The sequence below is a fragment of the Hibiscus syriacus genome, unplaced genomic scaffold (assembly GCF_006381635.1).
Source record: "Hibiscus syriacus cultivar Baekdansim isolate YM2019G1 unplaced genomic scaffold, ASM638163v2 tig00110044_pilon, whole genome shotgun sequence".
In the NCBI taxonomy this organism is placed as follows: Eukaryota; Viridiplantae; Streptophyta; class Magnoliopsida; order Malvales; family Malvaceae; genus Hibiscus; species Hibiscus syriacus.
Window position 1 is genome coordinate 2,225,698 of NW_024062574.1, and position 230,103 is coordinate 2,455,800.

The 230,103-nt window shown below is 34.8% G+C and overlaps 19 protein-coding genes, 1 long non-coding RNA gene and 9 pseudogenes across 27 annotated transcripts; 15 read left to right on the top strand and 14 right to left on the bottom strand.

Annotated features, from left to right (window-relative positions):
• The first annotated feature begins 788 nt into the window (after positions 1-788).
• On the top strand, positions 789-4,562 carry LOC120213882 (annotated as a pseudogene).
• A 22,805-nt stretch (positions 4,563-27,367) lies between these two features.
• LOC120213667 lies at positions 27,368-46,327 on the bottom strand (annotated as a pseudogene).
• Positions 30,913-32,126, top strand: LOC120213884 (RING-H2 finger protein ATL2-like). Its single transcript, XM_039211928.1, has one exon. The coding sequence runs from the start codon at positions 31,000-31,002 to the stop codon at positions 31,900-31,902; it is 903 nt and encodes a 300-aa protein (XP_039067859.1). The 5' UTR covers positions 30,913-30,999; the 3' UTR covers positions 31,903-32,126.
• Positions 42,590-45,242, top strand: LOC120213883 (annotated as a pseudogene).
• Positions 46,328-48,353: 2,026 nt separating the features above from the next.
• LOC120213668 lies at positions 48,354-58,526 on the top strand (annotated as a pseudogene).
• Positions 58,527-58,956: 430 nt separating this feature from the next.
• On the bottom strand, positions 58,957-63,870 carry LOC120213885 (dihydrolipoyl dehydrogenase 2, chloroplastic-like). Its single transcript, XM_039211929.1, has 15 exons — positions 63,385-63,870; positions 62,820-62,966; positions 62,440-62,574; positions 62,237-62,354; positions 61,647-61,771; positions 60,988-61,113; positions 60,825-60,905; positions 60,504-60,566; positions 60,339-60,413; positions 60,181-60,259; positions 59,990-60,090; positions 59,770-59,883; positions 59,315-59,428; positions 59,158-59,229; positions 58,957-59,055 (listed from the first exon to the last, which is right to left on the bottom strand). The coding sequence occupies exons 1-15, from the start codon at positions 63,694-63,696 to the stop codon at positions 59,002-59,004; spliced, it is 1,716 nt and encodes a 571-aa protein (XP_039067860.1). The 5' UTR covers positions 63,697-63,870; the 3' UTR covers positions 58,957-59,001.
• Positions 63,871-78,515: 14,645 nt separating this feature from the next.
• Positions 78,516-87,082, top strand: LOC120213886 (serine/threonine-protein phosphatase 4 regulatory subunit 3-like). Of its 2 annotated transcripts, XM_039211930.1 has the most exons (24): positions 78,516-78,846; positions 79,650-79,730; positions 79,862-79,961; positions 80,066-80,150; positions 80,232-80,281; positions 80,666-80,745; positions 81,005-81,064; positions 81,521-81,620; positions 81,722-81,799; positions 82,483-82,547; positions 82,670-82,738; positions 82,820-82,897; positions 82,975-83,070; positions 83,222-83,292; positions 83,446-83,523; positions 83,646-83,739; positions 83,822-83,920; positions 84,604-84,821; positions 84,911-85,025; positions 85,706-85,837; positions 85,917-86,024; positions 86,105-86,214; positions 86,294-86,389; positions 86,483-87,082. In XM_039211930.1, exons 1-24 carry the CDS (start codon positions 78,802-78,804, stop codon positions 86,988-86,990), a joined length of 2,616 nt encoding a protein of 871 aa, XP_039067861.1. In that variant the 5' UTR covers positions 78,516-78,801; the 3' UTR covers positions 86,991-87,082. The 2 variants fall into 2 exon arrangements, with proteins under 2 accessions (XP_039067861.1, XP_039067862.1); XM_039211931.1 differs by lacking the exons at positions 78,516-78,846; positions 79,862-79,961.
• A 1,697-nt stretch (positions 87,083-88,779) lies between these two features.
• Positions 88,780-90,716, top strand: LOC120213890 (outer envelope pore protein 16-2, chloroplastic-like). Its single transcript, XM_039211934.1, has 6 exons — positions 88,780-88,992; positions 89,099-89,162; positions 89,259-89,290; positions 89,960-89,993; positions 90,096-90,163; positions 90,322-90,716. Exons 1-6 carry the CDS (start codon positions 88,903-88,905, stop codon positions 90,463-90,465), a joined length of 432 nt encoding a protein of 143 aa, XP_039067865.1. The 5' UTR covers positions 88,780-88,902; the 3' UTR covers positions 90,466-90,716.
• A 320-nt stretch (positions 90,717-91,036) lies between these two features.
• Positions 91,037-92,418, bottom strand: LOC120213889 (histone-lysine N-methyltransferase ASHR2-like). The gene is made up of 2 exons (XM_039211933.1): positions 92,327-92,418; positions 91,037-91,570 (listed from the first exon to the last, which is right to left on the bottom strand). The coding sequence occupies exon 2, from the start codon at positions 91,550-91,552 to the stop codon at positions 91,052-91,054; it is 501 nt and encodes a 166-aa protein (XP_039067864.1). The 5' UTR covers positions 91,553-91,570; positions 92,327-92,418; the 3' UTR covers positions 91,037-91,051.
• A 1,294-nt stretch (positions 92,419-93,712) lies between these two features.
• LOC120213887 (probable bifunctional TENA-E protein) lies at positions 93,713-95,861 on the bottom strand. Its single transcript, XM_039211932.1, has 3 exons — positions 95,608-95,861; positions 95,262-95,482; positions 93,713-94,049 (listed from the first exon to the last, which is right to left on the bottom strand). Exons 1-3 carry the CDS (start codon positions 95,740-95,742, stop codon positions 93,734-93,736), a joined length of 672 nt encoding a protein of 223 aa, XP_039067863.1. The 5' UTR covers positions 95,743-95,861; the 3' UTR covers positions 93,713-93,733.
• Positions 95,862-97,591: 1,730 nt separating this feature from the next.
• On the bottom strand, positions 97,592-98,272 carry LOC120213670 (DELLA protein RGL1-like). Its single transcript, XM_039211740.1, has 3 exons — positions 98,175-98,272; positions 97,848-98,115; positions 97,592-97,792 (listed from the first exon to the last, which is right to left on the bottom strand). Exons 1-3 carry the CDS (start codon positions 98,270-98,272, stop codon positions 97,592-97,594), a joined length of 567 nt encoding a protein of 188 aa, XP_039067671.1.
• Positions 98,273-99,022: 750 nt separating this feature from the next.
• Positions 99,023-100,618, bottom strand: LOC120213671 (annotated as a pseudogene).
• Positions 100,619-103,430: 2,812 nt separating this feature from the next.
• Positions 103,431-109,536, bottom strand: LOC120213672 (annotated as a pseudogene).
• A 3,203-nt stretch (positions 109,537-112,739) lies between these two features.
• LOC120213673 (glycine-rich cell wall structural protein-like) lies at positions 112,740-113,150 on the top strand. Its single transcript, XM_039211741.1, has one exon. The coding sequence runs from the start codon at positions 112,740-112,742 to the stop codon at positions 113,148-113,150; it is 411 nt and encodes a 136-aa protein (XP_039067672.1).
• A 1,188-nt stretch (positions 113,151-114,338) lies between these two features.
• Positions 114,339-117,543, top strand: LOC120213674 (GDSL esterase/lipase At4g16230-like). Its single transcript, XM_039211742.1, has 5 exons — positions 114,339-114,603; positions 115,802-115,932; positions 116,009-116,245; positions 116,916-117,168; positions 117,268-117,543. Exons 1-5 carry the CDS (start codon positions 114,339-114,341, stop codon positions 117,516-117,518), a joined length of 1,137 nt encoding a protein of 378 aa, XP_039067673.1. The 3' UTR covers positions 117,519-117,543.
• Positions 117,544-119,051: 1,508 nt separating this feature from the next.
• LOC120213675 (putative ubiquitin-conjugating enzyme E2 38) lies at positions 119,052-120,120 on the top strand. Its single transcript, XM_039211743.1, has 2 exons — positions 119,052-119,064; positions 119,154-120,120. Exons 1-2 carry the CDS (start codon positions 119,052-119,054, stop codon positions 120,098-120,100), a joined length of 960 nt encoding a protein of 319 aa, XP_039067674.1. The 3' UTR covers positions 120,101-120,120.
• Positions 120,121-124,442: 4,322 nt separating this feature from the next.
• On the top strand, positions 124,443-127,164 carry LOC120213891 (probable protein phosphatase 2C 42). 3 transcript variants are annotated; one of them, XM_039211937.1, is made up of 5 exons: positions 124,443-124,961; positions 125,639-126,009; positions 126,162-126,398; positions 126,710-126,802; positions 126,871-127,164. In XM_039211937.1, exons 1-5 carry the CDS (start codon positions 124,628-124,630, stop codon positions 126,967-126,969), a joined length of 1,134 nt encoding a protein of 377 aa, XP_039067868.1. In that variant the 5' UTR covers positions 124,443-124,627; the 3' UTR covers positions 126,970-127,164. The 3 variants fall into 3 exon arrangements, with proteins under 3 accessions (XP_039067868.1, XP_039067869.1, XP_039067866.1); XM_039211938.1 differs by having other exon boundaries at positions 125,639-125,781; positions 125,854-126,009; positions 126,710-127,164; XM_039211935.1 differs by having other exon boundaries at positions 126,710-127,164.
• A 1,536-nt stretch (positions 127,165-128,700) lies between these two features.
• LOC120213892 lies at positions 128,701-129,247 on the top strand (annotated as a pseudogene).
• Positions 129,248-140,280: 11,033 nt separating this feature from the next.
• LOC120213576 lies at positions 140,281-160,684 on the top strand. The gene is made up of 2 exons (XR_005524802.1): positions 140,281-140,382; positions 160,594-160,684. It is a non-coding gene; the product is annotated as an uncharacterized LOC120213576 (long non-coding RNA).
• Positions 160,685-160,964: 280 nt separating this feature from the next.
• Positions 160,965-162,206, bottom strand: LOC120213575 (histidine-containing phosphotransfer protein 1-like). Its single transcript, XM_039211680.1, has 6 exons — positions 162,001-162,206; positions 161,764-161,894; positions 161,590-161,658; positions 161,299-161,370; positions 161,131-161,203; positions 160,965-161,038 (listed from the first exon to the last, which is right to left on the bottom strand). The coding sequence occupies exons 1-6, from the start codon at positions 162,058-162,060 to the stop codon at positions 160,979-160,981; spliced, it is 465 nt and encodes a 154-aa protein (XP_039067611.1). The 5' UTR covers positions 162,061-162,206; the 3' UTR covers positions 160,965-160,978.
• A 1,883-nt stretch (positions 162,207-164,089) lies between these two features.
• Positions 164,090-166,718, bottom strand: LOC120213577 (annotated as a pseudogene).
• Positions 166,719-176,814: 10,096 nt separating this feature from the next.
• LOC120213676 lies at positions 176,815-181,333 on the bottom strand (annotated as a pseudogene).
• Positions 181,334-183,486: 2,153 nt separating this feature from the next.
• LOC120213677 (protein DMP2-like) lies at positions 183,487-184,079 on the top strand. The gene has a single exon (XM_039211744.1). It carries the CDS (start codon positions 183,487-183,489, stop codon positions 184,057-184,059), a length of 573 nt encoding a protein of 190 aa, XP_039067675.1. The 3' UTR covers positions 184,060-184,079.
• A 235-nt stretch (positions 184,080-184,314) lies between these two features.
• LOC120213894 (peptide methionine sulfoxide reductase B5-like) lies at positions 184,315-186,788 on the bottom strand. The gene is made up of 3 exons (XM_039211941.1): positions 186,547-186,788; positions 184,732-184,888; positions 184,315-184,630 (listed from the first exon to the last, which is right to left on the bottom strand). The coding sequence occupies exons 1-3, from the start codon at positions 186,642-186,644 to the stop codon at positions 184,466-184,468; spliced, it is 420 nt and encodes a 139-aa protein (XP_039067872.1). The 5' UTR covers positions 186,645-186,788; the 3' UTR covers positions 184,315-184,465.
• A 1,679-nt stretch (positions 186,789-188,467) lies between these two features.
• LOC120213893 (SAC3 family protein B-like) lies at positions 188,468-197,334 on the top strand. Of its 2 annotated transcripts, XM_039211940.1 has the most exons (16): positions 188,468-188,781; positions 189,043-189,138; positions 189,449-189,670; positions 190,203-190,379; positions 190,642-191,127; positions 191,350-191,609; positions 191,904-192,004; positions 192,082-192,297; positions 192,818-193,045; positions 193,121-193,212; positions 193,292-193,385; positions 193,714-193,806; positions 193,897-194,819; positions 194,890-195,004; positions 195,293-197,085; positions 197,302-197,334. In XM_039211940.1, exons 1-15 carry the CDS (start codon positions 188,669-188,671, stop codon positions 197,063-197,065), a joined length of 4,989 nt encoding a protein of 1,662 aa, XP_039067871.1. In that variant the 5' UTR covers positions 188,468-188,668; the 3' UTR covers positions 197,066-197,085; positions 197,302-197,334. The 2 variants fall into 2 exon arrangements, with proteins under 2 accessions (XP_039067871.1, XP_039067870.1); XM_039211939.1 differs by lacking the exon at positions 197,302-197,334 and having other exon boundaries at positions 195,293-197,128.
• A 460-nt stretch (positions 197,335-197,794) lies between these two features.
• On the bottom strand, positions 197,795-199,870 carry LOC120213895 (probable protein phosphatase 2C 35). The gene is made up of 3 exons (XM_039211942.1): positions 198,770-199,870; positions 198,273-198,404; positions 197,795-198,034 (listed from the first exon to the last, which is right to left on the bottom strand). Exons 1-3 carry the CDS (start codon positions 199,679-199,681, stop codon positions 197,801-197,803), a joined length of 1,278 nt encoding a protein of 425 aa, XP_039067873.1. The 5' UTR covers positions 199,682-199,870; the 3' UTR covers positions 197,795-197,800.
• Positions 199,871-204,452: 4,582 nt separating this feature from the next.
• On the bottom strand, positions 204,453-205,880 carry LOC120213896 (S-adenosylmethionine decarboxylase proenzyme 4-like). The gene has a single exon (XM_039211943.1). It carries the CDS (start codon positions 205,810-205,812, stop codon positions 204,784-204,786), a length of 1,029 nt encoding a protein of 342 aa, XP_039067874.1. The 5' UTR covers positions 205,813-205,880; the 3' UTR covers positions 204,453-204,783.
• A 10,066-nt stretch (positions 205,881-215,946) lies between these two features.
• LOC120213898 (F-box/LRR-repeat protein 4-like) lies at positions 215,947-219,886 on the bottom strand. Of its 4 annotated transcripts, none has more exons than XM_039211947.1 (8): positions 219,596-219,886; positions 218,847-219,098; positions 218,077-218,483; positions 217,669-217,854; positions 217,317-217,509; positions 216,791-216,867; positions 216,502-216,637; positions 215,947-216,297 (listed from the first exon to the last, which is right to left on the bottom strand). In XM_039211947.1, the coding sequence occupies exons 1-8, from the start codon at positions 219,860-219,862 to the stop codon at positions 216,001-216,003; spliced, it is 1,815 nt and encodes a 604-aa protein (XP_039067878.1). In that variant the 5' UTR covers positions 219,863-219,886; the 3' UTR covers positions 215,947-216,000. The 4 variants fall into 4 exon arrangements, with proteins under 4 accessions (XP_039067878.1, XP_039067877.1, XP_039067875.1 ...); XM_039211946.1 differs by having other exon boundaries at positions 215,949-216,297; positions 216,487-216,637; positions 218,847-219,092; positions 219,599-219,883; XM_039211944.1 differs by having other exon boundaries at positions 215,949-216,297; positions 216,487-216,637; positions 219,596-219,883.
• A 5,223-nt stretch (positions 219,887-225,109) lies between these two features.
• On the top strand, positions 225,110-226,301 carry LOC120213899 (BSD domain-containing protein 1-like). The gene has a single exon (XM_039211948.1). The coding sequence runs from the start codon at positions 225,147-225,149 to the stop codon at positions 226,263-226,265; it is 1,119 nt and encodes a 372-aa protein (XP_039067879.1). The 5' UTR covers positions 225,110-225,146; the 3' UTR covers positions 226,266-226,301.
• Positions 226,302-230,103: the final 3,802 nt, after the last annotated feature.

Here is a 230,103-nt window from a genome sequence, read left to right on the forward strand (position 1 = left end):
AGTAAGTTAAAATAAAAATAAGATATATTTTTAAACGTTAAGATAAAAAATAAAATATATTTTTAAGTTATGATAAGATTAAAATATTTTTTAAGTTAAAATAAAAATAAAATATAATTTCAGGTTAAGAAAATAATAAAATAGATTTAATAATTTAGAATAAAATATAAATTTAGATGAACATACAAAATGTATACCATATGTAATCTGTCTTGAACCAATTAATTTGTTTGGTTTAATGGTTGGAAGGCTGCTTTATTATCCCTAAGACCTAGATTCAATTCTTTTACTCCCCCATTCTAGCAATTTCAATCTTCTTTTCAACCGAATCTGATTGGTGGAAAATAAATACATTAAATTAAAATAAATTAAATCTTCCAATTGGGTGACGACACGTGTCATGATATTTGGACTAGTAACACGTGAGACGATCTGATTCGAAGATTAAATTTATTTTAATTTATTAAAATTAGATAAAATTCATAGATTATATAAGTAACATTGATCAAATGTGTAATTATATCAATTTTACTAATTATCATATCATTACTTCTGTTAACTGTTAACGGCTAGTGGCTTAATTAAATACATTTAAATAGTTGGGTGATCTGATTGGAAAAAATTTAAAATGATAATTAAAATTAAAAAAATAATATAGTTAAGTGATCTTCGGTGTATTTTACCCTAAAATGAAAGTAGAGGGTTAAGCCTTAAATTTTAGTATAGTATATATTAGGGGTACTAAACAACAATTATACCATAATATAATAGTATCGGTATATGGAGGTTAAAGAGATCGGTAGCTGCTTCTGCTTTACTCGTCGCCAGCCACTTCTCTCTTCCATTTTTTTAACGAAATTAGGGTTTACCATTACCATATCGTTTCTAGCCCACTTAAAACCCTAATCCCGAATCCCCTAATCGGAAGAAATGCCAGGGCAACCGCTGGATATGGAGCCAGTGGAACCGCAGTCATTGAAGAAGCTCAGCCTCAAATCCCTAAAGCGTGCTCTTGATCTCTTTAGCCCTATCCACGGTCAATTCGCTGATCCTGACCCTGAAAGGTTTCACCTTTATCCTCACCAGAAAAATATCTTTTTCCTTTTATTTATTTGTTTATTTACTCAAGTTTCATTGAACTCTACTTGAAAACTGAGGTTTTTGTTTATTTTTAATGGAATGCAGCAAGAAAATTCGCTTGAGCCATAAGGTTAGTCGAATTTGTCTGAATTTAGGCTTATGTTAGTGGCTTTGTTATGATGGGGATTTTTTTTTTGGAATTTGTTAGATAAATGTTGAGTATAGTGGAATTAAAACAGCGGCGGGTCAACCTTTGGGGCAAGGTAATTCTGGTGCTGCTGATGCTGCGAATCGAGGTTCGGTGCCTTCGGATGCCCTTTCTCTTACAGGTAAGATTTTTATTCGATTGAAATGGGTGAAAGGTTTTAGCTTGATAATTCACTCAACTAAGCTCATTGGATTGTGTTTGAGTAGACTGTCACTAATTGATTGTTAGATACTTTGATTTCAGCTTGTCTCCTCCACTTTTGTATATTTTAGTGAATTGAGACTTGTGTAGCTTTTAACTGTAAATGGTTAAATGGATAAGGGCCAGGAGATTCTAGGGGTTCACAAAAGGAAGGGACTCCGAATGCTTTAGTTGTCGGTCCATCTTTGCAGCCAAAGATGCAGTAAGCTTTCTTGCTCCGACTTTCCTGTGTTCTTATTCAATTGTTGTCTTCCCCAATGAAACCGCAGAAACAATCTGATTAATCCAATTTCTTTTTTCGCAGAAACAATGTTGGTACTTCTGGCAAAAGCACCGCCATGGCTTCTGCTTCTGCTCCCTTTTCTGAAAGGTTTGTCACTCTCTTAGTTATTCTGACTCCACCATAATTATATTAGTTGTTCAATCATGTGATTGTTATTGTGTCGTAGTTTATTGTTTCGCCATGGTGATTTTTTCTCTTTAGTTGCTTACATGCTTTCGAATGTGAAACTGATCTTTGGATTGCGGCAAGCTTTGTTAAGTGAAGGTGTTCAAATACGTTGTGGCTTGTGCATATGGCAGGATTTATTTGGTCATATGGTTTATAACTGAACTGCGAATTGGTGAAACCAATTAAGTTTTATTCTATTCTGGCATGCCACTCATATCCAGCAAATATAGGATGCTTAGATTGAAGAGATTAATGGGTTCTTTCATGTGACAGGTTAACAACCTCTGCAATAATAGAAAGAATCCCAAGCAAGTGGCCACGTCCCGTATGGCATCGTCCCTGGAAGAACTACAGGGTGATAATCTCTTACACTTTGACATGATAGTCGATAGAAATGCCAGTGGTCTTTCTCATTTTCTGATACCTCCTGAATTTCACGGTTGCTCCTTCGCATTTCAGTTCCTCCAAATTAACCGGCATTTATAAGTGGGTAATTAATGCAGGTCATCAGTGGGCATTTGGGGTGGGTGAGATCAGTGGCCTTTGATCCAAGTAACAACTGGTTTTGTACTGGTTCTGCAGACCGTACGATCAAGGTCTGTACTGGCTCGTTTAAAACAGATATTGATTTGAAAATTTTGTTGGCTTTGTTGAAAAATGACTTTTGTCTTGCATCAATTTTGGCATGCTAGATATGGGATGTAGCAAGTGGAAGGCTAAAGCTAACGTTAACTGGACATATCGAACAAATACGAGGTATCAATAACTCTAACCAGTTAAACATGCTGTCGAGTATAGTTATCAATCATGGATTAGGATAATTGAGAAAGATATGTTTTATTCACAGGCCTTGCTGTTAGTAGCAAACACACTATATGTTTTCAGCTGGTGATGATAAGCAAGTAAAATGCTGGGACCTTGAACAGAACAAGGTCAGAACTCCATGCTCGTTGCTCTGTATCTGTTACGGATAAAAGCTCGAGAAATATTTTTTCCCCTTGTACCATTGAATCATTCTGTTATTAAAGCTTATAAATTTTTCTATAGGTTATCCGGTCTTATCATGGTCACCTGAGTGGTGTATTGCTTGGCTCTTCATCCTACAATTGACATTTTGCTAACCGGGGACGTGATTCTGTCTGCCGGGTATGAAATCTATCTTTGTAGAAACTACTACGGAATAATTTCTTCTTTAGCTAAAAGTTAATTTTAGCTGTTCATGTAAATTGGATTTTATGGTTTTGCTTATTTAATCTTGAAATCAATTTTGTATCTGATAGGCAACAAATTTCAGGTATGGGATATTCGAACTAAGATGCAAATTTTTGCATTGTCTGGACTGATAACCGTTTGCTCAGTTTTTACTCGACCCACGGTACAATGATCTCTTTCCTTTGTAATTTTTTAACGGGAGAAATAGCTAAAAATTCATCCTTCGATTGTTTTCGATTTCAATTTCTTTTATTCAACTGCATTATGTTTTTTTGAATTCTGCATTTCATTTTACAGGATCCTCAAGTTGTTACCGGCTCTCATGATACGACCATAAAATTCTGGGACCTTAGATATGGTAAATTGAACTTATATTATATGACATTTTCTTCTTGTTTCATTTTCTTATTTCCATCTGTAACATACTGGTTGTTCGATGCGCAGGAAAAACGATGTCGACTCTAAACATCATAAGAAGTCTGTGCGAGCAATGGCACCACACCCTAAAGAGTATGTGCCCCTAGACCCTATTTATCAATTTATGTGAAAAATCGGAGCTTTTGTAATGTTTCTCGACCTTTCTGTTGTCAGGCATTCTTTTGCATCTGCATCGGCCGACAACATAAAGAAATTCAGTCTTCCCAAGGGAGAATTCTTGCACAATCTGCTGTAAGTGAAAGATGTTTTACGTCGTAGCCGGCTTTCTAGATGCGTATCGTGTTCTTAATGAAATTACACCTTATCACTGTTTGTGTTTCTGGAGCAGCTCTCAGCAAAAGACTATAATTAATACCATGGCCGTCAACGAGGATGGTGTCATGGCTACCGGAGGTGCTTATAGTTTTTCTTTTTGTTTCAAATATTATTACCTCTAATGTCTTCACTAATCATCTGCACTTTCCAAATTATTGAAGGTGACAATGGGAGTTTGTGGTTTTGGGACTGGAGAAGTGGTCACAATTTCCAGCAAGCTCAGACAATCGTGCAGCCTGGTACGTTTTTCTGGATCCTTTTTTGTTCCGGGCTAGTCTTTGTTCATTGTGCTGTGGGAAGATGATCGACGCAATGTGCGGTTATTACAGGCTCGTTGGACAGTGAAGCCGGTATATACGCTCTCTCTTACGACATAACTGGTACGAGATTGGTTTCATGCGAAGCAGACAAGACGATCAAAATGTGGAAAGAAGATGAAACCGCAACCGAACAGACCCATCCTCTCAACTTCAAACCACCCAAGGATATCCGTCGGTTCTAGCCAGGCCTCTGTCAGCTCGTGCTCTGTACCCCATCCATGTGTTGTAAAAGGTTCGGAGATATGCAAGTTTAAAACACTTTGTTGTTTAGTACTATTGCTTGAAATCGAGGTCGAGTTCAAGTTCTATTTGAGATAAAAAAAATCGAATTGTTTAAGCTCTTTTGATTTCAGTTTCGACACTCGAGACACACTCCTTAGACACAACTACCCGAATCCAAGATCCATAAAAGGAATACCATTCTATTTTAACACACAAATATACCATTTTGGCCCAATCTTAAAAACCAAAGTCAGAAATCTAATTTATCACCTTGGAACCATTCATTTATTTGGTTTTTAGGGTCTCAAGTCTCAGCTTTGCTGACTTTGGTTACAATCATAGATTTCTCCATGCACGTCAATGGAAGTCGACAGTCGACGTGGCCCGATCTAAAACAGATGATTAATTCGTTAGCCACTTGTTTCTTTTTACGAAATTCGAGTGCGAAGCATCCAACTTCTCATCATTCAATCTATTGCAGAAAAAACATGTTTGAACATGTAATATGATGCTGACTGATAAGATTGCAATAAAAAGATTGAACAGTTGTTCGATGTGGGAAGCAAGTGAAATGAGTTGTTTCTCTCACAACAATGTATGTGTGAAGGCTAATTTCTTCATGTTAACCCCACAAAAGGATAGCACTAGATTATTAAACAGACCAAAAGCAAAACCAGATTCCTGTGTCGAAGAGCAAAACTCCAAACAAAACTTATTTATAGCCATAAACATGTCTTTCGTTCCAACAATCAACTTGATCATGCACCAGTTTTGTCGGAAATACACCAATTGTCACCAAAAATCCATTTTGACATTCAAGTCTCAAAAGGGTACGGTTACGGATGGTCTAAGGTCGGGTCGGGTGGATTTTTGGCCCATCTGAACTCGACCTGAGTATAACATAAGGCCATCTATGATCCAATCTGATATGGGTTTAGGGAAGTTTCACCTAACCCAAAATTCAGTCGAAATTTTAAGGTGAAAAATATGTAGTTAATCTAATCCGACACAAATATATATATAATTCTCCTTTTTATTAGAGAACATAATTACCTAATTGAATATATATATATATATATATATATATATATAAAAAACATGTAGCATAACCATTATTCTTAAATATATATAAAGAAACATGTAGCATAATCATTATTCTTAAATATATAAATGTCAATTATATTATTATTTTTGGATTAGACAAAATTTTTCATCCTAAACTCAATTATTTTTAAATATAGTTACCAACGTTTTTCGACATTGACCGTTGCAGTGGTAACGTGGCAGTTCATAGTAGTTGATAATGTGACGGATAACATAACAGATGAACTAAATTGGTAACTCAAACATGGCATATGAGTTGCCATGTCAATACCGTGAACTACCACATCAGCAACATAAAGATAAAACGACAAAAACGTTGGTCAGTGAGTTACATTGGGATTATTTTCTGAGTTGAGAGGCCACATTGAGAAGAAAATAATATAAGGGCCACATTGATTTTTTTTAAAATACAAGGACCTCTAATGCATTTTTATCTTTTAAATTTGATAGAGATTAAAAATTAAGATGGTAAGATTTCAATGGTCTCGTATTAAGAGTAAAAATGAATGTCTTTGTACATTAGGTGAGTATCTTTTATATTTACAACATGGTCCACGAAATTATTGTTGTGATTCAATAAAAATGTCACAATGTGCAGCGGCAGTTCTTCCCATGTCTCCTTGCAGCACTTGCTCAATCTTGCCTCCAAGATATTTTTCTCACTTTCCCCTGCCCTACAATGAGAGAAATTTTCCGGAAAAAAATTATTCGAATCGTAATTATTTAACTCGATTCGAATAATTTAATCTTTTACTATGTTCTGTAATAGATCTATCTACAATGTGTCTAATACCAACAAGCATGTGATTGCATGTGAGAACTTGTCACACAACATTAAAATAAACAACATCTCTTTGCCATTAACAGTAATCAAAAGGTACAAAATTACAAGTTTGTGCAATAACATTACATACAACGTTAAAAGAATACAAAGTATTGTTACCAGCAAGAAACTTCCTAGAACATGATTATTTGCAGACATATTAAAAAACCCAGAAAGAAAAAATAATCTGTAATGTGTTCGATACGTGATGCTCGTGCTCGAGTTCGAATAATTCAAAATTTTTTAGTTTGTGAGGGCTAGTAATGAAGGAATTGCAGACAGATTTGGGGTTGTGTTGTTGATTTTGTTGGTGGAAGAAGAAGGTTTGGTTAAAGCTCTCGTGGGACTAGTGGGAGTCCAACCCCAGCTCCTGCTCCGGCCACCGTGACCGGTGGTTGTTGGTTTACCATTGATGTGATCTTCAGTTGCAGATGATGAAACCCAGTACGATGATGATGATGACAGTGTTAGTATCATGAAACCACCGAAAATCCCACCGCATTTGACTCTTTCTTTCATCGATGATGATGAACATGAAGAAGTAGCTTTCGGTTTGCCTTCCCTTTGTGATGCAACTCTTCTCAGCGCGCAATCTCCGAAACCGGTCGAGATCCTCTCGAAGAAATCACCGGAGAATCTCCGGCTTCCGCATCCGACGGATCTGGACCTCGAAACCTTACGGTTTCCGTCGTCAGAAACACCGCCGGCGGCTGTTTTCCGGTGCTGGAATAGAACCGACTTCACAGGCTTGTTTCTTCAAAGAAAGGTAAAGACCAGAACTTGCTTGAACTTCCCCTGGGAATCGCAGTATCAGATCTAAAGGAATGAGAAGAGGAACACGATGACGACGGCGAGGCGCAGAGAGGCAAAGGAAACGAAGAGGAAACCAGCTTGCCGAGCTTTTCTTGGAGGCAAAAAGCACAGATTCCGTCGTGGTTGTTGAAGATACTAATTTTTTTTATCCATTTTTATTATTATTATTACTATAATTATTATTATTATAATTATTATATATATTATTATTATTATTAAAAAATAATTACAAATAATATTATAGGCCCAACAGACTGCCCAAACAAAAAAAACTCTAAAATCCATTTAGGGTTTGATCTCAGCCGCCGCCTTGCTTCTCAGCCGTTGGATCTAAGTTAGATCCAACGGTCCAGATGGTTCCAGCAGGAAACCCTAGGGTGATGATACCCTAGGGACACGTCCCAGCCGCCGCCGTAGCTTTCAGAAGACCACGCGGCGCTGCTTCAGCTTCCAGTTGCTCCCACCATCTCCGTAGCCGCACACGTCTTCCCCAAACGGTGAGTCACCACTGGAAGTCCGGTGACTCACCGAAGAACCCCTTTTGGATCGGTCCGAAGCCATCACCGGTAGTGGTTATAAAAGCCACCGAGCCCCTGAAAAAAAAAGAAGGGACACGGAGAGCAACAACACAACAACCAGCAAAAATAGAAGAAAAAAAAAAAGGAGAGAAGCTTACCGAGGAAGCCACGACCACCAGACCTCTTCAAACGTCACCAAAACCTTCGAAAATCGAAGGTACTTTCTTAGATTTGCTCCGATCGGGAGCTGTTTAGGAGAAAAGAGCATCGGAAACGTCATTAGGACGGTCCGATCTACATGGTGATGTAAAAATAATTTTTTCCAGCCACCGAATGCGGTGGCTGGCGGTGAGAATCACGGTGGCAGACGGCTGTCGCCCGGTGACCGGCTTCCCTCCGATGAGGGAAGCTAGAGAGAAGGGAGAGCTTTTTCATTCTCTCTCAGTTAGAGAGAGAATGATAAATGGAGAATGAGAGAGCTGGCCCGAAGGGCCAGCCGTTTCTGGCTTTAAATAGCCCTTCCCGAACGACGTCGTTTCGGGGAGGGCTATTTGTGTAATTTTTAATTGTTAAATCCCGTCCGCAACCATCCTAATTTGTAAACTTTACATTTTAGTCACTAAATCAATTTATAATCCTTTTAATTCGGTTCTTTAATTTTAGTTTTATTTATTTTAGTCCTTTATATTAAAATAATATATTTAGGATAAATATCATATTTAGTCCTTAATTTTAATAATTAAATTTTAATCTCGAGAGTATTTTTTTTATTTATTTTAATATGATTTGAATTTTATATAGTTTTATTTTAGTCCAAATTCATAAATAAGGAAAATAACATGTTTAATCCCTGAAATTTTAAATAATTATGAATTAGGTATTTAATTTTATTAGATTATAATTTAGTCACTAATTTTAAATATTTTCATAAAGTTTTACTGTTTTTAAATATATAGTTCTAATTTTATTTTTATTATTGATTATTTATGTTTTAATTGTACTTGTTTATATTTAAATTATTTTATTATTATTATGTAGTCATATAAATATATATAATAAATAATAATTTATATTTTTTTTCATAAATTATTTATTTTTCAATATAGAAGAAAAGGGCAGTCTTAATACAACTGGATGTCCTATTCTGGTATTTTAAAATTAAATATTATAAAAAAATTTATAATTTAAGTTTAATTAAATTATTATCAAAGAAAGAGCTGTCTTAAGGCTAGAAGTCATTTTGTGATATTTCTAAATAAATAAATATTTTATTTATAAATATAAAATTATTTTTTTCATAATTATAATTTTGAAATATAGGTATAAATTAAAATATATTTTGAATTTCTAATAATAGAGACAATTTATAATTAAAAAGTACCAATTTTGGGCGTTGTAGGGGTGCTAATCCTTCCCTAAACGTAACCGACCACGAATCCCTTTTTATTACTAAAAGAAAGAATTTTTGGTTATAAACGCAGATCAGTTCATCTTTTAACTGATGTTTTCTTAAAAACTCTGTTAAAAGATAATTCTTAGGTATTCGACCTACCTGACCCAAAAGGCCGATGGCGACTCCCAAATTATTATTTTCAAAACCATTTATTCACATCAATTTTCCCGTCAAGTAAAAAATTCGTGCCCGGACGAAAACCGGTCACGACAGCTTGGCGACTCCGCTGGGATGTTGATGTCAAACTTTTAAAATCAATTATAAATTGTCTCTATTAATTATAAATTAAAAATTCATATATTTAATTTACAATTCTTTCTTTTCAAATTTTTTATATACTTATTATTTTTATAGTATTTATATTTCATTTTACTTGCAATTATTTTATTTCATTATTTATTCTTCTGTCAGAAGTTTGAACATTTCTCCTCACACACAATACTTGCATTGTATAACATAAAAGCTCTATAATTGAGTTTGTCCCTTTTAAGTGGGAGTGAAAGCGACGTCTTCGTGAGAATTTATTCTCCGTGTCAGGCATAGAGAAGTGTATCCCCTCGAATTGAACTCGATCTGCTTAAGTCTGTAATGGACTAGGATTGAGGGTTGACAGCCCAAAGGGGCATCAACAAGGACAGTTCGAGTACCTTTACTCCTAGAACTGAAAACCTGCATATAATAAACCCTAGAAACTCTCCCGATCTGAAATCATGCCAGTAGGTATACACAAAGGAGAAATAAGCTCTAGCTTTTAATTTATTTTATTTCCTTTTCTTTTTCCTGAATAAATACATGCGAACTAGAAATCATGTGGTTAGGTTAAATTTTCCAAACAAAGCATGGAACTAGAAAGCATGAGATTAGGATTTATACCTTGATAAATAGAATTTTTCTTTCCATTAATTGGTACTAATTATTCTATTTTTTCTTATTTTTTCCATACATATTACATTGTTCTAATTTGTTTATATTTCTTTTGTCCGCATTACATAATCATGGCATAACCAAAAGGTGTTGACTTGAAAGACTGTTCATCAAATTAGAAAGAAATCATAAATGGACAAAAAGTTTTATGATCAAACAAAATATGATGCGGCCAAGGAAAGACATCCTGAAAAAACTACTAGGATCAAGGGAAGTTATGTACATAGAGAACCGATTATATTAATACCAAAAGTACTCCACAAAGATTCTGCCAGATTGATACCAAAAGCAGTCTATGGTAAGAGTATCAGTCAGGGCATTCAGAGTAGTGGAGGTTTTTATGAAGCTCAAGCATGTTATTTGAAGGACTTGAACGACCAAAACAAGAAATTGAATACAGAAATGAAAACTATGCATGAAGATTTTCAGAAAATCAGTCAAGCCTTTCAAAATACTGGCCTAGGAAGTACCCCAGAAGAGTGGATCACAGGGCTTACCAAGCTGAAAAAGAACTGCAACATATATGAAGATCTTGTTCAAGAACTTCTTAGACAGAAAGTTTCTCTTACAAAGGAAAATGAGCAACTCCGAGAAATGACACAGAAGATGAAAGAGAATGTCATGGAAGAAGTTGCAATCCAGACAAGCAATATGGTTCTTAAATGATAGATTTAGCTGACTTTACAAGGAGATGAAGCATATTGAAGACTCAATGGAAGCTAACTGGGCTTTGGAGAAGTTAGAAGTGAAAGATATCCCTATATGTAAAGTTTTGTTTGATGTACCGAAACTTTTGCGTTCAATGAAATCTGTTCTAAGATGATCACTCTTGAGTAACACTTTTTCATACATGCATTTGTATTTTGCATTTGTACATTTTTACGTTTGTATTTACATTTACATTTTTAAATTTACATCATGCATTAAAATATATTTAATTAAATAATAATGTTTATTTATTTTCAATATCAAAGAAAAGGGCAGTCTTAATATAACTAGATGTCCTATTCTGGTATTTTAAATAATTTACATTTACATTTTACATTTGCCTATTTACATTTGGCATCTTTGCATTTGTATTTTTATGTTTGCTTTTGTATTCTTATTATTACATTCACATATTTACATTTGCATTTGGCATCTTTGCATTTTTATGTCATAATACATTAAAACATTCATTCATTAAAATAAGGATTTCAAATGAAGTGATCTTGGTTTTTCCTTGAAGCAAGAACGCTCAGCACGACACAAGAAAAATGTCTAAAGAAACTGAGGATATGCTAGCCAAATTTGAGATAGAGCATAAAGAAATACAAGAGGAATTAAGGAGAAAGTTGGCACAAATTGAAGCTAATATCACAAATTCTCATATCGATCTACTGAACAATATGAAAGAAATGATTGAGAAGCACCGGACAGCTGGAAAGAGTCTTGTTGAAAACCCCACAAATTATTTGGGTGTTACACCTGTTCATATTCCTGAGTTCACCTCTATACCCCAGGAAATTCAATCACCAATTTACTTCGCTGTTAAGAACTCACCATATCAAGCTGGAGCATCATTCCCCACTGATTGTCCTACTACTTCTGAGTTGAAACCTGATGAATTTTTTATTTGTAATAAGGTCCTTGACCTAAACAAATCAGTTGAGAAGAAAAAATTCACTCAACGATTGGAAAATATAGAAGAGGTGATAAAATCTGTAGAGACAGTTGAGTCATTTTATGGGTTTGATGCCAAAGAACTAAGTTTGGTCCCTGGCCTGGTTATTCCACCAAAGTTCAAGGTTCCAGATTTTGAGAAGTATAATGGGACCACATGCCCTTCATATCATATCACTATGTATTGTCGTCGTATGACTGGCTATGTAGAGAATGAAAAGTTGTTGATCCACTGTTTCCAAGACAGTTTATCTGGATCTGTATCCAGATGGTATAATCAGCTAAAACGTATTCAAATACGTTCTTGGAGGGATTTAGCTCAAGCTTTTTTTGGTCAATACAAGCACATGACTGATATGGCCCCTGATCGAACAATGTTGCAAAGCATGAATATGAAGTGCAATGAAAGCTTTCGACAATATTCACAACGATGGAAAGACGTTGCTTCTCAAGTACATCCACCATTAACTGAAAAAGAGTTCACTACTTTGTTCATCAGCACATTAAAATTTCCTTATGTTAATCACATGGTAGGGGTTGTCCCTAATAATTTCTTTGACATCGTCATAAGCGGAGAAATCATCAAAATAGCTATCAAGAATGGCAAGATAAGAGGCTCTGACAATACTAAAGTCAAGAAAGAAGCTGGGGTTAATACAATGAGGTCTTATTCAGTTAAACATGGTGCTAAACCTTATAGAGTGATCAATAAGAAAAAGAATGTGCAGGGATTTCAATTTCCTCCCTTCCACTGTTCGAGTGAAAAATTGCATCCAAAAATGCTATTAGCCAGATCAATTACTCCACAACTTGATCAATCACAGTGGCCTCCAAATGAGAATTGGACCTATAAGGAAGTTCCTTGGATAAATCATACTGGAATTCCAAATTGTTCAGCTAAGGTTCCTGGTAACCTTAAGGGAAATTTCCAAGACCCTTTAGAGCAAGCAATTCAAAAATGCAAGATAAAAGAAGGGGTTAAGGTTCAATGTTCAGAAACCGTTATTGCAACAGAAACTAATGTAACCAAATCCTACGAAGAATATCAAGCACAAGAAAATAGGAAAAGAAATCAAAAGGCTCCTATGGATGTAATTCGAGATTGGCCTATAGGTCTAAGAAAGAATGAGGCATATATAACCCAGAAGACACCTTAGATACATGTATCAGATTTTCCGAAAACCAGTAAGGCAAAGGACAACTTAAGAAATCTGGCTAATATTACCCCAATTATAGCTGAAATGAGCATTCAGAACCCCCTCGATAACATGAGAGCATTCATTCGTTCAGAACGATCAAAGAAAGTGATAGCCTCGCGAGCGAGAAAGACTCTGAAGGTGTTTCAAGAATCTATCTCAGACCTGTACCCTCATTTGGTTAAAGGTCAATACTTTACACCAAGATTGGTGAAGGTGTCACCAAAGCCTTATGCCCATTGCTATGATCAAAATAGCTTCTGTAATTTTCACTTCGGAGTATCTGGACATTCAACAGGGAATTGTTGGTCACTGTTAAAGGAAATAGAAGCGCTCATCGACAAGGGAGTCTTGACACAAGAAATGATCAAGAAATGGGGGGCAAATAAGGATAAAAATCATGGGCCAAGTACACACCCAACAATAGAGGAGTAATGATGCATAAACAAGTGGAAGTGATATCTACCACTGTAGTACCTTTCTACTTTCAACTTCTTGTTTGAATATGTTTTTGTTCATTTCTCCGCCTTTTGTGCAATAAATAAATATGTGTTTCTTTTATGGTTATAAGCAAGGAGTCAAATTTTAATCTTGAGATTATTGAGTATCAAGTAGATTAAATATTCTTTTAATTTTTCAAGAGTTATAGATCTATTGTCAAGTGGTAAAATTATATCTTCAATATCACATCCAATGCCAATTACTCGACCCTTACCAAAACCAAATCCTAACACTACATTTATCTGAGATTCTGAAGAAATGTCTCTACCTGTTTTTGAGACACCAACTCTAGATGTTTACCTTCTCAGATAGAGTTGGTTGGTTTATGATATTACCCTTTCCACCATATACATGACTTTCAGAGTCACACATTTATCTCTCCAAACACAAAACCATCATAAACCAAAAGACCTCAAAAGAACCAAACTTTCAATTATCCGTGAATTTTACTGCAAGAAGAGACGAGATGAGGCATCATGGACCAACTCATTGATGATAATTTCGAATGATTAGGGCATACTCAAAGAAGAAGGGGAAAGTGATTGATTGAAATAAATATATCATGCATTAATTACATTTTTCATGTAAGTAAAATTAATCTTGAATATTCATCCCCCTGGAGCTACCTCTTTTTACAAAGGTTTCTGTGTATGAGATGACGAACGGCATTATTTCATTTATCCTTTAATTAATATATATATATATATATATATATATATATATATATATATAATATATATATATATATCATTTGTTGTCCCCACTTGAGCCTAAATGATTTTTCTTCTGATTCAACCCTAACCAAGGATCACCCTCCACATTAGGGGGCAAGGTGAAGGATATTTGCTCACAAGAATAAAGATTGTCAATACATTTTTATTACGAAGACAAGTTTCCATGAAGTCATGAAAGTTTTGAACTACAAGGTATTTCAAATACAGAGTGCTTGAAGATCAATACAATCAAGAATAATGAAAAATCTCCAAAATGCAAAAGGAAAAGGAGGTGCTCAAAGAAATTGAAGTATTATACTCATCCAGCAAAGAAAGAAGAAGGAAAAAAAAGGGGAAACTGAAAAAAAGAAAAAAAAGGAAAAAGGAAAAAAAGGGAAAATTGAATCAAGATGAGTGACTTATTGAGCCTCAAGTTACAAGGTTGATCAAGTACAAACAAGAAGAGAAAGAAATGTTGGAGATATGAGAAAATGAAAATGAATCCAAAATTTGGCAGTCTAGAGGGATCCAGATGATGGAAAAACTCCAACAAAGCATATCCAAGTTAAGCAAGGCAAGATTGATGGCATCAGAATGAATTGATCCTTGGTTTGATTACCCTTAAACACTTATTTGGGCCTTTTTATCCCTTTCTTTCGTAACCATAAGCCATGGCCTACGTTACGTACCTGAAAAGTCCATTTTAATCATACATGGATTTCTAAGTAAAAGAGAATATCTTCAGAATTCATTCCGCCTCTCAAGATTGATTTTTATTTGCAAAAATTGGTTTTTAAAATCTTTAATGCATGATATGAAAAATGATAAAAGGGGGTTCAAGATGTAAATTTTTAAATAATATCTTAGAACCAAAGGAGGATTCGAGTTGAAAACCTGAAAAGGTGGCTTGAATATTGAATGGTGCAACAACGACATAAGAGACAATTTTAAGCTCTTAAAAGAAGCACCGCACATCCCAAAGACGTTCCTGAGATTTCGGAAACGAGAAGCATCTTTACAAGATGAGCATAACAACATTTTCTTCAAGTTAGTGGAAGCCGAAGCGACATACTGAACTAACTTGAAAGAACCTACTTTACCAAAATCAACCTACACCTCAAATCACTCAATAATTTTGACACTTGCCATAGGACTATGATTTTTGAATGATTTAAAAGTGTATTTGATTTATTTGATATTCATTAAACTTATTGTTTATGATTTGATTATATTGTGAACCTGAAAGGGGTAATACTTTACAAAATTGTTTCATTCTTCAATAAAGAAAGGAGAAAAAACATTTTCAAATAGGACAGTCTCAAATGAGGAAGGTCCTTGAAGTAATTGTTGCTTATTCTACCTTTGTTGTAGAAAAAGAATGAACGAGGCCAGAATAATGAAGCACTTCACATTTTTTAAGGCAAATGGTCCAAGAAGCCAGAAAGTTTGGAGAATTGAACTTGTGACACTCTCCTATGACATTATTAGCAGCTCATCAAGAAAGATTATCGTTTATCCCATGATGAGGACGATAAGCATCACCAGACAAATTATTTTCCCCAACCATCAATTCATGTTCTCTAGAAGATTACATTATAGAGCCATGAACAAGTCACTACCTGCACTCTGGTTATACCGTGATGCTGGCTCAAGTCTTGATACATTATTGCTACTTCTTCTATGCCGATCATTTTCTTTGTCAAGATGATATCCATTATGTCCTTCAGAAGATTTCTGAATTTGAATTTGAGGACTTATGGCACAGAATAAGACATTGGAACAGAATCTATCCTTATAGGCATTTTATATAGGGTAACATTGGTTACAGGATTCCAAAAGTTGAGATGACCAGTTTTAATGTCAACTAAACCGTTCCATGATTCGAAAAGAGTGTGATATATTGAAGCAACCGAAGAGACAGTTGTCGTAGAAGTCATTGCAAGAAAATGCACCAACAAAAATCTTCTAGTTCATCTTGATGATGTTTATTTCTTCCAGTAAGGTTGTTACGCTGGATGCCACCAACAACAAGATCGAATTCGACAAATCTACTCATCAATTGCTCCAACCGATCATCATTCAGTTCTTGCATATTTGTTTTCAAAAGTATACTAAGACAGTAGAAGGTAACCTCTGCATCACTGATTCCAAAGAAAAGAGACATGACATTGATATCACTGGGGAACTTGTCTCTAGTAGCTCCTCATGTATGGTTTTTAGGGAAACCTAGAAGCATTTCCACCTCATCAGATTCAAGTGGAACAATTTTATTCTTTTCAACCCATACCAGATTCCATTTTCAGCACTCATCAAGAACATACTTTTGGACACTCGAAGGTGGCTCATTGTCATAAGCTTCAAGAGCCTTACAGGTCCTTTCTGTCAATTTGGCACTTCCTGTACATGTTTATAAACAGTTCAACTTTGTTCTTGGATCCCAGGAAGGCCATTATTTCTTTGTCAATGGAAAAACATCAGTACATGGAGGAAGTAGAATAAGAGAATCTGTTCTCAATTGGCAGAATTATGAATATAGCCCTTTTCAGTGTAGTAGCATGAAAATGCTTTGAATCTACAAATTCTGGCTCAACATCGAATAAGTACTATGATATTCCAGTCCAAACATTAATTGGAGCAAGTGTCATGTGCTCATAGTAGAAATAAGAAGACCCAATAGCATCTTCTGGAAGTGTTCTTTGAGTTATCTGATCTGGTTTGGTATGAACCCCAAAAATCAATCATTGGATTTGAAAGATGAATTTGCTCATAGTAGAAATAAGAAGACCCAATAGCATCTTCTGGAAGTGTTCTTTGAGTTATCTGATCTGGTTCGGTAGGAACCACAGAGCCAATCATTGGAATTAAAAGATAAACTGCATGATCGTCTTCATTAAGAAGCTTCTTTTCAAGCTTCCTCTGCTTCTTCCTTTTCAAAAATCATAGCCCAAGTTTCGCCTTTGCTTGTAATTGGGGTCATTGTATAATGAATTCCTACCTTCTACTGGAAGAAGTACGTCAGCAGCCTTAGCCATTTGATCAGCACATATAAAATCTGTCAACTCTGCAATTGATGAATCGGGACCACATCTCTCCATGGCTATTGAAGCCTCAGCCTCTGAGAATCCCATTTTTGTCAAGTATAACAGTTTATTCTCCTCATCAGAATCAGAATTCAGGATTTCCTTGATATCAGAAGAACTATCAATATCTGTGAAATCATCCTGAAAGATCACTTCATAATCAGATGAGTTGTTATCAGAATCAACATGTTGCATGGATGCAGATTTTTCAAAAGCCTGTACCACTGTATATGTAGTCTTGCTGTTGTATCAGATTACTGTTCACATAAATTGGTTTCTCGACCTCAGAAAAATATATTCTAGAAATAGCCTTCACTGAAAACAAGGTTCACTATGTCAGCCTGGAACGTATTACCAAGCTATTTATACTACTCTATCCGATTAAGATCTCTCCAGATTCAAAAATGGGCACCTCATTTATAAAAGGTACATATCTCAGATGTTTCTGTCAGAATGATTGAGCACTTATTAAGTTTGTGACAACATGAAGGAAATTCCTCCAGTTACTTGACAACACTGCTGTTCAGTGACACTAGAATGAGAGCATTCAAGATAAACAGATTTGGGGCACGAATAAATCCACATGTACCCATAACAATGTATTGTCAAAATTGGACCTCGTGGGGATCATGACATTTCAGTTAAGCAGACATTGAGAGTGAATCAGAAGCAGAATATTGAGGCATCTTGAAAGCCCATTTCAAACAGAAATAGAATATTGGGGCATTTTGAAGGCTCACGTCAGTATGAATATTTGGGCATTTTTGAAGGCTGATCTCAACAAAAAGTAATGTTGAGCACACTTTTAACATCTGTATCAGCAAATGTTGGGGCATTTTAAAGGTTCTTTCAGACAGATCTATGTGGGGCATTTTGAAGGCTCAAATTAACAAGAAGCGAAGGTTGTGGCATGATGAAAACCCCTTTCAATCAGAATCAGGACTGTTGATGCATTTTGAACACTTGTATTAGCTAATGTGGGGCATGCTGAAGGCCCACATCATCATGTGTTAAAAATCATTGACTTGAGCAGATATTTCCAATAAGATAGAAAAATATGAAGAATGAAAATGGTGAAACAATAACAGTCAATCTGACTACACATAATTGCTTCGTTCATCAGGCAGTTGCATTAGGGTCCTGTTGTTGAACAAATATTTATTCAGCAAGTATGGTTTCAAATACCCAATCTTCTTAAACCATGTGTCACATGATAGTGTGTTCTTTGTTAAGCTACATCATGGTTACATGAATAAAGATGGTCCCTTTGTAAACCATTCGATCCAAGGATCAGTTCCTCGAGACCTCGAAATCTGAATTTGGCCTTTTGTGTGTCGGTGATAGGTGAAAATATTTCTTTGAGATTTCTGTCAGTTAGTTTCAACCATACTGTTGAGGTTACGAAGCTATTTTTCACATCAGTTTTGTTTACTTGATGACATTGAAGAGAGAAGCTCATGTATATTGCTCTTTCCCGATGTTACTGGGGTTATCATTGCCAACTAGACTGAACTGAGTTTTCATCTATTTGGTTTATCATGTGTGTTTCATCCCCAGCATCAAGAATTCTACGGATATCTTTCCATACATGGCTCTTATAGTGGGTGTGTTTCTAATACCTACAACGCTCATTACAGAAGAAAACGTGATCAATATCACACTTACCCTTGCCTGAGACAATATCAAGATCAATCGGTATCTCTTATTCAATTCATCACTAGCATATCTTGAGAATTTGATCAACTTTTTGGTCATACCAGCATCTCATTTGTATTCCTATTAAGTTTTGTTCTCAAGTGGTCTTGTGACGTCATTCAAAAGCTTTGAACACTAGGCAAAGAGCTTCAATGATTGAGAACATCTGAGCAGAAACCACAGGAAAGGATGAATGTGTTGTCAAATATTTTACGAACATCTGAGTAGAAACTACAGGAAAAGATGAATGTGTTGTCAAATGTTTTACGAACATCTGAGCAGAAGCCACAGGAAATGATGAATGCACAGTCAAATGTTTTACGAACCTGCTATTCTGATGTTGAACCAATGTTACGATCATATGGTTTCCATTTATTGATCAAGTCTGTCTTCTTCCACCCCAAGATTAGAAGTGAGATATAATGAAGATTTCTTTCCACAGAAGGGAAGCAGAAATTTTAACAACAAGAAACTAGTGGCACCAACTAAGGTTGAACGACAGGTTGTTGTTAAACATCTCGACATGATATGGTCCAAGTTGTCGTATTCGAGATTGGATTAGATGTGGAAACATGAAATGAATTGGAATAAATCTTCCTTGTGATGTGTTTCAAGAGTTAAAACAGAACAGACTCTACTCTCCCAATTAATCCTTGCTGAGTCAGGTATATCTACATCTTACCTCTTCAAAGATGATAGATTCTCTTTTCAAAGATGAAAGCTTTATCGGATTTCTACACAAGTCCAAGCAAATAAAGTTGGTGTTATCCAAGACAAAATGAGGCATCAAGGTCATAGTTCTGACTACGAAAAGAGTTCCACAAATGAAACAATTCTTCTGAGACTTTCATGAAGCAAAGAAGACATAAAGATACAAGTTGATCAGATGGTTTTTCAGAAATGCAAGCTTGGTAGCATAAGTTGCTACACTGATATCCAGAGGTGACCCTGGCAATAAATGATGAAGTGAAGGAAAATCGAGTTCACCATTTTGAAGTCAAATGAAGATTGCATCAACATTCATGCATCATATTTAGACATTTGCAAAAATAGGTGCATTTTCATTCATTTTACCCATATGAATTTTGACAGGAATTTCAAAGATTTTAGCAAAGATTCAAATCCATCATTTGATGGATCAGCTTTTCCAGAAAAAGTTCATAATGAGAAGAACTCATCTGAAGAAGGAAGAAGAAATTCATAATGAGAAAATTTTGTTCAACCTTTTGCTCAAATCCATCATTTGATGGATCAGCTTTTCCAGAAAAAGTTCATAATGAGAAGAACTCATCTGAAGAAGGAAGAAGAAGTTCATAATGAGAAGAATTTGTTCAACCTTTTGTTTAAATTCATCATTTGATGGATTAACATTGCCAGGTAGAGTTCATAATGAGAAGAACTCATCATCTGAAGAAGGAAGAAGAAATTCATAATCAGAAGAATTTGTTCAACCTTTTGCTCAAATCTATCACTTGATGGATCAGCTTTTCCAGTTTGAGTTCATAATGAGAAGAACTCATCTGAAGAAGGAAGAAGAAGTTCATAATGAGAAGAATTTGTTCAACTTTTGGCTCAAATCTATCACTTGATGGATCAGTTTTTCCAGAGAAGTTCATAATGAGAATAACTCATCTAAAGAAGAAAAAGTTCACAATGAGAAGAGCTTATTCAACCTTTTTGCATAATTTTATCACAGCATCAACCTTTCCAGAGAAAGTTCATAATGAGAAGAACTCATCTGAAAAAGAAAGAAGAAGTTCATAATGAGAAGAGCTTATTCAACCTTTTGAATGACTCTATCACAGAAGGAAATAGGTCAACATCATCCCCAGCAGAAAGTTCATAATGAGAAGAACTCATCTGAAGAAAGAGAAGAATTTATCATAATCAAGTGAAGCCAAATGGATAAAAAAAATTTATCTTTTCGTCTTTGCCCTATTCTTGTTAACACAAGAATGAGCAAAGAGGGGCAGCTGAAGATACTAATTTTTTTACCCATTATTATTATTATTATTACTATAATTATTATTATTATAATTATTATATATATATTATTATTATTAAAAAATAATTACAAATAATATTATAGGCCCAACAGACTGGCCCAAATAAAAAAAACCCTAAAACCCATTTAGGGTTTGATCTTAGCCGCCGCCTTGCTTCTCAGCCGTTGGATCTAACTTAGATCCAACGGTCCAGATGGTTCCAGCAGGAAACCCTAGGGTGATGATACCCTAGGGACACGTCCCAGCCGCCGCCGTAGCTTCCAGAAGACCACGCGGCGCTGCTTCAGCTTCCAGCTGCTCCCACCATCTCCGTAGCCGCACACGTCTTCCCCAAACGGTGAGTCACCACTGGAAGTCCGGTGACTCACCGAAGAACCCCTTTTGGACCGGTCTGAAGCCATCACCGGTAGTGGCTATAAAAGCCACCGAGCCCCTGAAAAAAAAAAAAAAAAGGGACACGGAGAGCAACAACACAACAACCAACAAAAATAGAAAAAAAAAAAAGAAAGGAGAGAAGCTTACCAAGGAAGCCACGACCACCAGACCTCTTCAAACGTCACCAAAACCTTCGAAAATCGAAGGTACTTTCTTAGATTTGCTCCGATCGGGAGCTGTTTAGGAGAAAAGAGCATCGGAACCGTCATTAGGACGGTCCGATCTACATGGTGGTGTAAAAATAATTTTTTTCGGCCACCGGATGCGGTGGCCGGCGGTGAGAATCACGGTGGCAGACGGCTGTCGCCCGGTGACCGGCTTCCCTCCGATGAGGGAAGCTAGAGAGAAGGGAGAGCTTTTTCATTCTCTCTCAGTTAGAGAGAGGAGAGAGAATGATAAATGGAGAATGAGAGAGCTGGCCCGAAGGGCCAGCCGTTTCTGGCTTTAAATAGCCCTTCCCGAACGACGTCGTTTCGGGGAGGGCTATTTGTGTAATTTTTAATTGTTAAATCCTGTCCGCAACCATCCTAATTTGTAAACTTTACATTTTAGTCACTAAATCAATTTATAATCCTTTTAATTCGGTTCTTTAATTTTAGTTTTATTTATTTTAGTCCTTTATATTAAAATAATATATTTAGGATAAATATCATATTTAATCCTTTAATTTTAATAATTAATATTTTAATCCCGAGTATATTTTTTTAATTTATTTTAATATGATATTTGAATTTTATATAGTTTTATTTTAGTCACCAAATTCATAAAATAAGGAAAATAACATGTTTAATCCCTGAAATTTTAAATAATTACGAATTAGGTATTTAATTTTATTAGATTATAATTTAGTCACTAATTTTAAATATTTTCATAAAGTTTTACTGCTTTTAAATATATAGTTCTAATTTTATTTTTATTATTGATTATTTATGTTTTAATTGTACTTGTTTATATTTAAATATTATTTTTATTATTATTATGTAGTCATATAAATATATATAATAAATAATAATTTATATTTTTTTCATAAATTATTTATTTTTCAATATCGAAGAAAAGGGCAGTCTTAATACAACTGGATGTCCTATTCTGGTATTTTAAAATTAAATATTATAAAAAAAATTTATAATTTAAGTTTAATTAAATTATTATCAAAGAAAAGAGCTGTCTTAAGGCACCTAGAAGTCATTTTCTGATATTTCTAAATAAATAAATATTTTATTTATAAATATATAAATTATTTTTTCTCATAATTATAATTTTGAAATAATAGGATTATAAATTAAATATATTTTGAATTTCTAATAATAGAGACAATTTATAATTAAAAAGTACTAATTTTGGGCGTTGTAGGGGTGCTAATCCTTCCTTAAACGTAACCGACCACGAATCCCTTTTTATTATTAAAAGAAAGAATTTTTTGGTTATAAACGCAGATCAGTTCATCTTTTAACTGATGTTTTCTAAAAAACTCTGTTAAAATATAATTCTTAGGTATTCGACCTACCTGACCCAAAAGGCTGATGGCGACTCCCAAATTATTTTCAAAACTATTTATTCACATCAATTTTCCCGTCAAATAAAAAAATTCGTGTTCGGACGAAAACCGTTCAAGACAGTTGTTGTTCCGGTGATTACTGCAAAACTGCACGCCGTCAGACATGTCATCGCCGTTAACGTCAACACCAACACCGACTCTTCCTCCTCCTTTGATTCCTTCCATCGGAGAGAGACAAGTGAAAAGAGATGATAAGATGAAAACAAGAGAAATGGGAGCAGATAATAAATGGAAAAAATTAATGGCATTGAGATTAATGAAGGAAAGATGAGAGAGAGAGAGAGAGAGAGTCCCTGGAGCACGTGCAAACATTAAATAAATTTTAATTTATTTATATAAAATCAATTACATGAATCGAACACCTTAACTAAAGGGAGATGTTATACTTATAACTAAAAGTTTCAATTTTAATCACGACGACGGTAAAGATGTTGGAGCGTTTATTATCAAATAATTTAGAATATTTCAAAATATATAATATCTTATAATTTTTTTAGACTAATCAATATATAAATATATATATAATCGATCAAATTATGTCATATCAATAATTTTGTTTATTTTTTAACAGTCGATGATTAAAACAAAACAAAAATTTAAATTTTGTATGGTTAAAAAAATAATAGTTAAATAACTAATATGAAACATCAAAAATAGTTTGATGATCAAATATCAATTGTAAATAAATATATAATTATATAAATGTAAATTGTACTATTATTCTTGGGCTAGAATATTTTTCAAACAAATTTGTTTATGTAGAGCACTGGGAAAGAAGAATTTCTCATATAAGGCTCCCACCATATTATTTCTTGATTTAGAGTTATAGTTACAGTGTCAAGGGGAGGACGTCAAAAATACCATTGTACTTTAATTTTTCGATGGAAGACACGATGATTATCATGCGTCTTTAGCTTTTCCAAACATCGTCCATAGAAATGCAAAGCAAAGAAAATAATAGTCAGTGATGGGAAAAACACATTGTGGTCCATGTTTCTTTTCTGAAAAAGTTGAAGTCGTATAGTGTTTCCGATGCCCCCTCCTTGACAATGTAACAATAATCATAAATCAAAAAAAATAATATGAAAAAGTTGAAGTCGTATGGTGTTTCCGATGCCCCCTCTTTGACAATGTAGCAATAATCCTTAAATTTGAATATGACCTAATTGTATCTTTTAAAAATCTCGATCTCACTTAAACTCGACTTTATTTTATACACAAAAACAATTTTATAGGATCAAGTTCAAACTCGACGGATGCAAACTAAATGTGTATCCTAATTTTTGAATAAAAAACAAATAAATTAAAAAAAAAGATCTTATATGAGGACCTTATATTTAAATTAATCGATCAATTACATATCAACAATGTTAACATGATAAACTAAAATTTAGTAAATTACATATTTAGTGTCTAAATTATCATTTCTGATTCATTTTGGTATCTAAATTTTCAATTTTTTTAAAATCACACCTAACGTTTACTTTTTGTTTCATTTTAGTACCCCCACCATTAAAAACTAAACACATTTGGTACCTAAACTATCAATTTTGATCCGTTTTAGTACCTAAACTTTCATTTATTTTTCAAAAGTTAACTTTAACTTTTTAACATGGATACTAAGATGAAACAAAAACTAAACTTTATGTATGATTTTGAAAAAATTGAAAGCTTAAATACTAAAATAGATTAAAATTAATAGTTCAGGTATTAAACACGTAGTTTACCCATTAAAATTTATGCTTGGAGCTTATCCAATATTATATATAATTAATTAAAAGAGTGTCAGTGTGCTAGGCCCCGCAGGTGCTTTGAAACATGTTTGGAAGGTAAAGCAGAGAATAGTTCTAGTTAAAGCTGTTGGACAATTAGACCAAACCAGGGGGCCAACCCCACTGAATTTTTTTTAATTAATCATTAGTATTTAATCTATTAATCTAGATCGGATATTACATAGATGAAAACGATTCTTTTAACCTAATTTATTCTATTCATAAATGTCATAGTTCAAATTTCTAACCTTATTCAAGAGATTTAGCATTTGATCTCACTAGATCAACTGATTGTCAGTACAATGACTTTTTTTTAATTGCTTGAATTTGACCATATGTCTTCATCTTCTTCGATGCCTCCATTCATTATGAGTTTATTGCCCTCTATTTACTTGGTGGGTCTCCATATCTGTAAAAATGTGCTCTATTTATTACCAAATCTCCAGCCTCATCCTTTGATGTCTGTTCACTTCAATGTATAGGGAGTCGATATCGTATTCGAGTCTTATAGATGAAAAAAATATAATTTCGAAAAAGAGTACGAATTAAATGACTTCAAAGGTAGTCGAGGTCCAATTTAATGGTATAGAAATGAACTTCGATAAAAATATTATGAATTTTGTTCATTTAGTTGAAAATTGCAAAATAATCCAACTAATTATTCTTATTACTAAATTTTAGGATAACATAAATAAATAGTTTCCTGACTATAAGATATTGTTTTATTAAGTCTATGACTATTAAAAGTTATAAAATGATCATCTGATTATAGAATGATACCTTAATAAGTCAATCGACTATTAAAAGTTACAAATTGGTCACCCGACTATTTATTATGTTCTAAACTAGTCATTTTTGTTAAAAAATTGGCGGTTGTCTAAGTTGAAATTTAACATGATGAATGAAATATGATAGTCGTTTGAGATTCTAGGATTATATTTTATCATATCACAAACAACAGACTAACATTCAAGTCAAAATACCATAATTTTCATAATTATTGAAATATTATATTATAAGTCTACATAACATGGGGGTAATCCCATAATTTAATGTGTGAATTTAAATAATGATGATAATGACAAATTCAGCACTTCATCACAATGCAATGAAGCATGAAGTTGAGACAAGGAAAAAATAATTAATTAAGAACTGGATTGTGGGTAGTAATTAATTAAAAATTGGAGATAAGGACAAGAAAATATATTAGTTTAATTAGTCTTTCATATGTTCATATGTCTTTAAGGTACATTTCATACTTTTGGGGCACCAATGTATGCCCATTTAATAAATGCAAATTCATTTCTTTTATTTTAATAATAATAATTATTATTGTTTATTTGCATGGACAGGTTAGCAAGAACAACAAAGTACTACAAAGTTGTTCATTTGACTTTTCTATTTATTTATTTGACTTTTTTATTTTAAAATTATTTAATTATTTTTTATGTATTTCTATTTTGAATTTCTGGGTTAATTTTGTCATATATCGTGCTAGAGTCGTGATAAAATTAGTTACTATTATATTGTCATATTTTATTACTATGATAGTGTTGATGGTATTTATCATTCATCATCGGTTGTTGTTTTGTTTGTATATTTTTGAATAAAAAAGCTAATTTCTTAGCTTTGTTGATTTTTCTATTCAAATTATTATTATTATTATTAACTGTTGATTAAGTTCATTATTAGTGTTTTTTTAACATTGTAGCTGAAAATTCCATATATGGAAAATTGTAGCCCAAACCTGTGAAGGTATTGGTGGATGTGAACTTCTCTAGTGGTTCGTTCATGAGGTGAGTTAGGGCCCAAACGGTTCTTTTCCTTACAAAATTATAGGTTTAACAAAGGAGGTCGATATCAACGAAGATTTATTCAAATTATAAGCAGTTTGATATCGTTTAAGTAAGGTCTTATGTTCGAGTCTTTGCATATGTAAAAAATACCCGTTAAAAGATTCACTTATCAAAACTAGGTGTGTGACTTGGGTCGATCTAGATTAATCAAGGCGAAACCCGGAACAAGGTGCTAGGTTGGCTGATTGGTTTATCCATTGAATTTTTATTAAACGCTTTGTTGTAATACTATTCTGAATACTCTTTTCTTCCTATTAGATTTAGAGAGATTTTTAACAAAACTCGATAAAAGTTATTTTTATCCAATTTTAATTGGACAAAAGCTTTAATAGATTGGGGGGGGATTGGTCAAATAGTTTTCAAACACAAAGCCATGTAAATTATCCCATGTGCAAGGAACAAGTTACGTAAATATCAACAGGTAGGAAAAGTTTGTAGTGCAGGCCACAATAAAGTTTAGGGTAAATAACATATTTGGTATCTCGTTTATTCTTATATTTTTATTTTGGTCATCCAACTAATGTTTTTAGGGTAAAATATACAAATAAACCCTTGATTACAGAATGTTGGTTTATTAAATCTCTCGACTATTAAAAATTATAAAATGATCATTCGATTATATGACATTTCTTTTTTGCTCCGACTATTAAAAGTTATAAAATGATAACTCAAATAGTCATTGTAATCCAAACTCGTCCTTTTTTTCGTTTAATACTTGATGGAGTTGAAGCTTCAAGCTTTAGCAGCAACAATCATGGAGTTGAAGCTGTATTCTGCCATTAAAAGGGACCTTAAAAACAAGATGAATTCCTCAAGAGACCAGAAATATGGGCATTGCAGAAGTGGAAACCCTTTGCTGTTTCCCCATGTTAAGTTCCCTGAGACTCAAATATGGAGTCTCCAATGGACCTGAAGATGGACGGTTAGTGATTCTACAGGGTGTGGTTGAACCCGAACCGCTTCGGCTATCGGTTACGTAAACCGGACCCGATATCGAAGCTCGGAAAGCTCGAGCCCAGGCTCGATGAACGTCGGGCTCGACCCAAGATCTAGACCACTAATACTACAACCCCATTCTTCCACTTGAAGAAAAAGAGGTCGTTTTTTCCACCACCAACGTTTCTTCTTGTTATTGGCCTTGAGACTGTTTGTTTTCCGGGAAAAGTGTTCGTCTTTTGAAACGGTTTTCTGGAGCTTGAAGTGGAGGGAATCAATGGATCTCGATGATGATGATGATTCTTTCTTGTGCTTCCTTGCTTCTTCCAAAACCTGGGGTTTTTAAAAAAAATTGAAAATGGATTAGTGAAGAAGATAACAGAGAATCATAAAAATGGAAGCTTTTTGTAAAAAAAGAACTTCTTTGGGGACCTGAAAATAGTCGATTTGAGGGTCAAAGCCATAGTCACTGAAGTGTTGAGGCTTAATCATGGGGAAGATTGGGGACTTGTTTGACAATTTTTTTCTCTTATTTTTGCTCTATGGGTATGAAAATTTGCCGACGAAGTTGTATTTTGGTCAAGTTTATAAGACAAGGGAAATAGATTTTTGGCCTTCTTTTTTGTGGGAACGGCCGTTGGATAGTGGCAAATCCTTTGGATTTCAGATGGGCATACTACTTATTTGAACTAAGAATTTACTGAAAAATGTGGTTATCATATCCAAATGGTTCCGAGTACATAATATCGTTTTATTAAGTTTTTCAACTATTAAAAATTATAAAATAAAATTTTTAATTATAAAATATTATTTTATTAAGTCCATCGACTATTAAAAGTTATAAACAATCACTCAACTATTTATTATATTCTAAAGTCATCTTTTTCGGTTAAAAAGTAGTGGTTGTCTAAATTGAACGTTAGCATGATGACTGAGATAAAATAGTCGTTTGAGATTTTAGGATCAAATTTTATCATATCACAATTAACACGTTAACGTTAAGCTCAGAATACTGTCAATTTTTAACGAAAAATATAAGTTTGAAACGCAATGAAAAAGCAGGTGACCGTCAATTTTTAACGTTGAGCAGTTTGAACTCAATTCAGTCAAAACTCGATAAAAACTCGACTCGGGTTGACTTAATTCGAATTCGAACTCGACGCGAGACCTTAACGAGTTGAGTCGAGCAAAGTCAAACTCGACTCGATAAGTTCGTGAGTAACTCGTTAATTTTTTAGTAGTTATCTTAAAAATTTATTTCATTCAAAAAATTACTAATTTACTAATAGATAATAAAAAATGTGATAAATTACTAATCTATTAATTTTTAATAAACAACAAAAAAATACTAAATTATTAATTAATATTTTACTACATTAAAAAATCAAACACTATTTATTATTTTAATGTAATTGTAGATTGTTACTTTGGAATTTATATTTTGAAAATACTTCGGACACTCTTTTGATAATTTTTTTGATTAAATTTATTAATTTATGTTTATATTAAGCTATGTATAGTGTATTAGTAGATTTTACCTATAGTTAAGAAAATAAGTTAAAAATTTCAGTGAACTTAACGAGCAACGGGACAAGCAACAAGCATCGATCTTAACGAGCATCGATCTTAACGAGCAATGAGGTGAACAACGAGCATCGAGCTTAATGAGTAAACGAGCATCAAACTTACGAGTAACGAGCATCGAACTTACGAGTAACGAGCTTAACAAGCAATGAGTCAATCAATAAGTTTTTTAATGAGCATGAGTTGAACAAAATTTTAACGAGTTTAACGAGCAACTAGTCGAGTCAAACAACAAATTTTTTTTAACGATTACGAGTCGAACGCAACCTAACTCGTGACCTACCCGCTCGATAATCACACCCAGTGCCAACCCTTCTTTATTTCAGACAAACCATTATGTGTGAAAGATGCTGTAGTGAATTGAATTCTCTGGTAAATGTGAATGGAAACATCACGTCAAAGCACCACGTGCCTTGGATATTTTAAGTTGTGGATGAGGTATAATATTTTTGGGTTAAATTATGATTGTGATCCTTCTGTTATGTTTGAATCTAAGTTACCATATTTTAATTTGGTAAATTTAGTCTCTCTATTTTTACAGTTTAATTAGTTAGACCAAGTAGTTAATGTTATTGACGGTTCCGATTAAATTTTTTTAATCTAAGTTTGTTAGAATTTAAGAAGCTCAAATTGACAAACGAATGATTTACTTTGAGGGGGTGAATTGACAATTTAAAATTTAAGGAGTAATGAGTATAAAGATAAGGAAATTTGCATAAGGATTTATAGTGGTTCGACTTCACAATTAAATCTACATCCACTACCTAAGCTCATCACTTAGGATTTTCCAACAAATTCACTAAGTTAATGGACTTTGAAAAACAATTTTGTGCTCAAATCTTAGTTTAATGGACTTTGAATTATTTTTGAAATCTTTGAACAAATTCAATTAAGTCCAAAAACATTTTGCATTTAATTTGTTATATCAAATCATTATAAAATATAGTTCAACAAAGTTACCACAAAGGGATTTTTAAGAATAAAAGGATTTAGTTGTATTAAATTAAGGTGAAAGGGTTAAATCTCACATTTAAATATAATATAGGGATCCAGAATATAATTTTTCCTGTTTTCGCATGGTCCTCTCAAATAAGCTTCTGATGCGAAAGGCTAACTACCATGATAATTAATACTGATAATCAATACTAAGGAAGAAATAGAACAATGATATTTATATATATAAAAATAAAAAATCCTATATATTATCTTAAATTTCCCTATAATCAGAGACGGACACAAGATTTTATGTTAGATAACGAATTTAAATTAATAAAATTTCAAGGACGCGTAAAATTCTAGAGAACAAAAACATATTTTCAATAAAAAATATTAAACAAATCTGAAATATATGATAATTTTAAAATTTTGAAGAGGACAATCACCCGCACCTAAAACCATCCTTTCGTATAACAATTTCAAATGTTTTCTATCATTCATTTCTTTTTTATAGTTCATATTTAAAATTTATGATGATAAATTCTAATAATATATTTCAAATGTGTTATATCATTCATTTCCTTTTAATTTTTATTTCTCATCTTGAAAATCAAACTTGATCTTATCATTTATAAAATCCGATCCAAACCCAAATTTTTAAAGAAAAATCAGACTAATCGAAACACATCAGATTCGAATCGAATTATTATCCTTAACCACCACTACCAAGTGTTGGATTAGTGTGAGTTGCTACACTAAATAGAAAGGGGCATTGAAGTAAATTAACGTAATCCCGCGTCAAAGGTGACGTGCTGGTGGTAGACTGAAATGGCAGGTGCAAGGAAATTCAAATCCCTTTACTTAAGAAACCCTCAAGAACTTTCCTCTGCTTCCATTTCCTTTTTATCCTCCAAATTATTTTCTCTTTTCCGCCCATTTTCTTTCTAACCAAACAGAAGGCACCGAGAAAAGAAAAGCTTGGAGGCCATGAGTGGAAACAACAATGGAATCAGGAACCCTTCTGGCTTCCCTCCCGGTAACGACGACGATACTCACTACGGCAGCAGCTACGCTCTGAGCGGCAAAATCATGCTCAGCGGCATCGTCGTCTTGTTTTTCGTCGTGGTGCTCATGTTCGCCCTCCATATCTACGCCCGCTGGTACCTTGAAAGAGCTCGCCGCCGTCATTCTCGCAATCGCCGCCGTCGCCGGTCACAGATCGTATTATACATCAACCACGACGCGAACCCCGCCGCCGCCGCCGCCTCGCGCGGCCTCGACTCGCGTGTTCTCAAGTCGCTCCCCGTATTCACCTTCTCCTCCCAGACGCATCCGGATCCCGTCCTCGAGTGCGCCGTTTGCTTGTCGGAATTCGAAGAGAACGAATCGGGTCGGGTCTTGCCCAAGTGCAACCATAGTTTTCATTTGGGGTGTATCGACATGTGGTTTCACTCTCACTCCACGTGTCCTCTTTGTCGGACCTCCGTTGAAGAATCCGTACCCGTGTCCGATAACCCGGGAGATTTAGTTATCACGATTAACGAATCGTCGGGCGGGGAATCCGGATCGAATCCAGGATCCGACCTGTGTACCACGTGTCAACAGGAGGATGGACCAGCTGGATCGTCAGCAGTCGGGTTCGGGAGGAAGCTATCAATTGAGGTCCCTAAACGGAATATCGAAGGTTTCATAGGTGAGTCGAGTGGGTGTGACTCGGGGTCGAGTCAATCTTATAAATCGCCGATGAGTAGAATATTGTCGTTTAAGAGGATACTGAGTAGAGACAGGAGAGGCAGTGGGACGAGTCCTTGCCCTTCACCAATAAACGCCACCGTATCCGAGTCGGATATGGAGCGAGGAGTAGACGAGACTCGGCAAAGTCATAGTTGACTCGGGGAGTGACTCAGAGAAACAAGTTTTAGTCACGTGGCTATTTTTAGCTTATCGAGACAGTCCAATCAGGCTGAAGGTTATCTGAAAAGGATGAGAAAGTACACGTGGCAGATTTTGGTTGTTGACTATCGGGAATATTTGATTGTAAGATATTTTGTGTTTGCGTACAAATTTGATTAAATTAATATATATTTTTTCTTTTGTTTATTAGATACGATGTTTTTAGTATTTTTTGGGAAGGCATAATTTTGTATGTATATATGAAATTTAGAGAAGACATTATCTTTTAGAAATTATTGTGCTTTCTGAATTTTTTTTTGTATAATATAATATTGTATTTATTTTTTTTAATTAATTGATATTTGATTTATTGATAGACTAATTCAGATCATGTATTGAAGAGGTAAGTGAGAATCTCTTAATACAGTTTGCTCCATTTGTAAATGTCAAGATTTGAATCCCTGAACTTGTTTAACAGATCTATTGAACTTGTTTAACAGATCTATTGTCCATCCCATTAAACCAACTAATTGTTGGTTATAATGTATTTATTTTTTTAATTAATTAATGATATCTGATTCATTGATCGACTAATATAAATTGGATACCGTAGAGAAAGGGTGACTCTTTCAACTTAGTTTGTTCTAATAGAAAAAGTTAATGTTAAACTCCTAAACTTAAGGATTTAGAGTTTAATCTTACGAGACAAATTAGTTATTGGTTATATTATATTTATTTTAGATGAGAAAATAATCAATCTTACATCTTACATGAGAATATTATATTTTACAAATATTATTAAACTATTTTTTCCTTATAAAAACAATTAATTTAAATTAAATTCTAGGGTAAATTATGTGTATTATTTAAACTATCGATCGTTTTAGTACTTAAACTCTTACTTTTTTTTAAAATCATGTATAAGTTTAGTTTTTGTTTTATTTTAGTATCCGTTGTTAAAAATTTAACGCGTTTAATACATAAATTATCAATTTTGACCTGTTTCAGTACCTAAACTTTTAATTTTTTTTCAAAATTTAATATTAAAATTTTAACGGGATACTAAAATAAAATAAAACTAAATATTAAATAATTTTATAAAAAAATTAAAATATTAAATATTAAAATTAATAATTTAAATACTAAACACGTAACTTATCATAAATTATAATCTAAAGTCGTTTGCTTCTGTTTATCAACGCGGTTTGCACAGCTTTTAGTGTGGAAAGGCAACCAAAAGAATCCAATGCATAAATCAATCAAACGCGACTTATACAGAAAAGAACAAACGGAACTCCGTTGACACAACTCACGTTCTTTTGGGTTGTTACGTTTTGACTTTGTCATGTTTTTGTTGGACACCTTTCTTAATAAATAAAATATTAAATTACAAGTTTAATATTTAAATTTAAATTTTAGTATGTTTTAATACTTAAATTATTAATTCTTTTAAAATAATATCTAAAATTTAGTTTTTATATCATTTACTATAACAAAATAAGTTTTTAGCAACGTTTTTAAGCACGCAAAAAACCCTGCTCGAGCAAAAAAATAATCGCAAAAAGCGCCGTTAAAAAAAGCCGCAAAATCTGCTAAAGCTTATGCTTTTTAGCGGCGTTTTTCACAAATGCCGCTAAAAGTTATGATCTTTAGCGGCATTTCTTCAAAATCCCGCTATTTATTTTTTCTTTCGTGGCGTTTGTTCACAAAAACGCTGCTAAATGTTCACAAAAACGCTGCTAAATCTTTAGCGGTGTTTTCTGTGTAAGCGCCACAAAAGATCTTGAACTTTAGTGGCATTTTGTTCTACAAACGTCGGTATTAACCATGTATTTAGTGGCATTTTATTATACAAACGCCGCTAATTAAAACTGATTTTTCAAATATTGTTTTCTGTTCTTTTATTACTCAAATTTAAAATTTAAAATTGTAGCATTATCCAATAAACTTGAAATCCATAATAATAAATCAAAGTTTACATTAAAGTGAAATATAATGTAGTTCAACATTGTTAACTAGAACAAACAAAACATATATCTAAAATACACCTAAGATAGTGGACTATGGGGTTGATTTTGTCGTATCATCTGCATCATAGCTTGAAGTTGATTTTGAAAGTCTTTACATTTTTTATGATACATTGCTTCTCTCTCTACTTCCCTCGCTTCAGTTTCGATTTTCACTATAAGTCCTTTGCTGCATCTGCTGTCCCTATTTTTCCAACATCTTTACTTTCTTTTCCATAACCTTATCAGCAACAATCCTTTGTTACATATTCGCATTATGCTATTCCACCACTCGGTTTACACTCGTTACAAGTCTGTGTACTGCTTTAACCACTTCATTCTCCGACAGTTTTTCTTTGTCCATGGCTTCCGACCACTTGTTAAGGATCAAAACCACAAGGGGCGCTCCGCCTCTACCAAAAAGAAATTACCAGGCAAGACAACTGAAAAAATGACCCTAATATATAGAAATAGAGATCAAATGGAAATAACAGAAACAAATTAGATGCAAGTGGGATGAAGAAATTGGAACAGAAAAGCTATCAAAAAACATAGTTTTGAAATGAGAGAACATGATTGCAACCTGTTCCATGTTAAGCCTATAGGTTGTTATGCAGTTGAGAACAGTTAAGGGTGTTAGCTGTTATGCAGTTAAGGCTGTGAGTGCAGTTAAGAATTAGTTACGTTAGCATGTATGAGTGCATGAGCTATCTTGTAAAACTATATAAGCATAGTATGGTATCATTGTAAAAGTAGAACAAAATAAATACATTTCCTTTTTAGCATAGATTTCTTTACATGGTATCATTCGCCATTCATCCTGGAGGAGGAGTCGTGTTGCGTAGTTGAAAAGAGGCTTCTGCTTGAAGTTGTTGTTCCACTGACTGAAGGCTGCTTCAAGAATTAGTGAAGATGTTCACCAATAAGAGAGTGAATGTAGTTCTTGATGAATCAAACTTTCTACTATGGAAGCAACATATACTTCTTACTGTGAGAAGTCATCGTTTAGAGGGATTGTTGACTGGTGTAATGCAATCTCCACCTGCAATGGTTCTTAATGATAATGGTGTGCTGACTGCTAACAATGTATATGAAGATTTTGTTACTCAGGACAGTGCTGTGGCTTCCTGGCTCTTATCCACCATTAGCAGTCACCTCCTGCCGCAGTTCGTTGGTGCTGAAACGGCTGATGCTGTTTAGAGTATAATCTTGTATTTTTTTGTGAATCAGTCTACAACGTCGGTTATGAACCTACACTATAAACTGCAGTCACTTAGAAATGGAAATGACAGTATTAGGGTGTTCCTTACTAAGGTTAAGGAGGTGTGTGATGCATTGGCGTCTTGTGGCAGCCCAGTTCCTACTATAGAACACGTTGCCAGCATTCTTAAAGGACTCCCAAGGGACTACCAACCATTCATGGTTGTCATAACGTCCAGTGGTGAGTCTCTTTTCTTAGATAGAATTCATACTATGCTAATTGATGCTGAAACACAACTAGCTGGGTTTACTGCCCAAGAAGAATATATTGTTGCAAGTGCACATGTGGCTCATGGATCAGTGAATAATACTGCTAATGGTAATCGTAATTCAGTATATCGATATCAGTCTGACGGATGTTCCACGGGGCGTGGTCGAGGGAGACCACGTGTTCAATTCCAACTTTGTGGCAAGATTGGGCACCTTGTCAATAGGTGTTGGCATAGGTTCGATGAAAACTTCAATGGTCTTGATGATGAGGTTGGGCAGTTTCGTCCTAAGCAAGGAACAACTGGTGCTAATTTTACCACAGTGGAGAATACCAACTGTGAGTGTTGCCAAGCTAAGATACGTGGAATAGCTCAAGATGCTTCCTCGGCTCATGCTGAATTAGTAACTAGCTCGAATCAATGGGTGGTTGATTCGGGTGCTACATATCATGTTACACCTGAATCCAAGAACATTACTCACCAAACTGAACACTTTGGCCCATGTAATCTTGTTGTGGGTAATAGCATGTCATTAGCAGTTAACATGGTTGGTAATGCAGCTTTACCCTCGTTATCTCGACAGTTATTTTTAATGATCTTTTACATGTACCTGGTGTGACAAATAATATGCTTTCGGTTTTAAAGTGTGCTAGGGACAATAAGGTGTATTTTGAATTTCATGCGCATGGCTGTTATGTTCGAGATAGCTCCACAGGTGAAGTGTTGCTTTTGGGGAAAGTCAAGGATGGCTTGTATGTGTTTTCCGAGGCTAGTTCATCAAGTGTCTGTGAAAAAACCCAAATTAATCTCGCTGGTGTTAGTAATCTGTATACTATTTGGTATAGGAGGTTAGGACATACCACTTATAACACTATTGTCAAAGCTTGTAAGGATATTGATGTATCATTTTCCTCAAATATAATGAAAAATGTGATGCTTGTTGCATTGGCAAGAGTCACAAGCTGCCATTTCCTAGTTCTACTTATGTTTATTGTGCTCCATTTGAATTAGTGTTCACTAACCTTTAGGGACCGACTCATGTTGTCTCCAAAGGATTTAAGTATTATCTGACGTTTTTTGATACCTACTCAAGACACACGTGGATTTATTTCATGCACAATAAGGCTCAAGCTGTGATAGTGTCTCGGTTGTTTCAAAAACTAGTGCTGAACCAATTTGGTGTGACGATAAAATCGGTTCAAAGCGATTGGGGTGGTGAGTACAGGAGCTTGTCTCGTGCTTTACTGCAAGATGGCATCAATCATAGGCTCTCGTGCCCCCATACTTACGAGTAGAATGGAGTTGTGGAGAGGAAGCACATACATATCATTGAGCTGGCCTTAGTTTTATTAGCTCAAGCGTCCATGCCTATACAATATTGGCTTTATGCTGCTATGACTACAGTTCACACTATTAATAGACTTCCAACTAAGATACTGAGTGACATGTCCCCATATGAGAAGCTATTTGGAAAAAACCTGATTACACCTCGATGAGGGTCTTCGGGTGTAAATGTTTCCCACACCTCAGGTTATTTCAGACTCATAAGCTTGAGTTCAGGTCTCAAGTTTGCACATTCCTGGGCTACAACTCACAACACAAAGGATATTTGTGTCTTGCATCCAGTGGAAAAATTTATGTTTCGCGTCATGTTGTATTTTATGAGTCAGTATTTCCATTTGCAGGTTTGGCAACCAAGGTCACTACAAACAGCAGTGCAGTAGAATCAGCTGATTTGGAGGTTGTAACTGATATTCAGCAGTTACGAGCGATAACAGATGCTTTGGGAGCTGCTGATACAGTGCATGGACCTGTGTAAAGTACTTCAGATAATTTATAAAGGGTTTCAAAAAGTGTGCAAGACACTTCGGTTAATGGAATGCTTGAAACTGCTGGTGAGTCTAGTCCTACGGAAAACTCTAATGATGTTGTGGTTTTTGATGAACAAACTGGTAAAAACAGTGGTGGTGCCATTGTGCAAGAGCTTGTAGTTTCAAACACTGATGATGGAGCTGTACAAGAATCCTTGATGCCAGATATACATATTGTAAACACTTATCCTATGATGACAAGGAGTAAGTGTGGTGTTTTTAGACCTAAGTTACTCATGATATCTTCAGAGGCAGTAGAGCCAGGTAATGTTTATGATGCGTTGAAGTCCCCTAACTGGAAATCACAGTATATGCTGAGCTTAATGCGTTGCAAAACAATAGGACATGGACTGTTATGAAACTGCCACCTGAGAGGTCAGTTGTAGGCTGCAAATGGTTGTTCAAACTGAAAACTAACCCAGATGGGTCTGTTCAGAGATACAAGGCTCGTTTGGTTGCTAAGGGATACTCGCAAGTACCAGGGTAAGATTTCACGAGACCTTCAGTCTGGTAATTAAAGTTTCCACAATTCATGTGGTTTTGTTGTTAGCTGTAACAAGACAGTGGCAGATGCGCCAAATTGACATTAACAACGTATTTCTAAATGAAAAGTTACATGAGGATGTGTATATGCAACAGCCACCAGGCTTTGAGCAGTATGCTGAAGATGGCAGTAAGCTTGTGTGTAAGCTGAACAAGGCCCTGTATGGACTTCGACAGGCTCCTAGGAACTGGCAAGCACGATTTAAGCAGTGTTTGTTCTAGTTGGGGTTCATTGAATACAGGGCTGATACATCATTGTTTATACGTAATAACAATGGTGTGTATACCTATATGCTAGTCTATGTCGATGAGATCATAGTTACTGGAAACTGAACACAGAGATTGATGATGTGGTTCGAGAGCTGGACCTTGCTTTTTCATTAAAAGACTTGGGAGAGCTCGGTTATTTCCTTAGGATTGAAATTGAAAGAAGCGGATGTGCGTTGGTATTAAGCAAGTTACAATAAGAGGTTGGCGATTTATTATGTAATGCAAAGGAGTATCGTAGCGTTGTTGGAGCACTTCTATATGTATGTCATACTCGGCCTGACATCACCTACAGTGTGAACCAAGTAGCTCAATACATGCATGCATCGCGTCAGAGTCACTGGTTGCTGTTAAAAGGATACTTTGGTATCTTGCAGGAACGCTTGACTATGGGTTAGTGATAGCACCATATGGAGTAAATATGAAGATAATAGTCTTTGCAGATGCAGACTGGGGTGGCAATCTTGATGATAGAAAGTCCATATTTGGGCATTGCGTGTTTGTAGGGGATAACCTAGTGTCCTGAACTTCTAAGAAGCAAAAGACAATTTCAAGATCCACCATGGAAGTCGAGTATCGCATGTAGCTGATGCGGCAGCTGATGTAGCTTGGGTTGGTGCTCTTTTGTCAGATATGGGTGTTGTGAAACAAGGAGTACCAAACATCTGGTGTGAAAACAGTGGTGCTGTGGCCATGAGCAACAATCCAGTGTATCATGCAAAGGCCAAACACGTGGAACTTGATGTTCACTTTGTGCGAGAAAAGGTGGCTGCTAAACAAGTTATGGTTAACTACGTTCCAACAAGCCATCAAGTTGCAGATGGACTTACTGAGCCGCTGTCCAGACCATTGTTTGAGCAGTTTAGATCAAAAGTACAAGTGTTTCCATTTGGCAGAGAAGAAGGAAGAGAAAGCATGGAGAATGTTAAGCCTATAGACTGTTATGCAGTTGAGAACAATTGAGGGTGTTAGCTGTTATGCAGTTAAGGCTGTTGAGTGCAGTTAAGAATTAGTTATGTTAGCATGTATGAGTGCATGAGCATAGTCTGATATCATTGTAAAAGCAGAAGAAAAGAAATACATTTCCTTTTTAGCATAGATTTCTTTACATTCCACGAGCCAGCAAAAATATTTTCTAGCTCAGGACAATGTGGGACATCTTCGTCAGGAACCGATGGCTCTAGTTCTCTCTCCCTCCCAACATGACGGGATTGTGATATCACATAATGTATCAAAAGTTCCTGATGTTTTTCATGCTGGAGCTCACTTGCAAATCCATCACTGGTTACAGCCACATCCCGAAATCAATTTAAGAACAACCAAATTAATATTGAAGAAATTAAAGATAAAAAATAGCAATATTTTGTTTTAACCAAGTTTTAACTATTCATTCACAATGATCTACCCAAAACAGACTATCAGTATTTAGAAAGCCCCATAAACTACTGGGCAATTCATCTCTTACTGGCAACTCGACCAAGGATGGAACTCTAAAGATAGGAAAATTAGCAAAACCTTTGTTATAACTTGCACAAGTTCTTTGGCGTTTTCCTATATATTAGGATATCGCGGCGTTTGTCTAAAAACGCCGCTATATGTAAAGAATTAACAACATTTTCTCTAAAATCGCCGCTACAAATCTATTTTGTTGTAGTGATTTTAGTAGCCCGCCGTTCAAAACTTTAGTTTTTGTTCCATTTTAGTATCTCCATTCAAAATTTAACGTTAAGTTTTGAAAAGATTAAAAGTTTAGGTACTAAAACAGACAAAAACTGATAGTTCAAATACTAAACGCGTTAAGTTTTTAATAATGGGGTACTCAAAACTAAACATTAGATATGATTTTGTAAAAATTAAAAGTTTATGTACTAAAACGGACTAAAACTAATAGTTTAGGTATTAAATGCATAGTTTACCCTAAATAAAAGGTATACAAGTCACACGAATCATACGATCTTAATGTTTAAAGTGATGATTGTTATCTTTAGCGATCTCAGGTTTGAGTTTGAGCGTTGATTATAAATGGTTGAAGTATTTAGAACATATACTACCACTTACAATCAACCTAGATTAACCTAGATTAATCAAAAGAAAAAGAAAAAGAAAATAAAAGGTATCCAAGTTATTCGATTATTAGTTTTTATATATTTATATTTATAAAGTTATAATTTAATTAGTAAATTATAATATTATTACAGAAACGACATTCAATAAAAATAAAGTAGAAGATGAACTTGATTTGTTATAATAATAGTTGTAGTCCTAAAATTTATATATTTTTATTAATTTGGTCTTAATTTAAAATAATTTAACTTTTAATATTTAAAAATCTATCGATTGGTTATTCTTTTGTAATATTATCAAATCAAAACAACAATTAGATAACTATATTCTACCACAAAGCAACAATAACTTACTTGTAAAAGCCTTTCATCAATGAATAATAATATTGTTATGACTATATGTGACAATCACAATATTGCTCATAGTGATGACTATAAATACGACCCTCAGACTTGAGATTATTACTATCTCAACATATATTGTTGTATGTTTTGATACAATTAAACATGCTTCGTAACTGGTTGCATTATAAAGACTAATATTGAACATATCACGATATATGTAGTGGTGTGTGAATGATCAAGATGAGATTTGTCTTTCCTACATAATAAGAAATATATCATAGACCACTTGATTGAGTGAGACTAGAAATGCATGACATTCTCGATAAGTTGATATGAAATATCACAAATTATTGTTTATTATAGTCTGCTCTGGATATCAAGAAATAATACATGGTCTATACAAGTGTGATTATTCTAAGACTTGTGTTTATTATAGATATAAAGTACAAAAGGATATAATACATTAAAAGAGTTAGTCACGAAAATGTTATGTTGAATCATGACTTCTTGTAACTTAGGTGACAATGATATATTGCTAGATGTCACTTATTGTTTGTAATATTAGAATGGTTATAATAATTACTACTAATATTGCAAGAACATGAAGGGTCACTCCCAAGATTAAAAAGAGCTTATAAATGAGTTACACATGTACAATTTTATTGTGCATGAATAAAAAGTATAATTAATATATATATATATATATATATGTGTGTGTGTGTGTGGGGGGGTTGTAATTTTAGTTATATATAGAATGCTGAATTTAACTAAAAGAATATAATTAGGTAATTATACTCCTTTTATGATTTTCGAAACAAAACCCTAAGGTTATTTTTCTCAAAACAATTTTGAGAAAAAAAATTGCTCTCAACTGCTTTCAACCGGGTGAACTGAGTAGAGGTCAAGACGTTTTTCGTGGAGGCTTAGATTCAAACTGATCGTGACTACTGTTGTATTGATGCTATTCAAGGAACCCAATGTGAAATAAACATATCTCTTCCTTCCGATTCCGATTTTTGTACTTGGATCATTGGTGATACCGTCGGTTTAATTTTCTATTGCACCATAAGGATGTATCGGCAGTCCCAACAATTAATATAGGTGTATTTAATTCATTTGGATCAATGATAATGTGATTGAAAGAATCCGTAAATTAATTTCGTCATTTTTTATAAATTAATGTCCCTCATCTTCTGATCGGGCAAAGATTCAGATCATCATAAATTCTCAAAAAGAACTGATGAAGTGATTAATTAACCAAGCGAACGTTTCGCCTATTCCTTTATTTGTCAGGCGCGCACATATATATGTTAGACTAAGTTTTCTACTGCTATGGGGGAGTGGTGCGTACAACATATGTATGGGGTAGTGTATTGGCGAGTTCTTTTGTTGACAGCTTATTCCAATTTTGTTTGGTCGTATTGGATCGTAAGTCTGTAGTCTTAAGGGCAAAAGCCCTATGTTTTACAAACTTAACATGGTAAATTACCAAGCTATCATGAGATGCATGCACCTCAATCTCGCATATTAGAAACCCTCTGTTTATTAATGGGTACAACACCAAAAGTCTTGTTTTTTTTCTCTCGGTTTTGACCCTAATTCTCAGGCTTGTTCTTAGATACACCTAAGGCCTGACCCGTGGGAAAGTTAGAAAAAAAATTAAGGACATATTGATATTTTAATAATAGTTTATGGGTAAAAGTTAAATTTAACTTTTTTATTAATTTTATTACGTCGTCAATTTAATGGAGATAACAGTAGAGTGATCATTTTGTTATGAACATTAGTGACCATTTTATTACAAATCGGTAATATTATTAACCAATATGTTTCTTTTGAAATTTCAATAGAAAAAAATTATTCAAACATTAGTGATTATTAGTGTAATTTGCCCTTATTTTATTTAATTTTTTAATAGTTAGATTTAAATTAAGTGAGAGACGTAGGTTTTCTTGTTAGTTCGAGATAAACTCTCATCCGTAGGAAAGGAAGGGTTAGCTAAAAATGGTGATTTGGGGAAGTATAAATAGGGCATTGGAAATGCACAGATTATTCAAGCGAAGAGCTCAAAGGGCTTTAAACAATAAGGATTATCAGCGCACAACAGCTGATATAAATCTTCTTTCTTTTCTTACTTCGGATTGAGGGGAAAGAAGGGAGAAAGAAAGAAGTTTTATTCTTATCGTTTTTACGATTTCATGCATTAAAAACGAAGAGAAGCTGTTTAAACATGGCGAATAACATTACGATCATCAATATATGTTCAGTGTTTCTAGTGGCGGTGGTGGTCGCCGTGGTGGTAGGAGTGAATCTCCCCTCGAGAAAGAGCGATGGCGGTGGAGGGGGTGTGACGAGTTCTAAGAAGGAGCTACACGCACTTTGCCAACCCGTGGATTATAAAGAGACATGCGAGCAGAGCTTGTCTCTGTCGAACTCGACCGATACCAAGGAGCTGATAAGGGCCAGTTTTCAGGCAGCGGTGATAGAGATAAAGGCGGTGTTGTCGAAATCCGCAACGATCCATGAGTTGCAGACGGATGAAGGGACAAAGGATGCCTTTAAGGTTTGCCAGAGGTGATGGGTTACGCCATCGACGACCTCGAGAACTCGTTCAAGACGCTCGGTGAATACGACATGAGCAAGATCGATGATTACCTTATGAACCTCAAGGTGTGGCTGAGCGGTGCTGTCACAAGTCAACAAACATGCATAGACTCGTACGAAGAGAAGAACGGCACGACAGCGGACAAGATGAGGAGTCTCATGAACAAGTCACAGGAGCTAACCAGTAACTCCCTCCACATAGTGTCTGGGATATCATCCATCCTCAAGGACCTCAACATCCCGGGCATCGACAATCTCGACATCACTGGTCTCGAACGGAAGCTCTTGTCCAGCAGAGAAGACAACGGTTTCCCACAGTGGGGTTGGATGGAACCCCATGATCGAAAGCTCTTCTCGTGGTCGTCGATCGGGGAACTCTTCAAACCACCAGGTGATGATTTCCCACTGTGGGGGATGAAATCCCACGATCGAAAGCTCTTGTCGAGCGACGACAACGATTTCGCACAGTGGGTTGCGATAAAATCTCTTAAAAGAAAGCTCTTGTCGAGCAGCAACAATGATGATTTCGCACTGTGGGGGATGAAATCCCGCGACCGAAAGCTCTTGTCGAGCGACGACAACGATTTCGCACAGTGGGCCACGACAAAATCTCTTAAAAGAAAGCTCTTGTCGAGCAGCAACGACGATGATTTCTCACTGTGGGGGATGAAATCCCGCGATCGAAAGCTCTTGTCGAGCGACGACAACGATTTCGCACAGTGGGCTGCGACAAAATCTCTTAAAAGAACGCTCTTGTCCAGCGACGACGACGATTTCGCACAGTGGGCTGCGACAAAATCTCTTAAAAGAAAGCTCTTGTCGAGCAGCAACGACGATGATTTCGCACTGTGGGGGATGAAATCCCGCGATCGAAAGCTTTTGTCGAGCGACGACAACGATTTCGCACAGTGGGATGAGACAAAATCTCGTAAAAGAAAGATCTTGTCGAGCAGCAACGACGATGATTTCCCAACGTGGATGAACTCTGGCGATCGAAGACTCCTCCAGGCGGCGGACATTAAGCCCAACGTCGTCGTTGCTAAAGATGGCAGTGGCAAATACGATAGCATCAACAAGGCCTTGGCTGAAGTTCAAAGGAATAATCCCACACTATTTGTTATTTACGTTAAGGCGGGCATTTACAAGGAGAACGTCAACGTTACCATGGGAATGAACAATGTAATGCTTATCGGAGATGGTCCGATTAAGACCATCATCACCGGCGACTTGAGCAGTGAAGTTCATAAGCTTACCACATTCCACACCGCTACTGTCGGTAACTAGTATATATATTAAGATATTAAGTCATAGTAATCTTTAAAATTATTATAATACGATTGTTACGTATCCATAATTTAAGTTTGATATGTGTGTTCTTGTATTTGGTAGCTGTAAATGCCAAACATTTCATAGCCAAAAACATCGGTTTCGAGAACACCGCCGGAATAGCAGGTCAACAAGCAGTTGCCCTGAGATCATCCGGCGACATGGCCGTCTACTACAACTGCCACTTCAATGGCTATCAAGACACCCTTTTTGCCCACAAAGAGAGGCAGTACTATCGCGACTGCACCATCAGCGGCACAGTGGACATCATCTTCGGCGACGGGAGGAGCTTATTCCAGAATTGCCAGATCATCCTAAGAAAGCCGGCTCCCAACCAGAGTTGCATCGTCATGGGACATGCGAGAAATGATGAGAAAACCCTTAGCGCCATCGTGCTCCAAAACTGCACAATCTCCGGCGACAAGGACTATCTCTCAGTTAAGGACAAGAACAAGGCATACCTCGCCCGACCCTTGAAGCCATATGCCATCACCATCATAATGCAATCCCAAATCGACGATATCATCACCCCTGAAGGGTACACACCGATGAACGGCACTGTGGGACTCGATACCTCATTTTATGCCGAGATCGACAATAGGGGACTCGGTGCTAAAACTGAGGGTAGGGTCAAATGGGGTGGTATCAAGCATCTCGATTTGAAAGCCGCTAAAAATACACCCCTCGCATCTTCCTTGAATCCGAAACCTGGATTCCATTGACTGGGATTCCCTTGCAATCCCGACTTGATCCAAGGGGTGTAAACTAGAAAAAGAAACCCTAAGGCCATTGTTATTATTATTGTTGTGCTTATATATTATAATTATTCACTAATTAAACTAGAAAAAAGCCTAAGAGCATCGCTCTTTTTATTTTTGTATCTTGCAAAACTATCTAATTATATGTTAATATGATAAAATTTAGGTCTAAAATAAGAAAAAAAATGTTTCAAGAACTCTTTATACCATGTCAGCAATTATTTCAACCAATTAAATATATTCATATCAATTTATTTTCGATATTATTTATACACAAGTATTTTATTTTTCAAAGCCACTGTCGGCTTGTATAAGTGTCCATTGACGAGAAATTATTACATGAACCTTTTTTACCACCTCATCCATGGTTCTTAACCAATTAAATGAGTACACACATTTATTATTCACGTCATATTTCCTTAAAAATTACAATTTTCAAATCATTATCTTCTTTATCTCATCATCTCCTTCCCCAATTTTAAAACATTAAATCTCCATGTTTTGTTATACTCTTTCTTTAATTCACCATTATGATCTAAATTAATAATCATCACTTCTTCTTTATCTTGTCCTTTTCTTTCTCAATATTAAGTATTAAATCTCCATGTTTTGTTATTATAATCAAGATTTAAAATCAATACAAAATTTTAAATTTCTTTCAAATTTATTATTTTCTTGTTATATATTTTTACATTTCTTGTTTTTTCTTAACCAACAAAATCTCATTAAAAATATATATGAGAATTTCTATATTGATGTATGATATATTGATATATGATATATGAGAGTTTCCTTCTATTCTATATAGTTGTAATCACTATTTTTGCATCCGCCTTATTATTATTAAATATGTTTATTTACAAGCCCAATCTGGTCCAAATTACATCACCCAAATAGTAGGCCTAAACCTATTGAGATTAGGGTTTGTTGAAATCCTAGGTTTCCTAGTCTCCTGCCGCTGGAGCCGTCCTCGGAGCTCCTCTCGCAGTCTCCGTCAGAGCGTTCATCACCGATGACACTGTTGTCGAAGTCATCCAATCGCTCCATCTCATCATCAACAGCAAAAAAAGGGGGCGAAAATCAGCAAACCAAATCTAATATTTTAAAAAACCTAAATCTACCTAGGACCGGAAAATCTGGGACATTAAATGTCCTGATTTTCCTCACCATCTGTATATCAGTTTCATCAAATCTCACCAAACAAGAAAAAGGGGAGATATAAGCATGCAATGAAAAAAATGGGGTGGGGGAGGGCCCAAAAAATGAAAAAAAAAACAGAGGAGAAGAAAGAAAGTTTGGACCAAAAAAAAGAGAAAGAGATTTTACTTCTCAAATCCGAACACCATCATGCCACCGGAGACAACAAGATCTCGTGAACCTTAAAGGTAGCCTATTTTTTGTTTTGGGGTTTTATTTCTTGAGAGGTTGTGAAGGTTTAGGTTAGATTTGGGTGTTAGTTTGCTATAGAGTGTAGAGAGGGAGTCTAGGGGAGTCCGTTGAACCATCGTCGTCCCTCTATCGTGGTCGTTTGGGAGGCAAGGACGGTGGGAGACTCATCTCCACTCTCAGTTGAGAGAAACAAAATGAGAGGGGGGTGAGAGTAAAAAACGACTAAGGGAAAATACATGGGCTATGGTTGAAAAAATGTTATAATGGGATATATATATATATATATATATATACACCCAAAACGATGTCGTTTAAGAGGTTAGGGTTTTTGCGTGAAGTGCATGGGTTAATTTATTTTCATATTAGTACTTATTATCTCTGCTAGTTGCAATCTAATCATTATTTTATGAGGTAAATGTACATATTGATCCTTGTATTTTTTATTTAGATCCTTATACTTTTAATATATATATATATATATATATATATATTTTCTTAACCAATATATATATTTATGTATATATTTTGTAGATATAAATTTCCCATAAAATACATGATTGTGCATTATGTACTTACTATTTTGCATTTTAATTTATAAATTCTATATATATAAACGTTTTTGTGCCATATTACGTGAGCATATTACATTTTTGTTTTTGCTTTGTATGTAATAAATATGTATACTTTTATGCCTTATTTTGTTACACGAGTGTTGCATTATATATGCATATATTTTATATTTATTGAACTTGTTTTAAATTTTTACTACTTTTTTAAGGCATCAATGCTTATGAAATAATAAAATATCTTTACATTTTAAACTTTATTTTTATTAAATATTTTACTTGTATATTTTCAAGAACACTCGTCGTAGAATGGGCGTGAAAAGTGAAACTTGATCGAAGTAGCATGATTCAATACGACATTTGAACGAAAAATGAACATAAAATAAATCGAACCTAATTTTGTGATTCAAAATAATTAAACAATGTTCGATAAAATTATCACATTTTAAATTTCGACTCGAATTTACAAATTCCACCACTACGAAGATATATAAGAGATCATGTACCAATTTTGGACGCTGTGGGGATACTAATCCTTCCTCACGCATAATTGACTCCCGAACCCTTAAAATAAATCTTTAGAAAATGCATATCAATTTTTGTCTCAAAAATGGTTTTTCTTAAAATTGTTTTAAAAGACAATTTTAGGTATTCAACCTACCTATCCCAAAGGTCGATGCGACTCCAATCCAAATTAGATCAAATTTCATAAAAAAACTCAAATTTTCAAAAATAAAGTTATAATTATTTTTAAAATTAATCGTTTAAAAAAATGGTTAAGACAATGACACAATTGAAATCGATTAATGCTTAAGATGGATTATAATGGTGAACCAAAGAAAGAACATAGCAAAAGCATGGAAATTTAAGGCTTAAGATTGGGGAATAAAAGGATGAGATAAAGAACAAGCGATGATTTTTAATTTAGATTATAATGGTGGATTAAAGAAAGAGTAGAGGAAAACATGGAGATTTGGTGATTTAAGATTGGGGAAGGAGATGATGGGATAAAGAAGAAGAAGATGGTTTGGAAATTGTAAATTTTAAGGAAATATGACGCGGAAAATAAATGTGAAGTGTACTCATTTAATTGGTTAAGGACCATGGATGAGGTGGTAGAAAGGGTTCATGTAATAATTTATCGCCAATTGGTGATTTAAAAAATGTTCACCGCACAATGTTCATGCAAAATGTCGATAATTAAATATGTTCGGTCTGTCGCCAATTGTAATCTAGGGACCATGGATGTCAAAACCATTTTCCTTAATGGAAAACTCGAAGAGGATGTGTATATGACACAACCGGAAGTTTTGTCGCTCCAGGAAATGCTGGAAAGGTTTGTAAGCTACATAGGTCTATTTATGGACTAAAACAAGCTTCTTGAAGTTGGAATCTTCATTTCAATGATGCAATCAAAGAATTTGGTTTTATCATAAATGAAGATGAGCCTTGTGTTTATAAGAATGCTAGTGGGAGCATTGTTTCTTTCCTAATCTTGTATATAGACGACATACTCATCATAGGAAATGATATACCTACTTTACAGTCTGTTAAGACTTGGTTGGATAGTTGTTTTTCTATGAAAGATTTGGGTGATGCAGTGTATATCTTAGGAGTTAAGATCTATAGTGATAGATCAAGACTACTTCTAGGTCTGAGTCAAAGCACATATATAGACAAAGTGCTGAAAAGGTTCAGTATGGAAGAATCCAAGAAAGGTTTTTTGCCTATGAGACATGGCATTTCTCTTTAGAAGGAAATGTGTCATTCAACTCCACAAGAAAGAGAATGGATGAATATGATTTCATATGCTTCGGCTATTGGTTCTATCATGTATGACATGATATGTACTCGACCAGATGTATCGTATGCTTTAAGCATGATGAGTCGGTATCAGGTAAACCCTGGTGAGAATCAATGGGTTGCGGTTAAAAATATCTTTAAGTACTTAAGAAAAACTAAGGATACATTTCTTGTCTATGGAGGTGAGGAAGAGCTTAGTGTAAAAGGTTATACTGATGCCAGCTTCCAAACTGACAAGGATGACTCACGATCTCAATCAGGTTTTGTGTTTTGTCTTAATGGAGGTGTTGTGAGCTGGAAAAGTTCGAAGCAAGACACAGTAGCGGATTCTACAATAGAGGCTGAATACATTGCAGCCAGTGAAGCAGTAAAAGAGGTTGTTTTGATCAAGAAGTTCATATTTGAACTAAGGGTTGTTCCTAGCATATCATATGCTATAGAACTCTGTTGTGACAATAATGGAGTCATTGCACAAGCAAAGAAACACAGATCTCATCAACGGTCCAAACATATTCTTAGGGGCTTTCATCTCATTCGAGAGATTATAGATCGAGGAGATGTGAAAATATGCATAATACACACAGATGACAACATTGCTGATCCCTTGACGAAACCTCTTACACAACAGAGGCATGATCATCACACTAAGTCACTCGGTATTAGATATGTGAGTGATTGGTCTTAGTACTAGTGGGAGATTGTTAGAGTACACCCAAAGACCAATTATATGATGATTTTAATGATATATTTTATTTATCGATTTTATTGAAAAAATGCATTATCGCTATTATTTTCAGTTATATATATGTGTTTAACATAAACTGGAAGATAATAAAGATCCCTAGTCAAATATTATTATGGGCATGTGCAATAATAATACGCTTAAGACTAACATGTTATTGATTGATGACAACAAGTTGTCATTGACATAAAGATGTCAGAATTGATACATGATTATATTGTTAGAGAACAATGTATTGGATTGACCCACCATGAGCATATGTCTTGGATTATTATGTGACAATCACAACATTGCTCATGGTGATGACTATATGTATGATCCTCATACTTAGATCAGTGCTATACTAACATATATTGTTGTATGTTTTGATACAGTTAAACATGCTCGTAATTGGTTGCTCTATAAAGACTGTTATTGAATATATTCAATATATGTAATGGGTGTGTACGATTAAGATAGGATTTGTCCTTCCTACATAATAGGAAATATATCACAGCCCACTTGATTGAGTGAGATTATAAATGCATCGACATGATCGAATAAGCTTATATGAGATATCACAAATTATTCGTTAATTAAAGTCTACTCTAGATATCAAGAAACAATAGATGGGTTATACAAGTGTGACTATTCCAAGACTTGTGCCTATTCTAGATATAAAGGAAAAAAGGATGTAATAATTAAAAGAGTCAATCATGAAGATGATATGTCGAGTCATATTTTCTTGTAACTTAGGTGACAATGATATATTGCTAGATGTCACTCATTATATGTAATATTAGAATTGTTCTAATAATTACTGCTAACGTTACAAGAACCTACAGGGTCACACCCTAGGATTGAAATGAGCAAAGATGTACAATTTGTTGTACGTTACTAAAATATATCTAGAGTTAATATATGTATATTTGATATACATATGTTTTAATTATCCTGCATATTTAATTTAAATTAATTTTTGAACTAATAAAATCCCTAATATGTTAGGGTAAGGGGCTGTTTGTTTACTTCAGAATGATTAAGCGTTAAATGATTCAAATGCTGAATGATTCAGAGGCTCTGTATAAATTAGCTCTGAATGTGACATACTGTTTGATAATGGTTCTGAATCATTCAGAATGTACTTCTGTGCTGAATCATTCAACACTGTTTTGCTGAATCAGTCAGCACTGAATCATTCAGAGGTGCGAAACAAGCACACTGAATGTTGAATGATTCAACATTCAACGCTGAATAGTTCCATTAAGAGACAAATAAACAACCCCTAACTTGGATATAAAATGAGGTGTAAGGTATAGCAACCGTTTACACATTATCTTTATTCGTTTTTCTCAAAATAGTTTTGGGAAAAGCAAACATTGCTCTCAATCGGGTGAACTGAGTAAAGGTTGAGACGTGGTTTCATGAAGGCTTACAATTCGAACCGATCAACACCACCATTAGTCGTTGTTGTCCTTGCTTTTTTCAAGGAACCCCCTGTAAGTATTCGCATCATTTCCTCCTAATTTTGATTTATCGTACTTGGATCGCTGGTGAGAACGTCGAATTTTTATTTACGCTGCGCCATGAGGTGAACCGACGGTCCCAATAGTTACCAAATGCAATAGAGCAGAGACTGCATTGTCAATGCTAAGAGAGAACAAGAACGGGTTCGATATCGTTATCAGCGACATCAATATGTCAGATATGGACGGATTCAAACTTCTTGAGCATGTTGGTTTAGAGATGAATATGCCTGTTATCAGTAAGCACACATTCGTTCATTAATGTTTTATGTCGAGATATAATTGAGTTTCGATTGGTTTTTGGTCCTCATATCCGGCTTTTACTTTGTGCAGTGATGTATGCGAATGATGAAAAACATGTTATGAAGGGTGTTACGCACGGTGCTTGCGGTTACCTGATCAAACCGGTTAGTATGGAGGCGCTGAAGAACATATGGCAATATGTGGTTCGGAAGAGGAAGAACGAGTGGAAGGACTTTGGGCAATTGGGAAGTGTAGAAGGAGATCTGTAGCTAAAACAGTCTGATGATGCAGATTACTTGTCCTCGGCTAACAAAGAGAATTGAAGAAGCTCGAAACGGAGGAAGGATGATGAAGATGAAACTTACGAGAGGGAATATACATCGATGCTAAAGAATCTGAGGGTTGTTTGGTCCATTGAGCTCCATCAACAGTTTGTCGCTGCAGTTAATCAACTAGGCATTAACAGTACGAATCTTTGTCCCATTTCTTTCGATTCGCTGTCTTTCCTCTTGTATGATTTATTATGGTTGATCTTTTAATACAGAGGCTGTCCCGAAGAAAATTTTGGAGTCGATGAACGTCCCCGGACTTACTAGAGAAAATATTGCCAGCCATCTTCATGTATGATCTAGTTTGCTAAATACCAGAACCTGTACTTGCTTGTATCTGCATTTGATAAAATTTGATGACAATTTTACTTTGTTATCGTGTGATCAGAAATATCGCTTGTATCTTAGACGGTTGAACGGGGCATCACAACACCCGAGTAATCCTAATTTGTTTTGGGATAAATTGTTATTTTATTATCCAACATAGTAACAGATACAAAGAATCAACAGAGAACAGGAACAATGATCATCCTAAATAGAAGCAGATCATTCTATACCCTAATGTTCACAAAGAGTAATATTAACAGTGTCATTCCTATTAATATTCCTATCACTCAATTGAAATCTAACAGCATCCTTAATGGTAAGGAATAGATCTTGTAAGTTCCTAGATCGATCTTGAAACAGACGTTTGTTGCGCTCGTCCCACAGAGTATAGATAAGAGTTGTTAAAGCAATTTTCATGATCAAAGTTAGAAGGGATTTTCCTTTCTATTTCTTGCTTGCCCACGTGATAAGGTCTTCCCAAGATTAGAAATTGAACTGCAGACCAGAAGTGGAGAAAACAGTAGACCAAAGCTGGTTAGTATTTGGCAGTTAAAGAACAAATGATCCCTTGTTTCACAAGGATCATCACAGAGAAGGCATTTATGATCAGTAATAATTCCCATATGGAAGAGCCTATCTCTAGTTGGAAGACGATCAAGTAAAGCCATCCAAGAGATTAAACTAAATTTAGGGATGTGAAAAGGGAACCAAATAATTTTTTGCCATGGAACTTGAGGTTTTTTATCACGCAAAGCTTCCCAAATTTCAAAAAATTTTCTAGTTCCAGCAGTAATAATAGGATAAACCGTAGCTCGAAGTTTGAAAATTCGCTTAAGACTCCAACTGTAAGAAGCACCGATATCAACATTCCAAAAATCATTGCCTTTGAGGATATATTTATTAATCCAGGCCACCCATAAGGACCCTTGTCCTGCCAGAATTTTTTTGATAAGAAACACCATTGAAGCTTTATTCCAGGTTTTCAAGTCTTTAATTCCAAGACCACCTTTAGATTTTAAGTGACAAATATATTGCCAACTCACCCTTGCGCCGGATGCTGATTTATCAGTCCCTTTCCAGAAGAAGCGCGAACAGAGCTGTTCAACTTTGCTTAATACCGATTGAGGCAGAAAGATTTACCTGCACCAATAGTTAGTAATGATGAATAAAATGGTTTTAATGAGTTCAAGACGACCAACATAACTCAAAGTTTTAGTAGTCCAGTGATTGAGCCTTGCTCTAATATTATCAATGAGGGAAGAACAGTCCTTATCAGAGATTTTCCTAGAGACCAACGGGATCCCTAAGTAGCGCACTGGCAAACTGCCAATTTTAAAACCCATTACCGAATAAATTTCCTCAAGAGATGAAGGATGTAAACCAACAGCATAAAAGTCATATTTGGAAGCATTAAGTTTTAGACCAGAGATCTCATAAAATAGATCTAACACACTCGTGACCCCAATGACAGAATCAATTGAACCTTTACAGAAAATTAAGAGGTCATCGGCAAAAGAGAGGTGGGTGAGGCCTATTCGGTTGCATTTAGGATGGTATCCAAAGACACCCCTTTCGGCCGCTAGATTGAGGAGTCTAGATAGGACATTCATTGAAAGAACAAATAGCAAAGGAGATAGGAGGTCTCCTTGCCTAATTCCTTTGGCTCCTTTGAAAAACCCAATTAAAGTCTCATTGAATGAAATGGAGTATTTGACTGTAGAGAAGCAGATTTCAATCCAATTGATAAAGATAGGAGCCATACCAATAACTTTTAAGATGGCAGAGATGAAATCCCAATTAAGAGTGTCAAATGCTTTATGAAGATCAATCTTAAGGAAGCATCTAGGAGAAATATTTTTCTATTATAACCTCTAACCAATTCTTGAGCAAGAAGAGTATTGTCCACAATGCTTCTTCCTTTAACAAAAGTCGTTTGGTTTAGGGAGACTAAATCAGGAATGAACTTTTGAAGTCTCCAAACCATGATTTTGGAGATGGCCTTATAGAAGACTGAACAACAAGATATTGGCCTGAAATCCTTAACTCTGCTTGGGTTAGGGATTTTAGGGACTAATGCTATGATGGTAGCATTAAAAGCTGGAAGGAGAGAATAATCAAGAAAGAAATATTGAACAGCAGCGGTGACATCTTCACCTATGATATGCCAAGTTTTTTTGAAAAAGAAATGAGTGTACCCATCTGGCCTCGGAGATTTGTCATTACCTTGACAAAAGAAGGCATCATTTATTTCTTCATTTGTAATTTCCTTAATAAGAGCAGAAGCATTCTCTTCGGTAATAGAGGATTGGAAAATATCTTTCAACAAAGAAGGATCAATAGTTTTCACCTCATTGTTAATGGTGCCAATCAAGTTAGTGAAGTAGTTGATTACCTCAGCTGACATGGAATCAAAATATTCAAGTCTATTACCATTGGCATCAACAAGAATTCGGATGGTATCCCTTTTGTGTTTAAGAGCAAGAGCAGAATGTAATAGTTTTGAGCATTTGTCACCCTCTTTAAGCCATTGAATCTTTGATTTTTGCTTTAAAAACAGAATTTCTGTAGATTCGAGAGATTTTAGATCATTTTGCAGCTGAATTTCCTTTTTAATAGAATCCTCACCCCCTTAAAGTTCTAAGTTGTTGATGCTCCAATTCTGATTTCTTTTGAAGAACCCTTAAGGTGATATCACTATAATTGGAATGATTAAGCTCTCTTAACTTTACTTTAAGCCGCTTAAGTTTAGAAAAAAGCTTCTGCATAGGGTGTCCTTGAGAAGGAATGATCCAAGATTGCTAAAAAATTGTCAAAAATTTGTGGTGAAGAGCCCAGAAATTGAAGAACTTGAAAGGTTTGGGCCTATTGGCTTGAACATCGTTGGAGAGCCAGACTAAAGATAAGCAATGATCAAATATACCTGGATGGAGGAATTCAACATAAGAACTTTTGAAACTGCTCATCCATATAGGACCAAAATAAAGGTGATCTAATAGATCAAGGTCAGAAATAAGGTCTTGAAATTCTTTCATATCTGGAGAAAAAATAGGACCTAGAAAAGCAGAGTCAGAACTCTCATTGGGATGAAGGGTGACATTAAGTCACCTCCAAGAATCCAGAGGGATTGGCCATTAATGGAATTCAGGAGACGGAGCTGCTGCCAGAGAGATCTTCTCTGGACACCAACATTGTAACCGTAGACAGTAGTAATAGTAAAAGGGTAACCAAGATGAAAACCTTTGATAGACACACATTGATCAGTGGTATGAATAACAGAAAAATCAAGTCCAGTTTTCCAAAGAAGCCAAATTCTGCCATTAACTGCGAAATCATAATTTGTAGCAGCAGTCCAGCTTTTAAATCTATTTTGAATAATATTTCCAGCCTTGTCAGTTTTAACTCTAGTTTCCAAAAGACAGAGAACTTCAACTTTATTCTGTAAAGCTCTTTTGAGAACTTTTTCTTGTTTTAGAGGACTGTTTAATCCTCTAACGTTCCAAAAAGCAACAATCATTGAGAAAGGTTGGCGGTGGCAACCTCATTGACATCTTCAACATTGGGCTTAGCCTTCACAAGTTTTTTTTTCTTCTTAGATTTTATTTCATTAACTAGGGTAGCGACACCTAGTGCAGACTTACAGGGTTTATGGTTAGGTACTGCTGCTACAGAGATATCATTATTGACCCCATTTAGAGCTTCAAATCTATTAAAAGAAGCAGCAAGGGGTGGATTTTGCTTTGGTTTACCCCTACCTTTCTTAGTAATTGCCCGAGAGCTTTTACCCGTATCTATAGAATGAGAAGCATTTTGTTCAGGATTAAGTGTTATCTCTAATGGTTCCTCCATAGAAAGGTTAGAGACCTTAACTAGATCTTTGTTAGCGAATTCAGGGACTTCATCAATAAGGTTTTTGTCTTTAGAATCCAGAATAGAGGGAGACTATTTTTCTTGAAGGAGTTCAATACCCTAACAGTAGGCTCAATCTCCACATTATGAGGTTGTTGATCTTTTTTTCTCCAAATTTGCATTTTTACTGGAGCTTGATCTTTAGAATTCTTGCAACCTTATCAGTATGACCAAAGATACATCAGGATTTGCATCGAGGTGGAAACCATGGCACCTCGACAGCAATCAAGACAGTTTTCCCTTCACTAAGGATCACTTCTATGAAATTAGGGATATCATCAGTTGCCCCTATCTCTATGCAAATTTTAGCATATTCAAGGTGGGTTTTAGCTGCTATAATCGAGTCTATGGAAAGGGGAATTCCAATGGTACCCGCAATGTAGCTTAATCTAGTACGATTAAAGAGTTCTAAGGGAATATTAAAGAGGTGTACCCAAACAGGTAACCTAGACAGATTAAAGTTTAATTTACTCAAATTCGGTTCCCATTTCCTTAGAATCATAGGCTTATTAAGGATGTGCCAAGGTCCGTTCTCTAATACCCAATTCCTATCAGATTCAGAGGAAAACGAGAAAACATAAAGATTGTTACCAGCGTAGCTAACCTTTACTTGATTTCCCGCTAGAGCTTTCTTCCAAAGAATCTCCACGATACGTTGCATAGCCACAAATCTAGGAGCTGCACCAAGAAATTGACCCATGATCGAGTGGTTCCATTAAGAAATTCCAGATTGAAGGACCTTTGGAGGAGGATGAACCACAGAAGAGCCATCGCGAACAAAAGGAGGAAAGTAGTCCAAGCTTTGACCCAGAGCACCCAAAAAGATCTCTCCAGTTCATTGGGTCTTCGCTTAAAAGAGAGATTTGAATCAAGAAGGCAGAAGATAATAGTAGAATACCAGGAGAAGAAATGGAGGCGTTGAAACACAACGGAGATCCTCTGATCCGTTAGGCCGGCTAACATGCACCGGAGGAACCTTATCGTGCGCACACAGTTATCAATCTTCCATTGAGGGACGTGAACTTGAGAAACAAGGCAAAAATCCACACTGAATATTCATTCGTAGATCTTTGCTGGCAGAAAAGCTGTCCAATTTCATTAAGGCCCTCCAAACTGATGAGAGCTTGTTGAAACAGGTCAACTATCTATCTTTTGATGCATTTTTTATAGGCATAATGCCAAAATTTGTTCTTAATATTTGATAGAATATTCACCTTGGCCCCTATTATTTTTCTTGAAGAACTTTAGCCCTTAACTTTTTTTTTTGTGTGGGGTCAAAATCCGAATTTTTTTATGAGTCCCCAAGAAGCAACTTTTGGGACACTGTCTTCGCTTAATGGGCTCGATCTTCAAACCCTTGCTGCCACTGGTAAGCTTCCTGCGGCAGGGCTCGGTCGGTCGACTGGTAAATCAGGCATACCAATGCCGCTCGTTGATCAAAGAAACGTTTTCAGCTTTGAAAACCCGAAGTTAAGATTCGGAGAAGGGCAACAACAGCATGTCAATAACAATAAGCAAATGAATTTACTTCATGGAATTCTGACAAATGTGGAGCCGAAGCAGCTTGCCGGCTTGCACCACACTACGCAATCGATTGAAACATGAATATGCAAGTTGCTTCCCATGGATCGCAAAGTAGCCAAAATAATCTTTTATTGATGCAAATGGCTCAACCAAAGGCGAGAGGGCAGATGCTCAATGGTTCCAGTCTCGGTCAAGCTCCGAGACTTCTCTCACCGATGGAGCAACCTATATTATCCAACGGAATTGCTGCTAATGACTCTACAAGAAATGGGATTCAAGAAAATATTCGAGCCCCTGGTTATAATCCGGTTTTGCAGACCTCTTTGATGTTGAACTACCCCATGAATCACACTTCGGAACTACTCGGGAATAGTTTCCCTCTTGGAAGTACACCGGAGATTTCTTGTCTCACACCCAAAGTGGCTTTTAAGGAAGATGTTTACTCGGATATCAAAGGATCAGTGGGATTCATGCCGAGTTACGATATATTTAATGACTTGAATCAACACAAACCCCAAAATTGGGAGCTACAGAGTGCAGGCATGACGTTCGATGCGTCGCAGCATTCAAACAATCTTCAAGGCAACCTCGACCACTCGCTATCAGTTTTGGTACAACAAGGATTTTCGTCCGGTCAAGTGAACGGACAGAACAGGAGTGCAATTGTCGTAAGCAAGGCAATGTCAATGTTCTCAGCAGGAGATGGTGATCATCTCAACTCCTTTCTTGTCAATGGTACCATAAGGTTCAAGTCCGAGTCATTTGCTGATGCCACCCCCACCAATGCATATCCCGATCATTTCGTGCAAGAGGATCTCATGAGTGCTCTTCTGAAACAGGTCGGTTTCTTCTACTATTTTTTCTTGTAATGCCTGTTAAAGAACAATATTCACTAAACATTATTGTCACGATTGGCTTTGTACTCTATTCTGGCATCATGACGCCATTGCACCAGCTGAACATGAGTTCGATTTTGACGGGTATTCACTCGATAATATTCACAATCAACGAAGGCGTTTTAAGCCGGGATTCTGAGAGATTGTCATTAAGTATCTTCCAAATATACCAGCAGATGACCGGAATGAATCTCTCAAAGCTTAGGAACCGAGGTCTGGGAATGCAGAAAACGGTATCGTTCCACCATTTTTCTTAAACATACAAATTTCTCGGTCCTCAGGAGATAGACGAGGCCCGAGGCTATATTCGAATGAAACGGTATTAAAATAGAGTGCAAAACTTTGTTAAAATGAAGAGAAAATTTATTTTCTGAAGATTTTAAGGAATACAAACTTTGAGAAAGGGAAACAAACTATGAGCACAGCTATATCTGCATTGCTTTTGAAAACGAAGACACTAAATTGTGAAAGGCTTCAGGCACGACCATCATCAGTTTATATGAAAATTCCTCCAATATGTTTCTTGATACTCCCTAATACAAGCAAAGTTCTTCAAAAATTTATACCTCTTTTTTCTCTTACTTTTTTTTATCATAAAGTGTCGATATAAGGGTTTAGACCGCGACCGGTTCACTTACTGGAGCATGATTCAATGCAGCGGCTTTAACCTGTTTTAAAAGGGGATAAGAGAGTTTCCCATGGAGCATCAAAATAAGATCTTAAAACGGCTAATGGGACTATATATATATATATATATATCAGAATCTCACTTTGGCAGATTTAAATAGTTCATCGAGAACTTCTGAAAGTGTGGGATGTGCGTGAACGGCAAATTTTATGTCCTGCATGATTGAATATAGTTAATGAACAGAGTTTGGGGAAGAAAAGTGGACCACAAGAGATTTGTTTTATGCACAGAAGACGGACCTGGATACGTGTCCCTAAAGCGATGGCATTTGATGCCTCGTGGATAAGGTCTGCTGCATGCAAGCCGAATATATGAACTCCGAGAATCTCACCGTTGTCAGGTCTGTATATCAACTGCATGGATATAACATCGGTAAAACTTAAGCGACTGTACACATATATGATGTTTAAAAGAAAACAAAACGACACTGAGAAACCGGTTCTTCATTGGTTCATGCTCTTGTCATTGAAATTTAAACCCCTTAGAACTTTAGTTTATGACGTTCAGCACCAAATGAGAGATTGTATGTGTTTCAATTGGTTATCGTTTTGTGTCGAGCAGTTTGTAAAAAACCAGGAGGATGACTTTTCTACAATGGACAGAGAACCCCGTGTACTAACAGAAAACAAGTCATTTACATTCCCTAACATCCTTATTATGTTTATTGATTTAGACAAGTGTTAGGAGAAATAACCTTAGCAAGTCCCTCCCCTTCATTTTCTGCCAGAGCCTTTGTGTTAGCCTTGAAACTTGTTTTGGCAACACTCACTTCAAATCCTTCCTTCTCGGCTTTCTCCCTTGCTTGAGGCTGTGGATTTAAAGCATTGTCAAAATTAAAAGGCTAACTAACAATATTTTATCTAGCAATTTAAACTTGATAATAAATTAAAAGCGAGGGTGTTTGTAATGTTCACCTCTGTCAACCCAACCATACTTATTTCGGGGTGGGTGAAGCAGGCTGCCGGGATGCTAAGGTGATTAAGCACATGATCTCTTCCGGTTACTTGTTCAACCACTGCATTAAGATAGATTTGTTTAAGAGAGATCGATCTAAAGAAAAATATCAATTATGAATTGGCTAAGAATGAAGTTAGTTGACACTGACCTGAAATTCCTTGTGCGCTTGCGGCATGAGCAAGCATCATTTTACCGTTTGCATCACCGATGCAGTACAAGTGAGGAATCTAAAATTCAAACATAAGATTACTGTTAGTTGAAAGCCATATGAGAAAATATATAGCCAGAATGAAGTTTACAACTAACCAGATTGCCATTTGCGTCAATTACTCGCATCCTTTCGTCAACAGGAATGAAACCCCTTTGTGTTACTACATTAATCTGGAAAAAAATAACAGGAACAAAAAAAGTTGTAATCTATTTCCTTTTAGTTAAGAGTCCTATATTAAAGTTTTCATCAGGATGACATACATTCTCCAAGCCGAGACCGTTGGTGAATGGAGACCTTCCTGTTGCAATTAAAGCTGCATCTACCTGGAGCAAAAGATGAAAAGGAAAAGTTACTTAACAGAAACCATTGACCGTGACCAAGCAGCATGTTCACTCACAAACGGTAAAAGCTACATAGATACAATAGAATTTAGATTTGACATCGGGAAAAACATCATAAGCCAGCAATATTGACATTGTCTACATATGCTGCCATAACTACTAACAAAAAATGGAAGACTCTGAGAATTTCCATCAAAAAGAACTTAACACACCATAAAAAAAGGAACATAACACACATACCTCTAAGGTGTCTTTGGGCTCCTTAGTCTTGGCATCAACAAGCTCAATAGTGACTGGTTTCCCATCCTTTGCGGGAGTGATCTATAAATAACACCAAGGAAACTCGATAACAAATTTATCCTACAGCCATGCAAAGTGAATACAAATCTAAACAATAGATCACCTTCGTTGCAAACACTCCTGTATGATAGTCAATTTTCCTAGGGTTGATCAGCACCCTCTGGGCCAGCTTACCAATCTCAGGATCAAATCCAGGCATAAGCTGATCTAGAGCTTCAATAAACGTGACCTGCATAAACCTGTTATATGAACTTTGTTCCCTTGGAATAGAAATATTAAGGAGGTATTACTTATGCTCAGGAATTAGGATAAAACATACAAAGGCCAGTAACTACTATAATCAGCAGATTGCTAATTCAGTGACTGGTTTTTGTCCTTGTGGTAATTTATTCATGCATAAGTTGGATGGATTGAAGATGATATTATGTCCATATATGGGCATGCTTTCTATGGTCTAAGCTAGTTTACAGTTATTTGTCCACAATAGAAATCTCCCAATGGGCAGAGATCCTTTCAGTTTTGCAGCTTAAATGATGGCATAGATTAATCCTAGACTTGAGAAGCATAATTTATACGTAACCTTGGGGCTTGGTCTGAAGTACATATAGATTTCAGGTGAAAACGGATGGTAGAACCTTATAACATGAAGCACAAGGTAAATTTACAGTTTTTTAATCCTCAAAGCAAGATTTCTACATTCATTTCATTAAGAAAAAGGTCACAGATATTTGAAAAACAAAGACCAAAAGAACAAGCTCTCACCTCACTACCAAGTGCAGTGTATACATCACTAAATTCAAGACCAATATAACCACTTCCTACTATCGCAATCCAGTCAGGAACAGACTCCAACTTCAGGGCATGATCACTAGTAATAACAGTCTTCCCTGCAGGTTATTACTTAATGATTAGAAACTTTAGAACAATAAAAACACAGAAGATTACAGCCAATGTAGCTCACATCCTTATATAAATGTTAAACTCCAAAAGTTATTCTCTGGCTGGTTGATAACTTCCGGTAGTTTGTTTAATAAGATTTAACCATGAGATAAATTCCCATAAATCTGTATATAAGACAGATGAGATTTTGTGGTTTTTCAAACTACATGTGCATTAAGCAGATGCAAACTTCCATTGATTCGTCCGCACTTGAACAGCTAGGAAGTTGTTATTCTAATTTTATATCCACATTTCACCTGATTAAACTGATGCACATGTCCTTGTTACATAGTATCATGGGTGGTAAAATGCTATCAAGGCCGGTGCAGTCTTAAACACAGATTACTTTTGATTAAACATTTAATCAAAAGTAAGACCACAAAGACGGATTAGAGAAAAAGAAAATCTCATACCATCGACTTCAATGCCCTTGGGGACAAAAGGGACAGATCCTGTGGCGATGATTATATCTTTTGCAGTTACTATGCTATCGGGAAGGCCAACCTTCCCAAATTTCACTTTTTGTGGACCCTATGTACACATACAAAATGTAAGGATACTTGAGGGGAAAAAACTGCACAATACACTTTGTTTCAGGATATATATTAGGCTTTACCACAATAGTACCAACACCAGTCAATATGTCGATTCCTAGTGACTTCATTGAATTAGTCAAATTGTTTCGAATTTTCGAAGCAAGGTTATTTGCATGGTCAGCAACTCCCTGTCTGTCATATCCAGCAGCAGAAACCTACAATATGTAAACATGGAGAACCCCAGGAAAGGAAATGATTAGGGTTATTAGCCTAAGAGACTCTATGACATGCCAGCTTGTTGGTCAGCAGAAGAAATACATGGTAGTCATATACTTACACCTTGAACAGATGATGAACATAGAAAATAAGTTTAAATGTAACTGCTGATTTATTTCAAACCAAAGTTACGAGCCTTGGCTTAAGTTATCAGAGAACCAACCATAACAAGTAATCCTTTTACCTGCAAACCCAAAGCCTTCATATGATGCTCACTCTGAAGTTCACGCATCTTACCACTCACAGCCAAGAGAGCTTTTGAAGGAACGCAACCTCTGTTCACACAAGTTCCTCCAACCACATCTCCTTCGATAATAGCAGTTTTCAAACCCTAAAAATAACAAATCAGAAAAAAAAAATAGGGAAAAAATATGTTTAACTCACTGAACACAAACCGTATATTTACTCTCAAACGAAATCTATCCTCATTTAAGGCAAATATTGATTGACGGTAAAATCGCTAAAACAACATATTCACGAATGAAGATCAAATGCACCGTGATCTTCATTTAAAGCAGGTAAGCCGATGATTAGTAACTGAAACTACATATGCTTACTTGACAGAAATGATAATAAGCAAGTCGAGCTCAAATGAATTCGATTCTTAATAATCAATAATCATCAAGGAAGTCAAATGCATTTCTTGAGAACTTCTAGAAACCAAGGACAAAGGACTGATAGAAAAGAGCTTAGTAAGTTTCAGTTAAAAGAACAGAGCCAAATAGTAAATAGCGTCAAAACCGAAGTACCTTCTCAACGGCATGCAACGCAGCTCCATGGCCACCGACGCCGGCGCCAATGATAATCAAATCATAATCGAATGATTTCGGCGGAGTTCCGTTGCTTTCAGCTGAAGCGGAGATTTTCTTTGAATACCCGCGGCTCGAGAACGGAACTCGGCTGGAGCACGAGTGAGTCAAACCGGAGAACCCGAAGGCTTCCTTTCTGAGTCCGCAGAATCGGAGATTGACCTGCTTGGAGAAAGCTAAAGCAGGAGAACGAGAACCGGAAGCGAAATTTGATATAGGAACTGTAGTGGCTTGAGAGCAAATGGAATGCATTTCGATTTTGCTCGGCTGTTTGGCAACGAGGAAAACGAGAGAGAAATGAAGAGAAAGGGAGAGAAATCTTTATCTGAGAGCGGGAGAGAGAGAGAGAGATCTGATGAAAATATAGAGACAATGAGAAAGGGGTTTTCTTTGATAAGTCCGTTGGGAGAGGAGCAAGGAGGCGGAGTTATCAAAGTCAGGCAGGTAAACCACCATTTTTGGGTAAATTATACTATAGGTCACTAAATCATGTAAAAATAATTTTTTATCTAGAAATCTTTCAAATATTATAAAATAGTCATTAAATTTCCTATATGAGATTACAAAATAGTGCTTGTATCATTAAAAATTAAATCAAATTTTATACGTTTAAGGACTATTTGTAATATTTTGATAAGTTTAAAGTCAATTTTATAACAATTCGATAAAGTGTAATTATAATTTTATAACCATTTAAGAAATTTAATGACAATTCTATACTATTTAAAAGGTTGATGGTGAACAATATTAATTTTACATATTTTATTGACCTCTATGATAATTTATGAGAATAATTTCTATTTAGCAATTAATTATAACGATATCATTCAAAAAGAAATATTTAGAAAAATAACACCCTTATGATAGAGGTGTATTTTGTAATGTGTCTTTATTAATATGGTAAAGAGGAGTTTTCAATATTTTTGTTGATAATGATTAAAATGAAAGAAATTAAGGAAAGAAGTTAAAAGTGCATAAAATTGTTATGAATTTTATTTAAAAAAAAAAGAAACAAACAATAACAATAAGTGTATGTTTGCACAAGTACGAGTTAAAAGTGCATAAAATTGACAACTCAATGAGTATTGACGACAACTATTAATGATGAACACCATTAATTTAATTTATTAAAATTCAAATTCTAAAAAACTCGAAGTATGATTATAAATTAGTTAAAAATTTAAAGGTAAATTATTTAAAATAAAGGGTAAATTATAATAGTGACCACCTAATTATTGTCTCTTTTCATTTTGACCATCATTTTTTAAATTTTATCAATCAAGACACTCAATTATTTAAATGTGTTCAATTAAGTCACTTGTCGTTAATATTTAACGGAGAAGCAAATTGGCAATTAAAATATTTTGTATAATTACCTATTTGGTCACTGTTACTTATATATTATATCAATTTTGTCATAATTTTAATAAATTAAGATAAATTTAACCCTCAAATCAAATGATGTCACGTGTCACTGGTGGCAAGTATAATGACATGTATCACCATCCGATTAGATAATTAAATCTATTTTAATTTTTTAATTTAATATATTTTTCTCACCGATTAAATAATAACACGTGTTACCCTCTAAAAGAAATAAAAGAAAATTTTGAGCGCTTAAATTCAAACATGGATTTCATGGGTTGAAGAAGCAAGGCTAAACCATTAAGCCAAAGTAATTAATTAGTTCAAATTTGACTACATATGCTAATTATGTTGTATATTAGTGTAAACTTAGATTCTTAATATTTTATATATCTTAACTTAAATTCACATATCAAATTAATTTTACATTTTAACATTAAAAATATATTTTACTTTTATATTAACTTATTAAATATATTTTATTTTGTCTTAACCTAAAAATATATTTTATTCTTATTTTAAATTAAAAATATATTTTAGTCTTTATCTTAACTTAAAAATATATTTTATTCTTAACTTAACTTATTACATAAATTATATTCTTAATTTAAATTGTTAAACATATTCTATTCTTACCTTAAATTATTAAATATAATTAATTCTTATTTTAACTTAAACATATCTTTTATTCCTATCTTAACTTAAAAAATATATTTTTATTTTAGCTACAAAAATATATTTTATTTTTATATTAACTACAAAAATGTATTATATTTTTATCTTAAATTTAAAATATAGTCATAATAAAATACAAATATTTAAGTTGAGATAAAAATAAATTATATTTTTTAATTTAAGATAATATTAAAATATATTTTTTAAATTAAAATAAGAATAAAATATTTTTTAAAGTTACAAAAATAATAAAATATATTTAAAAAGTGAATATAAAAAATATTTTTTAATGTTAAGATGTAAAATTAACTTAATATGTGAATTTAAGTTAAGATATATAAAATGTTAAGAATTTAAGTTTACACTTATGTACAACATATATAATATATATAGTTAAGTTTGAACCAAATAACTGCTTTGGCTCAATGGTTGAGCCTTGCTTCTTCAACCTATAACCCAAGTTCAATTTCCTTAGACATCATTTAAGCACCCAAAAATAAAATAAACTTAATCGTCTAATTGGATGGTGACTCATGTTATTACATTTCGTATTAAAGACACATGTTACCATTTGATTTAAAGGCTAAGTTTATTTTATTTAAATTAGGATCAAATTGATAGGATATATAATTAATAATGACCAAATATGAAATTATACAAAATATTTTAACCACTACATGTAACATACTCAATACCGGGTTAGTAACTAAATTGTAAAATTTTAGAATTTGGTGACAAAAGTAGAAGAGTTGAATAGTTCAATGATTTATTTGGAAATATTTCCTGAAAGTTATTTGTAATTATCAAAGGAATTAAAGGGTAAATGGGTCTTTGAACAAGGAAAAATAATTAAAAAATGGATGGTGGGTATTATAATACCCATGTGAGACATATTTTGGGAATTAATTTTCCAGACATTTCTCCCATCTTCATCTTTTTCTCTTCTCCAACGTGAAGACCCAAGCTCAAGGTAAGTTTGATTTCTTTTGGTTAATTCTTCAAATTCAAGCATGAGTTTGATTCATGAAGCTTTAGGAAATATGATGGATATGAAAATGATCATAAAAGCTTAAAGATTTATAAGTTATGAAGGATTAAAGATAGGAAATTGAAAAGTGAAATATTGAATAAGAGAGTTTAAATGAATTTGAAAGTTGGATTTGACTTGTCATAAATCTAGTTAAGACATAAGAAATGTTAGAATTGAATTTAGAACATGTTGAAATTTGATTATGATTCTTGAATTTCATGAAGATGAGAGGATATTGAGGTTAAAGATAGGATAAATGAATATTAGTGGGGCTAAGCATATGTATGTATGTTAGGGATATTAAAAGAGGTGAAAGATGAAGAGTTTAGCTGAAAAGATAGTAAATTTCGTGTTTAAAATGGAATTTATGGGTTGTGTGCATCGGTGCATATTCAATGTGTACCGATGCACTCTCAAATAAATAAATATCGAATGCAATTAGTGCATCGATGCATAAGGAGTACATCGATGCACCACCTCAAAATACAAACATCAAATGGGATTTGTGTATCGATGCATAGATAGTGCATCGATGTACACGTTAAGGGACGCATCGATACATACCTTCATTAAAATATGAAAATAGCTTTCTTTTTAGCCTAATAAGTGATAGTTTAGAATATATCAATTCATATGCTGATAAGTATCAATGTATTGCTATGTAGATTTAGAGCGTAATCTTGTTCTGGAACAAGCGAAAGATTAGGATCGAGTCAAGCAAGCAAGGCTAAGGTGAGTGCACATACTAGATATAATTGTATGGAGATAAGACTTGCGATAAGTCTATCTCTTATAGTTGAATTTATGATTTCATATTCATGTACATGCATCCATATATATATATATTGGACACAGTGATTTAATGCATAATTCATTTATGCTTTAATATGATATTATATGAAAGAATGCAATTGTCAGAGAATTAATCCAGATATGTGAAATAATATAAATGATCATATGTGTACATGTGAAGTGAAATATGTGTTTATATGAAAAGTGATGAAAAAGATATGAAAATGAGAAATATATTTATATTTAAGCCCATGTTATTTAATATGAGAGTTGTAGGTATAATTGGCATGACAAGAGTCGAGGGATATACAGTGGTCTTTCAGGACATAGTGGTCCTTCGGGACAAATTTCAGTGCCCCTAATAGGAATTTATTTGAGTTGTGGTGACAACATTCGTGCACAACCTCAGTGTACCCATTTACCTCATGTTCTCAATAATGTACATGGGCAATACAAAGATAAAGTGAAGTGAAAACTTGCATAAGATGATAAATTTCGTATATACATGACATGATCATAGATGTTGTAGTGTAGTGAATGCATGCAAGTTATAATGTTATGATTGAACGGTAAGAGTGCATGTTTCATGAATTCATTGTTATATATTTTATTTTGCCTCACTAAGTCTATGACTTAGCATGTAATTGATTTACACGTAGGTACCAATAACCAAGAATAGCGGAAATAGGAGTGGCAAGAACAACAACACTGCTAGAAGATCAGATCAGAAGTAACTAATAAAATATGTATTTTGATTGTATATAGTATGTTGGCATGTAAGAAATGTTTTAGTGCGAACGCTCTGATCGACTTTTCTAATGTTTTAAACGTATTCATGTAAATATAAATATATAGTAATTAACGGTTAAATTTTTACGAGTTTTATGTACATTTTACGAAAGTTACTGTAGCAATATTGTAGCAGTGCATCGATACACAATTTTGCTTCGATATTTCTATGCATCGATGCACTGTAGTAATGCATACATGCACTGTAGCACTATTCACAATATTGTTCATACGTATTTTATTGTCATAAAAAGTATCTTTTCTTAAATTGGTTATAACGAACATAATTAAATAGTATATTATCGAATTTTCTTATTATGAATTCAAATGTTTTGTTATTTTGTAAGAAAAGTGTTTTAAAAAGTCAATGTGACATCTCGGATTCGTATCCGGGTCGGGTACGGGTTGGGGGTGTTACATTTAATGGCATCAAAGTTAAGGTTTAGTCGATTCTCGATATAAATTGGAGTCTAGAGTGTTGTATAATGTATACATGCCAACAAATTAGTGAAAACTTCTGATATGATAGAATAGTAAGTATGTTGTGTTGCTAATAGAATGATATGGTTGTGTTTTTATAGATGTCTGGACATGGTAGTTCTAGAAGTGAAGCGGAAGATGATAGGCCCGTTAAGAGCAGCAATTCACCTGCCCTGGCCAGGCAATGTGAAGAACATGCACATTGTGAAGTGTCTGTAACTGATCAAGATGTGTTCTTTAGGACATTGGGCGCGATATTGATGCGTTTCCAACCTTCTGCTACTCCAACTCCAAAAATGAATATTACAAAGGAGTTGAAGGGCTTAGGAGCACCAGAATTTAAAGGTGAAGCCGAAGAAGGTCCTGTTATTGCAGACGTTTGGCTCAATGATGTGAAAATCATGCTTGATGGACTTCATTGTTCCGATGTTGATAAACTGGATGGAGTAGTCTCCTTGCTTCGAGGGCAAGCGAGAATTTGGTGGACCAACGTTACATTGAGAAGTCTGGTGATCAAGTAACTTGGACCTTATTTTTAGAAGAATTTAAGCATAAATACATCGGAGATCAGTTCATCCGACAAATGAAGCAAGAGTTCATGAACCTGAAGTAATGGAACCGTACAGTGTATGAGTACGAATGTGAATTCAACAAGTTAAGTCACTTATCTACTGAGTTAATTCCTGCGGAGAAGGATGCTTGTGAGTGGTTTGTAGAGGGATTGCATCATCGGTTGAAAGAGATGTTAATTATGTTGAATTTATCTTCATTTCAAGAAGTGGTGAATCGTGCTAAAGCTCTGGAAAGAGCTCAGAATGATAGGTTCGGAGATTCTCGAGCTCATACATCGAAAAGATCGGGTGCATTATCGAGTGATGCACCATAAAAAAAGGGTAGAGATATTGGTTCTCGACCCCAAGCGAGATCAGAATCAGTGGCATCCTTTATTAGAGGATTAAATCCGATGAGGGTTAGACAAACTCAGTTAGCGGGATCTAGAGCTGGGAGATATAATCCGAGTCAAGTCAGACAATGCCCACATTGTGGAATGAATCACTCAGGAATATGCAGAATGATTTCGGGAGCTTGCTTTAAGTGTGGGGACACCGGGCATTTTGTTCGAGATTGTCCCATGATAGCCAATGAATCTGTACAACCAAAGAAGTCTGTTTCAACAATTCAGAGGGGAAGAGGTAGAGGACGAGGAAGAAGTCAACCAGAGTCATCTACTCAACAGGAGATACGCTCCACTGCTCGAGTGTATAATCTTAAGACAAGTGAGGATCGAGATGAGCCGAAGATAATAGCAGGTATCTTTCAATTGTATGACAATAATGTTTTTGTATTGATTAATTCAGGGTCTATTTATTCTTATATTAACAGTAAACTAGTGATGGAATTGAATATTCAGTTAAAAACTAATAGTAATGAGGTGATAGTAACTAATCCGTTAGAACATAGTGCTCGGGTCAATATGGTGTATCGAGGATGTCCCATACGGATTCAGGGAATTGAATTCCCTGCTAATTTGATGGAATTACCATTCGAAGAATTTGAAGTGATATTGGGAATGGATTGGTTATATCATTATTACGCTAATGTCGATTGTAGACTGAAAAGAGTACGTTGAGAAGTCCAGAAATGGAAGAAGTCGTGGTGTTTAGTGAAGGGTGGAATCCATTGGCAAATGTAATCTCAGTGATGACGGCAAAGAAGTTACTGCTACAGGGATGTCAAGGGTTCATTACTAATGTGCTGGATGTTAGAACCAAGAAGAAAAGAGTTGAAGAAATTCTCATAGTCAAAGAGTTTCCCGATGTATTTCCTGTAGAGTTGCCAGGGTTACCTCCAGACAGAGAGGTAGAATTTCATATTGAAATAATATCTGGAACTGCGCCTATTGCCATGGCTCCATACAGAATGGCTCCAAAAGAATTGCAAGAGTTAAAGATACAATTACAGGAGTTATTAGATAAAGGATTTATAAGACCAAGTGTCTCACCGTGGGGAGCTCCAGTGTTGTTCGTCAAAAAGAAGGATGGATTAATGCGTCTTTGCATTGATTATAGGCAACTTAATAAGGTGACCATCAAGAACAAGTATTCACTTCCCCGAACTGATGATTTATTTGATCAATTAAAGGGACCTTCAGTGTTCTCGAATATTGATTTACGTTCAGGTTATCATCAATTAAAGATTCAAGAGAAAGATATTTCAAAGACGACATTTAGAACGAGATACGGTCACTATGAGTTTATCGTGATACCGTTTGGAGTTACGAATGCACCGGCTGCTTTTATGGATTTGATGAACCGAATATTTCAACCCTATTTGGACCAATTTATAGTGGTGTTTATAGATGATATTTTGGTGTATTCAAGAACGAATGAAGAGCATAGTGCACATTTGAGAACAGTTTTGTAAACTCTTTGAGATAATAAGTTGTATGTCAAATTATCGAAATGTGATTTTTGGTTAAATGAGGTAACATTTCTCGAGCATGTGATTTCTATAGAAAGAATTCGAGTGGATCCTCAAAAGATTAAAGCCATTTTGGAATGGGAAATTCCAAAGAATGTGTCAGAAGTTAGAAGTTTTCTGGGGTTAGCTGGTTATTACCGAAGATTCGTTAAAAACTTTTCGATAATAGCATTATCGCTAACTAAGTTATTGAGGAAAGAGGTAAAATTTGCTTAGAATCCGGAATGCCATAAAAGTTTGAAAAGTTAAAGAAGATTTTGACAGAAGCTCCAGTGTTAATCCAACCTGAGTCTGGCAAGAATTTTGTGGCTTATAGTGATGCATCCCATAATGGCTTGGGATGTGTGTTAATACAATACGGTAAAGTGGTAGCGTATGCATCGAGGCAATTAAAACCACACGAAAAGAATTATCCAACGCACGATCTGGAGATGGCTGCAGTAGTGTTCGCTCTTAAGATTTGGCGTCACTACTTGTATGGTGAAAGATGTTATTTATATACATATCACAAGAGTTTAAAGTACTTAATGACTCAGAAAGAGTTGAATTTAAGACAGAGAAGATGGGTATAATTTCTCAAGGACTATGATGTTGTGATTGATTTCCATCTGGGAAAAGCAAATGTGGTAGTGGATGCCTTAAGTCAAAAGACGTTTGCAGCCTTCCGAGCTATGGATGCTAGACTATCATTAAATGAAGATGGTGTTATTTATGATTAATTGACTCTCAAGACATCATGGCTAGATCGAATTAAAGAATTGCAAGCTAGGGATGAAAAGTGTTCAAAGAAGCTACAACAAATAAGAAATTGAGAGTGTAAAGATTATGAGATGAAAGCCAGTGGGAACCTATATTATTAAAGGAGGCTAGTAATTCCAGATGATGATGAGTTAAAGAATGATTTATTAATGGAAGCTCACTGTAGTCCATTAACGATGCACCCAGGAGGAAACAAAATGTATATGGACCTCAAGAGTCGATATTGGTGGCCTGGAATGAAGAAAGACATTACAAATTTTGTATCTAAGTTTTTGACTTGTCAGCAAGTCAAGGCTGAGCATCAGGTTCCGTCAGGACTATTACAACCAATGTTGATTCCTCAGTGGAAATGGGAGAACGTAACAATGGATTTTGTAACGGGGCTACCTTTGACTCCGAATAAAAGAGATTCATTCTGGGTGATTATAGAAAGATTGACTAAGTCAGCCTATTTTATTCCGGTAAGAGCTGATTTTCCTATGGATAAATATGTTGAGTTGTATATCAGGGAGATTATACAATTGCATGGTGTACCTGTTTCTATAGTATCTGATCGAGACCCTCGTTTTACTTCGAGATTTTGGAAAACCTTGCATGGAGCATTAGGTATACGACTGAATTTTAGCACAACATTTCATCCGCAGACAGATGGACAGTCTGAGCGAACTATCAAAATTCTGGAGGATATGTTAAGAGCTTGTATAATAGAATTCAAGGGATCGTGGGAAAGATATTTGCCACTTGCCGAATTTTCCTACAACAATAGCTATCAGTCGAATATTAAAATGGCTCCTTATGAAGCTCTTTACGGAAGAAGATGTTGTACGCCTCTAAATTGGTTTGAGCTTAAAGATAAAGAAATCCTTGGTCTTGAGTTGATTCAGGAAGTAGAAGAAAAGGTTCAAATAATTCAAAGTAATCACCAAGCTGCAACAGACAGACAAAAATCATATGCAGATTTAAAAAGGAATGATATAGAATATCAAGTTGGAGATAAAATATTTTTAAAAGTATCTCCATGGAAGAAAGTTTTGAGGTTTGGCCGAAAAGGAAAGTTGAGTCCTCCGTTCATCAGACCTTATGAGATTGTTAAGAAAGTAGGACCAGTGGCATACCAATTAGCTTTACCACCTGAAATGGAAAAGATTCATGATGTTTTCCACATTTCAATGCTTCGAAGATATAGATCTGATCCTACTCATATCGTGATAAGAGAAAAGATTGAGGTTCAACCTGACCTGACTTATGAGGAATAACCTGTTCAAATATTAGCTCATGAAGTGAAACAACTAAGGAATAAAACTATTCCTTTGGTCAAAGTGCTATAGAGAAATCACAAGGCAGAATAAGCAACGTGGGAACGTGAAGAGGATATGAGGCATCAGTATCCCATCTGTTCGTGTAATGAAAATTCGAGGACGAATTTTCTTAAGGGTGAGTGTAACACCCCAACCCGTATCCGACCCGGATACGAATCCGAGGTGTCACATTGACCTTTTAAAACATGTACTTGTATAAAATAGTGAGTAATTTAAAACTTTTATAACATATAAATGACTAATTTACATAAAAACATTTTCATTATTACAAAACCAATCAGAGTATGTATATTTCACTTATTTATTTACATATAACTATTCGAAACATTTATAAAACTGTTCATAGCTTAAATAATAGATTCTTTTGAAAACATGCCAACTAGAACTTTATATACTAAAATACATATTATTCACATCTTTTCTGATCTGACCTTTAGTAAGGAGAACTGGCCTGTCTTGCTCCACATTGCTCTTTACTCTTCTCGAAGCCTACGTGTAAATCACTTACACGCTAAGTCAAAGACTTAGTGAGGCATATAAACATATAAGGTAAACGGTAATTAATAATCATTCCTAAACAATTAATACTATCATTTCATACCACTCATACTTTTACATGTAACAAATATATGCATACATATATGTCATTATCATTCATATCTCTTATCTCATGTTCCTATGATCTCTTATGTCCATATCATATAAAATATACCATATATATATACTATCATAAAACACGTACACCCAAGCAATTATATTATCATCTTCATTTCTTTCTTATTTTATCACTATCATTGATTCATTTCATCATATGGTCTTATAAGTTACCATTTGTACAATCAATATCACACATGAAATTCCACAAGGAAACAAACATATTATCATATCACTTTATTAATATTATCTATTTAATAGCCCATGATACACATGTGAGAACTAAAGATATGCACATAGAGGTTGTGCACTAATGCTGTCACCACAACTCATATAATTGCACCGAAGTGCCACATATAATTGCACCGGAGTGACGCGTAGAATTGCACCATAGTGCCATATAATAATATCCATAAGAACCACATATCATTCCTTAAGAATCATATACATATACTAGGGATCAAGTATGTGTCTCACCAGACTTCACACATATTCCAAAGAATACATATATGTCCCGAAGGACCACATATCATTCCTTAAGAATCATATACATATGCCAAGGATCAAGTATGTGTCTTACCAGACTTCACACATGTTCCAAAGAATACATATATGTCCCGAAGGACCACATATCATTCCTTAAGAATCATATACATATGCCAAGGATCAAGTATGTGTCTCACCAGACTTCACACATGTTCCAAAGAATACATATATGTCCCGAAGGACCACATAGACCCTCGACTCTTGGCATGCCAACTATACCCCTAGCTCTCATGACACATAGCATGGGCATTATCTTTTATATCCTTTTACATATTCATGTAACCATATCATATATTCATATAAGCTCATGGTTTCATTCACATATACATGTAATCACGTAGTTTATGTCAATTCTCATATGAGTTCATATTCATATAAACATAGGATTCACCCTCATGTATCACATATACTTTCTCTTTCATATGGCTCATAACATTTCTCATGTGTTCATATGACATGTAAATCATTGTCATCTTATCATGTTATCACATAAACATATCATCTTACAATACATACAAAACACATCAATACCTATATTCACATATACCTATCATTTCATTATCCTTATTATTATTCTTATCATCACCATTAATCCCTTTTACTTACCATATTCATATCAATAACACATATACTCATGCACACATATAAATCATAACAAATACATACTTCTATGAATTCATGTTTTTCACTATTGGAAATAGACTTATCACAAGTCTTATTTTCCCTTGAACCTCATATACTAGAGAATGTGCACTCACCTTAGCTTTGCTTTGATTCGATTATAATCCTTCAATTGATCCGGAACGGGATCACGTTCTATATCTACATCATCATACATAGATCTATATTAGTATTATAACTAATATACTCTAATGGTTCACTCTTTAGACTAAGAGAAAAGGCAATTTCATCTTTTAATGAAGGTATGCATCGATGCACTACTGATGCATCGGTGCATAAAATGCATTCGATGTTTGTTTATTACTGGGATGCATCGATGCACTACTTATGCATCGATGCACGAATTGCATTCGATGTATTTATTTTAAAAGAGTGCATCAATGCACTTCCTGTGCATCGATACACCTTCAAACGATTTTTGGGTTTTAACCTTGATGCATCGATGCACTATGAATGTGCATCGATGCACTCTGCCCAGAACCTCTTTTTGAACCCAAAAATTCATTCTTTTTTTGGATTAAATCCTTCATATTTCAACCCCTTTCATATTCATAACTTTCATATACATACTTAAACTCATTAATATTCATTTATCTCATCTTTAACCTCTAAATTCCATCTTTCATATGGAAATTCAAGAATCATACTCAATTCTAACATGTTCCAAATTCCATTCAATTGCTTCTAACTTCTTAATTAGACCATTGACAAGTCAAATCCAACTTTAGAACTTCAAAAACCTTCCTATAACAAAAGTTCATTTATAAACCCTTAATGGAAATTCCTTTTTAATTCTCTCTCTTTGGTGTTTTAAACTTATATAAGCTTTCCTTAAGCTTATATAACCCTCAAAGACTCAAATCCAACTTAAAACTTTCAAGAAATCAAAAGCTAAATCAAACTTACCTTTGCTCTTGGCTTCCACGTAAAGAAGGAGAAGAAAAGAGAAGAGAACTCTGGAGAATTCTCTCCCTTTCCACGTGTATATATCCTTACCAATCCCATTTTTAATTCATTTCTTGGTCAATTAACCTTTTTGCCCTTTATTTCCTTTAATAATTACTAAATAACCTTCATCATATATATCCAATAATCATTGAACTATTTTATTCTTCTACTTTAGTCATCAAATTCTGAAACTTTACAATTTGGTCACTAAGCCATAATTTGGGATGTTACAGGGAGATTTGTAACATCCTCAATACCGGGTTAGTGACTAAATTGTAAGATTTTAGAATTTGGTGACAAAAGTAGAAGAGTTAAATAGTTCAATGATTTATTTGGAAATATTTCCTAAAAGTTATTTGTAATTATCAAAGGCATTAAAGGGTAAATGGGCCTTTGAACAAGGAAAAATAATTAAAAATTGGACTGTGGGTATTATAATACCCATGTGAGGAATATGTTGGGAATTAATTTTCCAGACATTTCTCTCATCTCCATCTTCTTATCTTCTCTAACGTAAAGACCCAAGCTCAAGGTAAGTTTGATTTTTTTTGGTTAATCCTTCAAATTCAAGCATGAGTTTGATTCATGAAGCTTTAGGAAAGATGATGGAGATGAAAATGGTCATAAAAACTTAAAGATTTATAAGTTATGAAGGATTAAAGATAGGATTTGGAAAAGTGAAATTTTGAATAAGAGAGTTTAAATGAATTTGGAAGTTGGATTTGACTTGTCATCAATCTAGTTAAGACATAAGAAATGTTAGAATTGAATTTAGAACATGTTGAAATTTGAGTAAGATTCTTGAATTTCATGAAGAGGAGAGGATATTGAGGTTAAAGATGGGATAAATGAATATTAGTAAGGCTAAGCATGTGTATGTATGTTAGGGATATTAAAGGAGGTGAAAGATGAAGAGTTGAGCTGAAAAGAGAGTGAATTTCGTGTTTAAAATGGAATTTCTGGGTTGTGTGCATCGGTGCATCTTCAATGTGTACCGATGCACTCTCAAATAAATGAATATCGAATGCAATTAGTGCATCGATGCATAAGGAGTGCATCGATGCACCCCCTTAAAATACAAACATCGAATGGGATTTGTGTACCGATGCATAGATAGTGCATCGATGCACACGTTATTTTGCCTCACTAAGTCTATGACTTAGCGTGTAAGTGATTTACACGTAGGTACCAACAACCAAGAATAGCGGAAATAGGAGTGGCAAGAACAACAACACTACTAGAAGATCATATCAGAAGTAACTAATAAAGTATGTATTTTGATTGTATATAGTATGTTGGCATGTAAAAAATGTTTTAGTACGAACGCTCTGATCGACTTTTCTAATGTTTTAAACGTATTCATGTAAATATAAATGTATAGTAATTAACGGTTAAATTTTTACGAGTTTTATGTACATTTTATGAAAGTTATTGTAGCAGTGTCTCGATGCATTGTAGCTGTGCATCGATACACAATTTTGCTTCCATATTTCTATGCATCGATGCACTGTAGCACTGTTCGCGGCACTATTCACGACATTGTTCATAAAAAATATCTTTTTTAAATTGGTTATAACGAACATAATTAAACAGTATATTATCAAATTTTCTTAATATGAATTCAAATGTTTTGTTATTTTGTAAGAAAAGTGTTTTAAAAAGTCAATGTGACATCTCAGATTCGTATCCGGGTCGGGTACGGGTTGAGGGTGTTACACTACATCAGCTACTCCGTTAAATATTAATGGTGGTGACCATAATTTACTATTAATTTTAAATCATTTACCCTTAAACTTTTAACTAATTTGTAATTATACTTGAGCCTTTTAGAATTTTAATTTTTTATAAATTAAATTAATAATATTTATCATTAATGGTGTTCATCGATACTTACTGAGCGTCGTAGAATTCAAAATATGAATATATTCATAACTCATATTAATATAACAGTTCAAAAAGTTTAGATATTTAAATTTTTTCTCTGTCAATTATTGTACTAACATTAGTAATTCAAAATTATCAATTTTGATTAGAGAATTCTTAATTTTTAAATTAATATTTTAGATCAGATCACATTTGGATAAAATAAAATATATTTATTTAATTGAAATGAGTTTTTAAAAAACTAGAGCTATTATTATCCCTAATTGAACCATAAAAAGTTTTAATTTATTAAATATATCCAGAAATTTTGATTTATTGGACTATTTTTTACCCTTCTTAAGAAGGTGACGTCGCAAGAGATATTTTGGACCTTCAAATCCTTTTGTGCTGCGTTATACGTGTCGAGTAATTATTGGGTAAACGGAACCACGTGTTGAGGGAATCTCTGTGCGCGTTTTATTGGATAGGGGAAAGAAAGCGCGTGAATATAGCAGGGACTGGAAACTTGGAAATGGCCAAATCGTAATTAAAATGAAAATCAAGCCTATCTTACTAGAATAGCATTTGTTGCAGTAGTTTATATTATTTCTATTTAATTTTAATTTCTTTTTCTTTTTTCACTTATTGAAGGTCGGGGGGAAGTGACAGGCACTCGCGCAAAAGATCGACAAAAGAACAAAAGAAATTGAGAATGGGAGGGGGACGAATTCAGCTTCGTTAATGGCGGTTTAGGGTTTTCTATTGATCACCCTTTCAACAACTAACCTTAATCTTTTCCGCCTAATTTTACAAGAGCCCGCGCTCTTCTCTTTTATCGTTTACCAAAAACCCTAATTCAAGGTTGCCTCAATCTCTCAATTTCAACTTCCTTTTTTTTAATTAAATTTCTACGACTCCTCGTGATTTTTCGGGATTCGAAAAGTTTGTTGTGATCGGAGAGCGAGAGAGGCTGCGATGGGCGCTCCAGAGAAATCTCAAGGGAACTCCAATTTGATGCAGGTCAGATCAATCTCTCACTGTTTTATATAAGCTTTGTTTGGAGCCATAGGATCGGTTTTTTTTTAGTTCACTGACAGAGGTAAGTTAGGTATTCATTTGCATAGTAAGTGAAGTTGCTTTCTTTCAATTAGTTTAACTATATTTATGGCTTCGTAGGTAGAGGCGCCTTTCGTTTTCTTTTCTTTATTCTCTTGTTCCGTGGTGTTATTAGTTAAATATGATTGGACTTGGAAGTGTGTGGTGAAGAGAAATTGGCTTTAAGTGGGATACCAGCCAATTCTGTTCTCGGGCAGTTATAGAATTTGGTTGTAAGTTAGCATTTCTGTGCTTTTTCATTGTAGTTTTTTGTGATTCCCATGTTTAATATATATACAGAATGCTGACAAGGGTGTGTTTTATTCATCAATCAATGGATAATTATTTTACCTCAAATTGTTTTTGTTTATATACCCTGCACATATTCCCAGGAGGTATTGGAAGTAAGATCTTAGTTGCTGTTGCTAGAAATTTCTGAATTATGGTAAGGGTGTTGTTCCATGGATAAGTTACCAGATCTAAAATGCAAAAAAACAGTTGCATCATTGATGGAAACATCATGTGCTTATCATAGGAAAATAATTACTTAGGAAGTTTCTTAAGATGGGGGAGGATCATAAAGGTTATTATTTGTTGTCAGTTTGACACGGATGACCGCTCAAGGATCTTGCTTAATGTTAACGTGACTGCATTATTTTAATGATATTGTCATTGAGTGGACCTGACGAAAATCATTTTCTGCCCATGTTGTTTATATATGAATTCAGCGAGTAAAGGTCTATCGTTTGAGTGAGGATGGTAAATGGGATGATCAAGGAACTGGGCATGTCACTGTTGATTATTTGGAGGTTTGGTTCAAATCTTTAGTTTTTTCTGTAGCCCTTTTTCCCGTCTGATATACCGGATTTATTTTTGAAAATAGTTAATTTAGATGATAATTCCTTCTTGCTTTTAAATGAATGGATATGCTATAATTCAGAGATCAGAAGAGCTTGCTTTATTTGTTTTTGATGAAGAAGACAATGAGACTTTGCTTTTACACCGTATCAGACCTGATGACATTTACAGAAAGCAAGAGGGTATTTTTCTGGCTTTGATAATAGCAAATATGCTGCTCTTAACTGGATCATTGCCATTTTTTAATATTTCAGTTTGGTTGAATTATATATGTATTTATCTTCAGATACAATCATATCATGGATAGACTCAGAATTTTCTACAGACTTGGCACTTAGTTTTCAAGAGAACACGGGTTGCTCTTACATATGGTAAGTAATTTTTAATTGTTTATGGATTGGTTCATGTTTTTTTGGTTTATTCCTTGTTGAGTGTTTACCGTTCTATTGCAGGGACCACATTTGCAATGCACAAAGAAATATGCATTTCAGTTCTCTTAACAGTAAGTATTTTTAATATGATTGAAGTTAATTATTACTTCTTATTCCATAATTTAATCAAACATTGCATCCTTCTAAATGGTTTGACTTTTTCACTGATTTTTGTCCCCAAAAGACTTCAAATTCCGGGAAAAAACCAACTTTAAAGTTATTAGTAGGTATTTTGGTTAATCTAATCATTTATTTGGCTTCTCACTTAGAAGTACGAAGATGTCAATTAAATGTGCTTTATTTCTCGAGTTGCTAGCGTGGTCTACCTCTGATAGACCAAAAAGTGTTTTTTTTCTAGACATCTGTGCGACATTTTATATTAGATTTCCTTGTTAAATTTATCATTTGAGGAATTTTGAAACATGATCATGGATAATGTTTGTCTCTCACTGCAGATGAGATATTTCACACAATGAACAGCGATTTGAGGGAGTTGCCAGCTGTGGAGCTTTCTACTCTTCCCATAATCCTCAAGGTTGTAATGAATTATCAGGTTCTTTTGATTGCATTCTGTTTAGTTTTGTTTTATCATTTGTATTCTACCTTATGTAATAATTATTTCTAATATAGAGTAAGTTTACTATTTTCTTTTCCTTTAGGACAATATTATTTAGATTTCCTATACTTTGTGCATAAAATGATTGATTTTTCTTGGAAAGCTTTTCAGATATAACCTTCCCTGACAAAGCCTGTTTATATGATTATTCATTAAGTTGATCATTTTTTTCCTGCAGACTGTGACTGAGAGTGGCCTTGCTGATCAGATACGGTTGACTGAGCTTATATTAAATGATGTATTCTTTTAAACTTCGTTATTGTTTACATTTTATGTTTGTTAATATGTTCTCTATATAGATATTGTATAGTTTTTTGTTCTGTAATTAATTGCCGCTCATTTATCTATCTTAACGTTGGTGTTTCTGTCATATTATTGAATGTTGCTCTTTATGAACCAAGTAATTTTGTTTTCCACCGGTTTCTCAACTTTGTGAGATTGTGTACTCTTGTTGATCTTCTATTTCATATGGAGAGAGATTAAATATTTTCTCCAAAATGTAACTACGAGCTTGATTTCTTGTCCTTTTATATTTTTGCCTATGATGTTAATTGTCATGTCTTCAACTTCAGCTATTTTGCGTTCTGGTTTTCTTTTTGTTTCTGTTTTAACTTTATAGTTTAATTTCCTTGTTTTGATTTCCCATCCATGCTAGTTTCTTAATATTTTTAGACCTGCTTGATTGAGTATGCAGCAAGATTTCTTCCAGAAGCTGATGGAGCTATTCAGAATTTGTGAGGACTTGGAAAACATAGATGATCTTCACATGATATTCAAAATAATCAAGGGAATAAGTTAGTTCTTCTAACTTGAATGTTCTTATTTCTTTGTTACAGTGCTTATATTTTACAAGTCATTCATGGTTATGTGATTTATGTTGTTGGCTGTTTTACAGTTTTGCTCAATAGTCCGCAAATTTTCGAGAAAATACTTGGGGATGAGTTAATCATGGATATTATTGGCTCCCTTGAATGTAAGTTATATACTGTTCGTGCATGGATATATTATTGGTGACTATTGTTTGATTGAATTCAATGTCTGTTTTGCAAACTTGTATTATCGGCACAATGCCTTTTAATGCAAATAACTTTCTTATATTGTGGGACTTTTTGAAAGTTTCTATGTTTCATGTTCCTTTGCTTTCTCTTTTCAAGTGTGTGGTTCTTTGTGTTGCTATTCTTTAACTCAACTTATATATTGTGACCTACTATTTCTGAAACCAGAGTATTAGCTTCTACATAATAGTTTAGTATTTTAAAACTTGCACAGAACTGCTAAGATACTCGTACTGTTGTGGCAAGTTTTGATGTTGTGTTTTTTATGGTTGTTATTGAGGAATACATGTCAGCTCTTGAAAGTGATTGATAATACATGTAATTTTTTACATGAATATTTAGGTGGATCAATCTCTCATTGTTCATCAGGTTGAAGCTTTTTAAAGCTTGTGTTGTTTTCCTGTTGCTTCAAATTGATTATTTTTCTGAGCTGGATGTTGGTTTGCCATTTAGTGTCCAATGCTTTACTTTGTTGCCTTCTGGATTTTCTGCTTATTCTTCGTATGATGTTTTTTGTTTACATGCACCAGAATAGACAATTTGCTTACTGGTTTATATCATGTTCTTGTGAAGACTTAGAAACTTTCTTCTTTGTTTCTAGATGACCCTGATGTTCCTCGGGTGCAACACTATAGGGTTTTTCTAAAAGAACATGTTTTTAAAGAGGTAATGTATTCTTAAATGGGTCTTAGTGCATATGAGAGAGGTTTCAACTCAGAAGAAGTTTAGATCAGGAAGAAAATGGAGTGTTAAAAAAGCGTTCATTTTATGATATTTGTTTTTTACAGGCCATTCCAATTAAAAATCCCCTCGCCCTTTCAAAGATACACCAAACATACAGAATTGGTTATTTGAAGGTATGCATGTTGGATACTTGATTTATGAATCTTTCTCTTGTCTTTAATCATGTAACTCTTGCTTTTGATTGGTTCTTTCAGGATGTTGTTTTGGCAAAGATATTAGATGAGGCCACAGCTGCCAGTCTCAATTCTATAATTCATTCAAACAATGCTATTGTAAGGTTTAGTGTCTTTTTTTTAAAAAAAATATTTGCCTTTTTTTCATTTGCACTAATTGTGGTGTTGCATTGTAGGTTATTTCTATACTGAAGGATGACAGCACCTTTATTCAGGATTTGTTTGCAAGATTGAGATCACCCACCACATCTACTGAATCAAAGAAAAATTTGGTAATTGTTGATATTGGGGTGAAGTTTCATTGTTTTATTTTTCATTTGGGATTTGAATATTTGTTGCTTGTGGCTGTTCTCCCGGGTTTGTAATGTGGTTGATTCTGTTGATTTGTGTCTAAATTAATCCTTCAGCTTATTATTTCCATAGGTAAATTTCCTGCACGAATTTTGTAATTTAAGCAAGAACCTGCAAATGGTGCAGCTGCATCGACTATTTAGGTATTATTTTCTACGAGTTAGTCTCGTATGAGTATTGTTTTCTTGCTGTATCTTCATTCTGTAAGCTAAACATTTCTCCATAAATATCATTTATGCAATTAAACCTTTTTTGTATCTTATGGCTGAAGTGTCCATTTTGTTTTATTATTCTAGGGACTTTATCAATGAAGGCATTTTTGATATCATCGCTGATGTTCTTCAGAGTCCAGATAAAAAGCTTGTGCTAACTGGGTAATGGTGGCATTTTTAATAATCTGCTTCAATCTTTATTTTTTTTTTCACTCTGCATGTAAACTTTTAGACTACATAAGTTACTATGATGCCCTAACAATAGGTCTCCATAATGGTTGCAGGACAGACATCCTCATACTGTTCTTGAATCAGGATCCAAACCTTTTGCGGTCTTATGTAGTTCGCCAGGAAGGAATTCCACTTTTAGGACTTTTGGTATGTGTTTTATTCAACTTTATTGTTAATATGGTAAAAATTATGTGGAACTAGATGAACTAATGTAGCTGTACGCTTACAGGTTAAAGGTATGGTAACAGATTTTGGGGAGACTATGCACTGCCAGTTTCTTGAAATTCTTCGCAGTTTACTGGATTCATTCACGTTGTCAGGAGCTCAGGTGCCTACCTTTAATACTTGATTTCTTTGTTTAGTGAATATTTTGGTAGATGGGAAATTGGAGCTCAAGGTCATTGACTTTGGATCTATCTTAACCTCTTTTCTAAGCCATGTCTTGCATTACTGTACAAGAATGTGGTTCTGTTTTTAGAGACGCAAAGACACATCAGGTTAGATTCCAGGTATTGTTGCAACTTGCAGGACAGGGAAGTTGAAAATAACCTGAATTTGGATCTTCATGCATAGAGTTATAGAGTGGCTTGTGTTTGTTCTCCCTTTGATGACTGTTTACCGATATAAGACTTTAGCTGACTTATGTTTGGCTTTTTTTTTTGTTTTGTTGATCATTGAGAGATTGTTACTATGTAACTTACCAAGAAATCATGGCTGAAGAATTATTATCATGTGATATTCATTTCTCATGTGTTTGTTATCTTATCATGTGCTTTTCATACCTTATATCTGTGTTATCATCACATTTTGTGTCTACAACAGTGGAGTTTATTTATGCGGGTGTAAAAATTTTGGATGTTGATTTGTTTTTTATAATATATATCTGCTGATTGTTGGAAAATTTTCACTTAACTTTCATGTAAGATTTAATTTATTTTCTCCATTCAGGTTTGGTTACTGCTTCCAAGATCATTCATTTAAGTACTAAACCTTATATTGGTTTTGCTGCAGAGAGAGAGAATTATTGATATCTTTTACGAAAAGCATTTGGGGCAGCTAATTGATGTCATAATATTAGCATGTTCTTCTGATGAGGCTTGCAAATCAACCTGTAAATCAACAAGAAATGCCGGAAGAGTTGAAAGTCAAAATAACACGAAGCCTGAAATTCTGTTAAGCATATGTGAATTGCTGTGCTTTTGTGTTTTGCACCATTCTTACGGGATAAAGTAATCTTTAGGCTTACATTGTCTATTCATATAAAAAAATTGGCTTATTAAACCTAAGATGTTAATTACCTTATCTTCATTGTTTGCAGGTGTAATTTTCTCCTTAACAATGTTATTGACAAAGTTTTGTTACTGACACGGAGAAGGGAAAAGTACTTGGTAGTTGCTGCAGTTCGCTTTGTTCGCACTATTCTCTCTTGTCATGTAAGTTAATTTGGTTTAATCTTTGAAAGAAATATCATATGCCATCTGAACCCTAACACCTTTAAAAACAGAAATGGAAATGAATATAAAATGAATATAAAATGAAATTGAGATATGGAAGGTGCATGTATGTTGCCATAACTTTTCATGTCCGACACTTGGTTTGCTGGTTTAGGGCAGATCTCCTGTAGTATTTATATCAGACTCCTATATGATCAGGTTTGCAGCCGAGAATCTAGTAGATGCTTACCATGTCTGACACATATAGATTGCTGGTTTATTGGAGATCTCCTGCCACCAGTGTCTACTGATATTGTTTAAGATGGCTCATTAGTTAATTAATTATTAAGCTATTTTGTTTATTTGTGCCATTGATATCCAGCTCAGAAGGGTATTAAATTTATACTGGGGCAGAATGTACATATTTTATCACCTTCTAAAATCTTTTTTTCACTCACTGGGCTCGTTGTACATGTTATATTTGTTACTTTTTTCCCTTCACTTTTTATGCATTTGCAATTTCTCCGTCTGGTAAAATTTTCCCCTTATTTAATAAGGAAAAATCATCACTTTATAAACAGTTATGATTTTGTGTGTGTGTGCAAATTAGCACTTTTCTTGACTGGCTGATTGAGTCTGATATATGTTTTAACTAGTTTAATTATGCTATCATCTTGCAGGATGAACATCTGATAAATCATTTTGTTAAGAATAACCTTCTTAAACCAGTTATAGATGCTTTTGTTGCTAATGGAAATCGTTACAATGTGCTGAACTCTGCAGTCTTGGAACTTTTTGAATATATCCGCAAGGTGAATACTAATCCCCGCACTATATTTGTATCTTATACATTTCTGGAAGTTTCTGTCTGATAATAACTGTTTCTTCCAGGAAAACCTGAAATTATTGGTTAGATACGTTGTTGATTCATTTTGGGATCAGTTGGTAAAGTTTGAGAAATTGGCTTCTGTTCACTCTTTGAAAGTTAAATACGAGCAGGTATTCCCGTTCCCCCGACCAATTTTACAACTGAGATTTTTAGATATAGAACTTCTTTCACCTGATTTGTCTGTTTGCAGTGCTCGGAAACTTCTGGACCAAAAACGAATGTTAATGCACCAGACCCTAGAAAACGAATTGATGAGCGTGCTTTGGAGAAAGAGGAGGAAGACTATTTCAATGAGGACAGGTTTGCTTTTGTCAAGAGATGAGTTGACACTTCACCTCTAAACCATGCCCCCTATATTGATTGAATGTGATGCATACAGTGATGAAGATGATACAGAATCTGCAGCTCGTCCTCAGAAAGTGCAGTCTCAGCCTGTTTCATCCAATGGAGTTGTGGCATGTCACTCATCATCAAGGTATTGGTGTGATCGCATCCTGGAGGTTTGACTACTAAAAATGCCTTGGTGTGTGTTTGGGTTCATATTGATATATTCGATTTAATTTTGTAGTCCGAGATCTGGTGGACTTGTTGACTATGATGATGAAGACTATAAGCCACCCCCTCCCAGGAAGCAGACTGAAACCTTGGAGGAAGATGAAGGAACCATGGAGTCCCTTAGGTTGAAGCGTAAGCTGAACCCCAAGGAGCAGGAGTTTGCCAAGAAGCAATGGTTGGGAAAAAGCTCAAAGTCAAAAGGTAGCGTCTTTGCGGCTTTGTGTTCAACATTAAGCCAGGCCGTGTTGCCTAGTAAGAAAACTGCAAACGCCTTGCATGTATCTACCCATTCGGCCGAGGGAAACAAAGGCTCAGGTGAGGAAAATCATCTGGAGAAGGAATCCATCGGTCCCAGAGATTCTGATGACAATAGTTCAGAGGACAGCCATAAAGAAAAAGAACCTCCTAGGATCTGTTCAGATCAACTGCATAGCCCCGCAGACAATAGAGAATTAAGTGGAGAGGACTCGTCATTGATACCGCCAAAATCGTCACCTGAAATGACTGTAAATGGATCATAAGTTGTAGTCCAACAATAATTGTCTGGCATTGAAACATTCTAGTTTGTTTTATTCGACTCATCCGTGTTGTTGAATAAAACAGTCTTGGGCTACGCAAGAAAAACAGTGGACATGGATTCACAGAAAGAGGGAAAGCGCAGACGAGACATCGTTGGGGGAGGGGGGGCAACAATTGTGTGCAGTGCTGCCACCCAGGGATAGAACTAAGATTTTAGTTCAGGGGCAAAATAAAATTAACAATAGAAAATGAGGTAAAATAAAAATAAATCAAAATATAAAGGTCTAAATTGGTAATTATCCCTATTCTTTTTAATGGTAAATTTTTTTTGGGGGGTGGGGGTGGGGGTGGGGGATTACATGGCTCCGTCAATGCTGCCACCAGAATGCTAGAAGAAATGTACAGAATATCATGCCACGGCCAAGTCCACAATGTCCTTTCAGATGCCCTGGACTGTTGCATTTGTAGAATATTACCCGTTTTGTCAATTTCTGTTATATTTCTTTGAATCTGTTCTCTGTCATATTTGAAAAGCTTTATGAATAGTTTTGGGGGAAGTAATATTTTGCCCTTTGTTGTTCGGTTTTGGGGTGCGTGTGACCGACTGTGTATATATATTGAGAGGGTTTAGAACGATGGGTCATTAAGCAGCCCAAATTTTCTTAAATTGTAGCTGAGAACCTCATTGTTTATACAGGACTTGTAAATTATTAGTATATCTTGTTTCGGGTAACATATACCAAGGTTGTTAAACTATACCTAAATGACTATTTTAATTGTTAAAATGATAATAGGTTGTCTCAGCTTAATCAAAAGGTTTTAGTATTCAAATCCTCGAGAATGTTTAAAAGCAAATTATAAATTCTATCATTCAATTTCTCTCTTTTATTTTAATCCTTAAAGTTTAAATAATTTAATAATAAAATTGTAGGTTGGAATAGTTTGTGGTTTTACAAGTCTTAAATTACAAATTTTAGATTTATAAAAAAAAAATTAAAATGATAAAATGGATTTGTTAATATCTTTAGTGTCGAGAAAATGTTAGAGAATGATAATTTTGATGTTAATATGACAAAATAAAGACGGTATAACTTTCATTTTTAAGAAAGATAAAATATAATTAAATGTCTAATTATACTTTTTTTTGTTTAGATTTAATTTTAAATGTCTGAAATATAATTAAATTAGTAATAATTTTAGTTGTTAATAATTAAAGTTTATCCTATTTGAATCAATGATATTAACTTTTATCCAAATCGTTAAACATAGAGATACTCATAATCTATAAAAGAACAATTAAATTCATATCAATTCGACAAAGTAATCCTATTTGCCGAATTTAAATAGAAGGGTAAATTACAAATTTAATATTTAAATTATTAATTTTCATCTATTTTAATATTTAAGTTTTTATGGAGTACTAAAATCATATATAACATTTAATTTTTGTTTCATTTTAGTATATGTCATTAAAACTTTAATGTATTTAATACATAAACTATCAGTTTTTAAACTTTTAATTTTTTTGAACGGAGCACTAAAATGAAACAAAAATTAAATTTTAGACATGACTTTAAAAATTAAAAGTTTAGCTACTAAAACGGATTATAACTAATTGTTTAGGTACTAAAATGGTAATTTACCCTAAATATAAAGAAGTGCATGCACATGTGTGGCATTCGGCGTGCGATAATAGGTGGCGAAAACATAGAATCACAGAACGCCACATGCAGGAGACGTGCAAGCTCTTACCAACACGTGTTCTTCTTCTACTTCTTGTCCTCTTCTTATTCCCTCAAAATATCTCAAACCCTACCCCCTCTACTTCCTTCTTCACTCATCAGCTTCAACAACTCATCATTATTACTGTTATTAACTAGAAAACTCAGAAAAAAAGAACATAAAACCAAAACAATGCGTAGCTTCGACAAAGGCGGATTCTTCTTCGATCTCGGCCACCCTCTCCTCAACCGTGTTGCTGATAGCTTTGTCAAAGCTGCTGGCGTACGTATACACTTTCATTCATTCATACATATATATGTCGTCTTTGTGTTTGAAACAATACCCCAATGAAACTATACGATGTTCTGTTGTTGGTTTGGATATGCAGATTGGCGCTGTTAAGGCTGTTGCCAGTGAGGGCTGTCATAGAGCTCTTGATGGAAGTTGGTCAAGTAGTTACCCTTCTTTATCGATTTTTTTTAACACGATTTGGTATTTTGATTGCTAGTTGAAGTTTAAATTATTGTTGTTTTATACGTGGATTGCAGGAAAAACCAATAAAAATTCCTTCGAAGCAATGGTGAGTTCTTAATTTCACTAATATTATAATAATGTATGCCTGTCTGCAATCATCTCTCTGTTTATGGATTTCGTTGAGCTAGTCTAGATCTCAGCATTTGATTTTACTATCTCTATATGTTATGAATGTTACATACACGTACGAATCCGACAGGGACGGAACCAAGATTGGATATCGGAAGAGATCAAATTAAGTATTTGAACTTAAAATTTGAGGGAGCAAACTTAATTTGTCTAATATCGGAGGGGTCAAATTAAAGAGCTTCAAAAATAAAAGGTCTTATTGAATAGTTAAACTCAAATTTCTACTCTTGTCAATATCCGAGCATGATTGAATACAATTCTATTCGTTCTCTTATGTTTGAGTTTGTGTATAGATAAACACACACCTTATATTATTTACACAAGAGTTGCACTTGGCTTGAACGTTGCATAAAAGTAAGTCTGTTTTGCTACCCATCGTCGTTCATATTGAATTGTACGGGTACTCGTGTTCATACCCGAATACAATTGGATACCCTTTTTGCTCTAATATACTTGGAATATATACCTTCATGTTCTTATTCAGGTGTGAGTTTATATTCATGTCCATTAATGGATACTTGTTTCATTCGAGTTTTGCGTGTCTGTGTGTTGATTGCTAATTACTTGTTATGATCTTATAAAACAGGTGAAGAGCACCGGAAAAGAATCGCTCCAATGGGGTAAGCTTTTAGTCCTTGCAAGTTCCCGAAGTCGGTTGTTCTGCAAGTAGTCGATTTGTCAAATGCTTCGTTTGACATAAACTATTAATCGGTCTTATACAGGGCTGGCTGCCGGGTTATATTCAGGTATCACATATGGTCTCCAAGAGGTCCGTGGCACTCACGATTGGGTAAGTTCCAACTCTCTTCTCAGAACCTAAAATAGACTCGACTCGAATCTTGAAACATCTTGATCAGTAGGCAAGTCTGCTCGGGATAGTAGTAGAATCACCGGAACTCAACTTTTTAGTACTCAGATAATCATTGATCGACATCGTTATTGATGCAGAAAAACAGTGCAGTTGCGGGGGCACTTACAGGGATGACAGTGGCATTCACATGCGAGGATGGTTCCCATGAGCACCTGTTGCAATGTGCCATCACCGGAGCCGCCATCTCCACAGCGGCTAATCTTCTGAAGGGAATAGTTTAGAACCTTTCCTCTTCCTTATATAATATAAGACTGGCTGTCTTGAGCTGTGAAACAGGGACGATAATAATTTTGTATCTTGGGGGCATTATGCTTTTCTTTTCGTATTAGAGTTACGAAAGTATAATATTAAATTGCGGTTGCAACCTCATGAGGTCATCGACTATAGGATCTCGATGAATTTCTCGAATCTTTATGTTCGAGAAATTAAAATATTCATAATTTAGATATGTCGTCGGACTGTTCATGGCTACCTATGTCGGACCAGACCGGATGAAACATTAACTACACCGGTACAAAAGTATGTTAATTACTTGTTTAGCTAATTATTTAGGTTACTTTAGGTTGATCAAATTTGATTTTTTTAAGAACAAAATTAGATCAAATTTGGCATTTTTTAAATTTATTATAGAATTTAATAATATTCTTTCGAAATTAAACATAATATATTATTATAAATTTAGTAATCGAGGAGTTCTTTTATACGGTGTAAATAGTTGGGGTACAAATCGTAGGATATTATACTGGTGACCACATATTATTATCTTTTTACATTTGAGTTGATCGTCGTCTACAGTCAATCATCACATCAATGACATCCACGATTGAATAAGTTCAAAATTTTCATCACATCAGTTGACATCCATGATTGAACATCAATCACATCCGACGGGGAAACGAGGGCTACGTTATACGCAGCTATAAGAAACCGAGCTTGTACTTGCCGTTCGAGAGGTTGAGAAACAAGAGAAGAGCAGTCCTGAAGACGACTAAGAGCCTGGCAAACCCAAGGCGAATGAGTGGAGGCCGTTGCCGCAGTTAGGCAATTCGGACTGCAAAAGAGATGATGATGAGAACACGATGGACATGGCACTACATTCGACGACGACGAGGAGAGTGTCCTAAAGCAATTGTCACAATAAGAGGCTGATGATTGAGATTTAACCAACGGAAATGCGGAATAAACGACGATAGGAGAATCCCGGAGAACGATTTGCCCCGCCTTCAAAGGTTGCGATGCAACGAGAGCCCTTCCTCTCCCTTTTATCTCTACCAACCTTAAAACAGAATCCGAATCAGCCGTTAACATCCTTCTTTACTTCCCACTCTGCAAACATAAAGAAATCTTCAACAAGGTTCACAATCCACAATGCTGCAAATATGTCTAATAGGTTAAATGACATACAATCCATCAAAATGCATGGTGCAAGGACCTTCTCTGCAATTTGACCCTTTGTGAAACCAAAAGCTCAAATATCAAAAACAAGTTTCTGAACTATCATTTTGATTCATTTTAATACCTAAACTTTTAAATTTTTTAAAACTATATCTAATATTTACTTTTTATTTCATTTTAATCCCTATCGATAAAAAATTAACAAATTTAATACTTAAATTATCAGTTTTAATCGTTTTAGTACCTAAATTTAAAAAAAATCAAAACCTTAGGTATTAAAATAAAATAAAAACTAAACCTAAAAATTAAAAATTTATGTACTAAAATGAATAAAGCGATAGTTTACGTCCTAAACACTCTCTAATTGGACAATGAATCATATACATATGATTATACCCAAAAAAAACTCTCTAATTACTCATAATTAGGGTCTAATCCTACTTTTTTATATGAATTAACAAATTATTAACTCAACAAAACAATGGTGGAAAAAAGCTAAAAAAAAACCAGAAAAAAGATGCAAACCCCCCCCCCATTTTTGACAAAGAATGGGTACTGAGTGAAGATTATAGAACCCTAAAATCATAGTATAAACAAACAGTAGCACGTTCTAGATACCCCAAAGGAATCGAACCCAGATAGGATACGAACTTTGTTTTCATGAAAAAGAAAAGTTAAAAGTGTTACCTAAGTTGTTGTGCTGAGATTTGTTTAGCTTCCGATTCTTCAGTTGCAGAAAGCGGCCATTGATGAGTGCTCGCTCGGTTCTTCTAGCTAGGTTACTGAGGTTTAAAGCACTTAAACCTCTTGTGGTACTCTTAATGGGTTGGGTTTCACTAAAGAGAAGCCCTTGGCTTCTTTGCAGTAATACCTGCTTTAGCCCCTTTACTTTAGTAAATATTTTACTTTGGCCTTTCATTGTTTTTCAGTATATTTATTTATTTAATTTTTTTATAAAAAGTGGCTAGTTTTATTAAAATAAAAAATATTCATAATTATAACGAAGAACTACAAGTATAACCATAAATGTAATCTAATTTATAATTAGAATATTTTTTTGTAACCATTCACACAAAAACTAGTTACTTAGGTCACACAAGTATCATAAAAGGAAAAAGTTAGAAAATCCAACTAATGCTCGAACAAAATAAAGATACGAATAAGTTGACTATATCGGAAAACGAATCATAAAAAGAGGATAGAACTATTAAAAGCTCATCAACAAATCGTAAATCAGAGTCAAGAGACGTGAGAAAACTATCCACAAACGCAAAACACATATCCAAATCAATCTAAAGGTCCAATGTAAGATAGATCAACATGCTAACAATCAAGCATATCTTGATCAGTCGTGATGATGTCAAATCCAACCCTAAGAAAAAATAAACGAAAACAACAACCAAACGACCTAAAACTACCAAAAGATAGAGAAAAACATGTCATAAAAGCATATATAAACGTGTCATAAATGCATAGATAAACATGTCACAAAAACATAATTATTCTTATTATAAAACTAAAAAAGACAGAGAAAAGACAATCATAGAAAAGACAATCAACGATTGACGATCAATATCAAAATCGGTATCGTCGACCGTCGTTGGCTAAATAAAATTAAGGAAGAAAAAGTTTTTTTGATGTACAGAAATTAACACAATTGTAAAGAAAGAAAAATTAAGGGGAAGAGAGGGGAGGGAGAGAACGGTTAGGGTTTCTCCTTAAAGCTTCATTAATAAAAAAATAGTAAATTTATTTTTTAACTTTGAATTCATTATCATTTTAATTTTGGTATGGTTTCCTTTAAAAATGATGATATGCTCCAATCAATTCTTCCCATGTAAAAAGGTAATTATAAAATTTAACAATAATTTTATAACAATTTAATATATTTAATGATTTTAAAAAAATACATATTTAATAATTTAATAAATTTAGTGATAAATTTACAATTTTCGAATCAATAATCAAAATAGTTATTTAAACAAAGTTCAGTGACCATTAATGTACTTTACCCAATACAGTAGTACATGCAGATAGCAGACATCCATGTCTTAGTAATGCTTAAGATGTCATATTCTCAAGACATGCAGCCGTTCATGTTCCTCCATGGTTCATATTCCAGAACTCGACTTCATATTCAAGAACTTGCAGGAACGTTGCTTCAGCTTTCGTGATCGCATCATCTGAGGCATTTTCCAGCTGTCGATCGGCGATTTTTCTGAGGGAATTACAGTACTCGCCGAACCCTTGGCTGCCCCATCTTCGGCAAGTTTCCTCTAGTTCTGGTGGGGTTTTACTGTCATCTTCCAAGCAGTGAGCGAAACTCTCTTGATAGACAGTTTCGATCGCCCAAAACGCTACGATTGCAACAGTGTATTCGACATCCGGGCTTGTTAAGCTCTCGAGAAAACTGCAACAGCATGTTAATAACACGTTTGCTTTTAAGAATTCAGTCACGAAACATGTTTAGGCTCAGGGCAAAGAACATACCTGCACGGCTCAAAACATATATGCAGAGCTAAATGCACGTTTATGATGTCTACCGCTACGAGTTCAACACAGGCTTAATGACAGAAAACACATAAACACAGAACATAGATACACAACTCAATGCACATTTATGATGTCTACGACGCTACGAGTTTGACATGGGCTTAATGATAGAAAGCGCATAAACACAGAACACATGAGTTCGACGCAAGCTTAATGATAGAAAACACATAAACACACACAACATATATGCACAGCTCCAGGCACACCTAGGAAACTATTGACACAGACTTAAGGACAGAAAACCTGTAAATGCAAAGAACAAATATGCACAGCAGACACTACAAATTCGACATGGGCTTACAAAGGGCAATCGAGTAAGTAAAGAAGCAGGTTACCTCCTTTTACTTTCAATTCAGTTCTTGAATTTGAGTTCTCAAGAGACATGTTCTCAACCAGTAACGTCTAACAAAGATAGTGTTCGTTTCATAAATCATCCAAATAAGTCACACCAAGCCTCACCATATCTTCAAAGATCTTAACATACACACATATAGCTCTTTTCAAGTAAAAAATGTTCGGGAATTCAACTGAGGAGGCCTTTTTCTATTAGAGATGAACCCGAAGACGAACAAGCAAACACTATATCATCGGAATAACAATCACTATGAAGTCGGCTCCTAACAAGCAAGCAACGATGCTCTGACTCTTCATTTTTTCTCTCGAAATACTTATGTCCACCTAGACAACTTTGTCGGATGCATAACCCAATATGTATCTAACATTACTCACTCGAAATATGTCGAACACTCACTCGAAAGTCCTAATCTATGTTCGAGATTCAGTGTTTGTGTTTGATGCATACATGAACATGAGCATGAAGATATGGTCATCAAGGAATCCTCCAAATTCATGAAAAAACTTGAAAAAATTTAAACATACTCTCACTCGTAGCAAATCCGCGAGTAACAGAGGTCCTAACCATCCACAATCACAAAATTGTTCAAATCAATACAAATTTCCACCCTCATATGCTACGAAAATGGAAAAACAAAATTCAAGGCAATCACCAAAACATGGATGATCAAAACAACAAACACTAGGTAAACACCATATACATATAAGAAACTACCTGCAGTATTCTTGATTAGCTTTCTGGGGAACAATATCTGAGAGCTGAACACCCCACTTAGAAGCTTCTTTTTTGAACCAAGAGATCTCATCATTTAAAGCAGACACACCTCCTAATATCACTTCAACACCATTATCACGATCATTTGACCCTTTCCAAGCTTTAGTCAACACACTCGCTACAAACGGCACAAAAGCTCTAACAAATATGTAATCTTGCCCCTGAAAAAAAACCCCATATGAATCCAAAACAACCGTATTTACATACAAAAACCCAGAATTTTTCTGGGGTTAGAATGCAATTTAAGCATGGAAATAGCAAAAATCAAAGATGAGAAAAGTACTACCAGCCATGTTTTGAAGGCGGAGATATCGATGTTCCCATCACGAATGGCGTGGATAAAAGAGTGTCTAGTGGATCCTACGTACAACAAACGGTGCTTCCTCAGCCATGTCTCGGTCATGGTGATCTTTGCCTCCATTTTTTAGCCACCGGAAGTGCTGGTGTTTTAGACTTTCTTTGAGTTCTACTGCAGTACTGCTTCTAAGTTCTTGAAAGGCTTGTTCTTGAACTCTCTTTTAAAGGCCTGTTGGATGTTTCTCCTTCTTTTTTCCAATACTCTATAAAATATTCTCGACTAGACTTGTAAATTCGGATCAGTTCGGATTTGTTATTTCGAGTTCTAAATTCTTCTAATTATATAAAGTTTCTGATATTTTGAGATTTGACTGATATAAATAGCAGGCAAAAGTGTACAATTTGTCCATACTGCTTTATTAGCAGTTGTAAAATGATTTTTTTATTATATGTGTTGTTTTGTTAAGTAATTTTGGTATTAAAAAGTTATAAAATGATAATTTAATTATTTATTATATTTTAAATTTATTTTTTATGTTAAAAATTTAACGATTATCTGTGTTAGATGTTAACATACTAAATATGATATGATAGCTGTTTGAGATTATGAGATAAAATTTTATCATATCTCAGTTAACAAGTTAACGTATCCGTCAAATTTTTATTTAGAATATAATGAATAGTCAAGTGGTCATTTTGTAGCTTTTAAAAGTCAAAGGACTCAACAAAACAACTCTGTATATTTAAAAGATCATTTTGTAACTTTTAATAATTAGAGTACTATATAACAATATCCCACAGTCAGCTTACCATTTATGTATTTTACCTTAAATATAACTAGGATTTTTTGAGTATTTAGAGTCGATTTGAATATTATGTTTTTGTTCGATTATATTTGGGGTTTAAAGAGATACTATTTAACCTAAAATTTAAGTTGATTTTTGGGATAAAAAACTCAGATCTTATTCTATCCGACTCAATATATATATATATATATGTAATTTTTTATTTTTATTAAATAAAATGGAGACCTAATTGAAAAAAGTATATTTATAGAGGAGTATTATTACAATATACCTAGATATTTAAGAGATATTATATTATCATTTAAGGTTAAGTTGAATATCTTTTATCCTAAACTCGAATTCAATCCAACTCTACTTCATCTTTATTTATTTTTAATAATTTAGATTAATTAATAACATAATAATTAGATTATGTAAATTAGAATATAAGGATTAAATCCTAAATTTTTAGCATAGTAGAAGGACTAGAATTGCAATTTGACCAGAAAGAAAGGTTCTATTTGGGAATTACTGGAAATTTTTGCGTTTTACATGGCAAGTCCTACTTGGTTTTCTTTGTTCACATAATTTCCAAGTAGACAAAGATACAATTGGAGTCTCTTTCTAGTTAACAACTAGGGACTTCCCCTTCATAATACAGCTACAAGAATTCCCAATCTGCTTGTTACAATGCCGGTGAACTCAGCTCGGTTTCGATCATCCCGAAGCTCGTGAATATCCTTCTCCAGTCTTCGATTTTCATGTCCATGGAGATCCTATCATCATTTCCAGCTGCAACAATGTTTTTAATCTATTAGCTCAAGTATGAGCCTTCCAAAACCTTGTGGTTTTCGTCGGTTTTATCCATAAAATCCTCGAGGCAATCGAAAAGCATGGTGTAGAACGCTAACGCTTGCGAGAAATGGTCCAGGAAGATGTCAGACGTGTGATCTGTTCGGAACTCGGTGATCACCACAATGCATGGATTCAAGTTCATGAGCACTCTCATCATAGATTCGAAGCTACAGGGCTGTGTTAATGTGTTTCTCAGCAGGAGACGGGAGCCGATAACAATGGATTCGTAGTCATTTAACTTGAACAAGTTCACGTCTGTGTTCGAGGTTGGTCACCATGACTGTGTTGAAACGGAATGGTATGTTCAAAGCTTGTGCGAAACATGACAGCTTGTTACGTCTCTTCGATCTTGGTCTGCAATGTTGTCCAGATGGCGGTTGTTTTGAGAAGCTCGATTCGGGGCTCATCCCGAGTTGCGAGAGCTTGCATTAGGGATATGCATCGAGCTCCACTTCTTATAGCCATGTCGATGAAATGAACCTTTTTCGAAGAAGCAACATTTTCTATGATGGCTTGGACCGGCAAACTGTGTGACTTGAATGAATGGAAGCTTCAATGAACATGTAATGAATGCAGGGCTCAAACTCACCATTGTTTCATCAGGGTGTGACAGTTTATTATCACCGGTTTTCGACAAGGTTACCCGATCTTCTCTTTCGATTTTGTCTCGAAGAGCTTTGCTGAAATAATGGACAACTCTCTGGATTGTTGTCCCAACATTGGAAGACAAGAAATCACATAGGTTGAGGAACTTACTTGCACGATCCAACCGTTGATTACTGATCTCGTTAGCCGAAGCTAATAAAAGGATCACGAGCTCGATGTCTTTGATATCGTTGCCCGTAAGATTAAAGCAACTGCCATTGAAGAACTTGTTGAGCTTGGAGAGATTATCTAAAGATTCCATGGAAGATACCTTGTTGAAGCTCGATCGTGCGAGTTCGATAAGCTAGCAGCCGATGATTCACCGGTAGAACCAGCCATGATTAGCTCATCGGCCCTCTTAACATCCATTTTATCTCTGTAAGATCCTCAAAAGATGATTATAAAATCTAATCTGAAAGTTATAAACAAGAGAGGGCATACAGCTAGTTATGATGGCAACTCCTAATTTTTTTCTCTGAAACTTTTGGTCTGTTGCAGGGGCTAATTTGATTCTCCAGTTCAAATGCTGGCGTGGAAATCCCATATCATTATAAAAATAAGAGGATCAAATTATGTCAAATTAAATAGGGACCCTAACTTTTTGCGTATGACCTTTGCTGCTGATAAATCCAACAACTACAGGCGTTTAATGCATAGGCAATATAGGCCGGCAATAGTACAATATATATATATATATACTCATAAATAAACCAAACTAGAGAAGGGCCAGCTTCATTTCTTGCTCATTCATGGTATTCATGTTCGAATATGTGTACGGGAAATGCATCGGATACGAGAGAATCTGCTCTAAAATGGATGACAAAATCTGCTCTGTGGATGAAAAAACTGATTCTTTTTTGTCTTGTTTTGGCATACATGCTGCTACAATCAAATAGAGCAGTCTTATAAAAGATATCATACATACAAGCATAGGAAATGATAGTAAATGTTAAGATTCAAATCCCGGACTTACGGAACCCTACCTCGTAAGGGTGATTATATGAAGCAGAGGGGCGAAATCTCGGTATTCATATGGAACTTTATGATCATCCCCTACTTCTGGACTTTCACTATTGTAACAGTTAGCCTAGAGCATGGAAATGTTTAAGGCATTAAATTTGGACTTTAAAGGAACTTCCATACCGAAACCGAATGCATCAGTGTTCCCTTCCATCTGACAAGTAGGCATTTCCCGTTCATGTTGAGTGTACAAAAACTCTCGCAAGCAAAAGATTTGAGAGAAAGGTATGCTTAGTACAACGATGACATGCTTAATTCCGCCTCTTCCATTCCGTACCAAGTGAAGAACGCCCTCCAAACATCAAACTTCACGTTCCGAACCTTCCTTTCCTCGCCTTCAGTGGCTACCATATTCCTAATCCCCTCTCCAAAGTATATATCTCTATTTTCATGGTTCCATTTCATGCAATTCGCAAGGCAATCAAAGTATGCGGTGTAGAAGAAAAGAGCTTCAATGAAACAGTTCACGAAGATTGGCGAGTTATGGTTGGCTTCAACTTCGGATACCACCATCAAACAAGGGTTGATGAGTCTAATCACTCTCATTATATTCTCAAGCCAGTTCGGCATCGTGAACATGCTCCTGAGAATCTTCACGGCATAGACGGTAACTGTTTCTTTAGCATAAGTTCAAAGAGATCTTCTTTGAGATCCAACATATCTGAGACCATAGGTAATCCCAAGCTTCGAGCAAAGCTTAACAACTGCTTACCAGTGCCCTCGATTAACCGTTTCCCCTGCGTTGCGACAGCGGTTACTTAGACGCGAGAGCTTGCATTAGAACTGTCCATTGTACCCCACTTTTGATTGAAATATCAATTATGTGGATCCTCTTTGCCTTTGCAACATTTTCCACAATGGCTTGAATCCCAGCAAATTGTATAATCTGTGGAAAAGGTAATGCTCAATGAAATGCTAATATACTAGGATTAGGCCTCATCATCCACTCATCAAAGTTAAACACCGACTTCAACGAAACACTTCCCGTCTCTCTTTCGATCTTCTCTCGAAGTGCTTCGGAGAAATAATAGATTACCCGTTGAACCTGATTCCCCGTCTTGGACGACATGAACTGACATTGGTTCAGCAATCTGCTTGCACGCTCATATTGTCGATGCCCAACTCTCTCCGCAGCAGCTAGAAGGAGCAAAGCAAGCTCAGCATCCCTCCTCTCCTTATCGGTAAGTCCCGAACACGAAAGATCGAAACCACGATTGAGCACCGAGAGACCATCCATACCTTGGCAAGATGACTGGATAAACAACTCTCCTGCAACCCTCATGACATCTTCGGTCGACAATCTCTCGTCGACCCCATTTCCGGCAACCTCACCGACTTCCTCGACTCTCTTCTCTGTATGCAATCGTTCGAATCCACCACCGTGGTTGTTTAACAATCCAAGCGGGTACTGCAACTGTTGTTGCAGTGAATCATCCCTATAGAATCCATCATGGCTGCTCCATAGAAACCTCTATTAAAACTCTCACAGACATTATCACAAACACTAAGCTTGTCAATATTGTCACCAAAAGACAAAACATCACTCGACATGGTAAGATCAATAATATGATGAATTTGAACAATATAAATTCCAATTTGATTAAACTCATAAACAAATCATATCCATGCCCAGATTTTTTACCAAATGAAATCAGAAATTAAATTCTCAGATGCCACAATCAAAACTGATATCATCGGTGAGGAATTTAATCAAATCAGCCAAGCAAAACAAGACTGAAAATCTCAGATATCAAGCAATTTGAGACTGACAAAAAGACATGAAATAATCAGAGATTAAAACACTTGATTTAAGACATGAAAGAGACATATTGCCATGCAGCCTGCATCAATTGACATGGATTTTGTTCTCTCTGTTTGTTTCCATTTCCACTTTTCTATGTATAATTAGAGAAAATTCTACTTTTATCATCAGCTGATGTTGGCCAATTTCATCATTTTTTACGATTAGACGTTTACTTCAATCAAATGTATTGTTAAAATCAGTTAAGTACACAAGCAGTATGATATTAATTTATTAAATTATTAAAATTTATAAAATGCTCATAACTATTCATTAAGTTTAAAATTCGTTTTTATGTTAAAATTTGACGGTATTTTGAGTTGAATATTAATGTAATGATTATAATATGATAAAATTTGATCCCAAAATCTTAAACGACTATCATATCTTAGTCATCATATTAATGTCCAGTTTAGACAACCGTTATTTTTTTAACAAAAAAGGACGAATTTCGAATATAATGAATAATCGAATGATCATTTTGTAACTTTTAATAGTTGAGTGACTTAATAAAACAACATTCTATAATTGGATGACTATTTTATAAATTTTAACAATTGAGGCACTTAATAAAATAGTTGAAGGACCATTTGTATACTTTACGGTAAAATTATTACAAGATTTATAAATTGGCCGGGTGATAAGGATGAAATTGAAACATTTAAGATAGATTGAGGACAAAAATAACACAGGCTATTATCTCTCATCCAATGTGAAATCGCTACGTGGTCAAATTTAAGCCAACACGCGTCCACCACAAAATTCCAACGAGCTATAGTAAGATTTGCTTGAGTATATCGAATCACCACCCTGAGCATTGGTAGCCATCTTGGAGTGGTGAGTATCATTTCTTTATAAGGCAATCGTGGTGCGAGTTTCGATGGTTAAATTTTTTTTGAATAATGTAGTGTAAAAAAAATATTACTTGAATAATGTCGAACGAAAATCATTGACTATAATAAGGCGAATGATATAGTACCATGTAAGATATATAGACTATCATGTGACATCGGGTGTTTCCATCCATGGCAAACACATGGATTTTCATGCGGCACCTAAAACTTTTTTTTATCTATTTATGGTCACTACAAGTTGTTTGAATCATACCTGTTACTCTAGTTAAATTATTCGAACCATGCCCTGCTATCTTAATAAAGTTGCTCGAATCATACCCTGCTATCAAGTTGTTCGAACCATGCCCTGCTATTCTGACACTACAAGTTGCTCTTGCTGCTACTTTAATAAAGTTGCTCGAATCATGCCTGCTATTAATTTTCTCAAACCATGTCCTGTTACCTTGATCAAGTTGTTCGAACCATACCTTGTTACCAAGTTGCTTGAACCATGCCCTGTTATCCTACCTTGTTACCCTGATCAAGTTGTTCGAACCATGTCCTGTTACCAAATTGCTTGAACCATGCCCTATTACCAAGTTGTTTGAACCATGCCCTGTTACCCTAACATCTCAACAACTTGTAGTGCCAGGGTAGCAGGACATGGTTCGAACAACTTGGTAGAAAGGCATGGTTTGAGCAATTTGATTAGGGTAATAGGGTATGGTTCTAGAAATTTGATAGCAGGTCATGATTCGAGCAACTTTATCAGAGTAGCAAGAAGAAAAACTTGTAGTGTCAGAGTAACATGACATGATTTAAGCAACTTGATAGCAGGGTATGATTCGAGCAACTTAGTAGCATGACATGATTCAAACAACTTTATCAGCATAGCAGAACATATTTTTAACAACTTGAATAAGATAATAGGATATGATTCAAGCAACTTGTAATGTCCATAAATTAAAAACAAAAATTGGGTAACGCATGCAAATTCATGCGTTTGTCATGGATGCAATTTTTTTAGACTGTAGCATTCAAAAAATTTAGCCGGATTTCGATATACATTGTTATCCCGAATCCAGAAAGTGAAGAACTTTTCATATGTTTTAAGCCATGCTATCACCATTAATACAGTTTATAAAAATTAAAATTATAAAGTAATCAATGTATAATTATAAATTAATTAAAAATTAAATTATTTAAAATAAAATATAATTAAATTATTTTTCATGTTTTTTAACAATAAAAAAATTATATTTTATCTTTAAAAACTAATTAAAAATTGTTAAAAATGATTATAAAAAATAATGTAATTAATATCTTATTTTAAATAATTTATCTTTAAATTTTTAACTAATTTATAATTACAAGTCGAGTGATTTAGGAATTAAATTTTTATAAATTAAATTAATGATGCTCGTTGGTGCTCATTGATACTCAACGATGCTGGTCGAACGTTGTAAAATTTTTCGTAATTAATATAGTTAACTAATATAATTTATTAAAACTTAACATTCGAAAAATTTAAAATCTAAATCTTAACATTTGTAATTTTCGTCTAATTATTTCAAGCCCTTAATTATTCAGATTCAAGTATATCAAAATTTCTATTTTTTAAAAAAAGTAATATTATCATATATATAAAAGTTTGACACAAATAAATAAATTTTTTAAGGGTTTTATATATATATATTTTAAAGAATCTTTGAAGATTATATTTCAACACTTACAAATACAGTACAATATTTTACTAGATTAGCGATACTAATCATGAGAACAAGCCTTCCTAGATATCATCCACATATTTAAGTTACCATGAAATTATACACTTGTATGTAATATATGCTTATAGATATATTTATGTCACTGACCGTGTTGATCAAAGCCTCTGATTGAATAGCCCTAATCGTACTTGAGTGCCCTAGTGATCTCCCATGAAACTGCTGCATCAGCCTCCGGGGTTTGACTGTCGCACACTGCGGCTTGCCGCTTGCAATTCACTAATGCAACAATGAATCTCTCATTTTTCAGTGAAGAAGGATACATAACTTGCTCCTCCTGGGGATTTATAGGATCCACCAAATTACAATTTTTCAAATCATAAGAAGCAATTCGGGAACTAGAATGTAAAATCCTTGTCTTGAATATGAATATGCAGTTGATCGGTTATAATCTACTTATGCACAGCTCTACCTATTCCTTTACGCCATTAAATGTAAAGATGAGCAAAACTTGATCAGAATAATTTTTTTTTTTCAAATCGACTTTGAATTATAATTTCATAAATTCGATTCGATTAAAAAAATTCCAAGTTCAATCAAGTTATACAATACAACTCAAATAACTCGAATAGTAACTCAAATAACTCGAGAAATATTTAATAATTAGTATATTGATTTTCAAATTTGAGTCAAACCTTTCGACCTTGTATGATATATGTATATTACATATTAAAAAATATGAAGAAATATATATGTATCATATATGATTATAAAAAATCATTTAAACTGAAATCAAATAATATCATAATATTATAAATATTTAAAATTAAATTAAAACATAAACTCGAAAATTCGACTCGACTTAACTCGAAAATATTTCAAATTAAGTTTGAGTTATAAAATAGGACTCGTCAACTTGAATAACTCAAATTTTTTTTTTACTGAACTCGATCAAATGCCCACTCTAATTAAATGAACTTTTAAAAAAATTCCGCAGTTTGATGTTAATCATGATTTTATCCCCAAAACTAGAAGCACTTACCTCGGACAGCTCGTAGAATTCGTCAGGTGATATTTGCAGTAACTCTGTAGCAGTTTGACCGGTACACCATGCAAGAGTTTTTGTGTTCTCATCGGCAAGGGTGAGTTTCAGGTAGAAAGCCCGCAAGACAACTTCACCATCACAATTACAGTGACAGAAACCGCATTCAACTACAACGCTTGGCATCTATTTTGACAAAATGCCCACAAGCAGCATGTGAGAATCTTGTTGTAACATGATCAACTTGGTCAAGCCAAACCCGACAAACCTGCAATATGTTCGAGACAGGAAAAAATTGTTACAGCTCAGGATTGAAATGGATCATTCTCATTTAGTCAAAATAGAAAGAAAAAATGTTAAAGAGATCAATTGGCTATAGAACTTGAACTCGGTTTGAGTATCAAAGATGGGGAATGTTCAACATTTTTAAAAAAATTTGATTCTTTTGGATGATTTTTAAGGGTCGTACCTTCGTACTCATGTCTGCATAAAACTACAGATAGAGCATTCTTAGGAGCATTTGAAAGTTAAAATGGTATTTGATCCTTACATGCATTGAGTTGCTCCTGCCGGAGAGATCAGAAAGGCGTGATAGCCTGTGAAGACAAGATGAGTTCAATAATGCTGCTAAGCAACTGAGGTTGATAAAAGAAGCTCCAGCTTCCATCTCAAACCACGATAGTTCAAAGCTGTCAAGCAAATAAAGCAGTCATGATAGCAGATATTCACAAAATTCCATTAAAACCTTAAGTGGCAAGTTCACTATGAACCTTAGATCAGGTAAATGAGAAACCATAAATGTAAAAACTTCAAGCTAGTATTTCACTGAATAGATGCTATTTAAGATATATGATAAATGCAAATCTATGCTTACCGATTTTTTTGTCTTAGAACATGCCAAGCCCGAAATATATACTGTGTGACCACGCTTACTCCTCCCAGTGACCTGAGAAATGTCTTATGGTTATCAAGCAAAAAAATTGAAGAGCGGGGAACATAATGGTGCTATAATGCATAAAGTTAATTGTACCAAGATCGAGAAAAATGCAGCTTTGTGCTCATCGATCCAGTCACATCCTCAAATTTTAATAAAAAACAACTCCAGCAGTATTCCTTTCTCGAAATACGTCAGCAACCACACCATAAAGGCTGATGCCGGTCATCTTATCATGGAGATTGGCAACAGATAACTGAAATATTAGAAAATTTTAGAGAGAATAATATTAGTGTAATTAACAGTAAAATCAGTACATAAATACATTCATCATGATGTGAGCAACTACAGAAAAAAAACATTTGAGTAGGAAAAAAGGCCACTATTTGAGATTTCTGAAACGGAAGTAGATAGAAATAGGATTATAAATGAACTCACCTGAAGAGGATAATTACTGTAGTCAATTGACCCTTGGGAATCACAGGGCAAGACCATTTGAGAAAGTCTGGGACCTTGTGTAGGATCAACTGCAGCATACAGCTTTGATCCTTGAATTCGGTTTTGAGTGGATGATAGACATACCTGAGGTAGAGACATAAGTTAACTCTATACAGCAAATGATGATTATAGCTCACTTGTTCCTCGTGTTGAATAAAAGGCACCAAGCATAATTGTGTTGCAGTTCCATATTCTAGACAAAACTCATCGCTTGTTTCAATGCCATTATCTGCAGAAAATGCAATATATGGTCTATCCAGGGCAAGCATGCTTCAATGCCGAAAATAAAAAAGAGAGAAAAAACACAAATGTAGTTCCCAGCGCATGAATTACCTGAAAAGATTGGCTAGGAGTACCTGCTCATTCCACAAGAGAAATCTTAGTTTTACACCATCATTATCAACAAGAGTAATTTGCTTCCTCTGTAAACCACCACATTGTTCCCGAGTTTCCAGTGATCCAATAGATTCAGTCCTATCAAGAAGAAGACAAATGAATGGACATCCTACAGAAACAATAGTTATAATTTAAAATACAGTCATGAAATATTAGTACAATGAGCATGATGCAATCATACTTCAATTTCTACAGATTGCTTTGGAGAAAAAAATCACAGAATCAAATCAAAACTATTGCAACACTAAACTTGGGATATGGTTAGTACAAAACAAAACAAGGATAGAAATCATATATCCTACCTAGCATACAAAGAATACGGAACACCATTCTTGACTCCATCATGAGATATGGAAGAGAAAGAATCAGAGCAAAACTGTGCTCCTATCAGGATTGCATCATCATCCAGATCCTGCAAAGCAAAAAAAAAGGAGAGAACTGGTTACATTCCTGCAAGTGGAGGAAAAAAATGTTGAAAGCAAGGGAATGTCCCCGATATCAGGCATGCTTTGACCTTATATTTTCATTTAAAATCATTGATCATATATTGCAAGTTACCTCATCCAATAATATCACAAGATATTCTGTAGGCAAATAACCGTGTGGTACCAAATCCTTCCTTGGCAGTTCGAAGATAGCAACCTGTAAGGAAAACCTCTCTTCCTTTCTTCAAAATCCCATTGGGAGTATCAACCAACTCATAGTATCTACAAAGAGTTATCATCACAAACTTATTGGCGGCATACAAAGTAAACAGCTATATCCTTTCCACCATCCTGAAGCAGCTTATCACTTCCAATTTGCAGTGGAAAACAGTTATATTTGGCTATGTTACTCTGACTCAATTTAACTTTTGAATGCAGGTATATGCAAAATACAACCAAGTGAACAGATACGTTCAATTTTTCTAATTTTTCCAGTACTTTGAGGGTCCTTGAACAGACATATCCTTATACAAATCCAGATATGCAATGGATAGGGTTGTCAAAGGATACTTCAATCAAAATAGTCCGAGTGACAAACGTACTTAGGTAAGAAAAAATATCCAGAGAGTAGTTTGATACACATACCTTCGGTGAAGATAAAGATCAATGGTATTGGAACTCCAATAATCCCCCAAAGTAAGCATGTAAATGTTTGTACCTAAAACAGAAGGATATCAATTAGCAGCGGAAACAATAGCGCAAAGGCATAAATACTCATCGGGATTATCAACATGAAGCTCGGATTTTATACCAACCTGGAAGAACATAAGCATCCACAATCACAGCTTCCAAAACACTACTTAAAGAAAAGAAATTCTTCTCGTACATCGAGTCAATTGTAACTGTGTTAGGAAGCTTTGCTCTCCTATGTTTTCTTTTCATCTGATTTATGATCTCTGGTCTTTTCTTTGGTCCGCTCGCCCTCTGTTGCTCACCCCAAGCCTTGTAAACAATCATTCAGGTTGAAGACTTAATAAAAGAACGGAATTATAGAAAATTCAAATAAGCCAAACTTAATTTCAATCGATATAGCTGTAATACAGTAGGAAAAATAATCCAAGGTTGCAAAGTCGAACTTCCAAGAATGCCGTTTATTTTTTTTTCTTTAATGTGATAATAAACTAAAATAACCAAAAGCAGCTCAAAATAGATAGATAAAATTAACCGGAAATATCAAAGTAAACAAAAGAGAACTGAGTCTATGAACTCCAGTCGGTTAATCTAGACATTTTAATAAAAAATAAACAGTGAAATTCTAAGATTCCGATTCTTTCTCTCCGATTCCGTCTCTTTAATGTGATAATCAACTAAAATGACTAAAAGTGGCTAAATATAGATCACTAAATTTAAGCCGAAATATCAAATTAAACAAAAGAGAATATATACTACAAACTCCAATCGATCAATCTAGACCATAGTTCGTCATAACGAAGCAAATCATAAAAACCGTGCAGCAAGCGTGGTACCTGAGAGAGATCGGCGTGCAAAATATCAGCAGTAACACCACTCGAGTAAGCAATACAAGTTTTGAGGATCCGAGACGCGATCCAGCCCCATCCAGCTTCAGTGTAACCGTCTTTATTTCCACTAGGATCCTCATCTTCTTCAGGAGATATGACCGACCTGGCGTACTCGATAAATGCGAGAAACGGATCTTCTTCTTCTTCACCATCTCCTTTTCGATCATCATCGATTTCTATTAGCAAAGTTCCATTAGAGCGGAGAGGTTCTACAGAAGCTAGATAGACTCAACGACGGCGGAGAACGGATTTTTGTTACTTTGTTTTGGGGAGTGAATCTTGAGAGATTATTTTCTCGTAGTTTTCATGTTTTTGGCGGGAGAGAAGTGTTTAGGTACAGTCAAGTGTACTTTAGCGTTTCGTGAGCTCAATCGACAAAAAAAAAACTCGGAATGGGCTTGGATAGGTAACATAAAGTCCTGCGTTTCTAAAAGGCTTGTTGTAATGGGCTGGGACTCCCAGCAGTCTTGACGTTAAAGGTGTGTCGAAACGGTCTTTTACCCGATGGGGAAAAGGGTGGTCCCGCTTCGAAAATGATTTTAGTGTGATAAATTTGTGATAAAAACGTGATTCGCAGAGTCGCTACCAATCTTTGATTAATGTGTGATTGGGCACCCAAAAATAAATTTATCATTTAAATAAAATATTAATTTTAATAAAAACGACAAACTTGTAGTTTGCGTTACCAAATTTTGAGTTCGAGAGTCGGTTACGTAGTTTTGGTGAGGGCATAAATACCCTTAAATGGCAAAAAATGGCCTTCATCTCTTCATTTTTTTCATTTTTGTTCTCTCTCTAAAGAGAGAACTCTCTCTTCCTTCTCTCTAAAACCCTCCCCGGAAGAAATCCGGCCATCGTCCGACCACTGCCGGGCCATCGTCAGGCACTATTTCACGTCACTATTCTCGTCACTATTCTGGTTATTATTCACCGCCGGTCACTATTCATGGTGGTCGAAAAAAATAAAAATAGCTCAAATAGTAGATCTGCTCACCCTAAACCCGAAACCACCCTCCTTTTTTCCTAAAAAACTTCAAAACGACCTATATCTAAGATTTTACCTTTGGTAAAACAACTTTTTCGACGACGTTTAGGCTTTGATGAAGGTAAGATCTCCTCTCCTTTCTTCTCCTTTTGGTTTGTTTGCTGCTCGTTGGTGTTGCTTGCTCTCTTCCCGTTCTTCTCCTTTTTCCCGTTGTGTTCCTTTTTTTGTAGGGAAATCAAGGCTTTTTATAGCCCTCAAAATACTGTTCGTTCGGTGAGTCACCGGATCTACAATGGTGACTCACCATATAGCTGATGAAGTGTGCGACTATCATCGTTTCTTCTAGATCCTTCTGTTGGAGGCGGCGGCGGCGTGGCAACGTCGGAGTGGACCATTTGGAGGCGGCGGCCGAAATTACCCTAGGGTTTCTGCTGGATGCATCTGGGTCGTTGGATCTCTCCAGATCTAACGGTTGTAGATGATGGCGGCTGGAATTGTGTAGAAACCCTAGCAAAAAACACCTAAACGGGTCTTGGGCCTGGTGGGTTCTATTTTTGGGCCTGAATCGGTTTTAGGCATGACTTGGGTTGAAATTGAAAACGGGCTTCAATTTTGTAATATTTGTAATAATAATAATAATAATAATAATATGAAATAATAGTTGTAATATAATAATAATAATATATAGTCTCGGACGAAAATGAATGTCGACAAGGTGAAAGTACTGTACAGGTCCTTGTACTTTGTATGGGTTTCATTTTGATCTCTAAACTTTTAAAACGAGTGAAAAGACTAAATTATCTTTGTATTTTCTGAAAAATGACTTACGGTCTAATTTTTCGTAACTCATTTTCCAAACTTTTTACTTCAAAGAATAAATACTCAAAATAATAGTATCAAAATATTAGTAAGGAGTAACCAATAACTATATTTTTTTCTCTCAACAATAGAATTTTTATTCATATTATAGACACAATTAGAATGTCTCGTTAAAAATCTCTCTAGACCTACGTGGAGGAAAAGAGTTCATTCTATCATGCAAAAAGGAAGGAAAACACATAGGACCATAACCCCTGCACTTGAACCCTGCACAACAAACAACCCAAATAAACTTAGAAACAAAATCACTGCATAGTTTGTTAAAAACTTTCAACCCTAGATGAGTAATTAATTTGGATTAGTTGGTCAATAAAGCATATAGTAATTAATTCAAAAAATATTCGTAAGAGTACATTTGAACTGAACCAGATGAGTTTTGACCTAGTTTGACCATATATTATTAAGCTTTTAAAAAACACATAATGTTAATATTAGTCCTGATGTTTATCAAAATGATCATTATGGTCTCTATTTTTTTAGCATTTTGGCCTCCAATGTTTTATTTTAGGGCAAAAACTCCTAATGTATGATGTAATTATCACTTTGATCCTTATTTTTTTAAAGCATTTTGACCCTTAACGTTTTATTTTAAGTAAAAAAAAAACTCTATTTTCAGAGTTTTTTTTGGATAAATGAAAAAATATTTATCCAAAAGCAACCACCTATACAACTTTACAAACAAACAAATAAACCAGCACCCCTAATCAACTAGTATAAAAAATCAAAAATAAAGAATCATAAAAGTCCCCATTCTGCATCAAAAAAACATAATAAGAGCATTAATCGTATCTTAACTAACGATTTTATTCATAGAAAAACTTTTTTGTCCCAAAGCGAAATGTTAAGTTAAAAGGCTTAAATAAAAGAACAAGTTAAAATGACTACCAAACAAATTACACCATAAATTTTTCGAATCGAACCATATATATATATATTTGTTGCCCTCCAGTTTCAAGGTTTGATCATGATTAATCAGGACTGACCCGAGTCGTACACCTAGTTTTGGTGGATGAATCTCCCAACAGAGATTTTCTATATACACAAAGACTCGAACCTGAAATTTTAATTAAACAATATCAAACTGTTTATCACTTGAACCAACCTTATTAGCGAACCAAATATAATTTAAGCCACAAACACCAACCTAAGTCGTGTTATATCGGTTGAGAAAACGCGTTATATGTTGAAATTCAATGAGAATTAAAGACATACCACATGGGGTGAGTTTACTTCTACTTTCTCATATACCAAACATTAAAAGCTGCAAGAGGAAAGAAAATCGTTCAAGTCTTTCCTTAATTAATACTAGGCATCATCACCTTCGTACATTTACATGTTCATCGGGACCCATATCATGCTCGTGGGCGAATACCATTGAACAATGGAGGAAATTTACGACCAACTCAAGATATCTAAACAACATATCTATTTTTTGTATCTTATTTCATTTATAAATTAAATATATTTCTATTAAGTACTGATTCAAAAATTTAATTATTAAGTAAATTCAATTTTATTATAATTTTAATGATTGAATTTTATTTAATAATTATTTTAAAAAAATAAAGAAACACTTATAAAAGTATGTTTCTTTGGTGATAAAATACTTGATCATATAAATATAAAATATGGTTTAATCTTTATAATTATGCAATGGTATTTTAAGGGTGGGCACATACTTATCTTGAAATCTGAGTTTTTTTTAGGGATAGTTGTTCATTAGTAAATAGAGTTTACCTTAAAATTTTATTTGTGCAGACTCCAAATGAAATATTTATGTTATTAATATATGTGTGTCCAACTTAGGAAATATTTTTGGATGTGTCACTGAAATTATGAGAGAATTGTTTGGTATATATGTAATTATTTTGTAGTATTTATAACATTTAAAGTTTACCATAGATGCTAGGGGCACGGGTATAAACGTCCAAAGTCGAAAAGTTAAAAGTTTTATTTGGATAAATACTCCCTATACTTATCTCAAATTAATAAAAAAAAATTTACCTTGCAAAGATAATTTTTGTAAATCCTTTTGTAGTGTTTGTAAGGGTTTATATTACAAACATAGATGGACCGAGGGGTGGGTGGAGGCGGTCGTCCCGTGAAAATTTAAAATTATCATATATTTTAGATTTTTCGATGTATTTTTTATTGAAAATCTATTTTCGTCTCCCGGAATCTTATAAGTTTAAGTTCATCCCATGAAATTTTAACAGTTCAATTTCGTCCCTAACATAAATCATACGCCCGTCCCTTATTATAAAGATTAATTTTATAGAGATATTGATAAAGTACTTTTGTATATATAGCCAAGTTTAGAATAAATAAAATATCCATACATTTATGCTCTTTGTAATTAATGTGTTTATTATGAATTACGACAAGCAATACGATCGGCTGTGGGGATTTCTGAAAGTGTTGGAGCAGCTCTGGCAAGCATTATGGATTAGCTAGCTGTAGGCTACGGAGTAGGAGTAGTAGTAGTTGAGAAGACGATACTACATTAAATACAATGTCACCGTCCACCTTAGTTATTAGGGTTTTATTTTTTTCCTTCAAAGTTAGATTCTAAGATCTTCAACTGACTAGCTGCATGCATTTATGATTCATTTCGAGCTTTGTGAGTGTGTGTGTATATATATATGAGGTTGCTCGCTGTGTATCTTCATGCTCAAAGTTGATAGAAATCAAGAGTTGGGAGTGTTTACATTCAAGGAAAATGGCAGGGAAAGGGAGAGTGATTTCCAAAAGATTTGGAGTGTTTGCATTGATGTTTGTGTTTGCTATAGGGATAGCTCAGTGCCGGAGGTTTGAGAAGGATAATTTCGGTGGTGGTTTGGGTGGTGGTGCTGGTGTAGGAGGTGGAGCTGGTGGAGGGCTCGGCGGTGGCGCTGGTTTAGGAGGTGGAGGGGGACTTGGTGGTGGTGGTGGAGCCGGTGGTGGCGCTGGAGGAGGTCTTGGTGGCGGTCTGGGAGGCGGAGCAGGAGGAGGTCTTGGTGGCGGTTTAGGAGGTGGAGCTGGCGGTGGAGAAGGCGGAGGTTTCGGAGGTGGTGCTGGTGGAGGAGCCGGAGGCGGTGCAGGTGGTGGTTTCGGAGGCGGCGCTGGCGGAGGAATTGGGGGAGGATTCTAATCCCAAAACCCGCATGGTATGGTGGCAAAAACCATGCAAATCCCTCATGAGGTGGTGCAATTCTAAGAACGCAAATGCATTTTATAGTATTATCAGTAATTATCATGCAAAATCATAATGAAAAACAAAGCTGCAAAATGCTTCTTAGGCTTAGCTGCCAAATTTCTATGCAAAATATGTATTTCCCTCTCTTTATTATTAAGATCTATTCACCATCTGTTGCACCAAGATGATAAGCGCATACAATTATTGTAACTCCATCATATAACATATAATTGAATAAATTCAATTAAGAGGACCTACAAAATAATTAAATATGAAAAATAAAAAGTATGATTTAATTTGTTTAATTTCAAAATTAAAAGAATTCTAAAAATGATTAAATCCAAAAATTGAGAGGGATTATAACTCCTCCCATATTACAAATACTTTTATCCCTACTACAATTAATCATAGTAAATATTCGATCTGTAATCATATGTTAAATCCAATGTGATTTTTAGAAATTTGGAAACAATATAATTTTTGTTCATGCTTTATACTTGATGTTATTGGTATGTTTTTTTTTCATACTTTTGCGGTCGTTTTGGTTTTCGTACAAAAAAACATCACGACATTTATTCTCTTATTGGTTTGTCGGTGTCACGTATAGTCAAATTCCCTTTTCTAGTAAAAGACCGTTTGTTAATATAATCAGAATTATGTAGCGAAACAGTCTGTCAGATTGTTTGGTTTTCTCACCACTCATTTGTCACTTCGTAAAGCGTCTCATTCGACATTGACAAAGAGTTTTTACGAAGGTTATTGGGTTTTGATGTTGGTCGTCATTCTCAATAGAAAGTTTTATTTTTCTTCGTATCTTTAGGTTTAATATTTTATTTTTATAAGAGTATTTTGTGACTATTGTCTCTATATTTTTCTCTATATTTTGATGCGTTATAATTTTATTTCTTCTATTATTAATGAATTCCAGTTACCATCGTTAAAAATATATATGTTAATAAATTAATTAATCAAATTATATTATATTTTTTAGTGATTTTTTTTGGTATCATGCAAGGCGCACTCTTTATGAGTTGAGTAGGTGCAGCTACAATAGCCGGTTGGGTCAACCAGAATGAAACAGTGCCTCTTTCAGGTTCTGTCTTACATTAAACATTGATCCTTCATGACTAATCCGGCATTAAAATGGATCATACATGGAACATGTTCTTCGTCTGCCAAGTAAAATCTCGAATTTCGGCACCCGTAATCCTCTTGTTATTCGACGTCGTGTCGGCCAAGAAAATCCCCGCGATCTTCGTGTTCGGGGATTCCATGGTCGACGCCGGGAACAACAATTACATCAAGACGTTAGCGAAAGCAACGTTTCCGAACGGAATCGACTTTTGCAACAGCTGCCCCTCCGGGTCCGGGAGATTCACTAACGGTAGAACAGTAATTGATATCATAGGCAAGTTCTTCTTCTTCTTCTTCTTCTTCTATTACCTTCAGTAACGAGTGCATTTTAGGTCATGTTTTGTTTATGCTATATGAAACCGAAATCATAAAATAATATTTGGTCAAATCTATGGTGTAATGATAAAATGAATTAATATATTTGATTTGATTTTAAAAGGTTTTTAATTCAATTAACTTAAAAATTCTAATTTGATTCGATCATAAATAGATATTTTTATACATATACATTCAACTAAAAAGATTAAATTTGAAATTAAAAAAAAATGTTAATCGCACGAATTAAGCATAACTCAATGGTTAAAGGGATGATTGTTGTCTCTAAAAATTTCAAATTCGAACACCAACATCTACATCGGTGTTTGAACATTCAATGTCAAATAGGGGTTAGTTCAAGTGATAAGCAACTTGATATCGCTTAAGTAATATCTCAAGTTTCGAGTCCTTATATATGTAAAAAACCTCTGTTAAGAGATACACTCACCAAAGTCAGGTGTACCACGTGAATCGATCTGAATTAGTTAATAAATTTGAGAACCTAAAAGGATAACAAAAAAAAAATCGAGTCTTAACTTGATTTGACCAATACTCGACAACTATTGATATTTAGTAGTACCGCTAACCCAAAAATGATAAATGATCCCAAAATTCATATATATTTAAAATAGTCCTCCAATTATAGGATATTAGTTTATTGAGCCCCTCAATTATTGAAAGTTATAAAATGATCCATCAACTATATGATGTTATTCTGTTGAGTCCATCGACTATTAAAAGTTACAAAATAGCCACCCGACTTATTCATTATGTTCTAAACTCGTCATTTTCCATTAAAAAATTGATGACGATTTGAGCCGAATGTTAATCTAATATATGACATATGATAAAATATGATATCAAAATCTCAAACGACTATAATATCTAAGACATCAGACTAACACACAACTCAATTGATAGGTCCAAACCTAATATAAAGATGTTTATAGTAATAATCACAACCAATTCGATTAACTCGATTGTTAGGCCTTAATCTAATATATACATATACTTATAACTACATTTAGGAGACAAAGTCATCGATTTTGGAGTCAAAACGAACAATATCTCACAGTTGATTGTTGGAATTTACGAATTTTTGTCGTACGAAAGAACCAGGATTGAGAACATTGTTGCATGAACTTTGTTTGTGGCAGAACAGGGCTTGGGTGCCAAAGATTTCAGACCACCGTACTTGGCTCCAAATACCCCAATCGACGTGATTCTAAAAGGTGTCAATTACGCTTCTTCTGGTTCTGGTATTTTGAACGTCACCGGCTTAATCTGGGTAACATTTGCTTCTCAAAAACAACCATAACATCTACACACGAAATCGATTTCGACGACGATGATTTTCTTTACAGGGTGGTCGCATCAGCTTAGATGAACAGATCAGTAACTTCGAGGAAACCAAGGCGACGATTGTCTCGACGATCGGCAGGCGTAAGGCTAAGAGGCTACTAAATCATCAGGCATTGTTCATCGTCGTTAGTGGTTCGAATGATTTCCTTTTGGGACAAGAGATTATTCCCTTGAAGAATGCATTGGCTCGAGGATGGTATTTGAACATTATGAGTTCGAGATTCGAATCCCAACTCAGAGTTAAGATCTCGAATTCATCTCATGTCGATTTAATTTATCTTATAATTTTTTTTAATGATAGGTATTAATATGAAACAAAAAATAAACGTTGGGTATGACTTTGAAAAAATTGAAGTGTAGGTACTAAAATAGACCAAAACTAATAGTTTAGGTACTAAATGCGTAATTTACCCTTGATTTTAAGTATTTTTAATGAAAAATTCTAGTTTTGTCCCTCATCTTCATGTTAGAATGGACATTTGACCTGAATTTGACTAGTTCTAATCCAATTCTATAGAATCGGGTTTTTTTAAAAAAAATCTTAGATTCAAGTTAGGTTGAATTTTTTTAATGTTAAGATATCGTCGGAGTCAAGTGTTAAGGTTAAAAGTACTCTACCTTACCGCATAATAATAGTATAATTGACCTTTATATATCTAGGGATAATTGCTACAACATTACATTCTCTATATTTCTTCAGTTAAGTCTTTCTTTTTCACTAATAAAAATGATTTTTTCCTATATATATTTATATCGAATTGAATCAAATGACCGGTGAAAGAATATTATACATTTATACTCAAATTGGATGATGGGTGAAGGACTGTTATACCTAAATCTGACCTATGATTATACCTACTTCGGCACTTATAATATTTAATTTTTATTTTGAAAAAAAAAAATATGCAGAGGCTTTATTATTTGGAAGCAAGAAAGATCATAGTGACAAATATTCCAAGATTTGGGTGCATCCCTTTTGCGAGGGACAAGAGCCCTAATGTTAAGGGTTGCATCCCTACGTTCAACGGAGTTGTCAACTCATACAACAAGAGATTGAAGAGACTGCTTAAGGATCTTACAACCGATCTCGACGGTTCGATCTTTGTTTACGCCAATATTCATGCGATGCTCAAAGATATTCTTCATAGATACAAGCATTACGGTTTGTTTATTTCACGAGAATTAAAAAGTTGATCCCTTTATTTAAATTTATTGGAATTATTGATGATACAGGTGCACGTGTTATTTTTGTTTTACGTAGGGTTTGAAAATGTAAACCTTGCATGTTGTCACACTGCCGGAGTTCATGGAGGTCTACTCCCCTGTTGTTCGTTGTCGGAAATTTGTTCGAATCGGACCGAGTACGTGTTTTGGGATGCATTCCATCTGACGGAAACCAGCAATGTGATCGTAGCGAGGCACTTGATGGACGGTGGCCTGAAGTTCATGTCGCCGATGAACATCCGACAGTTACTGTATTCTCTTGCTGTTCATCTTGATCTCGATGATTAACTGATGTTGATTGGAATTGTTTAGCTATGTAACTTTACTTTTAATTTTAATTAAATGTTTTATATATTTAATAAACGCAATTCAGTCAACTTATAATTAAATCTTAATCTCCAATACTTATTTGTAGGGACAAATCTTCTGTTATAAAGGAACTTACATAAAAAAAATTAAATTTTCTAATTTTAATCAACTTGTAAAAGGAAAGAAAGTAGAGATATTTTGAAAAAATTGTGATAAATCGAAAACTTTGAGACATAGTTTCTAAGGGTAAAGGCGGATATTCGAATAATGAACTTACTAATTCATATTCTACTGCATGAGATCTTTACAACTGTATCTCATATGCTTAAAACGATTGAATGATGAATGAGAAATTGATGCTTTAGGGTACATGTGAATTATATTGTGTAAGGAAAATGGGAAAATCCATATCCCACATTAGTTAAGAAGGGATGGGGATGGGACTTGAACCCGACAGGTTCTAACAAGATCTGACCCGATCGAGTTAGATTTTTTTTAATCATATTAAAGTTGGGACGAGTCGGTTTTTTAGAGATTATGTTTGGGTCAGGTCGAGTTTAGATTTATGATAAAAAAATATCCTACCCGACCCGAAAAATTATAATTTTACCTTAGATATTTAGGGATAATTATAATAATATTTATCTATATATTATTTCTTTCAATTAAATACTTATATTTATTTAATAAAAAAATAATTTTTAATAAACATATTATTTTGGGCCAGGTTCGAATTTTATCTCAAAAAAATAAGTTGATTTTGAGTCAAGTGGGGATATATAATTTTTTAATTGAGTCAGATGAACCAAAAATCCGACTCGTCCCAACCCATGCACATCCTAATAACAAGCATGAGAATGTTTCATATGCACTAACCCACTGAATCCATCAAAATTGGGGCACACCCGCATGACATGGACGATACGAATGTCAAGACCGATCAGGTCCTTCTTGGACTGCGGATATTTTACTCCTATGAATTAAATATTTTCTTTAAATGTGACATATATTTTTTAATATTATGAATTAAAAGGATATTATATGATTTTTTTTAGTTTGAATATTAATATTTTATATCTTTTAAAATTAGTTGACCCTTATTCTCATATGTAAGGGGGTAAAGGAGAGGTAGGATAGTAGGCTGCCCCCAACACCAGGTTGAGAGCAGCTTCCATAGGATGCGGTATTAATTGATTAATGTCGAATTTATTCTCTTATGAGAAATTCTATAAATATTGTGTAAATCTACTTAGTTAAACCCAACTTAAAAAATTTAATATTTATAATTTGAAGTAAGAATATGTTATTAGACCTCATGTTTATATAATTTAAAGTAAGAATATGTTTATAATTTTCAATTGAATTAGTGTCCTAATAGACTTATAACACTAAACTCGATCAAACTTTTAATGAATAGTATATATAGTCACACTCTTAATTATATCTCACTTGTTTCCGTTCATTCAAGGTTTCATTGCTCTCTACGCAGTCTCTTTAGCTATCTTTCAACAAATGGCCTCTTCAAGTAAAATTCTCTCTCTCTCTCTCTCTCTATATATATATATGTTCATGTTGTTCATCATATATTTTGTTTTTGATCCATTAAAACTGCAGGGAAAGAGCTAGTTCGTTCTAAAAAGTTGAAGCGATTCGACTGCGTTACCGATTTCTCCGACCACTACTATTACCTCCGATCCGAGTCGAAACAGAAGAAGAAGTGCATCGACTACGATAAGACCACCGTGAAGAGAATCACGAGAGAGTGGGGAATCCTGCAGAATAATCTCCCGGAATCGATCTTCGTTAGGGTTTACGAAGGGCGGATCGATCTGTTGCGAGCCGCCATCATCGGCGCTCGGAACACTCCGTATCACAACGGGATCTTCGTCTTCGATCTCAAGTTCCCTCATGATTACCCCCGCTATCCACCCAAGGTGACCTATCGATCTTTCGGGTTCAGGCTGAACCCTAATCTGTATGAATCCGGGTACGTTTGTTTGAGCTTGTTGAACACTTGGGACGGCAAAGAAACGGAGCGGTGGAGTCCTAAAATCTCGACGGTCCTCCAGGTTTTGCTCTCGCTTCAAGGACTGGTACTCAACGAAAAGCCCTACTTCAACGAGCCGGGGATTAAACCGGCTTGGTCCTGGCAATCTTACAACGCCGATGTCTTCGTTTTGTCTTGCAAAACGATGCTGTGTTTGTTGCGGAGGCCGGCGAAGAATTTCGAGTCATTCATCGCCTGGCATTTCCGTGTCAATGGGCGGGTTATCTTAAGAGCTTGTGTTGATTACGTAGAGGGTCGAGCTCGCGTCGGGTTCTTTAACGGCGACGTCGAAGGTGATCACGTGCCGGTTTGTTCGACGAAGAAGATCAAGGTTTCGAAGAAATTCAGTGACGCCATTGTTGAGCTTTACCCACAGCTTTACAAAGCCTTTAATGGCGTCGGAGCTTTGTTGACGGACTTGCCGGAAAAGATTATCGTTCCTGAAACTGAAAGGCCGGCCAGCAGTGGCATTCTTGGTAAATTGAAAACGTTCTGGAAAACAATTACAGCTTAGGTTATGTTTGCCTTATTATTTCCTAGCGATGTTACAAAATTTCTAGGTTTTAAACAGATTACTTTGTGTTACTAAGCTTGAATCACTTGCTAATATCTATTTTAGATTTATATTTGATGTATTATTCGAGTTTATAATATTTTATACAATATCATTGTACTATCAAACGTTCTTTCTTTTATTTCCTATTCACTCTATCGTTATTATTTATACAAGAATTATACACAATTCACAATTGCATTAATTAAATGAGAATCCTCCTAAGCAAGTTTAAGAATAAGAACAATGAGACATACCACGTAGATTCATTTCGATCAAAAATAAATCATCTTCACGAGATAACAAGACCCTATCTCAGACACCACAAGAATAAGAACAAAATGTGGTTCTTGTCTCCCCTTCAACTCCACAAAGATCACATAACCCGTCGTAAGAATACTAAACCGCTCAAATCTATCCTTAGTAGACAATCTATCCAAGAGAACCATCGAAACAATAATTCAAAGCTTAGGAACATGAGAAGGAACCATATGAGTTTATGTCACTTCATCTTATCCCTCCTATCCTTTGTTCTATCCCAAATCCACCTACTGTCAATCAGCTACCAATTAATACTGCCAACAAACAAGTTCACGACTTCATCCCTAAGTTGTATCAACTTCTTCAGAATCCAATTGAAGTGAGACTTATAGATAAGAACCCTAACGTCCTGCGACCCACAGATTCTCAATACTATTTCGAATCAAATTAAATTACAAGCTCTAACAATAACTTCTTTAATTCTTTCTTATGATGCGTTTTTGCATGCATGAAAGTTTACCCAAAGTAGCATCCACCACTTCAAAGTTCATCCTAACTTCAAACTATGCCTTAAACTGCATTAAAACCCCAACAAGTTGCCTTGATTGTTTAGGTAAAAAAACAACAACAATTTTACAAGTTACGTATGGTAAACCTACGAGCTCAGACTAGGTCCTAGACTGCTACTTGATATTTACTATTTACATTGTTTTCATTTTGTTACCTTTAAAACTCAACTCGTGTATCAGTAACTATTTCTGTTTATAATATTCAAAGGTATGTCAGCTTGAAACTCAATAATTGAGCATTGTGAGGATATTGTGCAATCGAAAGATGTCTACGTATGATTTTGATTTATAATCAATTAATTTAATTTAAACAAAATAAAATGTTGGATTTTTTAAACTATGTTCAAAAATCGAATTCTGACCTTATAAACATTGTTTTAAATAAGCTTTAAGGGTCACTTTTGCCTCTATAGTAGAGTTAATTTATCATTTATATCCTTATCGTATTTTCGCATCAATTTTATCCTTAAAATTGTTTAATTGCATCATTTATACCCTAACCCTAACTTATAACCCTCAAAATTATTTAATTGCATCATTTTATACCTTAATCCTTAACTTAAAACCTTAAATTATAAATTATAAGTTCTAGGTTAGAGTTTAGGGTTTACATGTCATATGATTATAGTTTAGGGTTTAAAATTAGGGCATGATATAGAATAATGAGCAACTCTGAGAGTTAAATTGATACAAAAATAATTATACGGGATAAAGTGATAAATTGAGTCTACTATAGAGACAAAATTACCATTTTACCTTTAAATAATTAGCAGTGATTTATTTTTTAAAATAATTTTGATCTAAATATAAAATATTTTATTTTAGAAACCAATAAATAATAATTTTAACTACACGAATGTAGTGTTATCCATCAATTAGGATAAAAGTTCATCCACAATTCCCGAAATATTCTCTTAACTAAACTAATATATATTATTGAATCCGCGTTTCTATTCTAATTGAATTTCCCGAAATATTCCGACGCGTTTATAGGGCAATTAGATATGTTATCGTATACACGCGTTTAGTATTCTAATTCTAAACACGTAACACGCACGTTCATATATTAGATGACAATAGATCATATATTAGATGACAATAGATCGGATTTGATTTGAAAATATGTATCATTATTTGAATTTTATCCGATTGAAAAAAATATATCTTCAATCGATTTAACTCGACTCAATATATATATATATATATATCATTTATCTAATTATGACGCGACCCAAATTTTTAGAGTACAAATTCGATATGATCTAACTCATTGCGATATAAAATATGTATTTAATTAAAAAATAATAGAGAGATTGGATATTATAATAATTATCTATAATTTTATTTGAATAAATTACAATATTATCCCCAGATCAGGTCAAAATCGACCGATTTCGAGTTAAATTGTCATTTATATTCTTATATTATATAATGTAGGCTAGAGTATACAAATATCATTTGACTATAAAACAATGTTTGTTTTTTGAATTTCTTTATTATTAAAAGTTATAAGATGATTTGCGATTATAAGGCGTTACTTTTTTAAGTCTCTCGACTATTGAAATTTACAAAATGATCACTTGACTATTCATATATTATAACTCATTTTTTTGTTAAAAAATTGACGATTGTCTGAGCTAGACGTTAACCTGCTAATTGTGATGTGATAAAATTATATTTTAATGATATTTACTAAATTCGTCATTGCTTTCAAGCAATGACTCGACAACATAATATTTCAAGCAATGACTATACAATATAATGTGAACGGAGAGTCATCTATAAAATAAAACGCAAAATGATTATGTGATAAGATTTTATCATATCTCGGTCAATATTTTAACGTCGAGTTCAAAAGGCCGCCAATATTTTAATAGAAAATGACGAGTTTGAAACATATGAATAGTGAGTGACTATTTTATAAATTTTAATAGTCGAGTGACTCAAAAAAACAAATGTCATATAGTCAGATATCATTTTGTAACTTTTAATAGTTGAGACTCAAATAGTCGAGTGACTATTTTATACATTTGATATGAACTGAATGGATTTAGATCCGACCTGATCTTATAGGATCAAATTTATTTTAAAAAAATGAGTAAAATCTATTTTTTAAATCGTATGCCCGAGTTTGGTTAGACTCAAATTTAAATTAAAAAATATTTAACCAAATATGAGATAACACTATAATTATTCTTTAAATATTTAGAGATGATTATCACTCTCTCTATATCATTTTTCAATTAAATATTTATTTTATTTATATAAATGATAAATATTTGTGTTAGGTCAGGTCAGATCATATGCGAGTTTATTTTAAATTATGTCGGGTTTAAGTTAGTAGAATCTCTCTTAACTCGTGTCGGATCGAATGACAAATGAAATGATATAATACTTAGATTGGGTTCTACTAAACTAATAAATTGACCAGACTAGATTTATACTCATATATGAGAGAAAATAGTAATTATATTACATATATTTGACCTATTGATTAATTAATATGAACTAATTATTCTAACCCGATTTTTTTTTGTATAATCACCGGTATCTGATCTATTGATCGGTTAATTCGGATCGAGTACTGTAGAGGCAAGAGCGACTCTCCCAAATCATTTTGCTACAGTCACAATCACCATGATCATACCCCTAATATTGTTTAAGGGATCTAGTGTCTTATTCCACTAGGCCAACTGGATATTGGTTAACCCGATGATTTGAATTCTAAATTTTATTTAAAAAAAATTAACATCCTAATTCATCATATTATTTATTAAAAATATGTGATAATGGAAGACAACTAAATAGATACTAAGATACATAATAAAATTTTAAATCTATAATTAGTACACTAAATAATTGGCTCAAATATATGTATTTGTTGAACAACAATGAGAGCCGCGTTTTAGATCTCCGATTACAAAAAATATGAGCATCTAATAATGATAATTTTAAATAACAATCATTATATGAAAAGGATTTATTTAGATAAATAATTTTGAAAGACCAAAAATAAATTATTTAATTGAGAAAATTAAATAAATAAACAATTTTTTTTTAAAAAAATTAAACACCAAAAACATCATTAAACCTATTGAAAATGAGATTTACTAATTGGAGCACAGACATTGTTAAAATTATGAGATCAAAGTGAAAGCTTTGAACTTAATAATCAAGCTTTGTTTGTTTGTTTTTCTTCATAACACAAGTCCAAGGTCCAAACACTCATAATCTTTAATTACTAATTAATTCATCACCAGATTAAGGTTGAGGAAGCTCTCACCATAGCACGAAGAACGGAGATAAAGAAGGCTTGAAAAGATAACACCCCATCTCTTCGAAGAGGAATAAAAATCCACCCAAGTCCACCGACACCTCCGCCGTCAAACACCCACCACCACCACCTTTCACCTTCTTGTAACTTACGAGATCTTTGGGTTTTTTTTTATTCTTATTTTCCACGTGCTTTTTTTTTAATTTTAATCATAATCAATCATCATACCATTCTTTGATTCATCGGTTTTAGGGACTTGGGAATTTTGGATTTGTTTTTTTTAAGCTCAGATCAAATTATACTGTGAAAAAAATGGGGAATATACGGTGGATGTAGGATTTTGAGAGGGGGGATTGGGTTTTTGTTTTTGATGAGAGATGTCTGATGCTCCAGGGATTAATGAATCTGTTCTCGGTTTGCTGGAGCCCGTTTGGGAATGAAGTAGAAAACCACGAAACAAACGGCGTTCTCGGCGGCGGCGGCGGCGGAAGTAGCGGTGGCTCAAGGGAAGTTAGAGACGGGTTTCTTTGGTTTCGTGATATAGGGAAATATGGGTCCGGCGAATTTTCCATGGCCGTGATCCAAGCGAACCAGGTGCTCGAGGACCAGAGCCAGATCGAGTCGGGCCAATTCGGCACCTTCGTCGGAATCTATGACGGACACGGAGGACCCGAGGCGGCACGTTACGTTTGCGATCACTTGTTCAGCAATTTTCGAGGTTCGTCACTTAATCAGTGGATCTAAAGCTTGCCCCAACTCTATTGACAGAAACAATGTTCAAATTTTGATTCGTTATTTTCAGGGTTTGTGCTTTTCAATGTGTTGATACTTGATATTTAGATTTAGTAAATTTGAACTGTATAATACTTTCTCGAGTGCGATTATTCGATACGGGTATGCATCCAAGTTTTTGTTTAATTTTCGAAGTTTTTCATTGTATTCCAAGGGTCCTTGGATGTTTTTAGAGCCAAGTATGAATGATATATATATATATATATATATATATATATATATATATATAGAGAGAGAGAGAGAGAGAGAGAGATCTTAAGGATAACTAGCTACCCATTGAGCATCGCAGTTTCGAATCGAGTTTTCGAGATTGATGGATTTTAGTGTGGCATTGTGTTGTTGTCCACTGCAAGTTGCCTTGTATTCTAAGGTCTTTGGATGCTTTTAATGGCAAGTATGAATGTTTGAAGATAACTAGCTATCGGTTTAGTGTCGTGGTTTCGGGTTTCGAGATATAGATTTTAGAGCGGCATTGTGTTGTTGTCCACTGCAAGTTGCCTCTAATGCCAAAAATGATCCCTTTGTTAGCGGTTTCTTCGTTGTGTTTTCTGTTTGGTGTCTCTTCTTGTAAAGGAGTTATTCTTAGGCTTTGTGTTTATGCAGCAATAGTGGCTGAATCGGGGGGAGTTGTGACCGCTGAGACCATTCAAAGAGCTTTTCAACAAACGGAAGAAGGGTTTACGGCCCTGGTGTCGGAGCTATGGAGTACTCGACCAAATATGGCAACGGTTGGGACATGCTCTCTGGTAGGAGTAATTTATCAGCAAACACTTTTCATTGCGAATCTGGGTGATTCTCGTGTTGTGTTGGGCAAGAAAGTTGGCAACACCGGAGAAATTGCTGCTATACAATTGTCAACAGAACACAATGCAAACATCGAGGCTATTAGACATGAACTTGAGGATTTACACCCGAATGATCCGCAAATCGTTATTCTCAAGCACGGAGTTTGGAGAGTGAAGGGCATTATTCAGGTTATATATAAACACTTGCTTCTTCTTACCTTTCAAAATTCAGCATATTAAGGCATGCTCGGACTGTCAACTGTCATGATTTATTATAATTTATGTCCACCGTTCATTAATCATTGGACTTGCCTTCGATTTTGTGAATGCATGCGATGCAGGTTTCTAAATCGATAGGCGATGTTTATATGAAACATGCGCGGTATAACAGGGAACCGATTAATGCAAAATTCAGACTTCCTGAACCAATGGACATGCCAATATTAAGTGCCAATCCAACAATTATTTCCCACGATATCCACCGGAATGATTCGTTCCTTATATTTGCATCCGATGGTCTATGGGAGCACTTGAGCAACGAAAAAGCTGTGGCCATTGCCCATAGTCATCCACGCGCGGTAAGATTGGCATAGTTTCTTGCATTAAAGGATTGTGTTCTCGTGCTGTTTGCTATTTGGCACTCGAGCACCATGGTTGGTGCCGATGTAGGACGTCGGTTTTCTGATCATTCTTTACCAATCCGCTTTTCCGAGTCTTTTCTTTTTAATACTAAATTGCTTTCTCTTGATCCTTGGTGCACAACCTGTTAGCTCCTCTTCAGTTACGAGTTCGTCTTTTTTTTCCGAAATCCATGCTTTTATTGAGTCGGTTGAACTACGCATCATCAACGGTTCATAATACATTGCTCATGTACCTTTACAAAATGCAGGGGAGTGCTAAAAGGCTGGTCAAGGCTGCCCTACAAGAAGCAGCGAGAAAACGTGAAATGAGATATTCAGATCTTCGGAAGATCGACAAGAAGGTTCGACGTCATTTCCACGACGATATTACTGTTATTGTGTTATTCTTTAATCATGATCTTATATCCAGAGGTGCTTTCCAAGACCCTCCGGTATCGATTCGAAGTGCACTAGAACACAGATAAGTTCATATCGCCAAATAGATAACTGCTTCGTCTGGTTTTTGTGATTCAAACAAACGAAACTCCGCTACCAGTGGATGATATTTCCTGGTTCACCGATATATCAGATGCACCGGTCCTATACCGGTATAGGGAGAGGATTCTAATGTAAAATGTTAAAGAGTCGGACCATCATCATTTACCGCATATTCGTTGTAACTCGGTGTATAATCTAATCGAATGGTTGTAGTTGTTTCCTTTGATCGCATTCCCTTGTACTAATATAGATGTTAGCATGGTGTGATAACTTTCCAGTACCATGGAAGCCGGCATCAAGGATCGTCGGTGTCGGAATTTGAATCAAGATTTTCCGGCTGCCGGATTAATGATGCTAAGCCTTTGGTTTGATTACTGGGTTGCAGAGTACATTGGAATTAAGTCCAAGGTCAAGCCGTTTGATTGTATGAAGATTGATTTGAAGGTGGTGTTGATCATTTAGTAACCAAAACTTTCAGTTTTATCCGTTTTAGTATATAAACTTTCAGTTTTTCAAATCATACGAAATATTTAGTTTCTATTTCATGTAGTACCCAACTTAAAAATAACTTAGCGCGTTTAATACATAAACTATCAATTTTAACTCATTTTATTATTGAAACTTTTAATATTTTTCAAAATTTAACGTTAACATTTGAACACGATACTAAAATAAAATAAAAATTAAATTTTAAAAATAATTTTAAAAAAATTAAAAATTTAAATATTAAAATTGATCAAAATTGATAGTTTAGATATTACATACGAAAATTAATCACAAATAAATATGTACCAATAAATTAGGAATCATATAGTCGGTCAAAGTCATTTTCAGTAGGGAATTGCAGCAAATTTGATGACTTGGCTACCAAGTAATCCCCACGTGAGCTATAACGACAAGTCCATTAATCCCCACGTGAGCTATAACGTCAAGTCTACAACCTACCATTCAAACTACGTAAAAAAAAAAATCATCCAACACCTTAAGAAAAATAAAAGGGTTAATTGCATTAACATTCCCGAAATTTGAATCACTTTTTAAATTAACCTTAAATTCTAAAACATTTTAATCAAGTCCTTAGAATGTCGAGACCATTCTAGGCTTCTAGCCTAGCCATCAGCTTGCATGTTAAAAAGCTAACATGAATATTGCATGAAACATACTTAAAATATTCAATTTTTAAGTACATATATACTTATTACACAAAAAATTAGGATATTGGTGTATTAAAAAATGAAATAATTCGCCTAAGTTTTAATGAAAATATCTCTTTCGAACACGTTAGATCTAAAATATCCATAAATAGATACGCATGTTCATAAGTAAATCCATGTGTTTTAAATGTTCTTAACGTTAATGTTAGATCCGAGCTAACATCCAAAGCCCAACTTTACGGAATGACCTAATTGACTCGATGACTCAAATAGAACATTTTAAAATGTAAGGAACAATCTAGGAACTAAACCATATAATTTGATGTATACATGTCTCAAATAACGCAAATAAAATAACAACATCTAGTTTTAATATATTTCAAAACTATGTTATATTTATTTTTTATTCTTTAATATTTTTGTGTTAATATATGATGTTGAGCCTAAATTTTCACATTTTTATAATGTGGTACACTTGTTTTTTTAATTCAATTTGGTACTTGAAAGTCCCACTCGCGTGGCAGGTCACGAATCTTACGTGGGTCCCACTCGCGTCTCCTTCTATAAATAGGTATTCAGAGCCATAGCTGTTTACCCTAATTGGATTCCCCCCCTCCCCAGAGGAAAACAAAAATTACCAAAAGAGAATGTGTCCGTCGGAGAGAAACTCGAATCGCCCGGAGAACGGGATTCCAGCGACGGATTTCAGACCGGCATTCGAGATCCTCGACGCCGACCGCGATGGCAAGATCAGCAGGGAAGATTTGAGGAGATTTTACGCCGGATTCTCCAACGGTTTCAACGACGACGAGGAGGTGATCAAGGACGATGATTTCGCTGGCGGATTTGAACAGGGACGGCTTCGTAGAGTACGAGGAATTCGAGCGCGTTTTGGGAGGGCACAATAAGAAGGGTTCGTCGGGTTATGGAGTGATGGAGGATGTTTTTAAAGTGATGGATAAAGACGGAGACGGGAGGTTGAGCCACGAGGATCTGAAGAGCTACATGGATTGGGCAGGTTTTCCGGCTTCCGATGAAGATATCAAAGCGATGATTAAATTGGCGGGCGGAGGCATTGGTGAGAATGGCGTTACTTTTGACGGTTTGCTGAAGATTTTGGCCATTGATTTTTTTGGGTAATTTTGTTTTCTTCTCTTTGATTTGGTTTTGGTCATCGAAATGAAATGAAAAAAAATTTGCAATGAATTCATTGTTTTTCTTCTGCAAACAAAGAATGCAGCGTAAAAACAAAACGACGTCCTTTGTTTATGTGTTTTCCTGGGTCTAATTATGCATTTAGTCCCCCTACTTTCAATTACTAAACATGATGAATAGTTGGATGACCACTTTGTAACTTATAATAGTTGAATGACTCAAAAGAATGAGTTTAGCTCATAATATCATCCATTTTTAACAAAAGGATTTGAATATAATAAATAGTCGGGTGACCACTTTGTAACTTATAATAGTCGAAGGACTCAACAAAGCAACACTATATAGTTGAAAGATCATTTTGTAACTTTTAATAGTCAATGGACTTAATAAAGAATTAACCTATAATCAAAGGGCCATTTGCGTTCTTTACCCTTAATTTTTTGAATAGTTTGAGGTAATTGTTAGATAGTATTTGTTTAGGATTTTTTAATCATTGACAATGCAGACATCTTACAGACGTAACTGTTCGAACCTAAGATCTGTAGGAGGAACAACACTCCTCTTAACAACATATTTTATAGTTTTGATATAATAATAATCCTTTTATACTATTTTATTATTCATCATATCACTATTCAAACCCTTAATCTTATTTAAGAAAAATTTTATCCAAATGAATATCATTATTCATAACAATCAAAATACTATGATAATGATATTTTAAATAAGGGTATACAACTCCAGATATCATCGAACTTTAGACTTTGTATCATTTATATTACTAAACTTTTAGTTTTTGTCAATTATAACACTTAACTTTGAATTTCTTTTCAATTATACTATTGGATCGTTAAATCGTTAACAATCGAGTTAAAACGATGTCGTTTTGGTAAGGTGTCTACATCGACAGCCGTCACCCACGTCATTGTGTCGTTAACGATTTAACGGTTCAGTGATATAATTGAAATAAAAATTAAAGTTTAGTGTTATAATTGGTAAAATCAGAAGTTTAGTGGCATGAACGATAAAAATTGTTAAAATAATACTAAAATTTGTACTAAATAATTCAAAAATTATTACTATTTTTCTAAGAGAATAGGAAGACGTATACAAATGTTGCTCTCGATATCTATACATATACGTACTATATGCAATATCTTCTTTTATATTTTTTTTTTGCTAGTTTCCTGTCCTCCAAGGTATCTTATTTTGCATTTTTTGCTAGTTTCTTGTCCTCCAAGGTATCCTCTTTTGCACGTTCTTTATTATCATTTTGCTCCTCTTTAGTATCGTTTTCTTTAATTCTACACCTTTGGCTTCTTCTTCCATTAATGAGCTTGTATTTTCATTGATTTTGCTCGTTTCTCCAATGTGTTCTTTTAATTCTATGCTTTTAACCATGTCATTTCCATCTATACTAGAATTTCGATCGACATCTTCGCCTCCTCCTTCGGTTAACGCGCTTGTGTTTTTATCGGTTTCGTTCGTTTCTTCGACGAGTTCTTTCGATTCTGTGCTTCCAGCTTTGTCATTCTCATCATAGAGCCTGAGAATCGGCTGAACTAGAATTTCAATCGACACTTTTATCTTCCTCTCTCGTTAACGAGATCGAGTCGCTATTGAGCTCGCTCGTTTCTTCAATGGTTTCAAGTGTACTTCCCTCTTCTCCATCTCTTTGATATCAACTACACCGCCGCTATTTCCACTGGCCAAACCCTCGGGGACGTCTCCACCGGAGCTCGGTTCACATACTTTTTCTGTCCTAATTTCCAGGATTTCACAAAAGGTAATCCTAAATGACCAATTTGATTAACTCAGTTCATAATTTTGACGTCTAAAACACCAACCCCTTAAAAGTAACAATGATAAAACTAAACACATACCAAGCTACATAGACAAGGTAAGATAATGAACGATTGATCAACACGATAATCTAAACTTTAATAAAGCTATAATAGACAAGGTTGCTCAACTTCACCATAGGAATATGATTTAATCAACTTCAACGATTTAAATAGCTCCCATTATATAGTTGTAGCGATATCGTCCGCAACTGTTATTTCACGACTTCTTTAATCACCGTAATAACCGTCGCTATACCCAGAATCATGATTAACGGAAAAAATTCGTAAAACCATTCACAAACATGTCGATTGCTATTTAAATCCCTGATTCCAACTTCACTGATGTGGGACGTGAAAGAAGCTGCAAACCAGATGGACAAATATTCTTCAGCATCACCATACTCTTGGTATAACACCCCTCTCCCTCACCAAACTGGTAATACTTCCATATTTTGGATGTTTATGAGTTGTATTTCTTGTTTAACCACGTATCTTGTTCCGAAAGGGAAGATCTTCAGGTCGAGATTATATGAATGAGTCCATTGCCCACCATGATCGAAGACCCACAGTTGAACCTCGAGTCCACACAAACAACAACATGTTAGACGACCTTCCATGTCCATCAGCTCCATCCCCTTATGCCATTCTCTATTGAGGCAACGGTAAGAACCAGGATGAGACATCGTATGAAACTTTTCACTGTCCATGGAGAATTTGAGAATGGATTTTCTGCATTCGGAGTGATCGAAAGTTATAGAATCTGGTTGATACATATCCACGATCATCCAATAAAGAGCGTTGTTAAGCATCACAACTCGGTCTCCGACACGATAAGGAAGGTGGTTGAGGATTCTCCATCTGTTGTTTCAGCCTAGGGTTAGTACTGCATATTCTGTTAGATTTGTCTAGAAATTAAGTTGACAAGTTGGAAATTTCATCTTGGTTGGTGGCCAACTTATTGGAAATTTCATCTTGGTTGGTGGCCAAACTTTGAACATGTGAATTTCATATTTTGTGGCTAAATTGTACACATTGGAAAATTCTTTGGTAGGGGGCCAAACTTTGAACATATTGTTCTTGAAACTCAACTATAAATAGGCCTAAGTATTTCCATTAGAAATCATCCCAAAAATAAGTTCTCTCTTCCTCTTGTATTCTTCATTCTCCCACTTTGGGAATTCCAAAGAATTCCATTTGTTGCAATATTGGCGATATAGTGAAGTTATCATCCGGTGTGGTGCCTGAGGAGTAGACGATATTCTTGTCGAACCTCGTCAATTTGGTGTGTTCTCTCCTTTATTGTTTTTTATTCGGTTCTTTTTCATTGTGTTTCAATATTCAATAGTTTGACAGGTTTATCCGCTGTGCAACCTTTGGTGGTTTTAATCTTGACATTTTAGGTCAATTTTAAAACTACGTTCGTATAGGAAATAACCCGTTTTCCCCAACAATTGGCATCAGAGCTTCGGTTGAGGTTATCCTGGTGGTTCCGTTGCTGAAAAGATACAGTTCGTGATATTGAATATTGTTCGTTAGAATTAAAATGCCAAAATACAGATAAGTTGAGACATCAAGCTCTTCATCTGGACAGGTGAGGAGGGTGATGTCAAATGCAAATTTCTCGGTGGAGTTGTTCGATGGATCCGGTCATTTTGGCATGTGGCAAGGCGAGGTGTTAGACGCTTTATTCCAACAAGGTCTAGACATCGCCATTGAGGAAGAAAAGCCCGAATATATGGAGGAGAAATAATGGGGAACAAACAATCGTTTGGCGTGTAGCACGATTCGATCTTGTCTTTCCAAGGAGCAGAAGTATGGCTACAAGAACGAGACTTCTGCAAGTAAGATGTGGAAAGCTTTGGAGGAAAAATTCCTGAAGAAAAGCTCTCAGAATCGTCTCCACATGAAGAAAAGATTGTTCAGATTTGATTATCAACCAGGCACTAGTATGAATGAACACATCACTGCGTTCAATGAGCTAGTGGAAGACTTATTGGGCATGGATGAAACCTTCAAAGATGAAGATTTGGCTTTGATGTTGTTGTCATCTCTTCCAGATGAATTTGAGCACCTTGAGACAACGTTACTTCATGGTAAGGATAATGTTACCCTTAAAGATGTAACTGATGCTTTGTATAGTTATGAACACAGGAAGAAAACCAAGAAGGAGAGCAAGTACCAAGCAGCAAAGGCCATGGTGGCAAGAGGTCGCTCGAAAAGTCAAAAGCCAAAGTGGAAAGGGAGATCAAAGTCGAAGTCCAGACTGGGAAAAGATGAATGTGCCTTTTTTCATGAGAAAGGCCATTGGAAGAAAGATTGTCCGAAGCTGAAGAAGAAAGGAAAAGTTACTCCAGATGCATGTGTTGCAGAGCATGATGCACATGACTTTGACATATCATTGGTTGCTTCATCAACAACATTCCATTCCGATGAGTGGATATTAGATTCGGGTTGCACCTATCATATGTCCCCTAATCGGGAGTGGTTCTCCAATTTAGTGGAACTAAATGCAGGAGTTGTTTATATGGGCAATGACAATGCCTGTAAAACTGTTGGGATAGGTTCAATTCGATTGAAGAATCAAGATGGATCAACCAGAGTTCTGACGGATGTCCGATACGTGCCCAGTTTGAAGAAAAATCTCATCTCGTTGGGAGCCTTAGAATCCAAAGGCTCAGTAGTCACTATGAGAGATGGAGTTTTAAAAGTCACATATGGCGCACTTGTGATGATAAAGGGCATCAGGAAAAATAATTTGTATTACTACCAAGGTAGTACAATTATTGGAGCAGTTGCAGCAGCTTTCGGAGGTGATGATTTGGACGCAACCTAGTTGTGGCATATGCGGTTGGGACATGCTGGAGAGAAATCCTTGCAAATTCTGGCAAAGAAAGGATTGTTGAAAGGTGAAAAGGCTTGCAAATTGAACTTTTGCGAGCATTGTGTTCTGGGAAAGCAGAAGAGAGTGAAGTTTGGCACCACTATACATAATACAAAAGGTATTGTAGATTATATTCACTAAGATGTATGGGGTCCTTCAAAGACATTGTCTTTGGGAGGAAACCATTATTTTGTAACTTTTGTAGATGACTTTTCCAGAAGAGTTTGGGTGTATCCGATGAAGTCTAAAGATGAAGTGCTTCAAATTTTCCTGAAATGGAAAAATATGATCGAGAACCAGACTGGTAGAAAGATCAAATGTATTAGGACGGACAATGGAGGGGAATATAAAAGTGACCCATTCTTTGACGTTTGCCATGAGTATGGTATTGTTTGACACTTCACTGTTAGACATACACCACAACAGAATGGGGTGGCAGAGCGTATGAATCGAACACTATTAGAGAAAGTTCGATGTATGTTGTCTAATGCTGGGTTAGACAAGGCATTTTGGGCTGAGGCTGTGACATATGCTATCCAACTCATTAATCATCTGCCGTCATCAGCGATAGGAGGAAAAACACCATTGGAGGTATGGTCTGGAAAACTGCTACTGATTATGATTCCTTACATGTATTTGGATCCACTGCTTATTATCATGTGAAGGAATCCAAGCTTGATCCGAGAGCAAAGAAGGCTCTCTTTATGGGAATCGCCCATGGAGTGAAGGGATTCCACCTTTGGTGTTTAGACACCAAGAAGATAATTTGTAGCAGAGATGTTACCTTTGATGAATCTGCCCTATTAAAGAAGGTAACAAGTGAAGCTGTCCAGACAAGTAGTACTCCGCAGCAGGTGGAACATACTCCAAAATAGGTAGAGTTTCAGCAGATGATGATCCCAGAAGTTGATGCAGCTGATTCTTCAACTCCAATAGAAGAATTAGAAGATGAAGAGGTTCAAACCCAAGAACCATTGGAGACACCAGAAACACTTGCAGTTACAAGGCCAATGAGAGAAATTCGTAGACCTTCTCGATTTGTTGATATGGTGGCCTATGCTCTTCCAGTTGTTGATGATGATATCCCTATCACTTACCAAGAAGCAATACAAAGCTTGAAAAGTGATAAGTGGAAAAGTGCATGGATGAAGAAATGCAATCTCTCCAAAAGAACGACACTTGGAAACTGGCACAATTACCGAAAGGTAAAAAAGTCATTGGATACAAGTGGGTATTTGTAAAGAAAGATGAATCTCATAACAAGAAATATGTTCGCTACAAGTCACGGTTGGTAGCTAAAGTCTACGCTCAAAAGGAGGGAATCGACTACAATGAAGTATTTTCCCTTGCTGTGAAGCATTCCTCCATTAAAATATTATTGGCCTTGGTAGCACAGTTGAATTTGGAGCTAGCTCAACTTGATGTAAAGACGGCTTTCTTGCACGATGATTTAGAAGAGGAGATCTATATGACACAGCCAGAAGGATACAAAGATGGTGGTTATGAGAAATGGATTTGTAAGCTGAACAAATCGCTATATGGATTGAAGCAATCTCCGATACAGTGGTACAAGCGATTTGATAGCTTTATGAGGAGGAAAAAGTATACTAGAAGCAAATATGATCATTGTGTGTATTTGCAAAAGCTCAAATATAGATCTTTCATTTATCTTCTCTTGTACGTTGACGATATGTTGATCGCTTCGAAGAGTCAAAAGGAGATAGACAAATTAAAGGCTCAGTTGAATCAAGAGTTTGAGATGAAAGATCTAGGTGAGGCCAAGAAGATTCTTGGTATGGAGATAAGTAGAGATAGACAGAGAGGGAAGCTTTGTTTAACACATAAGCAGTATCTGAGAAAGGTATTACAATGTTTTGGCATGAATAAAAATACCAAACATGTAAGTATCCCATTGGCTTCTCATTTAAAACTTATTTCTCAATTATCTCCTAAAACTAACGAAGAACGAGTGTATATGGTAAAAGTTCCATATGCTAATGCAGTTGGGAGCTTGATGTATGCAATGGTGTGTACGCATCCTGACATTTCACAAGCAGTTGAAGTTGTGAGCAGGTACATGCATGATCCTGGAGAAGGACATTGGCAAGCTGTGAAATGGATTCTACGGTATCTCCAACAAACCGTGGATGTTGGTTTAGTTTTTGAACAGGATGAAGCACTTGGTTAATGTATGGTTGGATATGTTGATTCCGATTATGCTGGTGATTTGGATAAGCGTCGATCAACTACTGGGTATTTGTTTACTCTTGCTAAAGCCCAGTAAGTTGGAAGTCTACATTGCAATCTACGGTGGCCTTGTCTACTACAGAGGCAGAATAAATGGCAGTTTCAGAGGCTGTAAAGGAAGTAATTTGGCTTAACGGGTTGATGGAAACTTTGGAGTTGCTCAAAGTCACATTAGTCTCTATTGTGACAGTCAGAGCGCTATTCACTTAGCGAAAAAATCAAGTATACCATTCAATGACTAAGCATATCGACGTGAGGTATCACTTTGTGCGGGAGATCTTTGAAGAAGGAAAGATTCTACTTTAGAAAATTGCGACATCAGAAAATCACAGATATGATGACCAAGGTGGTAACAGTAATCAAGTTCAATCATTGTTTGAACTTGATTAACATCCTGAAAGTATGAACACCTTCGGGTGTGTGGCGCTTGTGAGCGTAATTAGAGGCACTACAAATTTGGGGAGTTGAAGAAGTTGAGTAGGCTTGGTAATTTCAAGCCAAGGTGGAGATTTGTTAGATTTGTCTAGAAATTAAGTTGACAAGTTGGAAATTTCATCTTGGTTGGTGGCCAACTTATTGGAAATTTCATCTTGGTTGGTGGCCAAACTTTGAACATGTGAATTTCATATTTGGTGGCTAACTTGTATACATTGGAAAATTCTTTGGTAGGTGGCCAAACTTTGAACATATTGTTCTTGAAACTCAACTATAAATAGGCCTAAGTATTTCCATTAGAAATCATCCCAAAAATAGGTTCTCTCTTCCTCTTGTATTCTTCATTCTCCCACTTTGGAATTCTAAAGAATTCCATTTGTTGTAATATTGGTGATATAGTGAAGTTATCATCCGGTGTGGTGCCCGAGGAGTAGACGATATTCTCGTCGAACCTCGTAAATTTGGTGTGTTATCTCCTTTATTGTTTTTTACTCGGTTCTTTTCCATTGTGTTTCAATATTCAATAGTTTGATAGGTTTATCCGCTATGCAACCTTTGGTGGTTTTAATATTGACATTTTAGGTTAATTTTAAAACTACGTTCGTGTGGGAAATAACCCGGTTTCCCCAACATATTCAATGGGATCGGTTGCTGTATATCTGTCCAGTGATGATACATCAGCGTGTACTATGATGTGGAAGAGTTATAAAAGAATCCACAGAGACTACCGTCCCGGCCAAGAAGTTTTTCGGTTAGGAATCCACAGAGACCAACGTTCCAGCCGAGATGTTTTCCGGTTACTAATTCTCCGGTGATGGGATTTCCGACGTAGAATTCATCTGACAGATGAGAACAATACTTGAACAAAACCAACCCATTGCAGGAAGAAACAGGAAGAAAAGGCTGACTCCCCATTTGATGTCTCCAACGTTAACCAAGGAAACCATTCTCGTCACCTTGGCATCATCATCGGGGAAAAAGAAATCCCATTGATTTAGTTTCATACGTAAAACATTCCGCCCTTCTTCCTGTGAATTGAAGACAAAGAAAGTGAGAGGGGATTGTAAGAGATGCGATTGAAAAACTCAGAAGAGGAGATGTGTAAGTCACATTTGATTTTTATATTAAGTATAAATAGTTTTTTGAATTTGTATTTTAATTATAAATTGTTTATGACTTTACGTGTTTTAACAGAAATTTTAAATTTTTTTCGGATTTTTACTATGTGTCGCTCCGGTGGCCCTAATGTAACATCATCCGAACAAATAACCCAAATGCGAACTTAAAATGATTTAATCCGAAAAATCAATTGATGAATTTGATTACTAAAAATAACATAGACATTAATCATCTTTATTAATCAATTATTAGTAAAATATTTTTCGGTGTGAGATACTAAGTTGATAAATTCTTTCAAAAGTAATAACAAAACAAGAAAGATAGTATTAAAACAGGTTGGTTCAAATGATAAACAGTCTAATATCAATTAAATAAAATTTTGAGTTCGAGTCTCTGTGTATGTAGAAAACTCTTACTTAAAAATTCGCTCACCAAAAATAGATATTCATTGTGGGTCGATCATGATTAATTAATACAATATTAAAATCGATTGGACAATCAATTTTAGCATATTTACTTTATTAAATTATTTTAACTATTAAAAATTATAAAACAATCTTTACGTACGAAAGTTTTAATACCTGTCATTTATTTCCTCATAGTTCTCTCTCAGTTTCAATACCCTAAACTAAAAAAATCCCCAAATTTATCTTTCTCAATCTTCTATTTCAGTTTCAAGCAAAACCCATTGATTAATCAAGGTAAAAGATTAATCCCAAGTTCAATTCTCTTCCATTTCTCCCCTTAATTGTAAAGAATTAATTATTTTTATTTAATAAAGTTTGGTGTTTTTTCATCGGTGCATAAAGAAGTGATCTTTCTTCGTTGGTGGGTGGAAATGGCGAACGTGGTTGATACGGCGAGTGAACCGATCCCGACATCATTGGTTTTGATGGCGGCAGTGAAGCACATTGAGAATAATTGTATGACCATAAATGGGATCCCGATACTTTTGGGTTAGTATCAATACTTTCAGTCTGTTCTAGCAAAAAATGTTACCCGAGAGACCCTAGACCCATAGTATGACCATAAATGGGATAATAGGTGTAAAATACTAGAATAAGTGCTATAAAAGGTGTTAAAGTTGGGTTAAAATAGATGAAATAGTTGTAGGGGTATCGATACCTTAGATAGAGTATTGATACTGCAGAGAGGATATTGATATTGTAAGGCCAATATCGATACTAAGGGTATGATTTGAGTTTTAAAGCATGAGTAAGTGTAGGCAAGCAAGGGTATCGATATTGTAAGGTCATATCGATACTAAGATTGAAAATAGGCTTTCAATTAAGAGAAAATATAGAGGTAAGTGGGGTTTTCCAAAAACTTATAATTTCTTTCAAATAAGATTACAAGTGAGAACATTTATTAATATTTAACTTTAAACTTAGAAACGAGAATAAAGTAGGGTAAAATAAGACCAACCTTGTTTGAATATTCGGAAAAATGACTAGGACACCTGAGTTCCTTTGGAAAATATATCAAAGTCGAAAGTATAGATTCAGTCCGGATATCTTAGAGAGTGCACAAGACACTTTAAGCTGACTAGTTTGGGTGCAAGGTCCGACACTCAAGGAGTGGGCTAGTCGAGAGTGTGGTGTCCGATGCAGAGATTTTGGGGGTTATATTCTCAGTAGACTAGAGGGGGTGTGAGTTCCGAGATACAAAACTCTCAGCTGCACCATGATGTCTACCATAGAGTAGAGAGTATACTCACTAAAGCAAAGCAGAACAGAAGAGATCAGTAGACCAATAACAGTAGATCAAATAGCAGTAAACTTGATAGCTTGAGCATTTCAGTGATAAACTTTTAGTATGTTTTAGTTGTTAGTGTGTTGTTGAGCTAACCTTCAGATTGTTTTCTGTGTAAAGGTAAGTAGATCGAGAGTTCAAGGAGCGGTGGATAGATCAAGGTTTAGACTCAGTGCAAATTCAGAGTACGTCTCAACAATTTTTGAAGAGCATGTATATCTTATAAACCATGTTGTATCAGTTGAGCCGGTCTGTAATATTTTGATTGTAAATATTTATTTTGGAAGCTCTCTGGTATAAAGTTTTAAATTATATTATTTCGTGGATGTTTTATTTGCGGAAATGGTCATTTTATAGTACAAAGAAGAGTAAGTAAGGTGCTGGTAAGCCATTCGATAGTTCTGTGTGGCATCCTACATCGGTCGACCGTGTGTCGTATTGGTCTAGGGTGTTACAATTTTACTATAGTAAACTTTGGCTAAAGAAAATGATAATTTTGGAGCTGCAGAAATAAGTAGACGAGGCAATTTTAGATATGACATTGAAAACAAATAACTAAACCACTAAATAAAACATTGCAGTGACATGAAAAAAAGGATTATCGAATACGATTGCTCTAGAATTTTGTTAGTGTTTTCATGCGTGGATGATCCTTGGATGTCATCTCCACATCCATGGGTCGGATGTTAGTGTATCAGAGCTTAGATTCCTAAAGAAGTGCAGAGTCGAGCCAACATAGATTTAATAATAGGAAACCTTGGCTTAAGAAAAGATCTTTACCAGAGATGCAAAGAACCCATGGAAGGTTATGTGGGATGCATGTATTACCACACAAATGAGTTCGATTTATGCTGCAAGTGTTGGAAATTAAACGAGTACTTTTCCTATAACCAGAATAGTAAGAATGCGAAATAAAATCGAAAAAATAATACCCAAAATTGATAACAGAGTTCGGCCAATTATGCCTACGTCTCCAGACTACTGCAGATCTTTTACTAAAGAGAGAAAATTTACAGGTGTTTACAAAAAATACTCACAACTCACAAGAAAACTCTCTAGTATTGGGAGAAAGAAATGATTTGGGATGATTTTGAAGCTAAATGGGTTAGGGTATTTATAGCTGAAACTTAAGGACTAATCTTATAAATACCCTAAAGTATAGAGACTAAATTTATAATTATCCCATTACCATTTTCAACAAAAATCTATCAAACTTTGAAACCATGCACCATTCGGTGCCAAACTTTGAACCATGCATCGAATGGTGCATCCATTATTGACTTTTAACAATTTCCCACTTGAAGACTGATTTTAATCTATCTTCACACCTCTATCAATGCAGCAGCATTTCTAGTCTTGTTACTCTAGCATGCCAACTGAAGCTGAACACAACTTCAGTTTGTCCGTAGTCACTGTCTTTGTTAACATGTCTGCCGGATTTTGAGCTCCACTAATCTTTTCAAGTTTCAAAATCTCATCTTCCAGAAGAGACCGGATAAAATGATATCACAATTGTATATGCTTTGTCCTTGAATGAAAAGACGGATTCTTTACTAGATGGATAGCACTTTGACTATCGCAATACAAGACGTTATTTTCTTGTTTCTTGCCTAACTCTTCCAAAAAACTTTGGAGCCAAACCATCTCCTTGCTAGCTTCCGTAACAGCGACATATTCTACTTCGGTTGTGGAGAGAACAACTATCTTCTGTAGGCGAGAAACCCAACTCACTGCGGTACCTCCTAAAGTATAAACATACCCTGTAGTGCTTCTTCTGATGTCAACATTTTCGGCTAAGTCAGCATATACATAGCCTGTCAGCATCGTATCTCCACCTTTGAAACAAGGTGCTTTGTTTGTGGTACCCTGCAGATATCTGAGGATCCATTTGACTGCTTCCCAGTGTACCTGGCCTGATTATTTATACCTGCTAACATCTCCCACTGCTTGAGCAATATCTGGTCTAGTACAAACCATGGCATACATCAAACTTCCAATTGCTGAGGCATACGACACCTTCACCATGTGTGCACGTTCTTCCTCCATCTTTGGTAACTGTTCTTTGGAGAGTCTAAAATGAACACCTAAATGTGTACTTACTGGTTTAGCATCTTGCATGTTGAACCTGGAGAGTACTTTGTTGATGTACTTAGCCTGTGATAACATCAGTCCCTGACTTTGTGTCTCTCTTGATCCTCATCCCAAGAATCTGCTTTGCAGAGCTCATATCTTTCATTACAAACTGCTTCGACAATTTTTCCTTCAAGTTTATAATCTCTTACATGTCTGAGCCTGCAACGAGCATGTCGTCAACGTACAACAATAAAATAATGAAGATGTTGTCGAACTTCTTGATGTAGTAACAATGATCTGCTTAGCATCTGGTAAAACCACTACTACTCATGAAACTATCGAACTTCTTGTACCACTGTCTAGGAGCTTGTTTTAAACCATACAAGCTCTTCTTCAACCTGCATACCAGGTTTTTCTTGTCTGCCTCTATGAAGCCTTCTGGCTGCCTCATATAGATTTCTTCCTCCAAATCACCATGAAGGAAAGTTGTCTTCACATCTAACTGCTCAAGATGTAGATTCTCTGCAGCTACAATTTTCAACATCAGTTTAATTGTAAATAGTTTCACTACTGGGGAGAAAATTTCATTGTAGTCAATACATTCTTTTTACTGAAAGCCTTTGACAACCAATCTTGCTTTGTAGCGTTTGCTCCCATCGTGCTCTTCTTTGATCCTGTAAACCCATTTTTTATGGAGTGCTTTCTTGCCTAGTGGTAATTCACTAATTCCCACGTCTGAATTGACATAAGCGAGTCCATCTCATCTTTCATGAAAGACTCCCACTTGATTGAATCTTCCACCTGCATTGCTTCATCATAGCACTCTGGTTCACCATTGTCAGTTAGCAACAAGTAGTGCAAAGAAGGCGAATAACGTTGGGTTGGTTTAGGAATTTTAGAGAAGCGTCTCAGTTCTGGTGTGTGTGGTTCTTCTTGAACTGCTTCAGAACTGATCTAAACATCATTTCCAGAAATCTCCTCAAACTCAACAAATTCTTTTGTTCCGGCTTCAGTATTGGAGTTACTTGATTCTATTATTGATCTGTCTTTGTACATCACATTATCATTAAAAATGACATCTCTGCTTCTGATGATCTTTCAATTTTCATAGTCCCAAAACTGGTAACCGAACTCATCACCACCATAACGAACAAAGACACATTTGTTGGACTTGACATCAGATTTACTTCTTTCGGCAGAATTTATGTGTACATAATAAATACAACCAAACACTCTTAAGTGTAAAAGGTTTATTTCTTTCTTGCTCCAAACTTCCTTTGGTATTCCTCCATCTAAGGGAACTGAGGGCCCATGGTTGATCAGGTAAGCTGCAGTGTTGATAGTTTCAGCCCATAGCAATTTGGGCAAGCTGACATGTATCCTCATGCTTCTGGCACGTTCATTCAGAGTTCTGTTCATGCGCTCTGCTACGCCATTCTGCAGCGGTGTCATGGGAACTGTTGTCTCCATCTTGATCCCATTGTTTACAAAGAAATCTCTGAATCTACTATTTCTGTACTCTTCTCCATTATCAAACCTCAACTGCTTGACTTTCAAACCAGTCTCATTTTCCACCATGGCCTTCCATTTTCTGAAGGTATCAAAGACTTTTGATTTCTTCTTTAGAAAATAAACCCACACATTCCTTGTAGAATCATCGATGAAGGTGACATAATATAGTGAGCCTGCAAGAGATGGAACTGGAGATGGTCCCCATACATCAGTATGAGCCAACTCTAACTTTTCTGCCTTGGGTGTATTGTCAATCTTTGCAAAACTGACTTTCTTTTGTTTGCCAAAGATGAGGATTAGTCCGACATATATATTCTTTAGATCCGACAGCTTCCCTTTTGACAAAAATGTCTTCATCCCTTTCTCGCTCATATGGTCAAGCCTTTGGTGCCATATGTTTGATTTTTCATCAGTATCTTGTTGAAAACATTTTGTTTCGATATAACAAATTAAGTATAAATGAATTTTAATATTTTACAAATGATTTTCTAAGTATATTCGATTTAATTACTCGAATATCAAATTATTACTCCAAGTCTTCAAAGATCAATTTCAAACCTTACTAAATGTGTAAAATTGTGTTTTATACTTAATATATTTTTGAAACAATTTTCACTAAGTATTTTGAACCAAAATCAAGCCTAAAATCAATTTTTCAAAGTGATGCACCGATGCACCAATCCATGCATCGATGCACCACAGAATAAATTGATCGAATGCATTTCATGCATCGATGCACATACTATGCATCGATGCACTCAGAGTTTTATAAAAACTTTGAATGTATTTGATGCATCGATGCACTCAGACTATTTTGAAACATCGAATTCATTTTATGCATCAATGCACTCTTTGTGCACCGATGCACTCTTTGTGCACCGATGCACTAAGGGTCCAATGGTTAAAATATTTAAATTTTACACTTGATGCACCGATGCACCTTGGGTATCATCGATGCACTGACGCTCCCAACTTATTTAAATAATTGTTTTCAAACTTAAACGGCTCTATTGACTCCACTAATCATTCTCAACGTTCAAAATCATTTGAATGAGTATTTAAACAAGCTTAGAAGCCATTTATCAAAAAGAAGAAAACACAAGAAAAAGAATCAAGAGAGAATCAAAGAGAAAGCATCAAACCTCAAGTTTGAGCATTTCAAGCTATTTTTCATTCAATATTCATTTTGCTTTCAAGAACGCTACTTGTACTCAATTGTATTCATTTTTAGTGTTCTTTTCTTTGTTCTAGAATTGTGCAAACAATCTACCTTGTGAGGATTTCCTTGTAAGTTTGCAAATTTGTAATATTCTCTTTGAGAAAGAGTGTTCTCAAGAATTGGGGTATATTATTGAGGGAGTTGTAAGATTACCTCTTTGGCCTCAAAAGAAAGAACAAATTAGTGAATTTATTGGAAAATCCTTAGTGTGGATAGCTAAGGTAGTGGACATAGACTTTGGTTGAGAAAGTCGAACCACTCTAAATCGTTGTGCAAATCTTTTCAATTTTCTGCAAAAGCTTCCACCAAAATTTTAATTACCAATTCACCCCCTTTTGGCCAATTCCATCGATCGATTAACTCAACAAATGGTATCATAGTCTCACTCATTTGAAGGTTTAATCACCTCTTGATTCGATTCGGGAAGAGTTATATCGATTATCAAGTCATCAATGACCTCTACTTCAAATGTCGACTCCGGTCTCGATTCGATGCCCGTCAACAAGCCTCATTTCTTCAATGGAGCTAAATATGCCTATTGAAAGAATATGATGATGTATTTCATTCAAGCAAGTGACAAGAGAGTATGGAATGATGTAGAAGACGAATATATCAAGCCTCTCACTCATCCAAGATTGTGGAGTGAAAGAGAGACAAGAATGTTCCAGCTCAACTCCAAAGCCATCCATATCATATTTTATGCTCTTGGACCAGATGAATATGGAAGAGTTTCATCTTATACAACCGCCAAAGAAATATGGGATAAACTTCAAGTCACTCATGAAGGCGCCGACGAGGTAAAAGAATCTAAAATTAGTCTTCTAACACATAGTTATGAAAATTTCAGGATGAAACCAAATGAAGATATCAAAGCTATGACGGATAGATTCTCAAAGATTGTCAATGGTCTCAAATCATATGGAGAGATCATTCCAAACGAAAAGCTTGTGAGGAAGTTAGTTTACTCACTTCTAAAATCATGGCAATCCAAGAAGACGGCAATCATCGAGGCTAAGAACCTAAAGTCCTTAACTCTTGAAGAGCTAATCGGTTCCCTCCTCACTCATGAAATGATGCTTGAAGATGAGGTGAACCTCGATAAGATTAACGAGACACCAAAGGAGAATGAGAAGAAGAAAAATATTGGAGTTGCTCTCAAATCCACAAAAGATGAGAGTGATTCGGATGAAGATGACGAGGAAATGGCATTATTTGCCAAACGATTCAGAAAAATGATGAGACCTTACCGAGGAAAAAAATTCAAACGAAATGAAGGCCTAAAAAATAAACCAAAAGAGAAGGACCTTATCATTTGCTATGAATGCAAAAAGCTGGGGCATATCAAATGTGATTGCCTACAATTGAAGAGAAATGGTCAATCAAAGAATAAACACAAGGCTCATGTGGCTACATGAAGTGATGAAGAATGTTCCGATGAAGAGGAACAAGAAGTAGCCAAACTTGTGCTTGATGGCATTCGGGGAAGATTCTAAGGTAACCTCTAACTCATTTGAATTAGATGATTTATCTTATGATGAGTTATTAGAGGAATATAATGGGTTGGCTTCGGATTATGATAAATTGTTTTTAAAATATAAAAATTATGTTTCAAAATTGAAAAATGAAAATAAGCTCATATCCAAGACCAACAATGATTTTGAAAGTAAAATTAGTGATTTGCAAATCAAACTATAAGAGTTTGAAAAGAAAAATTTAGATTTGCAAAATTTACTTTCAAAGGTCAATGATGATCATCAAAAGAAAATTGATGATCTTAAAACTTCTTTTGATAAAGTTGGAACAAAACATTTTGAAAAAAGGGAAAATTCAAAAACCAACTTTGTTAGAAAAAGTTTTAAAAACTACAATCATAGAGGTCCCCAAAGAACCTCTAATGGAAAAATTGTTAGAAGTATATGGGTTCCTAAAGGACTCATTACTACTAAATATATGGATATCCTACACAAATGGATACCTAAGGGGACTATGATTTTGGAAACTAATGAATATGGACCAAAAAGAATTTGGGTACCAAAAATAAAAAAATTAATCTATGTTTGTATGAAAAGGAGCATTGATAAGGCACAGGAAATAAATTTAAACTCATGGTACCTTGATAGTGGATGCTCAAGACACATGACCGGAGACAAAAGCCGGTTTATATAGCTCAACGCCAAAATGGAGGAGAAGTGACTTTTGGTGATGATTCAAAAGGTCACATTGAATGTATAGGTACTATAGGTAATACCTCTTCTATACAAATTAAGAATGTTTTATATGTGAATGGATTAAAGCATAATCTATTGAGTATTAGTCAATTATGTGATAAGGGATTCAATGTCATGTTTGATATTAATGGTTGTAAAGTCATTGACATTGCATCTAATAGGATTATGCTTGTTGGTCATATGTTGGGATTTTCGGAAGCTCGAATCGACAACCGGAACGGTTTGCAAAGAGAGGTCAGAACGGTTTTATGTTTAAGGAGTAAGGAGATTGAAAGATAGAGAATTGCACACGATTTATAGTGGTTCGACTTTCTTAACCAAAGTCTACGTCCACTACCTTAGCTCCTCACCAAGGATTTTCCAAAAAAATCATTAATTTGTTCTTTCTTTTGAGGATAAAGAGTAACCTTACAAACTCCCTAGTTTTTCCGGGCTAAACTAGAACCTTTCCCTAGCTTTTACACAGAATAAGCTAGAACTTTTTGCCTTTACAAAAGGATAAAATAAGTAACAAGAAAACCTCTCAAAGGTAGGTGTTTACAAGAATTAAGCTCACAAGAACAAAATATTTACAAGAGAAAGATGAAATAAGAATGAAAAACTCTTCTCTTGTGTTTGATTGCTTGGATGGTTGTTGTCTTTCTTCTTCAAGTGTCCTTAGCTTGTATTTATAGCTTGGAATGTGTTTGAAGTCGTATATAGCCGTTGGGGATGTTTTAGAGCCGTTTGGAGATGAGAATCCATTAATAAAACAGCTTGGAGCGTGGGGGGAATCGGTACCCCTCATAGGGAATCGGTTCCCTAAGTACAATCTGATTTCGACCGTTAGACATGGGGGAATCGGTACCCACTGGGGGGAATCTGTACCCCCTGGACATTCTATTTTCTCGGAGCCAAAAACCTGCAGGGGGAATCTGTACCCCCTAGACAATCTGATTTTTCTTGGCTTTGAAACGGTTCAAAATACTTTGTAAAATTGTTTTAAAAATAGTTTAAGTATAAACCATAATTTTACACTTTAGTAAGGATTAAAATGAACTTTGAAACACTTGGAGTAATATTTTGATATTCGAATAATTACATCGAATATACTTAGAAAATCTTTTGTAAAATATTAAAATTCATTTAACTTAATTTGTTATATCGAAACATCAAAATGTTTTCAACAATCTCCCCCATTTTGATATAACAAAACATTTGAGTAATTTTAAGATTTTGAAATCAAGTTTGAAATTACTCCCCATTTAACACCTTAACACTTCTCCCCCCTTTTTGTTAAATCAAAAAGACTCTAATCTTTGAAGTTCAAAATAACTTTGGAGAGTAAGTAGTAAATTTGACATTTTAAAAATCATTTGAAAAAATCAAAGCTCCCCATCAATAAATGCATTCCAAATAAAATTTAGCTTTAAGAACAAGACACTTAAACAAAATTGAATTTCAACAAAGAATAAAAAAAATACTTTATGCGATACCAATTGTTGAAATTTGATATCAATACCAATTGTTAAAATTAAGTGCATATGCATAAAGTTTTCCAAAAATGTTATGCATTTGAAAATTTTGATATCAATTGTTAGAGATATATAATTTTCATTTAAACCACATGCATAAACATTCAAATTTAGGTCAAAAATTTTAAAATTTGTAAAATCAAAGTATTTGAAAAATTGATATCAATTGTTAGAGAGATATCAATTGCATTAAAACCAATTTTGACCAAAGTTTTATTATGATGAACTAAAAATTCTTAAAAATTAATATAACTTTAAAATGTTCATCATAATCATCTTTTCAACATACATGAGATTAAAACAATGATGCATAATCATTTAAAACCAAAACTCATGCATGCTTAAAATCAAATGAGCAACCAAATAACCAAAATTATAAACATTAAGCTTAGAGGTTACCCATTCCTTTTTCATGTGTGGCTAGAGCATCTTGAATATCATCACTTTCATCACCATTGCCTCCAAACACCTACAAGAGACATTTAAGTAGATTTTGGTATCCAAATTGCTTTGGATCCTTGGACGTTAGTTTCAATGCCCCTTGTTCCTTTCAGAACCCATACTTGCCTAATTTTAAAATGTTTTCCTTTCTTCAAAGGACAAGTATGTTCCATATGACCATGACAATGGCAATGTGAGCATTTTGCCATATTTAAACATAATTGGTTGTTTTAGATATTAATTCTTTTTCTTTTATTAAGCTTTCAAGCTTAACTCCTAACTCAAAATTTTCTTTTTCTAAATAATTTATTTTGATTTTTGAAAGCTCTAAATTATTTTTCAAAATCAACTTTTTCTTTCAAAATCAAATTATCTTTAATTTTGAGTTTTGAAATTAATTTTGTATATTTGGAATTCATGGTCTCAAATCCCAAATACAACCTATTATAAGCATCTTATAACTCATCAAAAGTAAATGAATTAAATTCATTTGAGTTAGAAGATACCTCGAATTCTTCTTGAGTGGTCATGAGGCATAGGTTGACTACTTCATCTTCATAATTAGAATCATCTTCATCACTCCAAGATGCAATAAATTCCTTCTTCCTCTTTTTCTTTAGAAGAGGACATTCATACTTGACATGCCTCTTTCTTTGACAATTGAAACATACCGGGGGACTCTTCTTCTTGGTTGATTCATGTTTCACTTCCTTGTAAATCATGAATCTCTTGAGTTTCTTCAAGAGCTTGACCATCTCTTCTTCTTGTTCATCATCGTCTTCATCCATCTCATCACTTGAATCTTGATAGCTTTCATTGGTGGATTTGAAGGCAATGCCTACCTCCTCCTCATTCTTCTTCTTCTTCTTCTTACTTTTTTTCTCTTCCCTTTCTTCATCTTCCTTCACCATCATCTCATGAGTGAGAAGGGAACCAATTAGCTCGTCGAGAGTGAGAGACTTTAGGTTTCTTGATTCGATAATGGTTGTCTTCTTTGATTGCCACTCCTTTGGAAGAGAGTAGATCATCTTCCTCACAAGCTTCTCATTTGAGATTACTTCTTCATATCCCTTGAGACCGTTGACAATCACAGAAAATCTATCCGTCATAGCTTTGATGTCTTCATCGGGTTTCATTTTGAAGTTCTCGTAGCTATGGTTAAGAAGACTTTTCTTTTATTCCCTCTCTTCGTCGGTTCCTTCATGAGTGACTTGGAGCTTATCCCAAATATCTTTGGCACTGGAACAAGATGAGATTCTTCCATATTTATTTGGGCCTAAAGCACATAATAGAATATGTATAACCTTAGAATTAAGCTGGAAATATTTCTGCTCTTCTCTACTCCAGTCGTTGTACTTGCCTGGTGGATAGGAGTAACCGTCCATGATTGAGTTCCAAGCTCCTAGATTGTAGGATTGAATAAAGTACATCATCTTATTCTTTCAATGTGCATAATTTGCTCCATTTAAGAAATGTGACTTGTTGACCGGTTGTGAATCCATAATAGGATATTCTTCAAGATAATAAACACCGAAGGAAAAAACCATTTCTTTGTCGGTTGCATTGGGAATTGGTAGAGCTTCTTCGAGGATCGTCTCAAGGTGGTTAAACCTTCTTAACGAGTTAGGCTCTGATGTCAATTGTTGGAATTTTCAGAAGCTCGAATTGATAACCGGAACGGTTTACAAAGAGGGGTCGGAACGATTTTGTGTTTAGGGAGTAAGGAGATTGAAAGATAGATAATTGCACAGCGATTTATAGTGGTTTGACTTTCTCAACCAAAGTCTACGTCCACTACCTTAGCTTCTCACCAAGGATTTTCCAACAAATTCACTAATTTGTTCTTTCTTTTGAGGATAAAGAGTAACCTTACAAACTCCCTAGTTTTTTCGGGCTAAACTAGAACCTTTCCCTAGCTTTTACACGGAATAAGCTAGAACTTTTCCCCTTTACAAAAGGATAAAATAAGTAAACAAGAAAACCTCTCAAAGGTAGGTGTTTACAAGAATTAAGCTCATAAGAACAAAATATTTACAAGAGAAAGATGAAATAAGAATGAAAAACTCTTCTCTTGTGTTTGATTGCTTGGATGGTTGTTCTCTTTCTTCTTCAAGTGTCCTTAGCTTGTATTTATACCTTGGAATGTGTTTGAAATCGTATATAGCCGTTGGGGATGTTTTGGAGCCGTTGGGGATGTTTTGGAGCCGTTTGGAGATGAGAATCCATTAATAAAACAGCTTGGAGCATGGGGGGAATCGGTTCCCTAAGTACAATCTGATTTCAACCGTTAGATAGGGGGAATCGGTATCCCCTGGGGGGAATCTATACCCCCTTGACATTCTGTTTTCTCAGAGCCAAAAACCTACAGGAGGAATCTGTACCCCCTAGACAATCTGATTTTTCTTGGCTTTGAAACGGTTTGAAATACTTTATAAAATTGTTTTAAAAATAGTTTAAGTATAAAACACAATTTTACACTTTAGTAAGCATTAAAATGAACTTTGAAACACTTGGAGTAATATTTTGATATTCGAATAATTACATCGAATATACTTAGAAAATCTTTTGTAAAATTTTAAAATTCATTTAACTTAATTTGTTATATGAAACATCAAAATGTTTTCAACATCATAGAATATGAAACATATACATGGTGCATTTAGACTCTATTAATATGACTAATTTATGCCTAGTTGCTAAGGATGAGCATGCTAGTTGGTTATGGCATAGGAGACTAGGACATGCTAGTATGAATGTTTTGCAACGGCTAATTCAAGGAGATTTAGTTCGAGGGTTGCCTAAACTAAAATTTGATAATGATAAAATCTGTGATCTTGTGCTAAAGGAAAACAAATGCGAGTTTTCTTTTAAATCCATTAATGATGTATCAACTAGTAGAGTATTACAATTGATCCATATAGATCTTTTTGGGCCATTTAGAACTACTAGCTTGGGTGGAAAACAATATGCATTTGTCTTGGTAGATGACTATTCTAGATATACCTGGGGTTCTATTTTTAAGTACTAAAGATAAAGCATTAGAACATTTCATCACATTTTCAAAAATAATCCAAAATGAAAAAAGGTTACTCTATAACTAGTGTTAGGAGTGATCATGGCACTGAATTTGAAAATCTTGGATTTACTGAGTTTTGTAATTCTAATGGTATTAGCCATAATTTTTCAACACCTAGAACCCCTCAACAAAATGGAGTTGTTGAGAGGAAAAATCGAACTTTAGAAGAAATGGCTAGAACCATGCTTTGTGAAAACAATTTGCCAAAATATTTTTGGGCGGAAGCCACAAATACCGCTTGTTATGTTGTAAATCGAGTAATGATTAGGCCGATTTTAAAGAAAACTCCATATGTAATTTTCAAAAATAAAAAGCCTAATATTAGCTATTTTCATCCTTTTGGATGTAAATGTTTTGTTTTAAACAACAGTAAAGAAAACCTTGGCAAATTTGATGCTAAAAGTGATGAAGGAATTTTTCTGGGTTATTCCTTAAATTCTAAAGCTTATCGAGTATTTAATAAAAGAACTTTAGTAGTAGAAGAGTCTATACATGTTGTTTTCGATGATAATCCCCTTCCGAGGAAGGATTCTTGTGTGAATGATGATGTAGGCATTATAAATATAAATGACGTTGGACATGACGTTGGAGAACCATTATCAAAGGAAGAAACGAATGATGAGGAAATTCAAGATCTTCTCGAGAATCCAACCATTAAAGAAAGAGAAGTATCTTACCCAAGGGAATACAACTATGTCAAGGATGGTGAGATTATAGGTGATCCATTCAAAGGGGTAACAACTCGATCTTCTCTTAGAAATATTTGTAATTATGTTGCATTTATCTCACGCATAGAGCCTAAGAATATTAAAGAAGCATTAAATGATGAACATTGGATTATGGCTATTCAAGAATAGTTAAATCAATTTGAGAGAAGTAAAGTATGGACATTAGTTGAAAGGCCTAGTAATAAATCTACTGTAGGTACTAGATGGGTATTTAGGAATAAGCTTGATGAAAGTGGTAATATAGTGAGGAACAAGGCTAGACTTGTTGCTCAAGGGTATACTCAAGAAGAATGCATAGACTATGATGAAACATACACTCCAGTAGCTAGGATGGAAGCAATTAGAATGTTATTAGCATTTGCATGTTTTCATGAATTTAAATTATATCAAATGGATGTTAAAAGTGCATTTTTAAATGGTTTTATAAAATAAGAAGTGTATGTGGAACAACCTCCTAGTTTTGAAGATTTAAAATTTCCAAATCACGTTCTTAAATTGACAAAAGCACTTTATGGTTTAAAACAAGCCCCTAGAGCTTGGTATGAAATATTGCCAAATTTTTTAATTGAAAAAGGTTTTTCCAAAGGGAAGGTTGACACTACATTGTTTTTAAAGCATAAAGGTAAAGATTTATTAGTAGTTCAAATTTATGTTGATGATATAATATTCGGTTCTACTAATGATTTTATTTGCTAAGAATTTTCTAAGCTAATGCAAAGTGAATTTGAGATGAGCATGATGGGGGAGCTCTCATTTTTCTTGGGACTCAAATCAAGCAAAGAAAAGATGGCATCTTCATCAATCAAGCTAAGTACGTCAACGATATGCTCAAGAAGTTTGGCTTGAAAATGGGAAACCTCATGACACTTCAATGAGCTCATCAACAAAGCTTGACATAGATGAAGGAGGTAAATGTGTGGATGTTAAAATATATAGGTCAATGATTGGCTCTTTGCTTTATCTAACTGCAAGTAGACCAGACATTATGTTTAGTGTTTGCTTATGTGCTAGATTTCAATCATGCCCTAAGGAATCCATTTACTAGCTGTTAAGAGAATCTTTAGATACCTTAAGGACGCTCCTAGATTAAGACTTTGGTATCCTAGAGACTCTAGCTTTAGCTTGCATGCCTTTTTTGATACGAATTATGAAGGATGCAAATTAGATAGGAAAAACACCTCCGGTACTTGTCAATTCCTTGGAAATATGCTGATTTCTTGGTTTTCAAAGAAACAAAATTGTGTTGCATTATCTACCACTGAAGCAGAATACATTTCAGCTGGTAGTTGTTGTGCACAAGTTTTATGGATGAAACAATAACTTTTTGATTATGGAATTGAAGTACGTACTATTCTTATCAAGTGTGACAATACTAGTGCTATTTGTCTCACTAAAAATCCCATCCAACACTCTAGAACTAAGCACATTGAAATTAGACATCACTTCATTAGAGACCATGTCGCTAAGGAAGATGTAGCTCTAGAATTTGTTGATACTTTGCACCAATTAGCGGATATCTTTACAAAACCTTTAGACAAAGAAAGATTTTGGACACTTAGGAGAGAATTAGGTTTAACTGACATATCTTCACTTAGGTGGTGTTTATTTTTGCAGAGGTAAAAGGTCTGCAGTCTGCGGACCACATCTGCAGCAGAAGAGGTGGACCAAAAGTCTGCAGTCTGCAAGAAGAAGACTGTTTGTTTTTAACGTCTGCAGACTGCTAAAATGAACTGAAATATAAATAAACTGATTTTTTAAACTTAAAAGAGTTTTGCAATACTGAGATTTAAATAATTTTAGTTTTACAATACTGAAATTTAAATAATCCATACAACTACAATAATAAATTATTTAAAATAAATCAACCCATATTTTAAAATAAATCAATCCATACTAATAAATTATTTAAAATAAATCAATCCATACAACTACAATAATAAATCAAACCATATTTTAAAATAAATCAATTCATACTAATAAATTATTTAAAATAAATCAATCTATACAACTACAATAATAAATCAATCCATATTTTAAAATAAATCAATCCGTACTAATAATTATTTAAAATAATCAATCCATATTTTAAAATAAATCATCCATACTAATAAATTATTTAAAATAAATCAATCCATATTTTAAAATAAATCAATCAATCCATACTAATAAATTATTTAAAATAAATCAATCCATACAACTACAATAATAAATCAATCCATATTTTAAAATAAATCATTCCATACTAATAAATTATTTAAAATAAATCAATCCATATTTTAAAATAAATCAATCCATACTAATAAATTATTTTAAAATAAATCAATCTATATTTTATAATAAATTATTTTATAATAAATTATTTTAAAATAAATAACCTTATTAAATTATTTAAAATTATTTAAATAAATAACTATATTTTATAATTGTTCTTGAAGAGGTTTGAAGACCTTTGAAGATATAAAACCAAGTCTGCACCAAGAAGAGCTCGCGCAGACGTTTGAAGAGCTTCTGTCTTCTAAAAAACAAACAGTCTGCGAAGCCTAATGTCTGCGCGTGGTCTGCGCGACGCAGACATAAGTGCTTTGAAGAGCTTGCACAGTGAAAACAAACACCACCTTAGTGTTTAAAATAATTTTAGCACCTTTAAGAATAAATGAAAAATGCTTATAATAGTAATTTTTGATTGCATTCATTGCTATTAGTTAAGGGAAGTTTATGTTCTTTGGTGAAAATTAATTTTATGTTCAAATGTAGTTTAAGAATTAATTGATTGAGTGAAAATGATTAATTTTCAATATATGAGTTGCCAATACCACTAAAGCTAATTAATTTAGCATTCTGAGTGTTTTAAAACGGATTTTTGATATTTTTGTGCTTCATGCATCGATACACTTAACAGTGCATCGATGTATCCCTTTGAATGTGCATCGATACACCATGAAGGTGTACCGATACATGCCTTGAATGTGCATCGATGCACACTACCATGAATCGATGCATCCATCGGGTTTTGGGTTTAAAAGGCTTATTTTCTCATTTGTTTCAAACCCTAGAACTACACCCTCATCAGCCGCATGCCTCTCTCACTCTCTAAATTCTCCTCTTACTCCAAAAACAACGTTTTTAATCGGAATTCATCCTCATTTCATCTCAAAGTCCTGCTACTATCATTAAATCGTGCAACACAACATCTCATTCTCATCAATCTGAAATTTTCAAGGTATTTCTCTAAAAACTTCTAGTTTATCATATTTTGATCTTAGGACTAGTTTTAATTAGTTCTAGGATGAACATTATATCGGGCATTGATTGTTTGATGATTTCAAACTAGATTTTACAACCAATTCCATCAAAAACTCACAATTTTTAAAAAAAAATAATTTTTCGAAATTAAAAAAATCAAAAATCTGAATTTAATTTTAAAATTTGATGTTTTTGATTTAATTATGTTGTTTTCATGAAAACTATACATATTATGATTTTTCAAAAATTATTTTCAAATAGTTTTCAAAACCTTGCCCATTAGGATTCGGTTTAGAGAACCTTGATCCCGTTCCTAGGACTTCATCGAGTCGTTCAACCCGACCTCCTAATCCCGTTCCTCCTCCACCTAATAGTCTTATAGGATCCTGTTTTAATATGCCTGAACGTCGTAGAGACGACTTGTACTCTAGGTACATAAATTATTTTCAATCCTATAGAATCCGGGAAGAGTGTATTCCTTCTCTTCAAGCCATGATAGATATTGACTTCGAATACCTTCCGATTCTTAAAACTTGGAAGTTTGATAAAATGTTTCACCTCAAACCTATCGTCTATCATCATTTAGTTTGCATTTTCTACTCCAATGCGGTATGTATTCAAAACCAGACTCAGTGTGGAACTATAGCAATCAGATCCTACCTTTTAGGACAATATATTAATATTGACCTCGAGACTATAGCTTTCCATTTTAGGTTAGATGACGATGGTATTTATAATGAGAATGAAACTGTGGATTGTCCCTATGTTCCAAAAGCTAGTATTAGTACTCTACGATCTCATCACGATCGTTTTCTTTATTTGATGATCTCTTGGTGGTTTAGACCATCCGGAGGTAGGTACTCCACTCTTCGTATGAGAGATTTGGTGGATGCACTGTCTCAAGAATAAGAACAAAATAAATCTGGCCCATATTATATTTAGTCAGCTAGTAGATATCATAAACATTGTTCCTTCAAAACATGTCGAAACATTAGTTTATGGATGTCTTCTTAGTAACCTTTTTATCAAACTTGGTCTAAACGTCTCTCTTGACAATCCCATCCCTCTCCAAAATCAAATCAATCTCACCTCGTTAAAGAAAGCGGATTGAAAATAAGACGAGGAAATCGGTCTTTGGGTCTTTCGACCCTGTAATCAAACTCCGAGAGCGAGTTCTTCACGAGCTGCTCCTAGCTCCTCTCGTGCTCCTCCTCCTCCGGCTGCTGACGATGATACCGAACTTCAACAGCTTATGCAAGATATCGACGATCACGTACCAGATTATGAGCCTGCACTGGAACCAGCTCCACAAGAGGATCAAGTGCCTCCATATTTTCGTTCGTTTTCTGAGACATTTGATCTACGGTATGCTTCCATTGAAACTCACTTGACTGCTACTCATGAAGCGGTAAATCATCGCTTAGACACTTTGGAAGTTCGACAGATGGAGTTTCAAAGGGAGATGCTTGCATGTATGGATGCTCTTACTCTTGAGATGCAATCACGATTTCCTCCTCCTCCTCCCGATCCTTCTATAGACGAGTATACATTGTTTTGTTTTGGATCATCTTTGAACTTTTCTTGTTAAAACATTTTTGAATGCTTTGGGATTATTGTTTTCTTTGGATTGTTTGAATTTGTTTGGAGGTATAATTTGGATGTTTGGAAGTTTGAACTTAATATATATATTTAGTTTGGTTGAATTTTCTTATTTTTGCATCATTAGACATATATGACCAATTATGCCATTTCACATTTGATTATGAATATTGTTTATGAAAGCTAATGGCTAATCTCTCTTTTGATCTTTGATCGTAGCTGCTTAAGCTATATATATATAATCAATGGATATGTTTTTCAAAACCTTGTTTAATTTTTTTTAAGTCTTTTTGATTTAACAAAAAGGGGGAGAAGTGTAAAAGTGTTAAAGGGGAGAAGTGTTAGAGTAAGGGGGAGTAATTTTTAAAATTTATTTTTAAAGAAAATCTTAAAATTACACACATGTTTTGTTATATCAAAAAGGGGGAGATTGTTGAAAACATTTTGATGTTTCGATATAACAAATTAAGTATAAATGAATTTTAAGATTTTACAAATGATTTTCTAAGTATATTCGATTTAATTACTCTAATATCAAATTATTACTCCAAGTCTTCAAAGATCAATTTCAAACCTTACTAAATGTGTAAAATTGTGTTTTATACTTAATATATTTTTGAAACAATTTTCACAAAGTATTTTGAACCAAAATCAAGCCTAAAATTAATTTTTCAAAGTGATGCACCAATCCATGCATCGATGCACCATGGAATAAATTGAACATCGAATGCATTTCATGCATCGATACACATACTATGCATTGATGCACTCAGAGTTTTATGAAAACATTGAATGCATTTGATGCATCGATGCAAAGTCATGCATCGATGTACTCAGTCTATTTTGAAATATCGAATGCATTTTATGCATCGATGCACTCTTCGTGCATCGATGCACTAAGGGTCCAACGGTCAAAATATTTGAATTTTACACTTGATGCACCGATGCACCTTGGGTATGCATCGATGCACTGACGCTCCCAACTGATTTAATTAATTGTTTTCACACTTAAACGGCTCTATTGACTCCACTAATCATCCCCAACATTCAGGATCATTTGAAGGAGTATTTAAACAAGCTTAGAAGCCATTGATCAAAAAGAAGAAAACACAAGAAACAAGAATCAAGAGAGAATCAAAGAGAAAGCATCAAACCTCAAGTTTAAGCATTTCAAGCCTATTTTTCATTTAATATTCATTTTGCTTTCAAGAACACTACTTGTACTCAATTGTATTCATTTTTTAGTTTTCTTTTCTTTGTTCTAGAATTGTGCAAACAAACTACCTTGTGAGGATTTTCTTGTAAGTTTGCAAATTGGTAATCTTCTCTTTGAGAAAGAGTGTTCTCAAGAATTGGGGTATATTCTTGAGGGAGTTGTAAGGTTATCTCTTTGGCCTCAAAAGAAAGAATAAATTAGTGAATTTGTTGAAAAATCCTTAGTGTGGATAGCTAAGGTAGTGGACGTAGACTTTGGTTGAGAAAGTCGAACCACTCTAAATCGCTGTGCAAATCTTTTTAATTTATGAAAAAGCTTCCACCAAAATTTTAATTGTCAATTCACCCCCTCTTGGCCAATTCCATCGATCGATTAACTCAACATATCTGCTACTACAATGGTATTCTCTAAGTTTGAGGTTACATAGAGAGTATCAGTCTTCTTACCACGAGCAATGACGAGTGCTCATTTGGTAATCTTATATTCACAGCCTAAAAAGGTTGTACAATATCTTTCTCCATAAACCTGTCCTACAGAATCAAAAAAAAAATAGACCAGGAATATGTCTCACTCCTTTCAGCTTCCATGTGGTCTGGTTTGGCAACTTTAATCAGATGTCTCATCATTAGCTAGATGGACCTTCCCAAAATCACCACTGACATAGTTCTCCATGATTTATTGGCATGGGGTGGTGTGGAAAGATGCTCCTGAATCCAAGATCCATGATTCAATCGGACTGTTGACGCTTAGAATCATGGCATCACCTATCTCCTCTGTCTTGTAGGCAGATTCCTCTACACCGGTATCTTTCTTCAATGCTCGGTAATCTCTTTTAAAGTGACCCTTCTTGCCACAATTATAACAGTTAAAATTTTTCTTTCTCATTCTTGATTTTCCCTTTCTAGATTCCGATCTGCCACGATTTGGATTTCTTTCTAAAGTTCTCCCTATAGACTTTGTGTGCAAGGCTGAGGAGCTTGATGCTTCACCCGATTCTCTCTGTCGAATTTTTTCGCTTAATACCAAATCCCAAACATCGTCGAATTTCAATTTACTGTTTCCCGACGAGCTGCTGACTGCTGTAACAGTAGCATTCCAACTATCTGGTAGAGATAATAAGATAATTGAAGCTCAAACCTCATCATCGAATTCAATTTCCACAGAACTCAACTGGGTTGTGATTGTGTTGAGTTCATTTAGGTGTTGAGCCACTGATGCCCCTTTTGCCATCTGCAAATTGAATAATCGCCTCATCAAATGGATTTTTTTTAGGCCGATGTCTTCTCATACATACTGGAGAGAGTCGTCATAAGACCCATCGTGGTATTTTCTTTTGTTATATTGAAAGCAACATTGCGGGATAATGTCAGTCGGATAACTCTGAGAGCTTGTCTGTCGAGAAGAGCACAGTCTTCATCCTTCATGCCCTCTTGTTGCTTTCTTGAGAGATGTTGATATAGATTTTTCTGGTACAGAAAATCTTGAATCTGCATCTTTCAACAGCCAAAGTCCGCACCATCGAACTTCTCAATTTTCACCTTCCCTTCGTCTGCAGTCATCGCTCTCACTCGAATATGGCTTATTTTGGATTGTTTTTGACAATTTCTACGAACCATTGTATATTAGAACACATCCGTCGACAAACTCGTATCGCCGACCAAATTTTACTATTCATGAAATTCACTATTTACATCAATAGTAACCTCGTAGAAAATCCGAAAAAATTAACCACCAAAAGCTCTTGATACCAGTTGTTGGAAATTAAACGAGTAATTTCCCTATAACCATATTAGTAAAAATACGAAATAAAAGCGGAAAAATAATATCCAAAATTGATAACGGAGTTCGTCCAATTATGCCTACGTCTCCAGACTACTGTAGATCTTTTATTAAAGAGAAAAAATTTATAGGTGTTAACAAAAAACACTCACAACTCACAAGAAAACTCTCAAGTATTGGGAGAAATAAATGATTTGAGATGACTTTGAAGCTAAATGAGTTAGGGTATTTATAATTGAAGCTTAATGATTAATTTTGTAAATATCTTAAAATACAGAGACTAAATTTACAATTATCCTATTATCATTTTTCAATAAAAATATGTCAAATTTTGAAATCATGCACTATTCGGTGCTAAACTTTGAAACCATGCACCATTCGGTGTCAAACTTTGAATCATGCACCGAACGGTGCATCCATTATTGAATTTTAACAGCAAGCAGCAGCAGGCGTTCGAGAAAGCTTGCCCTTTGGAGTGATTCTCGGCAAGCAAAGCATTGTTTGAGATTTCCATTCTTGAAATAAGTTTTGCAGTGGAGCAAAAGCTCTTGTCCATGTGATAAGCAATGCCCTTTGTGTTAAAAAGCTGAGGTTTGATTATCAGCTCTGCCATTTTATAACATGATTGGTCATTTATGATGACTGGTTTATTCATGATCTCGTTCGGATATGCACTTTCTTTGGGCTTCGAATTGTAGTGTCCGGTTCGATTATGATTTGGTTTTATTTAATCCGAAATCTTTTTATTCATTGTATCAAAGACATACAATACAACCCTAAAGCACATGATATTTTATGTCATTACAGAACAATATTGGATGGTCTTCAGAATCCCATTTCAATCATCGGAATCGACCCACCAGACGCCACAATCTGTTGCTCTAACTGCAATAAGAAAAGAAACCAACTTTTCTTAACCGAAAACAACCATGCATGAACGGATCAATTAGCAGAAACTGGAGTTCTTAAGTACTAACCCTGAACAAAGTTTCGAACTTGTTCTTCGCAAGGTAATACTCTAGCTTCACTTGTTGCAGACATGTTAGGCACCTAAGATTATATGTGTGTGTATATATATTCAAGATGTAGTAAATTTCGAGTAAAAGAGAACAGAAAACGAGAGATGTGGAGTAAACTGAGCTCACCCTTCGATGTTCTGCACCTCGCAGAAGTTGCGGAAAGCAATGCAAGCATTTTTAACCTTCTGTGCACCGATGCTGTTTTAAAACACACAAAAGAACCATCGACTCGTTAGTAAAAAAAAAACAATGAACGTTCAAACACCGCCGAGATGGTAAGGGATTCTCCGTCCCTGCGGGAATCGAGTGATAGAAGTTTTGAAGTTTTGCGAATTCGAGAGAAGATCCAGTAGACTCGAACCTTGTTCCTACATAATCCAGATCGATTCGAGTATGGAGTTGAGTTAATAGAAGTACCTGGAACTGCTACCTTTCAATTGATGAACATGTGCATCAACTTTTTTAAAGTCCACAATTGGCTGATCTCTGTAAGAAATCGCAACAAGAGACATCAAACTCAAAAGAGCTGCAAGAAAAGAAAAGCAGCCATGGAAGGAGCTAAGTTGACGCACAGAGTTTCTTTTTTCTTACAAAGCAATGGTGAGTTCATTGAGAAGTTTCTGGGAATCATCAAAGAAAAGGGAGACAACTTCAGCAACAAAATCTGGGTTGCTCTCATCTTGAAGCTGTTGCAGCTGTAAGAACTGACCATCCAAGAAACCCTGCTCTCATCACCACCACCAACAGAAAACCAAGACAAATCAAACAAAAACAGAGATTTTGTCAACAGATTTGGGTTAATTTAAAGCTTGTTTCTTTGGGGATTACCTCCATAAACAAGGACTTTGTGTAGTCCACCAAATTTCTCTGAATCTGAACCACCTCCATTTCTCTTCGCCTTTGTCTTGTGTCCCAAAACAAAACAGACTTTCTTACTGAAAGAAACTGCGAATATGAGTGTATGACCCAACAATGACAAAGATGGAAGCTTGTGGACTAAATTTTACAACTTTATGGAATTGAATTATAGCACAATCTAAGAGAAAACTCACAATCAACAGGTATAATACTTTTGTCTAATCAACTAATTCTAATGAAATATTATGGAATTCATCGAATATAAATGCCTTTTACAAATATTTTTTTAAAGTGGTTTGATATTTGATAGAATTTAATTTGTCAGGAAACAAAATTCCAATGCCTTTGTCTTGTCTAAGGCTCAGTGTCTCCACTTGCTAGTTTTTTGGGTAAACTATGTATTTAGTACTTAGATTATCAATTTTGATCCGTTTTAGTACATAAACTTTTATTTTTTTCAAAATCATAACTAATGTTTAGTTTTTATTTTATTTTAGTATCTGCCGTGCCGTTAAAAACTTAATATGTTTAGTACCTAAACTTTTATTTTTTAAAAAAATTTAACATTCAATTTTGAACATGATATTAAAATGAAGAAAAAAAATTAAACTTTAGGTATATTTTAAAAAAATAATTAAAAGTTTATGTACTACAAATATCTAAATTGTTAGTTTAGGTAGTAAATAATATACTTTTTTTTATATCTTTCCATCTTTATATTCATTTAAAATATGAATTTTTTTTGTATAAACCAAACATCTAGATAGATAAAAAGATAAAAGTCTGAATCCGAACATAGAATTTATAAAAATATTTGGATATTTATTATTGAATAATTAAAATTTTAAAACTATACATTATTTTCGTATTAATAAAAAATAATAAATTTAAAATGATAATAGCCATTAATTTTTTTAATGTTAATATTAAGTTATTTAAACTATTTTGTGTGGACAAGAAGACAAGCATGAACGTGGAAAGAGAATCCTTATCTTATGCTATATTTTATTGTTTTGATCTTTTTAAAATAAAAATAAAAAGCAAAAAAAGTAGAAGAATTGGTGAATTGAATTCACTATGGAAACCTCCTTTGTACAATTATTCTGTTCTTCATTATTGGTGCATATCATGGAAGATTATATTCAACATGCCAATGGTGAATAGCTGACATTAACGAGTGTTGATACAAGTAATTGAGATTCAAGAATTTAAGTTTGTATAGTTAAATTTGAATCCCACTATCGTCACTCTTATGGACAATCTGTAAAATCCTATATAAATCTCAATTGGATCTTAAGTATGTCTTGATCCGGATTGGGAGAACCACCCCTAACCTAAACTTTTTGTAACTAAAAAAAAAATACTTGGCCTTAGCTTCTTTGTTGATGTTATTTGATTTGTCGTATTATTTTACAAAAAAATAATTTTATAAATTAAAAATAATGAATTTTATAATATTATTATAAATTAATCATTTATATTTGTGTTTTATCTAGTGATTTCAAAAAAAAATTGTGGACATTTTATTTTTTTTTAATTAAGATGTGATCATCACAAATTAACTATCGTTAAATATTTTAATATAATCATATATTTAGTCTCTATTATCTATATATTTTCTTAATTTAGTCTTACTTTTAATAAATAAAAATAAATTTAATCCTCCAAACTAATGATGTCATGTATCATTTGTATCACGTGTCACTATTTCGTTTTTCTAATGGGCTCTAGCAAGTTGGGTAAATCAAACTAGGTCGGTCCATACAGATTATGGACCGAGACTACTAGCTTGATCCTTGAACAAGTCTATATGCATCTGAAAAAAGGTTGGCCGCTAAAAGAACACGGGGACATTGCTTTTACCTGCAAATTCCATCCATTGACAGCTAACAAATGTTTTAAGCACGAGTAGAATATGGAGAAAAACCTAGCCATCTGATAACACTAAATGAGAATCTTCAACAGAGAACACGTTAACCAAACTACTAAGGTTGAATCCGGTTTTCGGCCGGGTGAAAGACGAAATGCATGTGTTTCAACTATGTTTGTGAGAGAGTAATGAATAACATTTGTTAATAGTCCATAAAAAAACAATCAACAAAATAGTCCACATGAGGAAAATTCAGTATCCGATACGAATTGCCGTAAGATCGAAGCATGTAGCGTAAAGTTAACATACTTTGCAACTTCTTCTGCAATAACCAGGAAGCTCGGGAGATCCGATCATGTATTCCGGGTTCTTTGGACACTCGCCGAGAGCATCCCATCTCTATCAGCTTTCATTCAAATCTGTGCAGTTACCGCCGGCTGACAAATCCTTGTCAAACGAATCAACATGGATCCACTTTGTTGCTGACCATTGCTTGCCTTCAATTACTAGGCATCCGGCATGCAGACTGCTCGGGTCGGGGTAGCATTAGGGTAGAGACTGAAGAAGAGAAGGGCATCCCCTCTTTTTGGTTTCACTAATTATTTCAATGTTAAATTGCGAAGGTAAGAAAACAACAAAATATCAATTAATTGCTTAAACATTTAACTTTCCAGTTTCTATGCGACTAACCTGCAATTCCCTTCTTTGCAGTCTGAGAGATCATCTTTTGCAGGAGTTGTATGAAGTGGAGATTCCTGATGATGAAGTTATATTAGAAAAATCGTAATAATTACTTGCAAGATATAGATAAGGTAACCGCAGTCTTTCCCGCTTGACACTGAATTACCGGATTAAAACACCAGTCGAAAAGAACATGTGACTGAAAGCATATGAAAAAACAGAGGAAGAGCTCTAATACAATTATGGACACTTCAACAAACCTCTGCTTTGGGGAACACTGTTTCATCACCTTTGGTCACATTTGTAAGATACATCAGCACAGTGGCGAGTGGTGTCCACCCCTGGCAATGTTCACCTTGTCAAGAAAGTAATCGTAGTGCGGTTCGTATTTCTGCCCATGCTCATATCTCAAAACTTGTATGCCTTCCCCATTTTCTGGACGTGACAAAACAAAAATCATTAATATGTATGTATCTAGTTTTCCGTCAAACATATCATATATAAGATTTGTTTCTCAGCCAAGGAGTGGCACGAAGATTTACAATGACGATTAGAAGATGATCACATTATGATGATTTAGATATTGGATATTCAAATATCATTAAAAAATAATTGATTTCCAGATGCATAAATCATCTATCCAACTACATGGTTCAAAGATGAACAGAAATATGCAGAAGTAAGAGCCTTTATCCTATGCAAAACACGTTCCTGCCCACATCATAGTCACCTGTCAATCCTGTGGGATGAGAGTTGAGGCTTGTTTCTTAGACAAGGTTTAGTACTTTCAAACTTGTGGATTCAATCACAATAGCATAATCTAACTAAATTGAACATTAAATTGCAACAGAAAACCTTGACTAATTGAAGATATGTTTCAAAATTCCTTAACCTTGTTGTTATTGTGTGCAGGAAATCTTCATATCCTGTTAAAATGTCATGGAAACATAAAGTTATGACAAGGAATAAAAGAAGTGATAGTAGTGGTCACCAATTTCAGCTGGTGTCGATGGTGGTCGAGCACCAAGGGCCAGCTAGTGGTGTCGACGGAGGCCAATGGTGTTACCACTCAAATTAATCATGGTAAAAAGTTAGGATCAAGAGAGAAAGATGCATGACCATCAGTTTCCTTGAGCATATATTATTCATACCTTTGGGAAGAAATGTCCATGTTGAAATCTTTTCCTCAATACCATCAACAATAGGATCCTGCAAAAAGAAAAAAAAAATGATAATCAAATGCATAAGGGTTCAACGTTCCGAGTGCGACTTATCTCGCTAAAAGCTTGTCAGATCGAACACATCTGACCATGATTAACACACTTTTTTTTTTATCATTACCATACATAATACAACTCAAACCTATATAAACAATGCAAAAGCATGAAACTATCTATGAGATCGGCCCTATTACATTACTTATAAAGAGAATTGACTAATATTTCACCAAATCATACAAAAATAATTACCATTGACATCAAAGAGCCAATTTTAGAAAGCATAAGTGTTTAAGTGAAGCTTATCTTGAAATGCCAATAACAAAAAGATTTACAAGTAATATACAAGTATATTCTATAAAAAATGTATAAATATTGAACCTTTGTTTTAGCAATAAACATCCCCGAGCTAGTACGGACTTCGCTAAGCTTGCTCTTTCCACTAACATTATCAGCAACTGCAGATCTCTTTAGCTCCGATTTCGCCTTCACAGAAAATTTTAAAAAAAATCAGATTCTTATGAAAATGCTGAAATTAAACCAATTCGAGCTATAAAAAAATCGATGAAAGTGGAAATGCAACTTACGAGAGATATCAAATGATCGCATTCGAGGTCCGTTAAGAAGCTTTCATAGACAAATGAAAGAAAATGAAATTTCTTGCTGAAATTAGCTGCGAATTGAAGATAAATTGAGGACCTAGGTTTCCAAGAAACTTGTTTGACTTTTGAAGGATTGATAATGGAGCTTGGAGAAGTCAAGAAGGAATCACAAGATAGGTACAGAAATGAGAACAATATCATGAATCGCAGAGTATAACTCCTCGAAACAGCCATTGCAAATGCGGAAGGATTTGGGTAGAAAAAGTGAAAGATTTTCTGCGAAAATAAGAAGTCAAAATTTTCTCGGGAAAATGATGCTTTCGTAATCTGATTTCTGAGCTGTGAGTTATGAACAAGTAAACCCGTTGAAAACTATACAAGCAGCGATCCACGATAGTCGGTTAATCTTCAGCTGATTATTTTATGAGAAAATCGCCTCAGTGACCAAAAAAAAGTTATAATATACGATTTTAACCAACTTTTTTTGAATTTGCCAAAATGACCAACAAAATCGCAACGCGAAATAAAAATCGCAACGCGATCCCCAGAATCGCAAATCAGTTTCCAAAATCGCAACGCGATTCTTGAAAATCGCAATGCGATAGTCAAATTCGCATTGCGATTTTCCAAAATCGCAACGCGAATATGAAAATCGCAACGCGAACACATAAATCGCAACGTGTATCCGTAAATCGCAACACGTATGGGTAAATCGCAACGCGTTTCCGTATATCGCAACGCGTATTCGTAAATCGCAACGATAATCCGTAAATCGCAACGAGAATCTGTAAATCGCAACGATAATCCGTAAATCGCAACGAGAATCTGTAAATCACAACACTGAAATTTTGGGTATATAACACTGAAATCATAAACTAAATCCCTAAATCGCAACTCATTCCATCTCCATCTATCACTCTCTCCGGCGACATCCGTTCCTATATCCGGCGACATCCGTTCCTATATCCAACGACATCCTTCCCAATCCGGCAACAGGTTTTAGTTTCGCAGCTCGTCTGTTTAGTAAATTAATTTAAAACCATGAAATCATTTAATGTTGATCATGTTTGGATAGATTTGTGTTTTGGAGGGTCATGGGATAATGTTCATGGTGTTTTACAATATATGCCTTTACCCATGAATCTTCAACTAAAATTGTCTTTACAAAAGTTAACTTATGAAACTCTAATGCTACGTGTTTCAAATAAATTGAATTTAGAGCCCCTAAATGGATTTAGGCTATCTTATCAGAGAAATGGTAAAGTTTATTTGTTAACCGACAATGAAGATGTTGAACGATTCATTGCTTACATTAGGGTTTCACAAGATGATGTTACATTGTATGTTGTTGAACCTAGAAGTAGTATTGTTGGGTCAGTAGCGGGTAGTAATCAACTAAGTTTTTCTCAAAACCCACAACCTTTCTCTAATCCAAATCCCAATCAACTTTCAGCACCAAATTCCGGTTTTCGTATTGACCAGTTAGACGATGATGAGCCAACAGAAAAAATTGTGAGTACTAGTCAGTATTCGAAATTTGGTCTTGGTCAATATCCGGACTTTGATATTGGTCAATACACGGATTTTGATGATGTTTCAGAAGAAGAAACAGACCATGCGTGTAATGATATTGATATTGGTCAATACCCGAATTTTGATGATGAAACAGCCGTTGCCGAAGAATGTAATGTTGATGATAATGAGGAGGAAGTTACGACTGTGAATGAACATGTTGAACATCCATTCTGTAATTCATATAATCCTGAAGAAGAAAAAGAAGAAGAAAAAGTCCCCGAAGAAAAGAAAATGCCACGGGCGTATAACTGGAATATGCCAGAATTACTTCAGATACCGGAAGAAGAGTTGATAAAGAAAGCAGTTGATTGTTACACAAAAGTTATTCGTATCAAGAAAGATGATTGTTTTGATACAAAGGAAGACTTGAAGATAGCTTTATATACGAAATGTGTGGAAGATGGCTATCAACTAAAAGTTAACAAATCAAGCAAAGATCGTTTCGAAACAAGGTGTATGATTGACAAAAACTGTACGTGGCGTATGATTGCAAAGAGAATAAAAGATTGCAAAATGTTTCAAGTTAGGACTTTTATTGATAAACATACATGTTCAAGAACCCAAGTTTTTCCTCACCATAGACAGGCAAACAAAAAGGTGTTGGGTGGTTTTCTGGCTGAGTTAATATTTTTGAATGGCAGGGTATATCGGGGACATGAAATTATGACTGACATGAATGCTCGGTTCAAGATTAGTATATCATATTCTCAAGCTTGGAGAGCCAAATGTTATGCCTTGGAATTGTTGAGGGGGTCGCCAGAAGCATCGTTTGCCCAACTGCCGGCTTATTGTCACAATTTAAAGCTGAAAAATCCTGGGTCGGTAACTCATATCAAAACAGATAGAGATGGACGCTTTGAGTTGCTGTTTATCGCCATTGGTGCTACGGTTAGTAAATCAATATAATTTTGTTGACTCATTTTTGTTAGTTACATGCATTTCACATTTAAATGATTATATTTCTTGTGTATATTATTTTGTAGATTCGTTCGTTTATTACTTGCATGCGCCAGTTATTATAGTTGACGGAGCACATTTGAAAGGTCGATACCTTGGAGTAAACTTATTAGCAGTAGCCATGGATGCTAACAATGGGATATTGCCAATAGCTTACGGGGTTGGCAAATCTGAAACCTCTTATTCATGGACATGGTTTATGGGGCATCTTAGGGATTGCATAGGTCCTATTAGCAATCTGACAATCATATCCGATAGGGCAACTCAATTGACAACGCTGTTAGAAGGTGTTTCCCAGATGCTTTTCATGGACTTTGTGGTGTTCATTTGTATAGAAATCTAAAATCAAGGTCTGCTGGTATAAAAAAGCACAAATGGACATACTGGAAGGCTGTAAAAGCTTATCGGGAAGTGGATTTCAATAAGCATATAAATTTTTTAAGACGTGTTTTGCCTCAGTGTGCTCAAACACTAGAAGATGTCGGTTTGAAAGATGGTCAAGAGTACATCAACTTGGAGCAAGATATGGTTTCATGACGTCTAATAGTGCAGAATCAATCAACGCTCTAAGTCGTCATTCCCGGAAATTACCTATTACTATGTTAATGGAGTTTTTTCGAGCCTCTATTCAACAGTGGTACTACAAGAAAGAAACCATGCAGGTATTATTTCTTTGAATTCGTAACTTATCATATTTATATATTTACTAAGTATTGTTTATTTAAATTTACAAGAACATTGGAACATCGTGTTACACCATGGACTGAAAAAAAGATAACGAAACGTGTTGTGAAGTCAACGTCATGGAGAGTTGAACCATGTTCAAACACTTTGTTTCAAGTACTGGATAATAACTTAAATGGGCTAGTCGATCTAAATGCAAAGACGTGTAGTTGTATGAAATGGCAAACATCTGGTTATCCGTGTGGCCATGTTATAAAAGTTACTCTTCATTTAAACCAAGATGATTCAAGCGCATACGCTATGGATTGCTACACTACAGAAGTTTTATCGACAGACTTATGCCGAGATTGTCTACCCTATTCCACATCCTTCTGAGTGGGACATACCAGATGACTTACAAACAGTTTTGCCACCAGCCATGGACAGAAGGCTACCTGGCCGACCAAAAAGTCACGATCGTATACCGTCTAAGGGTGAAGAGAAGAAGAGATCGACATGTAGTCGGTGCAAGGAAAGTGGTCATACAAGGTTGACATGTGGATCACCAGTGCCATCAAAATCATCTTTTCCTCTACCAAAATATGGATCCTCATCAAAATCCAAAGCTCATATGGTGTCAAGCAAAAGGCAATCATCTTTAAAATCCCAATCACAATTGGCTTCACCTTTTGGGACTGTTAACTTAGGTGATTTTTAAATGCAAACGTTGTATTATGTGGATTTTATGTGTGAACTTTTAACATTTTCAGTTGAATTAATGACTCAGGCCAACCATTTTGACTTAACCAACTCTTGTTATTCAGTTGTTATCACTATTAGGCATGCATTTGACTATCGCAACACGGAAATTACAATCGCAACGCGAAATGAAAATCCCAACATGAACATCGCAATGCGAAATGAAAATCGCAACGAGAGAATCGCAATGCGAAATGAAAATCGCAATGCGAAATGAAAATCCCAACATGAAAATCGCAATGCGAAATGAAAATCGCAACGAGAGAATCGCAATGCGAAATGAAAATCGCAATGCGAAATGAAATCGCAACGAGAGAATCGCAATGCGAAATGAAAATCGCAATGCGGAAATGAAAATCGCAACGAGAGAATCGCAATGCGAAATGAAATCGCAATGCGAAATGAAAATCGCAACGAGAGAATCGCAATGCGAAATTATAAACGCATTGCGGTTCTCTCGTTGCGATTTTCATTTCCGCATTGCGATTTTCATTTCGCATTGCGATTCTCTCGTTGCGATTTTCATTTCGCATTGCGATTTTCATTTCGCATTGCGATAGTCATTTTTGCCTTCAACATAATGCAGATTGAAATCAACAAAATCAACCATTACATTTCAATCAATTAAACAAGCACAAATAAGAATTATGTTCGCATCAATTACACAAATCAACTTTTACAAATCATCTTTTACAAATCAATTAAACAATCAAAAATAAGCAATAATTCTTATTTCCGATCATCTACTATTGAATCAACTTTTACAAATCAATTAAACAATCAAAAAACAATCAATTAAACTATTGAATCAACTTTTGCAGCTCGACATCATTTTCACGCAGTTCACTTCTGAGATTAACCTGCAGAAACCAAACATTTGTTCAAACAACACTTTCTACACATCTAAAACCTACAAACAGCAAATTATTGAATTCTAGGTACTTAACCAAACATTTTCAAACCAAAAGTATATAAACTTACCAATTGTTTATGGACATTTTTATAACGCGGATGCAGGTAGGCAGCATCTCGTATATATCGATTTAGCCATATAATGCCGAAACCACAAGCCTACTGCAGCTTTATCTCTATCGGTGGGAGGTAGATACTTGATGCTTCCCGTCGTCAAACGCTCCAACGCCAAGCATACGAGAGGACCACAATCTCCTCTGGCTCCGCTCGTTTGTTGTGGCGCGGTCTCGTCTCTAATAACTGTAATATTGAGCTTCTTTGGCTTCTTGTTTCCAGAACGAGTCCAATAATTGATCGCATCCAAGAATTTAGCCAAATGAGAGCTCCATCCCTTAATAACATCTCTTAAATCAGCCAATGATATGTAATTTATCATGCTGTCATACACTATTTGTCTTAAGGGATGGTAGCTGAAGCTCGACGAGAATCCAATGTTTACGTTCCAAAACAGGGATAAACACCTGCAATCATAAGTAATTGTTAAATTCATTTGCGCACTTATTTCATAAAACCTTTAAACTCAATCTAAAATAAATACTAACCTTATCGACCTCCCACCATGCAGGATAAAGTTTAGCTTGTCCATTGCCCAAATCAAATGATTCATCTCGTGCATTCTTCAAGTGAACGGCGTGAAAAGACGTCGGCATAATTGTATATCGTATATTTTTATTTTTCTTAAGTTTTCTTATTATTAGAAGACGTGTCACCCACACATCGATATGATGTTTTACAAAAAAAGACATATATTAGTGACTTACATAAATTTTAAAAAAAAAATTAATCAAATTGAAATATAAGAAAAATATAAGACTTACCCCCCCATCGAAATAGCCATTGTCTTCGACCCCTAATAATACGCCCCACCAAGACCGATCAAGCAACAAATAGATATCATCGGTGAGCTTGCATATGTCAGTGAAACACCCCTGGCTCTGCTCATGTAGATAAAAATCAACAGCGGTCTTAGCCCAAAGGGTGTTATCCAGAATTGTGTCCGGTAGTTGTTCCCTCTCCTCTTCAGATACCGGTATGGTACTGGCCGGTAACTCATACGAGAGCCAACTTGAATCCATCATGTCCGGCACGTCAGAGGGTTTCTCAAGAAGCCTACATATGACGCCATGTGAATCGGGCTCTTGAATGGTGGGAGGGACCTCTTCAATGATGACAGTGGCCTCTTGAACGGTGGGAGGGGACTCTCGAGGAATGATAGGGGGGCCTCTTCAACGATAGGAGTGGACTCTTGAGGGATGACAGGCGAGTCGGGCTTCTTCTTGCGGTGTCTTCGCACTATTGGGGTGTACGGAGACTTAATAGCACGTGCACGCTGTCTGATGCGTGAACTCCGTCGTGCAAGCATAACCCGACGTAAAGCATCCACTCTATCGGGCCGCTAAATAATTAAATACAAAAATCAGTAAATAAACAGACATGATATTTAAACAGTGAAAACAAAGACAAATATGTTTCAAACTTGCATTGTATTCACCCAAGTCATTATTCTATCATAGTTCACAAAATGCATCAGATAACAAAGAAAAATATGTTTCAAACTAATACCCTGAAGTTAGTATTTGTCTTTGTTTTGTCTATTGGTTGAAGTAATGCAATCCATTCAAGTTTCAATTTGCAGAAGAAGAAATAGTTTACTTTCGCAACACGAAACTTAAAATCGCAACGCGAAACCAAAATCGCAACGCGAAATGAAAATCGCAACGACAGAATCGCAATGCGAAATGAAAATCGCAACGAAAGAATCGCAACGCGAAATGAAAATCGCAATGCGATTTTGGTTTCGCGTTGCGATCTTGTCGTTGCGATTTTGGTTTCGCGTTGCGATTCTGTCGTTGCGATTTTCATTTCGCGTTGCGATTTTGGTTTCGCGTTGCGATTTTAAGTTTCGTGTTGCGAAAGTAAACTATTTCTTCTTCTGCAAATTGAAACTTGAATGGATTGCATTACTTCAACCAAAAGACAAAACAAAGACAAATACTATTTCACAGTGTTAAAGAATACACAGTTTAGCAGAATTGGCAGCAACCGAACAAATTTACTTTCAACCAAAAGACAAAACAAAGACAAATACTATTTCACAGTGTTAAAGAATACACAGTTTAGCAGAATTGGCAGCAACCGAACAAATTTACTTTCAACCAAAAGACAAAACAAAGACAAATACTATTTCACAGTGTTAAAGAATACACAGTTTAGCAGAATTGGCAGCAACCGAATAAATTTACTAAGCAATCTAAGTGAAATGGCTAATCTAAGTGAAATTACGAGTAAATTTATCATTAAGTTAAATATGGAAAATCTTAAACTTACCTCGTTGCGTAGAGTATGAACCTCATTCTGCAACGATACTATCATCTCACGTAGAGCGGCAACCTCACCACGTAAAGTTGACACCTCCACACGCCATGCACCATCGTTATCGCGTAGAGTACCGATCTCCTCACGCAAGGCATTGACCTCATCACGTAACTCCCTTGACTCATCCCGTTGAGGTGGAGGTGGAGAACAGGGAGATAGGAGTCGTGGCATCTTTGCCGGTCGCCTATCATGAGGTGATGGTGGAGAAGAGGCTCGATGATGTGACGGGATAGGTGATGGCTCTCGTTCTAGAGGTGTATAGTCGGGTCGATCGGGTGATGGCTCTAGGTGAGGTGATGGCTCTCGAATTGGAGGAAGTGGATGCTGCTCATCATCCGTGCCATCAAAAAACTCTGACTAGCTTGCCACCAATCAGTGGCAAGCTCTTCCTCCGTGGGTGTCAGTCTTTGTAATGGAATGTTGGCCTCCTAAAATATAAAAACTCAAACAAAGTTAAACGTCTACTATTAATAACTTGTTTATATATTATATGAAAGTATTTGTGTTAACTTACATTATTTATTGTCGCATATGGTATTAAGTCTTCCCAATCCAACAGAGTTTTCCTCTTCCAGGAAATAGCCCTGGGAATATCATTTGACGTTTTTATTGCATATGTACGCATGCTGGGGAAAGCCTCGAATATCCAAATCTACAAACAATATAATAACAAAATTAGTAATTGTTAAATAATTAATTATAATTTTAGAAACATTATATAGAAATTCTTACCTTAAAGGCCCAAACAAAGCCTGACAAAGTGTATTTGGACCCATCGCCCCGCAAACTTTTGCGGTCATCAAAGGCAGACGACAACTTAGTCCAGGTAGCTTTCCATATATACGAACCCCACGGAAACAGATTCCATGCATTCAGGTCCTCTACCAATATTATTAGCTCCCGATGAATAGGTTGTCTGGCCTCTCTGCCTAAAAAGCCGGCATACACAAGTAGTAGAAGGCATACTCGGACAACATCGACGTCATCCATCCGAGTGAAACCAGCTTTCTTATTAAACAATTTCTTCAGGTCGTCGACATGTAGGTTCGGCTTCTCCATTGACTCATCCGGAAAAACCCGGGATAACCATGATGGGCGGGCGATATGACGAGTGTATCGGCCTACATCATCGTGTCCGAATCGTAGACCAGTGATTAAGCAGAACTCCTTCCGCCCAAAGCAAGTATACGCTGGTGGAAAATGAAACCATATCTCTTCCTCACCACGTTGTATATTGTCGGGTAGATTTGATGTCATGGTCTGAAGCCACAAATGGGTCAAATTAGCATCTCCACCCGGATGCTGTACTCTCAGCCATGGCCCGAAGCAGGTTTCCTCAAACAATTGTCTTTGAGCAGGTGAAAGCTTCGAAGCAATTGTAGTGGCCAGGCTGACTTTATTTCTCAAGGTCAATTGAGCCGAAAAAAAATTTCTACAAAAACAATAAACATACCAAGTTAAATATACCAAAAAACTACACTGTGAAGATATACCAAAAACAATAAACATAAAAAGTAGTAGTTTATTCTTGAAACTAAAATTTGCAACACTGTTTTGTCTTTTGGTTGAAATGAAAATCGCAACGAGAGAATCGCAACGCGAAATGACAATCGCAACGAGAGAATCGCAACGCGAAATGAAAATCGCAACGAGAGAATCGTAACGCGAAATGAAATCTAAGTGAAATGGTTAATCTATTATTGAAATGACCAGTAAACTTATCATCAGTTTCAATATGAAAAACCTACAATAATGCAAACATTTCAAAATAAAAATAATTAAAAAAACTAACCCTCGGAGGTTGATTTTCCATTTCTGAATATTGTGAGGGATTTCTGACCGTGAATGGTTGTGAGGGATTTCGCCGGAGATGGGGACGGAAATCTTCGGAGATGGGGACGGATTTCTTCGCCGTAGAGAGTGAGAGATGGAGATGGGACTGAGTTGTGATTTTAGGTTTTAGGTTATGAGTTGCGATTACGGGATTTTGTCTTAATATTCGTTTTTGTAATTTGAAAATAAAATACGCGTAGCGATTATAATGGCGCTTTAAATATCGCGTTGCGATTTACGGATACGCGTTGCGATTTTATGTATTATCGTTGCGATTTACCGATACGCGTTGCGATATACGGATACGCATTGCGATTTACCCATACGCGTTGCGATTTACGGATACACGTTGCGATTTACGGATACGCATTGCGATTTATGTGTTCGCGTTGCGATTTTCATATTCGCGTTGCGATTTTGGAAAATCGCAATGCGAATTTGACTATCGCATTGCGATTTTCAAGAATCGCGTTGCGATTTTGGAAACTGATTTGCGATTCTGGGGATCGCGTTGCGATTTTTATTTCGCGTTGCGATTTTGTTTGGTCATTTTGGCAAATCCAAAAAAAGTTGGTTAAAATCGTATATTATAACTTTTTTTTGGTCACTGAGGCGATTTTCTCTTATTTTATTGAGTAAAGTACACATATGGTCCCGGATATTACTTTATTAAGTCTCTCGATTATTAAATATTAAAAATAATCATTTGATTATAGAGTGTTGCTTTTTTAGTCTCTTGACTATTAAAAGTTACAAAATGATCATCAAATTATTCATTATATTCCAAACTCGTTTTTTTTTCATTAAAACATTGAAGATATTATGAGTTGGATATTAACTTGTTAATTGGGATATGATAAAATTTGATGAGGACCAATTTGTAACTTTTAATAGTTAAGGGACTTAAAAAAATAATATCCTATAGTTGGGGACCATTTGTGTACTTAACCCTATTTTATTTTATATTTGACAAAGTAAACGCTGCCGTTTTGCAAGTAAAAGTGATTTAAAAGGGTAAAACAACATTTGGTCCCAAACTTGACAATTTTTCTATTTGATCCATATTATTTCCGCAACATGACAATTTTATCTAATTTAGTCCCTGAATTTGAATTTTAATCCTTTTGATCATATGATAATTGGTTCACATCATCTTCTGATTTAATATAATTTTAAAAAAAATTACTTTTTCCTCAAAATAGAAAAATAATTGAATAAAACATTTTTTTTAAGTTCACATAATTTACAAACTTCATTGGAGTGAAACTAACAAAGTTCTTTAAACATCATTAGACTGTTCTAAAAGAGTCTCCATTTGATGATTGAGATCATTCAAGATCTTCGTCGAATTGTATTCTTCTGCATCGAAGATCTCCTCCGAGTATGTCCTTTGAAGCGTCGCCCCCGATTCCTGTTGTTTCAGCACCTCTAGACCTCTGTCAGTGCCCTTCAGAATGTCTACAACCTACATCCAAATGCCATGTTTGAATCAATCAATAATCTACTATGTTACTTTGGCTCGGGGTTCTTAGCATCGAACACGGATGTCTACAACCCGACTCGTTCCGATGGAATGCGAGACACAAACCGGAATTCTCCTCTTTAGGCAGAGTCATAGGCCTTTCATTGTTTTGCCACCATCAGGTGCGTCTCTACGTTCGAATCCAGTAAACAACACACAGATGAGTGCACAATACGTGGAAGCACTTAAGGGTGGTAAAACCTTTAGGGGCCTGTGAGTCAAGCTCAGTAGGGCGTAATCCACAATGAGCCTTCACAAATTCGAACTTGAATTAGATTGTGCTTCTTTGTGTTTGATGACATGGGTTGGATTTGTGGAGTTGAATATGAGGGTGGCAAAACCTTGAGAGGGACTGTGGGTACCCCCGGAAGGACGATTTCGGGACATGCTCGTTCGGTTGTAACGAAAAAAAAAAATAGTTAGGAGGGAATGAAAGGGACATGCCTCGTTCATTTGGGGTCGATTTGCTGCAGATGGATGTACACATATAGAAGCAGTTGCAACCATACGTTGCAACTGGTCCGTGTCTAAAGAATCGTCTAAAACTGGATCAACGAGTTCTTTCATCTTATTTTCTCTGATCAAAGGCTTTGCCTGCAAGAATTCGGATACATCAGTGTTTGATGCATAATGGTCTCAGTCATATACTTATATCCGACACGAAAACTCGATTCCAAGTAACATAATGATGGAGCAAAGCAAACCTACCCACATAACAAGGCTTTGTTGTGAGCTATCAATGGCTTGTCTCCCGGTGATGAGCTCCAAGAGCAATACACCAAAAGCATAAACATCTGTTTTTTCATCGACCACGCCGTGCATGAAAAACTCAGGTGGAAGATAACTGTCATGACAAGATTCTGTTGGAAATTTTTGTGTGATAAAAGCATTTTCAAAGGTTCAAAACACCATTTGGGATTTGAAAAAAATTTACAAACCCGAATGTTCCTTCGACTTTAGAGACTGTATGATGAGTCCATTGATCAGGTAACCATTTTGCCAGTCCAAAATCACATATCTGGAATCACTATGGAAATTCAGCCTCGAGCTATACATATATATGTATGTATGTATGTATGTATGCATGTATACAAACCCGAATGTACGTACTTACTTGAGCATCAAAGTCTTCTGAAAGCAAAATGTTTGAAGCCTTGATATCCTTATGGATAATTCTCCTCTGGCAACCTTCATGAAGATAGCAAAGGCCTTCAGCAGCCCCTAAAGCGATCTTGAATCTGAGTTGCCAGTTCAGTTTCTCCTTTGAGCCTGTATATATGCATATGAACAAGTTGAATTAAGCACTTTTAAGGAAAATCGAACTTAAGATCGGCTTAGGGGCAAAAACGAACCATATAGTATTGATGCCAGGCTTCCATGGGGAGACAACTGAAGAACAAGGTGCATCCCTCCTTCAACTCCATAACCAATCAATTTAGCAATGTTAGGATGATCAACATGCACTATAATTCCGAGCTCAGATAAGAAATCGATGGTCATCTCATCCGATGTACCGCGGTTTAGCCGCTTAATCGCGACGAACATCCCACTTTTCAATTGCCCTTTGTAAACCTCTGCATAACCTCCTTCTCCTATCAGATTTTCTTCTCAAGAAAACAAGAACATTATCAAATGAATGTTTATAAAAACTAAACATAAAATGATCGAGTCGTATGATGAAATCAAAAAATACCGGGGCTGAAGTTATTGGTTGCTTCTTGAAGATCCGAAAGCGAGAAGTTCGTCCAGGAAGATTTAAAACCGCCTAGTTCAGCATCAAGAGCTGAACATAGATTAGGAAGTATGTCATCTCTAAATCTTTTGCTATTTTTCCTAGTAAGCGTAGGCTTGACTGGAGGTAAGGATTGAGAAGTGGGTCCTCTTTTCATAATCCGAGAGAATCCGCGCCATTGAACAATCTGAGATATACCATTTTGAGATTCAGAGTATGATGAAACTTTGGCCTTATTACCAGCAGTTGGCTCTGATTCTATAGACTCTGCACTTCCCGTAGATTCTTCATTTGGTTCTATGCATTCCGTGGTGGTCGTCAGCAGTCCTCGAATTCGGTCCCTAACGACGCAACTTCTTAAAACGATAACAGAATCCTAACATTCCATCAGCAAAGGTTGTTGGAGTTTCTTATGACATTTAGACTCTGGGGATCAAAGAAATGAATGATCGAAACATACCAGCCGAAGTCGTGTCGGAGAAAGCGTGTCGATGATGCAGTTTCCGTAATGGGCGAAAAGGCTCCCATTTCCTCTTCTCACTGGCTCCTTTCTTGACAGTTTTGCTACCAGCCGATGGTTCACCACTACAAGTGTGGAAATTAAACAAACAGATGATGTGAACAACTAGCTACACACACACACACACATCATCATCATCAATTATTCTCAACAACAACACAGCTGCATGCTTAAGCACTGTGATTGAGAAGAACAGATTCAAATGCCATTTATTTTGTGTTTACATATATACATATACATATATGTTTGTGTGTGTAAAAGAGACATAAAAATATCAAACTTCAAAGCATAAACACATGAATCTTCTAAATTCTAAATTTAGTGTATACATATATACATATGCTTGTGATAATCCATGAAAACAATGATTCAAATGCCATTTACCTTATGAAAAACAAAAACTAAACATGAAAAACTCAAAGCATAAACACATATCAATGATTCTAAATTCAAAGAAACAAAGAAGCTTCAAAACACAAACAAATGACAAACCAAACTATTCAAACTAAAGTACCATGAAGGCTCTTTGGTATCTCCCATGGCTTCTTTTGTTTCTTTTTCTCAAACCATGGAGACCTGAGAAGCCAAAAGAGAATTGACATAGAAATAGAGAGGTTGCCAATGGAAAGAAGAGTGTTCTCTTCTTTGACGGATGGCCTGGTTTTTGTGCCTAAAAGCAGGCTTTGCCCCACTTTCTCAAGATTCAATCCATTCACTTTCTTTGGCATAAATCTAAAAAACAAAATGGATAATCAAACAGCTTTGATCCTATATTTAGCATGATGGTGAGCAGTTTTGGGTCTTTGGAATGTGGAACAAAGTCCACTAAAAAACCCATTTTTTCCCCGAGTTCATGCAAGTTTTTTGCTGATATGCTTCAGCCAGCAAAACCCTTTTTTCTGGGTCAAGAAGATGAACTTTACATGTTGAGAAAACCAGAGAATTTCTCACTTTTTTGTGCAGATTCAAACAAATCCTTTAAGTTAGATCCTTTGAAGTTTATATATGGAACGACGACATATATTCTTTAAAGTTAAGTTCCAATCTTAATGTTACAAACAAGGTAAACTAAAGGTTAAATTATAAGTTTAGTACTTAAACTATCAGTTTTAATCTATTTTAGTACTTAAATTTTCTTTTTTTTAAATCATACCTAAAGTTTATTTTTTGTTTCATTTTCGTATATCTCGTTAAAAACTTTAGTTTTTGTTTCATTTCAGTACCTCGTTTAAAATCAACATTAAGTTTTGAAAAAAAATGAAAGTTTAGATACTAAACGCGCTAAGTTTTTAACGACGGATAATAAAATGAAATAAAAATTAAACATTATATATAATTTTAAAAAATTGAAAGTTATGTACTAAAACGAATAAAAACTGATAGTTTAAATATTATATATATGTAATCACCCTGAACTAAACTGAGAAAATAAGTTTATAATATTTGATTTGAATTAATAGATTAATAAACTGAAATTATTATTTAATGAGATGACTCGTTTTCTATTTGAGTGTTAATTACGATAAATATTTTTTGATAAAAATAATCTGGAATTGTGATTGGTGATTCACACCTTTTTTTTAGGGTAAATTACATTATTCTCTATTGTACTATACTCTTTCTCTTGTTTTATTCATTGTAGTTTCAATTTTTCTAATTTACCATCGAACTTTCGAATTATTTCTTTTTTATCACTCTGAATTGTTTTATTATTATTTCGATATGATATGGTATTTTTTACTATTATTTAATATAAAATAATTGAAAATATAAAATAAAAACAAAATATGGTCGGACGTCACCGTTGACCACCGTAGTTGGTGACCATTCGGTCTCAAATTTCATGGGTCGGTTCGTCTCAATCCTCTAAGTATGAATCCGATGATTGTTTTACAGGAAAATGTCTCAAACTCCATGAAGCTCGACTGAAAAGTTTCAGCTTCCTCACTTTCAATCTCTAATTCATGGACTTCGGAGCAAATTTCGACAAAATGGAGATCAGATTCAAACTGAACAATCACCATCTACGGTGGTTGGCAGAGGCGGTGTCCGACCACCTTTTTGTTTTTAATTTATATTTTAACTTATTTTATATTAAATAATAATAAAAATGCCATGTAATATGAAAATAATAATAAAAATAATTCGAAGTGGTCAAAACAGGAACAATACGAAAATTTAGTGAGTAAATTAAAAAAACTGAAAATACAATAGGTAAAATAGGAAAAAGAATATAGTTCAACGAGGAATTATGTTTTTTTTAATTTGATGATTCATTAATATAATTTGACTTTAATTGAGATATTATTATCAAAACCATAAAATAAAAAAATATTGTGTGCCTAAACATTTTAAAATTTATATATTTTAAAATATTATAACGACAATAATATCAATTGAATTAAGATTTATTCGACTATTATTGGAGAATTAACTTAAACCTATGTCCAAACCTAGACTAGAACAAGTCCTAGAAGCCCAAAGACTTGGGTTAGGTCTTGTACAAATTATTTTATAATTTAAATCGTTATGAATTATTATTTATTAAATAAAAATATTTCATCTTAATATTTAATCTTAATATTTACTGAATTATGAATTAATTATTTCAATTCGATTACAATTTGTACGGATCGCAGTCAAAATTCATACGATGAATACACATCCAAAACAAATTATAATTTCATGTTGGCCCTAACGTACAATTCATGATTTAAGGTTTATAAAATATTTTTCACTTAAAATAATCTAACTCATAATAATAATATATATAAATAAGTTTAAAGGTCACTTCTGTCCCTGAAGTAGATCAAAATTACCATTTTCGTCCTTATCGTATTTTCTTATTAGCTTAACCCTCAAAGTTATTTAATTGCATTTCTTAACCTTAAACCCTAAATATAATATCATAACATCTAAACTTTAAACCCTAATTTAAAACCCTAAACGATAGTAAATACTTTAAATATTGATGCAATTGAACAATTTCGATGATTAAATTAATACAAAAATATTATAGGAACGAAAATGATAAATCGAATCTACTACATGGACAAAAGTTACCCTTTTACTATATATATATATGTGTGTGTACGTGTGATATATATATATATATATATATATATATATATATATATATATATATATATATATATATATATATACATTGCATGTATATATGAAGACACGCACATTTTACGTGGTTAGAGAAAGCATGAGGCTTTACAACACTAAATTTACGTGTAAGCATCTCTATTTAAACCATTCTACGCTACGATATTGTTGGACTTGGAATAACAATCACGATCTTTAAACATATTCGTTTATAAATAATAAAATAGGTATAAAAGATATTAACAAATAAATTTATATAAATCATAATCATAAAATAATGTATATAAATATAAAATGAAAAATTATATTATACATGAGGATGTGTAATAGTTAAATTTTACCGATGTATTTATTTGAATGATTTTGAACTCTAAATATTAATATCTAAATTATTAATCATAAACTTTGAACCCTAAATTATAATATCTAAAGTAATCAACCGTCTGGACAAGAGCAGAATGATTACTCGATAGTTAGTTTATTGCTCATAGAGGTTTACGAGGCTCTTGATAGACAGACACAGTCTAAGGTGTTATATATGTCGCGTGGCGAATAAGGTTGCTCATTCACTAGTTAAATGAGCATTGACGAGAACCAACCCGTTTTGGTTCTATTAGGACGAACTGGATTGTATTAAATAAGATGTATTGTTGATGCTATCCGTATTTGAATGAAATCGAAATTACTTTAAAAAAATCAATATAATTTACTTATATATAATTGATTTAAATTTATACGATAATAACATAATCAAGAGTGATTAAAGGAATTATTGTTATTTTTAGAGGTTTCGAATTGGAGCACTAGTAACCATATGGTATTTAAGCGTTAATTGTCAAATAATTTAGAGCATTTAAAACAGATACTATCATTTGTAAACATCCTAGATTAATAAAAAAAATATACGATAAAATATATAAATATGATACGAATACACGAATTATAAAACGTGAACTAGGGAAAAGTTGTTACATAGAGTTCTCTTTATAAACACCAATGCTCAATCTTTGCCAAGTATCAAGAGAAACTTTTATGCTACTTGCAGTGTTTCGCTTTCATAAAAATGGCTAGACCCGGCCGCACTGCCGCCGCCTCTTCGGTCCCGGGAAAAGTACTCGCCGGTTGGGGGAACCTTCTCAAGATCCTCCCGACAGGAGCTGTCTTCGTGTTTCAGTTCGTCAATCCTGTTTTAACCAGCAACGGCCAGTGCGACATTATAATTCGCAAGGCCCTCGACCTTGTGTTCATTGGCCTTTGTGTCTTTTTTTGTGTTTTCGCTTGCTTCACGGATAGTTACAGAGACAATCATGGCGCGGTTCATTTCGGTGTAGCCACGTTTACCGGCCTCTGGCCACAGCCGATTTCGGATTCCATCGACTCGTTTAAATACAGGCTGAGGGTCGGTGACTTCGTTCATGCATTTTTCTCGGCCATGGTGTTTACAGCTTTTTCTCTGTTGGATTCCAACACCGTGAAGTGTTTGTATCCGACTTTGGAGTCGGCCGACAGTGCTTTGGTCATGGTCTTGCCGCCGGTCCTGGGAGTGATTACGGGCGTCATTTTCATAGTGTTTCCGTACACTCGACACGGTATGGGCTACCCTCCAATTCTGGCGGACAAAGAGGACAACTCTTAGATTCCTTTGGCCATTGATGAATAAATGGTTACATAATATGATGCAGTGTGTATATTTATGAGACAGTTGATTTATGCTGTGTTACAAAGATGTATGAATGGGAGTAGGATACAAATATATGTTAAATATGAATATAATTATTCGAATATATTGATTTTATAATATTATAATTTCATTTACATATTATATTAATTGATTTAGCAGACATAAAAATTATAATTACGACTTAAAAATAAATAAATATGATTCAAAATATGAAAGCTAAGAACAGCACTGCAAATAAGCATATAACATCTTCATGTTATCTGATACAAAAGGGTTCAAATAACCATAAGAGGGCTTTATTTTTATTTGTTGACATCGTACAACTCGGTTTTTTCCCTGCTGAAACAACTTTCCTTTTTCCTCACACCGAAGGAGCTGCGTTACCCGGAACAAAGTTGATCGAGACGCTGTTCACACAGTGGCGTTCATCGGTCGGAACCGAGAACCCTTCCCCTTTGAAAACATGACCCAAGTGCCCTCCACAAGCTGCACATGTAATCTCGGTTCTTCTCCCATCAGGATCGGGCTGCAAAAGACATTGGTTGTATGTTTATGATATGATCGAAGGCAAATAACACTAGTACGAAACTGGAAAAAGACGGGGATTCAAGAACGAGAAAGATTCACAGTTCGGTTTATGGCTCCAGGGAAACCCTCGTAGAACGCAGGCCAACCACAGCCGGAGTTGAATTTGGTCGTGGATTTGTAAAGCGGTGTCCCACAACCGGCACAATTGTACACCCCTTCCTCGAAAAATTTGTCATACTCTCCGGTTCCTCGCAACCTGTAGATGATGAATATGAACCTTTGAGCAAGTAAATACAAGCAAAGTTCGAAGGTTCCATGTTTAGCAAAATCAAAAGTTTAATGGTATTGAAGGGTAAATTCCAGCATTTTGAACTCAGGCATTTCCAGAATTTCATGTTACAAAACCAGACCCGGGAAGAGGAGACTCATGAAATGGAAGAAGATAACAGAAGCCGGCCAGAACATAATAATATAAGAAGCACAACTATATGTCATTAATCAAAGACCTTGTAACCATTCTGAACAATGACTACTGGTGTCTGAGACAAGTACCCTAGAGACACCTCCACACCGACCTGCATAGTAGTATCTACTTCAACCTATTGGAACTCAGTTTTCTCCATGAAGATGTCGAGTGGATTGAAAATGGTGTAAAAATCGGCATCTCTAGTTAAACTATAATACGTAACCTACGAGGATTCATGGCTGTCGCCGGGATCGTAATATCTTTTCCCACTACAATGAGGACCCATGATGCTAAACATCAAAATACACACCAACTTTTTAGGTGCTATTTTCTTCAAACCATTGGGTTTTATCGTCCTGCCTACCAAAAGTGCTTCATCGGTTGAAGATAGCATGGACACTTATATACGGGTTAAACTCTAATACACACTCTGATTTATGAACCTTCTTTAGGACAATGACAAAGATATATCCGACAGAGACTGGTAATAAGCTCTCTTTTTATTTTCTGAGGGCATTGTAATCCAATTGTATCAAATATTAAATGAATCTGAAACCAACTTTCTTCTAGATCATATAGAAACATTTTTCCAATTGAAGCCCATCAGCAATCAGCTTGGCAGCTTCACGGACCTTCCAACTCATCCGGGAGATGTTTGTGCTCGGCTGGCACAGGCAATTGTCTCTCAAAACCTCGGTTTTTAAAGGTGCTAGGCGCATTGAGGATTGGTCTAGGGAATACAATATGTTAAGTATGACCCAAATTCTTTTTGGCTCGGCTTGAATAGTTCACCGTGCAACCCGATTGGTAAAGATATAAATTGGAAGAAAAAATGGGAAAGTGATGGATGTGAAAACTCGGATCTAGGATTCTATTTTGTCTGTACCACTAACGGTATTAAATTGCGGTCGCAACGCAACCGCAACCACACCGCAACCGCATCCAAGGTCACCACGTCACCGCAACCGCATCCAAGGTCACCACGTCACCGCAACCGCATCCGAAAGTTATTTTTAGGAAACAAATCACGACGCACCATGACACAATATAGTAGGTAACTAGGATTCTAAGATCTGAGGTTCTCACATACAATTTTCTTATAATTTGTCGTGGACTATAGCGAAATTCTTCTTATGTGTCACTGGTTTTTTCGTTTATCTGCCAATTACCAGGGTTCGACTAGCAACCGGCAGCCACAGGTTTCTCTCGAAAGAGAGGGAAGAACACTCACAGACAACTATCGGCTACAACAAGAAAACTATAAAATATCAGCTACAATGCAGGTGAAATCGTAAAGCAAACAACAAATTTCACAGTTTCAATCCGAACCTGATATTATGACAAAGTCAACCCAAAAACACAATCGATGGTACAAATCAAAGATACAGATTCCAAAACAACGCAAAGATTCGTAGTAATGAAATTGAATGATGGGATCGATTTCTTACTCGGTTCCTTTTTCACGCAGAATCCGAAACTGCTCCGGCAAAAGAACCGCCCGCCATTCTTCCTCCGTTTTCTGAACAGAACCCGATGATGCACTCATCTTCAACGGCGGCAGTTTACGAGGCTCGAGTCTCTAACTGCGCCACTTATATACGTGAAAACCCAAGCGTGAATCTAGACTGATACTTCGAAGAATTTATCTTTTTGCTGTTTACTCTGTTTCCAGAAAATGAAAGTGGACGGGAATTCGGGAAAAGGGGATAAATTCATAGCATTTTAGCCGGCCATCTAATAAAGGGGGAAATGCCTATTAGGTACCTCCTTTATATGAACTGACTCAAATTAATCCCATCGATTATTGAATGAATAATTTAATCCCTTGGTTCACATTCAGCTTCGGGTAAACTACGTATTTAGTACCTAAACTATCAGTTTTGATCCATTTTAGTGCCTAACATTTCAGTTTTTTTAAAATCATACCTAACGTTTTATTTTTGTTTCATTTTAGTACTCTACCGTTAAAAATTTAACACACTTTGTATCTAAACTATCAATTTTGGTCCATTTTAGTACCTAACCTTTTAATTTTTTTCAAAACTTAATGTTAAATTTTGAATGGGTACTAAATGAAATAAAAAAACTAAACATTAGATATGATTTTGAAAAAATTGAAAGTTTAGATATTAAACCATATTAAAATTGATCGTTCAGATATTAGACGTGTAATTTTCCCTTAATATTTTTATTATGTTCCTTTTATAAAGTACTGAATTAAGGATCAAATTCTTCAAAATAGTTAAATAAGTATTTAATCTTAAAATAGAGAATAAAATGATTTTTAATCTCTGGAATTTTTTATTTAATCAATTTATTTATTTACTTCATATTAGTCTTTGTATTTAATTTTTTATTTTAATCCTTTTGTTAATGTGATATTTTGATATTATTATACGTAGAATAATTTTAAAGTGTCACAACATTAAAATAATAAAAAATAAATTATTTATTGATAGAATGTATAAAGTTAGAAAATACCTCTAATATACCATCAAATAATTAATTTGAGTCCTTTTTTTTTTTTGAAGTAATTTAGCTCAAACGTTTTATTTTGAGGTAAAATAATCTTTGATTGGAATAAACAATTTGTTTACTAACGGTCAACACTTATCGTTGACATTATAAGTCTTATGTGTACGTAAGTATTAACATGTTACATACCACATGTACATAAGTAATAACATGTCACATGTCATATCATCACTTTGAACGCATAACACTTGTTATGTCATCAACAAGAGTTTATTATTAGTTAACTAACGATTTCAATATAATCAGAGGGCATCTTACCCAAAATAAAATGTTTGGGGCTAAAATACTTACAAAACAGGGATGCAGTAACTATTTTATCAAATATTATGGTAAATTACGTGTGTAGTATCTAAATTATCAGTTTTAGTTATTTTAACACCTAAACTTTAATTTTTTTCAAAATCATACATAAAGTTTAGTTTTTATTTCATTTTAGCACCTTCGTCATTAGAAACTTTAGTTTTTGTTTTACTTAGTACCCCAAAATTTAACGATGGGTACTAAAATGAAAAGAAAACTAAGCATAAAAATTGAAAATTTAGGTATTAAAAAGATCAAAACTGATAGTTTTGGTACTAAATACGTAGTTTACCATAGATTTTAACATTATATTAAAAAAATTAGGGATGATATTGAGAAAAGTTGTCAGTTCAAGCACTAAAAATTAGTTTATCCATTTAAATAATTATTCCCTAAAAAGTATGAGCTTTTTGGGCCACTAATGGATATGGGCTCAGTATGAATATCTCATAAGCTCAAATACAATAGAAGAAAACGGCAGCGTTTAAGGTTTTAAAGCTTTGAAAAGCCAACACTTTTGTTGATGAATCTGGGTTTCTTCTTCTTAATTTACCAGTTCGCTCTTCTCCTTCCTTTATAGATTAAAAAAAAAACCCAAGATCACTGAGCTCCATTGTTAACAGATAAGAAAAGACCCCTTCTATCGTATCAGCAAACAAAACCCATGTTTTGAAAGCTCCCGATACGCCTTAAAAGTGCACAAAGAAACAAGGAAGAAACGTGGGAAAAAAAACAATGTCAGGGTTTGGGAAACATTCGGGTCCAACAAGTGCCCCGAAATCTGCAAACCCTTTTCAGTTTCAACGCCCTCCTCCTCCTTCCACCGCTCCCCCGATCAGACCCGCGAGGTATTTTTCTTTAAAGTTTGTTCTTTTGAGGGCTTTAATTTGATTTCAAGTGTTTTTTGAAGTTCAAGTTAATTATATTTTTTGTACTTTTTTAATGGTTTTTATAAGTTTTGGGTTTAGGAGATTGGTTGCATCGAATGGCGGATTGAAGAATGTGGGAAAAATATGGAACTTTATAGTGTTTTTTTATTAGGGTTTGAATTTATATTAAGGCTTCCATTTTCCAACTATACTTTGGGATTGTTTTTGTTCTTGTTGTAGAGTAAATGAAGCTGTAGACAGAGTACGGTCACCGTCGTCGACTCTTGAGTATTCTGGTCCTTCTGTGAGACCTTATCAATATGGTGGTGTCCAGAGGTAAGACCTTATGCTATTTGTATCTTATTTGGATGTAGTTATTTTAGTTTGCTGAAGTTTGCTTCTCATTGTTTGAATTGCTTTCTTTTGTTGCTTGTGATATGGCATCGCTTATGTTAACATGTGAAATAGTTCATGTATAAGTTCTACAATCCATAAATAACTTCTTTTTTTCTGTTGAGAATTGATTCTGGAGTTGAAAGATGGATGTATTTTGTACTGTAATATGTGTTGCAATTTTTTTTACTATGATATAGCAGAACTTATTTTGTTCCAAAATACTGATTTGATGGTTATTGTTCTCTTCCAGGCCTGTTGAATCATATCCCAGATGGGATGATGGAAAAATTTCCTTAAAAGATTATGATGCTCAAATTCGTCCCAGGCCAGTTGTCACCGCATCATTTACTGCTCCGCAAAATTCAGAAACTAACTTTACTGCCAAGGTTAGATTTCAAGAGCCAAAGACACCACCAAGGGTATCTTCAGATGACACTATACCAAGAAACTCCACTCAGACGATCCTTCAAAGGCATGTTCACACTTCCATTTTTCAGCTACTTGCGTGAGATAGTATAGTTTTTCTTCCTTCTGGATATTGGACCTGAATTGGTGCAATTTTGTGACATCTTAACTTGGTTTTTCCCTTTTCCAGTCCCACACGAAGCTTTTCATGATGATTTCCATTATTTTTAGTTGTTTTATGTGTGCTTCTTGCTTATAAATGGCCGTCTACCAAGAAGCTGCTTGAAATTGTCATCTATGATCTATCTTTAACCGATCTTAAGACTTGCAGTTTGAATGTGGAAATTATCTTATTAAATATCCGGACTGATCATTTTGTCTTTCATTCAAGCCATGGATTTGGATAAATCAACTCCTTTAACTCTCTCTAGTATTTATGTTCAGTCATGATCTTGGGATTTTCATTGAAGATGATTTCTTGGTATGGTTGAGACTTTTATGCAGGCAATGTATTTGTCAGGATATGTTATGTATGTTGTCTCACTTGCGGAATACCTTGAAAGTAACGAGTTCTGACAGATGTTTTAATTTTCTTGCAGGCCTTCTTTTCGTCCCCAAATGCCGCACAATCCAGTCATATTGCCAGCCACCTATCCCGATTTCCCAACTCGTCAAGACCGGTCTGTGGTCTCACCTCATTTAGGTTCCCCTGACTACAGATTTGATGACAAATTTTCTCAGGAGCATCCCATGTTTTTTCACAATGGCTCTAAAAGGCGAGTAAGCAATATTAGCCTATGCATAAATGCACTTTTTGGCCATCTTATGTGTTTGAAAGCCATAATCTTAAAAAGGCAAATGGTTCTTGGAAGTCAATCCAGTCAATATTGTATGGTAGTGTTGACTATAATTTGTTGGGAAATCAAGAGATCATGTGCTCATGCATACAAATTTGTTTTACTGTCTTGCTGCGCTAACCCATTTCTCTTTGTGCTTTCTTCTTTTCCTTTCCCTTAATTTGGTTATTTACTCTTGCAGGCCAATGGGATCTCCTCCTAGGTTAGGTACCAAGACAACTTCTCCTAGCTCTAACGTACCAGCCCGTCCGAGATCCTTGCCTTCTGCGGGAAATGATCCTTATCTTGCAGTGCCTCCAGTTTCTAATAGAACAAGGTCTACTTTAATTTACGGTGATGAATTTCTTCAGGATAACTCCACTCCTATTGAAGTGCAAAACATTGCGCCTTCAGTTTCTAAAAGAACGAGGTCTCCTCCAATTTACGATGATGAATTTCTTCAGGATAACTCCACTCCTACTGAAGTGCAAAACATTGGGCCTTCAGTTTCTAAAAGAACAAGGTCTCCTCCTTTAATTTATGATGATGAATTTCTTCAAGATAACTCCACTCCTACTGAAGTGCGAAACATCGGCCTTTCAGTTTCTAAAAGAACACGGTCTCCTTCAATTTACCGTGATGAAGTTCTTCAGGATAACTCCGCTCCTATTGAAGATGATACTGAGCGGTAAGTTCTAATATCCAGTAAAACCAGTTATTGTATATTGCATTTATTATTAGTTCCAATGGTTGGTTCTATTAATAAATTGAGGTACTCTTTTCCTCCTTCCGTTGGTTGGTTCTTTCTTTCGGGAAAGGGTCTACTATGAGGGAGGTTTTTAACGAGGCCTCCTAATTTTATCAAAAACAAAAAATTTATTATTAGTTCCAATGTTCTTCGTTATTGCAGAGAATTGCAGGCTAAAGCAAAGCGATTAGCTCGTTTTAAAACTGAATTGAGTGAACCTGATCGGATGAATCCTCCGCATTTTGCAAATCAAAGATTGTCTACAACTAGATTTCAGCACAATGTGGAAGAGAAAAATAAACATGTTGGGGAACAGTCTATGGATTCATCAAGGGAGTTCTTGAATGACACTGTTTTATCTGATTTTGACGGCACAGAAGCATCCAGAGTCATTGTTGGGTTATGTCCGGATATGTGTCCGGGTATGTTCCTAGACTCTCGAAACCTTGGAGCAAGCAATTATCAGGGATATTCGAAATAATACTTCGAGATAGATATTAATGGGGATGTTGATGTCGAAACTACTGTTTTTTTTATAGAAAAAACTACTATTTCTTGAAACAACGAAAGTCACTTTATATTGTTCTTCTCCTTCGGTCTTCAGTTTTATCTGATTTCTTGTGTCTCGGGGAAGCGGTTATCTTATTACATGTAAAATAGCTGTCTAAAGGACAACAGTTTACATGTTGATGTGATCCACATGTTTCAATTTTCAGAGTCCGAAAGGGCAGAAAGAGAAAGAAAAGGTGATCTTGACCAGTACGAACGCTTGGATGGTGATAGAAACCAAACAAGTGAATACCTCGCTGTTAAGAAGGTAACATGAAAAGAAACTACTTGTCTCTGTAATTTGTGTGATAGAGAATAATTAATATGCTCTCATTTACTATACAGTATACTAGAACAGCTGAGAGAGAAGCAAGTTTGATACGGCCCATGCCAGTCCTGCAAAAGACGATAGACTATCTACTTGATTTGCTGGATCAGCCGTATGATGACCGGTTTCTTGGAATATATAACTTTCTCTGGGATAGGATGAGAGCAATTCGGATGGACTTGAGGATGCAGCACATCTTCGACAAAGGGGCTATCACTATGCTAGAGCAAATGGTATGCCCTTGCAACCAGATCTTTTTCGTGGTGATTCTTGAATGATTATGCATGTTGAGTAAAAATCAACCCAACAAAGTATCATCAGAAAAAGCTCATTTCATTTTCATGATTAGATGGAAAGTGTCTTATTTACAATATGCTTGTGACTTATATTTACATAAATTGTTGACAAGGTGCACATTATAGTTGTTCCTGTTAGGGCTTCAAATCTTTTTATTTTCTGAATTCTAGCTGTTAGCTGTTGTGAGAAACATTTCTGACACTATATGTGTTATTCACTTGTAACATGACACTGCCGCCGCCTAAGCTTCTTCCTTTTGGATTCCTTGAACTATGTGGCATTTATATTAGAATGATGAACTGATAAACATGGCTGTTTTATGGTATTGCATACATTTTTGTTTGCCATTGTTTACCATCATACCTAAAGCATAAGCTGTAATTTGTTGAATTTGGAGACAAATATCTAAATGTGCTCTCAAGATTAACGAGTGGTGCTGATTGCCGTGTTTGTCAGATAAGACTTCACATAATTGCCATGCATGAATTATGTGAATACACCAAAGGAGAGGGCTTCTCTGAGGGATTCGATGCACATCTAAATATTGAGCAGATGAACAAAACATCAGTTGAGCTATTCCAAATGTATGACGATCACAGGAAGAAAGGAATAAATGTTCCAACAGAAAAGGAGTTTAGGGGTTATTATGCACTTCTCAAACTTGACAAGCATCCGGGGTATAAAGTAAGTCAACACAAATGATAAATTGATTATACAATCTTTGTTAACTTTTCTTTGAAAATAATTACTCTCTATTAGGTAGAGCCTGCGGAGCTCTCACTGGACCTTGCTAAGATGACTCCAGAGATACGACAAACACCAGAAGTGCTATTTGCTCGTAATGTAGCTAGGTTGTTACTTCAATTAAAACTTTTATTGCCACTGGGGTGTTGAACTTGGTCTAACCATTTAAACTCTTCGCACTTCCAGGGCTTGCAGAACGGGTAATTTTGTTGCCTTCTTCAGACTTGCAAGGAAGGCAAGCTACCTTCAAGCATGTTTGATGCATGCTCATTTTGCAAAGGTATCTCCCATTTCAACATAAAACTCTCAACTTCTTTGTATTTGCATGCATTCTATGCTATTTTCATATTTGTACCATTTCTTTTGTTTGCTGCTTGGCTCCAGAGATGGTGTTCTGGACAATCGTGCCTGCAGGAGCAAAAACATTTCCTGTGATAATACATTTATGCTATATTTGAGTCCGACTAAATTGTGCCATTCATGGAAGGGCATTATGTCACAAGTCATCTATAAATTATGACATTTACTCTTATGTACTGCATAATTCTTGGGTTTTTTTCTTTTCTTTTCTATGTTCATTGGGGTTCGAATTATGGTGCTTTGATCAGTTACGGACCCAGGCTTTTGCTTCTCTACACTCTAGTCTTCAGAACAACCAAGGCCTCCCTGTTACCCATGTTGCCAAGTGGCTTGGGATCGAGGTAATATCCATAAAACAGAAACTACATTTTATTTTCATAATCATGTTGAGTTCCTTATTATCTTATGCCACTTTTTGACTTTGGATTTAGGAAGAGGACATTGAAAGCATTTTAGACTATTATGGTTTTTCAATAAGGGAATTTGAAGAGCCATATATGGTGAAGGATGGTTCATTTCTTAATGCTGAAAACGACTATCCTACCAGGCGTTCAAGACTGGTTCTTCGAAGACGATCTAGAACAATAGCTGGAGATGTTGTAGCTCCTCATGAAGTGACTCCCTTGCCCATAGTAACGTCAAAAGAGAGTCAACTGGGTAAAGCATATACACAAAGAGCAAAGGCCACACCTCCTAAAAGGAAAAGTTCCGTTTTAGCAGTCGATGAAGAAATGTCCGACTCTAAAGTTGTTCCTTCTCCAAAGTCTAGTTTGCAATTGCATTCTGCTACCAAGACATCAAAAGGGTTACAACAGCTCCAAGAGGGTCATATCCACTCTGGTTCCTACAAACCATTTAATTTCTCTTTGGATCGTAGTTCCCCTAGGTCACCTCCAGCTAAAGTTGGAGTTATGGAGAAAGCCAACAATGATACTCTTTTCACCATATCAGGAGACGGAACAAATGTTTCTGGCATGAAACAAGTGCCACTATTTTTTTCACAGGCATCTCAGCCTGAGAGATTGCCTAGTGGTAGATTTGATCTCCCTGCAGAAAACTCCGTACCTCGAAGTATGGCTGATAATGTAAAATCTCTGCCAGTGAGATCCCCTAGTGGCAAATTTACAGACAACTCAATACCTCAAACTATGGCTATTACCGACTTAAAATCTCAGTCGGAGAGGCCAAGTGTCAAATACAACTATGCTTTGGGAAATTCAGAACCTCAAGGAATGGCAGTAGATGGTTTAGGAGATAAACCTCGGGATAGTCATCAAGAACTCGAAAATCAGAAAATAGTAGCGAATATTCAACATAAGGAAGTTGCCGAAGCAAAACTCAAGTTGATCCTGAGGTCTGTTAGATTGCCAATCTGGTTTTAGCTTACACATTGTGTGATATTCTTAACTTATCTTTCCTTTCAGGTTGTGGAGTCGACGTGCTGCAAAACAAAGGTTGTTACGTGAACAAAGGCAATTAGCAGCTGAAGCTGCATTAAGTTCATTACCACTGGGTATACCACTTCGGCAGAATAACAATGTAAGATTTTTTTTCTTATTCTACCGCAATTTTCAGACTCTGTAATTCGTTCTATGTTTTGCTTATTGTTTTATGTACAAGTAATTCTAGTTCCAATTTCTTATTTGAGACGTTTACATTGAGTTACTGCCCCTCTTCCTCCTGAAACTGATAGTTTTCGGTTCGTTACTTGTGACTGATATTTTATTCATTTTCGTTACATATTTCTATGATTGTATGGGCACATATTGCATTAGTTTCTGTTATTTCATTGTGTTTATTCTTATTCTATTTTTTTATCCTTTGTAGCAATGGAACACATTTGGTGAGCTTGACTTTGATCATGTCATGAGGGAGAGATACGAAAAATATGAAAGCTCATGGTCGAGGTTGAATGTTTCTGATGTAGTATCGGGCATATTGGGTCAAAGAAATCCGGATGCTAAATGCCTATGCTGGAAAATTATATTATGTTCTCCCGAGAGCAAACAAGGAGATCAACTGGGGCAAAAAAACCAGGTTGGCCAATTGGCAGCAGGCCCGTGGTTGTTCTCTAAGATTATGCCTTCTTCAGAAGATGGTAACGGTGATGATTTAGCCATAACATCTACTGGTGTGTCAATATGGAAGAAATGGGTTCCTAGCTTATCTGGTACTGATCTTACATGCTGCCTTAGTGTTGTGAAGGATGCAAGTTGTGTTAATCTATACGAGGCCACATCTGGCGCAAGTGCAGTATTGTTCGTCGTATCTTATAATATTCCATGGGAGCTCCAAAAGGCCCAACTTCATAATCTTCTGAATTTAGTTCCTCCTGGTTCATGCTTACCGCTTCTAGTCTTAAGTGGTTCTTATAATGTCGAAGATTCTGATCCTTTCTCAGTTATAGTTAATGAATTGGGGCTGCATAACATTGACAAATCACGAGTATGTGGCTTTTCGGTTGTTTTCCTTGTTGGTAAGCAATATTCAGAAAGCTCGAATGGGTTTCTCAGTGATAAAAAGTTGAGGGAAGGGTTGAAGTGGCTAGCCAATGAATCACCTCTCCAACCTGTTATTAACGGTGTAAAGACAGGCGACTTTGTAATGTCCCATTTGAGTCCGGTTTTGGAGGAACTGGATAAGATGAGTGATTATGAAGTAGGTCCGAATCACTGCATCTCAGTCTTCAATGAAGCATTGGATTGGTCCTCGCAAGAACTTGCTTCTGCTATTAAAGCAAATCCTACCAATTGGCCTTGTCCTGAGATTATGTCGCTGAAAGATTTTAGTGACGAACTTTTAGCTGTGAAGTTATTCTTGCCGAGTGTGGGGTGGAGCTCGACAGAAAAAACTGCGCCACTTGAATGTGCGTTGAAAGATTGTCAACTTCCTCGTTTTCCTGATGTTATCTCATTGTTGCAAAGTGGTTCCAAGATGGGAAAGGATATTCATAACCACGTTTCACTACTTGAAAACTGCTTGACCGAATACCTAACACAATCGACAAAGATGATGGGGATTCAACTAGCTACAAAAGAGACATCCGTGATGTTGCAAAGAAACACACGGCTTGAGCTGCGCAACTTGAGCTACTATCTTGTGCCAAACTGGATCACAATCTTCCGACGGATTTTCAACTGGCGACTTTTGAGTTTATCAACTGAGGCATGCTCCTTTTCTTATGTATTGCAGACTCATCATGTCCCCCCAATGTCGGGAGACTCGATTAAGTTGCGGCTTGAAGTTGAAACTTCACCTCATTGTTTGAGTCATCCATCTCTAGATGAAATACTTGAAGTCGGTTATAGTCCCCTCAAGTCTCGAAGGATTAGTTTCGATCCTGAACCTTCTCGAGCAGAGACAACCTTCCATACTGTAGTTCAAGAGGCGGCTACAACAAGCATCTCCCAGAAATCATTGGATGAAGACAATGATTCTTCAAAGAAGCATGGATTGGCAATTGTAGATACAAGTAAAGCAAATGATATTAACGGTAAAACGACAGTTGCAGTTACCAAAACGGATAGATTAAGCCAGTTGTTGGAGAAATGTAACATAGTACAGAATAGTATAAGTGAGAAGCTATCAATATACTTCTGATATACGGTTCCCTTTTGTAACTTACATAACATTAAATTTGAGCTGGTTTTGTAATGTTATATTTCTTTTAATGTTTATTTTGCATGATGAGAAATTAACAAGGGTTTGCCTCTATTGGCCACCGTATGCTCTCTCTATAACACTTGTAATCGATAAGATCCTCGTATGAGCTCCTTCGGTAACTATGGTTGGTCAGATATCATATCGATATTGATCGATCATTTTGGTTCAAATTTCAATAATTACTACAACAGAACATAGATCATAATAGATCATAAAGCCAGTTAATTTGTCATTATGCAGCTTATGTATCATAAAAGTACTACAGTTAACACATCTCACGTGAAATATACAGAATTCATGTAGGGCAGTTAACAATCAAGGTCTCAGTCTCACATCATCCCAGCAGTGCTGGAAACAACTGAGCTTTAGACGCAACAAAATAGAGTAGTTCTCCCTCGGAAGCGGATTAACATGGAAGTGGCATATTTCTGGATCCCCCCGTTCATCTTGCGAACATCAGCCCTTACCTTGCTATAACATAACTTTGATCTCGAGAAAACAGTTTCTTTTCTACACATGTCCGGATTACTAGGTGCAAGATCACCGCCAAGAGCACACGTTTGCTTGGAAAATACAGTGTAATCAGCAAAACCAGCAAGATGTCATGGGGCCTTCAGATCATTCACCATGAGAGTCTTGCACCAAGAAAGTAACTTCTCTCTTTCCTTTCGTCTACCCCACATCTAATTGTAAAGGCCTCTGCCGCATCGGCGATGGAACAACAATCGCAGCACTTCGATTCATCGAAACACTCTGTTGGAAAGACTGCTGTGTATCTGAAAAATCACTTCTTACTGAACCATATGTTTCCGACTCCGAGACACTGCACATATTGAGACTTCCCTTTACCGACCTCATAACCATTGGCCTGCAATCCACTCCGCTATCTGTGGCACCAGCACCCGACTGCAAGAAATCAAAAAAGTTGGTTAATCACAATGCAATTAATGACAAGTGATTTGAATTCACATTTTTTTCTCTTTTTCCTGAATCAAGTCGAATTAAGTGCAAAACGAACTTGGTGATCTAAAAGTTCATATTTCAATTACTTCAATGAAAGAATACACCAGCACCAGGAAAAAGCTTGTATTTTTATACATTTGGAGAATTTGAACAGCAAGAGGAAAATTTAAATAGTGCATACATTTGACAATCCTTTAATCTGTACAATGATTATTGTAATATCATCGGTCCGATTTTCATTATCCAACCAAAGTTTGTAGGATTCTCCAGCAATTGCAGCACATGCATCCCTGGGATCCGTGTATGCCGCTGCCTATGTGAAGGAAAAAAATTGTTAAGGACATCTCAAATGACTCAAATATCTTCGAAGACACGTAACATGATAATTGGTGAAAACTGTCAAGACATCAATAGTTTAAAAGTTCACAAACGGTGCAAAAAGCAAAAGGCATTGGAAAACTCTTTTGTGCTACCATTTTTGAGTCTTGACGATATAAACAAGTTTGCAAGCATCGGTTTGCAAGAAACAAGCATTTAAATCTAATGTAAAGACACTTCATCAGTTGCATGCAATCAAAATGCAAATGAACAACCCTTTTAATGTCAATATATTAAGGATGGAAACACAAAGTATCATAAACAAGACAGAAACATAATTGATAATTGTATGAATCATACCATGTTGACAACAGTTTGACTTGGGAGAAACTCAAAAACTCCATCACTTGCAACAACAAAGAATAGATGATTAGGTGTGAGCTTAACAACTTTAATCTCGGGTACAGAAATCACACCAATCGTCTCCGCTGTACTATCGCCTACGCTCCTAGTAAATGCAGTCCCAGGATACATCCCATTAGGAACCCACAACCTTGGAGGATCACCGCCTTGGCTTTCTTCATCGCCCCAATTTTGAACATTCGGGTCTTTAAGGCCTTCCACTTGATCAACACTCAAGACCCTGGCACCGCAAAGCTTCACCCTTTCATACTCATCTTTCCTAAATGGTGTTTGATCCTCGGATAAATCCTCAGCCAAAACTTGATCCCCATCCTTAACAGCGACCACAGCTCTCGAATCCCCCACATTAGCAACATAAAGTGTATTCCCAACAACAAGCACAGTTATTGCTGTGGTACCACTCATAGTATCATCAATCTCACTATCATGTAACTCAGAATTGGTAGCTAAAAATGCTGAATTATAAGCTTTCAAAGGATCATTCAACAGTGAGGAGTCACTAGATAGCATCTCTATAAGCCTATCCTTAACAAATTTGGAACATTGAGCACCATATTGACCATGTCCATCAAAGACACCAAAGAAATGAACATTTGGGTCACCTTGAATTTTTGTTTTGATGCAGAAGCTATCTTGGTTTTCCCTCTCCACTGTGTCTGGGTAGTATCCATGCTGTGTTAAGGCTGAGCACTGCAAAGTAAATTTGTGAGATGGAACAGGAATCAACTCCAATGACCTTTCTGTGAGAATGTGTTTGCATTTGTAAGGTTTCTTTTCTTTACGGTGACCTGAATCACCATCTGATGATGATGGATATCTAGAACAACACTTTCCAAGAACACATCCCATGATTTCAAATCAAAATTACACACACACACACACACAAAAAGTGCAGCTTAAATGTTCGATAAAAGGCCTAAAAGAAACTGAATTTGAATTCAATGGAAGCAGTAGAAGGATTCAAACCGTAGGGCAAGTGGAGAAATGGGTTTTTGTTAAAGCTAACATTATGGGTATTTTAAGAGAAAATCTGATTAGAAGCATGCTTTAAAGAGACGAGAAATGGAAAACAATGAACAAAGGGAAACAAAACAAAATAAACCCTAGGGAAATCAACAGCAAAAGAAGTAATTTTTATAAATTTATAAATGACAATGCAAAAGCAAAGAGCGTGGGGCTTCTGAGAAAAAAGGGAAAGGCGAGAATAAACCCCAGAACAAGCAAAAGAGAAACAGTGATATTCTAAATCAAGGATGGGGAAAAGAAGCAAACACAGTGAGGCGATGCTTTCTTTTGATTCAAGGCAAAAAAAGAAAAGAAAAAAGATTTCTTCCTTGAGAGAAAACAGGGATCAGACTGTGATCAAGTTACCCGGGAAGGGCAAAAGAAAGGAATCAGTAAAAGAATCCCAAAAGAATGAAAAAAGAGAAACCCTAAAATTGAGGGGAAACGTGGGGTTGATTGCTTCAAGTTTTCAAACTTCGTTCGATAGAGAGAGAAAATGGAGGAAAATCGATAACTGTGCATGGGTTTGATTTGTCTTTACCCCGGGAAAAAGCAAGAACAAAGAGACGAAAACAAAGGAGAAGTAATTTTTAAAAATAAATATCAAAGCTTATTTTTATTTATAAATAATTTAAAATTTAAAATCAAAACTTCATATGAAACATGTATGAATATGCAAGACAAACAAGGTTCATGTCTTTAAGATTAACCTCGAGAAATTGTTGGTGCTTAAATTCGAAATTTTTAAAAATAATAATTAATATTCTAGGCTTTGGGTAATTTAGTTTGTATAAAAATAATTTGTAATCGAATACATTTATTGAATTTGTAATATGTATCTATGTAAGTAATTTAAATAATACACATTCAACGTCATCTCGATTGATCAATAAAATATTTATTTTTTATCCTATTGATATTTCTTACTCTGAATCGTCAGATTGCATTTCAATACGCGATTTGCTTTTCTCGGTAATTTTTCCACGTCGCTCTGTTATGATTTATAATTTATTGGGGTAATTTTAGAAGTCGGATCTGCTGTTGTGATTCATTTATCAATGTAATCAGATTCGTTTATATATTCTTTTATTCGAATTTTTTTTATTTTAATTGGTAAGTGTTGATTATTACATATTTTTGCTGTTATTTGCTCCTCGTTTACTTTACTAAAATAGATAATCACTTTGATGCATTAGGTAAAGGTTAGTTGTATTGTTTGCTTTTGTCCATTGGTCATGCTTTTGAAGCTTCCTTTTGCAAGAGAATAATAAAACATTTGATTAACGGATTGGTTCAAGTGATAAGAAACTTGATTTCGTTTAAATGAGTCTCGAGTTTGAGTCATTATAAATGTAAAAATCTGTTAGGAGACTCACTCATTAAAGTTAGTGTTGTCCCAAATCGATCCAGATTAACCAAAACAAAACCTTTAAAATACGAAGAAGAAAATTTAAATTGACCCGATCAAAATTCGACCCGATTTGAAAACAAATCAAACGGTCTAATTAATATATCTAACTCCAACATTTATAGACATTCTCTTTCTAGGTAATGTGTGAGTTATTGGTTAGTTGAAAAATATGGAAAACCATGATAAAGTTGGTTGAAATAATAAATTTGTGCTTGTTTAATCCCCCACCTAATGAATGACACTTAATCCTCCACTAACGTACAAAGCCACGTGTTTAACTCTAGAGGTCCAATAATAATATTTCACGTTAAACGTTTATATCTCTAACATTACGGTGGTCGAATCAAATAACAATAAATCTCTTAACTATTGAGATCGTTTGATTCGTGCAAAATCATGATTTTAAATCTCAACGTGTGTAAATAAAACAAACTAAATTGAAAAAATTGTACTTGTAATAAATCTATATAGGGGTGTGTAAAATCGGATATCGGATCCAATCCGATCCGATTTAAAATTTTGGATATTCAAAAATTTCGAATACTTAAAATAGTGACCCATATCTGATATGAAAAAATCGGATATATTAATTTTTAGATTTTCGATTTTTCGAAACGAATATCTGAATTCGAATATAAAATTTAATTTGACAAAAAATAATTTTAAAATTTTAAATTTTATGATTTAATGTTATTTATTCGATACTTCTACTATATATATGATTAATACAAACACAAAATAGTCTAATTTTTATTGAGTTAGAGCTTTAATGAGTTAGAAGGTTACTCATTTATTAAACTAAATGTATCTAAAATTTAAAGGCCCAATTATTTTTGGATAATCCGAAAGTGAATTCTATCTGATCCATATTCGACCTGATTATTCAAAAAAAATCGGATATCTGATTCTAATTATCCGAAAATCAAAATCAGATCAAATTTTCAAATTGAATCACCAGATCACCGTATCGGATCTTTTTGCACATTCCTACATTTATGTAATACCTTCCATAAATTTCAACCCAACTTTTAAAAGAAAAAAAATTCTAATTTATTTTTCTCTAATTTAACATTTGAATTGGATTTTTATGAAAAATATAACCAATTCCAAAACCCTAAATCATACTTTCTAAATGCCCAAACCGTTTCCTTCGTCATCAAAACCACCATTCTTTGTTTCTACTATCCAATTATTTTTTTACTACACAAATATATTTTTTGTTATAATAGTGGATTTCACACTAATAAAGTGACCTCCTTGATAAAGTAAAAGAATTATTGTTATTTTTTTCGATTCGAGTTCGAGCACCATAAATGTCAAGGATGTGAGCGTTCAATGTCGAAAGATTGATAATTATCTTTGAACATATATTGCCTTCTACTTGCTCCAAATTAATCAAAAAAAATTATATAGTAGGGTAAACTACTATACATTTAGTACCTAAACTATTATTATTTTTGTATGTTTTAGTACCTAAACTATTATTTTTTTTGTATATTTTAGTACCTAAACTATCGGTTTTGATCCGTTTTAGTACCTAATTAAGTTTAGAACAAGGGTATTAAAATGAAACAAAACTAAACTTTAAGTATATTTTAAAAATTAAAAATTAAAAATTTAAGTACTGAAATTTATCAAAATTGATAGTTTATATACTGAATACGTAATTTACCCTTTTTATATGGTGCAGTTGTTTATAATCACGTGCAAGCTATGTAGTCATATATATATATGTATACACCCGAATGATATATGTCAAAATCCTCATTATCATAAGACGTGAGGCTATTTTTCATGCGAGCTACATAATAGTTGCAAACCTTTTTTTTATGATTATTATTGTTTTAAAAGTGATTGTAGTTTAAATTTTAGATTTAATTATATTAATTTCGAGTCAAAGTATACAAATGGTTCGATTATAGGGTAGTATTTTATTAGGTCACCCGATTATTAAAAGTTATAAAATGATCATCTGACTATAGAGTGTTTCTTTGTCAAGTCCCTCAACTATTAAAAGTTACAAAATGGTCACCCGACTATTCATTACGTTCCAAACTCGTCCTTTTCTGTTAAAAAATTAGCAATTGTTTAAGCTGGATGTTAACATGATGACTGAGATGTGATAGTCGTTTTAAATTTTGGGATCATATTTTATCATATCAAAATTAGCAAGTTTACATTTAACTTAGAATACCATCAAAATTTAACGAAAAAATTACAAGTTTGAACACAATAAATAGTTGGGTGTTATTTTGTAACTTTTAATAGTCGAGAGACTCAACAAAACAACACTCTATACTCGGAGGATCATTTTGTAATTTTTAATAGTTTAGGGACTTAATAAAATAGTACCCTATAGTCGAGGGACTCTTCTTGTACTTTACCCACTAATCAATTAGATAAATTAAATTGATCGATTTTATTTGAAAAATATCTAAGATTATAGTTTAAGGCTTTAGGCCATTTAAATTATGAAAATATATAAAATTATCGAAAGACATAATATTATAAAAACAATCGTTATTTTAATAAATTTTGATTTTTTTTGGTTGGATAAAGTACATTATAAGTTATTAAACCATGTTATAGATGATCTTTTTAGTCGGTAAATTTTTAAATATTATAAAATGATCATTAATTTATCGAAAATTATTATAAAATAATCATCGTAATATTATAATTAAATATTTTGATAAATTCAAGGGTAAATTACGTATTTATTACCTAAACTATCATTTTTTGTCTATTTTAATTCCTAATCTTTTAATTTTTTGAAAAATCATATCTAATATTTAGTTTTTGTTTAATTTTAGTATATTCCGTTAAAAACTTAAATCGTTTAGTACATAAACTGTCAGTTTTGATCTATTTTAGTATCTAAACTTTTATTATGATTTTTTTCAAAATTTAACATTAAATTTTAAACGGGATACTAAATAAGAACCAAAATTTAGATATGACTTTGAAAAAAATTAAAAGTTTAAATACTAAAATAGATCAAAATTAATAATTTAGGTACTAAACATGTAATTTACCCTAAATTTAGTTACCATTTTGTAATAATTTGACTTTTACAATGATTATTTTATATCGATTCAATAAATTGTAATAACTAATTTAATTATTATATCCTGCAGATGTAACTGCTCGAACTAGAAACCTGGAAAAAATAATATCTCCATATAAACAAAATGTGAAATTTTCCATATTGTCCCACTACATTTAAACTTCAAAAATATTTTAGGCGTAACAAATCTAAGTGGGGTGCATTATAATGGTGATTCCAATTCCCACTATCGTCTACACCCCACCACTCTGATGTCGCCACGTGTTCTATTTAAAATCCCCACCACTCATTTTTACCTTTTTCTACTAAAGGCCACTCACATGAATATCTTTTTCAACCAATCAAATTCACCCACGTCATCATATTAGTTTTCCCCGCCAATTAAAAATTTTTACTCTCTAAACTAAATCCCCTTGGCTACCTTTTTCTTTTTATCTACCTTTCTTCTTCCTGTTGTTTTCTCCGATGTTATTTCCGGCGATTCGCCGCCGCGAACGTTTGGAAAACGAAAGAACCAGCGGCGGGGAACTCATCTATTGCGAACGTCCGGCATTTGAGTCCCAAGGGTTCCATAGCACGCGCCACCTTCGTCCAGACTTCACAGCTGTTACTCGTCGTGGAAATCGACACCGACGCCGGCTTGAAAACCTGGACGGCTTTCTTCAAGGTCTCGACAATGTCGACGTCGTCATCGTAAACAGAGCCGACGCACTCGAAGCTAGCGTAGCTGTAACCGTCTTCGGGCGTAACGTGAATAGTCGAGTAACGATCGCCGTCGACCCCGTTCATGGAGTAACCGCAAGGATCGAACGCGAAATCACAAATGAAGGCGCTAGGGTTTATGTCGTCGATCCCCGTCAACTCCGTCATCTCTCTTCCCGCCAGATCCCCCGTTTTGCAATCACCGGTCTTTTTGAAGAACTTGCGCGCCAGATGGCGGTCGAGCTCCGTCATACAAACTTCGAACGTGACGTCGGAATTGAGGTTCCGGCGGAGGTGATGATTCTGATCGGCGGCGGTGAAGACATGCCACGAATACGAAGGGTTCTTAGACGGCATAACGGCGGCTTTCCTGTAAACAAGATTGTTCGGCAGATTCTCCTCGATGTAAACCACTTCTTCTTTGAAATTGGTATGGGGAAAAGGCTGAGATTTGGGGAAAATGAAGCTCCCTCTGGTGTAACGACACTCGCATAACGTGAGATTAAGCTTGCCTGCGAAGTGAATCAATGGACGAACCGATTTGAGAAGCTGAGTCGTCCCACAGGTTTTGATGATTATCTTATTCGGATAAACGAACAAGCTCGATTCCGATAACACATAAGCGTCGAAGAAATGATTTCCGACGGCGGAGACGACGGTGCAGTGGACGGCATGAAGGACTTGTTCAAGTGATTCGAAATCAATCAGTCTAAGACCCATGTTTTTCAACGGATCATCACCGAAGAAATGAAGCTCCAAACGCTTCTCGAACCCTTCAAACCCTGATTCCGCCATTGTTGAAACCTCGAAACAAATACCCAGAAAAAAAAACAAGAAACGAGAAGGTGAAAACAGGGACAAAGACGGTGGAATTCAAGTGATTGAAGAACTACAGGGTGAGAGAGAGAAGGCAGGGGAGCTATGGGGTTTTATAGGTGAGATTTTGTGAGTGGGGGAGTGAAAGGGGCATGCGGGTTGAGGCAACCGAGAATCATAATTGCAGGCATAATGAAGGTGAAGAAGATGATGATAAGCTGTTTGTTTTTGTTCAATTTCTTGTTTCTGTTTTTGGGTTTCGATTTTGATTTTGTGCAACAAATCTTTGTTTTTGTAGGATCACAAACGAACGGGAATTATGCCCACGCGCATGCATTTCAGGTTTTTGTCTTCCACCTCTATTTTTCATAATTCATACATACTTTTTTCTCTCTCTCAATTTCCCCCCTCTAAATAAATCGATTACAATAAAAAATTATTACCATCAATATTAATATAAGGGTAAACTATGCGTTCAGTATTTAAGTTATTAATTTTGATATGTTTTAATACATAAACTTTCAATTTCTTTAAAACCATACGTAAATTTTAATTTTAATTTCATTTTAGTACCTACATTGAAAATTTAACGTTAAATTTTCAAAAAAAAATATTATAAAAGTTTAGGTACTAAATGTGTTAAATTTTTAACGGTGGGGTACTTAAATAAAACAAAAATTAAACGTAATGTATGGTTTTGAAAAAAAGTAAAAGTTCAGGTACTAAAGCGAACTAAAACTGATAATTTAGGTACTAAATGCGTAGTTTGCCCTTATTATAAAAACAATGAATAAAATTGCCGACTATAAGATATTGTTTTATTGAGTATCTCAACTATTAAAGTTATAAAATAGTCCTCTGACTATAGGGTGGTTCTTTGTTTAGTCCATCGACTATTAAAAGTTACAAAATGGTAACTTGATTATTCATTATGTTCCAAACTCGTCATTTTTTCGTTAAAAATTTGAAGGCATTTTGAGTTGAATGTTAACATGTTGATTGTGATATGATAAAATATTATCATAAATCTCAAACAACTATCATATTTCAATCTTCATATTAACGTCAAACTTAGAAGACCGTCAAATTTTATCGAAAAAAGACGAGTTTGAAATATAATGAACAGTCGAGTGATCATTTTATAAATTTTAATAGTCAAGAAACTCAACAAAATAATAATCTATAATTAGAGGATTATTTTATAACCTCTAATAGTTGACAAACTTGATAATGCAATACCTTACAGTCAGATATCACTTATGTACCTTACCTAAAATAATAGGGGAGGATGTAATGGTGATGAGAAACTAAGACTGTAATCCCTAAGGGGATGTTTGGTACAAGTAATATGGGATTACCGGGGGGAATGAAATGTCATTCCCCTGTTTGATTGGCCGGTAATCTTATTCCTCGGACCCCGGTAATCTTTTATTCTCAACAGTGGTATTTTGGGAGTATATTGTTGGGAATGTGATTACACCATTCCCTTAGGTATTGTTGGATTACCGGCGTGTTGGACTAAAATGCTCTTAATTTTTCTCCCCCAAAAATATCCTTCTTCTGTCGTTGAATAATAAAAATTCTACGAAAAAATCTATAATTAGAATTTTATATGAAATTCAGGGGTTAAAATAAAATTTACCCTTTCATTAAACCTATTTATCTTTTCAATTTTGTAAAAAAATTATATAAATTTTATGAATTTAAATTTTTTAAAGAAAATATATAAATTAATTATAGTAATATTATAGTATAATTCAACTTGTTTAAAAAACAAATATATAATAAGGACAATTTGATAAATATATACATTTCATTTAACCAAACATTGTAATCTTACATTCATGCTAAACGAACCAAACACAAAATACAACATTCCTAGAAATATTATTCCCCCTTGTAATCTTACGTTCCGTGAACCAAACGCACCCTAAAATTTATCCGATACACCAAAATGAAATATTAATATAAAAATACATAAAACAACGATATCTATCATTAAATTAATACTATCATAATTTATTTAATTTCAATTTATTTCAGATGATTGTCTATGTCAATTAATATATAATTTAATGATACAACGTAATATATCACATCATCAAAAATACCATATCACCAAAATAATTAAAAGTTTAAATTTATTAATTAAAATACCATGATTAGGATAACAAACCTTTCTATTTTGTGTTGTAAATTCAATAATTTTAATTAGAACAAATAAATTATTCGAGTTATAAACAAATCTACTCTTTATACCAATATAACCTAAGTCGTTAACTATCAAACCCATGTAGGGAGTTCATTTTCAATTTTAACCAAATTAATCGATCGAATCGTGTTAGTCCGGTTAATTTGATTTTAACCGAATTAACCGTTTGAACACCCATAAACCCATGTCGTTACATCAACATGACAACATATAAAATTTAAGAATATAATTTTATATTGAGGTATAAATTTATAGTAGAATTTTAAAATGATAAAATTTTTATAATAAATTTATCTTATATGTGTTTTTTATTTTATATATATATATATATATATATATATATATATGAGTAAGTACAATGTAGTATCTGTTCATAGAAAATTCTCAACCATTTAATATTGAACGTTCACACCCTTGACATTCTTGACGCTCGAACCGTGATTTAAATGAATGACAACATTTATTTATTATCAAGATCAATTGATTCGTAATTCGATATTTATGGGATTATGGGTAGGGTTTGATTATGAGAGAGTAGGGTTAGATGGGCAGGTTTGTCTATATGAAAGAAGACAATAGGGTATAAGGTGATTAATGAAAAGGTAGACCGACGTGCTAAAAATATCATCAATATTTATAAGGTGAAAATAATAATTATGCACAAAAGAAAAATACATAAAGGAATCAGGCGTGGCTTCTAAATTATGAGAATATCCTTGAAATTAGGGGAACCCCCCAATACATGAAAATCACATGCAATGCCACATCATTTTTAGGGAGGGAAAAAACATCTGCACAGAAGTTTTCGTACGATTATAGTGTACTGCTTTATTAAGTCTATCGACTATTGAATGTTATAAAATAGTCATTGATTATAGAGTGTCGCTTTATTGAGTTTTTACTATTAAAAGTTATAAAATGGTCACCTGATTATTCATTATGTTCTAAACTCATCATTTTTTTCGTTAAAAATAACGGTATTTTGAGCTGAATATTAACGTGTTAAATGTAATATGATAAAATATGATTCAATAATTTCAAACGACTATCGATCATCATGTTAACGTCCAGCTTAGATAATCGTCAAATTTTTAACGACAAAGGACAGGTTTGGAACATAATAAATAGTCGGATGACTATTTTGTAACTTTTAATAGTCGAAAGACTTAACAAAATAACATTCTATAGTCGAATGATCATTTTGTAACTTTTAATAATCAATAAACTAATAAAATAATATTCTATAATTAAGAGATCATTTGTGTATTTTACCCTAAATCATAATTAAAAAAATTTAATTACATTTTCTAGGGCAGGTAAAAGTATTTGACCTCATCTATTGTCATCTCTCGATATTATTTTAAGTTCTTCCATCTATAATATTCGAACCCAAAATTTTACTTTAAAAGTACTATTTGCCACCCTTATCACTTGATTCAACATGTATTAGTCACAATATCTTTTTAGTATTATTCGGTTCGAATCGAATCGGAATTTCATGTTACATTAATGGAGATGATCATAGTGTTTGTTTATGTATAGTTAATGGAAACTTGATGTAATTAATTAGTCTTGGCTTAGCTTTTGGAAGTAGTTTCGTAATTGACTTAAACACTTTACACCAAAAGATTGCCATAATAATCCCGCATGATAAGTATACATTGGAGTTACATGAACATGTAAATGGGTAACACTGATTCAGGCCGTGGCTAGATTTTCGGGGGTTCTGTAAAAATTCTTATAAAGGATCCCCTATTTTTAGATATATTCGATTTCGGGACAACAATAGTGGCGTTTTTTTTACAAACGCCGCGATAGATCATCTATAATGGAGTTTTATCAATAAATCGCAATAATAATGGTGTTTTTTAAAAAACGTCGTAATAGGTCCATCTATAGTGGCGTTTATTGGAAAAACGCAATTATATATATACTTTTTTGGGGGCCTTGTGCGGTCGCGCAGTTTGCGCGCCTCAGCCACGGCCCTGCACTGATTAATTATAAAATCCGTCTTCCGACATAAAATTTTACGTATGTTTCTGAAAAAATATTATAATATTCAAATCAACTAGATCGTTCAGATCTTCTTACTCCGATTAAGTATCACTAGTTGGACCGTTTAAATTATCAATGTTCGAATCGATCGACGAATCTGATATGTAATGAAATAGAAAAGAGGTATAAGACAAAAGAGGACAAGAGGAGGAGAAAGTGTGGAGAGGCAATGATGGAGAATGGTGAGTTTAGAATCAAGAAATTGGATAGGCCCCATTGTGACCACATTCCCACATCCTCGATTGCATGCGCACCCACCAAACTCAATACACTACCTCTAACCCTAATTCGGAACTATCCTAATAAATTCGTTTAAAGATCGAGTCTATACTGAAATTTTATTTATTTAATTTTAAAAAAATATTAAAAAATGATTCATCGAGTTAATGGGTTGGTCTTAATCCGACTCGACTACATAAATATTTCTAATACATGAAAATATGATACAAAAATACATTGGTATAAAAATGTCTATATTTTGAGGGGTTATGTGTATGTCTATATCAACAAAAATAGTCAAACACTTCCAACAATAATACCCATATAGAAATCAAATCTTAAAAGTAGGGCTGAGCAACGAAACCGAGAAAACAGAAAAATCGAAACGAACTGGGTAAAATGGTTCGGGTTTACCTTTAAACGGTTTGGTTTCGGGGTGATTTAAAGAATCAATTCTATTGATTCGGTTCAGTTCGAATTTTCCATATGGAACCCACTTGTTCCATATTGAACCGAATAGACAATTTTTTTTTGAATTTATAGTTTCAAGTGAAATTTTCATTGAAAAACCGACGAACCGAAAAAACCGCATTACTAAACCGAACCGAAAAAATCAGTTTCACATAATTCGGTTTTTTAACCATTCGATTTCGGTTTCGGTTTAAATTTTAAAAAACCGTTTATTTCGATTCGGTTCAATTTTTAGTAAAAAACCGAACCAAACCGAACCGAATACACGCCTGCTTAAAAGTGTAAATCAAATTCTTTCAACTAAATCCCAACTTTTTTTAACATCAAAAGATGCATCCAAAGGTCCAAAATCTTCATACCATGTGAAAAGAATTTGGCTAATTTTAATGGACAAAGCAAAGGATATTGGGTGAGGAGGAATGTGTATTAGGGTAGAGTCTCTTGATCTGAATTCCGTTAACCCTATTCTAGATACTAGAAATTAGGGTTAGAAGTTAAGTCGTGTCGCATAACGCTGTGTATATATATAAATTCCTAATCCTAATAATGTTGGTCCCACTATCTAACCTTTTTAGTCTCTCCATCTTTTGCCCCAAACCCCAATATAATGTAAGCCTAAGCTAAGCCCCAATGGTTGGTCCCATTACACATGTTCAATGTGTCCCCCGACAACCACCGTGGCCTGGTCCCATCGTAAATTACCCATCTTCTAATATGTACCCTAACATCTTGGCAAGCCAAGGGTCCTACTTTGATGTGTTTTTCTTCTTAGACAAATAGTCCAACACAAGGTTCTTTTTAAGACTTGCCTTTAGCCGCCACACATGCTTTGCAAGCGCACCATTAGCCACACACATGAAGTATATTTGGTCCACCAAAGGCATATGTGCAACCCAACGATTAGTGGGTAGTTTTTGAAAAATCAAAAAAAAGAATCCAATATAGAATAATACGAATAAGAAATTACATGGAACATCTATTTTCGATTATAGTCTTCATTAACACCATTTGCTATCACATCTATCTTTAGTCATTGTGTATGATGTTCGTGTGAATCACTTACCACATAGTGCACATAGTGCACAATAATGAGTAGTTATTGTCACATACATAACAATTGATGTGCTTAGAGATATAGAACATGAAATTTAACAGATAATCGCATGTTTTCTTTATCGAGCACTAGTGAAAGAAAATGATAACAGATCGAATACTGATCCTTCGTATCTATCCAATTGTCACATCAAACTTCAGCCACCAATGTATCTGCGCTCACCATTTGCCACACATGTACCAAGTAGTGTGGCAATGCAAGTATGGAAACCTAAAGCACTAGTGAACGGGACTTTGCTTGCCGAGTGGTACTGTACCATGCGCACAAAATTGTACAAAAAGGCCCACCACTTGTCACTATTGATAAGTTAGTGCCCCAGAAGTGCTTTTATTAGGGCTTATGGGGATTTCATTTTCATTGGGGTATATATCACAACTAGTCAAGCAATGTTTTGTTTGGGGGGGGGGGGGGATAGTGTTCGTTTTAGCCACTGAACTATACTCGTTTTTTCAGTTTGGTATTTGAACTCTTTTGTTCCACTTTAATGCTTTAGTTATAATTTCCATTACATTTTATCTCAAAAATTATAGGTTGGAAATAAAAGCATGAGTGGCAATGGCCATATAGTTACATTCTGGACCAAAACGGTTATCGAATGAGGAATATAATACTCAGGTTCACCAAAAATCTTACCCGACTCGACTCATTGTTTTCCCTACCCAGAGAGGAGCTATGAATTTTTTATACTTGTGTACCAGAGTTGATCACGGGACATATCCATGAAGTTTTAAGTTCAAAGACTTAACAAGTCTTTATAATTTTACAATCATATAATTCAAACTCGTCCAAAGTTTAATCATGATTCTATTTCGAAGATAAATCACACATAACGTATTCAGAATATCTCGAACTTCGAAAGTTTCGTTGTGTTTATACTAAATATGGACAGGTGGACCCAAGAACCAAATTGGATGTCCAAATCTTGTTGGGAAAAGGGTCCCAAAAGACATGATACCTAGTAGATGGTAAAGATTTTTTTAGGCAAACAAGCCATGTTAGGAGAAGCTTTTTGTTTTGGGTTTGTGGGCAACAGAGCATAACACAATGATTGTAATCTTCATGAGAAGTTGGTCCTTCAAAAGTATGAGTGAAAGAATCCATGCCCCGAGCCCTAAACATCTCAACAAAAGGGGCATTCATTTCAATATTCCCAAGCCCCTTACACGCCACATAATTCCTCGTGCTATTCTTGTTGCTTAACCCTTTACTTTTTTGTTTTACCCTTCGATTTTAGGGTTTTGCGTTAACTAATCCAGATCGATCCACATTATATATTTAATTTTGATGGATAAGTCTTCCAACAAAGATTTTTTTTGCCTACACAAAGACTCGAATATGAGACTTTACTTAAGGTATATCAAGTTGTTTACCACTTGAACCGACCTTTATATCGTATAAATGGGAAACAATCTTGGTTAAATTACCTTAGTTCACTATTATTATTATTATTTTATTAATCTGAGATTAGTACAAGGTAATATCTGTTCAAAGATAAATTCTTAATCTTTTGACATGGAACTCTCACACTCCTAACATCTATGATGCTCGAACTCAGGTCCTTAAAGGAATAACAATAATTTCTTTTTACCACGGAGACCATTTGATTCGTATATTATTTTATTTATTTTGATGATCAAATTTTTAATAAAATTATTATTAATGTTATGGTTTTACTATTTTGATCATTTTTTACTAAATTGAGATATCTTACGTTCTTCCACGTTAGTATTATTATGTGTCATCTTCTCTTATAAAGAAATAAATCACGCATTTAATACATAAATTATCAGTTTTGATTTATTATAGTATATAAACTTTTAATTCTTTTAAAATCATACATAATTTTTAATTTTTATTTCACTTTAATGCCAGTTAAAAACTTAATGTTAAGTTTTAAAAATTTGGAAGTTTAGGTATTAAAACGGACCAAAACTAATAATTTAGATACTAAACGCGTTAAGCTTTTAACATCAGTATACTAAAATGAAACGAAAACTAAATATCAGGTATGATTTTGAAAATATTGAAAGTCTAAATATTAAAACGGACCAAATCTGATAGTAATGATACTAAACTCGTAGTTTACCCTAAATAAATTAATATTCTTCATATTATTTATCTTTTTATGTGACGACATATATCACCGTTTAATTGGAGAATATTAATTTGTTGAAAGAGAGACATGATATCATATTATTAATATAGAAAAAATTTAAAAAGTAATTTTTTTATATTAATGTCATTGTTATTTCCTTAACGATCGATAATTATAATAAAAAACATTATATTGTGATGAATTTATAAAATTAACGACTAAAATAGGAAAAATATAATGATTTAATGATCCAATGTAACAATCTTTTGGTTTCTATGCCAAGGAAAAGGAATATGCAGAATCTTTTGTTGTTGGTTTAAAGAAACACTTAAATAATTTGCTTCACCACGCAATAATCATTTCGACGATTGTGTCACCGTCTTATAATTAATTTAGATTTTATAATTAATTTAGGGTAAAATATACGACTCATCTGATTATAGCATACTACTTTATTAAATTGTTAGATTATTAAAAATTATAAAATAATACTTTAATTATTGAGTATTACTTTATTAAATTTATCGATTATTAAAATTTATAAAATGATCATACGATTATTCATTATTTTTCAAACTCTTCATTTTTCGTTTGAAAATTGACATTTGCATGACCTGTATATCGGGATCAAATTTTATAATATCACGGTCAGAAGTTAATATTTAGTTTATACTACCATCAAAATTTTAATAGGAAAAACACGAGTTTAAAACATGAATAGTAGGATGACCATTTTATAAATTTTAATAGTTGAAGTACTTATTAATAAGTAGAAAGATCATTTATATGCTTTATCCTTTGAGTTAATATTTTTAAATTTATTGTTTTATTTAATTAAATATCAAGGTTTGACATGTTAATTATTTTATCTGATTAAATATTTAAATTTATTTTTTTCAAAAAATCATTTAAGGTAAATTCTAAAATTTATATGTATGTGCTAATTTATCGACATTGCTCGTAGTCCAAGTATCAAATACTGCCTGCTGGACCCCTAGTGCTAGTTCCAGGGTAATTTCGACGTCAACTGTCCTTCAATTTCAGCCTTTTGGTTCAGTCGAAAAGGCCAATCACTGGTTGATGTATAGCTTGGATGGGCTATAATTAAGTCCTCCATAAAACTCCAAACCCTAATCCATCCTCCGATAAAACAGACATTTTACTAAAGAGTTCACATGATATATACATATATATTTACTAAATATCCTTAAAAAAGTGTAAAATTAAAAAAAAAATCATTATGTGTAATTGAATCATAACCCCCCATATATATATATATATATATATTAAAAAAAGACAAAATAATAACTTTTTGTCCTTATAGTAGACTTAATTTATCATTTTCACCTCTATCGTATTTTCACATCAATTTAACATTCGAACCTACTCAATTGCATCATTCTATACTCTATCTCCAACTTAAAATTTTAAATTTTAAACCTAAACCTTAAATCCTATAACCCTAAAACCTAACTTAAGATCTATAATTAAGGTTTTAAATTATGGGTATAATATGAAATGATACAATTAAACAACTTTGAGGGTTAAATTAATACAAAAATATAATAAAAACAAAAATGATAAATAAAGCCTATTACATGGACAAAAATGACCCTTAAGCCTTAAAAAAAATTCAATCGAACTTTAATGCTAACATATTAGTTATAAAAAAAAATTGAGTTATTCAAATCCTACTTTCAAACGAAAACTATATTTAAATTTTTTTCGAGTCAAAATGAAAATTTTTAATGTCAAATGAGTTAAATTTTAGTCTCCCTTATTCTATTCTACGACATTTTAAGTATGCAAATGCAGTAGCAACCCTATATTGCTAGGGTATAAATAGTCCGGACATTCCAACCATAAGCAGAAAAAATAAAAAATCACTTAAAAAAGCCATTAAATAAGCAGACAAGGGAAAGAAAACCTTAAAAATTCACGTTAGGTTTGGTTGTTTGAGATGAGACCAGCTTTGGTTACTACACAACTTTGATGTCATAATTAAAGGCCAACACAGAGATAGGAAAGGACTGAACCGGCTCTTCTTTTCGTTCTAGGGCTTACCTTCCATTTCTCGACCAGGACCTTCTTTATGTTGGGGCAACTAGAAACCAGGGTAGCGACTCCGGCAGCGGTTACGCCCGGGCAGTACACCATGTGGCACGACTCGAGCATTTGGCAATTTTTGACGAGATGGGAAAGACCGATGTCGGTTATTCGGTGGCAATGGGACAGTACTATATCCTTGAGTAAGGGACAACCTTCTCCTAACTCGGCCAATGCCATATCGCCCAAATTCTGCCATTAAAAGGAATTGAGAAGCGAGTGATGAATCGGAATAGCACGCAAAAGAAAATAACAATCAGTCTGAAGTTCGAGTAAGTACCGGAAGAGGCAACAAAATCATTAGAGTGAAGAATCAAGCTGAAGAGAAGCTTAACTTCGTAAAGAAGCAAAGACAAGGAGAGGGAGAAGGAGAAGGCAAACCTGGAGAACACTCGCATCGAGGTAAACGAGTTGAGGACATCCTCTTGCAATGGCTACAATTCCAGCATCACCTATTTGATTGCAGCCGCTAACATTTAGACATTGTAACGGGCATCCCTGACTGACGGCGATAAGAGCCTCATCCCGCACCCTAGCAGAAAATGGCTAAAAGATTATATGTATTGCCGATATGCATACGCCATATCTCATACCAAAACAACTCAAAAGACAGCTGACCGCATGAAACAGCATCGACAAATAGCATTATCACACAAAGCTGGAAGGAAAGTACAACCAGACGCACCTATCACAAAAGCGGAGACTAAGATCTGTGAGAGAGTGACAATTCTCACCAACAGCTATGATTCCCTTGCTTCCAACCTATTGGCATGAAAGGCATACAAGTAAAGGATTTATATCACAGTATGGACATTGTGGAAACTAAAATAATAAACGATTGCCAGCACCTAAAAGAAGCAAGTCTACAACTGGAAAGACTCAAAAGATGAGGCATTTAGATATATGTGAAATTCTCACTTCAAATATTTTGAATCAAAACAACATTCTTTAAACAATGAACCACCCAACTGCCATTTTACAGAGAATCTAAAAGCTTTCTGCATGAGACTGTAGCGAGATATAGGGAGGAGAGCGGGAAGAGGAGGGAGAGCACTCTGTAAAATCTAAATGATATATTTTCTCTATTCCATTAAACTGACAAAGTCTTTTCCTGATGAAGTCCGTACTAGTGGTTTAAGCATATTGCAGGTTGAGAAATACTTCCATAAATATGTAGACAGACAGACAGATAGTGTGAGAGAGAGCGAGACCTCATAACATCTCCTAATATGAAGTTTCTTTAGATTTCGGCAACCTTTTGCTATACCGCAAATGGCTTCATCGCCAAGGCTAGAGCAATCTACCAAGTGAAGAGCTTGCAAGTATTTACATCCCCTTCCAACTTCAGTAAGAGCAAAATTACCAATCCTTTGGCAGTATAATAAAGCCAACTCAGTCAGGCGCCTTCACAAAGTCAAGAATTTCAGAATTGATATAATTCAAAATTTTCAGAAAAAAAGAGTACAGTAGGCCACCCAATGAGAGGGATTGGATATGAGACCTAGCTACAGCTAATAGAAGATAAGCGTAAGGGCAAGGGAAAGCAATAGAAGATAAACATACGGGCAGGATTTCCCCACAGACTCCAGTCCAATGGTTCCAATATTGTGGCAGCCATTAACTTCAAGATGCGTAAGTTCAGTGCAGCCAGAAGCAATTGCCTCTAGACCCCTGTCACCCAGGAAATTGCAATCACTCAAAGTAAGTTTCTTTAGCTTCTTGCACCCTTTGCCAATAGCACAAAGGCCCCTGAGACATGAATGAAGCCCTTCAGTTGTCATGCCATCGATATGAAACATGGTAAAACAAAGACAATTGAATTAGACAACAAAAAAACTGAGAAAGATCCATTTTCATTCCTCAAATGAATTAGAGGGGAAAAACTAATTGGCCAGATAACCTTCAACATTGCAATTTAATTAGGGTGGTATTCAATCATATTGCATGAGAAAATAGGGAAAAGTGACGAACTCGTCTGTAAACTGCTGGAAACTGTATAAGGCCAACATTTCCAATGACAAACAAGAAATCCCCACAGCCATCAAAGCCCTGTCTGTAACGTTAATACATTGTAACTTCAAGACTTTCAAAAGAGGACATCCTTGGGCAATGGCTACGATCCCCTTGTTGCTGATAAGCTCAGAATCCAATGACAAGGTCTCAAGAGATTTGCCATGGGATCCCACAGCTTCCAGTGACTTGTCAGTTATTCTGGCACAAGCAGCCACACCGAGGGATTTCAACGATTTCCCACACTCGGTTGCCAACTCAACCAATCCTACATCAGTCAAGCTTTCACAGAAACGCAAATTTAGGTCCTCAAGTTGCTTGCAACACTGGCCAACAACAGCTAGACCTTGATCCCCAACATAACAACCCTAAAAAAAATAAGCAACTTAAGTTCGCCTGCCGAATTGAATTACTCACAGAACATGACAAGTAAAGTTTCATCATGTTGCTGTAGTTCTCTCTCTAGAATTACCCATGCCTGAAATTCAACATATCCATGCTGAGTGCATAACCATTCAGACGCTCCCACTTAAGCCTAAGTAACATTGAAATTCATAGATATGGTGATGCATTTTAAGTATTAATGACTAGGCACCAGGGACCGACACTTAAGTGCACTATATTTACATCAATAGGTAGTAGAGCTAATTTGTTGGAAGAATAAGCCATAATCAATCCAAGGATTTTAAGTAAAATATCACCAAAGGCTCCCCCAGCATATGATGAATTACCTGCAAATCCAAGGATTTTAAGAATATGCATTTCTGTGCAAGGGACATTATACCATAACTTGTAACGTTAGAACACCAGATTAAGCTCAACTTTTCTAGCTTAGAAAACCCATCAGCAACCGCGGTCAAACCGGCATCTGTCAAACAGAATGATTCACAATCCTCTTCTTTGTCCGGACTTTTTTCGGCTGCATACTGTAACTTGAAAGATGTAAACACATTCTCAGCTCTGCGACGTCTTTTACCCTGCACCTAGAACAATTTAAGCTACCTCATTAACATGCCTAACGCTTGGTCGCTTCTACAGCATTTTCTATATTTTAAAAAATCAAATAAACGATTTTCCTTTCACATAAATAAATTTAATTATGCAATAATCAGTTCTGTCATGCCATTTCCCCTAGAACAAGAACAATTTAAACTACCTCGTTAACATATCTAACATTTAGTCTCATCTACCACATTTTTCTTGGAAATTCACATAAATGATTTTGCTTTTACATAAATCAATTTAATTATTAAGTAATCAGCTCTGCCACGGCTTTCCCCCTATGTTGGAACAATTTATACTATAATCAGCATTTTTTTTTAAATTCAGTATCCTTTTACATAAATTAATTTAATTGTACTTCAATCAATTTTACATTTACAATGAAAAATTATACAGTAATTAAGATAGATCAGTCTCAGCCTGCATAAGATACTAAACTAATTCTAAAAATATAACCAAAAACTCTGAGATTCATTACCGCGTTAACAGGCAAAGAAATCGATATTCTCTCGTCGATATGAACGTCCTTAACATTGACGAATCGTTGTGCGAGGAGCTTGATGAAAACGTCAGGGCTCCCGGAGGCGCCGATTCGGAGGGTGGAGCGGCTAAGCCGTTCGAGGCCGAGCCACCGTTTGCAGACGAGGGAACATGCGTCGTGGCTGGCTTTGGAATCTAGCAGCTGTAAGATCTCCAAGATCAGCTCGTCGGGAAGACAGGTGTTGATCCAGTCATGGCCTCGCATCGAAGGAAAATCGAAGTGGAATTATTTGTTTCTATTTTTTTTTTAGAAAATTAGTTTGTTATTAGAGGAGGAAATGAAGAATGGAATATTTTTTTTATTGGTTTTGTTTGTTAAAATTGTGGGAAATCGGTGGAGGCGGCCGCGGGTAAGCTGACATGGCAAACTAATTTCTTCAGAGAATTCCCCCGTTATTCCTTTTTTGGTTTTATGCATGATTTGATCCTTGATTTATAGTCTTTTTCACACTTTAGTATTGATTTATATTTTTGTTTCACTTTGATACCTTTGTTTTGATAAATTTTATAATTTTTTTAGTGAACACGAGTCGAACACTACCTAACTCATTCGATAAGCATTCCTAGTAGTGCCCGTTCAAAGACTCTTAACCATTTGATAATAGATGTTTATACTCCTGACATCTATAGTGTTCGAACCCGAGACCTCAAAAAATAACAATAAATTTCTTAATTACTGAAGTTTTTTAATTCGTTCTTCGTTTCAAAATTTAAATCATTATTTTCGTAATATTTTATCCCAAACTTAATCACCGAGACTCTTCTCATTTTCATATGAAAATAGGATTCATTATCTATTATTGTAGCACATTTTTTTTTATCTATTCTTATAACACATCTTTTTTTTAATTAAATTTGATGTTATTTTCCTATATTCGTATGATATTTATTTAATTATCTTATTAATCTATAATTGTTTTGATCATCTCAACTAAATATTAATAAATTCTTGTAATTTATAATAATAAATTAAAATTAAGTTATAATAATATTAATTTATTAACAATTTGTTATTATTATATACATTATTGAGTAAATGTTAATAATATTTATTTTTTTCGTCAATAATAATATTCATTTAATTATTTTTAAATATTTCTTTATAAAATTATTTTTATTTTAAAATAATTACTATGTGTATGATTTAAAAATGTTTGATTAAATTATTAAGACTTAATATAAAAATAAGTATTCAAATTATACTCAAAGTTAATTTTTAGTATTTAAAAAAATCGATATAAATAAGTGTTTTTCTCCGTTACACACCATTTAAAAGATACTGTGAAATAACACATATCACAATTATTATTTTTTAAAAAATATTTTCAGATAATATTTTATTTTTTAAAATTTTTAAAAAATATTAACATGACACATGTATCTTCGCAGGAAAACAATCCCGCCAGAAAATAGCAACTACTCCCTACTTGCCGGCCATATACATATAGTGGTTGGCCAGATATTTAAACGTTCTATGCTACTTTTATAACTATTCTGATCGCGTGTTGCATGTTATTCCACTTTCTGGGATTTTTTTTCTTGGTTGATTCGGCCTTTAATTTTTTTATTTTGGAATTATCACTTACTACACGGCTATAATCATTATCATATTAATTGATATTAAATTAAAAATCTTTTTAGGGGTATTATAGTGTTTTACTTTATTTACCTTAAAATGGTTAATAAACTTACTTATTATTTTTATTAACCTAATTACTAGCAATAAACTTAGTATTCAATTCAAATTTTTCAAAAAAAAAGACTTTGAATTTGACAGTAAATATTAGAACGTTTTTTTTATAAATTTACAAACAATAGTATTCTTTTTTCTTCCCTTTTAACACTAGGCTTTTAACAATTAAATATATGCATAAATATTTACCCCACATAATAATAAAAATCAATATTTTTCTATTTTCTTCCCTTTTAACACTAGGCTTTTAGCAATAATAATAACAATAGTTTTTATATAAATTAAAATCCTATTAAGTAACCAACTAGGTTTCTTAGTACCCCTCAATTCTCTAGCGTTTTATTGATGCATCTTCTGTCTTCTTTGGATTCTTTTTTCATAGTTCCTCATAGCTTCGGCTATAGATGATTACTTGAGGTCATGTCCTTCTTTTAGATCCTATAGGGCGTATAGGGGGCGGGCTCGATAGAGTGGTGTCAATGAGACTAGACTTAGAGTTTGTACGTTGAATGTAGGCACATTAAATGCAAGGTTGCTGGAGCTGACCGACATACTAAGTAATAGGAAAATAGATTTTGCATGTATTCAAGAGACTAGGTGGAAAGGGGCTCGCGCCAGAGAGTGTAACAGGTACAAGTTATGGTATTCAGGCGTAGATAAAGCTAGAAATGAGGTGGGTATCTTGGTATCCTCTAGGCTCAAGGAAAATTTAGTTGAAGTTTGTAGTTACAGTGATAGGATCATGATGATTAAAGTTATTATAGAAGCGGAAGTAATGAATGTCCTTCAGTGTACGCCCCACACGTCGGCCTAGGGGAGGGGGAAAATGTTGCTTCGGGGATTCGTTAGATGATGTACTTAGGAACATTCAGGAGGACCAAAGAGTTTTCATAGGGGGAGACTTCAATGGCCATATAGGTAGTGCAATCGACGGGTATGACGGTGTTCATGGGGGTTTCGGTTTTGGAAGTAGGAACGATGAGGGATGTACGTTGCTTGAATTTGCTACTACACACGATATAGTGGTCACTAACTCCTTTAACAATAGAGATGTGAACTTGATTATGTTCCATAGCGAGGGACATTGTACCCAAATCGACTACATCCTGGTTCAAAATCGGGATCGATGGGTTTGCATTGACTGTAAGGTGTTCCCTGAAGAGGCATGTGCATCACAACACATATTGTTGGTTTTGGTGTTCCGCGTACGCCACGGGCGAAGTACTCATATGAGGGCTAAACTAGGTAAACCTAGGATCCTTTGGAAGAACTTACATGGAGCTACAAGTTCTTCCAAAGAGCTACAACTGATGACTTTAGGAGTAAGGTTTTGTCTCATACAGGTTTTGGAACTACAAACTCAAATAATGCAGATATGTAATGGAAAATTCCATCAGAGAGGTGGGCAAAAACACTTTTGGGTTGTCGACAGGGAAGGCCAAGGAACATAAAGAATCGTGGTGGTGGAACGACGAAGTACAAACTAAGGTGAAGACAAAGCAAACTTGCTTCAAGGAGTTTCTATAATGCAATGACGACGAAGAAAGATCGAGAGCTAAACAAAGATACAAGGATGCAAAGCGGGAAGCCAAGAAAACAATGGCTAAAGCAAAGGATAAGGCATACGAGGAAATGTACAGTAGATTAGACACAAGGGAAAGACAAAACGACATCTCCAGGCTTGCAAAATCCAGGGAGAATAGGAAAAATAATCTAGGTAGCATTAGGTTTATTAAGGACAACAATGGTGTTCTTTTAGTGAAAGATCATGATATTAAGAGAGTTTGGGGTAGTTACTTCTTTGGCTTATTTAATGACGGTGTCTCTCCCTGTAGAGATAATATCATTGATGGGTCAGTCGACCATCATACTACGGCCAATGACTGTCCTACAAGTAGGATTGGGATTGAGGAAGTCAAAATGGCTCTTAGAAATATGGGAAAGGACAAAGTTGTCGGTCTAGACCAAATTCCTATCACTGTGTGGTTGGCCCTATGAGAAGAGGGAGTTAAGTGGTTGACCCACATCTTTAATATTATATTAGAGACTGCCAAGATGCCAGAGGAGTGGAGAGAGTCTACGGTGATACAAATCTATAAGAATAAAGGAGATCTCCAACGTTGTGGTAACTACAGAGGTATTAAACGACTCAGTCATACCATGAAGCTATGGGAAATGGTGATAGAGGCTAGGTTGAGACAGATTACTAGGGTTTCGAAAAACCAATTTGGGTTTATACTAGACAGGTCTACTACGGAGGCGCGTTCATTGACCTTGAGAAGGCGTATGATAGCGTTCCCCGCGATACAATCTGGAAGACCTTGGAAACGAGACCTACTGCATACATCAGGACTACAGTTGGCTACACCGAGGCTTTCGCGATGGAAATCAGACTCCATCAGGGGTCGACTCTTAGCCTTTACATCTTCACCTTGATTATGGACGACATTTATTGTGCGACACCAGACGGTGTTCCATGGTGTATACTTTTCGCTGACGACATTATCCTTGTTGCTGAAACAAAAACTGAGCTGAATAGTAGACTGGTTACCTGGAAGATTGATTTGGAAGAAAAAAGTCTAAGGATCAATATTGAAAAGAGAAAGTATTTATGTTCAAACTTCAGTGGGAACCAAAACTATTAAGATGTAGAAGTATGCATCGAATGACACGTTCTCCCCTCAAAAGATTGTTTCAAGTACCTAGGGTCTATGATACATAAAGATGGAGGTGTAGATGATGACGTTACACACCGTATAAAGGCGGGATGGCTAAAGTGGAGGACTGTTACTGGAGTTTTGTGTGACAAGAATGTGCCTCTAAAACTTAAGGGAAAATTTTATAGAATGACAATAAGACCAGTGTTTCTGTATGGATCAGAATGTTGGGCAATCAAGAAGGGTTACGTAATGAGGATGGAGGCCGTAGAAATGAGAATGCTTCGATGGGCATGCGGTCAACCGTCAAATGCGGTCATGAGGGTAGAGTCGATTACAGTCGACGGTGCCAGAAGGAGAGGATGACCAAGGAGGAAGTTGGTAGGCTGCTTGAGATTTGATTTGAAGGATTTAACACTTACCGATGACATGACCTCTGATAGGATAGTATGGAGACTTAAGACCAGGTAGCCGAGTAGTATGGGTCACATCCATAGGGTGTAGCATCTCTGTCTTCTTTTTAATGCCTTTGTAGTAATTTCAATGACTACTACTTTTTATACGTTTCTGTCATTGAAAATTATAAAGGCTTAGAACTAGGGTAGCGGAGTAGTGTTGCCTTAGTTTACGTTTTAACTCATTTGACTTTATTCCTTCTCGTAACTTGCTATCTCTGACTTCTATGTATCATTCTCTTCATGTTTTCTCTTTCTAAATTTAGCCGGGACTTACGTTTCTGTCTATATGCAGAGATTTTTACGCAGGGATTTATTTGTAGACACGCATATGAAGACTGCATATGATTACTGCTTAACTATGTATTTATTTATTTATTTATACATGCATTGTATTTTATCTTTATTTTTAATTTTCTGCTGCTCTCAACCTGACGTTGGGACAACCTACTACCCTATTATCTATTGCCTATGAGAATAGGATTTTATTTATTTTTTTGTTAAAAACTTTAAACATCTCAATCTCTTTCCACTGCCATGATAACGTGACAAATTTCCCAATTCTCTCCTCTTTCGCTTTCCATTCACAAACCATAATTTCATATTAATAAAATGTAATTTTGTTAAAACTAAAGAAGAAAATAAAGTTTTCGTCTTCCAGTTGATCTTTGTGCTAAATCTCCAATGGATTTCTTCAAATCCGTGTTAGCCGACGATATATCTCAACCCTCGCATCCGCACACCGACCCGAATCCGAACACGGGATCGGTTGCCACGTGGAGTTTCAACGGCCTGATGAAAACGCTTGCCGACAAGTCGGAATCCGTGATGGAATCTTACCGGAAGGAATTTGACGAATTCGGATCCGGTTTAAAGAAGGAAACCGAGATCATCCGGAGCGTGGCTTCACGTGCCGTTAACGATTCCCTCGAGATCGGCGCCACCGTTGCTCAGGAGAAGCTCGAGTCAGTTGGACAAGCCATTGATGACATCGGCGTCTCCGTTTGGAAATCAACGGCTCAGATCATCTCTCACGGTAAAGACACGTTCTTATCACCCTCCGACGATGATAATTCTGATACCGGAAGTTCTATTAATAGAAGATCAAGTATTATTAGTAGTAACAGAATTAATGGAAAACGTTACAGTCGTTTTGAGATGCAAATTAGAGCGCTTCAATCAGATAGAAGTACTTACTGTATGGAACCAGAGGATTTGAAGGATTTTGGGAATTGGAAATTAGGGTTTAATTTAGAAGAGAAAAAAAGCGAAATTGAGGATTTGTTAACTGAAAATACTGTTATTCGAGATATTTTCAAAGAGGTGGATTCTGATTATGGAGAATCAAAGAGATATTGGTGCAATTACTTCTATAAGTTGAATAGGCTAATGAAAGTGGAGGAAGCGAGAGCTAAGCTCGTTAATCGTGCGATATCGGGAGAGGAAGTAGAAGATTTGAGCTGGGATATTGATGAGGATGATGAGGAGAATAGTGGAAATGTTAATACCGAGGAGGATGATTCAAGTAAAAATGTTGAGAAGCCTTTGAAATTTGACGAGGAGAAAGCAGGTTCATGCAAGGATAGTGATGTATCCGTGGTATCAAGTGTGTCTATCCCTGAGGAGGAAGGGTGGGATGCAATCGGCGACATTCAGAGCTTCAATGACAGTAAAGGGGACGTTGTCGGGAGCAGTAATAGAGTTGATCTGCGTAAACGATTGACTGTTGCAGAGGAAGAGGAGGATTTGAGTTGGGATATTGATGATGATGATGAGGAGGAGGATCAACTGGTTAAAGCTTGATACGGTACTGGTAATTCGGTATCGGAACGAATCGGAATCAAGTTTTAAATTTATCAGGTAAACATAGTTTGGCATATATGAAAAAAGATCACTTAAACATTTAGTTCTTTGGGTAAATAGTTCTCGGTGATTGGATTCAATAATTCAATTATTTGTCATTTTACTATTAATCTGTTCCATGTAAAACGTTTGGGGTAGTTATGTTTGTTCGAAATTGATTCTACATCTGGTATGTTTGATCTGAATGTTAACCGCTACGATCGATAAGCAGTGAGTGTGATTCTTCGATGTTCTTGATCATGATCTGTGTTTTTGTTAAGCATTTGGTCAGATTTGTCTATGCCTTTCATGGGGTTAGAGATCAGATTGTTTTCCTATGAATACTTTGCGACAAGGCGCTACAATATTTATGTCATTGTAGTGATTGTTTGTAAGGATATAAAAATCTGACTTGACCTGTAAAACTGATTGAAACCGACTTGAGTCTATTTGTGACCCTTTTGATTCGAGTCAGAAGTCAAAAATATTTGTGACCCGAGGTGGGTGGTGATTTCACATCCCTAATTGTTTATAATGTGTTGGCTTTGATAAAAGTACATGTATCTCAGTTTGGTATGATCATGAACTATTTTGCCTTTTGTTGTGAAATTGACACGGGGATTATCTTTTATGGTAAAATATATTTGAGGTCCCTCAATTATTAGTTTGGTTACAAAAATCACTTTTTTCTCTCTAAATGTTACAATTTATTCACTTTTTTTTAATAATATCACATTGAATAGGTTAATGTCTAACTTACACGACCGTCAATTTTTTAATAGAAAATGATAAGTTTGAAATATATGAATAAGAGGTGTCTATTTTGTAACTTTTAATAGTGGAAAGACTCAATAAAGTAACGCCTTATAGTCAGAAATATTTTATAATTTTTAATAATTGAGATTTAACAAAATAATACTTTATACTCAGAGACTATTTTTGTACTTTATCATAATTTTAAAATATTGGTATATATATTTATTACTTTAATGATACTAGTCATTTTAAATTATTAAAACATTAATTACAATAGGAAATAGTATTTCACTGAGATCCTTGATCCTTAGTAGTAGTAAATGTTTTGATGGTTAGAATAGGGAGCAGGTGGAGGACAAGGGTTCTTGATTGGAGTATCCAAATTTCCGTAAAGGGATTTACAGAAGGTACACTGAGTCCCATTTTTGCAAAGGCATGGAAATCATGGGGATGGTCACCCTTTCAATGACACCGAATTTGCCCATGATATGGCTTGGTTCACTTTAATACAAGATGGAATTGGACCTCTGATCCTTCTAAAGCTAAAAGCAAAGTAGATTTGCAATCAGTTGCTGTGCATGAATTCGGACATGCTCTCGGCCTTGGCCATAGCCACAAGAAATCTGCCGTCATGTATGCCTATTTTCGACCTGGAATCATCAAAAGGGTCCTGACCGATGACGATAAAAAGGGTATAAAAGCTCTGTATCCCCGTTGAAGACTTTGAATCAGTAAACCCTACGCATGTTTCACAATATATCGCACATGCATAAAACAACAGTGCTTGTAAAAATAGCACAGTTGAAATACTAGAATAAGAGAGTAATATACATACTACGCTAATATAAGTGCTTTTTAAGATTAACACTATCTATGAAATAGTTAAAGTTGTTATTCAATGGCTTAAATAAAAAAAAAGTAATTATATTATGAGTGTTTTTATACTTTTTTTTAATTATTTTTCAATGAAATTAATATTTATAAAGGTGTTGTTTAAAGTTTATGGTTGTTTAATGGAGCTGTGTTTGGCTGAAGATTTGTTGTTTCTGACTAAGCTTAGAGCGTTATTGCGGGTCAAAGTTACCCAAGGGTAAAAGTGTTTGAATAATGCAATGGAAAAAAAATTCTTCACATAATGTAGTCGAATAATTATTTGTTCAAGTAGGGTGATTGTTACAGTGATCACCATAGGTCTTCAGGAGCACATGGCGACCTTTATAGGTTTCCAGAAGCACACGACGACCTATGAAACTGCAACAGCGAGGGAAGAGAGAAGAGTTGCTACAACAGAGAAGAGTTGTTGCAACAGAGGAGACTTTGTCGCAAGGAGCATTTGGCGACCTATGTAATACTTGGCGACTAATGAGGTAACTTTAGCAAACACTCCGATTCAAGAAATAATTTGGGTACAATCTTATATAGAGAATTTTTTTTCCGACGTTCTACATGGGTGAGGAAACCCATAATGAGTTTTTTTCTTACAAGAATTATTTTTTAATAAATTATTTTTTAACATTATGATTTTTTAACAACTTAAAATCAATAATTTTTTTGTCATAATTTAAATATTATTTATATACGATTTTTTAAAAGAATTTAAGTATTATGTATTTTTAGAATGATAGGAGAATATATATAAATCACCATCATTTGAGCAACACGTGTAAATATATATTTGATACCATACATGTTTTTTAATAATATATATATATATATATATATTAAAAAATTTAAAACATTATTTTTCATTTATTTATTTTGACTATTAACATAAAAGATCGAGAAACAATTTTGATCTTTTAAACCGAGAAATCACTCATGTTATAGTCGTCGATACTCAAATATGGAACCTCTAATAATAATAATCATTATTTTAACCACAAAAATAATTATTTTGAAATCACTCATGTTATAGTCTAAATTAATTGCGCTGATTATTTTGAATTCCCAATTTATTTTAATAATAAATATCCAACTAAGAGTTAGATCAAATTCTAAATGAAATATATACTTTTAAATATGTAATAAATACCCTATTTGATGTGGCAAAATTAACCTAATAATCTAGGCGGATTAATTATTTCAGCTTATAGGACGGTTCTAAAACTAATTAGTAATCTACGATAATTGTTACAATGGCTTGGAACTAGTTACGTGGGGGCGACGAGTTCTAATAAAATATATTTTTTTTATTGGAATTTGTCACCCCTCGTAACAAATTCTAATAAAAAATTATATTTTCTTAAAACTCGTTATCTCGTGACAAGTTAATCCTCTATTATAATAAATGTTGTTATCATACAATAGTTATCATTTTAAATTAGTCCATAAACTTTTAAATATTTAATTTCAACCTCAATCTATGACTCTTATTCTAAATTTATCTTCAAACTTTTGAATATTTTAAAATTCTCAAATTATGACCATCATTCAATATTGGTCATGAAACTTTTGAATGTTTCAATTTTATCCCTAAATTTTTGAATGAGAGTTGTAATTTGGAATGCTCAAAAGTTTGAGAATCAATTTAAAATGAGAGTTACTTTGAGGGTGATATTGGAGTATTTAAAAGTTTATGGATCAATTTAAAATGAAGGTTATAGTTCAAGGATGTGTGGTGTAGTTAATTCAATTAAGACAATGAAATATAAAGAGAGAAAAAGAATAACTAGAATTCAGAGAGAGTACATAATATTAAAAAAATTCAAATATGCACACAATAATAAACAAAAAAATGACGGTAAAACGAAGGCAGACGAGAGAAGAGCCCAAAGCTGAAGCAAGATGTCAATGGAAGATTAAGAACCAAAAACTCCATCACCAACCTTCTTTCTTTCCTCCTTTCGAACCCCTTACCCTTGTTTTTTTTTAATTTTAAGTTCCTATTTGCCACAGGATTTCCCGCTCAAAAAGGGGAGATAAATCAGACCCAGATTTCACAGATTTAGTGTTATGGGTTCTGAACTGTAGGCCCAGATATGGAAATTTATTCAGGATCAAGGCACTTCACAGATTTCAGAAGGTAAAATGATTTTTCACTTGT

Coding starts and splice junctions, on each gene's coding strand:
- LOC120213884 (XM_039211928.1), top strand. CDS start 31,000: ATGAGTGGAAACAACAATGGAATCAGGAACCCTTCTGGCTTCCCTCCC.
- LOC120213885 (XM_039211929.1), bottom strand. CDS start 63,696: ATGCATTCCATTTGCTCTCAAGCCACTACAGTTCCTATATCAAATTTC. Junction 60,260..60,338: donor TTGACGCAAATGGCAATCTG/GTTAGTTGTAAA, acceptor TTTGAATTTTAG/ATTCCTCACTTGTACTGCAT. Junction 59,884..59,989: donor GTATGGTTGGGTTGACAGAG/GTGAACATTACA, acceptor TTAAATCCACAG/CCTCAAGCAAGGGAGAAAGC.
- LOC120213886 (XM_039211930.1), top strand. CDS start 78,802: ATGGGCGCTCCAGAGAAATCTCAAGGGAACTCCAATTTGATGCAG. Junction 80,282..80,665: donor GCATTTCAGTTCTCTTAACA/GTAAGTATTTTT, acceptor CTCTCACTGCAG/ATGAGATATTTCACACAATG. Junction 85,838..85,916: donor TTTTTGAATATATCCGCAAG/GTGAATACTAAT, acceptor TGTTTCTTCCAG/GAAAACCTGAAATTATTGGT.
- LOC120213890 (XM_039211934.1), top strand. CDS start 88,903: ATGCGTAGCTTCGACAAAGGCGGATTCTTCTTCGATCTCGGCCACCCT. Junction 89,994..90,095: donor AAAAGAATCGCTCCAATGGG/GTAAGCTTTTAG, acceptor GGTCTTATACAG/GGCTGGCTGCCGGGTTATAT. Junction 90,164..90,321: donor TCCGTGGCACTCACGATTGG/GTAAGTTCCAAC, acceptor TTATTGATGCAG/AAAAACAGTGCAGTTGCGGG.
- LOC120213889 (XM_039211933.1), bottom strand. CDS start 91,552: ATGTTAACGGCTGATTCGGATTCTGTTTTAAGGTTGGTAGAGATAAAA.
- LOC120213887 (XM_039211932.1), bottom strand. CDS start 95,742: ATGGAGGCAAAGATCACCATGACCGAGACATGGCTGAGGAAGCACCGT. Junction 95,483..95,607: donor CCGCCTTCAAAACATGGCTG/GTAGTACTTTTC, acceptor GTTTTTTTTCAG/GGGCAAGATTACATATTTGT. Junction 94,050..95,261: donor GCTAATCAAGAATACTGCAG/GTAGTTTCTTAT, acceptor ATGCTGTTGCAG/TTTTCTCGAGAGCTTAACAA.
- LOC120213670 (XM_039211740.1), bottom strand. CDS start 98,272: ATGGATGTTAAGAGGGCCGATGAGCTAATCATGGCTGGTTCTACCGGT. Junction 98,116..98,174: donor CACGATCGAGCTTCAACAAG/GTATCTTCCATG, acceptor CTTCAATGGCAG/TTGCTTTAATCTTACGGGCA. Junction 97,793..97,847: donor CACACCCTGATGAAACAATG/GTGAGTTTGAGC, acceptor CATTCATTCAAG/TCACACAGTTTGCCGGTCCA.
- LOC120213673 (XM_039211741.1), top strand. CDS start 112,740: ATGGCAGGGAAAGGGAGAGTGATTTCCAAAAGATTTGGAGTGTTTGCA.
- LOC120213674 (XM_039211742.1), top strand. CDS start 114,339: ATGGATCATACATGGAACATGTTCTTCGTCTGCCAAGTAAAATCTCGA. Junction 115,933..116,008: donor ACGTCACCGGCTTAATCTGG/GTAACATTTGCT, acceptor TTTTCTTTACAG/GGTGGTCGCATCAGCTTAGA. Junction 117,169..117,267: donor TCATAGATACAAGCATTACG/GTTTGTTTATTT, acceptor TGTTTTACGTAG/GGTTTGAAAATGTAAACCTT.
- LOC120213891 (XM_039211935.1), top strand. CDS start 124,628: ATGCTCCAGGGATTAATGAATCTGTTCTCGGTTTGCTGGAGCCCGTTT. Junction 126,010..126,161: donor GAGTGAAGGGCATTATTCAG/GTTATATATAAA, acceptor CATGCGATGCAG/GTTTCTAAATCGATAGGCGA. Junction 126,399..126,709: donor CCCATAGTCATCCACGCGCG/GTAAGATTGGCA, acceptor TACAAAATGCAG/GGGAGTGCTAAAAGGCTGGT.
- LOC120213575 (XM_039211680.1), bottom strand. CDS start 162,060: ATGGAGGTGGTTCAGATTCAGAGAAATTTGGTGGACTACACAAAGTCC. Junction 161,371..161,589: donor TTGAAAGGTAGCAGTTCCAG/GTACTTCTATTA, acceptor GTTTTAAAACAG/CATCGGTGCACAGAAGGTTA. Junction 161,204..161,298: donor GAGGTGCAGAACATCGAAGG/GTGAGCTCAGTT, acceptor ATATAATCTTAG/GTGCCTAACATGTCTGCAAC.
- LOC120213677 (XM_039211744.1), top strand. CDS start 183,487: ATGGCTAGACCCGGCCGCACTGCCGCCGCCTCTTCGGTCCCGGGAAAA.
- LOC120213894 (XM_039211941.1), bottom strand. CDS start 186,644: ATGAGTGCATCATCGGGTTCTGTTCAGAAAACGGAGGAAGAATGGCGG. Junction 184,889..186,546: donor CTGCGTGAAAAAGGAACCGA/GTAAGAAATCGA, acceptor CATCATCTACAG/GTTGCGAGGAACCGGAGAGT. Junction 184,631..184,731: donor CTGGAGCCATAAACCGAACT/GTGAATCTTTCT, acceptor TGTCTTTTGCAG/CCCGATCCTGATGGGAGAAG.
- LOC120213893 (XM_039211940.1), top strand. CDS start 188,669: ATGTCAGGGTTTGGGAAACATTCGGGTCCAACAAGTGCCCCGAAATCT. Junction 191,128..191,349: donor ATTGAAGATGATACTGAGCG/GTAAGTTCTAAT, acceptor TCGTTATTGCAG/AGAATTGCAGGCTAAAGCAA. Junction 195,005..195,292: donor CACTTCGGCAGAATAACAAT/GTAAGATTTTTT, acceptor TATCCTTTGTAG/CAATGGAACACATTTGGTGA.
- LOC120213895 (XM_039211942.1), bottom strand. CDS start 199,681: ATGGGATGTGTTCTTGGAAAGTGTTGTTCTAGATATCCATCATCATCA. Junction 198,405..198,769: donor GTCAAACTGTTGTCAACATG/GTATGATTCATA, acceptor TCCTTCACATAG/GCAGCGGCATACACGGATCC. Junction 198,035..198,272: donor AGATTAAAGGATTGTCAAAT/GTATGCACTATT, acceptor GATTTCTTGCAG/TCGGGTGCTGGTGCCACAGA.
- LOC120213896 (XM_039211943.1), bottom strand. CDS start 205,812: ATGGCGGAATCAGGGTTTGAAGGGTTCGAGAAGCGTTTGGAGCTTCAT.
- LOC120213898 (XM_039211944.1), bottom strand. CDS start 219,862: ATGCGAGGCCATGACTGGATCAACACCTGTCTTCCCGACGAGCTGATC. Junction 218,484..218,846: donor TAAAATCCTTGGATTTGCAG/GTAATTCATCAT, acceptor TATTTTTTTTAG/GGTTGTTATGTTGGGGATCA. Junction 217,510..217,668: donor TCTGTGGGGAAATCCTGCCC/GTATGTTTATCT, acceptor GACTTTGTGAAG/GCGCCTGACTGAGTTGGCTT.
- LOC120213899 (XM_039211948.1), top strand. CDS start 225,147: ATGGATTTCTTCAAATCCGTGTTAGCCGACGATATATCTCAACCCTCG.